Source organism: Pseudophryne corroboree, chromosome 2 (assembly GCF_028390025.1).
Source record: "Pseudophryne corroboree isolate aPseCor3 chromosome 2, aPseCor3.hap2, whole genome shotgun sequence".
Lineage (NCBI taxonomy): Eukaryota > Metazoa > Chordata > Amphibia > Anura > Myobatrachidae > Pseudophryne > Pseudophryne corroboree.
In genome coordinates, this window is record NC_086445.1 from 233,919,569 (window position 1) to 234,207,926 (window position 288,358).

General features: G+C 45.1%; 1 protein-coding gene and 3 pseudogenes across 1 annotated transcript; 2 read left to right on the forward strand and 2 right to left on the reverse strand.

Annotated features, from left to right (window-relative positions):
• The first annotated feature begins 4,930 nt into the window (after positions 1 to 4,930).
• Positions 4,931 to 242,370, forward strand: LOC135011479 (retinol dehydrogenase 7-like). Its single transcript, XM_063952464.1, has 5 exons — positions 4,931 to 5,016; positions 19,094 to 19,428; positions 84,137 to 84,395; positions 213,652 to 213,818; positions 241,663 to 242,370. Exons 2-5 carry the CDS (start codon positions 19,116 to 19,118, stop codon positions 241,869 to 241,871), a joined length of 948 nt encoding a protein of 315 aa, XP_063808534.1. The 5' UTR covers positions 4,931 to 5,016; positions 19,094 to 19,115; the 3' UTR covers positions 241,872 to 242,370.
• LOC135054184 (5S ribosomal RNA) lies at positions 105,888 to 106,006 on the reverse strand (annotated as a pseudogene).
• Positions 112,694 to 112,812, reverse strand: LOC135054195 (5S ribosomal RNA; annotated as a pseudogene).
• On the forward strand, positions 119,427 to 119,545 carry LOC135054206 (5S ribosomal RNA; annotated as a pseudogene).
• Positions 242,371 to 288,358: the final 45,988 nt, after the last annotated feature.

Sequence of the window (288,358 nt, forward strand, 5' to 3'; positions counted from 1 at the left end):
GCCTCCAAGAACCTCCGTGCTTCAGCACCTCCGTGCCTCAGCACCTCCGTGCCTCAGTACCTCCGTGCTTCCAGCACCTCAGTACCTCAGTACCTCCGTGCCTCAGTACCTCCGTGCTTCAGCACCTCCGTGCTTCAGCACCTCCGTGCCTCAGCACCTCCGTGCCTCAGTACCTCTGTGCTTCCAGCACCTCCGTGCCTCAGTACCTCCCTACCTCAGTACCTCTGTGCCTCAGTACCTCAGTGCTTCAGCACCTCCGTGCCTCAGTACCTCCATGCCTCAGTACCTCCGTGCCTCAGTTCTTCCGTGCTTACAGCACCTCCGTGCCTCAGTACCTCCGTGCCTTAGTACCTCCGTGCCTCAGCACCTCCGTGCCTCAGCATCTCCGTGCTTCTAGCACCTCCGTGCCTCAGCACCCCAGTGCCTCTACGCGCCCCAGTGTCTCTACGCACCCCAGTGTCTCTACGCACCCCAGTGCCTCCAAGCACCTCATTGTCTCTACGCACCTCAGTGTCTCTACGCACCTCAGTGTCTCTACGCACCTCAGTGCCTCTACGCACCTCAGTGCCTCTACGCACCTCAGTGCCTCTACGCACCTCAGTGTCTCCAAGCACCTCAGTGTCTCCAAGCACCTCAGTGTCTCCAAGCATCTCAGTGTCTCCAAGCACCCCGTGTCCTATAGCACAGTTGTACCTGGTATTCTTCACTGATTCATCAGCGCCTTTCCAGTTCTGTCTTTCAGGAGACCTTCAGCGCCCACACGTGCTTCCTGTCTGCCGACCTAATCCTGCATGAGGAGAACCTAGATTCGGACATCTCTGCCGCGGTTCCTCTTCCCAGTCACCGGAAGAAACCCTGAGTCCACAACATTCCCAAACCAGGTCAGTGGTAGTATTCATATAATCCTCCAGTCGCCCGCACAGACTTCACTAACACCGGGTTCACAAAACCTCAGTCATGACACAGGGGATGAGATGGTAGAGTCAAGCACAGGGGGGTGATATGGCAGAGTGAGGCAGAGGAGGTGATATGGGGGAGTGAGGCAGAGGAGGTCATATGGCAGAGTGAGGCAGCGGATGTGATATGGGGTGAGGCACAGGGGGCGAGGTGGTGGAGTGAGGCGCAGGGGGTGAGATGGTGGAGTGAGGCACAGGAGGTGAGATGGAGGAGTGAGGCACAGGAGGTGAGATGGAGGAGTGAGGCACAGGAGGTGAGATGGAGGAGTGAGGCACAGGAGGTGAGATGGAGAAAGGAGAGGAGCAGGGGGTGTGAGGTAGGGGAGTGAGGCACAGGAGTGAGAGGTGTAGGGGTTAAGATAGAAGCAGAGGCTGAAGTGGTAGCAGGGAGTGAGAGGAGCAGGGGGTGAGATGGGGAAGTGAGGTACAGGGAGTGAGATGGGTAAGTGAGGAATAGGAGGTTAGATAGGGGAATGAGAGGAGCGGCAGGTGAGGCACAGGAGTGAGAGGTGCAGGGGTTAAGATAGAAGCAGAGGCTGAATGGATAGCAGGGAACGAGAGATGTAGTGGGTATGTAAAAGAGAAAAAGATGCAGGTGATCAGACACAAAGGAGAGTACATAGGGAGTGAGAGGGTTACCAAGGATGAAGATACGGACACATAAGGAAAGTGACAGACAAAGGAAACAGAAGGGACACATGGAAGACATAAGAGAGGAGAGCAAAGGTTGTTTAACATATCCTGCTACATTGGGCACCACATCTAAAATTGTGTGTGTGTGTGTGGGGGGGGGGGGGAGGGACTGCTGTGGGCATTGTGTATGTAAGTGGCACTGCTACTGTGGGCATTGTGTGTGTAAAGGACACTAATATGTGTGGCAATGTGAATACGTTTGTGCTACTGTGAGGCGTTATTTTGAATTGGGGGTACTATTGTGTGGCCACGCCCCTTCCTAGTGAGGCCACACTCCCTTTTGCAGCGCACAGGTGGTGAAGGAGATGAGTTCCCCCACCTCTCCAGGACCACTTTAAGCCCTGATGTAGAGACAAAGAAAGAGGTCTGCAGCATTCTTCCTGGGCAGTGTTCCTGACTACCAGGGTCCAGCATTGATTAAATAATGCATGACTCATCACACACAGCATAGCTGTGTGATAAGCAATTCATATCACTCTCCTGCCAGCACTAGCAGCTTGCACTGTGCTGTGTGAGTGTAATGTTTTATCAATTACCTCTGCTGGCAACTGGGGACCCTCAGGTGTTCAAGCCCAGTACAGTACAGTACAACTCCCCCCCCCCCCCCCCCCCCCTCCCCACAATGATGGCCCTGGAGCAGACTATGCACTCAGCACTGCATCTGTGGTATGAGAGAAAGGCATAAAAGTACCGGTGGGGTAGGGTGTATGTTTGAGGGCACTACTGATGTGTGGTATAATGTGTATGGGGTATTACTGTGTGGCATCATGTACATAAGGGCAATACTAATGTGGCAATAATGTAATGTGCAAGAGCATAATGTGTAAGTGGCATCACTGTGTGGCATAGTTTGTATAAGGGCCCTACTGATGTATGGCATAATATTGTATGTAAGGGACATTACTGTGTGGCATACTGCGTATAAGGGCACTACTAATGTGTGGCATATTATGTAAGGGTATTACTGTGTGGTCTAATGTATATAAGGTCTCTACTACTGTGTGAAATAATGTATAAGGGACATTACTGTGTGGCTTTATATGTATAAGGGTCACTACTACTGTGCGGAATTATGTGTATAAGGGGCACTACTATTGTGTGGCATTTGTATAAGGGGCTGTACTGTGTGGCATAATGGTTATAAGGGATACTACTGTGCGGTGTAATGTGAATAATGGGACACTACTGTGTGGTATAGTGTGAGTAAGGGACACTATTGTGTGGTGTAACATGAGTAAGGGGCACTACTGTGCTGTGTAATGTGAGAAAGGTTGCACTACTGTGTTGCGGAATTTGATTTGGGGGTACTATTGTGTGGTCATCATGACCCTTCTCTGTGAGACAGCAGTGGTGAAATAAGCGTCCACCTCTGGATAATGCCCTTAATTTTAAATAGTTGAAAAATATTTTCGCCTTAGAAAGCCCTTTTAGATTACACACTGATTCAACATTCATATACATTATGGCATAGCTACAGAGAAATGCAGACCCATAAACATAAATGGGTGTACATGGCTGGCCTGATAGCATTAACTGCATTTGTGCAATATAAAGAGGCATTTACTTTTGGTGTTAACTTTACAAACTATCCATAAACAAAACTTCTGTCAGTATTTAGACTTGTATGTATTTGTCACTTGGGTGCTTCAAGACAGGGCCACCATCATGGGGGTACTGTCGGGACAACTGTGCTGGGCTCGGACATGCCGACAGAGAAGGAAGAGCCCGGGCTGGTTATACTGCCCGCTCACTGCTATTGCTGCATGGTAAAATGGGCCCTGTGATAATGGCGCCAGCCACATATGCAGCATTCTAGAGGAAGCACTCCCTACACAAAGTATGTCCCCTAAGTGGTCTCTGCCCTTTACTCACCCGGGCTGTTATACTCTGCCAGCCGGCTGCTGCAATCATCAGGGATACACAGCTGAGCTCCGCCCTCCCTTCACCTGATCCTGCTGCTGCTCTCGCTGCCAGAATCACGCTGCTTCTCCCCTTCCCTCTTTATTTTGTGTGAGGGTAAATTTTGTTTTTTAAACTGGTTTCTGCACTTGATGGCCCACCCACATTATCCATAGCTCCACCCCCAGGGGGGCTCTGCCAATTTTGTCAGTCCCAGTTCCCACAATTTCTGATGACAGCCATGCTTGGACAGTCATTAGCATGTACATGTACGGAAATATAAAATTAAACTTTGCAGTTGCAATTTAAGTACACGGTATGAGATGTATCTTGTTTCGACTTGGAGCATGATGAAATAGCTTACCTACAAGTGTACATTTTACAACTATACTAACAAGGTGCAAGTTTTGGAATTGATGATAATGACTGTTGCATTTTTGCTCCAGATTAGTACTAGATTAATGGGGACATTTACTAAGCAGTGATAAGAGTGGAGAATTGAGCCAGTGGAGAAGTTGCCCATGGCAACCAATCAGCACTGAAGTAAAATCTATAATTTGCATACTATAAAATTATACAGAGCTGCTGAGTCGTTGATGGAGCAACTTCTCCACTGGCTCACTTCTCCACTCTTATCACTTCTTAGTACATGTCCCCATACTTACCGACTTTTCTGCTGCTCTCTCCGGGAGAGATCAGCCAGGTCGGATCAGCAGGTGGCGGGGAAGGGTAGTGACGAGGAGAGGGGGCGGAGCAGAGGTGGAATGGGGGCGTGGTGGAGGCGGGGTGTGGCTGAGGTATCACATCATTTAAGCCACGCCCCATCGCATAATGCCGCTATTACAGGCATTATACTATAGGGTGTGTGGCTATGATGACACGATTCAACAAGAATCGCGTCATCGACTGCCCGTACCGCCCACTTTACTTACTAAGTGGCGGCTGGGCAGGGGGGAGCGCAGGAATCGGGAGACTTGCCTGCTTTTCCGGGGGGCCGGGAGGGTCACACGATTTTCGGGAGCCTCCCGCCCATTCCGGGAGAGTAGGCAAGTATGCATGTCCCCCTTAATATCTAAAACATGTCAGTTGCAGACACATTTTTGCTCATACACAAATGGGACATAATGATGTTCAACTCTGTCCAGACCAGTTATATTAACAATACACATATTAATATACAGTAAAGCTGTTTGTACATGTATTTCAAACCAATTTTCCTTTCACAATACTATATGTCAGATAGATTTATTATGTAATCACTCACAAAGCATATTTATAACATTTATTGACTAGTAGAGCAGCTCTGGCATGTTTTTCCGATTTTGGCTGTGTAGTCTTGTTTTGTTCTCCTCCCTTTCTTACTCAACATTACTGTTCTGTTTATTTAGGAGATCACACTCTATCTCTTGCCCTGCATCGAACGTAGACTGTGCTACTTGAAATCTACTAAATATATTCTGGATTAAAGGTGAGTAATACACAATTTTACAAATATAATTCCATAATTCCTATTTGAACTTTTTTCTTTTGCAAAATTTGGGTTTCTGGAATCCCTGATACACCATAATTAAACAGTAGTCTTAATTAAAAGTAATTGTAAGCATCATCACCCCTCCCACTTAATTAGCATAATAGTGGGACTTCTACAGATGTGTTCTCTTAAGGGGGGTACACACGGAGAGATCCGTGCTTAAAATCTAAGCAATCTGACTAGATTGCTTAGATTTTAAACACGGATCTGTTATGTGTATGTTCCCCAGCGATAGCGATTCGTGGCCCTGCACATCGCTATCACCGGTGCTAGATTGAGCCTGCATGCAGGCTCAATCTAACGGGTTGCTCACTGCAGCGCTGTGTGAAGTGAGCGGCCCACCGTCATCACCCCCCCCCCCCACCTTGCTCAGCACATCGCGCTGTGCTGAGCGGGGGGAGAGATGCGTGCTGAGCGGTCTGTGTTAAGATCGCTCAGCACACATCTCTCCCATCAGTACTGGCCTTTACATCTTTGCTGCAATTGCCCCTCTCAGTTTGCCAGATCCTGTGAGATTCTGTTTACATCTTTTATTTTTTGCCAAAAAGACATCTTAGTCACAACTCAAGGGGTTTAGGATGCACCAGGAGACTGTGCTGATTAATTTGATATGTGACACTTGTATATCTGTGTCTGCATACAGAGTAAACATTTAATACAATACAATCTACACACAGCCAGAGTTATACATAGAATTATTAAAACAACACCACATAGAACATATTTACTATAATCATATGACCCTGTCACTCTAATTCAGCTATGGAGTCCCACATTTTATAATATTAGGTCATCTGTGTTTCATTTTAACCAAAATGTAACAAATGTCTCCTTCAACACATGCAGCTTTATACTTGCATCATTGTATCATGTGGACATTTCCACAGCAGCTTGCTTCACTTATTTGGAACCTTGGCAGCAATATAACTGTGTCTTTGTTAATATCCCGACACATACACTTTTATATCAATCGGTCAGTAGCCCAAGGATATTCTTTCAAAACTTGCTTACCTTTTTGCTCATTTGCTCATAGTATCTGTTTGCATGGACACAGAAGATATACAGTATATATATATATATATATATATATATATATATATATATATCTAAGTTCATGCAGGCAGAGGGCAGCAGTATAAATAACAGCACAGCATGCAATAGATTCAATTGTGATTTGTTACACACGTGTGGACAAAAAGAAGGAAATACAGTATATTCAAAAAGGAGCAGTCTCCTTATATTACCATCCGATTTCTCCTCTGTGCTGCTCAATCCACCCGTCCTCTTTTGGCAATGCACTCCAATGTGGATCAGGATCTCACCAGACCATAAATGCGTGCCGCTACTGGATCAACTTAGATTTTAGCAGCACCTCCAGACATATCTGGCAGAAAGCTTTTGACATCCGATTACTGGCTCTGTGAGGCTCATGCACTTCACGCGTTTCTCCACCTACTCTCTCTGCGGCTTCCTCAGTAGTATGCTAATGTCACTCATTTTCCAAATTTGAAACAAATAGTATCCACCCATTTCCACCTGCTCTGCTCATCACGTATGCGCACTCATGTGTGTCCTTCCAATAGCGTTTCACTGTGGTAAACTGAGCTTCTATGTTTTATATACGATTCACTAGTATGAAATACCTACAATCAAAATCCCGATGGTCAAAATACCAACAACTGACCAACGGTCAAAACCCTGATAAGGTCAAAATACCAACAAGGTCAAAATACAGACATTTAAAATACAGGCAAGGTCAAAATACCGACATTTAAAATGTTGACAGGTCAAATAGTCGACACATCTAGGGGCTGAGGCTGCTGTGTCTGACTAGGGGCTGCTGTGTCTGTCCATAAAAGGAGCTGCCTCTGTTCTCCAGGGGTGCTCTTTCCATCCATCAAGGGGCTGTTGTGTCGGTCCAGGCATGCTCTGTCAATCTAGGGGTGCTCTGTCAGTCCATCCAGGGGCTCCGCCCCAGTGTATAAAAAAATAAAAGCGAAATATATAATAATAAAAAAAAAAATATATAATATATATAATTAATAGAACATGTAAGGTGCAGCACTCCGATTCCATAAATAAATACACAATATATATATTATTATTATTATTATTATTATTATTATTATTATTACTACTACTACCAGTTATTTATATAATATTATTGGTAAATAAGATACCTGCTTCATCTCTACCAGGAGATCTGATCATGAGTACTGATCATCACCATGCTGCTTTTTAGCCCCGATGCAGTTTCATTAGATCAAAGTCCCCTATCCCATGTGTTTATTGCAACTCTGGCAGCCTCTTTTCGCCAATAAGTGCTTGCATCAGGGGGAAAAGGATGCCGGCATTGGGGCTAATAGGATAGCCCCCGGCAAACCAATTACCAAGTATCACTGCCTATAGCAGGCATTCCCAACCACGGTCCTCAAGGCACACTAACAGTGCAGGTTTTAGTGATATCCAGGCTTCAGCACAGGTGACTAAATTACTAGCTCAGTTATTTTGATTTAACCATCTGTGCTGCAGCCTGGATATCACTAAAACCTGCACTGTTGGTGTGCCTTGAGGACCGTGGTTGGGAATGCTTGGCCTATAGGATACCGCCCATGATACAGGTGAGTGTCTGTAACCCCGTCCCTCTCCCCATTATATATTTATTAGATGCCATTGTGACTGCCCTCCATCTTGTGTTTTCTTTTCCTTTCTTTACCCCGTTTTGGATTTCTGCCTCTAATTTTGTATCTTTAGGGGGGGTACTCACAGAGTGATATTCTAAGCACTCTGACTAGATTGCTTAGAATTTAAGCATTATCGCTCCGTGTGTACCCCCTACAGCGATAGCGATGCGCAGCCCCACGCATCGCTATCGCTGGTTCTAGATTGGCCTGCCATGCAGGCCAATCTAGCAGGTCGCTCACTTCACCCGCTGGGTGAAATGAGCGGCCCCCGTCTCCCCCCGCACGCTCAGCACGGTTCGCTCAGCACACATCTCTCCCACATCGGCTTGTCTATATGGGCCTTTAGATACAATGTCTTCCCATTTGTCACTATTGACAATCCATGTGTTTATGTGTTTGTGTTTATGTGTTTATATTGTGGGTTTACAGATGGGTCCTCCATTATCTTGACTGTTTCTGCACCTAGATGGAGGTTTAGTCACGGTTGCTGAGTTTAATCACGGACAGGCGCGTTGAGGCGCGACTAGATACTCAGCATGCAATACACATCGCCACCACTGGGTGGCTAATGCTTCACTAATCCAGTACTTTAGTTTGAATAGTGGTGGATTACTCTACAGTACAAGCTCTGGCAAATGGTCAGTGCCGACTGTAATGTTAATATACAGTCCTGTACTGCATAGTGTACACACAGATGGTGACCAATGGTCAGACGGACAGAGTAAAAAAAAAGAAAAATAGTTTATTCAGACACAAATGAATATGTTAAAACACTTGTGTATGCAGACGCAACTAATGTGTGAACACTAGTGTATGCAGATGCAATTAATGTGTGAAAGGAATAATGTAGCTCATTGACTTTACAGTATGTACAGTGCACTAAATGAGCGTCCGAGTCCCCTAATGGCATAAACAAACACCAATGGGAAGAATCGCTGTTGCATTACCTTTACACATGAACTTGTGTATCTTCCATGCAGCGATGTACAGTAGGCTAGTGGTGAAGGCTCCCACCTCCCACGCTGAGGGTCCCGGGTTCAATTCCCAATGTGACAATCTATTCCTCCCCCTGACATTCACTTTATTCATTTTTTTAAAACATTCAATGGAAGGGTGCACACAGGTTTCACATAAATCAGGGTAAATCTGCAGGAGCAACTCATTCCGCTATGTAACAGTGGTAATAAGCAGCTGTAGACATACCAGTAAATATAAATTAGTGTATTCTGATGCAACTAACTGTCCGAGCAACACAGTACTGTAGATTGTCGGTGTTAGAGAATCTCTTTTGTACTTTATACATCTCAGTAATTTACTATGAATTTGTATTCTCAATCACTGCTGACAATAGCCAAACACTGCCGGGAAAGCATAGAATTCATAAAAAAAAGGAGCTTTCAAATAGAACTGCTTTTTGCTGGCGTGTTCAGATAGTCATGCACGGATCAGTGAGTTTAATCTTGCACTCTACGTTACAAGCTGTTTGTGCTAATTAGTACACCAGTAGAACATACTGTACAGAGATAAGGACGGTGATTTGGCATCCAGGAACTTAGGGAGGAGCTTTTATCTCTCTCCATTACACTTAGAAAGATTACAATGGAGAGAGAGAAATCTCCTCCCTAAGTTTCTGGATGCCAACTCACCATCCTTAGTATCTCTGTACAGTATTTTCTATTAGAGTACTAATTAGCATGAACAGCTAATTAGTACCCTAATAGAACATACTGTACAGAGATACTAAGGGCAGTGATTTGGCATCCAGGAACTTAGGGAGGAGCTTTTATCGCTCTCCATTATACATAAAAAGATTAAACTTGCCACTGTACGTTACAAGCTGTTCGTGCTAATTAGTACACTAGTAGAACATACTTTACATAGATACTAAGGATGGTGATTTGGCATACAGGAACTTAGGGAGGAGCTTTTATCTCTCTCCATTACACTTAGTAAGATTACAATGGAGAGAGATAAAAGCTCCTCACTAAGTTTCTGGATGCCAAATCACCATCCTTAGTATCTCTGTACAGTATGTTCTACTAGTGTACTAATTAGCATGAACAGCTTGTAACATAGAGTGGCAAGTTTAATCTTTCTGTGTATAATGGAAAGAGAAAAGTTCCTCCCTAAGTTCCTGGATGCCAAATCACTGTCAGTGTCTCTGTACAGTATTTTCTATTAGAGTACTAATTAGCACGAACAGCTAATTAGTACCCTAATAGAACATACTGTACAGTGATACTAAGGACGGTGATTTGGCATCCAGGAACTTAGGAAGGAGCTTTTATCTTTCTCCATTATACATAGAAAGATTCAACTTGCCACTCTACGTTACAAGCTGTTTGTGCTAATTAGTACACTAGTAGAACATACTGTACAGATATACTAAGGACGGTGATTTGGCATCAAGGAACTTAGGGGGAGCTTTTATCTCTCTCTGCTATACTTAGAAAGATTACAATGGAGAGAGATAAAAGCTCCTCCCTAAGTTCCTGGATGCCAAATCACCGTCCTTAGTATCTCTGTACAGTATGTTCTATTAGTGTACTAATTAGCACGAACAGCTTGTAACATACAACACAGATTCTCACAACACAGATTCTCTAACACTGACGATATACAGTACTGTGTTGCTTGAACAGTTAGTTGCATCAGAATACACTAATTTATATTTACTGGTATGTCTATAGGTGCTCATTATCACTGTATATTTTAGATAGCGAATGAGTCACTCCTGCAGATTTACCTCAATTTGAGTGAAAAAGGGGGGTTTAACCAAGATTAAATCAGGCGCAAGAAGGGCTGCTGTGCTAATTTTGAGCAGCTGCTACACAAACAGGTCTAGTCAATCCTGTATATATAGAAACAACGGGGTAAATTTACTAAGATTTGTATTTTCCCGTTTCAGGTCAAAGTTCAATCACGAATGACATCGAAAGTGTAAAACTGCAACTTTTTGAATTTATTACGACTAATTTACTAAGCTGTCGTATTCGGGTTTTTCTTTTGTTCCGATGTCGATGTCATTCGTGGGTTTTTTTTTTGTTTTTTTTACGGCAGTGATTAGCAAAACACTGCCGACTTTTTAAAAATGAATCTCGGCCGGATCTGTGTGATCCGTGCTGGGGTTCATTTTTATTTATTTTTTTAAATTAAACAGTGTAAAATAAAAATAAAAATTGCTTGGGGTCCCCCCTCCTAAGCATAACCAGCCTCGGGCTCTTTGAGCCGATCCTGGTTGCAGAAATATGGGGGGAAAAATGACAGGGGTTCCTCCATATTTAAGCAACCAGCATCGGGCTCTGTGCCTGGTCCTGGTTCCAAAAATACGAGGGACAAAAAGAGTAGGGGTCCCCCGTATTTTTAAAACCAGCACCGGGCTCCACTAGCTGGACAGATAATGCCACAGCCGGGGGTCACTTTTATATAGTGCCCTGCGGCCGTGGCATCAAAAATCCAACTAGTCACCCCTGGCCGGGGTACCCTGGGGGAGTGGGGACCCCTTCAATCAAGGGGTCCCCCCAGCCACCCAAGGGCCAGGGGTGAAGCCCGAGGCTGTCCCCCCCATCCAATTGGCTGCGGATGGGGGGCTGATAGCCTTTTTTGAAAATGAAAAGATATTGTTTTTAGTAGCAGTACTACAAAGCCCAGCAAGCCTCCCCCGCATGCTGGTACTTGGAGAACCACAAGTGCCAGCATGCGGCGGAAAAACGGGCCCGCTGGTACCTGTAGTACTATTACTAAAAAAAATACCCAAAAAAAGACAAGACACACACACACACCGTGAAAGTAAAGATTTATTACATACATGCACACAAACATACATACATACTTACCTTATGTTCACACGCAGGTCGGTCCTCTTCTCCAGTAGAATCCAAGGGGTACCTGTTGAATAAATTCTACTCACCAGATCCAGGGTCCCAGGGTCCTCGGGGCAACCATTTGTAATCCAGGTACTTGAATAAAATAACAAAACGGAGACCCGAGCCACGAACTGAAAGGGGCCCCATGTTTTCACATGGGACTCCTTTCCCCGAATGCCAGAAACCCACTCTGACTTCTGTCTAAGTGGGTTTCTTCAGCCTATCAGGGAGCGCCACGTTGTAGCACTCTCCTGATCGGCTGTGTGCTCCTGTACTGAGTGACAGGCGGCACACGGCAGTGTTACAATGTAGCGCCTATGCGCTCCATTGTAACCAATGGTGGGAACTTTCTGCTCAGCGGTGACGTCACTTTAGGTCAACCGCAGGGCAGAAAGTTCCCACCATTGGTTACAATGGAGCGCATAGGCGCTACATTGTAACACTGCCGTGTGCCGCCTGTCACTCAGTACAGGAGCACACAGCCGATCAGGAGAGTGCTACAACGTGGCGCTCCCTGATTGGCTGAAGAAACCCACTTAGACAGAAGTCAGAGTGGGTTTCTGGCATTCGGGGAAAGGAGTCCCATGTGAAAACATGGGGCCCCTTTCAGTTCGTGGCTCGGGTCTCCGTTTTGTTATTTTATTCAAGTACCTGGATTACAAATGGTTGCCCCGAGGACCCTGGGACCCTGGATCTGGTGAGAAGAATTTATTCAACAGGTACCCCTTGGATTCTACTGGAGAAGAGGACCGACCTGCGTGTGAACATAAGGTAAGTATGTATGTATGTTTGTGTGCATGTATGTAATAAATCTTTACTTTCACGGTGTGTTTGTCTTGTCTTTTTTTGGGTATTTTTCTAGTAATAGTACTACAGGTACCAGCGGGCCCGTTTTTCCGCCGCATGCTGGTACTTGTGGTTCTCCAAGTACCAGCATGCGGGGGAGGCTTGCTGGGCCTTGTAGTACTGCTACTAAAAACAATATCTTTTCATTTTCAAAAAAGGCTATCAGCCCCCCATCCGCAGCCAATTGGATGGGGGGGACAGCCTCGGGCTTCACCCCTGGCCCTTGGGTGGCTGGGGGGGGGACCCCTTGATTGAAGGGGTCCCCACTCCCCCAGGGTACCCCGGCCAGGGGTGACTAGTTGTATTTTTTATGCCACGGCCGCAGGGCACTATATAAAAGTGACCCCCGGCTGTGGCATTATCTGTCCAGCTAGTGGAGCCCGGTGCTGGTTTTAAAAATACGGGGGACCCCTACTCTTTTTGTCCCTCTTATTTTTGGAACCAGGACCAGGCGCAGAGCCCGATGCTGGTTGCTTAAATATGGGGGAACCCCTGTCATTTTTCCCCCCATATTTCTGCAACCAGGATCGGCTCAAAGAGCCCGAGGCTGGTTATGCTTAGGAGGGGGTACCCCACGCAATTTTTTTTGAGAAAATAATCACTTTCCCACCCCTTCCCACTGATATACATGCACGGATCTCATGGATCCGTGCATGCCTATCCAATCACGGATAAAATAAGCAGGTCTGTTTTTTTAAAGCACTTTTTTACGAGTTGTAATTTTTCACGGCAGTGTTTTTTTTTTTTTTGGCTTTGCACTTCTTAGTAAATGACCGAGATTCATACTTAAACAGCCGCGTTTTGACCGATGGTGTATTCATTCGTGATTTTTTCCTAGGACCAGGGGTGTATCTAGGGGTCTGAGCGCCCCTGGCAAAGTAAGGAACTGCCGTCCCCCACCTCCCCCACCCAGGGACACAGAGGGGGGAGTTACAGATAGGCTGAGGTCAGGGGCACTGAGGGAGAATTACAGGGAGGGTGTGGGCAGGGACACTGAGGGAATTACAGGGAGGGTGTGGGCAGGTAAACTGAGGGGGAATTACAGGGAGGGTGTGGGCAGGGACACTGAGGGGGAATTACAGGGAGGGTGTGAGCAGGGACACTGAGGGGGAATTACAGGAGTGTGCGAGCAGGGACACTGAGGGGGAATTACGGGGAGGGTACGGGGAGGGACACTGAGGTGGAATTACAGGAGGGTGTGAGCAGGGACACTGAGCGGAGATTCACCGGGAGACGGAGGTCAGGGACACTAAGAGGGAATTACAGGGAGAGTTCGGGTAGGGAAAATGAGAGGGAGGGGCTACAGGGAGGCTGAGGTCAGGGACACTGAAAAGCAATTACAGAGAGGGTGCAGGAAGGGACACTGAAAAGCAATTACAGGGAGGGTGCAGGAAGGGACACTGAAAAGCAATTACAGGGAGGGTGCAGGAAGAGACACTGAGAGGGTATTACAGGAGTGCGCAGGCAGGGACACTGAGGGGGGAGTCACAGGGAAGCTGAGGTCAGGAACACTGAGGGAGAATTACAGGGAGGGTGCGGGCAGGATCACTGAGATGGAATTATGGGGAGGGTGCAGGCAGGGACATTTTAGCACTGTGTGCAAGAAACAGGCTCAGCGCCCCCACCATATTTAAAATAGGGCCAGTGCGCACTGTAGGTGTGCACCAAAACTATAGGGGTGTGGCTCTATGTGGAAGGGGCGTGACCACAAAATAATACAAATTCATATTACGCTGCACAGTGGTCTCCATTAATCAAATGACGCCACTTACACACATTACGCCAGGTAGAGCCCCATTTTACACATTACTCCAGGTAGAGCCCCTATTCCACATTACGGCAGGCAGAGCTACCTTTTACACATTATGGCAGGCAGAGCTACCTTTTACACATTATGGCAAGCAGAGCTACCTTTTACACATTACGGCAGGCAGAGCTCCCTTTTACATGTTACGGCATGCAGAGCTCCCTTTTGCACGTTACGTCAGGCAGAGCTCCCTTTTACATGTTACGGCATGCAGAGCTCCCTTTTACACGTTACATCAGGCAGAGCTCCCTTTTACACATTACGACAGGCAGAGCTCCCTTTTACACATTACGTGCCGGTTCTCTGTCCTCAGTGCCTACAGGTATGTACTGTGGGCCGAGAACACTCAGCACACACCTAGCTACGGCCCTGTACAAAAGGGCAGGGACACTGAGGGGGAATTACGGTTAGGGTGCTGGTAGGGACACTGAGAGGAAATTACGGGGAGGGTGCGGGCAGGGATACTGAGGAGGAATTACAGGAGTGTATGGGCAGGGTCACTGAGGGGGCAGTTACAGGGATGGTGAGGGCAGTGACACTAATGGGGAATTACAAGGAGGGTGCGGACAGGGACACCGAGGGGATATATGCACACATATATACAGTTAAAAACCCCTCTCTAGGTGTGATTGCACTACATGTCCCAGCAAATCCAATTGACAAGGTTTGCTGGGACTTTTAGTCTCAACACAGCTGGACAGGCAGTCACTGGTCTAGATACCTCTCCATACAGAGCTCTTAGTAACCTGTGATCCAGACTGCCAGGATAGACCATGCAGTGCAGCTACGGTACCGCAGAAAATGTACAGGTATGCTCATGCTGCACTGCTGACTGGTGCTGATTGTAGTGACTGGTGTTTGGTGACAGACCGCGTGGGACCAATGAGAAGGGAAGCGGATGAGGAAGAGGAGGTGCCTCGCCCCACCCCATACCTGGAAGTGCCCCGCTCCCCAGCTATATTCACCATCATTGTGACTGTAGTCACAGAGAGTGTCAGAGTGCAATACGCTTCTGAGAGTCCGGCAGTGGATGAGCACTGCTAAGGGATGTACTGACTGAGAACTACTATGTCATTCTACCCCCTGGCGCGCGTGGCACTGCCGGGCGGCGCCCCCCTCATGGCCGGCGCCCCTGGCAAGTGCCATCCTGGCCAATAGGAAGATACACCCCTGCCTAGGACTTCCAAATATTACGAATGCCCTCATCACTGCCGTGATTTGAGTTTAGTAAATTACCGAGATGACACTTTGATGAAAAAACGGCATCTCGGTCAAAATCGGGACCTTAGTAAATTTACCCCAACATATAACAAACAAAATAGCAGCGCTACAATCAACAATTTAAATATAAATTAAACAGAGCAATCCAAATCGGTTGGAACATATGGAGATGAATGGACTGAAAATGGAAAGGTACCACAATATTTAATGGTATATGAAAATAAGAATGCACAACAATGCTAGTACAATGAATTAAAAATGGATATTTTAAAATCAATAACCAGGATCACCAAGGGGCTACTAAGGTGAGTGTCCATTCCTTAATTAGTGTGGACTTCAGATGAATGAGATCAGAATAAACAGTAGAACTGGTGGCACAGTCCTGATGGTGATAGTTACCACAATGATTACCGCTGGAGGGAAGGAGTCCTCTGGATAGCGTCCCTTTAAATGGGTGGAATCTCTGGGATCCTAAATCCTCACCAGATTACGGAATCCTCAATGCTGAGTTGAAAATATGATGTCACCGATAGGCATGAGTTGTTTGCCCAGTCATCTGTGAATTGTAGTCAAAGTCCACTAAAGGTCCGGATGTAGCCCATGCAGCTTCCAATAGACAAGGTGATCTGGAATAAAACCTTCCCTCCAGCGGTAATCATTGTGGTAACTATCACCATCAGGACTGTGCCACCAGTTCTACTGTTTATTCTGATCTCATTCATCTGAAGTCCACACTAATTAAGGAACGGACACTCACCTCAGTAGCCCCTTGGTGATCCTGGTTATTGATTTTAAAATATCCATTTTTAATTCATTGTACTAGCATTGTTGTGCATTCTTATTTTCATATACCATTAAATATTTTGGTACCTTTCCATTTTCAGTCCATTCATCTCCATATGTTCCAACCGATTTGGATTGCTCTGTTTAATTTATATTTAAATTGTTGATTGTAGCACTGCTATTTTGTTTGTTATATGTTGTTTCGATTTGAGTGAAACATGTGTGCACCCTTCCTTTGAATGTTTTACAATTGATTACACAGAAATAATAATAATAATAATAATAAAGTGAATGTCACGGGAACACAAAAAAAAAGATTGGCACTTTGGGAATCGAACCCGGGACTCTCAGCGTGGCAGACGGGAGCCCTCATCGCTAGCCTACAAAACTGCATGGAAGATTCACAAGTTCATGTCAGACGCTCATTTCGTGCATTGTACATACTGTCAATGAGCTACATTATTCCTTTCACACATTAGTTGCGTCTGCATACACAAGTGTTTTAACACATTAATTTGCATCTGTATAAACTATACACACAGTGATTTGGCTTCCAGGAACTTAGAGAGGAGCTTTTATCTCTCCCCATTATACGTAATACTATGGGATTTGGATGCTCACAAATCCCTAACATCAATAGACTATACTGTATCTGTAACTTGTTCGTTTGCATCTTTATATGCTGTACTATTTGCATCTGTACTGTATATACTGTTCTAGACTTTGTGACATACTGTAGCATAATGTAGCGTAATGAGACACACCAGTAAAGTAGTTCTTACGCTGTAGTTCAGTATTGTATTTTAATGGAGACCACACGAATGCACATTGGTGATTTTAAAAAGTGACATCTGGTGGATGATCTTAGGTATTACACTCAAAGGTAATGTCAAACGCTCTGTGCACCTCCCTTCAACTAGGCGTGCCTCCTTGCGCCCAGGCACGCTGCGTATGCCTAATCGCGACTAACACCTCAGTCAGCCAAGGTAACGGAGGACCCATCTGTATCTATCAAACTTGGTATATCTGTTGCCCGTGCTACCAGCTACCACTAGCATATCTTTTCCCATAATCCCATTTTCTCTTGCCTTATACCTTTTCCCACCTCTCATTTTTCTTCACCCATTACCATCCTCCATGTGCAGTCTCTGTGCGTGCTCCTCTTCTCTCTCCGGCGACACAGGTGAGTAGACTTTGGCACCATGCAAGAGTCTACTGCACAAGCACAGGTCTCCAGGAACATAACTGGAGCATCATTTTCCTGGTGATCTATGCAGAAGTGCCCCAACTACTGCATTGGGTAAGTATTAATCATGTTTTCAGGGTGTGTGGTATGGGCTGCACTGGACCCAAGGTCCTGTGTGCATGGCACACCCTGTACCTATTATAGATACTGCACAAAACTCCCCTTATACCCCTTTCACATAGCAAAAATAAACCGGTATCGACCCGGCATATTGCCGGGTTGACGAGGGTCACTGTGAGATGTGAAAGGGGCCATGGAGAATTCCTGGGTCGCCTGACCCGGTAATTCAACCCGGGTTATAAGAAGGGTTGAATATCAGGACAGTGGAAGTGTAAATGGGTTCCCAGATTGATGTGACCCGGGACCCGTTCACTACATAGGGAGAGGCGGCGCAGAGATGATCTCATCTCCCAGCGCCGCCTCCGCCCCTGCTGCCGGTTCCGCCCCGCCACAATGGCAACCGACCCAGCATATTGCCAGGTCACGAAGTCAGAGCTTAGGCTCCAATGCCGGATCCCACCCGGAAAGGACCCGTATGAAATTCCCGGCTGTGATCCGGCATTGGAGATGTGAAAGGGGCTTTACTCAGCTAAAGTGCAAGACACTTTTTGACAATACAAAGCTGGAAAATCCTATGGCTTCCACGTGCAAATTGCTTTGCATATGAGACATGTGATGTGATAACTAAAAGGAAGCAGACCCTTGACCTTTTATTATTACCAGTTATTTATATAGCGCACATATATTCTGCAGCGCTTTACAGAGAATATTTGCCCATTCACATCAGTCCCTGCCCCAGTGGAGCTTACAATCTATATTCCCTACCACATGTACATACAGACACATTCATGCTACAGTAAATTTTTGTTGGGAGCCAATTAACCTACCAGTATATTTTTGGATTGTGGGAGGAAACCGGAGTACCCGGAGGAAACCAACGCAGGTACTGGGAGAATATACAAACTCTGCACAGTTAAGGCCATGGTGGGAATCAAACCCATGACCTCAGTGCTGTGAGGCAGTAATACTAACCATTACAGTACACCATTCATACTGCTGACCTTTTCATGATCCCTTGAGGTTCGAGGGAGGTTTTGAGCTTGACATGCTGTTCTAATGTAAATGAGAAAAGTCACACTACAGTATCAACTGTATAAACAAATGTAATATGCACAAAATGTAAACAATATCACAATCAGCACATACCAATATGAAAGTTCGATTAATTATTACATTATGCACACAGAAAACAAGCATGCAAAAGAAATTAGTACAACAGACATCTATAATACTAAGGCACTTCACAATAAAGCGCCTAAACAAATTAATGGTAAATAAGATACCTGATAAGATTTCGGTCCTAATATAAAATATAACCATAGAATTCTGAAATCGATATTACAAGTTCTTGGAAAAAAAAGTTCTGCATGACCTCGTATTGTTCTGGAAAGATTCTGCTCTGAACTGGTATCCTGTTTTATTTCTTTTCATTTTCTAACACTGCAGTATGATATGTATAAAGAAAGATTCTGAAAAAATAAATTTCAAACTCATGTTACAGGAAAGAATCTGAATTTTTCATCATGTGGCTCCCTGTGCTGGTGGTGTTGGTCCTCATCCTCCTGTACAGATGGTACAGACAGAGTCAGATACTGGAGAATCTCTCAGATAAATATGTCTTCATTACCGGATGTGACTCTGGATTTGGGAATCTGTTGGCAAAGCAGCTGGACAGACGTGGAATGAAGGTTCTGGCTGCCTGTCTGACAGAGAAAGGAGCTGAGAACCTGAAGAAGGAGACCTCCAGCAGGCTGCAGACTGTAATACTGGATGTTACTGACAGCAAAAGTGTGAGCTCTGCTGCCAATTGGGTATCAATCACTGTTGGAAATGCAGGTGATTATGATTACCAACGTAGTGTATAGTAAAAATTGCAAATGTACTCAGTAATATTTTTTTCCAGGTGTTTATATGTTGTAAATATCGGATATAATGTATTTCTTTCTAATTTGGAACTGCTTTATGAAATGACAGTACATTAACCTTTTTGTTAACTCAAAAATCTGAAGAAACTCTGTAAATGGGTCAGTGTCGGAACCAGCAACGGTGTAGATGGTTCATTGCACTGGGACCCTCAGCAATGAAGATTACTGCAGCCATCGGAATTATAATTAGAGATGAGAAGGTCTGGTTCTCTGAGAACCAGACCCACCAGAACATAGCGTTCCGAGCCGTGATCCGAGTCTGGCTTAGGTTTTCCCACATGACTTTGATCCCAAAATGAGACAAAACATAATCCTCCCGCTGTTGGGTTCTTGCAGGTTCCGGATTCTATAAAGGTCCCCATGTACATTCTATAAACAAGACCAGTGTACATTTATTTTAACAAAAGCACCCCTGAATTTTTATAGCATTCAAGACAGGGCCAGTAGAAATTTATACCTCACAAAGTTCAGAAGACACTAGTTCTTTTATATAGAGAACTAGAATATTAAATATCCAAATTCAGTCCAATCCAAAGTAGGCTCAATGTCCGTTCTGTATCCTACTCATTCAAATCCTCTCTCCTTTCTCCTGGTGGAATAATGCTTCCATATAGACCCAAAAAATAGGAAGAAAGCGAGGGATATATAATGTAGTACAGTTTATTAATTTTTCCCAAAAACATTTTTTTGTTAAAAAATGCAGCAAATTGCACACAATGAATCCACCAATGACTAGGCAGAAAAGCGTACCGGATAAATAGGGGTGTCATACAATGCCCACCCAAACAAGCATAGTGGTATCCCACGGGTACCTCCCGAGTTTCTCAGGTGCCGTGTCCTTATATGGATCTGCAGTATCCAAAGATAAACGTCCCGGTCTGCTACAATCTCCCCAATCAGCTCACCTGGTGAGCACACCCCTAACAGCACAGGGTCACCACAGTGATAGGGACAGAACCCCTAGAGAGCACACACTGACCCTACCTGATGCCACCACCCACAGAGAGAGACATAGGTCTTTCTCCCTCACTCTCCAAGTCCGGAGTGAAAATGGCGGTGACGCACGGCTGTTTATATGTAATTCAAAACCCGTGAGAATCCGACAGCAGGATGATGATGTTTTGCCTCATTCTGGTTTCCGAGTCTGTTGAGAAGTCCTGAGCCGGACTTGATTCCTGGCTTGGAACGTGAAGTTTGGGGAAGGTAGGGGGGGGGGAGGGTGGTTTGGACCTCTGAGGTCCGAACCCACTCATCTCTAGAAATTGGAAAGATTTAAAAAAAGCACTGGAATATTCTTTGTCTTAATCCCATCCTAAAAGAGATAATTTTCTCTTATCCTCGAGTAGTACTATATATAGGAAATCATGTTCTCTAAAATATAGTCTAGCACCAAGTAAGTTGAGAAGTATGAAGGGTAGTACGGAAAACAAGAAACTGGAAGGTTTTTATGCCAGTAGGAAATGTAAAGTCTGACAATTTGAGAATAAACATAATAGACAATTCTCTAATTCAAACAAGAATGAGTCCTGGAAAAATAAAGGGAAATTGAGTTAAGTATACATGTTGTGTATTTATTGGAATGTGGCTGCGGCAAGTGATATGCGGTAAAGACCAAGTGCCAATTAAAACTGCGCGTATTGAGCATATGAGACATACCCTAGACAAAGTCGAAAATCATAGTGTTCCCTACCACTTTGCAGAGTGTGGAGGTCCAAACATGAGTGGCTTTTTGTTTAAAGCTATTGAAAAAATCAATATGGATGAGAGAAAGGGGGGTGTTTTAAAGAGATTTTCGCAGCGTGAAACATTCTGGATTTATCCCCTAAATACCTTTGTGTCGCATGGTTTAAATGAAGATGTAATATTGTGCCTTTTTTGCATGATTAGCGCAGTACTCTATCAGCCTTTTGCACTGCAGTGGCAGCAGTTATAACCCTGTTGTGCTTGTATAGGTGGCTGGTTGATGTGCAGTGTACAGTATATCACTACTGTAAATGTTTGAAACTGGTTCTGTGGCTTTACGTGATATAATGGTATAGATTGAAAATGTATCAAATGAGTGCTATATTGTTTCATTATTGTAATAACATATGACTCTGTGTGATGAAGCTATTTAGAAGTTACTATATATTTATTCAGAGACTGTACAGCAGGAGATGGAACGCTCAGGTTCGGGTAATTAAAATAGCTAGATCTAGGGAGGATTTATAAAGAACAGCTAAATTAGATAATTTGGATAATCTGTAACTCAGTATAACAAAGGGAGTTTTATTACTGATGAAGAAGATCAGGGAGCTAAATCTCCTGCTTTTAAGTAAAAACTGGTTAAAATACCAGTGTAAAGGAGAAAGTAAACTGGGATAATCTTTTGAAATTGCCAATTAAAGCAGTGATAAGTGCAAGGTGATAACGCACCAGCTAGTCAACTCCTGTCAATTTACATATTGGAGCTGATTGGCTGATGCGTTATCAGCTTGCACTTATCACTGCTTTATTACTGCTTTATAACTTCTCCAGGCTTAATACATCTGTCCCACTGTCCTCATAGAGAAGCCTCTTTTACCCCATTTCACCATTTCTGCACCATCTGCACATGTGGAAAAGAGTACACGTAAAGGTGGTGATTTTCTCGCTCGGGGTGCTAGTAGGCCTGGAGCTGGCACTGGATGAGGGCAAAACAGAAGGATTCATGTGTGGAAGTTTAACAGGTCTTATACTCCCATTATATAAATCACTAGTGAGGCCACATCTCAAATACTGTGCACAACTATGGGCACCATACTACAATAAGGATATCCTGGAACTAGAAAAGGTTCAGAGACGGGCAAACAAATTAAGGGGATGGAGACGCTAAAATATGAGGAAAGGCTTGGTAGGTTAGACATGTTTACACTGGAAAAGAGGAGATTAAGATGGGACATGATTAACATTTACAAATATATAAGGGGTCAATACACAGAGCTAGCGGGGGATTTGTTTTTGGTAAGATCATCACAAAGGACACGTGGACACATGCTTAGGTTAGAGGAGATGAAATTTCACACACTGAGATGGAAAGGTTTCTTCACAGTAAGGACAATACGTATTTGGAATTCCCTGCCTCAGAGAGTAGTAATGGTGGACTCGGTCACTACTTTTAAGAATGGGCTTGATAAATTCATAAGGATATACAGGGTAATGGTGGGTAAATCATGCACTATAGTAAGAAAATTAAATAAAAAAAATAGGAGTAAGTGACATAACGACTAAACATTCACTAGTTAAAATTAGTCTTAAAAAAAAAGACAGTGTAGATCACTAACAGGTTGAATTCGATTGAGAAATGGTCTTTTTTAAACCTCAGCAACTATGTTACTATATGTTACTATGTGTACACTACTATTATCTAACACTGAGGATGTTCTGTATGAAGAGGGAAGTATGCGGTCCTTGTTTGGTTTCAGAAGTAAAATAATCCTGGCAACATTAAACTGTGGGGGTGCTGGCTCACCTGAAATGATGGAATTAAACAGTTGGAAAAGAAGTGGAGAAACTTGTGAAGATAGGGACTTATAGTATGCAGCAGAGAGAGACCATCCAGCCCAGGTGATTTGCCAGTGGGGAGTGATTTAATAATTTGTTCAATCTCCTGTGTCTTTATCAGGGACATTAGGAGTTCTCTGTCATCAGCAGTGAGGACTGGGAGGTCTAGGTGGGTGAGAAATCCCATCTATCGGGGCACTATAAAAGGATTCAAAATAAGTCAAAAAGGTAGAGTTGATTTCAGTCTGGGAGGTGGATAGGGTGCCGTCAGGTAATTGAATTGAAAGGATTGGGGTTGCTGCTGTAGAGGCACGCATCATACTGGCCAGAAGCTTTCCTGACCTATATCCCCACGACCCCACCGGAAATAATGGTTTTTCTGGTAGTTAATGTTCATCTGGCCCATTTCTGAACAGAGCGTGTCATAGAGATCCTTGGCCTGCTTATAGAAGAGGCGTGAGGATTCTCAGGGACTTGCTAATAAGGCGGAGTATGCTACAGAAACTGTCGTGGAAGCTTGGGAAAATCGTTAGGCAAGTTTTTTCTTTTTGGCTGCTACGCTGTCCAGAAAAGGTTAATGTCTGCACAATGGGGGTAATTCCAAGTTGATCACAGCAGGATTTTTGATAGCAATTGAGCAAAACCATGTGCACTGCAGGGGAGGCAGATATAACATGTGCAGAAAGAGTTAGATTTGGGTGGGTTATTTTATTTCTGTGCAGGGTAAATACTGGCTGCTTTATTTTTACACTGCAAATTAGATTGCAGATTGAACACACCCCACCCAAATCTAACTCTCTCTGCACATGTTATATCTGCCTCCCCTGCAGTGCACATGGTTTTGCCCAATTGCTATCAAAAATCCTGCTGCGATCAACTTGGAATTACCCCCAATGTACGTTATTATCTGTATGGTAGTTAGAGAAGGATTGTTTCAAGTGAGCTATAAAATCGTCAGTGGATGCTAAATAATCAGGGAATTCTAGGAAAAAGTTTTAGGTTTAATTAAGGTGACATCATCCAAATGGGGGCGTGGTCTGACAATAAGATGTTTTTTATGGCTACCTGTTCTACTTTATGTAGAAGAGAACTGGACACCAGCCAATAATCCAAACGGGAAAAAGAATTGTGTGGATGGGAATAAAAAGTATATTCACGGGAGATGGGGTTGAAAAATCTCCAAAAGTCTAGGAGCGCAAGGGAGTCAATGAGGAGGGAGATTGTGGGTGGAAATGTTCTGGTTGTGTTGAGGCGTCAAGGGCCTCCTGAGACATCTAGTTCTGGATCCATAATTATGTTAAGGTCCCCACCTAGGATCACATACCCTTCTGCCCAGGTCTGCAATTTGGAAAAAATATTGGCAAAAAAGTGGGGCATTCGGGCCAGTAGGGGCATATAGGTAAACTAACGTGTACAGTTCACCATCCAAATCAACTTTCAAAAAAAGAAAACGGCCTTCTGGGTCGCACCACTCATCACGAATAACATAGTGGACAGATTTGCTAAACAATTTCAAGACTCCACGGGATTTACTATGATAAGAGGCTGATTTTAAACCCTGGACCCAGGTGTCACATATGGGTATATGCAATTGCGGTCGAATTCCAACTGGAATTCGACCGTTTTTAAATTCGACACAATTCGACAGTCAGACACCCTCCCGCTGGGACCCGAATTCGACATATTCAATAAAAAATGGATTCGACAGTCCCGCTGACGAAAAACGGACCAATTGACGATAGTGTGCGTCCTGGATTCGACTTCATGGACGGCACAAAAGTGTGTAAAAAATCCTCTGCCAAAAATACGGGGGACAAAAAACGCCCGTCACCCGTATTTTTAACACCAGCACCGGGATCCATTAGTCAGAGAGATAATGCCACAGCCGGGGGACACTTTTATATCGGTCCCTGCGGCCGTGGCATTAAATCACTAACTAGTCACCCCTGGCCGGGGTACCCTGGAGGAGCGGGGACCCCATAAACCAAGGGGTCCCCCCCTCCAGCCACCCAAGGGCCAGGAGTGAAGTCCGAGGCTGTCCCCCTATCCAAGGGCTGCGGATAGGAGGCTGATAGCCAAGTGACAAAAAGAAAGAATATTGTTTTTTGTAGCAGAACTACAAGTCCCAGCAAGCCTCCCCTGCAAGCTGGTACTTGGAGAACCACAAATACCAGCATGCGGGGGGAAAACGGGCCCGCTGGTACCTGCAGTTCTACTGCAAAAAAATACCCAAATAAAAACAGTACAAGCACACCGTGAAAGTAAAACTTTATTACATACATGCACGCCGACACACACATACTTACCTATGTTCACACGCCGACTCGGTCCCCTTCACCAGTAGAATCCATGGGGTACCTGAAAATAAAATTATACTCACCAAAATCCTGTGTAGATCTGTCGTCTTCACCTTGTAATCCACGTACTTGGCAAAATAATAAAACGCATTACCCGGACCACGCTCTGAAAGGGGTCCCATGTTTACACATGGGACACCTTTCCCTGAATGCCGGGACCACCCGTGACTCCTGTCACAGAGGGTCCCTTCAGCCAATCAGGGAGCGCCACATCGTGGCACTCTCCTGATTGGCTGTGTGCATCTGAGCTGTCAGACGGCGCATAGCACTATGCCGCTCCATTATATTCAATGGTGGGAACTTTGTGGTCAGCAGTTGACAGCGAGTAACCTCACCGCTGACCGCAAAGTTCCCACCATTGAAGATAATGGGGCGGCATAGTGCTGTGCGCCGTCTGACAGCTCAGACGCGCACATCCAATCAGGAGAGTGCCACGATGTGGCGCTCCTTGATTGGCTGAAGGGACCCTCTGTGACAGGAGTCACTGGGGTCTCAGCAGTCGGGGAAAGGGGTCCCACCCCTTTCAGTGCGTGGTCCGGGTTTGTCGTTTTATTATTTTGCCAAGTAAGTGGATTACAAACAAGAAGACGACAGATCTACACTGGATTTTTATTTTATTATTTTTTAACAGTTTCTTATATAGCGCAGCAAATTCCGTTGCGCTTTACAATTTGAAATAACAATAACAAACTGGGTGATAACAGTCATAGAGTAGGAAGGCCCTGCTCGCAAGCTTACAATCTATAGGGAAATAGCACCTTTCCTTGAGTACATATGCCTATCTATTGCATAGAATGAGAAGACATGTGAGGATATGTGTGGACTGTACAGAGTGGATGCAATTTGATAGGAAGGTTTATGAAAGTTATGTGGGCGGTTCTGGAATTTGATACGCTTGCCTAAAGAGGTGAGTTTTCAGGGAATGCTTGAAGGTTTGGAGACTAGAGGAGAGTCTTATTGTGCGTGGTAGGGCATTCCACAGAGTGGGTGCAGCCCAATGAAAATCCTGCAGTTGTGAGTGGGAGCGAGTAATGAGTGTGGATGAGAGACGCAGGTCTTGCGAAGAGCGAAGAGGTCGGGTTGGGAGATATTTTGTGATAAGCGAAGTGATGTACGTTGGTGTAGTTTGGTTAATGGCCTTGTGTGTGAGTAAAAGTATTTTATATTGAATGCGGTAGAGTACAGGTAACCAATGGAGGGACTGACAGAGTGGATCTGCAGACGAAGAACATCTAGCGAGGAAGATAAGCCTCGCCGCTGCATTCAGAATGGATTGTAGTGGTGAGAGTCTCGTTTTGGGAAGACCAGTTAGGAGACTATTGCAATAATCAAATTGGGAGATAATGAGAGCGTGGATTAGAGTTTTAGCAGTGTCTTGTGTAAGGTATGGTCGTATTTTGTATATGTTTTTTAGATGCATGTAACATGATCTTGAGACAGATTGAATGTGGGGAACAAAGGACAGATCAGAGTCAAGGATGACACCTAGGCAGCGAGCTTGTGGGGTAGGGTAGATAGTCGAGTTTTCAACAGTGATAGAGATATCAGGTTGGTACCTACTATTGGCCGGTGGAAATATAATTAACTCTGTCTTTGAAATATTCAGTTTGAGGTGGCGAGATGTCATCCAGGATGAAATGGCAGAAAGGCATTCAGTGACACGGTCCAGTACAGATAGGGACAAGTCAGGGGAGGATAGGTAGATTTGAGTATCATCTGCGTACAAATGATACTGAAAACCAAAAGAGCTGATTAGTTTACCAAGAGATGAGGTATAGATAGAGAAAAGCAGAGGACCCAAGACTGAGCCTTGCAGTACTCCAACTGAAAGAGGTAGCGAAGAGATGGTAGATTCAGAGAAGCGAACACTGAAGGAGCGGTTAGACAGGTACGATAGGAACCAAGAAAGGGCTGTGTCTTTAAGACCTAGGGATTGTAGTGTCTGTATGAGAAGAGAGTGGTCTACAGTTTCAAATGCAGCAGATAGATCTAGAAGAATAAGTAGTGAGTAGTGGCCTTTAGACTTCGTAGTGACCAAATCATTAACCACTTTATTCAGTGCTGTCTCTGTGGAATGTTGGGAACGGAAGCCTGACTGAAGTGGGTCCAACAAAGTGTATGAGTTAAGAAAGTGTGTGAGTCGAGTGTAGGCAAGTCTCTCAAGTAGCTTAGAGAGACAAGGGAGCTGAGAGATAGGGCGGTAGTTTGAGAGAGCATTAGGGTCAGAATTTTGTTTTTTTTAAATGGGAGTAATCACTGCATGCTTAAAGAGTGAAGGAAAAATACCAGTAGAGAGAGAGAGAGAGAGAGAGATTACAGATGTTAGTTAAGGTAGGGATGAGCACCAGAGACAGAGCTTTACTTATTTGTGAGGGTAAAGGATCAAGAGGAGAGGTAGTAGAGAAGCAGGATGAGAAGAGTGATGATACTTCATCTTCATTTGTGGGATCAAATGAAGAAAGAGTGCCAGAGGGTTCAGGTAAAGAACGGAGCAGGTCACTGGCTGCCGAAGAGCATACCATTTCATCTTGGATCTTATCAATCTTCTCCTTGAAGTAGGAAGCAAGATCCTGTGCCTTGATAGTGGCGGGTGGGGTAGGTGCGGGAGGATTCAGAAGTGATTTCAATGTATTAAAGAGTCATTTGGGGTTAGAGGCCTTCAGCAACACAGGGTTTGAATTAACAGAGGAGAGCATGCAGGTGATAAGGTTGTGATCTGAGAGGGGGAAAGGAGTGTTAGTGAGTTCAGAGATGGAGCATAGTCTGGTGAATACTAGATCAAGGCAGTGGCCCGCCTGATGAGTAGAGGAGTCAGTCCATTGGGAGAGGCCAAGAGAGGAGGTTAGAGAGAGTAGTTTGGAGGCGTGCGCAGCAGATTTTGGACAATCAATAGCAATATTGAAATCACCCATGATAATGGTGGAGATGTCAGAGGATTGGAAGTGAGGGAGCCAGGCAGAAAAATCTTCCAAAAATTGTTTTGGATGCCCAGGTGGGCGGTAGATAGCTGCAACACGCAGAGAGAAAGGAGAGTAAACCCTAATGGAATGTACTTCAAATTATGTAAATGTGAGTGATGGAACCTGTGGTAGAACAGTGTATGCAAAAGATTGGGAAAGTAAAAGTCCAACTCCTCCTCCTTTATGGTTATCGGGTCTGGAGGTGTGTGTAAAGTGGAGACCACCATGTGCCAGTTCTGCAGGGGAGGCTGTGTCAGATTGTGTGAGCCAGGTTTCTGTTATAGCCAGCAAATTGATGTTGTTGGATATGAAGAGGTCATGGATGGATGTTAATTTGTTACAAACAGAGCGTGCATTCCATATGGCACATTTTAGTGATCTGGAGGGTGATGGAAGACATGTGATGTTTATGAGGTTAGCTGGATTTCTATGTTGCTGTGAATCAGGTGAATGTGAGCGATGCAAGTGGCTGGGTCCTGGATTTGGTGAAATGTCACCAGCTATCAGAAGCAGAAGAGAGAGATAAATGTGGGTGTCAGAGGTTTGTGAAAGTTTTTTATGGTGAGAGGTTGTAAATGTTATTGTCAATGAGTATAGGGAAGTAAAAAGCTCACGAGTGCTAATAAGAGGGGAGTGTAGAATTGAGGGGGCAACATGTACAGAGGGCTGAGTTGCTGGGAGACTGAATGATGCAATGGTCTTTATGAATACTCCATGAAGAGCAATGCAGAAAATCAATTTGTGGAACATAGTTAGTTTGAGATGAAACCAGTGTTATCTAGGCTGAGAGTGTAAGGTTTCACTTGTTCAAGTTAAAAGTTCAGGTGGCTATTTACTGGTGTTACGCTGTATGTTAGCTGTGCATGATAGAGCAAAGTGGCAAACAGGTATGTACAATCACATGTAAATCACAATGGCCCTCATTCCGAGTTGTTCGCTCGGTATTTTTCATCGCATCGCAATGAAAATCCGCTTAGTACGCATGCGCAATGTTCGCACTGCGACTGCGCCAAGTAACTTTGCTATGTAGAAAGTAATTTTACTCACGGCTTTTTCATCGCTCCGGCGATCGTAATGTGATTGACAGGAAATGGGTGTTACTGGGCGGAAACACGGCGTTTCAGGGGCGTGTGGCTGAAAACGCTACCGTTTCCGGAAAAAACGCAGGAGTGGCCGGAGAAACGGTGGGAGTGCCTGGGCGAACGCTGGGTGTGTTTGTGACGTCAACCAGGAACGACAAGCACTGAACTGATCGCACAGGCAGAGTAAGTCTGAAGCTACTCCAAAACTGCTACGAGGTTTGTGATCGCAATATTGCGATTACTTCGGTCGCACTTTTAAGAAGCTAAGATACACTCCCAGTAGGCGGCGGCTTAGCGTGTGTAACTCTGCTACATTCGCATTGCGACCGATCAACTCGGAATGAGGGCCAATGTAAATAGTTTTATACAAAATTGGTTGCATTTTGTTCTTAGAGGTCATGAGGATTGTAGTTGGTAAAATATATACTTACGCTGAAATGCACAGATGTTTGGGAATAAAAGGAAGGGAGGATGTTTTTCTGTTTTGTCGGTGGGATGTTTCCATCTGTTTTCGTCCTGGTAAGTCCTGGGTAAGTCTATATTGTAATATTTTCTTAACCCTTTTAAACAGCCCTTATACTAAAGCACTGCTCAGCCGGCTGTTTTCAGCCAAGCATCTTTCCTTATGAATGGTAAGTATCCATGTGTGTCTAGTAATTTGTGAGTATAATTTTATTTACAGGTACCCCATGGATTCTACTGGTGAAGGGGACTGAGTCGGCGTGTGAACATAGGTAACTATGTGTGTGTCGGCGTGCATGTATGTAATAAAGTTTTACTTTCACGGTGTGCGTGTACTGTTTTTATTTGGGTATTTTTTTGCAGTAGAACTACAGGTACCAGTGGGCCCGTTTCCCACCCGCATGCTGGTACTTATGGTTCTCCAAGTACCAACTTGCGGGGGAGGTTTGCTGGGACTTGTAGTTCTGCTACAAAAAAAACAATATTATTTATATTTGTCACTTGGCTATCAGCCTCCCATCCGCAGCCCTTGGATGGGGGGGGGGGGGGGGGGGCAGCCTCGGGCTTCACCCCTGGCCCTTGGGTGGCTGGAGGGGGGGACCCCTTGATTTATGGGGTCCCCACTCCTCCAGGGTACCCCGACCAGGTGTGACTAGATAGTGATTTAATGCCACGGCCGCAGGGACCGGTATAAAAGTGTCCCCCGGCTGTGGCATTATCTCTCTGACTAGTGGAGCCCGGTGCTGGTGTTAAAAATACGGGGGACCACTACGTTTTTTGTCCCCTGTATTTTTGGCACCAGGACCTGACACAGAGCCCGGTGCTAGTTGTGAAAATACGGGGGATCCCCTGTCATTTCCCCCCCCCCCCCGTATTTTTACAACCAGGACCAGCTCAAAGAGCCCGAGGCTGGTTATGCTTAGGAGAGGGGACCCCACGCTTTTTTTTTCAGGAATTTTTACACATTCCCACCCCTTCCCACTGAAAAACATGCTCTGATCTCTACATATTATTTTAGTCAGTAAAAAAAAGTATATATTCTTTTAAAAAAAATATAAATAATACTTGTGGCTCCTAATAGACAAACCAAGTACATAATCCCTTCTAATATAAATAGATATGCTATTAGCAATAAAAAAAACACAGAAAAGCATGTTTTTAAATTTTTTTTATTAGATCCCGCCAGCAAAATGAGGCGGACTGAAATTGACGAAATGACTGTCGAAAAGCACTGTTGTCGAATCGACATTCTTCAATTGAATATACTTTTGTCGAAAAGCCGCATTTTTACCATTGCAGATATGTCGAATTTGACAACTGTCAAATTGCAAAAAGTCGAATTTGAAACGACCATTTTTTTATCGAAAAGTACTGTATTACATTGTCGAATCATTTTTTTGTGTCGAAAATGTCCTGTTTTTCGACATTTGCAGCAATTCGACCGCAATTGCATATACCCCATAGTGTGTTAGGGCCGGAAGCCCTCCAGAGTGTTTCCTGGAAGAAAATAACATCCGGGTGAAATTTTTTCAGGTGACTCAAAACTTTTTTCATTTTATGGGGGTGTTCGGCCCTTCTACATTCCAGGATATGTATTTAAGAGAGGTTTTGGAGTGAGGGGAAACATTAGCTAACGAGGACGCCATGGTATCATCCTACACCTTTCTTGGGAAATCTAAAACAGCAAGATGAAGCTACATTAGTTATCGGCCTATCACAGCAAGTAGGCCAATGGGAACATGTAAACAATATGTCTAGAAAAAAACCTGAAATTGATACATCGGATTTGAGTATGTGAAAAAGAACTGGAAAAACACAACAAATACAACCTGTCAATTATTTTCAAAATTATAAGAACCCAATATGGAGGCCTGAGAGGTCAAATAAACCTATTAACAATTACATCATAATGAGATAGGAGAAAAAAGTAGGAAGAGAAACAGAAGAGAAGTAGAAAAGACATGGGGGTAAATTTACTAAGATTCGTATTTTCCCGTTTCAGGTCAAAGTTCAATCACGAATGACATCGAAAGTGTAAAACTGCAACTTTTTGAATTTATTACGACTAATTTACTAAGCTGTCATATTCGGATTTTTCTTTTGTTCCGATGTCGATGTCATTCGTGTTTTTTTTTTTTTTTTTTACGGCAGTGATTAGCAAAACACTGCCGACTTTTTAAAAATGAATCTCGGCCGGATCTGTGTGATCCGTGCTGGGGTTCATTTTTGTTTTTTTTAATTAAACCCTGTAAAATCACAAAAAAAAAATGCCTGGGGTCCCCCCTCCTAAGCATAACCAGCCTCGGGCTCTTTGAGCCGATCCTGGTTGCAAAAATATGTGGGAAAAAATGACAGGGGTTCCCCCATATTTAAGCAACCAGCATCGGGCTCTGCGCCTGGTCCTGGTTCCAAAAATACGGGGGACAAAAAGAGTAGGGGCCCCCGTATTTTTAAAACCAGCACCGGGCTCCACTAGCTGGACAGATAATGCCACAGCCGGGGGTCACTTTTATATAGTGCCCTGCGGCCGTGGCATCAAAAATCCAACTAGTCACCCCTGGCCGGGGTACCCTGGGGGAGTGGGGACCCCTTCAATCAAGGGGTCCCCCCCCCAGCCACCCAAGGGCCAGGGGTGAAGCCCGAGGCTGTCCCCCCCATCCAATTGGCTGCGGATGGGGGGCTGATAGCCTTTTTTGAAAATGAAAAGATATTGTTTTTAGTAGCAGTACTACAAGTCCCAGCAAGCCTCCCCTGCATGCTGGTACTTGGAGAACCACAAGTACCAGCATACGGCGGAAAAATGGGCCCGCTGGTACCTGTAGTACTATTACAAAAAAAATACCCAAAAAAACACAAGACACACACACCTTGAAAGTAAATATTTATTACATACATCCACACAAACATACATACATACATACTTACCTTATGTCCCCACGCAGGTCGGTCCTCTTCTCCAGTAGAATCCAAGGGGTACCTGTTGAAAAAATTCTACTCACCAGATCCAGGGTCCCAGGCTCCTCGTAGCATCCTTTTGTAATCCACGTACTTGAATAAAATAACAAAACGGAGACCCGAGCCACGAACTGAAAGGGGCCCCATGTTTTCACATGGGACTCCTTTCCCCGAATGCCAGAAACCCACTCTGACTTCTGTCTAAGTGGGTTTCTTCAGCCAATCAGGGAGCGCCACGTTGTAGCACTCTCCTGATCGGCTGTGTGCTCCTGTACTGAGTGACAGGCGGCACACGGCAGTGTTACAATGTAGCGCCTATGCGCTCCATTGTAACCAATGGTGGGAACTTTCTGCTCAGCGGTGACGTCACTTTAGGTCAACCGCAGGGCAGAAAGTTCCCACCATTGGTTACAATGGAGCGCATAGGCGCTACATTGTAACACTGCCGTATGCCGCCTGTCACTCAGTACAGGAGCACACAGCCGATCAGGAGAGTGCTACAACGTGGCGCTCCCTGATTGGCTGAAGAAACCCACTTAGACAGAAGTCAGAGTGGGTTTCTGGCATTCGGGGAAAGGAGTCCCATGTGAAAATATGGGGCCCCTTTCAGTTCGTGGCTCGGGTCTCCGTTTTGTTATTTTATTCAAGTACGTGGATTACAAAAGGATGCTACGAGGAGCCTGGGACCCTGGATCTGGTGAGTAGAATTTTTTCAACAGGTACCCCTTGGATTCTACTGGAGAAGAGGACCGACCTGCGTGGGGACATAAGGTAAGTATGTATGTATGTTTGTGTGGATGTATGTAATAAATATTTACTTTCAAGGTGTGTGTGTCTTGTGTTTTTTTGGGTATTTTTTTAGTAATAGTACTACAGGTACCAGCGGGCCCATTTTTCCGCCGCATGCTGGTACTTGTGTTTCTCCAAGTACCAGCATGCGGGGGAGGCTTGCTGGGACTTGTAGTACTGCTACTAAAAACAATATCTTTTCATTTTAAACCAAGGCTATCAGCCCCCCATCCGCAGCCCATTGGATGGGGGGGACAGCCTCGGGCTTCACCCCTGGCCCTTGGGTGGCTGGGGGGGGGACCCCTTGATTGAAGGGGTCCCCACTCCCCCAGGGTACCCCGGCCAGGGGTGACTAGTTGGATTTTTTATGCCACGGCCGCAGGGCACTATATAAAAGTGACCCCCGGCTGTGGCATTATCTGTCCAGCTAGTGGAGCCCGGTGCTGGTTTTAAAAATACGGGGGACCCCTACTCTTTTTGTCCCCCGTATTTTTGGAACCAGGACCAGGCGCAGAGCCCGATGCTGGTTGCTTAAATATGGGGGAACCCCTGTCAATTTTTTCCCCATATTTCTGCAACCAGGATCGGCTCAAAGAGCCCGAGGCTGGTTATGCTTAGGAGGGGGGACCCCACGCAATTTAAAAAAAAAAATAACCACTTTCCCACCCCTTCCCACTGATATACATGCACGGATCTCATGGATCCGTGCATGCCTATCCAATCACGGATATAAAAAGCAGGTCTGTTTTTTTTTTTTCACTTTTTTACGAGTTGCAATTTTTCACGGCAGTGTTTTTTTTTTTTTTGCTTTGCACTTCTTAGTAAATGACCGAGATTCATACTTAAACAGCCGCGTTTTGACCGATGGTGTATTCATTCGTATTTTTTTGGATGACCTTCCAAAAAAATACGAATGCCCTCATCACTGCCGTGATTTAAGTTTAGTAAATGACCGAGATGACACTTTGAAGAAAAAACGGCATCTCGGTCAAAATCGGGACCTTAGTAAATTTACCCCACGGAAAGAGAAAAGGAGCGCTAGGCCCCAACCCAGCCAAACAGGCAGAGTAAATGTGATCTGCTGCAGTAAATGCAGGACCTCCCTGACATCACATAACTAATTTAGAACATAAGTAACAGCTTATTTGAACAATAGTTCCGATACTTATAAGATGTAGACATCAATCCGTATCAGCAGCAGAGGATCTTGGGGAAGCAGAGTACAAAGAGGATAAAAAGTTCCTTGCAGGGGGGCGTGGCCTAGCTGCTGCTGTGAGTGGAAGTGTCTCAGCAGAGCTTAAGGATTTCTGGCACTTCTCTCCCTCCCTGCACATCCATCTCTGCTCCTTTCAGCCTGGTGCCCTCTCCCCCACTCCTGCTGCTGTGCGCTGGCTGGTTGGTGAGGTCTGCGGAATCAGGGAGCACTCCTGGAGGCTCCTGCAGATTGCGGCCTACCTTCTGCCCAGAAGCTGGGGACTAAATTTTCAAGCCTACCTGGGCCGGACTTCCGGGACCCGGGAAAACGGGACGTGGCTCCACCGGACGGCTCCTACCTCTCCCTGCAGGCTCCTGGGGGGTCTCTGAGGGCTGCCGGAGGCCGAGGACCCATGGGCCCTTGTGCTTTTACTCCTGTGTGCCTGGGATCCACCTCTGTCTCCAGCTGGGAAGGAGAAATTCACAGCCAGCGCCCATTTTGGATTCTTCAGTCTGTGCATCTCTGCAGCTCTGTCTCCTTCTGAGGCTGAAACTGAACTCTGAGCTAAACCAGGACCAGCGATGTCTGCCTGGGGCTCTCCTCCAGCTTTTTCTACTACATCTCCCTTGGGGTGTATATTCCATTATGTGGTAGTGCTGCCGATTCCTGCTGGAATCCCCTGTAATAATGTTTGAATAGGGATGTGATGTGCTCTGTCCTCTCTACGCCTCCACCCGGGGTCCTCATGCATACATAGTAGCTTCTGTTTGGAACCAGCATACTACTCTGCCTCCAGGGCCTGTGATCCATTGGCCTTCCAGTTTCACTTGTCTACTCCTGCTACTGCAGCCCTCTAATGATGCCCCCTAAAAAAATTAAGGACGCACTCCCGCCCCCGGTGGCTTTCTCTAATCAAAAAGGGGCTCATATCTCCTCGTCTCCTGCCGGGAGCTCCATCCCATCGAGCCAACCTGACCGTCCTAAGGAGAGTTCTGGCCATTCCTTATCGGTTCCTGGGGTGGACTCTAATTCTACGGATCTTCTCACTGTCAAGACTCTGTGTCAAGTCCTTGCGGCTTTTAAATCTGAGCTCACTCAAGACCTCTCTCTGGCTATCCGTGAAGTTAAAGTGGAGCTAACTGCTTTAGGTGATCGCACAGACCACCTTGAACGTAAAATGGAGGAACTGGTGTCCTCTCATAATGACCTTATTTCGGCCCATGACCGACAACAAGCTGAGATGGAGACTATAAAGACAAACTGGCGGATATAGGGGACAGGTCGCGGAGAAATAATATTAAAATCCGAGGTATCCCAGACTCTGTGGCCAATTCGGAACTTCTGGACTATGCTATGTCCCTCTTCCGCAAACTGCTACCTGGGGTGGACGACAGAGACCTTCTCATCGATCGCATTCACCGGCTTCCGAAACCACGGTCGGTTTCCGCCTCCTACACTCGGGATACCCTCCTCCGTGTTCACTTCTTCATGACCAAGGAACGGATAATGCAAGCTGCCAGATCTGCGTCTGATTCGGATACGCTTGGAGGCATACAAATAATTCCTGACTTCTCGGCACTGACCATCTCTAAACGTAGAGCTCTGGCTCCTATTACGGAGGCACTACGTTCTCATGACATTAGATACAGATGGGGCTTCCCACTGAAATTGGTGATTTCCCATGAGAATTCCTCCTACGTAGTTGCCACTCTGGACGCTGGGGTTAAGCTGCTTAATGACTGTGATGTTTCGGTCAAAGTGCCCTCTACATTGAAACCTCGCCTGCCACTTACCCATGAGTGGTCTGCGACCTGACTGAGTATTCAATGTTCCAATTAAGGTAGTTCCTGGTTGATCTTCATGTTTGGTTGGGGACTCCGTCCACCTTATAATGCATACCGGATACGTGAGTTTATATGTTATATATGTGTATGCTTTTGGTTCCTTCATTTGCTGTTTATATTACTATGTGTACCTGCATTTTCCTCTGATTCTATCTCTTTTATCTTTCTTTTTCTTCTTACTGTACACATGAGGGTATCTCACTAGTCACATTATTTGTTGATGTGCTTCTTGGTACCCTTATTGGTACTTGTAGTTTGGCTATACGTTATTGCGTCGGGTATACATGTGCCTTTTGTACCCCGGGTGGTGATACTTTTTCTACTGCATACCTTTCCCCTGCAGTAGCAATGCGGTCCCGATATAATGGGCCCTTTTGGTTTTTCCTGCCTGTCCTTTCCTCTTTTTTCCCTAGTTTGTCCCCCCCAATTTGGGATGTCAACTGTTTTTGCTTTTTCTATATTTTAAATGGTACGAATATATTCATTGAATGTCAAAGGGTTGATCTCCCCCAATAAACGCAGGCTAGCCTTGACCACTTTTCATAAACACAGAGCTGACATAGTTGCCTTGCAGGAAACGCATTTTTCGGCAGCAGGTCCCCCGGCTCTGAGAGACCGGAGATACCCAGTTGGGTTTTTTGCAAATGGCCCCTTCAAGCGCAATGGTGTGGCTGTTCTTTTTCGGAGATCTGTTTCTGTCCCAGATAGCTGACAAGAATGGACGTTTCCTCATTCTAGTTGGAAAATTGGAGGATAAGATGGTTACGATTGTATCTCTCTACGCTCCCAATTCTAACCAAGTCCCCTTCCTTAGAAAAGTTTGCTCGACTATTGCGAGGGTTCGTCAGGGTGCCCTGCTTATGTTGGGCGACTATAATTTAGTGCTTGATCCTAAATTAGATAGATCTCCTCGGTTTTCTTCCCAGATGTCTGTGGCTCCGGCTGGCCCATCACTAGCCTTCCATAATTTGCTGGCAGAATATGACCTGTATGACTTGTGGAGAGTTCAGAACCCAACTTCGAGAGATTATACGTATTTCTCTCCAGTGCACAATTCCTACTCTCGCATAGATCTTATTCTTTGCGATAAGTGGACTTTGCAGCACTCAGCACAGGTGGATGTTCTGCCTATTTCCTGGTCCGATCATGCTCCTCTCCTATGGTCTTGGAATATTTGCCACCAATTTACCCCCCCTCGGCCGTGGCGCCTATCTGCCCACCTGCTATCGGACCCTGTATCTAAAAAAGCGATTGATGATTGCATCTCCCTCTATATGGAAACTAATTCCCCCTCAGATACTTCTGTCACGACTTTCTGGTGTGCCCTTAAGGCAGTTGTGCAAGGCACTGCGATCCAAGCTGGTGCTAGACTCAAACAACAAGCTATCCAACAACAACAAGACTTGGAATCTAAACCTAAGGAGCTTGAAGATAGGAATAAGCTCCACCCTTCTAGGGCCCTACGTAGGGAATTAAAGGATATCCGAGGTCAACTTCAGAAACTCCTTATGAGACGGACCCAGTTTGCTTTAAATATGTTGAGACAGAAATGTTACCTGACTGGTAATAGACCGGGGAAAATGCTGGCTCGCAAGCTCCGTGCTCTCCAGGCTCGTAATAGGATTAGACATCTGATTTCTCCTTAGGGTGGTAAAGTGTCCAATCCATATGACATAGCGAATCAATTCGCTAGATATTATACCAAGCTGTACAACCTTTCTTCTGATCCCCTTACTTTTCAACCCACTCCTGATTCTATACAATCCTTCCTAGCCGACGTCAAACTCCCCTCCCTTTCTGCAGAACAGCTCGAGACACTAAATGCCCCGTGGACCCCCTCCGAGGTAATTCAAGTAATGAAATCACTCCCGCATAATAAAGCCCCCGGTCCAGATGGCTTCATAAATGAATTTTATGTTTCTCTATGTGATCAACTATCGCCCACCCTGACCTCCTTGTATAATTCAATCTCCTCTCTTGGTGCTTTCCCTACAGAAATTCTGGAGGCTCAGATTATCACTATACCCAAGCCAGGTAAAAACCCAGCGCATTGTCAAAATTATAGGCCCATTGCACTATTGAACGGCGATATTAAAAATTTTGCCAAACTTGTCGCTTTCCGTTTAAATGTCTTTCTGCCATCTCTCATTGCCTACAACCAAGTTGGGTTTGTGCCTGGTAGACCGGCATCTGACAATACCCGTAGGGTTTTTGACTTGATTGATATCGTTCCCTCTAACACTGGCCTTCTCCTGCTCTCTTTAGATGCAGAGAAGGCATTTGATAGACTGAACTGGCAATATATGTCCTCGGTTCTAGACAAGTTTGGTTTTAGTGGCCATATTCTTTCTTCGGTTTTATCTCTATATAGCTCCCCCTCTGCACGGGTATTTAGTAGCGGTTTCCTCTCCGATACATTTCCTATTACGAATGGAACCCGACAGGGTTGCCCTCTATCACCCTTAATATTTACGTTGGGCATAGAACCCCTTGCTGAGAAGATTAGGATGTCTGGGGGCTTCCCGGGGGTGACAATTGGCACTACTAATCACAAGATGTGCCTCTTTGCGGATGACATCCTTCTGTTTGTCACGGACCCGCTAACCTCCCTTCCTTGTTTGCATGCTTTCTTGGAACAGTATAGTGAAGCTTCATTTTATAAAATTAATTCCACAAAGACAGATGCTCTCCCCATTAATATCCCAGCTCCCATAGTGTCCACTCTTCAATCACAATATCCATATAACTGGCGTTCGGCTTCAATTCAGTATTTGGGGATCCAAATTCCACCTTCTACGGCCTCTGTTTTTGATGTTAACTTACCTCCACTCATTAATAGTAGAGATGAGCGGGTTCGGTTTCTTTGAATCCGAACCCGCACGAACTTCACTTTTTTTTTCACGGGTCCGAGCGACTCGGATCTTCCCGCCTTGCTCGGTTAACCCGAGCGCGCCCGAACGTCATCATGACGCTGTCGGATTCTCGCGAGACTCGGATTCTATATAAGGAGCCGCGCGTCGCCGCCATTTTCACACGTGCATTGAGATTGATAGGGAGAGGACGTGGCTGGCGTCCTCTCCATTTAGATTAGATTTAGAAGAGAGAGAGAGAGAGAGATTGCTGTGATACTGTAGATTAGAAGAGAGTGCAGAGTGCAGACAGAGTTTAGTGACTGACGACCACAGTGACCAGTGACCACCAGAGACAGTGCAGTTGTTTGTTTTATTTAATATATCCGTTCTCTGCCTGAAAAAAACGATACACAGTCACACAGTGACTCAGTCTGTGTGCACTGCTCAGCCCAGTGTGCTGCACATCAATGTATTGTATATAAAGCTTATAATTGTGGGGGAGACTGGGGAGCACTGCAGGTTGTTATAGCAGGAGCCAGGAGTACATGATAAATAATATTATATTAAAATTAAACAGTGCACACTTTTGCTGCAGGAGTGCCACTGCCAGTGTGACTAGTGGTGACCAGTGCCTGACCACCAGTATATTAGTAGTATTGTATACTATCTCTTTATCAACCAGTCTATATTAGCAGCAGACACAGTACAGTGCGGTAGTTCACGGCTGTGGCTACCTCTGTGTCGGCACTCGGCAGGCAGTCCGTCCATCCATAATTGTATTATATACCACCTAACCGTGGTTTTTTTTTTCTTTCTTTATACCGTCGTCATAGTCATACTAGTTGTTACGAGTATACTACTATCTCTTTATCAACCAGTGTACAGTGCGGTAGTTCACGGCTGTGGCTACCTCTGTGTCGGAACTCGGCAGGCAGTCCGTCCATCCATAATTGTATTATAATATATACCACCTAACCGTGGTTTTTTTTTCGTTCTTTATACCGTCGTCATACTAGTTTTTACGAGTATACTACTATCTCTTTATCAACCAGTGTACAGTGCGGTAGTTCACGGCTGTGGCTACCTCTGTGTCGGAACTCGGCAGGCAGTCCGTCCATCCATAATTGTATTATAATATATACCACCTAACCGTGGTTTTTTTTTCGTTCTTTATACCGTCGTCATACTAGTTGTTACGAGTATACTACTATCTCTTTATCAACCAGTGTACAGTGCGGTAGTTCACGGCTGTGGCTACCTCTGTGTCGGCACTCGGCAGGCAGTCCGTCCAACCATAATTGTATTATATACCACCTAACCGTGGTTTTTTTTTCATTCTTTATACCGTCGTCATACTAGTTGTTACGAGTATACTACTATCTCTTTATCAACCAGTGTACAGTGCGGTAGTTCACGGCTGTGGCTACCTCTGTGTCGGCACTCGGCAGGCAGTCCGTCCAACCATAATTGTATTATATACCACCTAACCGTGGTTTTTTTTTCATTCTTTATACCGTCGTCATACTAGTTGTTACGAGTATACTACTATCTCTTTATCAACCAGTGTACAGTGCGGTAGTTCACGGCTGTGGCTACCTCTGTGTCGGCACTCGGCAGCCCGTCCATAATTGTATATACCAGTGACCTAACCGTGGTTTTTTTTTCTTTCTTTATACATACATACTAGTTACGAGTATACTATCTCTTTATCAACCAGTCTATATATTAGCAGCAGACACAGTACAGTGCGGTAGTTCACGGCTGTGGCTACCTCTGTGTCGGCACTCGGCAGCCCGTCCATAATTGTATATACCACCTAACCGTGGTTTTTTTTTCTTTCTTTATACATACATACTAGTTACGAGTATACTATCTCTTTATCAACCAGTCTATATATTAGCAGCAGACACAGTACAGTGCGGTAGTTCACGGCTGTGGCTACCTCTGTGTCGGCACTCCGCAGCCCGTCCATAATTGTATATACCAGTGACCTAACCGTGGTTTTTTTTTCTTTCTTTATACATACATACTAGTTACGAGTATACTATCTCTTTATCAACCAGTCTATATATTAGCAGCAGACACAGTACAGTGCGGTAGTTCACGGCTGTGGCTACCTCTGTGTCGGCACTCGGCAGCCCGTCCATAATTGTATATACCAGTGACCTAACCGTGGTTTTTTTTTCTTTCTTTATACATACATACTAGTTACGAGCATACTATCTCTTTATCAACCAGTCTATATATTAGCAGCAGACACAGTACAGTGCGGTAGTTCACGGCTGTGGCTACCTCTGTGTCGGCACTCGGCAGCCCGTCCATAATTGTATATACCAGTGACCTAACCGTGGTTTTTTTTTTCTTTCTTTATACATACATACTAGTTACGAGTATACTATCTCTTTATCAACCAGTCTATATATTAGCAGCAGACACAGTACAGTGCGGTAGTTCACGGCTGTGGCTACCTCTGTGTCGGCACTCGGCAGCCCGTCCATAATTGTATACTAGTATCCAATCCATCCATCTGCATTGTTTACCTGAGGTGCCTTTTAGTTGTGCCTATTAAAATATGGAGAACAAAAATGTTGAGGTTCCAAAATTAGGGAAAGATCAAGATCCACTTCCACCTCGTGCTGAAGCTGCTGCCACTAGTCATGGCCGAGACGATGAAATGCCAGCAACATCGTCTGCCAAGGCCGATGCCCAATGGCATAGTACAGAGCATGTCAAAACCAAAACACCAAATATCAGTAAAAAAAGGACTCCAAAACCTAAAATAAAATTGTCTTAATCTTACTCACACAGTCAGCTACCTCATTGCGCCTCTTTTTTTCTTTGCGTCATGTGCTGTTTGGGGAGGGTTTTTTGGAAGGGACATCCTGCGTGACACTGCAGTGCCACTCCTAGATGGGCCCGGTGTTTGTGTCGGCCACTAGGGTCGCTAATCTTACTCACACAGCTACCTCATTGCGCCTCTTTTTTTCTTTGCGTCATGTGCTGTTTGGGGAGGGTTTTTTGGAAGGGACATCCTGCGTGACACTGCAGTGCCACTCCTAGATGGGCCCGGTGTTTGTGTCGGCCACTAGGGTCGCTAATCTTACTCACACAGTCAGCTACCTCATTGCGCCTCTTTTTTTCTTTGCGTCATGTGCTGTTTGGGGAGGGTTTTTTGGAAGGGCCATCCTGCGTGACACTGCAGTGCCACTCCTAGATGGGCCCGGTGTTTGTGTCGGCCACTAGGGTCGCTAATCTTACTCACACAGTCAGCTACCTCATTGCGCCTCTTTTTTTCTTTGCGTCATGTGCTGTTTGGGGAGGGTTTTTTGGAAGGGCCATCCTGCGTGACACTGCAGTGCCACTCCTAGATGGGCCCGGTGTTTGTGTCGGCCACTAGGGTCGCTAATCTTACTCACACAGCTACCTCATTGCGCCTCTTTTTTTCTTTGCGTCATGTGCTGTTTGGGGAGGGTTTTTTGGAAGGGACATCCTGCGTGACACTGCAGTGCCACTCCTAGATGGGCCCGGTGTTTGTGTCGGCCACTAGGGTCGCTTATCTTACTCACACAGCGACCTCGGTGCAAATTTTAGGACTAAAAATAATATTGTGAGGTGTGAGGTATTCAGAATAGACTGAAAATGAGTGTAAATTATGGTTTTTGAGGTTAATAATACTTTGGGATCAAAATGACCCCCAAATTCTATGATTTAAGCTGTTTTTTAGTGTTTTTGGAAAAAAACACCCGAATCCAAAACACACCCGAATCCGACAAAAATAATTCGGTGAGGTTTTGCCAAAACGCGTTCGAACCCAAAACACGGCCGCGGAACCGAACCCAAAACCAAAACACAAAACCCGAAAAATTTCAGGCGCTCATCTCTAATTAATAGTTTGTTAGACCTGACTAAGTCCTGGCTATCTTATGATATTTCGTGGATTGGCCGCCTAGCAGCCTTCAAAATGACTCTCTTACCTAAACTCCTGTACTTATACAGAACCATACCTTTTCTTTTCCCTAAAATGTACCTTGATAGATGTCGTGCTATAATGCTACACTATGTCTGGAAGGCACGGCCACCCTATTTGGCTCGGTCCAAAATGATTCTCCCTCGTAGAAAGGGAGGGCTAGATATGCCCGACCTGGTCCTTTACCAGGAGGCATGTGTGCTGGCCCAGTTTAAATACTGGTTGAGTGGGGCGCCTGTAGTGGGATGAGTATCTCTTGAACGTACTGGGAGTTTGGACCTTCCCTTAGAAGACCTTTTTAAGATACACCCAAACTGTAGACCCTGCTTATTGTCCCTCCTCCTCGCCACTAGAACATCTTTACAAATCTGGGATAAATTGGTAACTCGCCTGCCTGGACATCAATTTCCATATTCTACTATCTCACTACGAGCCATAGCTAAATTAATCCCTAATTTAAATCTCTCTACCTGGTTTGTTTGTGGTTTGACTGTCTTGGGGGACCTTATGGATGGTAATGTTATGCTTCCGTTTTCTCAACTCCAGTCTCGATATAATCTCCCCAGTGGAGAATTATTGCATTATTTCCAAATTCACCACTGGTACAAAGGTTTGCCTAGACAGGTGGCTCCCCCGAACCCGTTATCCCAGGTTGTCTTAACACGTGTATCTCTGTGTGACTCTAGAGGGGACATCTCATTTTGGTACAGGATGCTTATCAGCTTGCTTACTACTACTAAGTCTAATGCGCAGCTGAAATGGGAACAAGACTTGGATCTTCCCCTATCTGAAGCCCAATGGGAACAAATTTTTATTTCTTCTTACCGAATGTCCAAGTGCTTGAATCACACGGAGATGCATATCAAACTCCTTAATAGACTATATTTAACACCGGATAGGCTACACTCATTCTGGCAGTCTTGTTCCAAATATTGCTGGCGTAACTGTGGGGAAATAGGCCATATTTTCCATATTCTCTGGTATTGTCCTTCCCTTCGACATTTCTGGAGCGAGATATTTGCTTTGATTAATTCGGTCTTACACCTGTCCCTCACCCCCTCTCCGGCCATGGCCCTGCTCCACATTTTTCCTGCTGAGATACCACCTCATCAGAGATATCTGGTGGGGCATATTTGTATAGCTGCCAGGGCTGCATTGGCCCAAAGTTGGAAACAAGCTTATCCCCCTCCTCTATCACTAGTCACCAACAAAATTCAATTCCATTTTACTATGGAAACTGAGTTCATGCCTTACTCTTCTGCGGCCTCCTCCCCAATGGTGAAATGGAGAGCATGGCATGACTACGTCACTGCTGGAGGGGGTGTTTCACCTTCCCCCTAACTGACTCGGCTTATACTTCCGCTCTGTGCACCGGCTGTGCCTTACTAGCCCTGTGTCTATTATTGATTATCTGTTTATTGATATGTTTTCATGTTTGACCCGTGTTTATCTTTATCTGTATCTTTTTCCAAGATAACTTTGTATTTTTCCTATTGTATCTATATTGGATTGCTATATTTAACTTCTGACAATATTGATATTTGCATGTTTACATCCCGTTCCCTTGGTTCTTTGTACCCCCCCTTCCTTCTTTCTTTCTGTACCCCTTCCCCTTGCAAAAAGAAAACTTGTTTTCAATAAAAACTATTGATGAAAAAAAAAAAAGGTTCCTTGCAGCTTGTGGAGTTTCAAGGAAGGTGGTGGTACCGTTGTAGTGCACTCAGACTTTGGCGGGGTATAGAAGTACAAAACGAATGCCCCTGGAAAACATCTCGGTGCAGACGGGAGAGAATTCCTGGCATTTAGTGGAGACTTGAAAGGAAAAGTCTTGGAATATTAGGATTCGGGTGTCCTTGTATTTGAGATCTTTAAGCTTCCAATATGCATCCATAATCAATACCATGTCGAGATAATTCAAAAGGCGAAATATGACTGGACGGGGACGCTGTGGTTGCTTGTCACGTCAGTTTGGGCTGACACGGTGTGCTCTCTCCACTTGGAGCGGTCTGGGCAACAATGGTAGTCCCAAAGCTTCGGGTTGTCAGGAGGACACAATATAAAGTAGTTCTTTAGGTCTCACTGATTCCAGTAAACCGGAAACAAAATATGTTAAACAGATGCGCTACTTATCAATGCCGCCTGCTTGATAAATCAAGGAATCCTCATTAAATTCCAGAAACAGTACAGGTAAGAAGTGTATTTAACAAGTGGGCGCAAAGAACCTACATGTATCAAGTCCTCAAGATGTGGAATAATTCCAAGGATATCAGGTATAGTTCATAAATTTCCAGGGCCAACCAATGGTCAGTTAGATGGTATTTCTGAAGTGTCGCAGTCAGTGTTTTCAAACTCCCAATGCACCCCGTGGATCAATAGGAAAATGATCTTTATCTTAATGCAAAGAAAAAAGGATCATGGTGCAGATAGAATTTCAGGGACAAACACGTTTAATAGACACAGGACACTTACAATATTTAAAAAATATAAAAGCATGTAACCAATCAAATGGTACAATGAAGGATGTGGATCTCTGTCATCCTCACGTTACCCTCCCAGAATGGTAATGGGGATACCACTGGCGGTTCCGGATAGCACACCAGATGGAACAGGCTTACGGTCAGAAGTCAGGGTCACATCCACAGCAACAAACGCCACCAGCTTAACGCGTTTCGGATAATGTTTATCCTTCTTCAGAAGCATGGTGGTCACTAAACATCCAGACATATATATACTAATACACAATTGCATAATCTAATCCATGTGTGTGGCGTTTTCCCGCCGCACAGTAACACCGCATTGCCGCTCGCGACCGGAAGTCACGTTGCCGGAACCGGAAGTGTCCATGCGTTCCAGCGTCTCTTCCGGAAGTATGTTATGCGTTCCACATTGTAAAGAGACGGCGTGAGCAGCGGAAGTCCTCATAATCCATAAATATAAATCCATATCCATGTAGTATATAGAAAAAACATAACAGAAAGATATTTATAAAAACATATCATTTCTACATAAAAAGTACATGATAAAATATACTAAAAACAGCGGAAAAAATCACAGGATAAAATATACAGAATAGAATTTGCTAAAGAAACCATTTTGATTCGAAATCCCCATTTAAACCTCCAGGGGAGAGTGTTTTTAGCATAAAAATCCATTTCATCTCTGCTTTTGCTAAAATACTTTCAATATCTTTATTTTTCCAGGTTGTAGAGATGCCTTGTATGCCCCAAAATGCCTTAATGGCGCCAGGACTGGAATTGTGCATTTTCTTAAAGTGTGCCGACACAGTGTGACTTTCAAGGCCCTTTTTAATATTATATGAGTGCTCGTTTTATCGATGATCTGTTATTTATATGGAAGGGCACTCAAGATGATTTGACCAATTTTTGCATGGCTTTAAATTTGAATGATTTTAATATATCTATTTCATTCATCTGTAGCAGGGAAGAATTATCTTTTCTTGACCTTTGCATATATGTTAAAGATGGGAGTTTACAAACTAAGATATATAGAAAAATGACTGATTCCAACAGTTACATTGACAAACATAGCCTTCACCATAGGAACTGGCTAGACGGCATTCCCTATGGCCAGTTCCTAAGAGCGAGACGTAATTGTACTGAAATCAATGTTTGTAAGGATCAAATGGATGAAATGGGTGAACGTTTTTCAGAAAAAGGTTATGAGAAAGCATTTTTAGAAAGGGCCAAAGAAAAGGCACTCAATGTAGAAAGAAATAGTCTACTAATGGAAAAACCGAGAATAATGAAAAATGAGAAATTGAATTGGTCATTTATTAGTAAATTTAATTCTCAACATAAAGAGATTGAAGCAGTTTTTAGAAAAAACTGGAAAATATTAAGGCAGGACCCGATAATTGGCTCCAAACTCCCAGTAAATCCAGTTTTCATTCATAGACGTGCCGCATCTCTTAAAGATAAACTTGTGAGAAGTTCTATCGATGAAGCAAAGAGAACCAGTATGAGAACAATTGGTTTTCATAGGTGCGGTTTATGTACCATGTGCAGATTAGTAAAAGGTCCCAGCAAAATAAAAGAATTTTGCGTGAAAAATAAAACATACCCAATCAGAGAATTTTTGACTTGTAATACTAAAAATGTGGTGTATGGTCTGGAGTGCAAATGCGGTCTAGTGTATATAGGGAAAACAACGAGAAGTCTTAAAACTAGACTGGCCGAGCACTCATATAATATTAAAAAGGGCCTTGAAAGTCACACTGTGTCGGCACACTTTAAGAAAATGCACAATTCCAGTCCTGGCGCCATTAAGGCATTTTGGGGCATACAAGGCATCTCTACAACCTGGAAAAATAAAGATATTGAAAGTATTTTAGCAAAAGCAGAGATGAAATGGATTTTTATGCTAAAAACACTCTCCCCTGGAGGTTTAAATGGGGATTTCGAATTAAAATGGTTTCTTTAGCAAATTCTATTCTGTATATTTTATCCTGTGATTTTTTCCGCTGTTTTTAGTATATTTTATCATGTACTTTTTATGTAGAAATGATATGTTTTTATAAATATCTTTCTGTTATGTTTTTTCTATATACTACATGGATATGGATTTATATTTATGGATTATGAGGACTTCCGCTGCTCACGCCGTCTCTTTACAATGTGGAACGCATAACATACTTCCGGAAGAGACGCTGGAACGCATGGACACTTCCGGTTCCGGCAACGTGACTTCCGGTCGCGAGCGGCAATGCGGTGTTACTGTGCGGCGGGAAAACGCCACACACATGGATTAGATTATGCAATTGTGTATTAGTATATATATGTCTGGATGTTTAGTGACCACCATGCTTCTGAAGAAGGATAAACATTATCCGAAACGCGTTAAGCTGGTGGCGTTTGTTGCTGTGGATGTGACCCTGACTTCTGACCGTAAGCCTGTTCCATCTGGTGTGCTATCCGGAACCGCCAGTGGTATCCCCATTACCATTCTGGGAGGGTAACGTGAGGATGACAGAGATCCACATCCTTCATTGTACCATTTGATTGGTTACATGCTTTTATATTTTTTAAATATTGTAAGTGTCCTGTGTCTATTAAACGTGTTTGTCCCTGAAATTCTATCTGCACCATGATCCTTTTTTCTTTGCATTAAGATAAAGATCATTTTCCTATTGATCCACGGGGTGCATTGGGAGTTTGAAAACACTGACTGCGACACTTCAGAAATACCATCTAACTGACCATTGGTTGGCCCTGGAAATTTATGAACTATACCTGATATCCTTGGAATTATTCCACATCTTGAGGACTTGATACATGTAGGTTCTTTGCGCCCACTTGTTAAATACACTTCTTACCTGTACGATTCCAGTAAACCGATGAGACGCAAATTATTCCGGCGATTCCGATTTTCAAGTTCCTCTAATTTGTCTTGAAATGCCAGCATATTAGTATCCTGGGTATGCAGTAAATTTTTTGCCTCCATTAATTCGTCCTTTAAGGCTGAGATCCTTTCTTCGGCTTCCGTTAAATGGGACGTGTGTTGTTTCAGAAGTGCAGTTGCTAAGGTCACGGCCTCGGTGAGAGGGGCCAATTTGGTATCGAGTAAAGGGGACAGTATGTCTGATATTTCTTTGGCTCTTTTAGCTGAATTAGAGCAAGTGATGGCCGGATCAGGTGAGTTCATTTCTGGAGGGGGAGGCTTGGAGAGGAGATGATGTGATCACAGGAAGCTTCTCTTTCTGTTTCTGAGCCTGAGAGCCTTTAGTGTTCCTGGGTGTTTTAGCCACATATTACTTAATTATAGAGTAGGTTAATATAGTAAGATACACAAATAGAAAAATTGAGTGATGGATAGGCTAAGCACTAGGGCTGCCTGTGGGTACTATTATCCAAACAAGTGTCCCTCCTATACACTTAAAATGAACAAATCTATAACAGAAAAGGATAGGTGTACCAACTGGCGCCTCGACAAGGAACACTTCAGTCAAGATATAATCAGATGTTAATACGTTCCTTTATGGTGAAGATCCTCCTGGATGACTTCAAATTCTTCTGACCGGAGAACTCTCACCATATGTGGAAAAACCAAAATATCATCATGTGTAGTACAACAAAATTTTAATCAAGTGACATACACATAAAACATGTACAGATTCTATATGGCCCCTAAGTGCGATGTGAACTGGTCTGATAGAACAATTACCGGAGTTTATTGAGAACTGGTGTGAAGCAGCTCTCAAAAGGCATGTTTTTTAAAAGTCACCAGATGGTCTCCCCGGGTGGACAGTCTGGGATGGCCCTCAGGCAAGCGTAATGCAGTCCAGTCCTTCACTTCAGCTTAGGGGTCCAGTAAATAACCAACGCATTTCAACCCAAATGCTCTGGGTCTTTCTCAAGGCAGAATGAAAAACATTGTCCAAATCCTGTTTATAAACCAAACAAATCCAATCAGCAGTGTCCGTTTGTTGGTTGCTAATCAACCTATCCTTAACCTCCATTCCCCTTTCTTGTCATGCAATTGTAAGGTTTCCATGTCAATCACATTTTGGCAACACCTCCGGAAGGTTGTCCAAACCAGAGGCACATCACATGACTCCTGGACGCGCGAGACTTGGAAAATGTGTTGCCGCCGTATCCCCAGCAACCAGAGCGCGTCCTCACAGGAAGTTGTCACCGGAAGTGTCCCAGCATCATTCCCATGGCAGTAGCGTCTCCATGGCAGCCGGGGCACGTCTCCACAGGACATCGGTCTCCACACATGCAGGGCCCGTAGCGTCACTTCCGCTTCGTCATCCTCCCGGCCTGTAGTTGCCATGGCAATTCTTAAATGTAAATATATCCTTTAAGAAAAGAGGGTTTATTCAAAACAAGTCGTAAAACCTCAAAAACAGATAGTCCCCTAAAAAGGCATTCTAAAAGCAACATAACCCTCATAAATGGATAATAGATAAGGATATCTAAAACAAGTGAATTCATACTGGAATAAAAATGCCTTATCACCTACATAAAGAATTTAAAAATCATAGGAACCACTTGAGCTCAAAATCATTATTTATGCCTTGTGGATGGAGAGTGTTAAAATCATAAATGAATTGCATCTCGCTTTTGGCTAAAAGGGTGGCACTGTCTTTCTGACGTGAATTGCATCTGACTATTTTAATTGCAGCAAATTTTATAATTCCAGATGTGGAACAATTATGATACTTTTTAAAATGGTTGGAGAGGGCGTGAGTCTTCAAACCCTTTTTAATGTTTCTACAGTGCTCTCCTATTCGTATTTTTAAAGCCCGAGAAGTGCGCCCTATATAAAAAAGGTGACAGGAGCACTCAATAAAATATACAACATCACTCATATTGCACGTAATGAAATCTTTCAATTTCAAATTATATCCATTAATATTGATCTCATCTAGTTTTTTCGTGCCATCACTTTTAACCTCTCTGCACCCAATACATGAGCCACAACGGTGGAAGCCCTTTGTCGCAATTCTCCCCTCTCATTTTTTTGGAGGAAGGTAACTCCTAACCAAGGAATTTTTACGTTTGGGGCCTTTCTATAGTTAAAAACCGGTTTCTCTGGAATCACCTCCTTTAAAATGGGATCTTTCCTTAAAATACTCCAATTTTACCTAAACGATTTCTCTAAAGTCCTATGTTGAGAATTAAAACCTGTAATAAAAGCCCACTCATACTTATTATTCTGGGTTTTTTTTCTCAAGGTTACTCCCCAAAAGGTCCCTTCTGTCTATCTTTTCCACTTTTTCTAAGGCTTGTCCTATTTTCTCTTTTTTACAACCATCTTTCAGGAATCTTGTTTTGAGTTCTTCAGCCTGTACTCTAAAAATGTTCTCATCTGTACAGTTTCTTTTCAAGCGTTTCATCTGGCCTTGTGGAATTGAATTTAACCAATTAATATGGTGGCAACTATCATACCCTATATATGTCCCGGAGTCTGTCTGTTTAGTAAACATTTTGGTATGTATTGTCTGGTTCTCTATTGTCACTGTAATGTCTAAAAAATTCACTGTCTTCTTGTTGATATTAAAAGTTAAATCTATATTTCGTGAATTCGTATTTAAATGAGAACAAAAATGGTCCAGAGTTTCTCTTTCTCCCTTCCATATGATGAAAACATCATCAATATAGCGATGCCAGGACACCAGACTCACTCCAAATGGGTTGTTATTCCAAACGCACTCCATCTTCCACTGTCCCATAAATATATTGGCATAGCTTGGAGCGAATCTGGTACCCATGGTTGTGCCGACCTTCTGGATAAAAAAATCCCTGCTAAAAATAAAGTAGTTATTGTGTAGAATAAAAGTGATTCCCTCTATAATAAAATTTTGAACAGGTTCCTCTAAAATGCTATTTCTCAAAAATTGTGTTACAGCTCTTATTTCTTCCTCATGTTCAATTATTGAATAGAGTGATTTCACGTCCGCTGTTACCATGAACATGTTATCCTCCCATTCAATGGTGGACAAAAACTGCAGAAACTCTTTTGTGTCTTTCAAATGAGAAGGATTTCTAACCACCATTGGCTGAAGAAAATAGTCAATATATTCGGACAGATTTGCCGTGACCGACTCCATCCCTGATACAATCGGTCTGCCCGGTGGGTGCGTAACACTCTTATGCACCTTGGGCAACAGATATAATGCTGGTATGGTGGGATTAGGATTCAGAAGGAACTTTACATCCCTCTCTTCCAAAACCCCCAGTTCTTTATATTTATCTATAAGGGTTTGCAATTCGGAACAAATTCTCCCCGTTGGGTCTGAACAGAGTTTTTGATAAGTGTCCCTATCCCCTACATGTTCCTCTACTTGCTTCAAATACCAGCCTGTGTCCATCACAACCACACACCCCCCCCCCCCACCTATGTTGGCGGGTTTGATGGTTATCTCTGAATTTGTGCTCAAATCTTTAAGGGCCCCTCTTTCTTTATAGGTCAAGTTAAACCTTATACCCGTTGGTCTAATATCTCTTAAATCTTCTTTAGCTAATTCACAGAATGTGTCTATAAAGTTTCCTTTGACAAATGCCGGATAAAATATCGACTTTGATTTAAAAGGTGTTCTAGTGGGAGGCTCTATAGAACCGGATTCTGTAGTTGTTTCTTTTGTGAGGAAGAATTTTTTAATGCAGAGTTTACGCACAAATTTGTGGATATCTATGAAGGTTTCAAACTTGTTAATAGAGGTGGCAGGGGCATATTTTAAACCTTTCTCTAAAACTCCTCGTTCATGTGTAGTGAGAACATGTGAACTAATGTTAAATATCTTCACACCTTTCTCATTTCTTGAAGTGTTCTCATCTATTGGTTCCGTCTCCGAATTAATGGGGACACCACTTTTAACATTATCTCTTTCTGCATTTTCCCTTAGAGTTTCTTTCTGTCTTTTTCTTCCTCTCCTTTTCTTCTTACACCTGTTTTTTTGGCCCCTCCCCTCTTTCCTCTGTGTGTACCTCTTCTTAATATCTCCAATTGAGATTCCTCCTTCCCCTCTCTAAAAAAATTCAGATCATTGTGTCTGTCTTCCAATGGTCTATATCTATTTCTTGACACAAAGGGGGTCCGATCAAAGGCTTCCTCCTTGTTATTGTAATCCTTCCTCCATCCTCGTTCTCTATTCTCCGCATATCTATCTCTCGTCCGTCCCTGATATCTATCATTGGATTCTATTCTATATCTATATTCCCTTTGTTGTCTTTGGGGTGCTCTTCCTTTAGCTTTATAATATTCCTGTTTCTGATGATTGTGGTTACCATTTCTTTGGGGGGAATTATGATTCCTAATAAATGGTCTTTCTCTCTTATCTGATTGAGTTTGGGGTTTGCTAATTTTCTCTGGTGTTTTATCAATTGATAAATCCTCCTCATCCGATATCTTCTTATCCCTTATAAATTTTCTAATTTTCCTGTCTACCATAATTTTTTCATTTTTTTTTCATGTTTTTTTTATGTTAATATCTATTCTATTTTCAAAATCAGGTAGATCTGCAAATGGTATAATCAGATATTTGCATTTTTTTATTTCCTCGTCTAAGTGGGGACTATCTGTTTTTGAGGTTATACGACTTGTTTTGAATAAACCCTCTTGTCTTAAAGGATATATTTACATTTAAGAATTGCCATGGCAACTACAGGCCGGGAGGATGACGAAGCGGAAGTGACGCTACGGACCCTGCATGTGTGGAGACTGATGTCATGTGGAGACGTGCCCCGGCTGCCATGGAGATGCTACTGCCATGGGAACGACGCTGGGACACTTCCGGTGACAACTTGCGGTGAGGACGCACTCTGGTTTCCGGGGATACGGCGGCAACACAGGTTCCAAGTCTCGCGCGTCCAGGAGTCATGTGATGCGCCTCTGGTTTGGACAACCTTCCGGAAGTGTTGCCAAAATGTGATTGACATGGAAACCTTACAATTGCATGACAAGAAAGGGGAATGGAGGTTAAGGATAGGTTGATTAGCAACCAACAGACGGACACTGCTGATTGGATTTGTGGGGTTTATAAACAGGATTTGGACAATGTTTTTCATTCTGCCTTGAGAAAGACCCAGAGCATTTGGGTTGAAACGCGTTGGTTATTTACTGGACCCCTAAGCTGAAGTGAAGGACTGGACTGCATTACGCTTGCCTGAGGGCCATCCCAGACTGTCCACCCGGGGAGACCATCTGGTGACTTTTAAAAACATGCCTTTTGAGAGCTGCTTCACACCAGTTCTCAATAAACTCCGGTAATTGTTCTATCAGACCAGTTCACATCGCACTTGGGGGCCATATAGAATCTGTACATGTTTTATGTGTATGTCTCCTGATTAAAATTTTGTTGTACTACACATGATGATATTTTGGTTTTTCCACATATGGTGAGAGTTCTCCGGTCAGATGAATTTGAAGTCATCCAGGAGGATCTTCACCATAAAGGAACGTATTAACATCTGATTATATCTTGACTGAAGTGTTCCTTGCCGAGGCACGAGTTGGTACACCTATCCTTTTCTGTTATAGATTAATATAGTAAGATAATATGCTGCAGCAATGTGTTCACAAGAGATAGAAAACATGCAGGATAGTGGATGCCAGGGTAGGTGATGTGTCAGTGAATCACATATTACACTGAGGCAGAGCTGCAGTATGCAAAAAAAAGGGTGTATATCAATTGCGCAAATCAAAGGATTATAGCAGCCTCCTACACTTTTTGAGAGAAAAACACCAATCTCCAATTAATTTGTATAAAGAGCAAAAAATAGTGGAGGGTCTGGCGCTAATAATCATACATGTTTGAATGAAAAAACAATATTGGAAAAGACACCTTCCTTAATAGGAAAATAATTTAAAACACTAAAGTGCAAATGCATATTACACTTATTTAGACTTACAACACATAAAGTTAAAAAAACATGGTGCTGTCCATAAAGTGGGAAAGAGAAGGGAATATTCCTGCACAACCAATTGTTAGAAATAAATCAACAATGTCACAATATGTATATTGGACCAGCAATAAGGAAAATTATTAGTGTAGATAATCCAAATTTAATCAGTCTGCTGGTGGTGCTCCCCGAGGTAAATGACAAATAAATCACTAAAAAAATTGTTCCTTGAAAGAGATCAGGGAACAGAGAATTAAACCTCTTTGTGGGGGCACTCTTTAGTTGTAAATATAATAATTGTTAAAACGTAACTTTTATTTGTTTTCAAATAAAATATGATATTTATCTTTTCTTTAACAGGGTTTTTAATGTGATTTTTTGAATATTTTTATGTATTTTTATTTTTAACAAATAATAAAGAAAATAATTCAAAAAGCAAAAGGGTGAGTATATTGATTCCCATATGGTCGAGGTTTTTTATTTAGATAATTCAGACCTCTATATGCGGGTTTACCCACGGGTGAAAATATTATGAACTGTGCAACGAATAGGTAATCCACAGCAAGATAATAATAAAAAAGATTTATATTTAAAAAGTGGTCAGAAAATAATCTTGTGACCACAATGGCACTGTAATAATCCAAACGGAGCTGCTTGCCTACAACATATTTCCCAAAGTATCAGATGGAAAGGTTATATTATTTATACCAAAAAAGTGGGAGAGCAAAATGCACCAGTTACAGTTAGTAGCAAATTATCAGTCACATCTTAATCTCCAGAATACTCAATGAATATAGTTATATGGACATTAAGCAGGTAGTATGTCTGTTTCCTGTTGGGAAGGAAGAGAAACGGGAGAGAACAGCTCTGTATGGATATCAGCACTTGTATCTGGCCACAATGTATCAGGACTGTTTCTTCTGTAACCTAGAAATAATATTTGTTCATTTGGAACGTATCATTTGCTACAAAGACAAATCTGGTGCCTGAATGAGCTCGATTCCCCTGTAAATGAAAGGATATATTGTACAGACGTGTCACTTATAACTTGGTAGTCTGGTTCCTTGAAAATGTGACACAATAGTAACAAACTCAGACGTTACATTGAGCTCAATCCTCCTGTAAATAAATTAACCTGTAGCGCGGACTTAATGCTGATGGCTGAGAATTCTCATATACTTAACCAATGATACTTTGGTACAATATTAATCATTGGGTTAGATTTACACGTTTATAATTTACAAAAATACCCTGTAGACAGTAAAATAGCCCGTCCCGTGTGTCTGGCTAACTTCTGCTGCCTTCCCATGTGCGTGCTGGCACACAGTGAATGGGAGGTGAGAGAGTTAACCAGGCGGCGGCGGGCTGAAGAAAGAAAGAGTGATTCTGCTGTCGTTCGCTACGGCACGCTGCAGCCCTGTTAACAAGATGTCATAGCAGGGTTTGGCAGGTACCGCCGTGCAGGCGATGAGAGCACACTGAATACCTAGCAGGGAGTGTCCCCGTACGAAGCAGCCTCGGCAAGCGTCTCCGTCAGTGCCGATGGTCCGGTCCCAGTGACGTATGGCGGGATTTCCGGAAACAGCGTCACATGACGCTCAGGAACAGGTACTGGACGTACGTTTCACCCTCCACAGGGGCTTGATCACCATCTGCCTATCTGATGTTCCCCTTCATGGGGATTATATATAGTCAGCCTGATCCTAATTGGTTAGAATGAAATGGCAGTGAGACTGCCCAATAGGGAATTGATTAGATAATAAGGTGAAATAAAATCACTATGTCTGAGAGTGGAGTAAATAAACTGATTAGTAACCAGGAAATGGATGAATTTCAATAGAAACACTAAGGAGCGCTAGTGATATATTAATAAAAAATATTTTATTTAATTTTTAAAAATAATTTTTTTAAAAGAAAATTAATTACCACAGAATTGCCAATTTACCTAATAATTACAAGGTAACATATACCACAATAATAAAAATAGAATGAATATATAAATCAGCTGATTAGCTCATATAAAATATGCAGTTCTGCAGTCCAATTTTGTAGTCAGGAAGTCCTCCAATTTAATATGATTTGAGGGATAAAGAGAACGTCCCACAACTTTTGTAAATGATACTTTGTATTTGTTGTAAGGTTCCTCGTTTTACGAGGCACTGGTCTCACCCATAATAGCTGGTCTCTGCTGATTCCCGTCGATGGTTGTTTGCAGCGTAGACTGCGGGCGGCTAACGTGTGCCTCTTAGAGATGTTTAGAGGAGGCGCCGCACGTTCACAACAGTCGGTCTGCTGACGGGGCTTTTCAAGCACAGCGGTGAAGTGTAGAGATGTATCGTCTCGTCAGACGCCAGCAGTGGGGAGAATTTGAGTTTAAGCAAGATGTTGTGGAGAATATGGAGGCTCCTTCACGGACAAGCAGTAACCACAGCCCTCAACGCGTTTCTCCGCCCCAAACAAATAATACCACCAACTCCTCCCATTTTTTAGAACGGGAACTTTATCCCATTTGGAAGAACCGAAACAGATTCAGCCCCTTAGAAATACAGTCCCCAAAAAGAAGAAGAGAATCACATTTAGAGGATGTAGAGGAGGAAGAAATGAATCCCGAAAAAAGCTTAAAACAAAAATAAGGAATAAAGGGATATTTAACTTGTCATCCAGAAAGTTATCTGAGAATGAAAAAGCCATTTTGGCCAAAGGGTTGAAATTCGCACCCACTAAAGACCCCCAATTCTTCGACCTCTACATCGAACTAAATAGATATACACGTGATCTCTGTAGAAAGAGATATTTTCTTAACAAGACTCTAAGGAAAAAAGGTATCATAGGAGTTCCCATAACACTAGATTCAAATGATCAATCTACTTTAGATATATTGACAGATTTACAATCGGAGGGAGCTACATCAGAAACAGTTCCCATTTTTGATGCGAAATGTATCAATAATGGTAATCTGTTTCGGAAGAAAAGTGAGTTCTATCCAACATATTATAAAAGCGGATATATAGAAACATTTTACACCACTACCTTACAGGATTTCAAAAATCTTTGTGAAAAAACAGGAAAAAGAAAAGGAAAAAGAAATGTTAGAGATAACCTACACAGTAACGAGAGACGTGCTTTAAGGACTCTACAAAGAGACAATACGATTATAATTAAGAAAGCTGACAAAGGGGGAGGGACGGTTATTCAAAATGTATCGGATTACTTACAAGAGGCATACCGGCAACTTAACAATATCAATTTTTATACTAAACTTCATGGGGATCCTACTTCGGGTTTCGGTGGAGAACTTAAGGAGATGCTGACACGAGCCTTGGCGTGTGGTGCAATCTCCAGGACTGAATATCAATTTTTATTTATTACCCACCCCATTGTCCCCACATATTATCACCTCCTGAAAATACACAAGTCCCTCACGTCACCCCCTGGTCGTCCCATCATATCGGGAGTGGGTTCCCTTACTTCTCACCTTTCAGCTTTTGTGGATTCATTTCTACAGCCGTTTGTAAAAAATCTCAAATCTTATATTAGAGACACTTCTCATTTTCTGCAGCTGATTAAGAATATTAGTTGGCAGGAGAATTATTTATTAGTCACCTGTGATGTAGAATCATTATACACGAATATCCCTCACAAAAATGGAATACAAACAATTAAACACTACTTGGATCTTGATTTAACACTTTCCCCCCACCTTAACCAATTTATTCTAGATGCAATTCACTTTATATTAAAACGGAATTATTTCACGTTTAATGGTGATTATTATTTACAGACACATGGTACTGCCATGGGCACCAGGTTCGCCCCTAGCTTTGCAAACTTATACATGGGACGTCTGGAGGACCAATACATCTGGGACGGACCCTATCGGGCGAACCTGGTGCTCTATGGCAGATACATAGATGATCTTTTTATTATTTGGAATGGGGATTCTTCTTCTGTCACTGCATTTGTTGATTTTTTGAATTCTAACACATATGGCAGTACGGATGGTGTAATGGTTAGCATTACTGCCTCACAGCACTGAGGTCATGGGTTCAATTCCCACCATGGCCCTAACTGTGTGGAGTTTGTATATTCTCCCCGTACTTGCGTGGGTTTCCTCCCACAATCCAAAAATATACTGGTAGGTTAATTGGCTCCCAACAAAATTAACCCTAGGGTAAATGTGTGTGCGTGTACATGTGATAGGGAATATAGATTGTAAGCTCCACTGGGGCAGGGACTGATGTGAATGGCCAATTCTCTGTAAAGCGCTGCGGAATATGTGTGCGCTATATAAATAACTGGTAATAAATAAATAAATAATAAATAAATAATATGGCCTCACTTTTACTAGCACAGTTCACAATACAGAGATTACGTTCCTGGACATTGCACTACACGCCAAGCAGGATACGGGTGAATTATTGACTAAAACTTATAAGAAAAAGGTAGATTGCAGCTCTTTTCTAAATTTTTCAAGCTGCCATTACCGCCCCTGGCTAATGAATATCCCCAAAAGTCAGTATCTAAGGCTGAAGAGAAATTGCTCGAGTGACTCTGATTTCAAAATACAGAGCAGTGAGCTTACGCAATCATTTAGGGAACAGGGTTATCCACAGGAGGTTTTGGATGAAGCTCTCTCTCAGACCTCTATGAGAGATAGAGAAGAACTCATCTCATTGAGTGATTCTGCTACTCCCCCTTTGTCAGCTCAAACTAACCATGAACCAGTCTTTATTTCTAAATTCAATAGTGCTTCAAACTCAGTTAGAAATATAATAAAGAAAAATTTTCCTATATTAAAAATGGATAGAGTTCTTGCAGATTCCCTCAAACAAGAAGTAAAAATCACATTCAAGAAAACCATGAATCTACAAAATCATTTATCTCCCAGTCATTTTTCAATGTACAATGAACAGAGCCCCACAAGTTCCAATTTGAGTGTTCTTAGAACAGGTTGCCATAGATGCAACAGATCTAAATGCATTACCTGTAGATATATTAAAGAGAGTACACAATTCTCATCTTGCAGAACCAAAGAATCTTTTGATATCATGGGCAATATAAACTGCAATACTACATTCGTTGTCTACCTAATCTCGTGTAACTGTGGGAGCCAATATGTTGGCAGAACCACACGCTCCCTTAATACTAGGTTTTTGGAACACAGAAGATTAATAAATAAAAAATCAACAATTCATAGTGTACCCAGACATGTTAATTCTTTACACGAAGGGGACTGTGGGGTTCTATATATACAGGGAATAGAACATATAAAACAGACACCCCGAGGTGGGGACAGATATAATCTCCTTTGTAATAGGGAAGCTTACTGGATATGTGTTCTGGATACCCTGTTTCCCTTGGGTCTTAATGAAAATATTGAGCTAAATAACGTGTAAACGAAAATTCCCATGTTCTTTCTGCTAACCCCTCCCCCCCCCTCCCTCCCCTTTGAGCTACCCCAGGTGTCAATAAAGCTGGGGATGTCCCCTGATAATATTAAAAACAAGAAGGGAAAAGGGGTGAAATAAATAAAACATTGCTAACGACTAGCTTTTTTAATGGATAATGCTGCACTATCGTGATTTCAGCTATTTGGACTTATTATGTTTGCTTGAAGAATGGAAAGCAACATATAGATAAAATCTCTTCACTTTTTTCTGCTTGTGTGTAAATGTGTATTCATGTTCTCTATATTTTGGTTCCTAGTAATAATCAGTAGTGGTGTGCATAAAAAATATAATATATATATATATATATATATATATAAGAACGCCACAAACACCAAAAAATCTTTTAAAAAATCTAAAAAATAAAAATTATATAAGTAATAACTATGTGTAGCTATTGTCCCCAGATTGGACTCGAACTGATGACCTCTCTCACCAAAGCCCAATTGCATACCCACTAGACTACTGTGGCTGCTCGTTTAAGATAGGGTATCTAGAACTATAAATCTTTCTTAAGAGATCCTTAAAGAAAAAACTGCAACTATGTCTCTCTGGGATGCCGGCCTGGATCAGAATATGGCCATATTTTTATAGGATGCCGCCCTCTACTTAATATTAGAGTCTGAATTAATATATACATATATATATTGGTTATTCATACGTGTGGATCGATAGGGGGTATGGAACACATGAGCCCTGTTATGATGAAAGAATTCTATAATAAAAATAAAAACAAGAAATATTGAGATATATAGTAACATGCTCAATATATACACGCTATTTGAATCTGTGGGGACTCATGTGTTTAGTGCCTCTATTCGATATGTTTATCTATGCATTACAAATTTTGCTCTGTTTTATTTGTTTTTTTGTTTTTAAACAATACATCTGTACCAATCATAAGATATGAACTGATTGTATAATGAATGCAGCGCCGAGGGACCACCCAGGTGTTTGCAACTCAATTACCCCTGATTGGATACAAAGCTTCTAAAACATCCACCTAAGTAATCTAAACACTGAGTAAAAACTCAGGTGTGTATACCACTATCCCAACGTTGATTGGATATAAAGGGACTTAAATACCCACTGATCTTTTCACTGGATATCTACACCTCCTGATGAAACCGCCGTTTGTTTGGGGCGGAGAAACGCGTTGAGGGCTGTGGTTACTGCTTGTCCGGGAAGGAGCCTCCATATTCTCCACAACATCTTGCTTAAACTCAAAGTCTCCCCACTGCTGGCGTCTGACGAGACGATACATCTCTACACTTCACCGCTGTGCTTGAAAAGCCCCGTCAGCAGACCGACTGTTGTGAACGTGCGGCGCCTCCTCTAAACATCTCTAAGAGGCACACGTTAGCCGCCCGCAGTCTACGCTGCAAACAACCATCGACGGGAATCAGCAGAGACCAGCTATTATGGGTGAGACCAGTGCCTCGTAAAACGAGGAACCTTACAACAAATACAAAGTATCATTTACAAAAGTTGTGGGACGTTCTCTTTATCCCTCAAATCATATTAAATTGGAGGACTTCCTGACTACAAAATTGGACTGCAGAACTGCATATTTTATATGAGCTAATCAGCTGATTTATATATTCATTCTATTTTTATTATTGTGGTATATGTTACCTTGTAATTATTAGGTAAATTGGCAATTCTGTGGTAATTAATTTTCTTTTTAAAAAATTATTTTTAAAAATTAAATAAAATATTTTTTATTAATATATCACTAGCGCTCCTTAGTGTTTCTATTGAAATTCAATCCATTTCCTAGTGTATTAGGCATCCAGTTGCCACGTAGGAGCTGCTCCATAAACAAATTTTGATTGGTACATTTTAATAACTATATTATTGGAATAGCGCCCGATTAAGCAAAGTATTGTATACATTGTATGCCGTTGATTAGTAACCAGAGTCAACAGTCAAATGTACATTAATTACCAAAGAATAATTGGATAAAGAGGAGGAAAGGAGGGAATGAAGAATAGAGTAAAGAATAAAGTAAAAAATCCTAATAGGTTTTTAGATGAATGATATAATTATAGAGGATGCAAGATACGAACTTGTGACCCCGCAATGATGGTTTGGGCTGTGGGCGAGAGACTATACCACGTGGCTACGGAGCTGTCTTCTTGTAGTCATATCATCAATTATACAGAGATAAAAATGATATAAAAATATAAAAGAAATATAAAGTGAAAAAACTAAAAAAATATATACATGTTAGGGATTTCCTGCAGAGAGGAAGAGCAGATTAGGGATAATTAAATAAACAATAATTAGATATGAATTGGACTAAAAACTAAATGTAAAGTGTTCTAGTCCACATTGCCACGGATAGTAAAATTCTAGATATTTACAAGGTTCGAACCTATGACCTCGCGACAGTAATTTGGACTATAGGCGAGAGACTATACCACATAGCTACTGAACTGCTTTTGTGTAGTCGTATCATAAATTATACAGAAATGAAAAAAACAGGATTAAATAAAAAATAATAAAAATAAGTATGAGGATATATACCTAAAGTATTAGGTAATTATTAGGATTTCTTGCAGAAAAGAAAAACAAAATTAATAAACAATAATAGAATATGGATTAAGCTAGAGCTAGAATAAAGTAATCATCTGTTAATAGACGGGTACTGTGCCACACGGACTGCAGCAGGTCTCGAACTTGTGACCCCGCAATGATAGTCTAGACTGTAAACAAGGAACTAAACCTCATTGCGGGGTCACAAGTTCGAGACCTGCTGCAGTCCGTGTGGCACAGTACCGTCTATTAACTAGAGATGAGCGGGTTCGGTTTCTCTGAATCCGAACCCGCCAGAACTTCATGTTTTTTTTCACGGGTCCGAGCGACTCGGATCTTCCCGCCTCGGATTCTATATAAGGAGCCGCGCGTCGCCGCCATTTTCACACGTGCATTGAGATTGATAGGGAGAGGACGTGGCTGGCGTCCTCTCCATTTAGATTATAAGAGACTGAGAGAGATTTACTGGAGCTGACTAGGAGGAGTACTGTTACTGTAGAAGTGTAGAGACTGAGTGGAGAGAGTTTACTAGTGAGGACAGTGCAGTTTACTTTATAATCCGTTCTCTGCCTGAAAAAAGCGATACACAGCACACAGTGACTCAGTCACATACCATATCTGTGTGCACTGCTCAGGCTCAGGCCAGTGTGCTGCATCATCTATTATCTATATATAATATTATATATATCTGTCTGACTGCTCAGCTCACACAGCTTATAATTGTGGGGGAGACTGGGGAGCACTACTGCAGTGCCAGTTATAGGTTATAGCAGGAGCCAGGAGTACATAATATATTATATAGTGAGTGACCACCAGACACACAGTGCAGTTTATTTAATATATCCGTTCTCTGCCTGAAAAAAGCGATACACACAGTGACACAGTCAGTCACATACCATATCTGTGTGCACTGCTCAGGCTCAGGCCAGTGTGCTGCATCATCTATTATCTATATATAATATTATATATATCTGTCTGACTGCTCAGCTCACACAGCTTATAATTGTGGGGGAGACTGGGGAGCACTACTGCAGTGCCAGTTATAGGTTATAGCAGGAGCCAGGAGTACATAATATATTATATAGTGAGTGACCACCAGACACACAGTGCAGTTTATTTAATATATCCGTTCTCTGCCTGAAAAAAGCGATACACACAGTGACTCAGTCAGTCACATACCATATCTGTGTGCACTGCTCAGGCTCAGGCCAGTGTGCTGCATCATCTATTATCTATATATAATATTATATATATCTGTCTGACTGCTCAGCTCACACAGCTTATAATTGTGGGGGAGACTGGGGAGCACTACTGCAGTGCCAGTTATAGGTTATAGCAGGAGCCAGGAGTACATAATATATTATATAGTGAGTGACCACCAGACACACAGTGCAGTTTATTTAATATATCCGTTCTCTGCCTGAAAAAAGCGATACACACAGTGACTCAGTCAGTCACATACCATATCTGTGTGCACTGCTCAGGCTCAGGCCAGTGTGCTGCATCATCTATTATCTATATATAATATTATATATATCTGTCTGACTGCTCAGCTCACACAGCTTATAATTGTGGGGGAGACTGGGGAGCACTACTGCAGTGCCAGTTATAGGTTATAGCAGGAGCCAGGAGTACATAATATATTATATAGTGAGTGACCACCAGACACACAGTGCAGTTTATTTAATATATCCGTTCTCTGCCTGAAAAAAGCGATACACACAGTGACTCAGTCAGTCACATACCATATCTGTGTGCACTGCTCAGGCTCAGGCCAGTGTGCTGCATCATCTATTATCTATATATAATATTATATATATCTGTCTGACTGCTCAGCTCACACAGCTTATAATTGTGGGGGAGACTGGGGAGCACTACTGCAGTGCCAGTTATAGGTTATAGCAGGAGCCAGGAGTACATAATATATTATATAGTGAGTGACCACCAGACACACAGTGCAGTTTATTTAATATATCCGTTCTCTGCCTGAAAAAAGCGATACACACAGTGACTCAGTCAGTCACATACCATATCTGTGTGCACTGCTCAGGCTCAGGCCAGTGTGCTGCATCATCTATATATATTATATATCTGTCTGACTGCTCAGCTCACACAGCTTATAATTGTGGGGGAGACTGGGGAGCACTACTGCAGTGCCAGTTATAGGTTATAGCAGGAGCCAGGAGTACATATTATATTAAAATTAAACAGTGCACACTTTTGCTGCAGGAGTGCCACTGCCAGTGTGACTGACCAGTGACCTGACCACACTGACCACCAGTATAGTTAGTAGTATACTTATATTGTGATTGCCTGAAAAAGTTAAACACTCGTCGTGTGACTTCACTTGTGTGTTTTTTTTTTTTTATTCTATAAAAATAAAACTCATTCTGCTGACAGACAGTGTCCAGCAGGTCCGTCATTATATAATATATAATATATACCTGTCCGGCTGCAGTAGTGATATATATATATTTTTTATATCATTTATCATCCAGTCGCAGCAGACACAGTACGGTAGTTCACGGCTGTGGCTACCTCTGTGTCTCTGCACTCGGCAGGCAGTCCGTCCATAATTGTAATACCACCTAACCGTGGATTTTTTTCATTCTTCTTTATACATACATAGTTACATAGACATCTTCTCTTTATCAACCAGTCTATATTAGCTGCAGACACAGTACAGTACGGTAGTTCACGGCTGTGGCTACCTCTATGTCTGCACTCGGCAGGCAGTCCGTCCATAATTGTATACCACCTAACCGTGGTTTTTTTTCATTCTTCTTTATACATACATAGTTACATAGACATCTTCTCTTTATCAACCAGTCTATATTAGCTGCAGACACAGTACAGTACGGTAGTTCACGGCTGTGGCTACCTCTGTGTCTGCACTCGGCAGGCAGTCCGTCCATAATTGTATACCACCTAACCGTGGATTTTTTTCAGTCTTCTTTATACATACATAGTTACATAGACATCTTCTCTTTATCAACCAGTCTATATTAGCTGCAGACACAGTACAGTACGGTAGTTCACGGCTGTGGCTACCTCTGTGTCTGCAGTCGGCAGGCAGTCCATAATTGTATACTAGTATCCATCTCCATTGTTTACCTGAGGTGCCTTTTAGTTGTGCCTATTAAAATATGGAGAACAAAAATGTTGAGGTTCCAAAATTAGGGAAAGATCAAGATCCACTTCCACCTCGTGCTGAAGCTGCTGCCACTAGTCATGGCCGAGACGATGAAATGCCAGCAACGTCGTCTGCCAAGGCCGATGCCCAATGTCATAGTACAGAGCATGTCAAATCCAAAACACCAAATATCAGAAAAAAAAGGACTCCAAAACCTAAAATAAAATTGTCGGAGGAGAAGCGTAAACTTGCCAATATGCCATTTACCACACGGAGTGGCAAGGAACGGCTGAGGCCCTGGCCTATGTTCATGGCTAGTGGTTCAGCTTCACATGAGGATGGAAGCACTCAGCCTCTCGCTAGAAAAATGAAAAGACTCAAGCTGGCAAAAGCAGCACAGCAAAGAACTGTGCATTCTTCGAAATCCCAAATCCACAAGGAGAGTCCAATTGTGTCGGTTGCGATGCCTGACCTTCCCAACACTGGACGTGAAGAGCATGCGCCTTCCACCATTTGCACGCCCCCTGCAAGTGCTGGAAGGAGCACCCGCAGTCCAGTTCCTGATAGTCAGATTGAAGATGTCAGTGTTGAAGTACACCAGGATGAGGAGGATATGGGTGTTGCTGGCGCTGGGGAGGAAATTGACCAGGAGGATTCTGATGGTGAGGTGGTTTGTTTAAGTCAGGCACCCGGGGAGACACCTGTTGTCCGTGGGAGGAATATGGCCGTTGACATGCCAGGTGAAAATACCAAAAAAATCAGCTCTTCGGTGTGGAGGTATTTCACCAGAAATGCGGACAACAGGTGTCAAGCCGTGTGTTCCCTTTGTCAAGCTGTAATAAGTAGGGGTAAGGACGTTAACCACCTCGGAACATCCTCCCTTATACGTCACCTGCAGCGCATTCATAATAAGTCAGTGACAAGTTCAAAAACTTTGGGTGACAGCGGAAGCAGTCCACTGACCAGTAAATCCCTTCCTCTTGTAACCAAGCTCACGCAAACCACCCCACCAACTCCCTCAGTGTCAATTTCCTCCTTCCCCAGGAATGCCAATAGTCCTGCAGGCCATGTCACTGGCAATTCTGACGAGTCCTCTCCTGCCTGGGATTCCTCCGATGCATCCTTGCGTGTAACGCCTACTGCTGCTGGCGCTGCTGTTGTTGCCGCTGGGAGTCGATGGTCATCCCAGAGGGGAAGTCGTAAGCCCACTTGTACTACTTCCAGTAAGCAATTGACTGTTCAACAGTCCTTTGCGAGGAAGATGAAATATCACAGCAGTCATCCTACTGCAAAGCGGATAACTGAGGCCTTGACAACTATGTTGGTGTTAGACGTGCGTCCGGTATCCGCCGTTAGTTCACAGGGAACTAGACAATTTATTGAGGCAGTGTGCCCCCGTTACCAAATACCATCTAGGTTCCACTTCTCTAGGCAGGCGATACCGAGAATGTACACGGACGTCAGAAAAAGACTCACCAGTGTCCTAAAAAATGCAGTTGTACCCAATGTCCACTTAACCACGGACATGTGGACAAGTGGAGCAGGGCAGGGTCAGGACTATATGACTGTGACAGCCCACTGGGTAGATGTATGGACTCCCGCCGCAAGAACAGCAGCGGCGGCACCAGTAGCAGCATCTCGCAAACGCCAACTCTTTCCTAGGCAGGCTACGCTTTGTATCACCGCTTTCCAGAATACGCACACAGCTGAAAACCTCTTACGGCAACTGAGGAAGATCATCGCGGAATGGCTTACCCCAATTGGACTCTCCTGTGGATTTGTGGCATCGGACAACGCCAGCAATATTGTGTGTGCATTAAATATGGGCAAATTCCAGCACGTCCCATGTTTTGCACATACCTTGAATTTGGTGGTGCAGAATTTTTTAAAAAACGACAGGGGCGTGCAAGAGATGCTGTCGGTGGCCAGAAGAATTGCGGGACACTTTCGGCGTACAGGCACCACGTACAGAAGACTGGAGCACCACCAAAAACTACTGAACCTGCCCTGCCATCATCTGAAGCAAGAAGTGGTAACGAGGTGGAATTCAACCCTCTATATGCTTCAGAGGTTGGAGGAGCAGCAAAAGGCCATTCAAGCCTATACAATTGAGCACGATATAGGAGGTGGAATGCACCTGTCTCAAGTGCAGTGGAGAATGATTTCAACGTTGTGCAAGGTTCTGATGCCCTTTGAACTTGCCACACGTGAAGTCAGTTCAGACACTGCCAGCCTGAGTCAGGTCATTCCCCTCATCAGGCTTTTGCAGAAGAAGCTGGAGGCATTGAAGAAGGAGCTAAAAGGGAGCGATTCCGCTAGGCATGTGGGACTTGTGGATGCAGCCCTTAATTCGCTTAACAAGGATTCACGGGTGGTCAATCTGTTGAAATCAGAGCACTACATTTTGGCCACCGTGCTCGATCCTAGATTTAAAGCCTACCTTGGATCTCTCTTTCCGGCAGACACAAGTCTGCTGGGGTTCAAAGACCTGCTGGTGACAAAATTGTCAAGTCAAGCGGAACGCGACCTGTCAACATCTCCTCCTTCACATTCTCCCGCAACTGGGGGTGCGAGGAAAAGGCTCAGAATTCCGAGCCCACCCGCTGGCGGTGATGCAGGGCAGTCTGGAGCGACTGCTGATGCTGACATCTGGTCCGGACTGAAGGACCTGACAACGATTACGGACATGTCGTCTACTGTCACTGCATATGATTCTCTCAACATTGATAGAATGGTGGAGGATTATATGAGTGACCGCATCCAAGTAGGCACGTCACACAGTCCATACTTATACTGGCAGGAAAAAGAGGCAATTTGGAGGCCCTTGCACAAACTGGCTTTATTCTACCTAAGTTGCCCTCCCACAAGTGTGTACTCCGAAAGAGTGTTTAGTGCCGCCGCTCACCTTGTCAGCAATCGGCGTACGAGGTTACATCCAGAAAATGTGGAGAAGATGATGTTCATTAAAATGAATTATAATCAATTCCTCCGCGGAGACATTGACCAGCAGCAATTGCCTCCACAAAGTACACAGGGAGCTGAGATGGTGGATTCCAGTGGGGACGAATTGATAATCTGTGAGGAGGGGGATGTACACGGTGATATATCGGAGGGTGAAGATGAGGTGGACATCTTGCCTCTGTAGAGCCAGTTTGTGCAAGGAGAGATTAATTGCTTCTTTTTTGGGGGGGTCCAAACCAACCCGTCATATCAGTCACAGTCGTGTGGCAGACCCTGTCACTGAAATGATGGGTTGGTTAAAGTGTGCATGTCCTGTTTTGTTTATACAACATAAGGGTGGGTGGGAGGGCCCAAGGACAATTCCATCTTGCACCTCTTTTTTCTTTTCTTTTTCTTTGCATCATGTGCTGATTGGGGAGGGTTTTTTGGAAGGGACATCCTGCGTGACACTGCAGTGCCACTCCTAGATGGGCCCGGTGTTTGTGTCGGCCACTAGGGTCGCTAATCTTACTCACACAGTCAGCTACCTCATTGCGCCTCTTTTTTTCTTTGCGTCATGTGCTGTTTGGGGAGGGTTTTTTGGAAGGGACATCCTGCGTGACACTGCAGTGCCACTCCTAGATGGGCCCGGTGTTTGTGTCGGCCACTAGGGTCGCTAATCTTACTCACACAGCTACCTCATTGCGCCTCTTTTTTTCTTTGCGTCATGTGCTGTTTGGGGAGGGTTTTTTGGAAGGGACATCCTGCGTGACACTGCAGTGCCACTCCTAGATGGGCCCGGTGTTTGTGTCGGCCACTAGGGTCGCTAATCTTACTCACACAGCTACCTCATTGCGCCTCTTTTTTTCTTTGCGTCATGTGCTGTTTGGGGAGGGTTTTTTGGAAGGGCCATCCTGCGTGACACTGCATTGCCACTCCTAGATGGGCCCGGTGTTTGTGTCGGCCACTAGGGTCGCTAATCTTACTCACACAGCTACCTCATTGCGCCTCTTTTTTTCTTTGCGTCATGTGCTGTTTGGGGAGGGTTTTTTGGAAGGGACATCCTGCGTGACACTGCAGTGCCACTCCTAGATGGGCCCGGTGTTTGTGTCGGCCACTAGGGTCGCTAATCTTACTCACACAGCTACCTCATTGCGCCTCTTTTTTTCTTTGCGTCATGTGCTGTTTGGGGAGGGTTTTTTGGAAGGGACATCCTGCGTGACACTGCAGTGCCACTCCTAGATGGGCCCGGTGTTTGTGTCGGCCACTAGGGTCGCTTATCTTACTCACACAGCGACCTCGGTGCAAATTTTAGGACTAAAAATAATATTGTGAGGTGTGAGGTATTCAGAATAGACTGAAAATGAGTGTAAATTATGGTTTTTGAGGTTAATAATACTTTGGGATCAAAATGACCCCCAAATTCTATGATTTAAGCTGTTTTTTAGTGTTTTTTGAAAAAAACACCCGAATCCAAAACACACCCGAATCCGACAAAAAAAATTCGGTGAGGTTTTGCCAAAACGCGTTCGAACCCAAAACACGGCCGTGGAACCGAACCCAAAACCAAAACACAAAACCCGAAAAATTTCAGGCGCTCATCTCTACTATTAACAGATGATTACTTTATTCTAGCTCTAGCTTAATCCATATTCTATTATTGTTTATTAATTTTGTTTTTCTTTTCTGCAAGAAATCCTAATAATTACCTAATACTTTAGGTATATATCCTCATACTTATTTTTATTATTTTTTTATTTAATCCTGTTTTTTTCATTTCTGTATAATTTATGATACGACTACACAAAAGCAGTTCAGTAGCTATGTGGTGTAGTCTCTCGCCTATAGTCCAAATTACTGTCGCGAGGTCATAGGTTCGAACCTTGTAAATATCTAGAATTTTACTATCCGTGGCAATGTGGACTAGAACACTTTACATTTAGTTTTTAGTCCAATTCATATCTAATTATTGTTTATTTAATTATCCCTAATCTGCTCTTCCTCTCTGCAGGAAATCCCTAACATGTATATAATTTTTTAGTTTTTTCACTTTATATTTCTTTTATATTTTTATATCATTTTTATCTCTGTATAATTGATGATATGACTACAAGAAGACAGCTCCGTAGCCACGTGGTATAGTCTCTCGCCCACAGCCCAAACCATCATTGCGGGGTCACAAGTTCGTATCTTGCATCCTCTATAATTATATCATTCATCTAAAAACCTATTAGGATTTTTTACTTTATTCTTTACTCTATTCTTCATTCCCTCCTTTCCTCCTCTTTATCCAATTATTCTTTGGTAATTAATGTACATTTGACTATTGACTCTGGTTACTAATCAGTTTATTTACTCCACTCTCAGACATAGTGATTTTATTTCACCTTATTATCTAATCAATTCCCTATTGAGCAGTCTCACTGCCATTTAATTCTAACCAATTAGGATCAGGCTGACTATATATAATCCCCATGAAGGGGAACATCAGATAGGCAGATGGTGATCAAGCCCCTGTGGAGGGTGAAACGTACGTCCAGTACCTGTTCCTGAGCGTCATGTGACGCTGTTTCCGGAAATTCCGCCATACGTCACTGGGACCGGACCATCGGCACTGACGGAGACGCTTGCCGAGGCTGCTTCGTACGGGGACACTCTCTCCCCGCTAGGTATTCAGTGTGCTCTCATCGCCTGCACGGCGGTACCTGCCAAACCCTGCTATGACATCTTGTTAACAGGGCTGCAGGGTGCCGTAGCGAACGACAGCAGAATCACTCTTTCTTTCTTCAGCCCGCCGCCGCCTGGTTAACTCTCTCACCTCCCATTCACTGTGTGCCAGCACGCACATGGGAAGGCAGCAGAAGTTAGCCAGACACACGGGACGGGCTATTTTACTGTCTACAGGGTATTTTTGTAAATTATAAACGTGTAAATCTAACCCAATGATTAATATTGTACCAAAGTATCATTGGTTAAGTATATGAGAATTCTCAGCCATCAGCATTAAGTCCGCGCTACAGGTTAATTTATTTACAGGAGGATTGAGCTCAATGTAACGTCTGAGTTTGTTACTATTGTGTCACATTTTCAAGGAACCAGACTACCAAGTTATAAGTGACACGTCTGTACAATATATCCTTTCATTTACAGGGGAATCGAGCTCATTCAGGCACCAGATTTGTCTTTGTAGCAAATGATACGTTCCAAATGAACAAATATTATTTCTAGGTTACAGAAGAAACAGTCCTGATACATTGTGGCCAGATACAAGTGCTGATATCCATACAGAGCTGTTCTCTCCCGTTTCTCTTCCTTCCCAACAGGAAACAGACATACTACCTGCTTAATGTCCATATAACTATATTCATTGAGTATTCTGGAGATTAAGATGTGACTGATAATTTGCTACTAACTGTAACTGGTGCATTTTGCTCTCCCACTTTTTTGGTATAAATAATATAACCTTTCCATCTGATACTTTGGGAAATATGTTGTAGGCAAGCAGCTCCGTTTGGATTATTACAGTGCCATTGTGGTCACAAGATTATTTTCTGACCACTTTTTAAATATAAATCTTTTTTATTATTATCTTGCTGTGGATTACCTATTCATTGCACAGTTCATAATATTTTCACCCGTGGGTAAACCCGCATATAGAGGTCTGAATTATCTAAATAAAAAACCTCGACCATATGGGAATCAATATACTCACCCTTTTGCTTTTTGAATTATTTTCTTTATTATTTGTTAAAAATAAAAATACATAAAAATATTCAAAAAATCACATTAAAAACCCTGTTAAAGAAAAGATAAATATCATATTTTATTTGAAAACAAATAAAAGTTACGTTTTAACAATTATTATATTTACAACTAAAGAGTGCCCCCACAAAGAGGTTTGCTTCTCTGTTCCCTGATCTCTTTCAAGGAACAATTTGTTTTAGTGATTTAGCTGTCCATAAAGTGCCTGTGCAGATAAAAGGTGTAATTTATCTCACCCAAGGAATTGGGTGCGGTGGGCTGAGCCTAATGGTAAGGCAAAGGTCCCGGGCTTAAAAGCACAGCACCACCGCTGTTGGTATATAAGACCCTTGTAGGTAAGTCTTTGCTGCACAGCTTCCTCCTGGAACGATCTTGAAAAAGGTCAGTTGGACCGAAACGCATTGCACGGACGTATATGCTGGAATCCAGGAGGAAGCTGTGCAGCAAAGACTCACCTACAAGGGGCTTATATACCAACAGCCGGCAGTGCCAGAAGACCGACAGTGGCATCCCGATGGTCAGGATCCCAACTTTTAGGTAAGTATGCTAACCCTTTCCTTTCTACCCCCCCAGAGACTCCTTATATGCAGCCTTATCCTACACCCATAGTGTCTAGCCCTAACCCTCCCCACGCCCACTGCCTAACCCTCTCTATCTATAGCCTATCCCTAACCTCCCACCCAGCAGCCTAACCCTACCCTTCCCTTCTGCAGCCTAACCCTAGGGTTTAAACTTAACCTCCCCCCACACACCCTAACAGACCCTGGCATATTTGCAATCAGGATGCCGACAGTCGGGATTCCATTGCTGTCATTGTGAGTGATATCAGGTTCCTGGAGTCAGTCTTCTGACCAGTGTCAGGATTCCAGGACAGTATTCCGACTGCTGGCATCCCAACCGCCAGTATGCTAACCAGATCCCATCAAGTTATCTGTTCTGCCTCTGGCCTATTGCTCTCCTCCCTTCTGATTGTCACCTTTCACTCCTGCCTCTAAATATATCCTGTGTTCTGTCCACTTAATTGATTTATTGTATAGTGTGTATAAATGATTGTTTTTGGCAGACAAATCTTGCCCACAAACATGACCATTTGATTATCTGATCTGTTGGGCAAGACTGAAAATCTCCAGTTATCCTACAGTTCTCAATAATCTGACCATATTTGCCATATTTTTCCATGACTATCTCATCCTCATTGTGGGCAGATGCATGAAATTCAGGCACAACTGCCATGTTACAGGCTGTGTACAAAAATTGTCAGTTAGGAGCTGATTGGTTAGTACTTTATCACTGTGCAATTTATCACTCCCCAAGGCTTGATAAATCTGCGCATCAATGTGGTGGGACAGAAAACAGGATTTTTATACCTACCGGTAAATCCTTTTCTCCTAGTCCGTAGAGGATGCTGGGGTCCACTTCATGACCATGGGGTATAGATGGTTCCACAGGAGCCATGGACACTCTTAAGACCTTTCAATGGGTGTGAACTGGCTCCTCCCTCTATGCCCCTCCTCCAGACCTCAGTTATAGGAACTGTGCCCAGGGAGACTGACATTTCGAGGAAAGGATTTACTTTAATACTAGTGGTGAGATACTTACCAGCTCACACCTCAACCATGCCGCACAACATGGCATTCAACATAACACACGCCAACAGGCATGAACCAATTACAGCAACATGCTGAAACTAAGAAAACACCACTTGTGTAACTTTAATAACAAAACTGCAGGTAAAGTACGCACTGGGACGGGTGCCCAGCATCCTTTACGGATAGGAGAAAAGGATTTACCGGTAGGTATCAAAATCCTGTTTTCTCATACATCCTAGAGGATGCTGGGGTCCACTTCATGACCATGGGGTTTATATCAAAGCTCCAGTACGGGCGGGAGAGTGCGGATGACCCTGCAGCACCGATTGACCAAACTTGAGGTCTTCATCAGCCAAGGTGTCAAACTTGTAGAATTTTGCAAATGTGTTTGACCCCGACCAAGTAGCCGCTCGGCAAAGTTGCAATGCCGAGACCCCCCGGGCAGCCTCCCAGGAGGAGCCCACCTTCCTAGTGGAATGGGCCTTTACCGACGTCGGTAACTGCAATCCAGCCATAGTATGAGCATGTTGAATCGTACTTCTGATCCAACGCACAATAGTCTGTTTGGAAGCAGGACACCCAATCTTGTTGGGAGCATACAGGATAAACAAAGACTCTGTTTTCCGTATTCGAGCTGTTCTAGCGACATAAATCTTCAAAGCCCTAACCACATCTAGAGACTTTGACTCAGTGAACGTTTCAGTAACTACTGGCACCACAATAGGTTGGTTTATGTGGAAAGATGAAACCACCTTTGGAATAAAATGTTGATGAGTTCTCAACTCTGCCCTATCTTCATGGAAGATGAGGTAAGGGCTCTTGTGAGACAAGGCCCCCAACTCAGACACCCGCCTTGCGGATGCCAAGGCTAAAAGCATCACCACTTTCCAAGTGAGAAACTTCAACTCTATCTGTTGTAGTGGCTCAAACCAATCCGATTGAAGGAATTGCAACACCACATTAAGGTCCCATAGTGCCACTGGAGGCACAGAAGGAGGCTGGATGTGCAGAACCCCTTTCACGAAGGTCTGAACCTCTGGAAGAGAGGCCAATTGTTTTTGGAAGAACACTGACAAAGCCGAAATCTGGACCTTGATTGATCCCAATCGGAGGCCCGCCTCCACACCAGCCTGCAGAAAATGGAGAAAACGTCCCAACTCAAACTCTTCCATAGGAGCCTTCTTGGATTCACACCAAGACACATATTTTCTCCAAATACGGTGGTAATGTTTCGACGTTACTCCTACCCTGGCATGAATAAGGGTGGGTATGACTTCCTTGGGAATACCCTTTCGGACTAAGATCCAGCACTCAATAGCCATGCCATCAAACGTAGCCGTGGTAAGTCTTAATACACGCATTGCCCCTACTGCAGCAGGTCCTCGCGAAGAGGAAGAGGCCGAGGATCTTCTATGAGCAACTCCTGAAGATCTGGGTACCAAGCCCTCCTTGGCCAGTCTGGGGCAATGAAGATTGCTCGAACTCTTGTTCTTCTTATGATCTTGAGCACTTTTGGGATCAGCGGAAGTGGAGGAAAGACATACACCGACCGGAACACCCACTGGGCCACCAGCGCATCCTCTGCTATTGCTTGAGGGTCTCTCGACCTGGAACAATATTTCTGAAGCTTCTTGTTGAGACGAGATGCCATCATGTCTACTTGAGGAACTCCCCAAAGACTTATCACCTCTGCGAAGACGTCTTGGTGGAGGCCCCACTCTCCTGGATGAAGATCGTGTCTGCTGAGTAAGTCTGCTTCCCAGTTGTCTACTCCCGGAATGAAAATTGCCGACAGAGCCTTTACATGTCTTTCTGCCCAGAGGAGGATTTTTGTCACCTCTGCCATTGCCACTCTGCTTTTCGTTACGCCCTGCCTGTTAATGTACGCGACTGCTGTTACATTGTCCGACTGGATCTGCACGGGATGATCTTGAAGAAGATGTACCACTTGTTGAAGGCCGTTGTAAATGGCTCTCAATTCCAGCACGTTTATGTGAAGGCAGGCTTCCTGACTTGACCATTTTCCCTGGAAGCTTCCTCCCTGAGTGACAGCTCCCCAGCCTTGGAGACTTGCATCCGTGGTTACCAGGAGCCAGTCCTGAATCCTGAACCTACGTCCCTGTAGTAGGTGAGAACTGTATAGCCACCGCAGGAGCGAAATCCTGGCTTTTGATGACAGGATTATCTTCCGGTGCATGTGAAGGTGGAATCCCGACCACTTGTCCAACAGGACCCACTGGAATATTCTGGCATGGAACCTGCCAAACTGTATGGCCTCATAGGCCGCCACCATCTTCCCCAAACAACCAAATGCACTGATGGATCGACACACTTGATGGCTTCAATATTTGTTTGACCATTTTCTGGATTTCCAGAGCCTTTTCCACCAGAAGAAAAACTCTCTGAACTTCTGTGTCCAGAATCATCCCGAGAAAAGCCAATCTTGTCATCGGTTCCATCTGTGACTTTGGATAATTTATGATCCAACTGTGTTGTTGGAGTATTGACAGGGGGAGTGTGATGTTTAGTAACAACTGATCCCTGGATCTTGCATTTAACAGGAGATCGTCTAGATAAGGAATTATATTGACTCCTTTTTGACGCAGGAGAACCATCATCTCCGCCATCACCTTGGTGAATACCCTCGGCGCTGTGGAGAGACCGAAAGGTAACGTCTGGAATGGGTAATGGCAATCCTGAACCGTGAATCTCAGATAAGCCTGGTGAGGAGGATAAATGGGAACATGCAGGTAAGCATCCTTTATGTCTACAGACACCATGTAGTTCCCCTCTAGTCCCCCTCTTCCAGACTGGAAATCACTGCCCTCAGTGAATCCATTTTTAACTTGAATCATTTCAAGTAGAGATTCAGATTTTTTAGGTTTAGGATCGGTCTGACCGAGCCGTCCGGCATCGGAACTACAAAAAGGCTTGAATAAAACCCCTCCCCTTGTTGTGACAAAGGTACCAGGACTATGACCTGATCCTGACATAATTTTTGGATTGCCGCTGTTACTGCTTCCCTTTCTGGAAAAGAAGCTGGCAAGGTCGATTTGAAAAATTGGCATGGGGGAACGTCTTGAAACTCCAGCTTGTATCCCTGGGACACTATTTGCAACACCAGGGATCCAGGCCAGACAGAATCCAACCTTGGCTGAACAGTTTGAGATGTGCCCCCACCCGAGCAGCCTCTCGCAAAGGAGCCCCAGCGTCATGCTGAAGATTTGGTAGAAGTAGGGGTAGACTTCTGCTCCTGGGAACCTGAAGTCGCTGTGGACTTCTTTCCCTTTCCCCTACCTGCAAAGAAGTGGGAACCTCTTGCTTTTTTGTATTTATTGGGCCAAAAGGACTGCATGTGTGAGTGATATGTCTTTTTTGCCGGTGCAGGCGCAGAGGGTAAAAATGTTGACTTACCTGCGGTAGCTGCCGAGACTAACGCATCCAGTCCATCGCCAAATAAGGCCTCACCTTTATATGGGAGAGCCTCCATATTTCTTTTGGAAGCTGCATCCGCGTTCCACTGGCGAATCCACAATGCCCGCCGAGCCGATATTGCCATGGTAGCGGCTTGTGAACTCAAGAGTCCAATATCTTTCAATGCTTCTAGCATGTATGCGGCAGCGTCTTTGATATTCCCTAACTTAAGGAGTATCTCATCTTTATCAATCGTGTCAATTTCTGATGACACGCTTTCTGACCATTTTTCAATAGCGCGACTCACCAACGCGCAAGCAATAGTGGGCCTGAGCAGCGTACCATTGGCTTCATAAATGGATTTCAATGTAGTTTCCATCTTTCTGTCTGCCGGCTCTTTTAGTGAAGCAGTGCCAGGTGCAGGGAGAATGACCTTCTTTGTCAACCTGGACAGTGCACTGTCTAACACAGGGGGTGACTCCCATTTTTTCCTGTCCTCCACCGGGAAAGGATAAGCTATCTGAATTCTCTTGGGAATACGAAATGTATTTTCGGGAGTCTCCCACATCCCTTCAAAGAGAGTATTAAGATCGTGGGAAGGAGGGAAGGTGACCTTGGATTTCTTTTCTTTATAGAAATAAGCTTTCTCCTGAGGTACAGGAGTGGCTTCCGTGACTTCCAGCACTTCCCTTATGGCTACAATCATATATTGTATATTTTTTGCCAATTTATGATCTATTTCTCTGGAGTCACTATCGTCGACACAAGAATCAGAGTCTGTGTCGGTATCAGTATTCACATTATTCGCAAATGGTCTCTTATGTGACCCAGAGGGGTCGCCTGCAGATGGAAGAACAGAGCCCTGAAAAATCACATCCTCCACAGATTTTCTCCAGCACTCAGCATGAGATTCAGACTTATCTAATCTCCTATTGATATGATGCATACTATCACGTATTTCTTTCACCCATGCAGGCTCTTGGTGTGCCGGCAGCGCCCCCACATTACAACTCTGTGTCCCTAAAATGCCTTCCTCCGGGGAGGAACTCCCTGCCTCAGACATGTCTTACACATGTGTACAACACACACTCACAGACACACTGGGACTTATAGGGGACAGACCCACAGTAAAATCTGTCAGAGGGACACAGTTTAGGAGCAGCCAGTTCACAACCCCAGCACCAGTATCTAATGCCTGTGAACACAGAATGCCCACTGACATGCAGCGCTTTTTACACAGTAAATCACACTTGTAAAGCGCCAAATTTGCTTGTGCCCCCCCTGTTTTGCACCCTGATACTTGTAGTCAGAAGTGAAAGAGGACCAGCGATGTCTCTGCAGCCTGAGAAGAGAGAACATGGCACTGAGCAGTGTGCTGGCTGCCTGAGGAAGAAGCTCCACCCTTTTTACCTCAGAAACTTTTCATAATATTCATAGTGGCAGGGGTAGGGCTGTGCCTGGGCATCTTATGCCCCCTTTTTCCCAGTTTATAGAGGTGTTTTTGCTGCCCAGGGTGCCCCCCCCCCCTCGTGCCCTGCACCCTGCAGTGCCTGGGTGTGTGGGCAGCAATAGCGCGCTGCGCTCCCGCCAGCCACGCTGTACCTCAGCCGTCACTTTTCTTGATAGAAGATCTGTCTTCTACTCACCTGTCTTCTGACTTCTGGCTCTGTGATGGGGGTGACGGCGTGCTGTGGGAGTGAGCATCTAGGCACGGCTAGCGTTCAGTTCCCTTCAGGAGCTAATGGTGTCCTGTCAGCCAGAAGCAGAGCCATGAAACGCTTCAGGAAGTTGGTTCCTACTTCTGCCCCCTTAGTCACACGAAGCAGGGAGTCTCTTGCCAGCAGTTCTCCCTGAAAATAAAAAACCTAACATAAGTCTTTTCAGAGAAACTCAGAAGAGCTCCTCAGAGTGCATCCAGTCTGCCTGGGCACATTTCTAAAACTGAGGTCTGGAGGAGGGGCATAGAGGGAGGAGCCAGTTCACACCCAATGAAAAGTCTTAAGAGTGCCCATGGCTCCTGCGGAACCGTCTATACCCCATGGTCATGAAGTGGACCCCAGCATCCTCTAGGACGTATGAGAAAATCGGTTACTTCAAGAACAAAAATGCATAGTGTGTAGCTAAGATATTGGAGCTTTCAATTTGGTGAAAAATTGCCCCAATTGTTGGGAAAACCCCCAAAATCTGACCATGTGTAGCTAGGTTTACTCCCACCTGGGTTGTCCCTATCTGCTCCTATTGTATTGGCTTTGACACCTCCCTTTAGACTATATTCTCTTACTAGTAGGAATTTTTATACTCTACATCTCATGTCTGCACCTAGGACCAGTGCTAGAGTGTTTGGTGCCCCGCTGCAAACTAATATTCCTCCCATAACTCATAAAGGGACAGCATGAGTCACAAAAAGTGGTGTAGTCTCACAAGGAAGGGTCATGGCCACATAATAGTATCTCCAATTCAAATGAGGCCACACAGTAGCGCAATCTTATTCACATTACACTGCACATAGTCCCCTGATTCATATCACACAATGTATTAGTGCCACTTATACACGTTCTGCCAACACAGTAGTGTCCTTTATACAAAATGCCCACAGTAGTTCCCCTTTTACACACTGTCTTAATGGCAGTATAGGCCCCTGGACAAAGCAATGCCTGGTGACCCCTACCCTATCGATGGCAGCTGTGATGTTGGAGCAGCAGCCAGGGGCAATTGCAGGATTTGTTGGAAGTTGGTTTCCAGATATGCGAGATATAGATAGATATCTATTAGTTAACCAGAGACGATGGCGAGACATAGGAGGAGAGAGAGGGAGGCATGGGAAGAGAGAGACAAGGGGGAGAAAGAGTGAGAGAGACATGGGGCAGAAAGGGAGACATGGGGAGAGAGAGGCATATGGAGAAAGAGAGAGACATGGAGGAGAGAGTGAGAGACATGGAAAGAGAAATGGAAAGAGTGAGAGATAAAGAGAGAGAGAAAGCGCCATGGAGGGAGAGAGATATGAGCAGCAAAATCAGACTGGGCAAAAGAGCTTACACTCGGAGCAGGAGAACAGTTACCTGGAGGTCTCAGGGAGGAGGCCATGTTGTCTCTTCAGCCTGGGGATGGGCAATAGTTTTGGTGGGCTCCACAGCCATCACACACTTGTAAACAGTGGTGGCTGGTGGACTGCAGACTGAGGAGCTGCTCTTCACACTGCTAGCGCCACACAGTTTGACAGGCGCAGGCTTTGGCAGCCAGCAGCAACAGTGAACATCAGCAAGGTAGCAGAGCTGGAAGAGCGCTTTTCCAGCCCAGGGCCTCCCGACTTTGCAGACTTTGCTGAGAGGGTAGCGCTGGCCCTGCCTGAACCTTCTTTGTATTCCACTTATGTATTTAAGTTTTTATGCTTAAGTAGTAATGTTGACTGGCGCAGTGGAGTTTGTGGTACCTAGCAAATAAACAGTGATGGTGGCGACACCAATAAATACCCAAAACTTAAAAAAAAAGTTAAAAGAAAACCCCTGAAAATAATACAATTATTATTATTATTATTATTATTATTATTATTATCCTTTATTTATATATAATGTTGGGTCGTTGTTTGATTGCCTTCTGTTCTCCTTCGGTTTAATGAAGGTATTGCGCTGTTATTTTAATCTGGCACTTTAAAACTAGTCACTTCATATACTAGTCACTCTAGTGTCCTAACCTATACATTTAATTACTCCACATGCTCCTTCACCATTCTCCACTTGACATACAGTATATGGTTGGGTTATATCTGAAAAGATAATGGGCACTGCAAGTTATACAAAATTACGAATTAAAAACATTTAGAAAACATACAATGTTTATAACTTTTCTTTGAAAATCTGTGTTAGTTTTGGAGTGGCCACTGCAATGGGTTAACAAAACAGTCACAGTGTAGCATTGATGGTCCAGTGGGTGGATGATTAGCCAGTTTGTCCCTACTTTACCCTATGTTGTTTTGTGTCTTCCTTACCTCTTGTTGGTTAACAGTCAGTGTGCACAGGGCCGTCTTTTCGTATGGGCTCAATGGGCACTTGTCCAAGGGCCCCAGGAGTATAAGGACCCTAGGCTGATAGCTAAAGAGGTCCCCTCTTTCCATTGGTACCAGATTTTTGAAAATCGGCACTGGTGAACCGGAGATATCCGACTTCAAAGCAGTGGTCCCATCGAAGACTGTTAATTGCTCTTCCCAGGCAGATATCTCGGGTTCTGTCTGACTTAGAGTTTTTCTGAGGATATTCTCCAAAAGTTGGGTCTCTCCCCTTTCAGGGAACTGGAGATATAAGCCTTCAAGCAGCTGGTCCCTGCTCCAGCTCCATACATCTGGTTTACAGTTTTATATTTTCGCCGGTGGATTGCTCTGGCTCCTGAGCTCTGATCCCCAAGCCTCCAACACCTCCTGAAAGGTGGGACTCTCTACTTTTTTTTAATCTCATTCAAAGCTAAAAAATCTATTTACAGGAACTGGAGATATCTGCAGTCAAGCAAGCTGCCCTCCCACCGTAAAATGCTGAATATTAAACCCATTCCACTATCCACCCCTCCCCTGCGTATTAAACACCCACTACCACCCTGGAAGTCATGTACCGGATGGGGCCACTTCATTCAGCTCAATGCCCCCTTCTACAGTTTAGTGTTACCTTCCTGCCCCATCTGTGCAGTAAAGGAGTAATTAGCAGATATTACTGCTCTAGGTCCTACATGCTGAGCGCAAGATAGAACACAACCTACCACCCACAGGACATCAAAACTGATGCTGATAGCACCCCCCACCCCTATTGCTGGAGGATGGGTAGGGGCCCCAGTGCATTGCTGTGCCCAGGGGCCTACACTGCTGTTAAGATGGTCCTGAGTGTGCACACAATTGAATTCCTTCCATAGGGGGTTAAGCAGGTTTGTTAGCAAAAAAAAAAAAAACCACACTAATGGGCAAAACCATGTTGCACTGCATGTGGGGCAGATGTAACATGTGCAGAGAGAGTTAGATTTGGTTGCGGTGTGTTCAAACTGAAATCTAAGTTACAATGTCAACATAAAGCAGTCAGTATTTACCATGCACAGAAACAATATAACCCACCCAATTTTAAATCTCTCTGCACATGTTTCATCTGCCCCACCTGCAGTGTAACATGGTTTTGTCCAATTGCTTACTTTTTTGGTGTGCTAACAAACCTGAATATCCCCCATAGTCTCTTCCTACCACTAACACTACTTAACTCTGGGTGTTACTCTGCATAAATGTTTTTCCCAGGGCTCCAGTGAGGAAAGTAGATAGGTACTGTTGTTACATGTGCTGCCTGCAGCTCTGTTCTGTCTGCTTAATTGCTGTAGCAGCTGCATGGGATTAGTGATCTTTGGAGGCTTGGCTGCAGGAGTCTGGTGATTGGCTCCTGTTCTCTTTATCTCCTGAATCTGCCTTGCTGGTAATAGAGCTCAGTTGCAGCGGAAGCCCTTGTCTCTCTGTGTCAAATCCCAGTTCTGTTGGAACACTGCTTCCATTCTTTCATAGGTACAGCTCTGCAGAATCCTTGTTTGTTTGTCCCTGTAACCAATCTGTCGTTTGTGTCCCTGTTTTCATGTGGTTTGTATTTTTACATTGTATAGTTCATTGGATACTGAACAGCAAACACCACCTGAGTACCTAGCACTCCTGCTATACTGTAATCATCTCCTAACAGTAGTTTTGCTCCTTAGTGTCGGTTACTGCAGTTCCCAGGAGCATTCTGTGTTTGTGCATCTGTTCTGCTCTCTCTGTCTAATCATTTCCTAACAGTAATATTGCTCCTTTGTGTTTGTTATAAGTAGTAACACCCTCTTGCCTGGAACATTCTGTGTCATTTGTGTATTTGTTCTGCGTTCCCTGTCTGAACTCTTTCGTCATGCACTTCTGATGTTGCCAGTAGCTACTACTGCTGGTTCAGCATATTCCATGTTATTTATGTACCAGTAGATATATGTTCCTTATCTATCTCTTTGGTCAGATTTCCCTGGTGTCTTGTTAATATCTTTACTCCAGTTCTATTCTTGTTATTAACCCATTATTCTCTTTTCGCTTTGTATTCTTGGTCCTTTCTTTGTTGTCTTTTCTACTGGCATTGATTCAGGTCACTCGAGAGTTAAGCTCATACTACTGCCAGTGGTGTAAGTCCTGGTGGGCATCCCAGTACCCGTAGGCGTGTCAAGCCTTATGGGAAAAGCGGCTCTTATAGGCGAGTAGACCTGCTGGTGGGTTCTATGAGACTTAACTCAGGGTGTACAGGGGTCACTGCCCAGAAGATGATCTACAACCTTAACTCCTGCAAAGAACCTCAGTTACATTCATAACAACTGTAAATAGGATTTGTTTGTCACCCTATCAGGATATGTAGCTGTTTAAATGAGTTACTGACTTCATTTTGGATTTTCTATTTTCCAACTCTGACTTTATGCATTGCAGGGCTCTGGGGCGTGGTGAATAATGCTGGTTTTGGTTTTGCCTTTGGTCCTAATGAGTGGCAAAAAGTGGAGGATTTCTCCAAGGTTCTGAATGTGAATTTGCTCGGTACAATCAACGTGACACTACACCTTCTGCATCTTGTCCGAAAGGCCCGGGGGCGCATTGTAAATGTATCCAGTTGTATAGGACGAATTTCTGTTATTGGGGGAGGATATTGCCCATCTAAATATGGTGTGCAGGCTTTCTCAGACAGCCTAAGGTGAGTTACTACAATAAGAGCCCTGAAGGCTACATGCTAGTGATTGATATATAAACCTTTAAGTTATTGTATTTTACAGGGCGGAATTCAGAAAAACATATACAGTATTCCACCAGGTGACGTAAAATAGAAATGTATGATTGCACATACAGTGCTAGGATGTTTTTTTTTACGTTGTTCCCGTGCAAACTGATATCTGAGTCCCAAGTAAGCAGATTCTGAAAATGAATGTATGACGAATACTTGTCCCTTTAGGTGCCCCCTTCCCCCATGTACACACACTCCACCTTGGTGGAGTCATTGTGGCTTTGGTCTGGGGGCTGATGGCTTGGGAGCTAACTATGTTGGGATAGCATGAAGAGACCTTTGGGCTACAATTTCACTTTGTGGCTTCAGGGCCACAAACACTGCCATCTGCTCCTGGATGACAATTGTCTGCTTGTGGGTGGCCTGGGTCAGCTCGGACAACTGCATCCAGATGTCCATAGTCATCCGGGTGTGAGCCCCTGGGCTACAGAGGAGGATCTGTTTAACCTCGGGAGCTGTAGGCCCATGCAGTCCATTTGCTGGGTTTATTGCACCATAAAAGCAAGCTGCACATCCCTAAAGTAGTGCCCGGCACCACCACCTCATCCACTGTTGGTGCACTGGTTTGTGGGGTGGGCGGTGGCTGTTGTGGCAGCTGTGTTGGGGTAATGGCAGAGGTTCCCAAATGTGGTCCTAAAGGCACCTCAACAGTCCAGGTTTAAAATTTTTCCCTGCTTGGCCACAGGTGACTTAATTAGCCCTTCAGCCAATTTGATTTAAACATCTGTGCTGAGCAATGGATATACCTAAAACTTGGACCGGTGGGGTGCCTTGAGTACTCTGTTTGAGAACCTCTGGGTTATGGGTTGTGGCTGGTCCAAAGGAGTGTCCTCCACTGTCACATCCTCCTCCCATGAGGTATAGGCCACCAGGCTAACACATGTGTCTGGGACATCTGGTGCTGATGTGGTTGGGTGTGGTGTGCACAATACTGCACAAGAAGGAACGGAGACTTGTACTGCACAAAAAATTAGGTTCCATGTAATTTGGTTACGTAACAACGCGCATGTTAAATATATCTCCATTTATCAATGAACATGTATTCTATACAATCTGCATGCAACATTAGCATCCAGGATAGAACTGCAATATGCTATCACATCTCCGTTATTAATCAGCGCCCGCAAATACATGACCTCCAAAAGGAGGTCTTCCCTGCAATTTGCTCAGTGAGTGAGTTGGCCTGCTGTGCATTTGCAGTCAGGATGATGGATAGGTACAGCAGCTACTGTTGGAACCCTCAGCTGGAAAGATATGCAGTGTGTAGGCCATAGGCTATAATGCATTGCCACCATTTGAAGATGCCATTATCTGCGGAGGAAAATATTGGAAATGCTTCACATTCTGGAAAATGGGTAAGCTGGTAGCATCCCATCCCATACAGAGACTTATGGGTGAGGTGGCTGCTGCAGGAATGGTGGAATCAGAGCAGGTATCTCCAATGCCTGCTGCGGCCTCACCTACATATATTCGGAGGTTAATTCATATTTTCAACAAAACACCAAAAACATGTTTTTGGTCAAATAGCTGCAAATTTTGTTGTTAAATGGGCCCCTTAATGGTATATGACATTACACTACAGTGGCCTGCTGAAGCATGGAATTTGTTTTGGGTGAGAAGTGGTGTTTTTCCTGGACCTACCAGCGTCCTGTGTGGGTAGTTGAGGTCCGCCGCTTCTTTGCTGCAGGCCATTTGTTTGTTGCAGCAGCTGCGGGACAAACAAATGGAAACATTCAGTTATGAATTTATGCATAATAATAACACACCTATATTTTAAAAACTATGCATCCTAAAGGTTAATAGAGTGCTACCATTATGTGCTAATGGCCTCACTTACACAAATTTTGTTGTTGTTGTGCACACATTGTGCCCATTACCAAATTTCCTTTACCGGGCTAGGGTGTCACACATTAATTCGAACGAAAATGTAACTTGCACACGTCTTTTTTAAAATCTCTTCATGGATACTGCAACAAATGTGTTGAATTATTAAACTATTAAAAGATTATGGCTATATAAAAATGCATTATTTTCAAATTTTGGAAAGTATATTTTTACACAATGGTACTATTAAAATTGGTTTATAGTAGTGATGTGCACCGGATATTTTTCGGGTTTTGTGTTTTGGTTTTGGATTTGGTTCCGCGACCGTGTTTTGGATTCGGACATGTTTTGGCAAAACCTCCCTGAAATTTTTTTGTCGGATTCGGGTGTGTTTTGGATTCGGGTGTTTTTTTACAAAAACCCCTCAAAAACAGCTTAAATCATATTCTGTCTATTCTGAACACCTCACACCTCACAATATTATTTTTAGTCCTAAAATTTGCACCGAGGTCGCTGGACGACTAAGCCACGACCCAAGTGGCCGACACAAACACCTGGCCCATCTAGGAGTGGCACTGCAGTGTCAGATAGGATTGCCGATTTAAAAAAATAGTCCCCAAACAGCACATGATGCAAAGAAAAAAAGAGGTGCACCAAGGTCGCTGGATGGCTAAGCTAAGCGACCCAAGTGGCCGACACAAACACCTGGCCCATCTAGGAGTGTCACTGCAGTGTCAGACAGGATGGCACTTCAAAAAATAGTCCCCAAACAGCACATGATGCAAAGAAAAAGAGAGGTGCACCAAGGTCGCTGGATGGCTAAGCTAAGCGACCCAAGTGGCTGACACAAACACCTGTCCCATCTAGGAGTGGCACTGCAGTGTCAGACAGGATGGCCGATTTAAAAAATAGTCCCCAAACAGCACATGATGCAAAGAAAAAAAGAGGTGCACCATGGTCGCTGGATGACTAAGCTAAGCGACCCAAGTGGCCGACACAAACACCTGTCCCATCTAGGAGTGGCACTGCAATGTCAGACAGGATGGCCGATTTAAAAAATAGTCCCCAAACAGCACATGATGCAAAGAAAAAAAGAGGTGCACCAAGGTCGCTGGATGGCTAAGCTAAGCGACCCAAGTGGCCGACACAAACACCTGGCCAATCTAGGAGTGGCACTGTAGTTTTCTAGCGAGAGGATGAGTGCTTCCATCCTCATGTGAATCTGAACCACTAGCCATGAACATAGGCCAGGGCCTCAGCCGTTCCTTGCCACTCCATGTCGTAAATGGCATATTGGCAAGTTTACGCTTCTCATCAGACGCTTTTAATTTTGATTTTTGGGTAATTTTAATGAACTTTTGTAGCATACTTGATGACACAGAGGTAGAGCAGTGGACTACTGTACCATAGAAACATAGAAACATAGAAACATAGAATTTGTCGGCAGATAAGAACCACTTGGCCCATCTAGTCTGCCCCTTTTTTTTTTTTTTTTACATTATTTTTATCTCTAACCTTATTTGATCCTTATTTCTTTGTAAGGATATCCTTATGTCTATCCCATGCATGTTTAAATTGCTCTACTGTCTTAGCCTCTGCCACCTCTGATGGGAGGCTGTTCCACTTGTCCACTAGCCTTTCTGTGAAATAATTTTTCTGCAAATTTCCCCTGAACCTCCCCCCCTCCAGCCTCAGTGCATGTCCTCGTGTCCTATTGCTTCTCTTCATTTGGAGAATGTTTCCCTCCTGGACTTTGTTAAAACCCTTGATATATTTGAAAGTTTCTATCATGTCCCTCCTTTCCCTTCTCTGCTCCAAACTATACATATTTGAGATTTCTTAGTCTTTCTGGGTATGTTTTGTGATGTAGGCCATGCACCATTTTAGTTGCCCTCCTTTGTACAGTTTCTAATGTATTAATATCCTTTTGAAGATATGGCCTCCAGAACTGAATACAGTATTCTAGATGAGGCCGTACCAATGACCTATACAGTGGCATTATTACTTCTTTCTGCTGCTGATTCCTCTCCCAATGCAGCCAAGCATCTGACTAGCCTTCCTCATTGCCTTGTTACATTGCTTACCTGCCTTTAAGTCATCTGAAATAGTGACTCCTAGATCCCTTTCCTCCTCAGTAGTTTCCAGTATAGTGCCATTAATACTATATTTAGCTTTAGGATTTTTGAGACCCAAGTGCATGATTTTGCATTTTTTGGCATTAAACTGTAATTGCCAGACTCTTGACCATTCCTCTAGTCTACTTAGATCCTCAATCATTTGTTTTACCCAACCTGGTGTGTCTACCCTGTTGCATACCTTTGTGTCATCTGCAAAAAGGCATACTTTCCCTTTAATGCCATTTGCAATGTCACCAATAAAGATATTAAAAAGCACTGGTCCAAGTACAGATCCCTGGGGTACTCCACTGGTAACATTTCCCTCCTGTGAATGCACTCCATTTACCACTACCATACTGCTATATATATACTGGTGGTCACAGCAAAATTCTGCACTGTCCTCCTACTATATACTGCGCACAACTAAAATGCAGCACAGGTATGGATGCATAGTATACTTGACGACACAGAGGTAGAACAGTGGACTACTGTACCGTACTGCTATATATATATACTGGTGGTCAGCAAAATTCTGCACTGTCCTCCTACTATATACTGCACACAACTAAAATGCAGCACAGGTATGGATGCATAGTATACTTGATGACACAGAGGTAGAGCAGTGGACTACTGTACCGTACTGCTATATATATACTGGTGGTCAGCAAAATTCTGCACTGTCCTCCTACTATATACTGCGCACAACTAAAATGCAGCACAGGTATGGATGCATAGTATACTTGACGACACAGAGGTAGAGCAGTGGACTACTGTACCGTACTGCTATATATATACTGGTGGTCAGCAAAATTCTGCACTGTCCTCCTACTATATACTGCGCACAACTAAAATGCAGCACAGGTATGGATGCATAGTATACTTGACGACACAGAGGTAGAGCAGTGGACTACTGTACCGTACTGCTATATATATACTGGTGGTCAGCAAAATTCTGTACTGTCCTCCTACTATATACTGCGCACAACTAAAATGCAGCACAGGTATGGATGCATAGTATACTTGACGACACAGAGGTAGAGCAGTGGACTACTGTACCGTACTGCTATATATAAACTGGTGGTCAGCAAAATTCTGCACTGTCCTCCTACTATATACTGCGCACAACTAAAATGCAGCACAGGTATGGATGCATAGTATACTTGACGACACAGAGGTAGAGCAGTGGACTACTGTACCGTACTGCTATATATATATACCGGTGGTCAGCAAAATTCTGCACTCTCCTCCTACTGTATACTGCGCACAACTAAAATGCAGCACAGGTATGGATGCATAGTATACTTGACGACACAGAGGTAGAGCAGTGGACTACTGTACCGTACTGCTATATATATACTGGTGGTCACAGCAAAATTCTGCACTGTCCTCCTACTATATACTACAATGCAGCACAGATATGGAGCGTTTAAGAATGGGTTAGATAAATTCCTAATGGATAAGGATATCCAGGGGTATGGTGCATAGTCATGCATTATAGTTACTATAAATAGGGATAAAATGTAACGGCTGACAGCAGCATCAGTCAGAAATTTTAGTCAAATCATCATGCATAGGAGACCACAAATAGGTTGAACTCGATGGACAATTGTCTTTTTTCAACCTCAGATACTCTGTTACTATGTTACTATGTTACTATGTTATGTTTTTCAGGCAGAGAGCGTAGATATTTTCAGCACACTGAGCACAGATATTTGCAAGCACACTGAGCACAGATATTTGCAGCACACTGAGCACAGATATTTGCAACGCACTGAACACAGAAACTGAGAGAACGCAGCCACGTCCTCTCGCTATCATCTCCAAAGCACGAGTGAAAATGGCGGCGACGCGCGGCTCCTTATATAGAATACGAATCTTGCGAGAATCCGACAGCGGGATGACGTTCGGGCGCGTTCGGGTTAACCGAGCAAGGCGGGAAGATTCGAGTCTTCCTCGGACCCGTGTAAAATGGGTGAAGTTCGGGGGGGTTCGGATCCCGAGGAACCGAACCCGCTCATCACTAGTATAAAGGCAAAGATATAGTTATATTTTTCTAAAAAAATATGTATATACTATATATTATTAAGATAAAACATGTGGACCATGAAGAGGATAATCACAACGCATTTGTGAATGATTTTGGTTTATACAGTAAAAAGGAGGGACATTTGGTAAGGTTACTTACCAGGATGCCTGGGAAATATACTTGCCTACTTTTGAAAAAGGATTTCAGGGAGATTGTGACAGTAACACCTATATCAGTGTGGACGTGTACTGCTACATCTAAGAGGCGTGTCATAAATATGACTTACATCAAAAAGTAAATGAGCCCCAAAGTTAGTAAGATCTACTTGTTGAAGAAAAGACACTGATATTTTGCAGGATTTGTTTGTGTATTGTGTTTTACAAGAGGTTCCATATACTGTAAGTGGCCACGAGAAACCTTATTTAAAATGCATGTAGCCTTAGAGATCATTCTGTTTGAGGCAGTACGGATGGTGTAATGGTTAGCATTACTGCCTCACAGCACTGAGGTCATGGGTTCGATTCCCACCACGGCTCTACCTATGCGGAGTTTGTATATTCTTCCCGTACTTGCGTGGGTTTCCTCTGGTTTCCTCCCACAATCCAAAAATATACTGGTAGGTAAACTGGATCCCAACACAAATTAACCCTAGTATGAATGTGTGCTCGTGTACATGTGGTAGGGAATATAGATTGTAAGCTGCACTGGGGCAGGGGGCCAATGCGAATGGGGAAATAGTCTCTGTAAAGCGCTACGGAATATGTGTGCGCTATATAAATGTCTGGTAATAATAATAATAATAATAATAACCAATGCAGGGAAATGTTACTGATGATCCCATTTAATGTATACAGTACATCGCTATTCCCCCCTTCCCTCCCCCAAGAATGTGACAGTTGCATAATGAGGATTAGGTGCAATCAGGGAGATTCCTGGACTATTTAGTGAGTCAGGGAGATTGCTGTTATTTAGGGAGTCTCCTGCAGAGTGAGGGAGGGTAGGCAACTATGCTTGGGGATTGTGGATGGTCTGTGTTGGTGGTGTGTGTACCAGGCAGACTTTCAAGGGTAGAGATTTGATGCAGCTACTCTTCATAGCTGGTGAAAAGTATAGGAGCAGAATGGCCACATCTTGTGTCTCTGTCTATACTCCTAATTGAACTTGCTCTTGATGACCTGCTTTATATCATTAAACTTTTTCTTTATACTTTTAAGGCCCTAGCAGAACTGGCTCACTGCTTTTACCATGTCAGCCACTCCCCCACATCTCTTTCTTACCCGCCACCGATGTGAGTCTTCAAATAGCAGCTGAGGAACAACTGCAACCATGGCATTAGCTACATCACAGCTTTCCTCCTAACTAAACAAGACATTTCGTCCAAATGAATAAAAATCAAAACCAAGTGGCGCTCGACAATCGGAATAATAAAAGCATTTAATATAAAACAATAACAATAGCAGAAAACCTCCTGGGAGTACCTTCGAGGCACATTTTATAAAAGGAACTCCCACATAGTAATTGCTGCATATGGTGTTACAATTCCTATTGGATATTTTAGCAATATTGTATTTGTTAATTTTTATTTGTATGTTAATGAACTTGCACTATACTCCCGGGAGGTTTTCTGCTATTGTTATTGTTTTATATTAAATGCTTTTATTATTCTGATTGTTGAGCGCCACTTGGTTTTGATTTTTTATTCAGTGTGTCTTTAAAGGGATTGGCAATTCCCTTCTCTTAGTGGCTGCTGACAACCAGTATACACCACCACTCACAAGAGCGCTTCAGCTTTTTCTTCTTTTTATTTAAGACATTCTGTCCAGTCTGCATCTTCCCAGGGAGAAAGTTCACCACCATCTTCTACTCACTCTCCTCCTTCTACACCTCCAGCTCACTGCTGTCCTGTTCCATCACTTCTTTAGTGCTCCCCTCATCCACACTCTCTACCTCAACAACCTCCTCCTCCCCCATCCTCTACTGTCTCTCAATTGTCCTAGAAGACATTATTTAGTTACAGTTTCTTATATAGTGCAGCATGTTCTGTTGCATTTTACAATTGGAAACAGTGATCAGGGGTGTATTTAGAGGTCCGAGCGCCCCTGGCAAAGTAAAGGACTGGTGCCCCCTTCATATTTGAAATAGGGAAGGCACGTATGCCAAAAAAATGGGCGTGGCCACTCAATAGTACCCCAATTCTAATTACACCACAGTAGAGTGCCTTACTTACATTACACAGCACAGTAATGTACATTATTCATGTTATGCTACACAGTAGTACCCCTTATACACATTATGCCACACAGTAGTGCCCATATATATATATATATATATATATATATATATTTATATATATATGGGAAGGCGTGCATGCTCCTGGGAAAGTGGGCATGGCCTCACAATTTTAAATAATGATATCAAACTATAAATATATAATCACACCCCCTACACGTGCACACACACACAAATAGCAACCTTACACACAATACCCACAGTAGTTCTACTTACACATAATGTCCCCAGTATACTGTAGTGTTAGATGCACATAATGTCCCCCAGTATAGTGCCAGTTACACATAATGACCCCAGTAGTGCAGTGCCAGATATACATAATGCCTCCGAGTATAGTGCCAGATACACATATGCACCCACAGTGCCAGATACACACATGCCCCCACCGAGCCAGACACTCGAATGCCCCTACAGTGCTGGACACTCAAATGCCCCCATAGTGCCAGATACACGTATGCCCCCACAGTGTCAGAAACACATATGCCCCATAGTACCAGACACACAGTCATATACCCCATGTTGATTTTACTATTAAAGGCAGCACTTTTAGGTAGTCACTTTTAGAGGTGACAGCTATCTCCCCACCCCCGTGTAGTTCCTCAACAGCAGGGATGCCCATTAATGATCAAAGAATGCAGCAGCCACTGTAATTGGTGCCGGGGTCCAGCACCACACCACAATACAGGCAAGAAACTCTACATAAACTACACCCTCCAGCAGCCGCTGCTGCATACTGTGAACGTTACTGGGCATCCCTGCTGGTGAGGAACTACACGGGGATGGGAGGACAGCTGTTGCCTCTAAAAGTGAATCGACCTACTGCCCACGGGTGGCACCTCTGGATGGCGCCCCTCCTCCGCTGGTGCCCCTGGCGAGTGCCATCCTGGCCAATAGGAAGATACACCCCTGACAGTGATACAGGTTGAGTCTCCCTTATCCCAAATGCTTGGGACCAGAAATATTTTGGATATCGGATTTTTCCGTATTTTGGAATAATTGCATACCATAATGAGATATCATGGCGATAGGACCCAAGTCTAAGCACAGAATGCATTTATGTTACATATACACCTTATACACACAGCTGGAAGGTAATTTTAGCCAATATCTTTAATAACTTTGTGCATTAAACAAAGTGTGCCTACATTCACACAATTCATTTATGTTTCATATACACCTTATACACACAGCCTGAAGGTCATTTAATACAATATTTTAATAACTTTGTGTATTAAACAAAGTTTGTGTACATTGAGCCATCAGAAAACAAAGGTTTTCACTATCTCAGTCTCACTCAAAATATTCCGTATTTCGGAAAATTCCGTATTTCCGAATATTTGGATGTGGGATACTCAACCTGTACAACAAACTGGGTAATAATAGACAGTCATAGAAGTAGGAAGGCCCTGCTTGCAAGCTTACAATCTTTAGGGAATTAAGAAGGATACAAATTATAGGCACTATCTATAGCATAGCGGTCCCACAAGATTGCAAAGACAGTCCTGGTGGGATGTAATTAAATAAAACATAGGCCCTCATTCCGAGTTGTTCGCTCGCTAGCTGCTTTTAGCAGCATTGCAAACGCTAGGCTGCCGCCCTCTGGGAGTGTATCTTAGCTTAGCAGAATAGTGAACAAAAGGTTAACAGTTCTGCTTCTATATAATTTCTTGCAGTTTCTGAGTAGCTCCAGACCTACTCCTAGACTGCGATCACCTCAGTCCGTTTAGTTCCTTGTTTGACGTCACAAACACGCCCTGCGCTCGGCCAGCCACTCCCCCGTTTCTCCAGCCACTCCTGCGTTTTTACCTGGCACGCCTGCGTATTTTAGCACACTACCTGAAAACGGCCAGTTTCCGCACAGAAACACCCACTTCCTGTCAATCACACTACGATCACTCGAGCGATGAAAAAACGTTGCTCGAGCTTGTGTAAAGCTACAAAGTTTTGTGTGAAAGTACTTAGCGCATGCGCGCTGCGTACCATGCGCATTCGCATTTTTGCAGTTTTTTCACTTGATCGCTGCACTGCAAAAATCAGCAGCGAGCGAACAACTCGGAATGACCACCATTGTGCAGCACACAAATAATCACAACTCTAACTCACTCTGTCCCTGAATAAACTTGCCTGCTCCTTCCAAAATCTTCTCACAACTTATCATGACAAGGGACAAAATGGATGACAGGAGTTTATATAGGGAAGAGACGGCCCTAGGCATAGGCAAACTAGGCAAATGTCTAGGGCATTTGGTATGCCTAGGGGCACCAGCAGCTTCTGCTGATTAAAATGATATGCAGCATGCCTATATTCTGTGTGTGACTGCGGCTGAATCTGCATATGAAATGCTACGTTACAGTGTATTCTTGGAAATCACTATAATGTAGCATTTCGTATGCAGATACAGTCACAGTTGCACACAGAATATAGGCATGCTGCATATCATTTTAATCAGCAGAAGCTGCTTGTGCATCTTAGCCAAATAGTAATGAAAATAAGATGAATCAAAAAAAGGCGCTCAACGTTAGCAGAGCTGCCAGCTGACACACGCCAGGCATCTCCTGCTGCATGGCGTATTGAGGCAAGATGTATAAGGACACATCTGTATCCAAGCAGAGGCAGAGGTCACAGTGTTAGTGGCCATGTGAGTGCTGTGTGCGGGTGGGTTGGTTGTGCAATAGTGTTCGACATATGTGTAAGGAGTATTATGTGTGTCATGTGTATAAGTGCATTAATAATGTGCTGCAAATTTGTAAGAGGCACTATGTGTGTCATGTGTATAAGTGCACTAATAATGTTCAGCATATGTGAAAGGGACATTATGTGTGTCATTATGTGTATAAGAGCATTAATAATGTGCGGCATATGTGTAAGGGACATTATGTGTATAAGGGCATTACTAAAGGTTGGCATAATGTGTAAGGTGCATTATGTTTTTAAGAACATTAATAATGTGTGTCATATGTGTAAGGGGCATTACTGTGTGGTATTATGTGTATAAATACATTACTAATGTCTGGCATTATGTGTATAAGGTGCTCTACTTTGTGGCATAACGTATAGAAAGGGCACTACTGTGTGGTCTAATGTGGATAAAGAGCAATATGGTGTGGTGTAATGTGAAGTAGGAGCAATTCAGTGTGATGTAATGTGAATAAGGGGCACTACTGTGAGGAATAATGTTTATAAGTTAAAGAGGTACTGCTGTGTGATGTAACATGAATTAGGGACACTATTGCATATTAAAATATGAATCAAGTGTGGTGTAATTTGAATTGGGGGTACTATTGTGTGGCCATGCTCCTTCCTAGCAAGAATACACCCCTTTTTGGGTGCACACTGTTCCTATTTATAATATAGGGGTTAGGAACACCAAAATGAAGACTGCTATGGGTGAGGGGTGATGGTGCTGGGAAAGGGGTCCTGGGTCAGAGGCGGAACTAGCGGCGGTGCTAGGGGGCACCAGCCAAAATCTTGCCTAGGGCATCATTATTATTATTAATGGTTTCTTGTCATCATATTGGTTAGGGCCGGCTCTGATATAGGGTGTGTGATGCATAAATCAGGGGACTTTTGTGTGCCAATGGGTGACTTATATAGAATTTGACGGCAGATAAGAACCACTTTGCCCACCTAGGCTGCCCCTTTTTTTTACCATATTTTTATCTCAAACCTTATTTGAGCCTTATTTCTTTGTAAGGGTATCTTTATGTCTATCCCATGCATGTTTAAATTGCTCTACTATCTTAGCCTCTACCACCTCTGATGAGAGGCTATTCCACTTGTCCACTACCCTTTTCCTCAAATTTTCTCTGAACCTACCTCCCTCCAGTCTCAGTGAATGTCCTCATTTCCTATTGCTTCTCTTCATTTGAAGAACGTTTCCCTCCTGGACTTTGTTAAAACCCTTGATATATTTGAAAGTTTCTATCATGTCCCCCATTTCCCTTCTCTGCTTCAAACTAAACATATTGAGATTTTTTAGTCTTTCTGGGTATGTTTTGTAATGTAGGCCTTGCACCATTTTAGTTGCCTTTCTTTGTACAGTCTCCAATGTATTAATATCCTTTTGATGATATGGCCTCCAGAATTGAACACAGTATTCTAGATGAGGCCGTGCCAATGACCTATACAATGGCATTATTACTTCTTTATTTCTGATGGTAATTCCTCTCCCAATGCAGCCAAGCATCTGATTAGCCTTCCTCATTGCTTTGTTACATTGCTTACCTTCCATTAAGGCACCTGAAATAGTGACTCCTAGATCCCTTTCCTCCTCAGTAGTTTCAGTATAGTGCCATTATTTCTATACATATTTCAAGACCCAAGTGCATGATTTTGCGTTTTTTGGCATTAAACTGTAATTGCCACACTCTTGACCATTCCTCTATGTGTGTCTACCATGTTGCATACTTTTGTGTCATCTGCAAAAAGGCATACTTTCCCTTTAATGCCATTTGCAATGTCACCAATAAAGATATTAAAAAGCACTGGTCCAACTACAGATCCCTGGGGTACTACACTGGTAACATTTCTCTCCTGTGAATGCACTCCATTTACCACAACTCTTTGTTTTCTATCCTGCAACCAAGATCTTATCCATTCAATAATCCAATCCCAAGCTTTCAAGTTTATTAAGCAGTCTGCGATGTGGAGCTGTGTCAAAAGCCTTACTCAAGTCTAGATAAGCTATAGCCACGGCTCCACCTTTATCCATCACTTTAGTCACACAGTCAAAAAAGTCGATAAGATTTGTTTGACATGATCTCCCTCCAGTGAATCCATGCTTTTTGGGATCCTGTAAATTGCTGGATTTGAGATAATCTACAACTCTTTATTTTAAGAGTGTTTCCGTCAATTTCCCTACTACTGATGTAAGACGCACTGGCCTGTAGTTGTTTGCCTCTTCCTTGCTTCCACTTTTGGGCAGTGGGACTACATTCACTCTTTTCCAGTCCTCTGGAATTACTGCTGTAGCTAATGACTAGATAGAGAAATTAATAGAGGCGCTCATGAGATCCACACACCAGATTTTCACAGGTTCAGTAACAACCAAAGAATCAGATGAATTAATAAAAAATATATGTATTTATTAAATGACAATACTCTAATAAGAATAAAAATACTATTTCATAATAGACAATTCATAAGTGATGTTACTTATAACTTTTCTTGATTGGTCAAATACAAGGGTTTAAAAACACATGAATTATCTGGGCTTTGACTACTACAATAAGTGTCATTTAAATTTCACTGAACTGGATAATTGGAAGTTCAAAATGTAACAGAGTGTTGCAGTCCTTTGGAAACACTGTTACCACAGCTACTAGATGTGGTTCCTGAGTATATCACAGTAACTGCACGTTTTGAGGATTAAGCTTCAATAAAGATTACCGTCATGAATTGGTTGTATATATATGAAATTACCTCTCCATAAGGGCTGGTAAACCCGAGCGTCCCCGGGTAAGTCCAGAATTTGCCCAACAGGTGGTATAGCTGGAGGGTGCGTGACGTATCTGAATGTGTCAACCGGCCGCTGGGTTTGTTCGATTAACCTGCTGGTATTCATCTTGTTAATGCTATGCAGATAATGGTGGGCGGCAGGCGTGTGGCTGCTGGATCAAACGCCGTCTAGGGTGTCCGGCTGTATTGGGAACCTTCCTTCCAGACTACCTGGACGTGCACCGTCCGCCGGTAGACAACGGGGTGGAAGATGCTGGAGACGGTCGTCGTAGCCGCACAACGCCTGCGGCTGGATATGGAGCCAAATAGAAGCCGCCCGTGACTGTCGTAGGTGAATGCCAGGTGAGGTGGCTGTAACCTGGAAGCGTCCTGGATGCAGGTGTTCAGTGAAAGAACAAAAGGGGAGGAGTCCTGACGCGTTTCATCACGTGACCCGTGACTTTTTCTTTTTTTTGGTTGAATAATTCTGTTAATGGTGCTACCATCACCTCTTTATGTTTTTTTAGTATCCTTGAATGTATCCTATCTGGCCCCATAGATTTGTCCACTTTCATCTTTGAGTGTTCTGTTAGGACCTTCTCGTCTGCAAATGTACATGTATCATTTTCCTGAATATTCCTGCAATTTAACATCCCCTCTCTTTCAGTAGTGAATACTGAGCAAAAATAACTAAGATGACCTGCTATTATATTGTCTCCCTCAACAAGACTCCCAGTCTCTATCTTTAGTTTTATTATTCCGCCTTTTGTTTATCTCCTTTCGCTTATATACCTAAACAGGGCCGGCTCTAGGCACGTTCGACTAGAGCGGCCGCGCGGGGCGCCACCCTTAATGGGCGCCGCGCGCTGGCGCCGCCATAGTCTTACCTGGAGCCGGCCCTGTACACTGCAGGCAGCTCTCCCCGCCGTCCCCGGCCTTTCAAAACTGTGCGCTGCGCGGCGCCGGCGTCTGACGTCAGACGCCGCGCAGCGCGCACCAAGCGGCCGGGAACAGTCGGTGGCCCTCAGGCTCAACAGCAGCACGTCCCCTCCCAGCGTCGCCGCAGGTATGTTGGGATCGTCGGGGCCGGGCACTGTGTGGGGGCACTGGCACTGTGTGTGGGGGCACTGGCACTGTGTGGGGGCACTGGCACTATGTGGGGGCATTGGCACTGTGTGGGGGCATATCTGCACTGTGGGGGCAATGGCACTGTGTGGGGGCATATCTGCACTGTGGGGGCACTGGCACAGTGTGGGGGCATATCTGTCGCTGTGGGGTCATATCTGCACTGTGGGGGCATTTATGAATCTTGCACTGTGGGGGCACTGGCACTATGTGGGGGCATTGGCACTGTGTGGGGGCATATCTGCACTGTGGGGGCACTGGCACTGTGTGGGGGCATATCTGCACTGTGGGGGCACTGGCACAGTGTGGGGGCATATCTGTCGCTGTGGGGTCATATCTGCACTGTGGGGGCATTTATGAATCTTGCACTGTGGGGGCATTTATGTATCTGGCACTGTGGGGGCATTTATCTGGCACTGTGGGGGGCATTCATTTATCTGGCACTGCGGGGGGGGGCATTTATCTGTGCACTGTGAGGGGGCATTAATGTATCTGGCACTGTGGGGGCATATCTGCGCTGTGGGGGCATTTATGTATCTGCACTGTGGGGGCATGTATGTAATTATCTGGCACTGTGGGGGCATGTATGTATCTGGCACTGTGGGGGCATGTATGTATCTGGCACTGTGGGGGCATTTCTGTATCTGGCACTGTGGGGGTATTTATGTATCTGGCACTGTGGGGGTATATCTGCACTGTGGGGGCACTTATTTATCTGGCACTGTGGGGGGCATTTATTTATCTGGCACTGTGGGGGCATATCTGGCACTGGGGCATATCTGGCACTGTGGGGGCATATCTGGCACTGGGGCATATCTGGCACTGTGGGGGCATATCTGGCACTGTGGGGGCATATCTGGCACTGGGGGCATTAATGTATCTGACACTGTGGGGGGCAATAATGCATCTGGCACTGGGGGCATTTATGCATCTGGCAATGTGTGGGCATTTATGTATCTGGCACTGGGGGCATTTATGTATCTGGCCCTGTGGGGGCAATTTTATATATGGCACTGTGGGGACATATCTGGCACTGTGTGGGCATTTTTATATCTGGCACTGTGTGGGCACTTATGTATCTGGCACTCTGTGGCCATTTATGTAGCTGGCACTGCTGGGGGGGGCATGTCGCGTGTAGCTGGCACTGCTGGGGAGCATGTCGCGTGTAGCTGGCACTGCTGGGGGGCATGTCGCGTGTAGCTGGCACTGCTGGGGGGCATGTCGCGTGTAGCTGGCACTGCTGGGGGGCATGTCGCGTGTAGCTGGCACTGCTGGGGGGCTTGTCGCGTGTAGCTGGCACTGCTGGGGGGCTTGTCGCGTGTAGCTGGCACTGCTGGGGGGCTTGTCGCGTGTAGCTGGCACTGCTGGGGGGCTTGTCGCGTGTAGCTGGCACTGCTGGGGGGCATGTCACGTGTAGCTGGCACTGCTGGGGGGCGTGTCATGTAGTGTTCCCGCTAGGCGTCTGTGGCTAGGCAATGTGTCTCAGTGCTGTGCCTGGCGCAAAGTGTATAGGAGGTTCTACCTGGTGCAGTGTGTATTAGCTGCACTACTGTGTGGTGTAATGCAAATTGCCACTATTATGTGGCCACGTACCTTCCCCACGAAGTAACTCCCCTTAATTTTTGCTGCGCAAAATTTTTCCTTCGGCGCGCACTGTCCATTCTTTGACATATAGGTATGGGAACAACAAGCAGTATGTACATCATTTTGCCCTCCTAACTTAAAAATGTGCCCTCCCTGTGATCAGCACCATGCCCTAAAAAGTGAACACTATCATGTGTAGCTGGCACTGCTGCAGGGCATGTCATGTGTAGCTGGCACTGCTGCGGGGCATGTCATGTGTAGCTGGCACTGCTGCGGGGCATGTCATGTGTAGCTGGCACTGCTGCGGGGCATGTCATGTGTAGCTGGCACTATACTGGAGACATTGTGTATAAGGAACACTACCGTGGCTATGTGTAAGGCTGCTAATTGTGTGAAAATATGTTTATAGTTTGATGATATGAAGTTATGAGGCCACGCCCACTTTTCCAGAGGCCACACCCACTTTTCCGGGAGCGCGCGCGGGGGGGGGGGGGGGGCGCTTTTACATTTTCTCGCTCAGGGTGCTAGTAGGCCTGGAGCCGGCCCTGTACCTAAATAAAGTTTTGCCTCCTTTACCCACTGACTGGGCCATTTTCTCCTCAGCCTGTGCCTTTGCACATCTGATTACCTTCTTAGTCTCCTTCTGTTTAACAAGATATATCTTTGTCTTCATTGTTTTGTCTCTGCTTATATTTCCTAAAAGTCATCTTTTTTTCTTTCACAATATTTGCTACTTCTTTCGCAAACCACACTGGCTTCTTTTACTTGTGTTTTTCCCAACACTTTTGATAAACATTTTCTATCACACTGTGCAACTCACATAATAAAACTTTCATGCTTCCTGGTTTGAAATATCGCTAGAAGTCACATGCGAGTTACTGTACATTTATGCCCAAATACTCAAACCCCATTACATTGTGTCAGTTACAGAAAAGACTCACACCTTCTAAGGTGCAAGAAGATGCGTGTTTGTCCTGCACCCAATTACATACCCGCACATATCTGTCAGTAAAAAAGTTAAAAAAAAAATTGTTGTATTTGTTTGTACTGTACTGTTTGTACTGTGCACTGCACCCCAGTACACTGTGGTACCCCAGTGCATGTGCAGAAAGTGGACTGACTAAACAGTGTGAGCCGAGCTGCCAGTTAAAATAAGAAAACTTTTTTTTTACAATTTGTTTGTACTGTTCTGTGAACTGCACCCCAATATGCTGGACCTCAGTGTGTCTTTATTCGAGGACAATTCCATCTTGTGCCACTTTAAATTTCTGCCACTGCTGTGTAGCAATGTTTCTTAACCACTTAACTGACTATTTATTTTGCCGAAATCTGCTCCAAAATTGTCGTTTTTTTAAATTAGTGAATTAGGTGAAGAACGTCAATTTAACCCTATCCCAAATGATTTTAGTTAAAAAAAGGGAAAAAAAATAATATTTTTTTATTTTTTATAAATTTCCCCCCAAACATCGAAACATCGATCGGGAACATTGCAACCATTGCGGCTTTCATTTTCAAAGCCGGGACAGCCTGCAGGTATACAGGGGGTGTCTGGGGGTGGCTTGGGATGGTTCATTTACACTCCCCAGCAGCTGCCTTTGTCTGCAGCCGCTGGAGGGTGGGGGGGGGGGGGGATCCTGCCGTGCTGACCAATCAGCAGTGATTGGCAGCACGGCAGACACAGGGGGAGAATGCAGGGAGGCTGAGGGACCTTCCGGTCCCTCTGACAGCAGCAGCGGAGGGAAGTTTATCTTCCCTGCCGCTGCTAACACTCTCTATCTGACTGGTCGCATCCTGAGCGACCAGGTCAGATGGAGCACTTGGAGGCATGGTCGCATCTGATGCGACCTTGCCAGGCAAGTGTTTGATGTGCTATAAACTGGTATATGTTGTTCCACTGTTCTGTCGCTTAGTAACCAGCCAGCTCGCTGCAGACTTTTGTCCTAATGCTGTGAGGTTGTCAAAATTGTCTGGAGTTGAGTGGAAATCAATTTTATTGAGGTTAATAATACTCTAGGAACAAAAAAAAGGCCCATATTATGTGATTTTAGCTCTTTTTTTGACATTTGGTAGAACAGGTCATTACAGATGGGATGCGGTCAAGATCTCGCCAGACGAGCTCCCTGTGGTCGGAATACCGACACCGGGATCCCAACCGGCACAATCCTGACATATTCTCCCTCTGTGGGTGTCCACGACACCCATAGAGGGAGAATAAATTAGTGTGCCGTGCCCGCGGCGTGGCGAGCGCAGCAATCAAGGCTCGCCCCCCTGTCGGGATTGTGCCGGTCGGGATCCCGGTGTCGGCATTCCGACCGCCGGGATCCCGTACTGATCCATTACAGCCATATGTGGATACACAAGCCTGTCACCAGGTTTTACTGGCTCCTCATTAATAACTTCCACATTTTTTCTGGCTTTTATTAAGGTGGTGTCTTTTAACTGTTCTGATGCAAACAGTTCCTTTCTCACCTCAAGGTTAGGCAGACTTTCAGCTCTCTCTACAGGATCGGTATGTGATCCCACCACACGGGATGCCAAATGTTAGTATACCAACATTGGTATCCCAGTCACTAGAATGCTGGCAGAGGGGAGAGTACAATGAAGCCCCTCATGGGTTTGCTGCACTTGCACGCTGCGTGCTAAGTGTCGAGCTTCACGTGCCACAGGTTCTGATCTTCCTTTATGGGTGTCATGGACACCCATAAAGGGGGAATCACATACCTTGCCGGTATTCCGGCAGTGGTATAGTTCATTATTGCGACAGGTGGGATTCCAACGGGCGGTATGTTAACTGCATACCCCATCTACAGCTTCTCCTTTTCATTGAGGGAGTACCTCATTTTGATACTCATAATCTTTACCTCCCCAGCCATACTAGCAAAAGGACATGGGTCAGAGAGTTCAGAGGACACACACACAGATAGCATACCACTAGTACGTCCAACTGGCTCTATACTGTTCACACCTGTGACCATACAGGATCCCCACATTTTCCAAAAATGGGGAAAATCTCACCCTAATATAGCATCATGTACCAAGGAAGGGACCATTCCCACCTTTACAATAGTTGGACCACAAGTGGCATAATGGTGGGTGTCCCCATGTATGCAAGTCACACCAAAAGTTTTTCTCTGGAAATTTGAATTGTTGACAAGGGTAATTAAGCTTCCAGAGTGTAATAATGCCTCTATTCAGTTGTCTTCTTAACATTTGTTTTTTGGGCTCATCTGAAGGTAAAACAGTACAGGCTATCCTGGTAAAGAATGACATTCTGTGACATTCAAAGGCAGCAGCACATTGCATGGGTTCTTGAATAACTGGGTAATTAGCAACAACATGTCCTGGCATATCACACCTACAGTATAACATTTAAGCACATGATTGTCAAGTCTTTTGTGTGGAACAGTGTTACCAGGTTTTACTGAGGTGCACTGTCATGCATCTAGGGGCCGCTGCAGTATGGCCAGTAGTTCCTCTGCTGCCAGATATCTCTCCACCATCTCTACTAACTGGTCAGCTCTCTTAGGGTCCCCATGGCTCACCCACTTGCGTAAAACCATGGGCAGAGACCTCAAATAACATGAGAACTCTACTATCTGAGGTCCACTTAATGTCTCTGGTTGTAACCATTTGTGGTCAGGTGGATGAGCTTGTTCATTTGTGAGTAGGGAGGCTTGTCCATGAAGTACACCCAGCAGTGCACCTGTTGCGCTCAGACTGACAGTGTAACTCCCAGTTGAGTCAGGATTTCAGATTTTAGCTTCTCATAGTCCAGAGTATTTGTAGTGCTAAAGTTAAAGTAAGCTTTTTGAGGTTCTGAAAGAAAGGTTTTCAACAGGCCAGTTCACTGTTCTTTATGCCAGCTCACACGCTTGGCAGTTCCCTCAAAGGTGGTCAGATACTCTTCCACGTCATAAGTCAGTCATTTTTTTAAGAAAGTGACTAACTCGTATGGAGCTTGAGCTGGTTGGGACATTTGAGTAAGCATTTTCAGGCCGTGCCGCAAGATGCTACATCCCATCTCTTGGTTCTATTGCCTCCATATCTTTTTGACATTCAATTGGCAAGGCCTTAATTATGCCTTCCATGTTATCAGGTTTTTCCAGCAACTTAGTAATTTTTTCCCAGGACATGTATCAGCACTGTTTTCCAAAAAGGGGGGAGTCTGGTACTTACACTGTACAGGTATCCATACCCAGGACCAGCTAAACAGCAGTGTATGCTCCTGGGCAAAGCAGTGCACATCCTACAGCATAGGGGTGGGGGGTGCTATCAGCAGCAGCTTTGATACCCAGTTGGCAGTAGCGGGTGTCCTATCTTCCACTCAGCATATAGGACCCGGAGTAGTAAGGGAGAACACTAAACTGTAGAAGGGGGCATTGGACTGAATAAGGGGCCTCCGGTACATGACTTCCAGGGTGGTAGGGGGTGTTTAATACGCAGGGGAGGGGTGGATTGTGGAGGGGTCTTAATATTCATCTTTTTCTGGTGGGAGGGAAGCTTGCTTGACTGTAGATATGTTAGCAAAAGAAAAAGAGAGACTCTGTGTTGGGGCACGCTTGAAAAACTAAAACTTAACTTTTAATTATAGCATGATAAAATTTATGGTACACAGTTCAACACACATATAGTTTATAACATTTAAGGAGAAAAAATATAATAATAAATAATTCTCACTTTAAGAAGTAATAATTTTGGAGTAATAATTTTCCAAATGATATTATTATTTGTGGTGACAGTGACACCTGAGATGAAAATATTAAGAAATCTGTTTCTGCATAGGAGAAAATTCTTCCAATGCCTGTTATAATGGTGTGTCCTGGCAACGATTAATCTGCTATTTCAAAATCTAGAAATTTATGAGTCAAAAATAGCAATATGCCAAAGAACTCTAGATGAGTGTATGATCAGAAGGAAAATTCTATAAGAAGGAGGAAAATTAGGAATGAAAAGTGGTAATGGTCAAAGGTTGCTCCACCACCTCTACTTTTCACACAGAGATATTTATTACTGCTCCTAATATTCCCTGGAAGTCTCCCATCCAGGTACTGATCAGGCTAATCACTGCTTAGCTTCCAAGATCAGACGAGATTGGGCGTAGCCAGTGAGATATGGCAGTAATATCACATAGATTGTGAAGAGAGAATGTATGGTTATTGACATATACCTGTTAGGGTACTTCTGCTGTCCATTAATACGCACAGTTATCCTGTTACTTTAAGCATTGCAGGATAGTTATTTAACTGTCGTCAGGATGAGAGAGTACCGAACCAGTAAGTTTCAGGAAACGTATAGGTTCAGAGCCCGTCTTCTGCTGTCCACTGTCATATAATTTAATACAGCGGACAGTGGATGAGAGAGGCGGGTTTATCTGTGCCTATTGAATAAAAGTATGAAACTACACAGATATCTTAAGATTTCTTATAATAGTGCATATTCCCAGTACATACTATTAATCCTAATAGTGGTATGCAAGGAGATTTTCGCTATTAGCAATGCCCCTGAATTAATGCAGAGGAAGTACAAAAGACAATTATAAGTGATATCTGAAACTATACGTAATAATCTGAAATTTTGTCTCACTAACTGGAGTATGGGAGTGAGAGAAAAAAAAGGGGAATTTATGAAATAAGGTAAAGTAACCTAACACTATGAATAATAAATAGCAGATTTGGCAAAAATTAAACAATTAAGGACAAAACATTTTTTTGTGTCAAATATACGATACCAGGAGGTGAGTGGGCTGAACCGTGCACTGTTCAGCACCACTAGTCACAGACGGCCGTTTCACCTGGAGGTGGCTTGTTCACTGTGTGAAGTGATAGTGGAAGAAGGTCTATTTAAGGCAAAAAGGAAGGGGTGGTCTAAGAATTTGGGAGTGGTCTAAGAAGTTTGGACCAATCTCTGAGAAGAGGGAATTTAGAATGCGTGATGTCACTCAGACATCCTGCATATCACTTCCGGTTTTAAATTCGGAAGATGTTATTGTAAATCTGCATGGAGCCATGTATAGGGTTAAATAGTGCTTATGATATGGCACTAGAGAGGATAGTATTTAGAATTAATTACTAGGGCCGAGATCGAAGTATTGGCTCTATTGCCATTAGTTTAGCAGTCACTGGAGTTGTCAAGGACGCGTTCCTGGATACGGTAACGTCATTTCCGGTCGAAAAGACCGGAAGTGGCGTTGATTGCCGTTATACTGGGTTCGTGTAAGGCTCAAATGAGAAGATCACATGGGGCTGAGGATAACTGGATATGGGTCACTAATAAAGTGAGGGGGTATATATTAAATAGGATGGTGTGGCCTCACTAGGAGAGAATACTCCGTGATCTGCGATGGCATGAGTGTACCGTCTTACAGGAAATGTTCAGTGGCGTCACTTCCTGTTTATATCTCAGCATTCCCAGTCTACAGACTTGTGTGGGGATATATCAGGAGATGGACACATTGCTTCCGGTTTAGAAGGCCGGAAGTAGTGAAAGTGTGACCTTTAATAGGGCTGTTTAAATGGTAGTTGTAGACTGGGGATAGCTAATAAGGCCTGTGGAATACTGTAGGAATGTAAAATTTAGTGTTTAGATGTCCCTATTGGTGGGACCATGTACGAAGTAAAAACTCCGTGACCGGAAGTAGCGTCGGAGCAGTAAAAGCTCCGTGACCGGAAGTGGCGTCAGAGCGCATAGTTCAGAGAGAGGCTTGGCTACATAATTTCTGTTCTAAAAGGACAGGAAGGGCTGTGTGTAACCATAATTGTGGACAGAAACAAAAACAAAAAACAAAAACCCAAACGGAAGCAAAAACAAAAACCAAAATTGTAAAGGTGATCTATCAATAATGTTTAAGTTATGTTGATTGCTGAGCAACCATAAGGTAAATATAATAAAATAATATAATAAAATAAAAATAAAATAAAAATAAATAAAATAAAAATAAAATTAAAATTAATAATAATAATAATAATAATAATAATAATAATAAAAATAAAGAAATGTAGAATTAGGAGTTTGCATTTATAATATTTGTATAAGGATTGTTAGTTGATAATAAAGAAGAAGAAAGAGGGGATAATGAATTATTGAGAGGGAAAAAAACCAAAAATTAGGAAGAAATAGTAAATATTGATGAATGATGATAATTAAATAATAATAAAGAAGGTTTGAATAATAACCAATAATGATAATTATATAATAATTTTTAGCTCATTTGGAATAATAGTCTAGTAGAAGCTTATGGGGATATTATATTCAGCAAGGTGCAAATTGGTTTGTTGAGAAAAAGGAGAAAAAAGAAAAAGGAAAAGGGGGAAATTAAATTTATTGCAATTACTGTGGTGAAGCAGAGAAGGTTGTATAATAATCATTAAATTGGGTGAATTGTGAGTGACTGTAGTGGGAGTAAAGTTAGGTGCCAAGTAGGTGCAATAGAAGTGTATTGTGATGGGTTTGCATGTGAATAAATGGGTGAATCAAGGTGCGGGTGTGTAGGAAATGTCTTATGAGTGTGAGTGAGTGTAAATGTGAAGGAATAAGTGGGATTATTGAATGAGAGAGTGATTGGATAGGGGTAGATAGGCATATATATATATGAGTGTGGGTTGGTGTAAATCTGAGAGACTAAGTGAAAAATTGTTGAGTGAAGGAGTGGATTGAGTGAGAACAGATAAAAGGAAATTTATTAGAAGGGAAAAAGGTTGGATTGGGGAACATTAGTATAGGTATCTTATGGAACATCAGATAAAAACTCCATAATTTATGTGTTCGTTCATGCCTTGAGGCGCAAGACAGTTAAGTTTGAAGGTCCATTCAGATTCATGTTTAAGCAATTCCTGCATCAAATCTCCTCCGCGTATTCCTAAATTGATTCTTTCCAGACCAAAGGCTTTGAGTTCTTTAGGGTTGCCCTGATGATGTTTGAAGAAGTGGCGCGCCACTGATGTTAGTTTTTTCATTTTTTTATAATCAGATGATGCATTTCTTACAGAGCCTACGTGTTCCAGGATACGTTGTTTTAGGGCTCTTGTGGTAATGCCCACATATCTCATGTCACAGCTACATGATATGCAGTATACAACTCCAACTGCATTGCAGTTGATAAATTGGTTAATTGATTTCTCTTCTCCATAGCGATCAATAATAGAAGATTTTTTAACCATGTGTGGACATGCTTTGCAATTTCCACATGGGAAGGAGCCCTTGATGGTTGGCTGTTTTTTAGGGTTTTTGGTGAAATGGCTACTGGTGAGTTTGTCTTTAAGATTTTTGGACCTTCTCCAACTCATGGAGGGTTTTTGTCCTATTGTTTCTGCTAGGTCTTTGTCTAGAAGTAAGACTGGCCAGTGTCTGTTAATGGATTCTTGTATCTCCTTCCACTCTCTACAAAAGGTACCCACGAATCTGAGCTTATTATCTTGTTCCCGTAATCTGTGAGTTTTTGTCTGTGGAAAGATCAACTTGTCCCTCGGTGTCTGGCTGGTGTGCCATTTGGCTTTTTTGATAGACCTATGACTGTAGCCACGTTCACGTAATCTTGTAGTTAATTCAATGCTTTTCTCTAAGAAAATTGAAGAATTTGAACAATTTCTTTTCAGATGTAGGAATTCCCCCTTGGGGATATTTTCCACTGTAGGGGGGAAATGTGCACTGGTTTGATGTAAAAGGCTGTTTGTGGATGTTTCTTTGCGATATAGTTTTGTTTCTATCAGGCCATCGGGTGCTCTAGAGATCACAAGGTCGAGAAAGCATACTGAGTCCTTGCTGATGTGATGTGTGAGTTTGAGATTATTGTCATTGGTGTTCAACTCCTCAATGAATGTTACTAGCAGGCGTCTATCACCTTCCCAGATCAGGATGATATCATCGATATAGCGCCACCACGCAACTACATGTCGTGTGTATTTCTCATTATTGGGATGCATCACAATTTCCCTCTCCCACCAACCTAAATACAAGTTCGCATACGTTGGTGCGCAAGCCGCGCCCATCGCTGTGCCGCGAGTTTGAAGATAAAACCTGTCGTTGAAGGTGAAGTAGTTCCTTGTTAGTACGAACTCCAATAATTCAATTAATAAATCATGAAATTCACTTTTGCCGGCCATTTCCAAAAAGTATTTGACTGCTTTTATACCGATCTGATGATTGATGCTGGTGTAGAGTGATTCTACGTCTAATGTTACCAATAGGTGGTTGTCATCGAGTTGGACATCATGTAGCTTCTGGAGTATGTCCGTTGTATCTCGCAAATATGAGGGAAGATTCAACACGTGTTGCCGTAAGTGCAAATCCAAAAAGGTACTCGGTTTTTCCAGAATTCCACCCTGTCCTGATACAATAGGTCGTCCTGGTGGTACGGAAGTGTTTTTATGGACCTTGGGTAGAAGATATAATGTAGGTGTTTTAGGTTTGGTAGTTGTTAAATACTCAGTTTCCTCCTTGGTCAACGTACCTTGGGAGTATGCCCGATCTAGGATTCTTGTGAGGGCGATCCTAAAGTTGTCAGTAGGATCGAAAGTTACTTGTTTGTAACATTGTATATCCCCCAGTTGTCTCATTGCCTCGATAATGTACATTGTTTTAGGCCAGAGAACAATGTTGCCCCCCTTGTCAGAGGGCTTAATTACTATATCCGACCAGGACTGTATTTCGCGCAAAGTTCTTCTTTCTGCCTTGCTCAAGTTGTCACCATAGGGTGGTTTCGATTTGGACTTGGTGTAGATTTTATCTAAATCACGAGCTACCAATTCTTGAAATACTCTAGTTTCCGGTGAGATATGTTCAGGAGGAAAAAAGGTTGATTTTTTCTTGCATTTTGGTCTCGTAGGAGTATCTGTTGTATCTATATCTTCAGTATGGAGTTCCTCCAATGCTGCTAAGGCCTCTATTTCTTCTGTAGTAAGTAGTTCTCCTGTTTGATTGTGTTCTGCATCGTTCTCCCATTGGGATTCTTGGCGTGTTGTAAAGAATTTTCGAAGAAGCAGTTTACGCCCAAAAAGTTTTAGATCCTTTTCCCAAAGGAAACGATCCAATGGTTGTGTCGGCGAGAAGGATAATCCCTTGGATAAGAGAGTGGTGTGGTCATCAGTAAGGGTTCTGTCTGAAAGATTAATAATTCTGAGATTCGTCTCCTGTATTACTTCTTCCTGTTGTTTCTGACTGGGTATCTGGGTTCCCAGTTGGTTTGTTCTCGTTGGTTTCTTGCTCCCCCTCCTCGTCTTCCTCTTTGTCGAAATCTTGGTCTTCCTCCCCTCCTGTCTAATCCTAAAAAATGAGTCTATGTATGGCTTGTGAAATCATCCCTATAGTTATATGTTTCTCCTTCCGAGTTGCCAGGGTCCGAATATTCTTCTCCCCCTGATGATTCTGTCTCAGAGGAAGTGTATCTGTCTTGCGATTGCGTATGATCTCTGTGTCTAGGTGTTTTGCTCCAGCGAAATATATTGCCTGTCTTAAAGTCCTTCATATCTCTTGCAAATTTACTCTTCTTTCTATCAATAATTTTTTGTTCGTAGGGTTCCAGTTCTTTCTTGATCTTTTCAAAAGTTTGTTGAAATTTGGTATTGGTTTCCCATTCCTCAAGGCTTTTGCCTAGGTCTTCTATTTCTTTTTCACATGCATTAAGTACTAAATGATTATGCTTGATTAGAATAGCCATAAGGTCTTGGGAACATTTCAGAAGTGCAGCTTCCCATTCCGTTGTTAGACTTTCTGTGGTTAGTTGAAAGGTCGGGAAGATCTTAGGTCTTAAGCCTCTAGGGGTAATTTTGTTTTTTACATAACTTTCCAGAGTTTTGACATCCCATGAGGAGCGCATTCTTTTCTGTAGACAAGATCTTAGTTTATTAAGTTCTGAGTCCCATCCTACGTTGCCTGAGGATAAATCTGTTCCACTATTAAAAATATCTTCTACATTTTGTAATGAAACGTGTCTACTGCTTAGTTCATTGCGAAGGCTGAAGGAAGCCATGCTAGAACTGGTTTAATGTCAAAAATTAAGGAGCAAAGAAAGTATAGATGATATGCGTTCTTGTAGGAGTGTGTGTGATAAATAAGTGTACCGTATCAATAATATGCCAAAATTCGGCTTAAAGGGACATAAATGTCCTGTCCGTGCTGGAACCTGAAGCTGAAGATTTAATCAGCGTAAATGATCAGGAAAAGGACAGTTTGGTGCCGCACAGGACCCTAAAAGAATTTTTTTGTGTAATGGGCTTTTATGAAATTTGTACCTTGTAAACCAACAGTGCATATGCATGCGAAATGCCTGTATAGGTCTTTAAGGAGTTACTGTGGTTGGTGGTGCACCCAGAGTCAATAGTACATGTTAATGTTAGCAAAAGAAAAAGAGAGACTCTGTGTTGGGGCACGCTTGAAAAACTAAAACTTAACTTTTAATTATAGCATGATAAAATTTATGGTACACAGTTCAACACACATATAGTTTATAACATTTAAGGAGAAAAAATATAATAATAAATAATTCTCACTTTAAGAAGTAATAATTTTGGAGTAATAATTTTCCAAATGATATTATTATTTGTGGTGACAGTGACACCTGAGATGAAAATATTAAGAAATCTGTTTCTGCATAGGAGAAAATTCTTCCAATGCCTGTTATAATGGTGTGTCCTGGTAACGATTAATCTGCTATTTCAAAATCTAGAAATTTATGAGTCAAAAATAGCAATATGCCAAAGAACTCTAGATGAGTGTATGATCAGAAGGAAAATTCTATAAGAAGGAGGAAAATTAGGAATGAAAAGTGGTAATGGTCAAAGGTTGCTCCACCACCTCTACTTTTCACACAGAGATATTTATTACTGCTCCTAATATTCCCTGGAAGTCTCCCATCCAGGTACTGATCAGGCTAATCACTGCTTAGCTTCCAAGATCAGACGAGATTGGGCGTAGCCAGTGAGATATGGCAGTAATATCACATAGATTGTGAAGAGAGAATGTATGGTTATTGACATATACCTGTTAGGGTACTTCTGCTGTCCATTAATACGCACAGTTATCCTGTTACTTTAAGCATTGCAAGATAGTTATTTAACTGTCGTCAGGATGAGAGAGTACCGAACCAGTAAGTTTCAGGAAACGTATAGGTTCAGAGCCCGTCTTCTGCTGTCCACTGTCATATAATTTAATACAGCGGACAGTGGATGAGAGAGGCGGGTTTATCTGTGCCTATTGAATAAAAGTATGAAACTACACAGATATCTTAAGATTTCTTATAATAGTGCATATTCCCAGTACATACTATTAATCCTAATAGTGGTATGCAAGGAGATTTTCGCTATTAGCAATGCCCCTGAATTAATGCAGAGGAAGTTCAAAAGACAATTATAAGTGATATCTGAAACTATACGTAATAATCTGAAATTTTGTCTCACTAACTGGAGTATGGGAGTGAGAGAAAAAAAAGGGGAATTTATGAAATAAGGTAAAGTAACCTAACACTATGAATAATAAATAGCAGATTTGGCAAAAATTAAACAATTAAGGACAAAACATTTTTTTGTGTCAAATATACGATACCAGGAGGTGAGTGGGCTGAACCGTGCACTGTTCAGCACCACTAGTCACAGACGGCCGTTTCACCTGGAGGTGGCTTGTTCACTGTGTGAAGTGATAGTGGAAGAAGGTCTATTTAAGGCAAAAAGGAAGGGGTGGTCTAAGAATTTGGGAGTGGTCTAAGAAGTTTGGACCAATCTCTGAGAAGAGGGAATTTAGAATGCGTGATGTCACTCAGACATCCTGCATATCACTTCCGGTTTTAAATTCGGAAGATGTTATTGTAAATCTGCATGGAGCCATGTATAGGGTTAAATAGTGCTTATGATATGGCACTAGAGAGGATAGTATTTAGAATTAATTACTAGGGCCGAGATCGAAGTATTGGCTCTATTGCCATTAGTTTAGCAGTCACTGGAGTTGTCAAGGACGCGTTCCTGGATACGGTAACGTCATTTCCGGTCGAAAAGACCGGAAGTGGCGTTGATTGCCGTTATACTGGGTTCGTGTAAGGCTCAAATGAGAAGATCACATGGGGCTGAGGATAACTGGATATGGGTCACTAATAAAGTGAGGGGGTATATATTAAATAGGATGGTGTGGCCACACTAGGAGAGAATACTCCGTGATCTGCGATGGCATGAGTGTACTGTCTCACAGGAAATGTTCAGTGGCGTCACTTCCTGTTTATATCTCAGCATTCCCAGTCTACAGACTTGTGTGGGGATATATCAGGAGATGGACACATTGCTTCCGGTTTAGAAGGCCGGAAGTAGTGAAAGTGTGACCTTTAATAGGGCTGTTTAAATGGTAGTTGTAGACTGGGGATAGCTAATAAGGCCTGCGGAATACTGTAGGAATGTAAAATTTAGTGTTTAGATGTCCCTATTGGTGGGACCATGTACGAAGTAAAAACTCCGTGACCGGAAGTAGCGTCGGAGCAGTAAAAGCTCCGTGACCGGAAGTGGCGTCGGAGCGCATAGTTCAGAGAGAGGCTTGGCTACATAATTTCTGTTCTAAAAGGACAGGAAGGGCTGTGTGTAACCATAATTGTGGACAGAAACAAAAACAAAAAACAAAAACAAAAACCCAAACGGAAGCAAAAACAAAAACCAAAATTGTAAAGGTGATCTATCAATAATGTTTAAGTTATGTTGATTGCTGAGCAACCATAAGGTAAATATAATAAAATAATATAATAAAATAAAAATAAAATTAAAATTAATAATAATAATAATAATAATAAAAATAAAGAAATGTAGAATTAGGAGTTTGCATTTATAATATTTGTATAAGGATTGTTAGTTGATAATAAAGAAGAAGAAAGAGGGGATAATGAATTATTGAGAGGGAAAAAAACCAAAAATTAGGAAGAAATAGTAAATATTGATGAATGATGATAATTAAATAATAATAAAGAAGGTTTGAATAATAACCAATAATGATAATTATATAATAATTTTTAGCTCATTTGGAATAATAGTCTAGTAGAAGCTTATGGGGATATTATATTCAGCAAGGTGCAAATTGGTTTGTTGAGAAAAAGGAGAAAAAAGAAAAAGGAAAAGGGGGAAATTAAATTTATTGCAATTACTGTGGTGAAGCAGAGAAGGTTGTATAATAATCATTAAATTGGGTGAATTGTGAGTGACTGTAGTGGGAGTAAAGTTAGGTGCCAAGTAGGTGCAATAGAAGTGTATTGTGATGGGTTTGCATGTGAATAAATGGGTGAATCAAGGTGCGGGTGTGTAGGAAATGTCTTATGAGTGTGAGTGAGTGTAAATGTGAAGGAATAAGTGGGATTATTGAATGAGAGAGTGATTGGATAGGGGTAGATAGGCATATATATATATGAGTGTGGGTTGGTGTAAATCTGAGAGACTAAGTGAAAAATTGTTGAGTGAAGGGGTGGATTGAGTGAGAACAGATAAAAGGAAATTTATTAGAAGGGAAAAAGGTTGGATTGGGGAACATTAGTATAGGTATCTTATGGAACATCAGATAAAAACTCCATAATTTATGTGTTCGTTCATGCCTTGAGGCGCAAGACAGTTAAGTTTGAAGGTCCATTCAGATTCATGTTTAAGCAATTCCTGCATCAAATCTCCTCCGCGTATTCCTAAGTTGATTCTTTCCAGACCAAAGGCTTTGAGTTCTTTAGGGTTGCCCTGATGATGTTTGAAGAAGTGGCGCGCCACTGATGTTAGTTTTTTCATTTTTTTATAATCAGATGATGCATTTCTTACAGAGCCTACGTGTTCCAGGATACGTTGTTTTAGGGCTCTTGTGGTAATGCCCACATATCTCATGTCACAGCTACATGATATGCAGTATACAACTCCAACTGCATTGCAGTTGATAAATTGGTTAATTGATTTCTCTTCTCCATAGCGATCAATAATAGAAGATTTTTTAACCATGTGTGGACATGCTTTGCAATTTCCACATGGGAAGGAGCCCTTGATGGTTGGCTGTTTTTTAGGGTTTTTGGTGAAATGGCTACTGGTGAGTTTGTCTTTAAGATTTTTGGACCTTCTCCAACTCATGGAGGGTTTTTGTCCTATTGTTTCTGCTAGGTCTTTGTCTAGAAGTAAGACTGGCCAGTGTCTGTTAATGGATTCTTGTATCTCCTTCCACTCTCTACAAAAGGTACCCACGAATCTGAGCTTATTATCTTGTTCCCGTAATCTGTGAGTTTTTGTCTGTGGAAAGATCAACTTGTCCCTCGGTGTCTGGCTGGTGTGCCATTTGGCTTTTTTGATAGACCTATGACTGTAGCCACGTTCACGTAATCTTGTAGTTAATTCAATGCTTTTCTCTAAGAAAATTGAAGAATTTGAACAATTTCTTTTCAGACGTAGGAATTCCCCCTTGGGGATATTTTCCACTGTAGGGGGGAAATGTGAAACTCACCAGTAGCCATTTCACCAAAAACCCTAAAAAACAGCCAACCATCAAGGGCTCCTTCCCATGTGGAAATTGCAAAGCATGTCCACACATGGTTAAAAAATCTTCTATTATTGATCGCTATGGAGAAGAGAAATCAATTAACCAATTTATCAACTGCAATGCAGTTGGAGTTGTATACTGCATATCATGTAGCTGTGACATGAGATATGTGGGCATTACCACAAGAGCCCTAAAACAACGTATCCTGGAACACGTAGGCTCTGTAAGAAATGCATCATCTGATTATAAAAAAATGAAAAAACTAACATCAGTGGCGCGCCACTTCTTCAAACATCATCAGGGCAACCCTAAAGAACTCAAAGCCTTTGGTCTGGAAAGAATCAACTTAGGAATACGCGGAGGAGATTTGATGCAGGAATTGCTTAAACATGAATCTGAATGGACCTTCAAACTTAACTGTCTTGCGCCTCAAGGCATGAACGAACACATAAATTATGGAGTTTTTATCTGATGTTCCATAAGATACCTATACTAATGTTCCCCAATCCAACCTTTTTCCCTTCTAATAAATTTCCTTTTATCTGTTCTCACTCAATCCACCCCTTCACTCAACAATTTTTCACTTAGTCTCTCAGATTTACACCAACCCACACTCATATATATATATGCCTATCTACCCCTATCCAATCACTCTCTCATTCAATAATCCCACTTATTCCTTCACATTTACACTCACTCACACTCATAAGACATTTCCTACACACCCGCACCTTGATTCACCCATTTATTCACATGCAAACCCATCACAATACACTTCTATTGCACCTACTTGGCACCTAACTTTACTCCCACTACAGTCACTCACAATTCACCCAATTTAATGATTATTATACAACCTTCTCTGCTTCACCACAGTAATTGCAATAAATTTAATTTCCCCCTTTTCCTTTTTCTTTTTTCTCCTTTTTCTCAACAAACCAATTTGCACCTTGCTGAATATAATATCCCCATAAGCTTCTACTAGACTATTATTCCAAATGAGCTAAAAATTATTATATAATTATCATTATTGGTTATTATTCAAACCTTCTTTATTATTATTTAATTATCATCATTCATCAATATTTACTATTTCTTCCTAATTTTTGGTTTTTTTCCCTCTCAATAATTCATTATCCCCTCTTTCTTCTTCTTTATTATCAACTAACAATCCTTATACAAATATTATAAATGCAAACTCCTAATTCTACATTTCTTTATTTTTATTATTATTATTATTATTATTATTATTATTAATTTTAATTTTATTTTTATTTTATTTATTTTTATTTTATTTTTATTTTATTATATTATTTTATTATATTTACCTTATGGTTGCTCAGCAATCAACATAACTTAAACATTATTGATAGATCACCTTTACAATTTTGGTTTTTGTTTTTGCTTCCGTTTGGGTTTTTGTTTTTGTTTTTTGTTTTTGTTTCTGTCCACAATTATGGTTACACACAGCCCTTCCTGTCCTTTTAGAACAGAAATTATGTAGCCAAGCCTCTCTCTGAACTATGCGCTCCGACGCCACTTCCGGTCACGGAGCTTTTACTGCTCCGACGCTACTTCCGGTCACGGAGTTTTTACTTCGTACATGGTCCCACCAATAGGGACATCTAAACACTAAATTTTACATTCCTACAGTATTCCGCAGGCCTTATTAGCTATCCCCAGTCTACAACTACCATTTAAACAGCCCTATTAAAGGTCACACTTTCACTACTTCCGGCCTTCTAAACCGGAAGCAATGTGTCCATCTCCTGATATATCCCCACACAAGTCTGTAGACTGGGAATGCTGAGATATAAACAGGAAGTGACGCCACTGAACATTTCCTGTAAGACGGTACACTCATGCCATCGCAGATCACGGAGTATTCTCTCCTAGTGTGGCCACACCATCCTATTTAATATATACCCCCTCACTTTATTAGTGACCCATATCCAGTTATCCTCAGCCCCATGTGATCTTCTCATTTGAGCCTTACACGAACCCAGTATAACGGCAATCAACGCCACTTCCGGTCTTTTCGACCGGAAATGACGTTACCGTATCCAGGAACGCGTCCTTGACAACTCCAGTGACTGCTAAACTAATGGCAATAGAGCCAATACTTCGATCTCGGCCCTAGTAATTAATTCTAAATACTATCCTCTCTAGTGCCATATCATAAGCACTATTTAACCCTATACATGGCTCCATGCAGATTTACAATAACATCTTCCGAATTTAAAACCGGAAGTGATATGCAGGATGTCTGAGTGACATCACGCATTCTAAATTCCCTCTTCTCAGAGATTGGTCCAAACTTCTTAGACCACTCCCAAATTCTTAGACCACCCCTTCCTTTTTGCCTTAAATAGACCTTCTTCCACTATCACTTCACACAGTGAACAAGCCACCTCCAGGTGAAACGGCCGTCTGTGACTAGTGGTGCTGAACAGTGCACGGTTCAGCCCACTCACCTCCTGGTATCGTATATTTGACACAAAAAATTTTTTGTCCTTAATTGTTTAATTTTTGCCAAATCTGCTATTTATTATTCATAGTGTTAGGTTACTTTACCTTATTTCATAAATTCCCCTTTTTTTTCTCTCACTCCCATACTCCAGTTAGTGAGACAAAATTTCAGATTATTACGTATAGTTTCAGATATCACTTATAATTGTCTTTTGAACTTCCTCTGCATTAATTCAGGGGCATTGCTAATAGCGAAAATCTCCTTGCATACCACTATTAGGATTAATAGTATGTACTGGGAATATGCACTATTATAAGAAATCTTAAGATATCTGTGTAGTTTCATACTTTTATTCAATAGGCACAGATAAACCCGCCTCTCTCATCCACTGTCCGCTGTATTAAATTATATGACAGTGGACAGCAGAAGACGGGCTCTGAACCTATACGTTTCCTGAAACTTACTGGTTCGGTACTCTCTCATCCTGACGACAGTTAAATAACTATCCTGCAATGCTTAAAGTAACAGGATAACTGTGCGTATTAATGGACAGCAGAAGTACCCTAACAGGTATATGTCAATAACCATACATTCTCTCTTCACAATCTATGTGATATTACTGCCATATCTCACTGGCTACGCCCAATCTCGTCTGATCTTGGAAGCTAAGCAGTGATTAGCCTGATCAGTACCTGGATGGGAGACTTCCAGGGAATATTAGGAGCAGTAATAAATATCTCTGTGTGAAAAGTAGAGGTGGTGGAGCAACCTTTGACCATTACCACTTTTCATTCCTAATTTTCCTCCTTCTTATAGAATTTTCCTTCTGATCATACACTCATCTAGAGTTCTTTGGCATATTGCTATTTTTGACTCATAAATTTCTAGATTTTGAAATAGCAGATTAATCGTTACCAGGACACACCATTATAACAGGCATTGGAAGAATTTTCTCCTATGCAGAAACAGATTTCTTAATATTTTCATCTCAGGTGTCACTGTCACCACAAATAATAATATCATTTGGAAAATTATTACTCCAAAATTATTACTTCTTAAAGTGAGAATTATTTATTATTATATTTTTTCTCCTTAAATGTTATAAACTATATGTGTGTTGAACTGTGTACCATAAATTTTATCATGCTATAATTAAAAGTTAAGTTTTAGTTTTTCAAGCGTGCCCCAACACAGAGTCTCTCTTTTTCTTTTGCTAACATTAACATGTACTATTGACTCTGGGTGCACCACCAACCACAGTAACTCCTTAAAGACCTATACAGGCATTTCGCATGCATATGCACTGTTGGTTTACAAGGTACAAATTTCATAAAAGCCCATTACACAAAAAAATTCTTTTAGGGTCCTGTGCGGCACCAAACTGTCCTTTTCTTGACTGTAGATATCTCTAGTTCCTGGAAATTGATTTCTTAGCCTTCAATGGGATAAAAAAAACTAGAGAGTCACACCTTACAGGAGATAATTGGGACTTGGGGATCACAGTTCAAGTGCCAGAGCAAACCACAATGAAAATATAAAAAAACTGCATACCAAGCATGTGGAGCTGGAACAAGGACCAGCTGCTGGAAGGCTGATATCTCTGGTTCTGGGCATAGGGGGTCATTCCGACCCGATCGCTCGCTATAGTTTCTCGCAGCGCAGCGATTGGGTCGGAAACTGCGCATGCACCGGTGCCGCAGTGCGCCGGTGCCGCAGTGTGCCGGCGCATGCCAGCCGTCGTTGCCTAGTGATCGCCTCTGAGGGAGAGGCGGTCGCTGGGTGGGAGGGTGCTGGACGGCGGCATGGCCAGACCGCTGGGGGGGGTGAGCCGCGGCGGCTGCGTGATGTCACACGCAGCCGCTGCGGGCCGGGGATTGACGAGTAGCTCCCGGCCAGCACGCTAAAGCTGCGCTGGTCGGGAGCTACTCTTGAAGTGCAAAGGCATCGCCGCTGTGCGATGCCTTTGCACTTCTGTGGGGGGGGGGGGGGGGGGGCGGCACTGATATGCGGGGCAGACTAGCCCTGTGCTGGGCATCCCCCCGCATGTCAGTGTGAATGATCGTAGCTGTGCTAAATTTAGCACAGCTATGATCAACTCGGAATGACCCCCATAGTAAAGACAAGCTGCTAATGTCCTGCAAAAAAGGGAGAGTCCCAGCTTTTGGCGTATACCCTCAGAAAAACTCAGACAGTCAGACAGAACCCGAGATACAGTAGCTGGCAGGGAAGAGCAATTAACAGGCTCGGATGGGGACCATTGCTTTGAAGTTGGTTGATTTTCAAAAATGAGGTACCCCTGGAAAAAGGGGACCCTCAGCTATCAGCTGTACTCCTGGGGCCCTTGGGCAACTGCCCATTGAGCCCATATGAAAAGACGGTCCTGTCCACAACCATGCAGACAATGCACCACTTGGACTTGCCTTTGTTTGTGTGGCACCACAGCTTCCAGCACCTGTCATGCTGTGAAAAAGTCTCTGCAGAGTATTACTCTTGCAGTTTTACTCTGTACTGTATCTATAGTCTGTGCTTTCTGCAGGTTTTTGAAGAATGCTGCTCCTTTCACTATGTGCAATATGATCTTTTGCAAGCCAATTCTCCACCAAGTTATTATAACAGGGTTAGGGAACAAGTTCCATCTCCTGGTGTATATTAGGGATGAGCGGGTTCGGTTCCTCGGAATCCGAACCCGCCCGAACTTCATGTTTTTCATGTTTTTTTACACGGGGCCGAGCGACTCGGATCTTCCCGCTTTGCTCGGTTAACCCGAGCGCGCCCGAACGTCATCATCCCGCTGTCGGATTCTCGCGAGGCTCGGATTCTATCACGAGACTCGGATTCCATATAAGGAGCCGCGCGTCGCCGCCATTTTCACACGTGCATTGAGATTCATAGGGAGAGGACGTGGCTGGCGTCCTCTCCGTTTATAGAGAAGAGAGTGAGACAGTAGAGAGAGACACAGTAGTAATTTTGGGGAGCATTAGGAGGAGTACTAGTTACTTGCTGAAGTGATAGATAGTGTGACTGTATATTATCTGACTTGTGGGGGAGACACTGACAGTGGGTAGCAGTTAGAGTCTGAGAGCAGGACTCAGGAGTACATATAACGTACAGTGCACACTTTTGCTGCCAGAGTGCCACACTGCCATTGTGACCACACTGACCACCAGTATAATATATATTGTGATTGTCTGCTTAGGAGTACTACTTGCAAGTTGCTGATAGTGTGACCAGTGACCTGACCACCAGTCACCACCAGTTTAATATATATAAAATTGTATATAATATATATATAATATTGTATACCACCTACCCGTGGTTTTATTTTTTTTCTTTCTTCTTTATACATACTACTATAGTAGCTTACTGTAGCAGTCTGCGGTGCTGCTGAGCTGACTGTGTCCAGCAGGTCCGTCATCAGTCATTACATAATAAATAAATATATATACCTGTCCGGCTGCAGTACTAGTGATATTATATATATATATATATTGATTTCATCTCATTATCATCCAGTCTATATTAGCAGCAGACACAGTACGGTAGTCCACGGCTGTAGCTACCTCTGTGTCGGCAGTCGCTCGTCCATCCATAATTGTATACCACCTACCCGTGGTTTTTTTCTTTTCTTTCTTCTTTATACATACTACTATAGTAGCTTACTGTTGCAGTCTGCGGTGCTGCTGAGCTGACAGTGTCCAGCAGGTCCGTCATCAGTCATTACATAATAAATATATATACCTGTCCGGCTGCAGTACTAGTGATAATATATATATATATATATATATATATATTGATTTCATCTCCTTATCATCCAGTCTATATTAGCAGCAGACACAGTACGGTAGTCCACGGCTGTAGCTACCTCTGTGTCGGCAGTCGCTCGTCCATCCATAATTGTATACCACCTACCCGTGGTTTTTTTTTTTTCTTTCTTCTTTATACATACTACTATAGTAGCTTACTGTAGCAGTCTGCAGTGCTGCTGAGCTGACAGTGTCCAGCAGGTCCGTCATCAGTCATTACATAATAAATATATATACCTGTCCGGCTGCAGTACTAGTGATATTATATATATATATATATTGATTTCATCTCCTTATCATCCAGTCTATATTAGCAGCAGACACAGTACGGTAGTCCACGGCTGTAGCTACCTCTGTGTCGGCAGTCGCTCGTCCATCCATAATTGTATACCACCTACCCGTGGTTTTTTTTTTCTTTCTTCTTTATACATACTACTATAGTAGCTTACTGTAGCAGTCTGCGGTGCTGCTGAGCTGACAGTGTCCAGCAGGTCCGTCATCAGTCATTACATAATAAATATATATACCTGTCCGGCTGCAGTACTAGTGATATTATTTATATATATATATATATATATATATATTGATTTCATCTCCTTATCATCCAGTCTATATTAGCAGCAGACACAGTACGGTAGTCCACGGCTGTAGCTACCTCTGTGTCGGCAGTCGCTCGTCCATCCATAATTGTATACCACCTACCCGTGTTTTTTTTTTTTTTCTTCTTTATACATACTACTATAGTAGCTTACTGTAGCAGTCTGCGGTGCTGCTGAGCTGACAGTGTCCAGCAGGTCCGTCATCAGTCATTACATAATAAATATATATACCTGTCCGGCTGCAGTACTAGTGATATTATATATATATATATATATATATATATTGATTTCATCTCCTTATCATCCAGTCTATATTAGCAGCAGACACAGTACGGTAGTCCACGGCTGTAGCTACCTCTGTGTCGGCAGTCGCTCGTCCATCCATAATTGTATACCACCTACCCGTGTTTTTTTTTTTTCTTTCTTCTTTATACATACTACTATAGTAGCTTACTGTAGCAGTCTGCGGTGCTGCTGAGCTGACAGTGTCCAGCAGGTCCGTCATCAGTCATTACATAATAAATATATCTACCTGTCCGGCTGCAGTACTAGTGTGATATAATATATATTGATTTCATCTCATTATCATCCAGTCTATATTAGCAGCAGACACAGTGCGGTAGTCCACGGCTGTAGCTACCTCTGTGTCGGCAGTCGCTCGTCCATCCATAATTGTATACCACCTACCCGTGGTTTTTTTTTTCTTTCTTCTTTATACATACTACTATAGTAGCTTACTGTAGCAGTCTGCGGTGCTGCTGAGCTGACAGTGTCCAGCAGGTCCGTCAGCAGTCATTACATAATAAATATATATACCTGTCCGGCTGCAGTACTAGTGATATTATATATATATATATATATATATTGATTTCATCTCATTATCATCCAGTCTATATTAGCAGCAGACACAGTACGGTAGTCCACGGCTGTAGCTACCTCTGTGTCGGCAGTCGCTCGTCCATCCATAAGTATACTAGTATCCATCCATCTACATTGTTTACCTGAGGTGCCTTTTAGTTGTGCCTATTAAAATATGGAGAACAAAAATGTTGAGGTTCCAAAATTAGGGAAAGATCAAGATCCACTTCCACCTCGTGCTGAAGCTGCTGCCACTAGTCATGGCCGAGACGATGAAATGCCAGCAACGTCGTCTGCCAAGGCCGATGCCCAATGTCATAGTACAGAGCATGTAAAATCCAAAACACCAAATATCAGTAAAAAAAGGACTCCAAAATCTAAAATAAAATTGTCGGAGGAGAAGCGTAAACTTGCCAATATGCCATTTACCACACGGAGTGGCAAGGAACGGCTGAGGCCCTGGCCTATGTTCATGGCTAGTGGTTCAGCTTCACATGAGGATGGAAGCACTCAGCCTCTCGCTAGAAAACTGAAAAGACTCAAGCTGGCAAAAGCGCCGCAAAGAACTGTGCGTTCTTCGAAATCCCAAATCCACAAGGAGAGTCCAATTGTGTCGGTTGCGATGCCTGACCTTCCCAACACTGGACGTGAAGAGCATGCGCCTTCCACCATTTGCACGCCCCCTGCAAGTGCTGGAAGGAGCACCCGCAGTCCAGTTCCTGATAGTCAGATTGAAGATGTCAGTGTTGAAGTACACCAGGATGAGGAGGATATGGGTGTTGCTGGCGCTGGGGAGGAAATTGACAAGGAGGATTCTGATGGTGAGGTGGTTTGTTTAAGTCAGGCACCCGGGGAGACACCTGTTGTCCATGGGAGGAATAGGGCCGTTGACATGCCTGGTGAAAATACCAAAAAAATCAGCTCTTCGGTGTGGAAGTATTTCACCAGAAATGCGGACAACATTTGTCAAGCCGTGTGTTGCCTTTGTCAAGCTGTAATAAGTAGGGGTAAGGACGTTAACCACCTCGGAACATCCTCCCTTATACGTCACCTGCAGCGCATTCATAATAAGTCAGTGACAAGTTCAAAAACTTTGGGCGACAGCGGAAGCAGTCCACTGACCAGTAAATCCCTTCCTCTTGTAACCAAGCTCACGCAAACCACCCCACCAACTCCCTCAGTGTCAATTTCCTCCTTCCCCAGGAATGCCAATAGTCCTGCATGCCATGTCACTGGCAATTCTGACGAGTCCTCTCCTGCCTGGGATTCCTCCGATGCATCCTTGCGTGTAACGCCTACTGCTGCTGGCGCTGCTGTTGTTGCTGCTGGGAGTCAATGGTCATCCCAGAGGGGAAGTCGTAAGCCCACTTTTACTACTTCCACCAAGCAATTGACTGTCCAACAGTCCTTTGCGAGGAAGATGAAATATCACAGCAGTCATCCTGTTGCAAAGCGGATAACTGAGGCCTTGACAACTATGTTGGTGTTAGACGTGCGTCCAGTATCCGCCTTTAGTTCACAGGGAACTAGACAATTTATTGAGGCAGTGTGCCCCCGTTACCAAATACCATCTAGGTTCCACTTCTCTAGGCAGGCGATACCGAGAATGTACACGGACGTCAGAAAAAGACTCACCAGTGTCCTAAAAAATGCAGTTGTACCCAATGTCCACTTAACCACGGACATGTGGACAAGTGGAGCAGGGCAGGGTCAGGACTATATGACTGTGACAGCCCACTGGGTAGATGTATGGACTCCCGCCGCAAGAACAGCAGCGGCGGCACCAGTAGCAGCATCTCGCAAACGCCAACTCTTTCCTAGGCAGGCTACGCTTTGTATCACCGGTTTCCAGAATACGCACACAGCTGAAAACCTCTTACGGCAACTGAGGAAGATCATCGCGGAATGGCTTACCCCAATTGGACTCTCCTGTGGATTTGTGGCATCGGACAACGCCAGCAATATTGTGTGTGCATTAAATATGGGCAAATTCCAGCACGTCCCATGTTTTGCACATACCTTGAATTTGGTGGTGCAGAATTTTTTAAAAAACGACAGGGGCGTGCAAGAGATGCTGTCGGTGGCCAGAAGAATTGCGGGACGCTTTCGGCGTACAGGCACCACGTACAGAAGACTGGAGCACCACCAAAAACGCCTGAACCTGCCCTGCCATCATCTGAAGCAAGAAGTGGTAACGAGGTGGAATTCAACCCTCTATATGCTTCAGAGGTTGGAGGAGCAGCAAAAGGCCATTCAAGCCTATACAATTGAGCACGATATAGGAGGTGGAATGTACCTGTCTCAAGCGCAGTGGAGAATGATTTCAACGTTGTGCAAGGTTCTGCAACCTTTTGAACTTGCCACACGTGAAGTCAGTTCAGACACTGCCAGCCTGAGTCAGGTCATTCCCCTCATCAGGCTTTTGCAGAAGAAGCTGGAGGCATTGATGGAGGAGCTAAAAGGGAGCGATTCCGCTAGGCATGTGGGACTTGTGGATGGAGCCCTTAATTCGCTTAACAAGGATTCACGGGTGGTCAATCTGTTGAAATCAGAGCACTACATTTTGGCCACCGTGCTCGATCCTAGATTTAAAACCTACCTTGGATCTCTCTTTCCAGCAGACACAAGTCTGCTGGGGTTCAAAGACCTGCTGGTGACAAAATTGTCAAGTCAAGCGGAACGCGACCTGTCAACATCTCCTCCTTCACATTCTCCCGCAACTGGGGGTGCGAGGAAAAGGCTCAGAATTCCGAGCCCACCCGCTGGCGGTGATGCAGGGCAGTCTGGAGCGACTGCTGATGCTGACATCTGGTCCGGACTGAAGGACCTGACAACGATTACGGACATGTCGTCTACTGTCACTGCATATGATTCTCTCACCATTGAAAGAATGGTGGAGGATTATATGAGTGACCGCATCCAAGTAGGCACGTCAGACAGTCCGTACTTATACTGGCAGGAAAAAGAGGCAATTTGGAGGCCCTTGCACAAACTGGCTTTATTCTAACTAAGTTGCCCTCCCACAAGTGTGTACTCCGAAAGAGTGTTTAGTGCCGCCGCTCACCATGTCAGCAATCTGCGTACGAGGTTACTTCCAGAAAATGTGGAGAAGATGATGTTCATTAAAATGAATTATAATCAATTCCTCCGTGGAGACATTGACCAGCAGCAATTGCCTCCACAAAGTACACAGGGAGCTGAGATGGTGGATTCCAGTGGGGACGAATTGATAATCTGTGAGGAGCGGGATGTACACGGTGATATATCGGAGGATGATGATGAGGTGGACATCTTGCCTCTGTAGAGCCAGTTTGTGCAAGGAGAGATTAATTGCTTCTTTTTCGGTGGGGGTCCAAACCAACCCGTCATTTCAGTCACAGTCGTGTGGCAGACCCTGTCACTGAAATGATGGGTTGGTTAAAGTGTGCATGTCCTGTTTATACAACATAAGGGTGGGTGGGAGGGCCCAAGGACAATTCCATCTTGCACCTCTTTTTTCTTTCATTTTTATTTGCGTCATGTGCTGTTTGGGGAGTGTTTTTTGGAAGGGCCATCCTGCGTGACACTGCAGTGCCACTCCTAGATGGGCCAGGTGTTTGTGTCGGCCACTAGGGTCGCTTAGCTTACTCACACAGCTACCTCATTGCGCCTCTTTTTTTCTTCTTTGCGTCATGTGCTGTTTGGGGAGTGTTTTTTGGAAGGGCCATCCTGCGTGACACTGCAGTGCCACTCCTAGATGGGCCAGGTGTTTGTGTCGGCCACTAGGGTCGCTTAGCTTACTCACACAGCTACCTCATTGCGCCTCTTTTTTTCTTCTTTGCGTCATGTGCTGTTTGGGGAGGGTTTTTTGGAAGGGCCATCCTGCGTGACACTGCAGTGCCACTCCTAGATGGGCCAGGTGTTTGTGTCGGCCACTAGGGTCGCTTAGCTTACTCACACAGCTACCTCATTGCGCCTCTTTTTTTCTTCTTTGCGTCATGTGCTGTTTGGGGAGTGTTTTTTGGAAGGGCCATCCTGCGTGACACTGCAGTGCCACTCCTAGATGGGCCAGGTGTTTGTGTCGGCCACTAGGGTCGCTTAGCTTACTCACACAGCTACCTCATTGCGCCTCTTTTTTTCTTCTTTGCGTCATGTGCTGTTTGGGGAGTGTTTTTTGGAAGGGCCATCCTGCGTGACACTGCAGTGCCACTCCTAGATGGGCCAGGTGTTTGTGTCGGCCACTAGGGTCGCTTAGCTTAGTCATCCAGCGACCTCGGTGCAAATTTTAGGACTAAAAATAATATTGTGAGGTGTGAGGTATTCAGAATAGACTGAAAATGAGTGGAAATTATGGTTTTTGAGGTTAATAATACTTTGGGATCAAAATGACCCCCAAATTCTATGATTTAAGCTGTTTTTTAGGGTTTTTTGAAAAAAACACCCGAATCCAAAACACACCCGAATCCGACAAAAAAAATTCGGTGAGGTTTTGCCAAAACGCGGTCGAACCCAAAACACGGCCGCGGAACCGAACCCAAAACCAAAACACAAAACCCGAAAAATTTCAAGTGCACATCCCTAGTGTATATGCAGAACATTGGGGGTCATTCCGAGTTGTTCGCTCGCAAGCCGTTTTTAGCAGCTTTGCACACGCTAAGCCTACGCCTACTGGGAGTGAATCTTAGCTTCTTAAAATTGTGAACGAAAGATTCGCAATATTGCGAAAAAGACATCTCTGTGCAGTTTCTGAGTAGCTCCAGACTTACTCGGCATCTGCGATCAGTTCAGAGCTTGTCGTTCCTGGTTTGACGTCACAAACACACCCAGCGTTCGCCCAGACACTCCTCCGTTTCTCCAGCCACTCCCGCGTTTTTCCCAGAAACGGCAGCGTTTTTTCACACACACCCATAAAACGGCCTGTTTCCGCCCAGAAACACCCACTTCCTGTCAATCACACTCCGATCGCCTGAACGAAGAAAAAGCCGTGAGTAAAATTCCTAACTGTATAGCAAATTTACTTGGCGCAGTCGCAGTGCGAACATTGCGCATGCGCACTAAGCGGAAAAACGCTGCGATGCGAAGAAACTTACAGAGCGAACAACTCGGAATGACCCCCATTGGTCACACAAGTCCAAGGTTTCTGGTGCACCTGGCTGAACCTGTTTTATTTAGCAGCAAAATAAAATAAAACATCAAATGAAATACCTTGCTGTCAGGCATAAACATAAGATACATCATACCTACCTAATACTGCAAGAACACAAGAATTTTCACCAATCATAGCTCAATTGTTTTCAGTAGTAGCTTTTCTCTTACAGACACTCTGCAGTCCCTTTTCCCCAGGCAGTGTGAGGGAGCTAATGATCAGGCTGACAACAATTTTACACCCTCATGCAGCTAAAATCACTGATTACTCTACTATGAGTCTAAAGGGCCCCATACACTAGAATGATAAATGCCCGATTTCATCCGGTTTCGGGCATTCGGTCCGATATATCGGGTGAAATCAGGCATTTTGGAGGTGTTTCTGATCCGATCCGATGCGCGTTCCTGTAAGCATCGGATTGGATCCTCCAGATTGAATGTGCTGCACTAGTGATATGTCGGACCCCGCAGGCATGGCTGGGATTGCCCAAGATATATCGTATGCAAAAGGACAGAAAACGATGTATCTTGGGTGATCCTGCCGCCCGGGAGGCTGCCGGGGTGATCACCTGCGACATGTCAGACGGACATGTCGCAGTAGTGTATGGGGCCCCTAAGATCCAAACTTGGCCTAATGGACACAAACACAAGAACCCTTATCCGGCTTTTACCAAAAGCTGTTAGTAACACAACTTAAACACTTTCCTGGGGTTTTAACATATATAAATTAGAACCTGGGGGAAATATATCTGCCTTCAAACACTATTCCAGTGTTCTTGTCAGAATATTTATTTATATATATATATATATCTATCAGACTTACCTATGCGGGAGGCTCACGCTTTTTATCTGAGCTTCCCGCTGCCCCGCAAATATTCTGCGTCTTCCCGGTTTTTCACAAGTGCTCTCTGTCAATACAGACTACGCATGCACCAGTCCTAAAGTGCCGGGGGCGGAACCTGTGTGAGGGGGTGTTGCTGCGGTGCGTGTGGTGCCTGCTGCCGTGCAGGTGTAGACTCTGTACTCACCAGGCGCCGCTCTCTCTCACCTTCAGGTACCGGAACCTTCAACGGACCTGGAAATCTTCAGTCGGAACCGGACACGGCGATTCCCTCTCGGAGCAGACCGACGACCGAGCTGAGGAGAGAATGGTTTACATTAAAGGGGGTATCGACCCTTCTTCCACTGGAACAGGGGATACCCCAGGGGTGGCCGCGACCTTCACCGGTTGGGTGAATGGTCATCACCGGCACAAAGCCTCAGCCACCCAGATTTCACACACTCGCGCTTTCGCACGTAGTGTGATGAAAAGGATTCTCACGTCCGTGAGCAATCCCGACTCCGGCGCTCGGGGACAAACAAGGGACAAACGTACACGGATGCTACTCACCGTCACAAGTCTTGCACTCCGATCTTCTCCACTTACAGGTCCCTGTAAGGAGGCAAAGAGAAACAGCCGTGCAGGGCCTAACTCTACCCTAGTGTCACACCCTATACTAAATACAACAGCAGAGCCCTCAAACTAGCTCTGTGGGTGTGGTGCAACAAAACTATGCAAACACAGACACTTTGCCCTGCACGGTAACAACATACATCACAATATCGGAATGCAATATCACACGGTGTTGTCCCTTTAAATCCCTACCTGCCGCTGGAAGGGGGTGGGCACCGCACGGCCTACCCACCTCCTGTGCCTTCCCTTAGGTGGGCCTCAGATCTGCCTTCCTAAATACTTCGGGGTGGCCTGGGCCTAGCGCCCAGGGCCACCTGTATTCACCTCGGGGGCTCTAATTCACTGGGCCTAGCGCCCCCTAGCTGCACACAGGCCGGAGGCCTGACTTCGCCCACGGGCCTAGCGCCCGCCTAACTTGCTGCCCGTTGGGTGACCTGGGCCTTGTGCCCAGGGTCACCTTATATATACCTATTCGGCCAAAATACACTAGGGCCTAATGCCCTCTATCTGTCCCACAGGCCTAGTGCCTGGATTGTGCCCCGGGCCTAGTGCCCGCCTAACTGGTGCCCGTTGGGTGACCTGGGCCTAATGCCCAGGGTCACCTTAATGTGTCCCTACTTGGCCACGGGCCAGGAGGGCCCGACTATGTGCCCACGGGCCGAGAGGGCCCGACTGAATGCCCACAGGCCGAGAGGGCCTGACTCTGCCCACGGGCTTAATGCCCGAACACCCGGTGGTCTAGGGAGGGGCGGGTACAGGGGCACCTGAGAAGGGCCTACCTGACCCGCTGGGCGAGGCACCAAGGGGGAGCTTCGGCAGCCCTTTGCTTCCCACCCCTGGTGACCCCTCCGGCGCTCTTCTTTAATCTTTGGCCGCTGGCCCGTCCTGGCCAGCGGCGCCGTCGCGCCGCGTCCAGCCGCCGCTGGACATCTTCTTTCCGAGGGCTGGAGTCTTCAGGCCTCTTCAGCGGCCACCGGAGCTCTTCTCCTCTCCTCCGCGCGGCGTCTTCTTTCCTCTTCTTCCGCCCGTCTCTTCTGCCGCTCTTCGGCGCGGCCTTTTCTTCTGGCTCCCGCCCGGCGTCAGACGTCAGACGCCGGGGGCAGGGCCTATGACGCGGCGAGCGCCGATTGGCTCGCCGCGTCTCTCCCTGATTGGCCGCCGCTCCGGGAGCCGCGATTGGCTCCCGGAGGGCGCCAAGATTCAAACGCCTCTGGTCCGGTGCAGGGAAAAGGGTAATCCCTGCACCGGAAACCCGCCGCCACGCACCCAGCGCTGGGGACAGACAAGCTGCCCCAGCGCTGTCCCCAGCTAGGGACACCACCAGAGATGTGCCCACAGGGCACATCTCTACACCTGCACAAGAGACAACCTGCAGTTTTGCTACCACTCAGAGGGGCAGAGCATTCACCATGAGTTATAGTATGCAGCGGGCAGGCTGACAGTGGGCACTGGGCAGAATTCTCTCACATCCAAGGAATGCTCCGAATCCAATCCACCCCTGCTGCACTGTTACTGGCCAGGGATCCTCTAGTGAACCGTCCATTGTAGGCGGGGTCACAACAGGAGAGAGCCTGGATGATTGTGACGTGAGTCAATGTGAAAGCAAGTGACCAAGCATAGTGCAGAACCCGGAGAGTAAGAGAGCACTTTGGGTCAGTGACAGTCACTAGGCAGCCTGCGAGTGTAATTCTAATCTGTGTCAGTTCTACACTAAGGCCCTCATTCCGAGTTGTTCGCTTTTAGCAGCTGTGTAAACGCTAAGCCGCCGCCCTCTGGGAGTGTAACTTAGCTTAGCAGAAGTGCGAACGAAAGGATTGCAGCGCTGCTACAAAAAAAATATTGTGCAGTTTCTGAGCAGCTCGAGACCTACTCCTAGCTTGCGCTCACTTTTTAGACTGTTTAGTTCCTGTTTTGATGTCATGAACACGCCCTGCGTTCGGCCAGCCTCGCCTGCGTTTGTATCTGACACGCCTGCGTTTTTCCACACACTCCCCGAAACCGGGCAGTTACCTCCCAGAAACACCCACTTCCTGTCAATCACTTTGCGGCCAGCAGTGCGATTGAAAAGCGTAGCTGGACCTTGTGTAAAACTGCATCGGCTGTTGTGAAAGTACGTCGCGCGTGCGCATTGCGGCGCATGCGCAGAATTGCCGATTTTTTTGCCTGATCGCTGCACAGCGACCGAAAACAGCTAGCGAACAACTCGGAATGACCACACAAGCCCGGTCACTTGCTCTCCTAGCACATTCTGTAAGTGATTTCAGCTGTTCCTTTCCCTGCACCTTTCCCCCTCCCACACTGATGGACCAGTCTACCTGCTTGACTTAATGCTGGCTGTAGTCAAGGGGCTGGACCAATAAGACTAACCCGCCCCTTCCAGATCCCCGCGAATAATGGCACTAGTTCTGAAAGGGGGCAGGGCCTTATGATGCCAAGTTCCCGCCTCCATCAGCAAACATGCAGCAGCAGCAATGCTCCATCAGAACGTGTGATAATGTATGTATAATGTGTTGTTATTATTATAGAGATGAGCGCCTGAAATTTTTCGGGTTTTGTGTTTTGGTTTTGGGTTCGGTTCCGCGGCCGTGTTTTGGGTTCGACCGCGTTTTGGCAAAACCTCACCGAATTTTTTTTGTCGGATTCGGGTGTGTTTTGGATTCGGGTGTTTTTTTCAAAAAACCCTAAAAAACAGCTTAAATCATAGAATTTGGGGGTCATTTTGATCCCATATTATTATTAACCTCAAAAACCATAATTTCCACTCATTTTCAGTCTATTCTGAATACCTCACACCTCACAATATTATTTTTAGTCCTAAAATTTGCACCGAGGTCGCTGGATGACTAAGCTAAGCGACCCTAGTGGCCGACACAAACACCTGGCCCATCTAGGAGTGGCACTGCAGTGTCACGCAGGATGTCCCTTCCAAAAAACCCTCCCCAAACAGCACATGACGCAAAGAAAAAAAGAGGCGCAATGAGGTAGCTGACTGTGTGAGTAAGATAAGCGACCCTAGTGGCCGACACAAACACCGGGCCCATTTAGGAGTGGCACTGCAGTGTCACGCAGGATGTCCCTTCCAAAAAACTCTCCCCAAACAGCACATGACGCAAAGAAAAAAAGAGGCGCAATGAGGTAGCTGACTGTGTGAGTAAGATAAGCGACCCTAGTGGCCGACACAAACACCGGGCCCATTTAGGAGTGGCACTGCAGTGTCACGCAGGATGTCCCTTCCAAAAAACCCTCCCCAATCAGCACATGACGCAAAGAAAAAAAGAGGCGCAATGAGGTAGCTGTGTGAGTAAGATTAGCGACCCTAGTGGCCGACACAAACACCGGGCCCATTTAGGAGTGGCACTGCAGTGTCACGCAGGATGTCCCTTCCAAAAAACCCTCCCCAATCAGCACATGACGCAAAGAAAAAAAGAGGCGCAATGAGGTAGCTGTGTGAGTAAGATTAGCGACCCTAGTGGCCGACACAAACACCGGGCCCATTTAGGAGTGGCACTGCAGTGTCACGCAGGATGTCCCTTCCAAAAAACCCTCCCCAATCAGCACATGACGCAAAGAAAAAAAGAGGCGCAATGAGGTAGCTGTGTGAGTAAGATTAGCGACCCTAGTGGCCGACACAAACACCGGGCCCATTTAGGAGTGGCACTGCAGTGTCACGCAGGATGTCCCTTCCAAAAAACCCTCCCCAAACAGCACATGACGCAAAGAAAAATAAAAGAAAAAAGAGGTGCAAGATGGAATTGTCCTTGGGCCCTCCCACCCACCCTTATGTTGTATAAACAGGACATGCACACTTTAACCAACCCATCATTTCAGTGACAGGGTCTGCCACACGACTGTGACTGAAATGACGGGATGGTTTGGACCCCCACCAAAAAAGAAGCAATTAATCTCTCCTTGCACAAACTGGCTCTACAGAGGCAAGATGTCCACCTCATCATCATCCTCCGATATATCACCGTGTACATCCCCCTCCTCACAGATTATCAATTCGTCCCCACTGGAATCCACCATCTCAGCTCCCTGTGTACTTTGTGGAGGCAATTGCTGCTGGTCAATGTCTCCGCGGAGGAATTGATTATAATTCATTTTAATGAACATCATCTTCTCCACATTTTCTGGATGTAACCTCGTACGCCGATTGCTGACAAGGTGAGCGGCGGCACTAAACACTCTTTCGGAGTACACACTTGTGGGAGGGCAACTTAGGTAGAATAAAGCCAGTTTGTGCAAGGGCCTCCAAATTGCCTCTTTTTCCTGCCAGTATAAGTACGGACTGTGTGACGTGCCTACTTGGATGCGGTCACTCATATAATCCTCCACCATTCTTTCAATGGGGAGAGAATCATATGCAGTGCCAGTAGACGACATGTCCGTATCCGTAATCGTTGTCAGGTCCTTCAGTCCGGACCAGATGTCAGCATCAGCAGTCGCTCCAGACTGCCCTGCATCACCGCCAGCGGGTGGGCTCGGAATTCTGAGCCTTTTCCTCGCACCCCCAGTTGCGGGAGAATGTGAAGGAGGAGATGTTGACAGGTCGCGTTCCGCTTGACTTGACAATTTTCTCACCAGCAGGTCTTTCAACCCCAGCAGACTTGTGTCTGCCGGAAAGAGAGATCCAAGGTAGGCTTTAAATCTAGGATCGAGCACGGTGGCCAAAATGTAGTGCTCTGATTTCAACAGATTGACCACCCGTGAATCCTTGTTAAGCGAATTAAGGGCTCCATCCACAAGTCCCACATGCCTAGCGGAATCGCTCCGTGTTAGCTCCTCCTTCAATGTCTCCAGCTTCTTCTGCAAAAGCCTGATGAGGGGAATGACCTGACTCAGGCTGGCAGTGTCTGAACTGACTTCACGTGTGGCAAGTTCAAAGGGCATCAGAACCTTGCACAACGTTGAAATCATTCTCCACTGCGCTTGAGACAGGTGCATTCCACCTCCTATATCGTGCTCAATTGTATAGGCTTGAATGGCCTTTTGCTGCTCCTCCAACCTCTGAAGCATATAGAGGGTTGAATTCCACCTCGTTACCACTTCTTGCTTCAGATGATGGCAGGGCAGGTTCAGTAGTTTTTGGTGGTGCTCCAGTCTTCTGTACGTGGTGCCTGTACGCCGAAAGTGTCCCGCAATTCTTCTGGCCACCGACAGCATCTCTTGCACGCCCCTGTCGTTTTTTAAATAATTCTGCACCACCAAATTCAAGGTATGTGCAAAACATGGGACGTGCTGGAATTTGCCCATATTTAATGCACACACAATATTGCTGGCGTTGTCCGATGCCACAAATCCACAGGAGAGTCCAATTGGGGTAAGCCATTCCGCGATGATCTTCCTCAGTTGCCGTAAGAGGTTTTCAGCTGTGTGCGTATTCTGGAAACCGGTGATACAAAGCGTAGCCTGCCTAGGAAAGAGTTGGCGTTTGCGAGATGCTGCTACTGGTGCCGCCGCTGCTGTTCTTGCGGCGGGAGTCCATACATCTACCCAGTGGGCTGTCACAGTCATATAGTCCTGACCCTGCCCTGCTCCACTTGTCCACATGTCCGTGGTTAAGTGGACATTGGGTACAGCTGCATTTTTTAGGACACTGGTGACTCTTTTTCTGAGGTCTGTGTAAATTTTCGGTATCGCCTGCCTAGAGAAATGGAACCTAGATGGTATTTGGTACCAGGGACACAGTACCTCCAACAAGTCTCTAGTTGGCTCTGCAGTAATGATGGATACCGGAACCACGGTTCTCACCACCCAGGATGCCAAGGCCTCAGTTATCCGCTTTGCAGTAGGATGACTGCTGTGATATTTCATCTTCCTCGCAAAGGACTGTTGGACAGTCAATTGCTTGGTGGAAGTAGTAAAAGTGGTCTTACGACTTCCCCTCTGGGATGACCATCGACTCCCAGCAGCAACAACAGCAGCGCCAGCAGCAGTAGGCGTTACACGCAAGGATGCATCGGAGGAATCCCAGGCAGGAGAGGAATCGTCAGAATTGCCAGTGACATGGCCTGCAGGACTATTGGCATTCCTGGGGAAGGAGGAAATTGACACTGAGGGAGTTGGTGGGGTGGTTTGCGTGAGCTTGGTTACAAGAGGAAGGGATTTACTGGTCAGTGGACTGCTTCCGCTGTCACCCAAAGTTTTTGAACTTGTCACTGACTTATTATGAATGCGCTGCAGGTGACGTATAAGGGAGGATATTCCGAGGTGGTTAACGTCCTTACCCCTACTTATTACAGCTTGACAAAGGGAACACACGGCTTGACACCTGTTGTCCGCATTTCTGTTGAAATACCTCCACACCGAAGAGCTGATTTTTTTGGTATTTTCACCTGGCATGTCAACGGCCATATTCCTCCCACGGACAACAGGTGTCTCCCCGGGTGCCTGACTTAAACAAACCACCTCACCATCAGAATCCTCCTGGTCAATTTCCTCCCCAGCACCAGCAACACCCATATCCTCCTCATCCTGGTGTACTTCAACACTGACATCTTCAATCTGACTATCAGGAACTGGACTGCGGGTGCTCCTTCCAGCACTTGCAGGGGGCGTGCAAATGGTGGAAGGCGCATGCTCTTCACGTCCAGTGTTGGGAAGGTCAGGCATCGCAACCGACACAATTGGACTCTCCTTGTGGATTTGGGATTTCGAAGAATGCACAGTTCTTTGCTGTGCTTTTGCCAGCTTGAGTCTTTTCATTTTTCTAGCGAGAGGCTGATTGCTTCCATCCTCATGTGAAGCTGAACCACTAGCCATGAACATAGGCCAGGGCCTCAGCCGTTCCTTGCCACTCCGTGTGGTAAATGGCATATTGGCAAGTTTACGCTTCTCCTCCGACAATTTTATTTTAGGTTTTGGAGTCCTTTTTTTACTGATATTTGGTGTTTTGGATTTGACATGCTCTGTACTATGACGTTGGGCATCGGCCTTGGCAGACGACGTTGCTGGCATTTCATCGTCTCGGCCATGACTAGTGGCAGCAGCTTCAGCACGAGGTGGAAGTGGATCTTGATCTTTCCCTAATTTTGGAACCTCAACATTTTTGTTCTCCATATTTTAATAGGCACAACTAAAAGGCACCTCAGGTAAACAATGGAGATGGATGGATACTAGTATACAATTATGGACGGACTGCCGAGTGCCGACACAGAGGTAGCCACAGCCGTGAACTACCGTACTGTACTGTGTCTGCTGCTAATATAGACTGGTTGATAAAGAGATGTCGTAGTATGTATGTATAAAGAAGAAAGAAAAAAAAACCACGGTTAGGTGGTATACAATTATGGACGGACTGCCGAGTGCCGACACAGAGGTAGCCACAGCCGTGAACTACCGTACTGTACTGTGTCTGCTGCTAATATAGACTGGTTGATAAAGAGATGTCGTAGTATGTATGTATAAAGAAGAAAGAAAAAAAAACCACGGGTAGGTGGTATACAATTATGGACGGACTGCCGAGTGCCGACACAGAGGTAGCCACAGCCGTGAACTACCGTACTGTACTGTGTCTGCTGCTAATATAGACTGGTTGATAAAGAGATGTCGTAGTATGTACGCATAAAGAAGAAAGAAAAAAAAACCACGGTTAGGTGGTATACAATTATGGACGGACTGCCGAGTGCCGACACAGAGGTAGCCACAGCCGTGAACTACCGTACTGTACTGTGTCTGCTGCTAATATAGACTGGTTGATAAAGAGATGTCGTAGTATGTATGTATAAAGAAGAAAGAAAAAAAAACCACGGTTAGGTGGTATACAATTATGGACGGACTGCCGAGTGCCGACACAGAGGTAGCCACAGCCGTGAACTACCGTACTGTACTGTGTCTGCTGCTAATATAGACTGGTTGATAAAGAGATGTCGTAGTATGTATGTATAAAGAAGAAAGAAAAAAAAACCACGGTTAGGTGGTATACAATTATGGACGGACTGCCGAGTGCCGACACAGAGGTAGCCACAGCCGTGAACTACCGTACTGTACTGTGTCTGCTGCTAATATAGACTGGTTGATAAAGAGATGTCGTAGTATGTATGTATAAAGAAGAAAGAAAAAAAAAACACGGTTAGGTGGTATACAATTATGGACGGACTGCCGAGTGCCGACACAGAGGTAGCTACAGCCGTGAACTACCGTACTGTGTCTGCTGCGACTGGATGATAAATAATGATATAAAAAATATATATATATCACTACTGCAGCCGGACAGGTATATATATTATATAATGACGGACCTGCTGGACACTGTCTGTCAGCAGAATGAGTTTTTTATAGAATAAAAAAAAAAACACCACACAAGTGAAGTCACACGACGAGTGTTTAACTTTTTCAGGCAATCACAATATAGTATACTACTAACTATACTGGTGGTCAGTGTGGTCAGGTCACTGGTCAGTCACACTGGCAGTGGCACTCCTGCAGCAAAAGTGTGCACTGTTTAATTTTAATATAATATGTACTCCTGGCTCCTGCTATAACCTATAACTGGCACTGCAGTGCTCCCCAGTCTCCCCCACAATTATAAGCTGTGTGAGCTGAGCACAGTCAGATATATAATATATACATAGATGATGCAGCACACTGGGCTGAGCAGTGCACACAGATATGGTATGTGACTGTCTTGTACTCCTGGCTCCTGCTATAACCTATAACTGGCACTGCAGTGCTCCCCAGTCTCCCCCACAATTATAAGCTGTGTGAGCTGAGCACAGTCAGATATATAATATATACATAGATGATGCAGCACACTGGGCTGAGCAGTGCACACTGTACACAGATATGGTATGTGACTGAGTCACTGTGTGTATCGTTTTTTTCAGGCAGAGAACGGATATATTAAATAAAACTGCACTGTCTGGTGGTCACTGTGGTCAGTCACTAGTAAACTCTGCACTCTCTTCTACAGTACTCCTAAGCTCCAGTAAATCAGGTCAATCTCTCTCTCTCTCTCTCTCTCTCTCCTAATCTAAATCACTGTACTCCCTAACAGCTGCTCCCCGTCCCCAATCCTCCCCACAATTATAACTAAGTCACTCAGTCTTTACTCTTTTCTACTATAACGGAGAGGACGCCAGCCACGTCCTCTCCCTATCAATCTCAATGCACGTGTGAAAATGGCGGCGACGCGCGGCTCCTTATATAGAATCCGAGTCTCGCGAGAATCCGACAGCGTCATGATGACGTTCGGGCGCGCTCGGGTTAACCGAGCAAGGCGGGAAGATCCGAGTCGCTCGGACCTGTGAAAAAAAACATGAAGTTCGTGCGGGTTCGGATTCAGAGAAACCGAACCCGCTCATCTCTATATTATTATGTACATATGTGTATGCATGTTTAAGTATAAATTTGCTGTATTCTTTTGATGTGTGTGTTCTCAAAGCCCCTGTTATTATTACACAGCCTTTTGTATGTGCTTGTCCTCATATGTCTCCATGATGGTATGTGCCTGAGTTATTTCTGCAGTATGTGCATGCAGATCTGCAAGTGCTCAGAGTAGCACTGAGCAAGAGAAGATCTGCATGCGCTACCTGCTGTGAATGGTATCCGGACTCCAGGTCGACAACAAAAAGGTTGACACAACTTAGGTCGATGCCAATTGGTCGACACACCTTATGTCGACATGGACAAAAGGTCGACAGGGACAAGGTCGACATGGGAAAAGGTCGACATGCGTTTTTCACAATTTTCTTCTTTTTTGGACCCTTTTCATACTTAACGATCCACGTGGACTACGATTGGAACGGTAATCTGTGCCGAGCGGAGCGAAGGCACCATGCCCGAAGCATGGCGAGCGAAGGCGGTGCACTAATTGGGGTCCCCCGTCACTCTACGAAGAAAATGACACCAAAAAACATAAAAAAACTCATTTCGACCTTTTTCCATGTCGACCTTGTTCCTGTCGACCTTTTGTCCATGTCGGCCGAAGGTGTGTCGACCAATTGGCGGTGACCTAAGGTGTGTCGACCTTTTTATTGTCGACCTGGAGTCCCAGACCCCTGTGAATTACCTTCTAGATGTCCTGTCTCTGTGCTTTCTGTAGCTCTATTCATTTACTTTTTAGAAATTATAATATATAAACTAGGTTGCTCTATACCTCAGGACCATTACTCAAAGGGTTCGATTCAGTTGCAGGCAGTGCTTCACTTATGTTATCCCCTAGATTGCATATTTTTGTATCTGTGGTGCTGCAAAAAACAAAAATGCAAGAAAAAATTAGAGATGAGCGCCGGAAATTTTTCGGGTTTTGTGTTTTGGTTTTGGGTTCGGTTCCGCGGCCGTGTTTTGGGTTCGACCGCGTTTTGGCAAAACCTCACTGAATTTTTTTTGTCGGATTCGGGTGTGTTTTGGATTCGGGTGTTTTTTTCAAAAAACCCTAAAAAACAGCTTAAATCATAGAATTTGGGGGTCATTTTGATCCCAAAGTTTTATTAACCTCAAAAACCATAATTTCCACTCATTTTCAGTCTATTCTGAATACCTCACACCTCACAATATTATTTTTAGTCCTAAAATTTGCACCGAGGTCGCTGGATGACTAAGCTAAGCGACCCTAGTGGCCGACACAAACACCGGGCCCATCTAGGAGTGGCACTGCAGTGTCATGCAGGATGTGCCTTCCAAAAAACCCTCCCCAAACAGCACATGACGCAAAGAAAAAAAGAGGCGCAATGAGGTAGCTGTGTGAGTAAGATAAGCGACCCTAGTGGCCGACACAAACACCGGGCCCATCTAGGAGTGGCACTGCAGTGTCACGCAGGATGTCCCTTCCAAAAAACCCTCCCCAAACAGCACATGACGCAAAGAAAAAAAGAGGCGCAATGAGGTAGCTGACTGTGTGAGTAAGATAAGCGACCCTAGTGGCCGACACAAACACCGGGCCCATCTAGGAGTGGCACTGCAGTGTCACGCAGGATGTCCCTTCCAAAAAACCCTCCCCAAACAGCACATGACGCAAAGAAAAAAAGAGGCGCAATGAGGTAGCTGTGTGATTAAGATAAGTGACCCTAGTGGCCGACACAAACACCGGGCCCATCTAGGAGTGGCACTGCAGTGTCACGCAGGATGTCCCTTCCAAAAAACCCTCCCCAAACAGCACATGACGCAAAGAAAAAAAGAGGCGCAATGAGGTAGCTGTGTGAGTAAGATAAGCGACCCTAGTGGCCGACACAAACACCGGGCCCATCTAGGAGTGGCACTGCAGTGTCACGCAGGATGTCCCTTCCAAAAAACCCTCCCCAAACAGCACATGACGCAAAGAAAAAAAGAGGCGCAATGAGGTAGCTGAGTGTGTGAGTAAGATAAGCGACCCTAGTGGCCGACACAAACACCGGGCCCATCTAGGAGTGGCACTGCAGTGTCACGCAGGATGTCCCTTCCAAAAAACCCTCCCCAAACAGCACATGACGCAAAGAAAAAAAGAGGCGCAATGAGGTAGCTGACTGTGTGAGTAAGATAAGCGACCCTAGTGGCCGACACAAACACCGGGCCCATCTAGGAGTGGCACTGCAGTGTCACGCAGGATGTCCCTTCCAAAAAACCCTCCCCAAACAGCACATGACGCAAAGAAAAAAAGAGGCGCAATGAGGTAGCTGACTGTGTGAGTAAGATAAGCGACCCTAGTGGCCGACACAAACACCGGGCCCATCTAGGAGTGGCACTGCAGTGTCACGCAGGATGTCCCTTCCAAAAAACCCTCCCCAAACAGCACATGACGCAAAGAAAAAAAGAGGCGCAATGAGGCAGCTGACTGTGTGAGTAAGATAAGCGACCCTAGTGGCCGACACAAACACCGGGCCCATCTAGGAGTGGCACTGCAGTGTCACGCAGGATGTCCCTTCCAAAAAAACCCTCCCCAAACAGCACATGACGCAAAGAAAAAAAGAGGCGCAATGAGGTAGCTGACTGTGTGAGTAAGATAAGCGACCCTAGTGGCCGACACAAACACCGGGCCCATCTAGGAGTGGCACTGCAGTGTCACGCAGGATGTCCCTTCCAAAAAACCCTCCCCAAACAGCACATGACGCAAAGAAAAATAAAAGAAAAAAGAGGTGCAAGATGGAATTGTCCTTGGGCCCTCCCACCCACCCTTATGTTGTATAAACAAAACAGGACATGCACACTTTAACTAACCCATCATTTCAGTGACAGGGTCTGCCACACGACTGTGACTGATATGACGGGTTGGTTTGGACCCCCCCAAAAAAGAAGCAATTAATCTCTCCTTGCACAAACTGGCTCTACAGAGGCAAGATGTCCACCTCATCATCATCCTCCGATATATCACCGTGTACATCCCCCTCCTCACAGATTATCAATTCGTCCCCACTGGAATCCACCATCTCAGCTCCCTGTGTACTTTGTGGAGGCAATTGCTGCTGGTCAATGTCTCCGCGGAGGAATTGATTATAATTCATTTTAATGAACATCATCTTCTCCACATTTTCTGGATGTAACCTCGTACGCCGATTGCTGACAAGGTGAGCGGCGGCACTAAACACTCTTTCGGAGTACACACTTGTGGGAGGGCAACTTAGGTAGAATAAAGCCAGTTTGTGCAAGGGCCTCCAAATTGCCTCTTTTTCCTGCCAGTATAAGTACGGACTGTGTGACGTGCCTACTTGGATGCGGTCACTCATATAATCCTCCACCATTCTTTCAATGTTGAGAGAATCATATGCAGTGACAGTAGACGACATGTCCGTAATCGTTGTCAGGTCCTTCAGTCCGGACCAGATGTCAGCATCAGCAGTCGCTCCAGACTGCCCTGCATCACCGCCAGCGGGTGGGCTCGGAATTCTGAGCCTTTTCCTCGCACCCCCAGTTGCGGGAGAATGTGAAGGAGGAGATGTTGACAGGTCGCGTTCCGCTTGACTTGACAATTTTCTCACCAGCAGGTCTTTCAACCCCAGCAGACTTGTGTCTGCCGGAAAGAGAGATCCAAGGTAGGTTTTAAATCTAGGATCGAGCACGGTGGCCAAAATGTAGTGCTCTGATTTCAACAGATTGACCACCCGTGAATCCTTGTTAAGCGAATTAAGGGCTCCATCCACAAGTCCCACATGCCTAGCGGAATCGCTCCGTGTTAGCTCCTCCTTCAATGTCTCCAGCTTCTTCTGCAAAAGCCTGATGAGGGGAATGACCTGACTCAGGCTGGTAGTGTCTGAACTGACTTCACGTGTGGCAAGTTCAAAGGGCATCAGAACCTTGCACAACGTTGAAATCATTCTCCACTGCACTTGAGACAGGTGCATTCCACCTCCTATATCGTGCTCAATTGTATAGGCTTGAATGGCCTTTTGCTGCTCCTCCAACCTCTGAAGCATATAGAGGGTTGAATTCCACCTCGTTACCACTTCTTGCTTCAGATGATGGCAGGGCAGGTTCAGTAGTTTTTGGTGGTGTTCCAGTCTTCTGTACGTGGTGCCTGTACGCCGAAAGTGTCCCGCAATTCTTCTGGCCACCGACAGCATCTCTTGCACGCCCCTGTCGTTTTTTAAAAAATTCTGCACCACCAAATTCAAGGTATGTGCAAAACATGGGACGTGCTGGAATTTGCCCATATTTAATGCACACACAATATTGCTGGCGTTGTCCGATGCCACAAATCCACAGGAGAGTCCAATTGGGGTAAGCCATTCCGCGATGATCTTCCTCAGTTGCCGTAAGAGGTTTTCAGCTGTGTGCGTATTCTGGAAAGCGGTGATACAAAGCGTAGCCTGCCTAGGAAAGAGTTGGCGTTTGCGAGATGCTGCTACTGGTGCCACCACTGCTGTTCTTGCGGCGGGAGTCCATACATCTAGCCAGTGGGCTGTCACAGTCATATAGTCCTGACCCTGCCCTGCTCCACTTGTCCACATGTCCGTGGTTAAGTGGACATTGGGTACAACTGCATTTTTTAGGACACTGGTGAGTCTTTTTCTGACGTCCGTGTACATTCTCGGTATCGCCTGCCTAGAGAAGTGGAACCTAGATGGTATTTGGTAACGGGGGCACACTGCCTCAATAAATTGTCTAGTTCCCTGTGAACTAACGGCGGATACCGGACGCACGTCTAACACCAACATAGTTGTCAAGGCCTCAGTTATCCGCTTTGCAGCAGGATGACTGCTGTGATATTTCATCTTCCTCGCAAAGGACTGTTGGACAGTCAATTGCTTACTGGAAGTAGTACAAGTGGGCTTACGACTTCCCCTCTGGGATGACCATCGACTCCCAGCAGCAACAACAGCAGCGCCAGCAGCAGTAGGCGTTACACGCAAGGATGCATCGGAGGAATCCCAGGCAGGAGAGGACTCGTCAGAATTGCCAGTGACATGGCCTGCAGGACTATTGGCATTCCTGGGGAAGGAGGAAATTGACACTGAGGGAGTTGGTGGGGTGGTTTGCGTGAGCTTGGTTACAAGAGGAAGGGATTTACTGGTCAGTGGACTGCTTCCGCTGTCGGCCAAAGTTTTTGAACTTGTCACTGACTTATTATGAATGCGCTGCAGGTGACGTATAAGGGAGGATGTTCCGAGGTGGTTAACGTCCTTACCCCTACTTATTACAGCTTGACAAAGGGAACACACGGCTTGACAAATGTTGTCCGCATTTCTGGTGAAATACTTCCACAACGAAGAGCTGATTTTTTTGGTATTTTCACCAGGCATGTCAACGGCCATATTCCTCCCACGGACAACAGGTGTCTCCCCGGGTGCCTGACTTAAACAAACCACCTCACCATCAGAATCCTCCTTGTCAATTTCCTCCCCAGCGCCAGCAACACCCATATCCTCCTCATCCTGGTGTACTTCAACACTGACATCTTCAATCTGACTATCAGGAACTGGACTGCGGGTGCTCCTTCCAGCACTTGCAGGGGGCGTGCAAATGGTGGAAGGCGCATGCTCTTCACGTCCAGTGTTGGGAAGGTCAGGCATCGCAACCGACACAATTGGACTCTCCTTGTGGATTTGGGATTTCGAAGAACGCACAGTTCTTTGCGGTGCTTTTGCCAGCTTGAGTCTTTTCAGTTTTCTAGCGAGAGGCTGAGTGCTTCCATCCTCATGTGAAGCTGAACCACTAGCCATGAACATAGGCCAGGGCCTCAGCCGTTCCTTGCCACTCCGTGTGGTAAATGGCATATTGGCAAGTTTACGCTTCTCCTCCGACAATTTTATTTTAGGTTTTGGAGTCCTTTTTTTACTGATATTTGGTGTTTTGGATTTGACATGCTCTGTACTATGACATTGGGCATCGGCCTTGGCAGACGACGTTGCTGGCATTTCATCGTCTCGGCCATGACTAGTGGCAGCAGCTTCAGCACGAGGTGGAAGTGGATCTTGATCTTTCCCTAATTTTGGAACCTCAACATTTTTGTTCTCCATATTTTAATAGGCACAACTAAAAGGCACCTCAGGTAAACAATGGAGATGGATGGATACTAGTATACAATTATGGATGGACTGCCGAGTGCCGACACAGAGGTAGCTACAGCCGTGGACTACCGTACTGTACTGTGTCTGCTGCTAATATAGACTGGTTGATAATGAGATGTAGTATGTATAAAGAAGAAAGAAAAAAAAACCACGGGTAGGTGGTATACAATTATGGATGGACTGCCGAGTGCCGACACAGAGGTAGCTACAGCCGTGGACTACCGTACTGTACTGTGTCTGCTGCTAATATAGACTGGATGATAATGAGATGTAGTATGTATAAAGAAGAAAGAAAAAAAAAACACGGGTAGGTGGTATACAATTATGGACGGACTGCCGAGTGCCGACACAGAGGTAGCTACAGCCGTGGACTACCGTACTGTACTGTGTCTGCTGCTAATATAGACTGGTTGATAATGAGATGTAGTATGTATAAAGAAGAAAGAAAAAAAACCACGGGTAGGTGGTATACAATTATGGATGGACTGCCGAGTGCCGACACAGAGGTAGCTACAGCCGTGGACTACCGTACTGTACTGTGTCTGCTGCTAATATAGACTGGATGATAATGAGATGTAGTATGTATAAAGAAGAAAAAAAAAAACACGGGTAGGTGGTATACAATTATGGATGGACTGCCGAGTGCCGACACAGAGGTAGCTACAGCCGTGGACTACCGTACTGTACTGTGTCTGCTGCTAATATAGACTGGATGATAATGAGATGTAGTATGTATAAAGAAGAAAGAAAAAAAAACCACGGGTAGGTGGTATACAATTATGGACGGACTGCCGAGTGCCGACACAGAGGTAGCTACAGCCGTGGACTACCGTACTGTACTGTGTCTGCTGCTAATATAGACTGGTTGATAATGAGATGTAGTATGTATAAAGAAGAAAGAAAAAAAAACCACGGGTAGGTGGTATACAATTATGGATGGACTGCCGAGTGCCGACACAGAGGTAGCTACAGCCGTGGACTACCGTACTGTACTGTGTCTGCTGCTAATATAGACTGGATGATAATGAGATGTAGTATGTATAAAGAAGAAAAAAAAAAACACGGGTAGGTGGTATACAATTATGGATGGACTGCCGAGTGCCGACACAGAGGTAGCTACAGCCGTGGACTACCGTACTGTACTGTGTCTGCTGCTAATATAGACTGGATGATAATGAGATGTAGTATGTATAAAGAAGAAAGAAAAAAAAAACCACGGGTAGGTGGTATACAATTATGGATGGACTGCCGAGTGCCGACACAGAGGTAGCTACAGCCGTGAACTACCGTACTGTGCCTGCTGCGACTGGATGATAAGTAATGATATAAAAAATATATATATATCACTACTGCAGCCGGACAGGTATATATTATATAATGACGGACCTGCTGGACACTGTCTGTCAGCAGAATGAGTTTTTTATAGAATAAAAAAACACCACACAAGTCACACGACGAGTGTTTAACTTTTTCAGGCAATCACAATATAGTATACTATACTGGTGGTCAGTGTGGTCAGGTCACTGGTCAGTCACACTGGCAGTGGCACTCCTGCAGCAAAAGTGTGCACTGTTTAATTTTAATAATATGTATGTACTCCTGGCTCCTGCTATAACCTATAACTGCTCCCCAGTCTCCCCCACAATTAAGCTGTGTGAGCACAGTCAGATATTATACATAGATGATGCAGCACACTGGGCTGAGCACAGATATGGTATGTGACTGAGTCACTGTGTATCGTTTTTTTCAGGCAGAGAACGGATTATATTAAATAAAACTGCAGTGGTGGTCACTGGTCAGTGGTCAGTCACTAGTAAACTCTGCACTCTCTCTCTAGTACTCCTAAACTCCAGTAAATCAAGTGTCTCTGTCTCAATCTCACTCTCTCTCTTCTAATCTAAATGGAGAGGACGCCAGCCACGTCCTCTCCCTATCAATCTCAATGCACGTGTGAAAATGGCGGCGACGCGCGGCTCCTTATATAGAATCCGAGTCTCGCGATAGAATCCGAGCCTCGCGAGAATCCGACAGCGTCATGATGACGTTCGGGCGCGCTCGGGTTAACCGAGCAAGGCGGGAAGATCCGAGTCGCTCGGATCCGTGTAAAAAAAGCTGAAGTTCGGGCGGGTTCGGATTCCGAGGAACCGAACCCGCTCATCTTTAGAAAAAATTGGGGGCAGTTTGATGTCTAGTTAGGGCTCTTCATACGGCAGCTCAACTATACTATGACAAGACAAAGGAAGTAGACTGAGACTCAACTCAGGACCTTGGGTACGCTGCTTATATTTACATTTTTTTGCTAAACCAGAGGTTCCCAAACTGGCTGCCTCAATGCACTTGAAGGGGTGCCTTGGTTTGGTCCAGACCCGTTTCGAATTATTTATGGTCAATGTAATAGGCAAAACTAGTGCTGGTGGCTGCCAGTCATATACATATGTGGACAAACAGAAGTGAATCCTGTCCCTCAGCACATAAGCCTAGGGATGACATATAAATGAACGTTATGGTAAGAACTTACCGTTGATAACGTGATTTCTCTTATGTCCACAGGTATCCACAGGATAACATTGGGATATTGTCGAGCGACAGCGAAAATGGCACCAACACGGTCACGAGCTTTCTGGCCTCCCAGGATGCATTGGGGCCTCCACTATATAGTCCCGCCCACTGACTCAGTCAGATCAGTTCTTTCCACAGCGATTATAGGCAGGAACATTAGGTAGAGACCTGTACAGGCGATAAGAACACACATGCACACCCTTCCATACAAGAAGGAAGAGGTTTTTAGTGTTTGTCTAGATCCTCAAATCAGATGCGTCCGGGTGGGATCCCTGTGGATACCTGTGGACATAAGAGAAATCACGTTATCAACGGTAAGTTCTTACCATAACGTTCATTTCTCTGGCTGGGTCCACAGGATTATCCACAGGATAACATTGGGATTCCCAAAGCCATTTTAGTGGTGGGGACGCTCCTGATTGCACAGGAGGACCTTTCGCCCGAAGTCTGCGTCATGAGAGGCAAAAGTATCCAAGGCATAATGTCTGATGAATTTGTTTATGGAAGACCATGTGGCTGCCTTACATATCTGTTCTGCTGATGCACCCTGTTGTGCTGCCCAAGAAGGACCTACCTTACGTGTAGAGTGTGCAGAGACATTAGCCGGAATAGGGAGATCTGCATGAGAATAAGCTTCAGATATTACCATTCGGAGCCATCTCGCCAGCGTCTGTTTACTAGCAGGCCAACATCTCCTATGGAATCCGTAGAGGATGAAGAGGGAATCTGTTTTCCTGATGGCACTAGTACGATCTATGTAGATTTTTAAAGACCGGACCACGTCCAGTGACGCTTCTCCCGCAGATAGTCCCGATACCTGAAAAGCTGGGACTATAATCTCTTCATTCAGGTGAAACTTTGACACCACCTTTGGAAGATAACTAGATCTCGTTCTGAGAACTGCTCTGTCTGGAAAAAAACTTAGGAAAGGAGACTTACATGATAATGCTCCTAAATCTGACACTCTTCTGGCTGACGCCATTGCCAGTAAAAAAAGAACTTTAACCGTTAACCACTTAAGATCTGCTCTCTCAAGTGGTTCAAACAAAGGACCCTGGAGAAATTTAAGAACTAAATTCAAATCCCAGGGAGCTGCAGGAGGAACAAATGGAGGTTGAATATGTACTACTCCTTGGAAAAAAGTACGTACATCCTGTAGGTCAGCAATCTTCTGCTGAAACCATACAGTCAACGCTGAGACTTGCACCCTCAAGGAAGCAACCTTCAACCCCTTATCCACTCCTGCCTGCAGAAAATCCAAAATTCTAGCTACTTTAAAGGCTCTTGGATTGTAATTTTTTCCAGAACACCAATGAATATAGGCTTGCCATATTCTATGATATACACGGGCCGAAGAAGGCTTTCTTGCTCTAAGCATGGTTTGGATTACTTGCTTTGAAAATCCTTTAGCCTCTAAGATAGAGGTTTCAACAGCCACGCCGTCAAAGACAGGCGATCCAGATGACTGTGACAACAAGGACCCTGCATTAACAGATCTGGACGTTGAGGGAGCAGTATCGGTGCTTCCACGGACATTCTCCACAGATCTGTGTACCAATGCCTTCTTGGCCAAGCTGGAGCTATTAGAATGATTGCTCCTTTTGCCTGTTTTATCTTTCTCACTACTCTGGGTAACAGAGATATTGGAGGGAACAGATATGCCAGCTGAAACCTCCATTCTACTGACAGTGCGTCTACCAGGACTGCTCCTGGGTCCCTTGTTCTTGATCCGTACCTCGGAACTTTGTTGTTTAGACGAGACGCCATAAGGTCTATCTCCGGTAGACCCCATCTGTTCACCAGTGTCTGAAACACTTCTGGGTGTAGTGCCCATTCGGTTTCCTGAATGGTGTGCCGACTGAGAAAATCCACTTCCCAATTTAGTACACCCGGGACAAATACTGCCGACAATGCTGGGAGATGGAGTTCTGCCCACTTTAGAATGGGAGTTACTTCCTCCATCAGACTCTTGCTGTGAGTCCCTCCTTGATGATTTAGGTATGCTACTGCCGTCGCATTGTCTGAGCGGATCTGGACTGGTCTTCCTTGTAGATTGTCCTTTGCCTGAACTAGGGCCAAGTAAATGGCTCTTATTTCTAACAATTTTATCGGCAGGCGACTTTCCCTTGCGGTCCATTTTCCCTGGAACCATAGGCTTCCGAATACCGCCCCCCAACCTTGCAGGCTGGCATCTGTCGTCAGGACTTGCCACTCTTTTATCCAAAAGGGTCTCCCCTTGTTTAAATGGTCTGTCTGTAGCCACCATGCTAGAGACCTTTTTACATTTACTGGAATCTTTATCATCTGCTTCTTTATTGTTTGATGATTTCCGTTCCATTTTGTCAAAATGAGATGCTGCAATGGTCTGGAGTGGAATTGCGCATATTCCACCATGTCGAACGTTGATACCATCAGACCCAACAGTCGCATTGCTGCATGGACTGACATTGTCTGGGCTTGCAACGCTTCCTGAGCCATGACCTGCACCTTGACTATTATCTTCTCTGGTAAGAGAACTCTCTGTAGGTCTGAATCCAATATGGCTCCCAAATGAACCATCCGCTGTGATGGATTCAGGGACGACTTCTCCCAATTTATGAGCCACCCGTGTCTCTGTAAACAAACTATCGTCTGTTGGAGATGGCTCAACAGTAAATCTTGCGACTGTGCTAAGATTAATAGGTCGTCTAGGTATGGGAATATTCTTATCCCTTGTTTGCGCAGACAAGCTGCCATAACCACCATGATCTTGGTAAACACCCTGGGTGCTGTAGCTAGCCCGAAGGGCAGAGCTTGGAACTGGAAGTGTTCCTTGAGGATGGCAAACCTGAGGTAACACTGATGTGATAGTGCTATAGGCACATGTAGGTAAGCATCCCGCACATCCAGAGATACCATATAGTCTCCTGGTTCCATAGCCAACATTATGGAGCGTAACGTCTCCATGTGGAACTTCGGGATCCATATGTAATTGTTCAACATCTTCAGATTTAGAATTGGTCGATATGACCCATTTGGTTTCTGGATTAGAAACAGATTGGAGTAATACCCCTGTCCCTTTTGTGATGGAGGTACTGGGACAATCACACCTGACTGCAGTAATTTTTGGACTGCTTCTTGCAGGGCATTGGCCTTCGACTCTATACGAGACGGGCTGGTGCAAAAAAATCTTTGAGGAGGCTGCCTCCTGAATGGGAACCTATACCCCTGAGATACTACCTTCTGCACCCAGGCATCTGTTGTTGACTGTTGCCATGTGTGTGCAAATTGCAGGAGTCGGCCCCCAACCCTGGAATCCTCCAGGCGGAGGCCCGTCTCTTCAGGCTGAGGGCTTTTGTTCAGGTTTGGAAGCTGGCTTTTTGCTAGCCCACTGCTTCTTACCCCTGGATTTAAACTGGGGTTGTTTAGGCTCCTCTTTACCTTTCGCTTTGCTTTGCCAGCGAAATGAGCAAAATTTTAAACCCTTGGACTTAGGGTTGTAGGTAGCCGGAAATCTGACCTTCTTCGATTCAGCCTCTGACTCTAGGATATCCGATAAAGGTTTTCCAAATAATATATTACCCATGAAAGGCAATGCTTCCAATTCCTTCTTGGACTCCGCATCTGCCTTCCAGGTCCGTAGCCAGACTGCTCTGCGAGCGACTACTGCCAGGGCTGAAGCTTTAGAAGCAACAGTGCCTACATCAATGGCTGCTTCTTCTAAATACTGGGCAGATTGTCTTAAACGGCAAAGACGATCCTCTTGCTCCCTAGTAGGAGAGGGGATGTCATTCTCTAGTTCCTCTATCCATTCGCCCATTGCCTTTGCTACCCAGGCCGAAGCCATAGCAGGTCTTACCACTGCACCCACAAGAGAAAAAATATTTTTCAATAGGCTCTCTACCCTCCTGTCTGTGACATCATTCAAAGAGGTAGATGACAGTGGCAAAGCAGATTTGTGCACGAGTCGCAGAACATGTGCATCTACTTTTGGAGGAACTTCTCTCTTCGAACAATCTCCAGCAGGAAATGGATAATAAGAATCCCATCTCCTAGGAATCTTATACTTTTTACCGGGCGCTGCCCAAGACTCATCCATTATTTCCGTCAACTCCTCTGACGCTGGAAATTCAGCTTTCACTGACTTTGTTCGTTTGAATACAGGTGCTTTTGCTTTTAACGCTGTCTTGGCTGGTTCTTCCAGAGAAAGCACAGCCTTTACTGCATTAATGAGTTCAGCTACATCATCTGAACTAAAGCTCTGCGACTGATCATCATACGGAGTTGAATCTATTGTTTCCGCATCATCATCCGATGTATCCTCTTGTGTAGTCTGCCATACAGACGTATCTGTCTTAGTCTTACCTACCCCTTGGTTGCTTGTAGAGGCTACTGGAACCAAACCATAGGAAGGGAGCTGCATGTATGGGTTCATAGTGTAACCTAACCCCTGAGGTGGTGCTACTGGAGCTAACCTGTCCGCTATTGAAGACAGAGTCTTTGCGAACATATTCCATGGTGGCTCTACTGGAGGTTGAACTAACTCCTGTTTTTTACTTCGCTGAAAAGCGAAACAGTTTGCACACAAACCCTCATAAGTGACCAATTGAATCATATCAATTACCCCTGACTGACAAGATAAGCATGTTAGGGCTGTAGGAGTGCTTGACAAATTCTCCTCATCACTTTTGCCGCTCACAGACATTTTTTCTGATATTGACTACACAATTTTGTGACTGAACCACACCCTATAATCAGTATATAGAGGTGAAATCAATCTGACCACAGTGCACCTGATTTGAGGGTCAGAACAGGACTGACATTACACAGAAAAGTCAGCACACATACTAGCAGTCAGTCACATGTTAAAGCATTAGACATTGTCATATGAGAATACAACCTCCATAATAACTTATACATAAGTAGGAAATTTGTACTTCTGTTTAACTGGTTCTTTTTCAACATAACATGCAGAAAACACAGTAATATACAGGTCTCATATGCAATAGGTACTAAAAATTAACAGTGCACACTAAGAAGTAGAAGGAATTTTTAGTACTGTATACCCTGCCTCCAGGGAGCGGGATACAGGGAGACTCACCACACTTCCATATCCAAGCAAAGACGCTCGAAAGACGCTGAGTGGATTCAGACGCTACTGGTGTACACTGCCGCTCTTGGTAACTGATAACGGACACGGACGCTCACCAACGGACACGGACGCTGAGCGACTCCACGTGCATGCAGACACTAAAGGCCTGCGACTCGGTCTGGGCGGGTTTATATCCAGTGTACACAACCGCAGCGTCTAAGCTGCGACCGAGTACCCTCGTGGTAGCGTCTGAGCCGGAAGAGAGATCATTCAGTTCATGAAACGAGAGACCCGCGGGAACTGGCCATGAACTCGGAGGAGGGACGGCCAGGAGAGCGTCTGAAACCCCCTGTTGACTTAAACTCCCAGGATCGCGGCCTCACCTAGTCCTGGCGCCTATGATCCCCGGAGCGTAGTGCTGTCACACTCGAGATGTTCGGCGCATCAACACGCTGTTTGTAGTCTCCACCAAATCAGCGTAGCTGTGTCCTGACCCCTCTAGTAAGAGGAAGTCCATATACTCACTGTCTCCCCATGCTCCGGCCACAGCCTGGTAACGTCTGCTGGACCTGCTAGAACATCCGACACAGACGCCCGTCGAGACAGCACTGTACCGCGAAGGTAAGCGTTGTTGCGACCCGGTGGGGAGTTGTTGGAGCGACTCTTTCTAATACACGTTTAAGACGCTGTTAAGAGAAGTCGCTCAAACAAAAACAGTAAGTCTATAAAAATAAAGTAATGAAAACTTGAGGCTGCTTTCACAGCAGCCCTGTGACCATGCGGCTCCTGCCGCACCAAGCAAAAAACTGATCTGACTGAGTCAGTGGGCGGGACTATATAGTGGAGGCCCCAATGCATCCTGGGAGGCCAGAAAGCTCGTGACCGTGTTGGTGCCATTTTCGCTGTCGCTCGACAATATCCCAATGTTATCCTGTGGATAATCCTGTGGACCCAGCCAGAGAAACACAATTTACTTTTTTTTTGGTCAGAATTTTTTCTGAATTTCCCATTAAGGGGTATATTCAATTCCTGTCGAAAGCTGGCGTCTGTCGAAAAGACGTCAGTTTTCGACTTTTTAGGTCGGAAGGGGTTCCGACCTATTCATTCTAACCCCAAATTATTTGACAAGTCGAGGAATTCGACTTGTCGAAAAGCACATGGATCGGCGGAATAGCTGCCGATCCGCGTGCTTGTGTCGAAAAAGGGGCATCTCAATTCGACTTTAAAAAAAGTCGAAGTGAGATGCGGGAGCAGAGACGGGGAGAGCTGCGGGCAGATGGGGAGAGCAGCGCCGGAGGATGTGTCACAGCCACCGCTCACAGCAGAGCTGGAGCCGGGTGGACGCTAGTGTGAGCGGCAGCTGTGATGCGGGGAGAGGCAGAGACTATATAGCCGCTGCTGTAGCGCTGCTCTCCCCCGTCTGCCCGCGGCTCTCCCCCGTCTCAGCTCCCGCATCTCAATTCGACTTTTTTTAAAGTCGATTTGATATTGCATTGAATAGCCCAGGTCGGATCCATTCCGAAAAAATTAATGTCGGAATGGATCCGACTTCAATTGAATAAACCCCTAAGAAACTTATACCCGAGAAGTGCCATGAAAAATTTCTGATATGCTAGGGAGCTTGATTCATAAAAAGTTTGAGAACCAAAGTGCTAAATTCTTTTAGCCAGGGAACGAGTACTAACTAATTATTTGTTTTTTAAATTTTCACTGCTGCTGCCACTGTGAGCAGGGACGGTTTAAGACCTTGTGGCGCCCAGGGCAAAAGTTTCCTTTGGCGCCCCCCCAACAGGTAAAACAGGGTTAGTGCGCGCCAAAGTCACATTTAAAAAATAGGGGCATGGCTTCATAGGGAAGGGGCATGGCCCCTGTAGTTGTGCCCCCAGTTATGCACCCATAGATGTGCCCCCAGTAGAGATGCCCCTGAAGTTATGCCCCCTTAGATGTGCCCCCAGTAGATTTGCCCCATTAGATGTGCCCCTAGTAGAGATGCCCCAGTAGTTATGCCCCCAGTAGGCATGCCCCTGAAGTTATGCCCCCTTAGGTGTGCCCCCAGTAGATTTGCCCCATTAGATGTGCCCCTAGTAGAGATGCCCCAGTAGTTATGCCCCCAGTACACATGCCCCTGAAGTTATGCCCCCTTAGGTGTGCCCCCAGTAGATTTGCCCCCATTAGATGTGCCCCCAGTAGAGATGCCGCTGTAGTAATGCCCCCATAGCTTTGCCCCTGGTAGAGATTCCCCCTGTGGATTTGTCTCCATTATATATGCCCCCAGTAGAGATGTACCTGTAGTTATGCCCCCTTAGATGTGCCCCCAGTAGAGATGCCCCTGTAGTTATGCCCCCTTAGATGTGCCCCATTTGATGTGCCGCAAGTAGAGATGCCTCCTTGTAGCACCACTTACAAACACTAAAGAAAAAAGAAAGAAAAACAATGCTTACCAGCCCCGCTCCTGCTTCCCGTCCGCTGCTGCCGCTGACATCTCTCCCATAGCAGCGCCGCATAGACACTAGAGGTCAATTATGACCTCTAGTGTCTGTCTGAAAATGTAGCCGGTTGTAGCGGGCACCCACACTGCCCACGGCGCTTGCTGCAGCCGGAGTGCGGGCTGCAGGTGGGTGGTAGGCACCTGCGCGGGTGACTGCGGTCATGCCCGTGGGCCGCAGCACCCCGGGCGCCCGCTCTGCTTTCCCGTGCCTAGATCCGCTCCTGATTGTGAGATATGCTGACACTGCCTATGAACTTTACTTGTCGGTGTCCTATCATTTCTCATATGAGGTTTTCAATTTATTTATATTTGCAATTCTATAGCCTTTGAACTTCTTAATGAAATCACTAACTGTGCTGCAGACATAGCCTATAAACCTAATGAAGATGTACTGGAGCCGGATGTAGGCCCTCATTCCGAGTTGATCGCTCGCTGCCGTTTTTCGCAGCATAGCGATCAGGATAAAAACCGGCTGTTATGCGCATGCGTATGGGCCGCAGGGCGCACGCGCCAAGTAATTTCACACAAAACGAAGCAATTTTACACAGGGTCGAACAACGCTTTTCAGTCGCTCTGCTGATCGTTGAGTGATTGACAGGAAGTGGGTGTTTCTGGGTGGTAACTGAGCGTTTTCCGGGAGTGTACTAAAAAACGCAGGCGTGTCAGGCTAAAACGCAGGAGTGGCTGGGGAAACAGGGGAGTGGCTGGCCGAACGCAGGGCGTGTTTGTGATGTCAAACAAGGAACTAAACGGACTGAGGTGATCGCAATCTAGGAGTAGGTCTGGAGCTACTCAGAAACTGCAGGAAAAGATTTTCGAGCAGTTCTGCTAATCTTTCGTTCGCTATTCTGCTAAGCTAAGATACACTCCTAGAGGGCGGTGGCCTTGCGTTTGCAATGCTGCTAAAAGCAGCTAGCGAGCGATCAACTCGGAATGAGGGCCGTAATCCCGTCTGAGTTGGACAGAGATGTGGGTTGCTAGTCGAACTTGGATGTTTTATTAAAGTGGCAATCATTTACAAGGCAAAACCATGCCTTGTAAATGATTGGCGCTTTAAAAAAATGTCAGAGTTTGGCAGTCCAGCCCACTAATTCGGTTGTTTTCTTATTACTCCCTAACAAGAAGTAGAATAGATTGGTTTATGTCAGGTTTGTATAGCTATGAAACAAATTTTTGCTTGAAAGTGTATATAAGGCAGTAGATGGTTCATGCATTGATATTGGTCAGTATAATAGTTCGTGTTGTGTATATCAGTAACGAGAATGATCCCTTCATGTATATTGGTCACTAGAGTCTGAGTGCATTTTGCAGGGGGCCCTATAGTAGTCTCTACTTTATCAGGTGTATTGGAGGTGGTATGGGTGTATTTATTTATGGGCTAAGGGCTAATGTGTTGGGCTAAGGGCTAAGTATTTCAAACCCCCCACCCAAACCCTCAGGGGGGGTTGGGGCAGCTATGGCTAACCCTCTGTGGTGGCAGCTTGGGCTAACCCCCCCCCCCCCGGTGCCTAATCCCCCCCTAATGTCTAACTCTAACCCTCTCCCCCAGGCCTAACCGTGAACCCCGATACTCACCTTTGGCATCCTGGCTGTCGGTGATCCGACGTTGGTTTCCTGAGCAGTGATGGGATTCCAGCATCAGTCACATGACCACTGGCATGACAACCGGGATGCTGAACGCTTCCCTAATATGTATATAGTGAGTAGGGTATGCAGGATGATGTAATATGTATATGGTGAGTCGGGTATGCAGGATGATATAATATGTATATAGTGAGTAGGTTATGCAGGATGATATAATATCATATGTATATAGTGAGTAGGGTATGTAGGATGATATAATATGTATATAGTGAGAAGGGTATGCAGGGTGATATGTAGCCTACTCACTGTGTTCACACTATATCACCCTCTATGGTATGCTGCTCTTTGTACTATAGTTTTCACCTGCCACTGCAGGAAACACTGCTGAGTGGAAATAGATACGCCCATGAGTGGAGCTAGATACGCCCCTTTGGGTGGAACATGACACACACCCTCAATGGCACTCCTATAATCTCCTTGAAAAAACTTTTCAAAAGTAGGCAAGTGTGATATATATATATATATATATATATATATATTTTTTTTTTTTTTTAACACTTTCATGCATAGAAGTGGCTACAGCGAACAGCGGTTTTTAACTTAAATCTTTGGGGGGTAGTCAAATAGGGCCGTTTTTTCACCTAGGAGAAACATTAGGCAGTAGCGAAAAACGTGCATTGGTGAATCCACATGTTTTCGCACATGCACCTGTGAAAACGTGGTCCGTTTTCAACATTTTTGAGGCATTTTTCGCCAATGCCTTTTCACTAATAATAAGAAGTGTAGAGGCGAAAACGTCCCGCAATTGAATACTCATGGGGGTAAATTCAATAGCTCCAAAATTGTACCCTCTTTATCTCCCAGAGAAACTATCTTTTCACATCGGTACTGCATTGTTGCCTCTTCTTATGAATTTTACCAAAATTAGAATTATGCCACCTCGTGGCAGTTTTTAATTTCTACAAAAACAATAAGGTAAAAATAAACTGGTTCAGAAAATTTCACCAGCACTTCAGGAAACATTGTAAAACATTTTTACTCAAAGATAGCAGAGCAGGTACAAAAATAAATTCAATGAAAGTAACATTTAGAGCATAATATGGTAAATGTTTTGATAAAATACACATTTTTTTCACCCTCAGTGGATGTACTGTAATATCATACCGTATGTCCACTTCAGTGGAAATCATACAAAACAAAGATCCATACTGCAGGCTGATCCTTGCGTATAGGCACTGATTGAGATGAAACCAACATAAGGTGGTCTAATTGGATCCTGGCCAGGTTTTAGGGGCGTTAGAGTCCCAGTTTGACCTCCCAGTTTGAATGCACCAGGAAAAACTTTGACCCAGTTAGTCAGTTCTGGGCATTTCACTGGATGGGTTTTGAGGAAAACTCCCAGAGTTGTAATATTGCATCCCAGAAGAGTAGGGGGTTGGGGTCCCAGTTGGACCTACCATTGGTGTACACTAGGCAGCTTTGGAATATCAACATTGACAACAGAATTAAAACTTTAAACCCATATTGCAATGGAAATGAAATTATAAAACTGAACAGAAGGAGAGCGAAATGACTGCATAGGAATAGAGAGTTAAACCTCCTGTGAGGGGTGGACCTAACTGTGAGGAAAAGTACAGCACATGTTAGAGAGGGGAGGGTTCAGTATATATAGGGACTGCTAGGCCAGCTTGGTCTCTCTTGCTGCTGAATTGCCTCTGGTGAGTACTGCATTGGAGAATCACTAGACTTTTAGCTAGTTTTACTTTAGCTTTGCATTGCACTGTATTCTCTCTTGCTGCTGAATTGCCTTCTGGTGAGTGTGACTGTTTTGCACTTGCACTGGTTTTGCTTAGCTGGCTGTTTAGAGTTCAATTTCATACTTTTACTGGGCACATTTTCACTGTTTATAGCAGTACTGAGCATCAGGGCCCTTCACCCTCCTCTCTCATCTCCCCCTCCTACATACTTTTGTACCTCCGGCCGCGGGCGGCAGGGGGGGCCGGGGACACGGGGGAGCCGTCCGGAGGTGGCCAGGCGTCGGCCTTCACCTTCACTGCTTGAGGGTGAGGCGCCGTTGCCGAGTATAGGCATCCGCGGGCGCGCGTGCCGGGGGCGGCCGGCCTCCAGGAGCTCCCATTCCGTCTTCCCACCCGTCCCCCTTGCCTCGGCCGCGGAGTGATGCCGGGCGAGGGGGCCGGGGTGGACGGAGTGCGGCGGCGGGTCGGACGAGGCCTATCGCGGGGCCTCGTCCGGCGGACCCTGTTGGTGGCACAGAGGCGGAGGGGACGGCAGCGGGTAGCGGCGGGACGCGCGCACGAGGTGCGTGCACGCCCGCGCACTCAGCCAGTGGCGCCGTTCGCGCACGTGTGCGCGCAGCGGCGCCGCCAGTGTCAGTGTCTCCCCTGCTGCCTCCATTACAGCCGGAGTCCGGCAGGGAGCGGCGGCGGGGGGGGACACGCCATAGGATCATGAACACCTGCATGGAGCCCCGCAGAGATGCCTTCCCGGCAGGCGGGGGGAGCTCCGGCCTGCGGGGGGAGGGCGAGCGCGGGGGGGCAGGTGCCAGGCGCAGCAGCAGTAGGGAGGGCCGGCAGGTGCCGGTTAGGCATGATGACTGGTGAGGAACCCCGCCAATGGTAATCAGGGGGGCCAGTGGCTCACCAGCGAGACGGGCAGGGCTTGAGTCGACGGGCCCCTTGTCAGCGACTGCCGGCCGGCGGGTCAGGAGAGGTTCGCCGGCTTCGGCGGGGGCTCCCGCTGGGGCCGGCAACGAATTTTGGGGAAGTCAGGCGGCTTCCAGTGAGCTGGCGTCGGCTCTGTCGATGGTGGCGGCGGCATTGGGCCCTTTGGCCGCGGCAGCGTCCCCGGGGGTAGCAAGGCATTCCGGCGCGCGCAATGAAGCGGGGGCATCCGGTTCGCAGCACGGGTCAGCGGCTCAGGGAATAGCGCGCGCTTGCCGTGACCTGGGGGTTGCCGCGGCGCACTTGGGACACCGTCCGGTACGGACGGAGAGCGGTCGCGAGGTGGGGACGTCTTTGCCCCAGAGTGCTAGGCATGCCCCGGGAGTGGCTTCCGGGACCCGTGCTTTGTTTTCATTTTCAGGGGATCGCGGAGTGGCGGAGCTGGACGCTAGCGATGATGAGGATTGCGAAGTTTCCACACCGGAAGACGCCCTGTCCGAGCAGTCGTCAGCGTCAGGTGAGGTTGACCAGCCGGCGTCGGGGTCCAGCATGCGCTCCAGTTCTCTCAGATCCTCCTCTTCTTCATCCCTGTCGTCAGTAGCACGACTAGGGCAAAAAAGCGTGCGACGAAGTACGCCAAGAGGGCGGCGGGACAGCAGGAGAGGCGGAAGAGACGCAAGCGGCTTAGCGAGGACGCTCGCAGGGCCAAGAAGCGCTGCGATTTGCCTGGGGTAGTCCACTGTGATTATACGGCAGTTTTGAGGGGGTTGCGGGATTGCTGCCGTAGGAAGATCTGCAGGGGCGACTACGAAGTATAAGGCAGCGACGTCTAAGAAAGGCATCGGAGCTGAGGCTTTTCGAACTTTCGACGACTGGCTTGCCGGGTTTTGCGTCTTTTGCGGCGTGTTAGCTGGAAGATAGGCCTGACGAGCATATGAACGTCATGCGATACCTGCACTTGATACACGATATGCAGCGCACATCGGCAGGTCTTGAATGGCGGATGTATGATGAGAAGTTCCGAGAGAAGCAGGACTGCTTACAGATTATTGACTTCGGTTGCAAGTTCGTGGAAGTCTGGCTCCAGGTTACCCGGGCTTCTCGAACCGCAAAGGAGCCCCGGAATACGGCGGCGGACGGGCTACGCGCGAGGTCGTCCGCTCAGGCGAGTATCGCGGAAGGGGGACAGGGTAAGCAAGGTAGGTTGGCCGTCCGCGGAAGTGGGCAGGCCGCCGCGAAGGGGAAGTGCTTCGCGTTTAATAACGCGTCCTGTTCCTTCGGCAAACAGTGTCGGTTTCGACATTCGTGCTTGCAGTGCGGCGGCTTCCACCCGGCCTCCAACTGTTTTAAGGGAAACCGGCAAGGCGCGATGGGAAAGCGAAGCTACGCAAGACCCGGCGCGAGCCGGATCGCTCCGCAGGGCCCCAACGCCAATTAATCTGGACGCCATGTCCAAATGGTTGGATTGGTATCCGAATATTACGGACGCCCAGTTTTTGTTTCAAGGTTTTAAGTTTGGCTTCCGCCTGCCTGTTGCGGGCGAAGTCTTTGTTAGGGCTTTCAGGTCTTTGCAGTTCGCCCGCGCCTTGCCGTCCATTTTGCGCGAGAAAGTGGATAAATAGGTGCGCATGGGTAGGATGGAGGGCCCGTTTAGCTCGCCCCCAGTGAATGACTTGGTCATTTCCCCAGTGGGGTTAGTCCCCAAGAAGACTCCAGGTGCCTTTCGGCTCATTCAGCATCTTTCTTACCCGTCAGGGTCGTCGGTTAACGACGCGATACCACCGGCTCACTGCTCGGTGGTGTACCAGTCGTTTGATGAGGCGCTGGAGTTGGTTCGTAGTTACGGCCCTGGTGCCCTGATGGCTAGGATCGAGGTGGAATCCGCGTTTCGGTTGCTCCCGTTGCATCCGGACTCAGTCCGTTTTCTGGGTTTTCGAATAGGAGCAGAGTATTTAATTGACAAATGTTTGCCGATGGGATGTTCCGTTTCCTGTTCGTTTTTGAGCGGTTTTAGAACATTTTTACATTGGTGCGTGGAGTCTTCTTCAAGGGGTCATGGAGTTACGCATTACCTCGATGATTTCCTGTGTGTGGGACCGGCGAATTTGCCGCGCTGCAGCGACTTGCTGTTCAGCGTCCGAGCGCTGTTTTTTCACTTTGGTGTTCCTGTGGCCGAGGATAAATCGGAGGGGCCGGTTTCCTGTTGTCGTTCTGGGGGATTGAAATCGACACAGTGGCGGGATCGTGTCGCCTTCCTCAGGCCAAGGTTGCGAAGCTACGCGAGGTTATCTGCCAGTTCGTACGGCGCGAAAACTCATGCTGCGGCAGGGGCAGTCCTTGCTGGGCCTGCTGAACTTTGCTTGTCGGGTGATCCCGATGGGCGGGGTTTTCTGCCGGAAGCTGGAAAGGGCGACTGCGGGGTGTGCCAGGCCGCATCATTTCATCCGCTTGTCCTCCGAGATTAAGAGGGATTTGGCCTTTTGGGCCTCGTTCCTGGAGGATTTCAACGTATCTGGCTGGCCCCGACGGTCGACAGCGTTTGGTTACAGCTGTTTACCGACGCGGCGGGTTCCTCTGGGTTCGGCTGCTACCTAGAGGGGTCTTGGTGCGTGGCCTGAGGAATGGCAGCGCGAAGGTTTCACTAAGGACCTTTTGCTGCTGGAGCTTTTCCCCATTATGGTGGCGCTAGAGGTTTGGGGCGATCGTCTGGCTCATCACAGCATTTTGTTTAGATGTGACAATCTGGGCGTGGTGCATGCGATCAACAACCAGAGGGCGAAGTCGCTGGTGGTTCTGAGGGTGCTTGGCCGATTGCTGCTGACATGCTTGCATAATAACGTATGGTTCCGCGCGCAGCATGTCCCAGGACTTGAGAACGGAATTGCCGACGCGTGGTCCCGCGGTCAGTGGGAGAGATTTAGTTTGTTGGCACCCGAGGCCGATGAGCGGGGGTTTCAATGTCCCGGTTATGTCTGGCAGGTGATCGGACCAGACTGGAGGGTCTAGGGATGCGCTCAGTGGCTCCGAACACGCTCAAGGCTCACGGTCAAGCTCGGAGAGAGTGGGAAGAGTTTGTCCGAGGAAGTAGCCAGAAAGGTAAGAGCGGGCATCGGATGATGCTTTCTTTTATTTGGCGGCTTTTTGTCACGGGTAGGTCCAGAGCGGTGGTGTCCCGGTACTTGGCAGGGATTTCGTTTTTAATAAAACCAAGGGTGTCCCTGACCTGACGAAGAGCGAGCTTCTGGTTAAGGCGATGAAAGGGGGGGTGGGCGTGGCGCCAACGCCACCTGATAGGCGTCGGCCCATCGATGCAGCCTTGCTAACGGCTGTCATCAAGGCGGTTGGCGGGGTCGTGTCGTCAATTTTTGAATCGCTTTTGTTCCGGTTGGCGTTCTCCATGGCTTACCATGGAGCCTTTCGGGTTTCGGAGCTGGTAGCGCCATCCAAGCGGGCTGACTCGCGCATGCTTCTGGTTGACGTGGTGGTGGGTGAGAGGTCCTTGCTGTGCAGATGGCGTCGCTCTAAGATGGACTAGGTAGGTGGAGGGCGATGGGTCACCTTGGTCCCGTCGCTGGAGGAGAGCATTTGCCCAGTGAGGTTGGCATCGAAATATGCAGCGGTTCGGCCCAGTGGGCAGGGGTCGTGGCTGCTGCATTATGACGGTTTACCTTTGACGAAATATCAGTTTCGTTGGACGTCGAGTCGCTGTCTGGCGAGCTTGGGCCTTCCACCCGCTGCTTTCGGGACGCATTCCTTCCGCATCGGGGCTGCGACGTCGGCTGCGTCGGCAGTGCTTTCCGTGGCGGAAATCCAGGCCGTGGGACGATGGAAGTCGTCGAGTTACAGACGATATATTCGCCCCGTTACATGATTTGTTTGTTTGACTAACGGTTCTGTTTAATTGTAGTTGTATAAGTTCATGTCGTGAAGTTCAGTACGTCCTTGTGTAGTGTGTCTGTTTGTCTCCCCTGTTTATCCTACTCAGGGATTAGCTACTCGCCGCTGCTGGCAGCGGGGGTCTGGAGTTCTTTTGCGATTTTTTGCCTGACTTGACGGACTGAATTCTAATCTACAATTCAGCTGATCAGTTCAAATCAAAGTCCCTCAGCAGGTTTTTACGCTTTCACCTCCAGCTGAGTTCTTATTACATGTTTTTTCCCATTTTATACCCCCCCCCCCGTTTATTTTCCTTATATTATTTTGACTTTTCCGGTTGTGTGTTTATGTTCTGCTTCCATTGGCTGGAAGCTTGTGCAGATCGGCTAGGCCGTGACTTCTGCAAGACACGAAAACCCTATTTTTTCTTTTGGCAGATCCTTCAGGTTAATGCGTTTAATAAACTCTGTTTTAGATTCTTATTAACCGATTCTTTACCCCTTTCCTTCTCTTCAGGTTGGGTAGAAGATGATTTGGCAATCTGGGTGGTTGGCCACTCTTATGTGTACTGGGCAGCCAGGTTTTTGGCCTCGGAGGGGGCACAGATGTTTCCTAGGGCTCATGGCGTTCGTTGACTTGGTTGGCGGGGGATGATGTGGAAAGATCTGAAGAATAGATTGGTCAGTCAGGTCAGCGAGCATGGAGTCCCTAGGGTGCTGGTTGTCCATTTAGGTGGCAACGGCCTGGGGAAGAGGACATCTTTGGAGCTGCGGTGGGCCATGATGAAGGATCTGGCCAGTGTGGCCGCAGCGTGGACCAATTGTGTCTTGGTGTTCTCTATGATGGTGCCAAGGTTGAGTTGGCGAGGTGTGGCGGACGGTCGCCTAATTGATGAGGCCAGGCAAAAGGTGAATGGGGCGGTGGCGAAGTGGGTGTTGACCCACGGAGGCAAAGTGGTTCGCCACCCTAGGATTCGGTTTCGTGACAGTCACCTTTTTTTCGGCCTGATGGTGTGCATCTGTCCAAAGAGGGGATGATGCTTTTCCTGGAGGATCTGTTTCTGGTGTTGCAGGAGTTAGGTTGAGGGTATGGTGGCGGTGCGAAGACTCTGGGGAGGAGTCTTTCGCTGTTGGCGGAAAAGAACGGCAGGTTGTAGTTTGTCTTGTTAGTTGCAGTGATTTACAGTTTGGTGTGGTTTAGGTGCACTCACCTCCATTGACTTTTAAGGCCGCTTGACCACCCATCTGGGGGCAGCATCATCACCCATCAGGGTGGGTAGTTACCGTGGGGGTCTGAGTCGGGCACCTATTACCTATTTTATAGTTTGTGTTAAATTAGGATCGTTTGGAAATTTAATGTTTTGAGGTTATCGTCAGTTGAATATAGCCGTTCTTTTTTCTGCCACCATATGCCGGCTGAATCGGCATGTTAACTAAAATTTTCATTTTACAGGTTTTCTAATGGTTAGGGTACAATAAATAGCTAACAATTTTCTGCCAAATTCAAGTCTCCGTGTCATTATTTCTTGGTATTATAGGTACTGAATGCTTTACTTTTGAATAAGGGGTCCACACATTATCATTAGGAGGTTTAGGAGAGCGAAATGACTGCATAGGAATAGAGAGAGTTAAACCTCCTGTGAGGGGTGGACCTAACTGTGAGGAAAAGTACAGCACATGTTAGAGAGGGGAGGGTTCAGTATATATAGGGACTGCTAGGCCAGCTTCGTCTCTCTTGCTGCTGAATTGCCTTCCCGCCCTCCCACCCTGTTTGGTAGAGGTTCTGGCACGGAGTGCCTTGGCTTTGAATTGTTAGTATGGTTTTATCGTTGGCTATTTGTTGGCGGAAAAGAACGGCAGGTTGTAGTTTGTCTTGTTAGTTGCAGTGATTTACAGTTTGGTGTGGTTTAGGTGCACTCACCTCCATTGACTTTTAAGGCCGCTTGACCACCCGTCCGGGGGCAGCGTCATCACCCATCAGGGTGGGTAGTCACCGTGGGGGTCTGAGTCGGGCACCTATTACCTATTTTATAGTTTGTGTTAAATTAGGATCGTTTGGAAATTTAATGTTTTGAGGTTATCGTCAGTTGAATATAGCCGTTCTTTTTTCTGCCACCATATGCCGGCTGAATCGGCATGTTAACTAAAATTTTCATTTTACAGGTTTTCTAATGGTTAGGGTACAATAAATAGCTAACAATTTTCTGCCAAATTCAAGTCTCCGTGTCATTATTTCTTGGTATTAAAGGTACTGAATGCTTTACTTTTGAATAAGGGGTCCACACATTATCATTAGGAGGTTTAAGAAAAGCTAGGGATCAGTGCTACTGGGGACACCCCAAAACAACACCGGGCAAACACCTCATGTGTGTGTTGGAAGAGCTGCTAAGTTACTAATCTTGTTTAATATGTTGATAGTTACACCCAACTCATTGATAACTTAATAACTGGAAAATGTAAACCCTGGCAACGCTGAGTACTTTAGCTACTTTTTGAATATTAATAGTGTGTGTTTTGGCCCTGGAAGTACAACATCGATTTTGATCGATTTAAAATTGATCAAAATCGTCGTTTAGTAGAGTTCCCCCAAAGCGTTAAAATCAGTAAATTCAGTTTGTGAAAAAGGCTATCTTTATAGATATGAGGCAAACTCAGAAGTGAATGAAAATATTTGTGTTTTAAATACACATGGAGACACGCTAATTGTGCTCCATCGGGCGCGCCTATCGCCGCGTGCAGGGTGCATGCGCATCTATGATGCGCACGCACCCCATTCACTGGAATGGGAGCGCCTCTATGCGCTCCCGGCGTGACTAGTCGGATATATCACCTAGTCACGCTGGGAACACTGCTATGCGATGGAGCCGCATCAGATGAGCGCGACTCCATCTGTATGTACTGAGGGGATCAGGTCAGGATACTGGCCATCAAAATAACAACGCCTGAATCCTGACGCTGATCATAATAGGATCATAATGCCAGCGCTGGCATCCCGACAGACAGGATCCTGATCAAGTCACTGCTGGGCCGTGGGGGGAGGTAAGATTTAGGCTGTGGCATGAAAGTTAGGCTGTGGTGTGTGTGTGTGTGTGTGTGTGTGGGGGGGGGGGGGGGGGGGGTTAGGTTTAGGCTGCGGGGAGAGGGGGTTAGGGTTAGGCACGCCCCGGGGAGAGTTAAGGTTAGGCTCGGGGGGAGGGTTAGGATTATGCTACAGTAAAGAAGGGTTAGGGGGTAAGGGGGTGAGGGTTAGCGTGTATCCTGACCCCTGTCAGGATTCTAAACAGCGGGATGCCGGTCGGTATTCTGACCCCCGGCAACCTGCCCACTGGCATTTCAGCCCCAACCTGCAGTGTCTCTCCATAGATAAGCCCTTCCCTCTACCTCTTTGACAAGATCTGCTCTCACAGGGTCCCTGTCTCCATCCAGACCTACCTTGCTTCTCTCTGACGGTGTGGCTCTTGAGTCATCCATCCTAAGAGAAAAAGGATTTTCTAGTGCGGTTATTAAAAAAATCGCTGCATGCTTGCAAACCATCATCAGCTTGCATTTATTATCATATCTGGCACTCCAACTTTCAGTGGTGTGCTCATCGCCACTATGATCCTAAGGCTCTTAGGATCCCTAGGCTTATGGCCTTCTTGCAGGCAGGCCTTGCCATGGGCCTTCGCCTTGCTTCTCTGAAAGTTCACGTCGGTTTTGTCCATCTGGTTTCAGAAGAGACTTGCTCCCTTACTGGATGTTCATAACTTACTCCAGGGAGTACTTCAGATACCAACCTCCATTTATCCCTCCAGTGGCTCCTTGGGATTTGTCATTGGTTCTTCAGGCCCTACTACAGCCTCCATTTGAACCACTGGAAATGGCAGACCTCAAATGGTTAACCGCAAAGACTCTTTCCACTGGCCATCGCTTCAGCCTGAAGAGTCTCTGACTTGGAAGCAGTCTACTGTCGTTCCCCGCTTTTTGGTATTTCATCATGACTGGACGATCTTTGGACTAAACAGGGATACCAACCTAAGGTAGTATCCAAATTCCATATCAACGATCCAATTGTGACACTAGCCTACAAGGAACCCGGCCTTTCACAAAAGGAAGCCTCGTTGGCTTACATGCAGGCTGATCTTACTGTTCCAAGTACAGTCTCTGTTCACTCTACTAGCTCTGTGGGTCTCTGTGGGCAGCACGTCATGGCGCTTCTGCTGAATAACTCTGCAAGGCTGCTACGTGGTCTTTTGCCCACATGTTTCTTAGGTTCTATGCTTTGATACGTTTGCCTTTCAGGATGCAACCTTTGGCCGTAATGTCCTCATTTCAGCTTAGGAGCATTCCCTCCCTATTACAACTGCTTTGGGACTTCCCCATCATTAACCCTGTGGAAACCATGGACCCCAAAGAAAAAAAATAGGAGTTATGGTAAAACTTGCCCTCATTAACTCTTTTTTTCTTCGAGTTCCATGAGATCCACAGGGTGCCCACCCCAATGCACCTAGCTTCAATGGATTATTTTCATGGTCACCGGTTCCCTTCTCCTTTATGTGGGAGTATGTTTTCTGTGTGTAGCCTTCTTCCTTCTCTCCTCTCCAGCTCCTGCTCTGGGCTGGTTAATTAAAGCTGAAGTACCTGAGCATGTTGGCAGGGTATGAGGTGAGGAGATCAGTGCATCCGGGGAAGCTCACAAACTTTACTGTTCGGTGCCTGATCATGGCCTCCACCATCCACTCCCCATTGTTAATCCTGTGGATGCCATGGTCCTTGAAGAAAAAAAGTTTACGAAAGTAAGTTTTACCATAACTATTATTATTCCACTGTCTCAACTGAGGGCTGAGGCTGACCTGGAGAAACCTCAGGTGTAGGGGCTGGCGTGTATGTGAACCGTGAAGGTAGAATAGGGTTCCTGGACATACAGGAGATCTAGCACCATCGGCCCGAAGGCGTGACCACAACAACATAGTATAAAAATAAAAAGTCAATTTATTGAACACACAGTATGAACACCTTGGTAATGCAATGACTTCAACAGTAGATGTGCAGAAGGATATAGCTGTACAGTTCCTAGAAGTGCAGAGGTAATAAGGGTTGTGGCTATGCAGAACAAGATGACAAAGTCCTTGCAAGACCCGGAGTTGGTAAGTCTGTGGCCACAGCTAACTGCTGTGATTAGGAATGAACTGGTACTGCCCAGCAGGTGATGCACAGGAAGCGGGGATAAGCACACAGGGTTGAAATGGTACTTGGAAGAACTGTCCGAGACTACCGGATGGAACCGATACAAACGAAAGGTGTGCTGAACTCACCGCTGAAGTTAGAGTCCAACGGTGAGTATCGATGGAAACTGGTTCGATGTTTTGTGGCAGATGATGCAGAGTGATATTGGAATACCGCTGGTAACAGAGAGTGGTACTGAAGATGATAAAGAACCCCACTTGAAGGTTGATAGTGACACAGGAGCACTGCGGGAAGCTGGAAGAGATATTGGTACAACGCTGGAAGCCAGTGATGAATTCACTATGGAGCATAGAGAGCGATGCTGCAGACAATAGAAGCAGGGAGCGATACCAGGACACTACTGGAGGCAGGAAGCGGAGCAGGACCAACGCTGTAAGCTGGAGGCCGGTGTCAGATCGCAGCAGATAACCAGGAGCAATGCTGGAATACTGCAAAAGTCAGGCTGCACCGCTGGAATACCTGGAAGCACAAGCTGAAGAATCCACAAACAGGAGAGACATGTGTACAGGGTTAGACAAGCAAAGCACTGACGATTAGGCAGCCTTAATGCAGGATATTTATACTAGCTGGCAAGCAGGTATTGGCTGGGTGATCAGGCAGAGTCCAGAGTGCAGCGGATAGGCTGTAGAATGACATGTGATGAGATCCAGAGCCGAAACTAGGGGCTAGGGGGGCATGTGACCTGGGCGCCAGACTGGAAAGGGCGCCGAGACTGTCACTTTAATCCCCCCTAATGCCCCCTCCCTATGCGGCAGCGATAGCATAGAGCCGGGCAGCTTGAGCTCCAGACTTTGCAAGCTCCCTTCTAGCCAGCAGGCACACGGACCGCATCGCAGAGAAGACACTGAAATTAAACTACATCTCCCAGCAGCCCTTGCTGCCGGGAGCTGTACTTTACTTTCAGTTTCATCTCTGCAGCGTGCTGTGATCGGCACAGCAGAGCCGCATTAAGAGGGCGCACAGGGGAGAAATTACTCCCCCCCCTCACCCCACTGTTAGTGCCTTTAATCATTGCAGCCACTGCTGCAGTGAACATGAAATTCCAAAAAGGGGGTGGGGTTAACGGCACTGTACACACAGTGCCATGCCAGCCAGCAACAGCATGGGAGAGAGGGAAGAGCAGCACAGCCTAAACAGTGAGTACTCAGGGAAGGGGCACTGTATGTTTCTGTGACTGCTATACAGTATGTGTGTATGAATGTGTGCATGTGTGTGATTGTATGTGAATAGGTGTGTGACTACATATGTATGGGTGTGGTATGCGTGACCGGGCATACGACGCTGGTATCCCGGGAGCGGAATGCCGTCGGGGGGAAGGGGGTGGGGGTGGCGAGCACAGCAAGCCCCTTTGCGGGTGTTGGTCGACATGCCGACCGTCGGGATTGTGAAGTGGCGGGATATAGGGGGAGGTGCTGTGACCGGCGGTCACATAACTACATCCCATCTGTGTGCTTGTGTGTCACTGTATACATATGTGTCAGTATACATGTGTGTACAGGTGTGTGATTATATATATGTATGTATGTATGTGAGTGAATGTATGTGTGCGTGACAGTATGTATTTTGTATTGGTGTGTGATTTTATGTCTGTATTAATATATGGGTTATTATTTTCCTTTCCTCCTTCATCCGTAGCCCAAAAAAATAAAAAATGAAAATAAAAAGTCTGAAAATGCCTAGCTATCCCCTTTGCCCTTATGAAGTTGAGATATATATATATATATATATATATATATATGTATATATATATATATATATATACACATATTGTGTAACCATAGGTCCGGCACTCCCAGTGCAGTATGAATTACTTCGCTGGTGCCCTCACAGGTGTAAGTAGATACAGAAGCAAAAGGTGCGGCACTGAAGCTGATTCTCTGTAATTAAGACACACACACGGTCCTGCATTTCAAATGTCGCGCCTTCAGTGCCGCACCTTTTGCTCTCTCTCTCTCTCTCTCTCTCTCTCTCTCTCTCTCTATATATATATATATATATATATACACACACACACACACACACTTGAATGCGAGGGGGGGAGCTAAGTTAATGGCTCGCCCCGGGTGCCAAAACTCCTAGTTTCGGCCCTGATGAGATCAAACATGGTTGCGCCTATGTTTGAATCTGGAGGGAAACTCTGTTTGAACTTTAGCATGTGGAAATCTGTAGTAATGGCGGCGGAGGCCGTGGAGGACAGGAGATGCCATTCACTGTGACAGGATCACAGCGGGGAGATTGAGGCAGTGCTGCTCAGCGCGCTGCACGCAGACAACGCAGGTAGAACCTAGGCTTGGAGTGCTGGGCCAGTCTCAGGAGACACTTAGAAGGTAAGAAGTGATAACTGATTACCAGGATCGTGACGGCACCCCCCCCCCCTTCCTTTAGGGGTGGCCCCAGGACACCTCTTTGGCTTGTGAGGAAACTTGGCGTGGAAAGCCTGGACCAACGTGGGAGCATGGAGACATCTGATGCATTTGTCCAAGAGCGTTCCTCAGGACCATAGCCCTCCCAATCGATCAGGTATTGGGGATGTCCATACCGAAAGCGTGAATCCAGAATCTTGGCGACCTCATACTCAACACCACGTTGAGTCTGGACCTTGGGTGCAGTGGGGAGCACAGAATGGAAACGATTCAGGACCACCGGCTTGAGGAGAGAGATGTGAAATGTCCTAGGGATTTTCAGGAATGGAGGCAACTTGAGCTTATAGGCAACAGGATTGATGACATGTTCGATCTGGAAGGGTCCAATATAACGAGGAGCAAACTTCATACTTGGAACCTTCAATCTCAGATTCTTGGTGGATAGCCAAACACGATCCCCTGGTTTGAGGGCAGGGATTGACCTACGCTTCTTGTCTGCAAACTTTTTGTACCTTGAGGGAGCTTTCAAGAGAGCTGTCCGGATATTTGTCCAGTTTTTAGAAAACTGATGAAAGGTTACATCAGCTGCAGGTACTGATGTTGCTGGAAGCGGTTGAAACTCAGGGACCTTGGGATGGAACCCGTAGTTGGTGAAGAATGGCGTGGAAGAAGATGAAGATTGGTACTGATTGTTGTGACAAAATTCGGCCCATGGAAGAAGATGAACCCAGTCGTCCTGAGAAGAGGATACATAAATTCGGAGGAAGGCCTCCAAGTCCTGATTTACCCTCTCGGTCTTCCCATTGGTTTGGGGGTGATAAGCAGTAGAAAACTTTAACTTGACTTTGAGTGCCAAACACAGACTTCACCAGAATTTGGCTACAAACTGGACCCCTCTATCGGAGATAATCTCTTCGGGGAGACCATGTAATCTGAAGATCTCTTGAATGAAGACTTGAGCCAGCTTGGAAGCAGATGGAAGTGCGGTGAAAGGGACGAAGTGAGCCATCTTGGTGATATCTGTAATAAAGTCCATTGATAAATGGGTTCATGGATGGTGAGGGATAGACAGAGGTACCAGTTGGCCAGCGGGTGACTGGCATGGTACCTTGTGCTGGGCACACTTGGGGCAGGATGCAATAAATTCTGTAATGTCCTTCTTCAGGGTCGGCCACCAGCATGATCTGGAAACGAATTTGAAGGTTTTCTGAATGCCGCGTGTCCAGCGAAGCAAGAGGAATGTGTCCATTGCAAGAGCTTCCTTCTGAGAGCCGGTTTTATGAGGCTTTTTCCTGGTGGGGGCATAGTCCACTCTCACGGCGAAGAAAGCCACTGGATTGATAATGGGATGCTTACCAGTAGATTCAGACTCATTTTCTTGCTCCCAGGAGCGGGAAACAGCATCAGCCTTGCGATTCTGTGACCCTGGACAAAATGAAAGTTTAAAGTCAAACCTGGAAAAGAAGAGTGCCTATCTGGCTTGACGAAGATTTAGGCATTGGGCGGCTTTCAAATACAGGAGATTCTTGTGGTCTAGAAAAAAGGCAATTGTTTCCCCAGCACCCTGAATGATAACAGTAACCAGATATAAATCCCACATGATAATAGAATTCAGAGATCTTCGTTACACATATTTGCGCAAATGTGTGGTTAAGCCCCAAAGCCGCATCAAGGCCTCTCTGTATATTTGGGGTCCCTAGCGCTATATCTAGGTGCAGGGTGTGGCACCCCAAAACACCAGAATGAGCCAGAAAGCCCAGCGTGGCATACCAGTGTAAAAAACTATAGTGTTAATAAATTAGTATTTAGGAAGCCGAAGCTATAGAGGGGGTGATACAAACATGAAATGTAATTAAAATAGAGAAATAGTGTTAGAAAATTAATAAGTGAAAAGTGTTAATAGAATGTAAAGGTATGCCACACTAAAGCCATCCAGCTCAGCCAGTCCAGAGGCACCACACCTCACACCTCCATTACCCCAATCTGGATCTAATATTAACCAGCAAGGAGCCACATGATAATGGCTCCTTACTAAAATATGTCTAAGCTAAGAGCTACCTACCTTGGAGCAACCCCATAATGCTCCATGTGGCATGTCAGGGCCTGCACCTCCTCCTAATGCAGAAACCTCTCTGCCTCTCACAACAGACATATAGATTGGTAAATGCTCAATTAGCTTAGTGATATCATTCAGGTGCTCGAAAGGAAGGGGTATTTCTGAGCAAGAAAAAAGGCAATTGTTTCCCCAGCACCCTGAATGATAACAGTAACCAGATATAAATCCCACATGATAATAGAATTCAGAGATCTTCGTTACACATATTTGCGCAAATGTGTGGTTAAGCCCCAAAGCCGCATCAAGGCCTCTCTGTATATTTGGGGTCCCTAGCGCTATATCTAGGTGCATGGTGTGGCACCCCAAAACACCAGAATGAGCCAGAAAGCCCAGCGTGGCATACCAGTGTAAAAAACTATAGTGTTAATAAATTAGTATTTCGGAAGCCGAAGCTATAGAGGGGGTGATACAAACATGAAATGTAATTAAAATAGAGAAATAGTGTTAGAAAATTAATAAGTGAAAAGTGTTAATAGAATGTAAAGGTATGCCACACTAAAGCCATCCAGCTCAGCCAGTCCAGAGGCACCACACCTCACACCTCCATTAACCCAATCTGGGTCTAATATTAACCAGCAAGGAGCCACATGATAATGGCTCCTTACTAAAATATGTCTAAGCTAAGAGCTACCTACCTTGGAGCAACCCCATAATGCTCCATGTGGCATGTCAGGGCCTGCACCTCCTCCTAATGCAGAAACCTCTCTGCCTCTCACAACAGACATATAGATTGGTAAATGCTCAATTAGCTTAGTGATATCATTCAGGTGCTCGAAAGGAAGGGGTATTTCAGAGCAAGAAAAAAGGCAATTGTTTCCCCAGCACCCTGAATGATAACAGTAACCAGATATAAATCCCACATGATAATAGAATTCAGAGATCTTCGTTACACATATTTGCGCAAATGTGTGGTTAAGCCCCAAAGCCGCATCAAGGCCTCTCTGTATATTTGGGGTCCCTAGCGCTATATCTAGGTGCAGGGTGTGGCACCCCAAAACACCAGAATGAGCCAGAAAGCCCAGCGTGGCATACCAGTGTAAAATACTATAGTGTTAATAAATTAGTATTTAGGAAGCCGAAGCTATAGAGGGGGTGATACAAACATGAAATGTAATTAAAATAGAGAAATAGTGTTAGAAAATTAATAAGTGAAAAGTGTTAATAGAATGTAAAGGTATGCCACACTAAAGCCATCCAGCTCAGCCAGTCCAGAGGCACCACACCTCACACCTCCATTACCCCAATCTGGGTCTAATATTAACCAGCAAGGAGCCACATGATAATGGCTCCTTACTAAAATATGTCTAAGCTAAGAGCTACCTACCTTGGAGCAACCCCATAATGCTCCATGTGGCATGTCAGGGCCTGCACCTCCTTCTAATGCAGAAACCTCTCTGCCTCTCACAACAGACATATAGATTGGTAAATGCTCAATTAGCTTAGTGATATCATTCAGGTGCTCGAAAGGAAGGGGTATTTCTGAGCAAGAAAAAAGGCAATTGTTTCCCCAGCACCCTGAATGATAACAGTAACCAGATATAAATCCCACATGATAATAGAATTCAGAGATCTTCGTTACACATATTTGCGCAAATGTGTGGTTAATGTTAGGGTCTCCTGCCCTGTGCTGCCACGTCGTCATGGCAACCGGGAGACAAGTGCTAGCGGAGTAACCTGAGCGCAGCTGATACTCCGGTTCGGGTCTTTTGCTGTGCAGTGGTTACAGGCTCTGTGCACGGCAGGGGATCCGGTGCTGGTTTTTGTGCTCACAGTCTGTGAGGTCTGAGTGGGGCGTGGACAGCACCTGCTATATAAGGCCTCTTCTCAGGTTAAGCCGATGCTGCTGAATCTTTGTTGGTTAGTCAGTTCCTAAAAGTTAGCCAGTACTGTGTAGCTTTGTATTTGTTGTTGCTTACTGCAAATAGGCCTGGGGATTTGGTATTACACTCTGCCAATCCAGACCTAGCAGTAAGACTGGAGTCAGTCGTTTAACTTGCTGGGGTTCTTTTGCTACTCTGTGAACTTAGCAAGTTTGCGGCTGTATTCTCAGAATTGCCTGCCTAAATCCTGTCTCACTGTGCAAGGTGTTCAGGGGTCAGTTTAGTGGCAGTAAGCTGAACCTGTGCAAGCAAGTGAGGATTAGGATTGTGGAGACTCTCCTTGTGTCTATCATTCCATCTCTGACCAAGGAGTTTACTGCCACACCCGTTGGTAACCCTTTAGGGTTTTGCTGTTGCCCTTAGCAACAGCATTTCGGGTTCTCTACGTATTAAAACACAACATCTTGCTTTTTCCTTCTGAGCATTACTAATACTAGGGAGACACCCAGTTTCTTAGCCTCTGGGCTTCTCTGTTCACTTTGTGTTTATTTTGTTACCCTATCACCTTCTGTGTACGTAATGTCATATTCCCCAGTCTGTCTGTGAGTTCATTTGTTTTGCATCCCTATCCGTTCAGACACCAGTACATTCCTGCAGGCACTGGTGTGCATAACAGTTCAAACACCAGTACATTCCTGCAGGCACTGGTGTGCATAACAGTTCAGACACCAGTACATTCCTGCAGGCACTGGTGTGCATAACATATTCAGCAGCCCAATACTCCTGTTGAAATTTTGTGGGAATATGGAGCATACCCCTCAAAATACGTTGCAACAGGTGGTCGATCAGGTGCAGGTCCTGACTCGACAATTTAATGATTTGTCCATTAAAATGCACACCTCCCAGGCCGCTGGCGGAGCTCCCGCAGCCGCAGCACCTTCAGGGGTTAAGGAGCCGAAAGTAAATCTCCCGGATCGTTTTTCTGGAGATCGCTCGCAGTTCTTTTGTTTCAAGGAGAGCTGCAAGCTATACTTCCGGCTTAGGCCTCAGTCTTCTGGGTCGGAGATTCAGCGGGTGGGCATAGTGATTTCCTTGCTACAAGGAGACCCACAGGTCTGGGCATATGGGTTGCAGCCTGACTGTCCGTCGCTTAAAAGTGTTTATGCTTTTTTTACGGCACTGGGCATGCTGTATGATGACCCTGACAAGACTGCCTCAGCCGAGGCTCAGATTTCGATCCTTAAGCAAGGGCGAAGGCCAGTTGAGGTTTACTGTACGGAGTTTCGGAGGTTGGCCCATGATACCCAGTGGAATGACCCAGCCCTGAGACACCAGTACCGAAGAGGTCTTTCTAACCAGATAAAAGACCAACTGGTTCAATATCCCTTGCCTGATAGCTTGGATCAGCTCATGCAGTTATCCATCCGGGTGGATAGATGGCTGAGAGAGCGTAGGCTTGAAAGGGAGACCGAGGTTTCCTTCTTTCCTAAAAGAACCTCAGACTCTGAGGAATTTTCCGAGGAGCCTATGCAGATTGGGGCTACCCGCCTCTCCTCGCGTGAGAAGACGCGGAGGAGACAGCAGGGGTTGTGTTTGTACTGTGGGAATAAAGGTCATGTGGTAGTATCATGCCCAGAAAAGCCGGAAAACTTCAGGGCCTGAGGGTGATGGGAAATATCCTGTCAGGCCAGAAGTCAGAATTTCCCAAGAAGACTTTTATCATTCCGGTGACCTTGAAGATCCTCGGTCAAACTGTCAAGACTGAGGCCTTTGTGGACAGTGGGGCCGACGGGGTTTTTATGGACCGCCAATTCGCCCTGAAACACTCTGTTCCCTTAGTACCCTTGGCATCGGAAATTGAGATTTGTGGGTTAAACGGGGAACCATTATCCCAAGGTAAAATTACCTCTTGCACTAGCCAGATTTCTTTGTTTATTGGAGCCACACACTCTGAAAAATTGTCCTTTTATGTGACTGTCTGTACTTTTGCCCCATTGGTGTTGGGGTTACCCTGGTTAAGGGCCCACAATCCTCAATTTGACTGGGTCTCTGGGGAGATTCTTAGTTGGGGTACTGATTGTTTCAGGAGTTGCTTGAGCCTTCCAGTCAGGCTCTCGCAGCTAAATTTGCCAGGATTGCCAGGGTGTTATGCAGATTTTGCGGACGTGTTCTCCAAAAAAGTTGCAGAGGTACTACCACCCCATCGCCCCTATGACTGTGCCATTGATTTGTTGCCAAATGCTAAGCTTCCCAAGAGCAGGTTGTACTCCCTGTCACGTCCTGAGACTCAGGCTATGGCAGAGTACATTCAGGAGAACTTGGCTAAGGGATTTATCAGACCTTCACAGTCTCCAGTTGGGTCGGGGTTCTTCTTCGTGGGTAAAAAGGACGGTTCGTTGCGACCCTGCATCGACTTCAGGGAATTGAACCGTATCACGATTAAAAACTCATACCCACTGCCTCTCATTTCGGTCTTGTTTGACCAGCTTCGTACTGCCACAATTTTTTCTAAGATTGACCTACGCGGTGCGTACAATCTAATCCGAATAAGAGAGGGGGATGAATGGAAGACTGCCTTTAATACCCACTCAGGGCATTATGAATATTTGGTGATGCCTTTTGGGCTCTGTAATGCCCCGGCAGTCTTCCATGATTTCATGAATGATGTACTCAGGGAATATTTGGATAGATTCTTAGTTGTATACTTAGATGACATCCTAATCTTCTCCCATTCCCTGGAGGAACATCGGAAGCATGTACGCTTAGTCCTCCAGAAACTCAGAGACCACCAGCTTGGGGCGAAGCTGGAGAAGTGCGAATTTGAAGTTCAGCAAATCGCATTTCTAGGATATATTATCTCCCCAGAAGGTTTCCAAATGGAGGGTTCCAAGGTACAGGCAGTCCTGGATTGGGTGCAGCCCACTAGTTTGAAGGCGCTTCAGCGTTTCCTGGGGTTTGCAAATTTTTATAGACGATTTATCGCTGGATTTTCATCTATAGTGGCGCCCTTGGTGGCACTCACTAAGAAAGGGGCGGATGTTGCTCACTGGTCTTGTGAGGCTAAAGCGGCTTTTGCCCGTCTCAAAAGGGCATTTGTATCGGCCAAGGTGCTGCGACACCCAGATCCAGAGCGTCCTTTTGTGGTGGAGGTGGATGCCTCTGAGATGGGTATTGGGGCAGTGCTCTCTCAGATGGGAGTGTCTGATAATCGCCTTCATCCCTGTGCTTACTTTTCCCGTAAATTTTCGCCTGCCGAGATGAATTATGACGTGGGTAACCGGGAATTGTTGGCTATTAAGGATGCACTCGAGGAGTGGAGACACTGGCTTGAGGGGGCTAAGTTTGTGGTCTCAATTCTCACCGACCATAAGAATCTGGCATATTTAGAGTCAGCGAAGCGTCTCAATGCCAGGCAGGCACGATGGGCTTTGTTTTTTGCTCGCTTTAATTTTTTGATAACATATCGCCCTGGGTTAAAAAACATCAAGGCTGATGCGCTCTCGCGGAGTTTTGCTCCATTGCAGGAGACCACCGAGGAGCCGTTGCCCATTGTGTCCCCATCATGTATTAAAGTGGGCATTACCCAGGACCTCTTATCATTAGTCCTTAGAGCACAGGAGCAGGCTCCTCCAGACCTTCCGGTAGGTCTTTTGTTTGTGCCTCCTAGGTTAAGACAGCGAGTGTTCCTGGAATTCCATGCCAAGAAGTCGGCAGGTCACCCGGGTATTGCCAGAACTCGGGAGTTGCTATCTAGGGCGGTGTGGTGGCCCTCGGTGGCTAAGGATGTGGATCAGTGGGTTCGGGCATGTGACATCTGTGCCCGAAATAAGACTCCTAGAGGGGTTCCTGTTGGCCCATTACATCCACTCTCTATCCCATCTAAGCCATGGACCCACATTTCAATGGATTTTGTGGTGGACTTGCCCAAATCCTCGGGGGTGACAGCCATCTGGGTTGTCGTTGACAGGTTTTCGAAGATGGCGCACTTCGTTCCACTGGTTGGGCTGCCATCGGCCAGACGCCTGTCTGAATTATTTATGCTGCATGTTGTGCGTCTCCACGGGTTGCCACTTGATGTGGTCTCTGACCGCAGATCCTAGTTTGTGGCCAAATTCTGGAGGGCATTTTTTCCGATCTCCAGATTTCTGTCAGCTTGTCGTCAGGCTACCATCCGCAGTCTAATGGGCAGACTGAAAGGGTGAACCAGTCCTTGGAGCAGTTGCTCAGGTGTTATGTCTCCAAGTGTCAGACTGACTGGGTTGCTCATCTGTCCATGGCGGAGTTTGCCTATAACAACGCGGCTCACTCTGCTACAGGGATCTCTCCCTTCCTTTGTGTGTATGGGCATCATCCTAAGGCCAATTCTTTTGACCCCCTGGACTCCACGCCTGGTGGTTCCTCTGTGGTTTCGGTCCTTAGAGGTATTTGGAGGAAAGTGAAGAAAGCCCTTGTGTCTGTGTCATTAGTGACCAAAAGGGTTTTTGATAAGCGGAAAAGCCCCTGCAGCTTCAAATTAGGAGACTTCGTCTGGTTGTCTACCAAGAATTTGAAGTTGAGACAGCCATCTCATAAGTTAGGCCCCCGGTTCATCGGCCCTTATAAGATCACCAGGGTTATCAATCCGGTGGCATTTCAGTTAGATCTGCCCTGTTCTTTGGGTATCAATAAAACATTTCATTGTTCCCTTTTAAAACGGGCGATTAGTAATCCTTCTTCCAGTGGAAGACCTTCTCCTCTTCTGATACGTGGCCAGAGGGAGTTTGTTGTTGAAAGGATTCTTGACTCCAAGATGGTTCGGGGTCGGCTGTCATTTTTGGTGCACTGGAAGGGGTATGGCCCGGAGCAGCGGTCGTTGGTGCGCAGTTGTGATCTTCATGCCCCCAGACTGATACGCTCTTTCTTCTCGCAGTTCCCTGATAAACCCGGTGGTAGGGGTTCTTTGACCCCTCGTCAGAGGGGGGGTACTGTTAGGGTCTCCTGCCCTGTGCTGCCACGTCGTCATGGCAACCGGGAGACAAGTGCTAGCGGAGTAACCTGAGCGCAGCTGATACTCCGGTTCGGGTCTTTTGCTGTGCAGTGGTTACAGGCTCTGTGCACGGCAGGGGATCCGGTGCTGGTTTTTGTGCTCACAGTCTGTGAGGTCTGAGTGGGGCGTGGACAGCACCTGCTATATAAGGCCTCTTCTCAGGTTAAGCAGATGCTGCTGAATCTTTGTTGGTTAGTCAGTTCCTAAAAGTTAGCCAGTACTGTGTAGCTTTGTATTTGTTGTTGCTTACTGCAAATAGGCCTGGGGATTTGGTATTACACTCTGCCAATCCAGACCTAGCAGTAAGACTGGAGTCAGTCGTTTAACTTGCTGGGGTTCTTTTGCTACTCTGTGAACTTAGCAAGTTTGCGGCTGTATTCTCAGAATTGCCTGCCTAAATCCTGTCTCACTGTGCAAGGTGTTCAGGGGTCAGTTTAGTGGCAGTAAACTGAACCTGTGCACTGCAAGTGAGGATTAGGATTGTGGAGACTCTCCTTGTGTCTATCATTCCATCTCTGACCAAGGAGTTTACTGCCACACCCGTTGGTAACCCTTTAGGGTTTTGCTGTTGCCCTTAGCAACAGCATTTCGGGTTCTCTACGTATTAAAACACAACATCTTGCTTTTTCCATCTGAGCATTACTAATACTAGGGAGACACCCAGTTTCTTAGCCTCTGGGCTTCTCTGTTCACTTTGTGTTTATTTTGTTACCCTATCACCTTCTGTGTACGTAATGTCATATTTCCCAGTCTGTCTGTGAGTTCATTTGTTTTGCATCCCTATCCGTTCAGACACCAGTACATTCCTGCAGGCACTGGTGTGCATAACAGTTCAAACACCAGTACATTCCTGCAGGCACTGGTGTGCATAACAGTTCAGACACCAGTACATTCCTGCAGGCACTGGTGTGCATAACAGTTAAGCCCCAAAGCCGCATCAAGGCCTCTCTGTATATTTGGGGTCCCTAGCGCTCTATCTAGGTGCAGGGTGTGGCACCCCAAAACACCAGAATGAGCCAGAAAGCCCAGCGTGGCATACCAGTGTAAAAAACTATAGTGTTAATAAATTAGTATTTAGGAAGCCGAAGCTATAGAGGGGGTGATACAAACATGAAATGTAATTAAAATAGAGAAATAGTGTTAGAAAATTAATAAGTGAAAAGTGTTAATAGAATGTAAAGGTATGCCACACTAAAGCCATCCAGCTCAGCCAGTCCAGAGGCACCACACCTCACACCTCCATTACCCCAATCTGGGTCTAATATTAACCAGCAAGGAGCCACATGATAATGGCTCCTTGCTTCCTAAATACTAATTTATTAACACTATAGTTTTTTACACTGGTATGCCACGCTGGGCTTTCTGGCTCATTCTGGTGTTTTGGGGTGCCACACCCTGCACCTAGATATAGCGCTAGGGACCCCAAATATACAGAGAGGCCTTGATGCGGCTTTGGGGCTTAACCACACATTTGCGCAAATATGTGTAACGAAGATCTCTGAATTCTATTATCATGTGGGATTTATATCTGGTTACTGTTATCATTCAGGGTGCTGGGGAAACAATTGCCTTTTTTCTTGCTCAGAAATACCCCTTCCTTTCGAGCACCTGAATGATATCACTAAGCTAATTGAGCATTTACCAATCTATGATTCTTGTGGTCTGTCAGGATAGTGATAGTATGTGAAGCTCCTTCCAATAAATACCTCCATTCTTCAAGAGCCAGCTTGATGGCTAGAAGGTCTTGATCACCAATGGCGTAGTTGCGCTCAGCAGGATAGAACTTCCGTGAGAAGAAGCCACAGGGATGTAAGTGGCCCTCATCGGCTCTTTGAGACAGAACTGCGCCAACTCCTACTAAAGAGGCATCTACCTCCAGGGTGAAAGGTAAGCTGGTATCAGGTGGTTTCAGAACTGGAGCAGAGACAAACTTTTGTTTAAAAACGTGAAAGGCTTGGGTAGCTTCTTCCGACCAGTTGGAGTGATTAACGCTTTTCCTTGTGAGAGCGGTGATTGGTGCCACCACAGTGTCATGTCTAGCAAAGTTTGGGGATCCAGCAGTTGAGACTTGCCCAAGGAGGTAGCAGGCTTGGGAAGAACAAAATGAGGGGGTTGGATATAGTTCCTTTGCATGGGATACGGAGCAATGAAGGATGTAGGCGGAGTTTGAGAGTCAATGGAAAGTATTTATTATGTACAGAGCAGAGGTAGAAAACTGAGGTTGATGAACGGTGACTTGAGAACGTGGTCGTAGACAAAGAACTGTGGAACTGTGGGTGAGAGTAAAACGAGGCTGAAGACAAGAACCGTGGACTGCGACTTATGAGATGAAACTGCGGTAGAGGAGCTGAGAACTGTGGACGGTAGTTTGGGTCGTGACTGGAGACTGAGAACTGTAGACTGTGGCTTGAAAGATGAAGCTGGAGATAACGAGCTGAGGACTGTAAATGGTGGTTCGAGGACTTGGCTGGAAGCAAGAATCTGCGGACTGTGGCTTGGAGGACGAGGCAAGAGACCCGGGGTCGTCCGTGCCCAAAGGGTCTTACTGAACCGGGTTTTCCAAGAGCGTCTCCACGGGCAGCAGCAGGCTAGGAACGGGAAACCTGCAGCAGCAACTGAGAACTGGCAAAGCAGGGTTAGAAGTACCAGAATACAGCAGGAATCCTGGGAGCACAGGCTAAAGCACCTACAACAGGGTTGTAACTTGAAGCACTGGCATCCCTGTCCTAAACCAGCCCCCTTTTATAGGAAGAAGTCTCCCTGGATTGGCTGGAAAACTAGCAACAGGAATTATGTCAGAAACTTGGTCTCCAACATGGCGGCGCCCAGTAATGCAGACCTTTTCTGACAACATGCTGCTCACTGCCCCTGGTCTCCTAGGCAACGGCTTAGCGAGAGCGAGCTGCTGCAGCGGCGTCCCTCCGCCACGAGCGGACCCCCTCAACGCCATTACCGTTGCCTGTACCCTTGAACCCAGCGACGCAGCCCTCCACCGCCGCTGCCCGGCCGCCCGTGAAGCCCGCCCCGCGGCCCCAGCGTTCCAGTAAGACCCCGGACGCTGACACACAGTAGAAAAGCCCCAAATTAATTTTCTGTAATAATTAGCAAACCCCAGGAATCTTTGAACACCTTTAAGTGTCGTGGGTATCGGCCAATCGCGGATAGCCTGGAGTTTCTCAGGATCCATCTCTAAACCGGAACCAGACACAATGTAACCCAAAAACGGAATTGACTTGACCTCGAAGACACACTTTTCTAACTTACAGTAGAGATGATTGGCATGGAGATGGGACAGGATTTCCTTGACCCAGTAACGATGTTCCTTCAGATCATTGGCGAAGATGAGAATATCATCGAGGTAGACCACAACGTGTTGGTAGAGGATGTCTAATATAATAATTGATGTTGAATTGCTAATGCAAGCAAATAGTCTGGATTCAAATTCTTAAATAAGTAAGTTCATTTATTGGTAAAAACAGATCACCTTTTACAGAGAGTGAAGTTCTCTCTGGGCTATAATGATGGTCAAAATGCCCCGAGCAAGGCGTTACATTTCAATATATTCATTATACATTTCATTATTCATGCCTACTACAACAACACATGATTTCTGATAGCATGACCATATTTGGACAATTGGCAAGAACAAACAATAAATATTCAAGAACACATCCCTGTGACGCGGTTGTCTCTTGCTTTCAACTATGCGTCCTTGGTCAGAGCCGGCGCTAGCCGCTCAGCAAAGGGATGCAGTGCAGGGAGGCGCCAAAACTGAAGAGGCGCTCAGCCTCTCCCTGCTCTGCATCCCTGCTGCTGCCAGCTGCCGCTGCGCCTGTCACACAGGATGACAAGTAGCAGCGCTGGCAGCCAGTAGCGCGGCTCAACCCCCTTCTCCTCCCCAGAAAGCCTGCACGCAGTGTGTGTCTGGCCTCAGCCTACACACAGTGCCGCTGCCACTGACATCCGGAGTTGCCTCACGGGTTTTCCCTTTGTGGGAAAAATCTTTAAAAAAAAAGTATTTTGTTGTACAGAGCAGGGTAAGTGTAGTCCCTGATCCTTGAGCCCCTCAGCCATGGTCAATTCGAGGGGGGAGTGTGATCACTGTGATCACAATCACCCCACCCACCCATATAGGAGCAATAACATTAGCAGCAGCCTCTCTGCCCCACTGCAGCACAGCACACTGCAGCATGTGCTGTGCTGCCAACATGAGAGCTGCTGCTGCCCAGTAAGGTGGGAGGGGGTTAGGAGTGCAGGGGACCAGGGCCCCTCCATCAGTCCCAGGCCCAAGTAATTAGTACCCCCTCCCTCCCCTTCTCTGGGTCACTGACAACGGGTGTAATATGGTATGCCGGCGGTCGGGCTCCCGGCGGCCAGCATACCGGTGCCGGGAGCCCGACCACCGGCATACCGACAGTGTGGCGGGTGCAAATGAGCCCCTTGCGGGCTCGCTGTGCTCGCCACACTGCGGGCACGGTGGCGCACTACTCATGCCACACTATTTTATTCTCCCTCCAGGGGGGTCGTGGACCCCAACGAGGAAGAATAAGTGTCGGTATGCTGGCTGTCGGGATTCCGGCGACGGTATACTGAGCGCCAGGATCCTGACAGCCGGCATACTGAAGACCACCCACTGACAACATCCTACAGAGCCACTGGAGTAACGGAGCCTGTGAGAAACCGGAGAAGAAGGGAGAGGAGGAGCAGCGCCCGAGCCGGGACCTCCTGCAGGTACCGTGGCCACACTGTGGAGGGAATGAAGGCTGTACCTGGCATAGGGGGTCATTCAGAGATGAACGCAGATTGCTGCATACGCAGCCGTATCTGCGTTCACCTCTGCACATGCTCAAGGCCGCCCAGCCGGACACTACTGTGTAGTGTAATGTGACTGACGGACACTACTGTGCGGTGTAATGTGACTGACGACACTACTGTGCGGTGTAATGTGACTGACAGACACTACTGTGCGGTGTAATGTGACTGACGGACACTACTGTGCAGTGTAATGTGACTGACGACACTACTGTGCGGTGTAATGTGACTGACGGACACTACTGTGCAGTGTAATGCGAGTAACGGACACTACTGTGCGGTGTAATGCGACTAGCGAACACTACTGTGCGGTGTAATGTGACTAGTGAACACTACTGTGCAGTGTGATGTGAATTGATACTATTCTGTAGCCCCTATATTTTTGTCTCTTCCCCCTGCTGGGGAAGTGGCATGTGTAAAAGGGTGCTCTACCTGGCGCAAAGTGTAAAAGGGAACTCTACCTGGCTCAGTGTGTAAAAGGGTGCTCTATCTGGAATAATGTGTGAGTGGCTCTACCTGGTGCAATATGTAAAAGGGGGCTGTATCTGGCGTAATAAATATAAGGGGCACTACCTGTCGTAATGTATATAAGTGGTACTATTGTGTGGTGTAATTTTGAACAATGGAGACTACTGTGCATCATAATTATTTGATGTCCCTATATTTTAGGTAATTTGTTTATGACTGTATATTTATGGATCTTGAGAGGGGGGGGGGGCACCAAAATATCTAGTTACAGCTCTGAGGATGAGATCAGTCACATTTGTATTTGTAAAAAGGCGCAAAATTGATAGGTTGCAGGAGGGCGCCAAACACCCTAGCACCGACCCTGTCCTTGGTGATAATAAATTATACAATAGCCTTCCTAATTTCATTGTATTCAGTTGTGTGGGGGGATTCCATATTAGGAATTAAAAACTGGACTTCATGGGTCTTTCGGATGTGCGTACGTGCAATCCGAACCAGCTATCTAACTTGTTTTTGTGCTAAAATGTAGGCCAAAGGTACTTTAGTCTGTATAAAGTTCATATGAATATACTTTCCTATATAAGTTAGAAACAAAATGGGTGAATGTGCTTTTAGACTATAATGGTGAATATGGGATCACCTTAATATTGTGGTTATATAGAATCACCCTTGTGATATATATGCATGCACGTATATACGTACTGTCCAGCAATACATATATTTGGGCCTTTAGAATGTTGTCTCTGTCACAGTATTTGACAAGGATGTCTCGGAAAATGTTGTTCACGAAATGCTGAAATACCGCTGGATCGTTGCTGAGTCCGAAAGGCATGATGAGGTACTCATAATGTCCGTCACGGGTGTTAAACACAGTCTTCCACTCGTCACCCTTCCGGATACGGATGAGATTGTATGCACCCCTCAGGTCTAATTTGGGAAAGATGGTAGCTCCACTGACACGATCAAATAGCTCAGTGATAAGAGGCAAAGGATACCGTTTTTTCACTGTGATGTCAATAAGCCCACGGTAGTCAATACATGGTCGCAAACCACCGTCTTTCTTTTTCACAAAGAAGAAGCCTGCACCAGCTGGAGAAGAGGAAGGCTGGATGAAACCTTTGCCAAGGTTTTCCTTAATATACTCCTCAATGGAGTGGGTCTCTGGAAGTGACAGAGGATAAGTGCGTCACCAAGGAGGAGTCTTCCATGGAATGATATCAATAGGACAATCCCACTTCCTATGAGGAGGAAGAATATCTGCGGAGGACTTGCTGACGACATCAGTGAAATCTTGGTACAGTGGAGGCGGAACATCTGGAGACTTGGAAGAAGAGGTGCGGGCTGGAAGTACCTTTTGGAGACAGGTCTCAGAACAGGAAGGCCTCCATGCCAGGATGTGCATAGTCTTCCAATCAATCTGCAGATTATGGAGACGAAGCCATGGGAGGCCTAGAACCACAGGATGCGTAGCTTTTGGAATGACTAGGAATGATATAAGTTCAGAGTGAAGAGCTCCTACCTTCAGATGGATAGGCAGGGTCTTGAAGTAAATGACTGCATCGGAGATCCTGCTGCCATCCACAGCAGTCAGACATACAGAGGACAAAAGTCTCTCAGTGGGTAGGGACCACCGTTTAACGAATTCTGCAATCACAAAGTTCCCAGCCGCTCCAGAATCCAGAAAAACAATGAGGTTCTTTAAGCGCTGAGCTACTTGAAGAGATACAGGAAGATTGCAATCACATGAAGATGGAGAGGAGTTCATTACTCCTAGCCAGCCCTCTCCTTGACTGGTTAGGATTTGGAGTTTCCCTGATGCTTCGAACAAGCGTTGATGACATGGGATGGAGCAGCACAATAGAGACACAGGTGTTCAGTCAGATGTCTTCTACGCTCTGCAGGTGATAGACGAGAATGGTTGATTTGCATGGGCTCATCTTTGGGCGGAGATGGCTGAGGAGGATTAACGGCAGAGGTCTTAGGAAGCATAGACCTTCCTCGCTCAACCGCCCTTTCGCAGAATCGGAGATCAACTTTGGTGCAGAGGTATTTGAGCTCATCTAGGTTTGAAGGTAAGTCTCTGGTAGCTACAGTAGCTCATCCTTGATCCGCTCGGATAACTCGTGCCAGAAAGCTGCATAGAGAGCGTCGTAATTCCAGGAAAGTTCGGACGCTAGGATCTGGAATTGTACCAGATATTGACCGACTGTCCGTGTTCCCTGACGTAGCCGAAGAAGATCAGTGGAGGCAAATGTCACACGTCCCGGTTCATCGAAGATGTGCCTGAAGGTCGCCACAAAATCTGCAAATGAAGAGAGCGGGGCATCAGATTTCTCCCATAGAGGTGATGCCAATTCCAGGGCAGAGCCACAGAGAAGGGAGATGATGTAGGCAACCTTGGTGCGGTCAGTTGGGAAATTGCCAGGCTGTAACTCGAAGTGTATCTCACACTGATTTAGGAAGCTCCGACAGGCTTTAGGGGAACCATCGAACTTGGCTGGTGTTGGCAAATGGAGACGACGTGCAGAGACAGGAGGAGCTTGCTCTGTAGTTGCCATGACAGCGCTGACAGGATCACAGCGGGGAGTCAGCACAGGTGGAATCCAGGCTTGGAGCGCTGGGCCAGTCTCATGAGACACTTAGAAGGTAAGAAATTATGACTAATTACCCGGATCGTGACATCCACATGGCAGTGGGTGACAGAGAGAGGCAGGGGGGGGGGGGGGGGGGGGCAGAGGTTGACATAGAGAGGCAGAGGGTGAAAACTGAAGGGAAAGGGAGAAATAGGGTGACAGGGAGAGACAGTGGATGACAGGGTACAAGCACAATGTCCTGCATGCTGTGGAGAATGGGGGCTATGTATCTTGGTGGGACTCTGCTCTGTTTGTGATAGGGGTCCCTGCCCCTTGTGCTTTCCTCAGTTTGGCACTCAGTCAGGAAGACTCTGAGAATGCCAGTTACAGCAGTTGTGGCTGACTTTAATTCACAGACAGCAGTGAATCAGAAAAAATTTACAGCTGTCTGATAATTATAGGCAGTGGGGGAGATGTAGCAAACTGTAGTAAGTGAAAAAGTAGAGATGGATAAAGTATCAGCCAATCAGCTCCCAACTGCCATGTCACAGGGGGTTGGGGATAGAATCCCGGTGGCCGGGATCACGGAGGTCAGAATACTGACACCGGGATCCTGGCCGCCAGAATTCCGGCAGCAGGGCAAGGATAGAAAGCCCCTTGCGGGCTTGCTGCACTCACCATTCTGTGGGCTTGGTGGATCACTGCGATAGCCACAGGTTCTATTCCCACTTTATGGGTGTCTTGGACACCCATGAGTGGGAATAGCCCTGGTGCAGCTGTCGGCATTCTCGGCAGTCGGGATCCCGGTGTCGGTATTCTGACTGCCGAGATCCCGACCGCCGGAATATTAACTACATCCCGTTACAGGCTTTGTTTAACAAAATATCTCTCCACTTTATCACTTTCTAAGGCTTAGTACATCTCTCCCAGTGTATGTCTGTGATCATAAGCACTGATAGATGGCAGGACTCCTCTATCAGTCTGGCACACACAAGGTCAGTGCTGCTGTAACACCGTGAGGTTGGCAGGTGTCTATGTGGTTGGAAGAGGTATCACAGGTGTTAGGTGGCTATGTGGTGGACCCTTTCATCAGTGAGCTCGATGACATCAATCTGGATGGAATGTGATTCCTGAATAAACGGCAATAATTAAACAATCACAATATGACAAATTGTAATGAAGAATAAAATCAATTTAGATGTTATTATGGAAATCAGTTTTTTACCTACAGCTCATGATACACGAACATTCAGTATTTCAAGAATTTAATCAGTCTAATCACAGATACATGTTTATTCCAAATAATGATATGACAAGAAAAAGACAATGAATATGATTAAGAATATTAAAATTAGAGATGAGCGCCTGAAATTTTTCGGGTTTTGTGTTTTGGTTTTGGGTTCGGTTCCGCGGCCGTGTTTTGGGTTCGAACGCGTTTTGGCAAAACCTCACCGAATTTTTTTTGTCGGATTCGGGTGTGTTTTGGATTCGGGTGTTTTTTTCAAAAAACACTAAAAAACAGCTTAAATCATAGAATTTGGGGGTCATTTTGATCCCAAAGTATTATTAACCTCAAAAACCATAATTTACACTCATTTTCAGTCTATTCTGAATACCTCACACCTCACAATATTATTTTTAGTCCTAAAATTTGCACCGAGGTCGCTGTGTGAGTAAGATAAGCGACCCTAGTGGCCGACACAAACACCGGGCCCATCTAGGAGTGGCACTGCAGTGTCACGCAGGATGTCCCTTCCAAAAAACCCTCCCCAAACAGCACATGACGCAAAGAAAAAAAGAGGCGCAATGAGGTAGCTGTGTGAGTAAGATTAGCGACCCTAGTGGCCGACACAAACACCGGGCCCATCTAGGAGTGGCACTGCAGTGTCACGCAGGATGGCCCTTCCAAAAAACCCTCCCCAAACAGCACATGACGCAAAGAAAAAAAGAGGCGCAATGAGGTAGCTGTGTGAGTAAGATTAGCGACCCTAGTGGCCGACACAAACACCGGGCCCATCTAGGAGTGGCACTGCAGTGTCACGCAGGATGTCCCTTCCAAAAAACCCTCCCCAAACAGCACATGACGCAAAGAAAAAAAGAGGCGCAATGAGGTAGCTGTGTGAGTAAGATTAGCGACCCTAGTGGCCGACACAAACACCGGGCCCATCTAGGAGTGGCACTGCAGTGTCACGCAGGATGTCCCTTCCAAAAAACCCTCCCCAAACAGCACATGACGCAAAGAAAAAAAGAGGCGCAATGAGGTAGCTGACTGGGTGAGTAAGATTAGCGACCCTAGTGGCCGACACAAACACCGGGCCCATTTAGGAGTGGCACTGCAGTGTCACGCAGGATGTCCCTTCCAAAAAACCCTCCCCAATCAGCACATGATGCAAAGAAAAAGAAAAGAAAAAAGAGGTGCAAGATGGAATTGTCCTTGGGCCCTCCCACCCACCCTTATGTTGTATAAACAAAACAGGACATGCACACTTTAACCAACCCATCATTTCAGTGACAGGGTCTGCCACACGACTGTGACTGATATGACGGGTTGGTTTGGACCCCCCCCAAAAAAGAAGCAATTAATCTCTCCTTGCACAAACTGGCTCTACAGAGGCAAGATGTCCACCTCATCATCACCCTCCGATATATCACCGTGTACATCCCCCTCCTCACAGATTATCAATTCGTCCCCACTGGAATCCACCATCTCAGCTCCCTGTGTACTTTGTGGAGGCAATTGCTGCTGGTCAATGTCTCCGCGGAGGAATTGATTATAATTCATTTTAATGAACATCATCTTCTCCACATTTTCTGGATGTAACCTCGTACGCCGATTGCTGACAAGGTGAGCGGCGGCACTAAACACTCTTTCGGAGTACACACTTGTGGGAGGGCAACTTAGGTAGAATAAAGCCAGTTTGTGCAAGGGCCTCCAAATTGCCTCTTTTTCCTGCCAGTATAAGTACGGACTGTGTGACGTGCCTACTTGGATGCGGTCACTCATATAATCCTCCACCATTCTATCAAAGTTGAGAGAATCATATGCAGTGACAGTAGACGACATGTCCGTAATCGTTGTCAGGTCCTTCAGTCCGGACCAGATGTCAGCATCAGCAGTCGCTCCAGACTGCCCTGCATCACCGCCAGCGGGTGGGCTCGGAATTCTGAGCCTTTTCCTCGCACCCCCAGTTGCGGGAGAATGTGAAGGAGGAGATGTTGACAGGTCGCGTTCCGCTTGACTTGACAATTTTGTCACCAGCAGGTCTTTCAACCCCAGCAGACTTGTGTCTGCCGGAAAGAGAGATCCAAGGTAGGCTTTAAATCTAGGATCGAGCACGGTGGCCAAAATGTAGTGCTCTGATTTCAACAGATTGACCACCCGTGAATCCTTGTTAAGCGAATTAAGGGCTCCATCCACAAGTCCCACATGCCTAGCGGAATCGCTCCGTGTTAGCTCCTCCTTCAATGTCTCCAGCTTCTTCTGCAAAAGCCTGATGAGGGGAATGACCTGACTCAGGCTGGCAGTGTCTGAACTGACTTCACGTGTGGCAAGTTCAAAGGGCATCAGAACCTTGCACAACGTTGAAATCATTCTCCACTGCGCTTGAGACAGGTGCATTCCACCTACTATATCGTGCTCAATTGTATAGGCTTGAATGGCCTTTTGCTGCTCCTCCAACCTCTGAAGCATATAGAGGGTTGAATTCCACCTCGTTACCACTTCTTGCTTCAGATGATGGCAGGGCAGGTTCAGTAGTTTTTGGTGGTGCTCCAGTCTTCTGTACGTGGTGCCTGTACGCCGAAAGTGTCCCGCAATTCTTCTGGCCACCGACAGCATCTCTTGCACGCCCCTGTCGTTTTTTAAAAAATTCTGCACCACCAAATTCAAGGTATGTGCAAAACATGGGACGTGCTGGAATTTGCCCATATTTAATGCACACACAATATTGCTGGCGTTGTCCGATGCCACAAATCCACAGGAGAGTCCAATTGGGGTAAGCCATTCCGCGATGATCTTCCTCAGTTGCCGTAAGAGGTTTTCAGCTGTGTGCGTATTCTGGAAAGCGGTGATACAAAGCGTAGCCTGCCTAGGAAAGAGTTGGCGTTTGCGAGATGCTGCTACTGGTGCAGCCGCTGCTGTTCTTGCGGCGGGAGTCCATACATCTACCCAGTGGGCTGTCACAGTCATATAGTCCTGACCTTGCCCTGCTCCACTTGTCCACATGTCCGTGGTTAAGTGGACATTGGGTACAACTGCATTTTTTAGGACACTGGTGAGTCTTTTTCTGACGTCCGTGTACATTCTCGGTATCGCCTGCCTAGAGAAGTGGAACCTAGATGGTATTTGGTAATGGGGGCACACTGCCTCAATAAATTGTCTAGTTCCCTGTGAACTAACGGCGGATACCGGACGCACGTCTAACACCAACATAGTTGTCAAGGCCTCAGTTATCCGCTTTGCAGCAGGATGACTGCTGTGATATTTCATCTTCCTCGCAAAGGACTGTTGAACAGTCAATTGCTTACTGGAAGTAGTACAAGTGGGCTTACGACTTCCCCTCTGGGATGACCATCGACTCCCAGCAGCAACAACAGCAGCGCCAGCAGCAGTAGGCGTTACACGCAAGGATGCATCGGAGGAATCCCAGGCAGGAGAGGAATCGTCAGAATTGCCAGTGACATGGCCTGCAGGACTATTGGCATTCCTGGGGAAGGAGGAAATTGACACTGAGGGAGTTGGTGGGGTGGTTTGCGTGAGCTTGGTTACAAGAGGAAGGGATTTACTGGTCAGTGGACTGCTTCCGCTGTCACCCAAAGTTTTTGAACTTGTCACTGACTTATTATGAATGCGCTGCAGGTGACGTATAAGGGAGGATGTTCCGAGGTGGTTAACGTCCTTACCCCTACTTATTACAGCTTGACAAAGGGAACACACGGCTTGACACCTGTTGTCCGCATTTCTGGTGAAATACCTCCACACCGAAGAGCTGATTTTTTTGGTATTTTCACCTGGCATGTCAACGGCCATATTCCTCCCACGGACAACAGGTGTCTCCCCGGGTGCCTGACTTAAACAAACCACCTCACCATCAGAATCCTCCTGGTCAATTTCCTTTCAGCGCCAGCAACACCCATATCCTCCTCATCCTGGTGTACTTCAACACTGACATCTTCAATCTGACTATCAGGAACTGGACTGCGGGTGCTCCTTCCAGCACTTGCAGGGGGCGTGCAAATGGTGGAAGGCGCATGCTCTTCACGTCCAGTGTTGGGAAGGTCAGGCATCGCAACCGACACAATTGGACTCTCCTTGTGGATTTGGGATTTCGAAGAATGCACAGTTCTTTGCTGTGCTGCTTTTGCCAGCTTGAGTCTTTTCATTTTTCTAGCGAGAGGCTGAGTGCTTCCATCCTCATGTGAAGCTGAACCACTAGCCATGAACATAGGCCAGGGCCTCAGCCGTTCCTTGCCACTCCGTGTCGTAAATGGCATATTGGCAAGTTTACGCTTCTCCTCCGACAATTTTATTTTAGGTTTTGGAGTCCTTTTTTTTCAGATATTTGGTGTTTTGGATTTGACATGCTCTGTACTATGACATTGGGCATCGGCCTTGGCAGACGACGTTGCTGGCATTTCATCGTCTCGGCCATGACTAGTGGCAGCAGCTTCAGCACGAGATGGAAGTGGATCTTGATCTTTCCCTAATTTTGGAACCTCAACATTTTTGTTCTCCATATTTTAATAGGCACAACTAAAAGGCACCTCAGGTAAACAATGGAGATGGATACTAGTATACAATTATGGACTGCCTGCCGAGTGCAGACACAGAGGTAGCCACAGCCGTGAACTACCGTACTGTACTGTGTCTGCTGCTAATATAGACTGGTTGATAAAGAGATGTCTATGTAACTATGTATGTATAAAGAAGAAAGAAAAAAAACCACGGTTAGGTGGTATACAATTATGGACGGACTGCCTGCCGAGTGCAGACACAGAGGTAGCCACAGCCGTGAACTACCGTACTGTACTGTGTCTGCTGCTAATAATATAGACTGGTTGATAAAGAGATGTCGTAGTAGTATGTATGTATAAAGAAGAAAGAAAAAAAAACCACGGTTAGGTGGTATACAATTATGGACGGACTGCCTGCCGAGTGCAGACACAGAGGTAGCCACAGCCGTGAACTACCGTACTGTACTGTGTCTGCTGCTAATATAGACTGGTTGATAAAGAGATGTCTATGTAACTATGTATGTATAAAGAAGAAAGAAAAAAAAACCACGGTTAGGTGGTATACAATTATGGACGGACTGCCTGCCGAGTGCAGACACAGAGGTAGCCACAGCCGTGAACTACCGTACTGTACTGTGTCTGCTGCTAATATAGACTGGTTGATAAAGAGATGTCTATGTAACTATGTATGTATAAAGAAGAAAGAAAAAAAAACCACGGTTAGGTGGTATACAATTATGGACGGACTGCCTGCCGAGTGCAGACACAGAGGTAGCCACAGCCGTGAACTACCGTACTGTACTGTGTCTGCTGCTAATATAGACTGGTTGATAAAGAGATGTCTATGTAACTATGTATGTATAAAGAAGAAAGAAAAAAAAACCACGGTTAGGTGGTATACAATTATGGACGGACTGCCTGCCGAGTGCAGACACAGAGGTAGCCACAGCCGTGAGCTACCGTACTGTACTGTGTCTCCTGCTAATATAGACTGGTTGATAAAGAGATGTCTATGTAACTATGTATGTATAAAGAAGAAAGAAAAAAAAACCACGGTTAGGTGGTATACAATTATGGACGGACTGCCTGCCGAGTGCAGACACAGAGGTAGCCACAGCCGTGAACTACCGTACTGTACTGTGTCTGCTGCTAATATAGACTGGTTGATAAAGAGATGTCTATGTAACTATGTATGTATAAAGAAGAAAGAAAAAAAAACCACGGTTAGGTGGTATACAATTATGGACGGACTGCCTGCCGAGTGCAGACACAGAGGTAGCCACAGCCGTGAACTACCGTACTGTACTGTGTCTGCTGCTAATATAGACTGGTTGATAAAGAGATGTCTATGTAACTATGTATGTATAAAGAAGAAAGAAAAAAAAACCACGGTTAGGTGGTATACAATTATGGACGGACTGCCTGCCGAGTGCAGACACAGAGGTAGCCACAGCCGTGAACTACCGTACTGTGTCTGCTGCGACTGGATGATAAATGATATAAAATATATATATATATCACTACTGCAGCCGGACAGGTATATATTATATAATGACGGACCTGCTGGACACTGTCTGTCAGCAGAATGAGTTTTATTTTTATAGAATAAAAAAAACAACAACACACAAGTGAAGTCACACGACGAGTGTTTAACTTTTTCAGGCAATCACAATATAAGTATACTACTAACTATACTGGTGGTCAGTGTGGTCAGGTCACTGGTCAGTCACACTGGCAGTGGCACTCCTGCAGCAAAAGTGTGCACTGTTTAATTTTAATATAATATTATGTACTCCTGGCTCCTGCTATAACCTATAACTGGCACTGCAGTGCTCCCCAGTCTCCCCCACAATTATAAGCTGTGTGAGCTGAGCAGTCAGACAGATATATAATATATATAGATGATGCAGCACACTGGGCTGAGCCTGAGCAGTGCACACAGATATGGTATGTGACTGAGTCACTGTGTGTATCGCTTTTTTCAGGCAGAGAACGGATATATTAAATAAACTGCACTGTCTGGTGGTCACTCACTATATAATATTATGTACTCCTGGCTCCTGCTATAACCTATAACTGGCACTGCAGTGCTCCCCAGTCTCCCCCACAATTATAAGCTGTGTGAGCTGAGCAGTCAGACAGATATATAATATATATAGATGATGCAGCACACTGGGCTGAGCCTGAGCAGTGCACACAGATATGGTATGTGACTGAGTCACTGTGTGTATCGCTTTTTTCAGGCAGAGAACGGATATATTAAATAAACTGCACTGTCTGGTGGTCACTCACTATATAATATTATGTACTCCTGGCTCCTGCTATAACCTATAACTGGCACTGCAGTGCTCCCCAGTCTCCCCCACAATTATAAGCTGTGTGAGCTGAGCAGTCAGACAGATATATAATATATATAGATGATGCAGCACACTGGGCTGAGCCTGAGCAGTGCACACAGATATGGTATGTGACTGACTGAGTCACTGTGTGTATCGCTTTTTTCAGGCAGAGAACGGATATATTAAATAAACTGCACTGTCTGGTGGTCACTCACTAGTAAACTCTCTGCACTCTCTACACTTCTACAGTACTCCTCCTAGTCCTAAGCTCCAGTAAATCTCTCTCTCTTATAATCTAAATGGAGAGGACGCCAGCCACGTCCTCTCACTATCAATCTCAATGCACGTGTGAAAATGGCGGCGACGCGCGGCTCCTTATATAGAATCCGAGTCTCGCGAGAATCCGACAGCGTCATGATGACGTTCGGGCGCGCTCGGGTTAACCGAGCAAGGCGGGAGGATCCGAGTCTGCTCGGACCCGTGAAAAAAACCATGAAGTTCGGGCGGGTTCGGATTCAGAGAAACCGAACCCGCTCATCTCTAATTAAAATGAAGAATACTCACTATTTCCATAAATCAATTGTCCTACAGTGAGATAGCAATGCAATGGGGGCTCTTGTACACTGTACTTGTTGCACAAGTAATAGAGAGCCTACAGTGCCACAGTTTTGCAATGGGGCTGTGGTATAATGGCACATATAGAAGAAATATTGGCCCTCATTCCGAGTTGTTCGCTTGCAAGCTGCTTTTAGCAGCATTGCACACGCTAAGCCGCCGCCTACTGGGAGTGAATCTTAGCTTAGCAAAATTGCGAACGAAAGATTTGCAATATTGCGAAAAGACTTCTCTGTGCAGTTTCTGAGTAGCACGAGACTTACTCTTCCAGTGCGATCAGTTCAGCGCTTTTCGTTCCTGGTTTGACGTCACAAACACACCCAGCGTTCGCCCAGACACTCCTCCGTTTCTCCAGCCACTCCCGCGTTTTTCCCAGAAACTGTAGCGTTTTTTCACACACACCCATAAATCGGCCAGTTTCTGCCCAGAAACACCCACTTCCTGTCAATCACATTACGAACACCAGAACGAAGAAAAAACCTCGTAATGCCGTGAGTAAAATACCAAACTTCATAGCAAATTTACTAGGCGCAGTCACAGTGCGAACATTGCGCATGGTCAATTAGCGGAAAATCGCTGCGATGCGAAGAAAATTACAGAGCGAACAACTCGGAATGACCACCATTGATCCTGAGTTTACGTTAGAAATTGTACTCCAATGTTGCAAAGGTGTCTTGGAATTTCTAACAAGCAACTGTCTCTGTAGTAATTATCTCTTTAAACAAATGGCTTAGTTTTTACTCTCCAAACGACTCACTGTCTCTATTCTAATCATCCAAATAAATGGGCATCTGTATACTTATTGGGGGTAATTCCAAGTTGATCGCAGCAGGAAATTTTTTAAGCAGTTGGGCAAAACCATGTGCACTGCAGGGGAGGCAGATATAACATGTGCAGAGAGAGTTAGATTTGGGTGGGTTATTTTGTTTCTGTGCAGGGTAAATACTGGCTGCTTTATTTTTACACTGCAATTTAGATTGCAGATTGAACACACCACACCCAAATCTAACTCTCTCTGCACATGTTATATCTGCCTCCCCTGCAGTGCACATGGGCCCTCATTCCGAGTTGATCGGTCGCAAGGCGAATGTAGCAGAGTTACACACGCTAAGCCGCCGCCTACTGGGAGTGAATCTTAGCTTCTTAAAATTGCGACCGATGTATTCGCAATATTGCGATTACTAACTACTTAGCAGTTTCAGAGTAGCTCCAGACTTACTCTGCCTGTGCGATCATTTCAGTGCTTGTCGTTCCTGGTTGACGTCACAAACACACCCAGCGTTCGCCCAGGCACTCCCACCGTTTCCCCGGCCACTCCTGCGTTTTTCCCGGAAACGGTAGCGTTTTCAGCCACACGCCCCTGAAACGCCGTGTTTCCGCCCAGTAACACCCATTTCCTGTCAATCACATTACGATCGCCGGAGCGAAGAAAAAGCCGTGAGTAAAATTACTTTCATCATAGTAAAGTTACTTGGCGCAGTCGCAGTGCGAACATTGCGCATGCGTACTAAGCGGATTTTCACTGCGATGCGATGAAAAATACCGAGCGAACAACTCGGAATGAGGGCCATGGTTTTGCCCAATTGCTAACCAAATTCCTGCTGCGATCAACTTGGAATTACCCCCATTGTTCCAACAAATAATGGCTTGTACTTTTGCACTGTGTATGAACAGGGATTACTCTACATGGTTCTCACTGATGGTCCTCTTCATGTGGTCGTGAGCGGCGTGTGTGATAACAGACAGTAGGGCTTTAGCACTCACCATCCTGCAGTCCACACCAACAACACTCTGTACTCACTCGAAACCACTCAGGTTATTGCAGTGCTTCACTGGTCTCTCTCAGCGGTTCAGCTAAGATGGCCACGGTGTCCATTCCTATGCACAAGGCCTGGTTGTGTCTGGTTACTGGCTGCAAGGTCTCATGCCCACTCTCCCAGTTCTCTTCACCAACAGGAAACACCCCGCTACCTTACCTCTGCAGCGCTGATCTCCACCAGCCTGCATACCACCAGGCTCTCACCATGCAGCTGTCCTGCTTCACGATACACGTCTGCTCCCCGCAATGGCTTCTCTCCAAGTCCGCTATCCACGCATTCTTCTTCCCACAAGACTCCGTTTGCTCTTTGCTCACCATCCAATCTGATCCTGCCACTTCAGAAAACAGAATATGTGACCTGGCTCTCGTCTATGCCAGCCATGGAAACGTCAGATGAAAACTAGAGATGAGCGGGTTCGGTTTCTCTGAATCCGAACCCGCCAGAACTTCATGTTTTTTTTCACGGGTCCGAGCGACTCGGATCTTCCCGCCTTGCTCGGTTAACCCGAGCGCGCCCGAACGTCATCATGACGCTGTCGGATTCTCGCGAGGCTCGGATTCTATCGCGAGACTCGGATTCTATATAAGGAGCCGCGCGTCGCCGCCATTTTCACACGTGCATTGAGATTGATAGGGAGAGGACGTGGCTGGCGTCCTCTCCGTTTAGAATTAGAATAGATTAGAGAGACACTTGATTTACTAATTTTGGGGAGCATTAGGAGTACTCAGTAGTGTACAGTGCAGAGTTTTGCTGATAGTGACCAGTGACCACCACTTTTATTTATAATCCGTTCTCTGCCTGAAAAAAGCGATACACAGCACACAGTGACTCAGTCACATACCATATCTGTGTGCACTGCTCAGGCTCAGGCCAGTGTGCTGCATCATCTATTATCTATATATAATATTATATATATCTGTCTGACTGCTCAGCTCACACAGCTTATAATTGTGGGGGAGACTGGGGAGCACTACTGCAGTGCCAGTTATAGGTTATAGCAGGAGCCAGGAGTACATAATATAATCCGTTCTCTGCCTGAAAAAAGCGATACACAGCACACAGTGACTCAGTCACATACCATATCTGTGTGCACTGCTCAGGCTCAGGCCAGTGTGCTGCATCATCTATTATCTATATATAATATTATATATATCTGTCTGACTGCTCAGCTCACACAGCTTATAATTGTGGGGGAGACTGGGGAGCACTACTGCAGTGCCAGTTATAGGTTATAGCAGGAGCCAGGAGTACATAATATATTATATAGTGAGTGACCACCAGACACACAGTGCAGTTTATTTAATATATCCGTTCTCTGCCTGAAAAAAGCGATACACACAGTGACTCAGTCAGTCACATACCATATCTGTGTGCACTGCTCAGGCTCAGGCCAGTGTGCTGCATCATCTATATATATTATATATCTGTCTGACTGCTCAGCTCACACAGCTTATAATTGTGGGGGAGACTGGGGAGCACTACTGCAGTGCCAGTTATAGGTTACAGCAGGAGCCAGGAGTACATAATATTATATTAAAATTAAACAGTGCACACTTTTGCTGCAGGAGTGCCACTGCCAGTGTGACTAGTGACCAGTGACCTGACCACCAGTATATAATATTAGTAGTATACTATCTCTTTATCAACCAGTCTATATTAGCAGCAGACACAGTACAGTGCGGTAGTTCACGGCTGTGGCTACCTCTGTGTCGGCACTCGGCAGCCCGTCCATAATTGTATATACCACCTAACCGTGGTTTTTTTTTCTTTCTTTATACATACATACTAGTTACGAGTATACTATCTCTTTATCAACCAGTCTATATATTAGCAGCAGACACAGTACAGTGCGGTAGTTCACGGCTGTGGCTACCTCTGTGTCGGCACTCGGCAGCCCGTCCATAATTGTATATACCACCTAACCGTGGTTTTTTTTTCTTTCTTTATACATACATACTAGTTACGAGTATACTATCTCTTTATCAACCAGTCTATATATTAGCAGCAGACACAGTACAGTGCGGTAGTTCACGGCTGTGGCTACCTCTGTGTCGGCACTCGGCAGCCCGTCCATAATTGTATATACCACCTAACCGTGGTTTTTTTTTCATTCTTTATACATACATACTAGTTACGAGTATACTATCTCTTTATCAACCAGTCTATATTAGCAGCAGACACAGTACAGTGCGGTAGTTCACGGCTGTGGCTACCTCTGTGTCGGCACTCGGCAGCCCGTCCATAATTGTATATACCACCTAACCGTGGTTTTTTTTTCTTTCTTTATACATACATACTAGTTACGAGTATACTATCTCTTTATCAACCAGTCTATATATTAGCAGCAGACACAGTACAGTGCGGTAGTTCACGGCTGTGGCTACCTCTGTGTCGGCACTCGGCAGCCCGTCCATAATTGTATATACCACCTAACCGTGGTTTTTTTTTCTTTCTTTATACATACATACTAGTTACGAGTATACTATCTCTTTATCAACCAGTCTATATATTAGCAGCAGACACAGTACAGTGCGGTAGTTCACGGCTGTGGCTACCTCTGTGTCGGCACTCGGCAGCCCGTCCATAATTGTATATACCACCTAACCGTGGTTTTTTTTTCTTTCTTTATACATACATACTAGTTACGAGTATACTATCTCTTTATCAACCAGTCTATATATTAGCAGCAGACACAGTACAGTGCGGTAGTTCACGGCTGTGGCTACCTCTGTGTCGGCACTCGGCAGCCCGTCCATAATTGTATATACCACCTAACCGTGGTTTTTTTTTCTTTCTTTATACATACATACTAGTTACGAGTATACTATCTCTTTATCAACCAGTCTATATATTAGCAGCAGACACAGTACAGTGCGGTAGTTCACGGCTGTGGCTACCTCTGTGTCGGCACTCGGCAGCCCGTCCATAATTGTATATACCACCTAACCGTGGTTTTTTTTTCTTTCTTTATACATACATACTAGTTACGAGTATACTATCTCTTTATCAACCAGTCTATATATTAGCAGCAGACACAGTACAGTGCGGTAGTTCACGGCTGTGGCTACCTCTGTGTCGGCACTCGGCAGCCCGTCCATAATTGTATATACCACCTAACCGTGGTTTTTTTTTCTTTCTTTATACATACATACTAGTTACGAGTATACTATCTCTTTATCAACCAGTCTATATATTAGCAGCAGACACAGTACAGTGCGGTAGTTCACGGCTGTGGCTACCTCTGTGTCGGCACTCGGCAGCCCGTCCATAATTGTATATACCACCTAACCGTGGTTTTTTTTTTCTTTCTTTATACATACATACTAGTTACGAGTATACTATCTCTTTATCAACCAGTCTATATATTAGCAGCAGACACAGTACAGTGCGGTAGTTCACGGCTGTGGCTACCTCTGTGTCGGCACTCGGCAGCCCGTCCATAATTGTATATACCACCTAACCGTGGTTTTTTTTTTCTTTCTTTATACATACATACTAGTTACGAGTATACTATCTCTTTATCAACCAGTCTATATATTAGCAGCAGACACAGTACAGTGCGGTAGTTCACGGCTGTGGCTACCTCTGTGTCGGCACTCGGCAGCCCGTCCATAATTGTATATACCACCTAACCGTGGTTTTTTTTTCTTTCTTTATACATACATACTAGTTACGACGAGTATACTATCTCTTTATCAACCAGTCTATATATTAGCAGCAGACACAGTACAGTGCGGTAGTTCACGGCTGTGGCTACCTCTGTGTCGGCACTCGGCAGCCCGTCCATAATTGTATATACCACCTAACCGTGGTTTTTTTTTCTTTCTTTATACATACATACTAGTTACGAGTATACTATCTCTTTATCAACCAGTCTATATATTAGCAGCAGACACAGTACAGTGCGGTAGTTCACGGCTGTGGCTACCTCTGTGTCGGCACTCGGCAGCCCGTCCATAATTGTATATACCACCTAACCGTGGTTTTTTTTTCTTTCTTTATACATACATACTAGTTACGAGTATACTATCTCTTTATCAACCAGTCTATATATTAGCAGCAGACACAGTACAGTGCGGTAGTTCACGGCTGTGGCTACCTCTGTGTCGGCACTCGGCAGCCCGTCCATAATTGTATATACCACCTAACCGTGGTTTTTTTTTCTTTCTTTATACATACATACTAGTTACGAGTATACTATCTCTTTATCAACCAGTCTATATATTAGCAGCAGACACAGTACAGTGCGGTAGTTCACGGCTGTGGCTACCTCTGTGTCGGCACTCGGCAGCCCGTCCATAATTGTATATACCACCTAACCGTGGTTTTTTTTTCTTTCTTTATACATACATACTAGTTACGAGTATACTATCTCTTTATCAACCAGTCTATATTAGCAGCAGACACAGTACAGTGCGGTAGTTCACGGCTGTGGCTACCTCTGTGTCGGCACTCGGCAGCCCGTCCATAATTGTATACTAGTATCCAATCCATCCATCTCCATTGTTTACCTGAGGTGCCTTTTAGTTGTGCCTATTAAAATATGGAGAACAAAAATGTTGAGGTTCCAAAATTAGGGAAAGATCAAGATCCACTTCCACCTCGTGCTGAAGCTGCTGCCACTAGTCATGGCCGAGACGATGAAATGCCAGCAACGTCGTCTGCCAAGGCCGATGCCCAATGGCATAGTACAGAGCATGTCAAAACCAAAACACCAAATATCAGTAAAAAAAGGACTCCAAAACCTAAAATAAAATTGTCGGAGGAGAAGCGTAAACTTGCCAATATGCCATTTACCACACGGAGTGGCAAGGAACGGCTGAGGCCCTGGCCTATGTTCATGGCTAGTGGTTCAGCTTCACATGAGGATGGAAGCACTCAGCCTCTCGCTAGAAAACTGAAAAGACTCAAGCTGGCAAAAGGCAAAGCACCGCAAAGAACTGTGCGTTCTTTGAAATCCCAAATCCACAAGGAGAGTCCAATTGTGTCGGTTGCGATGCCTGACCTTCCCAACACTGGACGTGAAGAGCATGCGCCTTCCACCATTTGCACGCCCCCTGCAAGTGCTGGAAGGAGCACCCACAGTCCAGTTCCTGATAGTCAGATTGAAGATGTCAGTGTTGAAGTACACCAGGATGAGGAGGATATGGGTGTTGCTGGCGCTGGGGAGGAAATTGACCAGGAGGATTCTGATGGTGAGGTGGTTTGTTTAAGTCAGGCACCCGGGGAGACACCTGTTGTCCATGGGAGGAATATGGCCGTTGACATGCCAGGTGAAAATACCAAAAAAATCAGCTCTTCGGTGTGGAGGTATTTCACCAGAAATGCGGACAACAGGTGTCAAGCCGTGTGTTCCCTTTGTCAAGCTGTAATAAGTAGGGGTAAGGACGTTAACCACCTCGGAACATCCTCCCTTATACGTCACCTGCAGCGCATTCATAATAAGTCAGTGACAAGTTCAAAAACTTTGGGTGACAGCGGAAGCAGTCCACTGACCAGTAAATCCCTTCCTCTTGTAACCAAGCTCACGCAAACCACCCCACCAACTCCCTCAGTGTCAATTTCCTCCTTCCCCAGGAATGCCAATAGTCCTGCAGGCCATGTCACTGGCAATTCTGACGAGTCCTCTCCTGCCTGGGATTCCTCCGATGCATCCTTGCGTGTAACGCCTACTGCTGCTGGCGCTGCTGTTGTTGCCGCTGGGAGTCGATGGTCATCCCAGAGGGGAAGTCGTAAGCCCACTTGTACTACTTCCAGTAAGCAATTGACTGTTCAACAGTCCTTTGCGAGGAAGATGAAATATCACAGCAGTCATCCTACTGCAAAGCGGATAACTGAGGCCTTGGCATCCTGGGTGGTGAGAAACGTGGTTCCGGTATCCATCATTACTGCAGAGCCAACTAGAGACTTGTTGGAGGTACTGTGTCCCCGGTACCAAATACCATCTAGGTTCCATTTCTCTAGGCAGGCGATACCGAAAATGTACACAGACCTCAGAAAAAGAGTCACCAGTGTCCTAAAAAATGCAGCTGTACCCAATGTCCACTTAACCACGGACATGTGGACAAGTGGAGCAGGGCAGGGTCAGGACTATATGAATGTGACAGCCCACTGGGTAGATGTATGGACTCCCGCCGCAAGAACAGCAGCGGCGGCACCAGTAGCAGCATCTCGCAAACGCCAACTCTTTCCTAGGCAGGCTACGCTTTGTATCACCGCTTTCCAGAATACGCACACAGCTGAAAACCTCTTACGGCAACTGAGGAAGATCATCGCGGAATGGCTTACCCCAATTGGACTCTCCTGTGGATTTGTGGCATCGGACAACGCCAGCAATATTGTGTGTGCATTAAATCTGGGCCAATTCCAGCACGTCCCATGTTTTGCACATACCTTGAATTTGGTGGTGCAGAATTTTTTAAAAAACGACAGGGGCGTGCAAGAGATGCTGTCGGTGGCCAGAAGAATTGCGGGACACTTTCGGCGTACAGGCACCACGTACAGAAAACTGGAGCACCACCAAAAACTACTGAACCTGCCCTGCCATCATCTGAAGCAAGAAGTGGTAACGAGGTGGAATTCAACCCTCTATATGCTTCAGAGGTTGGAGGAGCAGCAAAAGGCCATTCAAGCCTATACAATTGAGCACGATATAGTAGGTGGAATGCACCTGTCTCAAGTGCAGTGGAGAATGATTTCAACGTTGTGCAAGGTTCTGATGCCCTTTGAACTTGGCACACGTGAAGTCAGTTCAGACACTGCCAGCCTGAGTCAGGTCATTCCCCTCATCAGGCTTTTGCAGAAGAAGCTGGAGGCATTGAAGGAGGAGCTAACACGGAGCGATTCCGCTAGGCATGTGGGACTTGTGGATGCAGCCCTTAATTCGCTTAACAAGGATTCACGGGTGGTCAATCTATTGAAATCAGAGCACTACATTTTGGCCACCGTGCTCGATCCTAGATTTAAAGCCTACCTTGGATCTCTCTTTCCGGCAGACACAGGTCTGCTGGGGTTGAAAGACCTGCTGGTGACAAAATTGTCAAGTCAAGCGGAACGCGACCTGTCAACATCTCCTCCTTCACATTCTCCCGCAACTGGGGGTGCGAGGAAAAGGCTCAGAATTCCGAGCCCACCCGCTGGCGGTGATGCAGGGCAGTCTGGAGCGACTGCTGATGCTGACATCTGGTCCGGACTGAAGGACCTGACAACGATTACGGACATGTCGTCTACTGTCACTGCATATGATTCTCTCAACATTGATAGAATGGTGGAGGATTATATGAGTGACCGCATCCAAGTAGGCACGTCACACAGTCCGTACTTATACTGGCAGGAAAAAGAGGCAATTTGGAGGCCCTTGCACAAACTGGCTTTATTCTACCTAAGTTGCCCTCCCACAAGTGTGTACTCCGAAAGAGTGTTTAGTGCCGCCGCTCACCTTGTCAGCAATCGGCGTACGAGGTTACATCCAGAAAATGTGGAGAAGATGATGTTCATTAAAATGAATTATAATCAATTCCTCCGCGGAGACATTGACCAGCAGCAATTGCCTCCACAAAGTACACAGGGAGCTGAGATGGTGGATTCCAGTGGGGACGAATTGATAATCTGTGAGGAGGGGGATGTACACGGTGATATATCGGAGGGTGAAGATGAGGTGGACATCTTGCCTCTGTAGAGCCAGTTTGTGCAAGGAGAGATTAATTGCTTCTTTTTTGGGGGGGGTCCAAACCAACCCGTCATATCAGTCACAGTCGTGTGGCAGACCCTGTCACTGAAATGATGGGTTGGTTAAAGTGTGCATGTCCTGTTTTGTTTATACAACATAAGGGTGGGTGGGAGGGCCCAAGGACAATTCCATCTTGCACCTCTTTTTTCTTTTCTTTTTCTTTGCATCATGTGCTGATTGGGGAGGGTTTTTTGGAAGGGACATCCTGCGTGACACTGCAGTGCCACTCCTAGATGGGCCCGGTGTTTGTGTCGGCCACTAGGGTCGCTAATCTTACTCACACAGTCAGCTACCTCATTGCGCCTCTTTTTTTCTTTGCGTCATGTGCTGTTTGGGGAGGGTTTTTTGGAAGGGACATCCTGCGTGACACTGCAGTGCCACTCCTAGATGGGCCCGGTGTTTGTGTCGGCCACTAGGGTCGCTAATCTTACTCACACAGTCAGCTACCTCATTGCGCCTCTTTTTTTCTTTGCGTCATGTGCTGTTTGGGGAGGGTTTTTTGGAAGGGACATCCTGCGTGACACTGCAGTGCCACTCCTAGATGGGCCCGGTGTTTGTGTCAGCCACTAGGGTCGCTAATCTTACTCACACAGCTACCTCATTGCGCCTCTTTTTTTCTTTGCGTCATGTGCTGTTTGGGGAGGGTTTTTTGGAAGGGACATCCTGCGTGACACTGCAGTGCCACTCCTAGATGGGCCCGGTGTTTGTGTCGGCCACTAGGGTCGCTAATCTTACTCACACAGTCAGCTACCTCATTGCGCCTCTTTTTTTCTTTGCGTCATGTGCTGTTTGGGGAGGGTTTTTTGGAAGGGACATCCTGCGTGACACTGCAGTGCCACTCCTAGATGGGCCCGGTGTTTGTGTCGGCCACTAGGGTCGCTAATCTTACTCACACAGCTACCTCATTGCGCCTCTTTTTTTCTTTGCGTCATGTGCTGTTTGGGGAGGGTTTTTTGGAAGGGACATCCTGCGTGACACTGCAGTGCCACTCCTAGATGGGCCCGGTGTTTGTGTCGGCCACTAGGGTCGCTAATCTTACTCACACAGTCAGCTACCTCATTGCGCCTCTTTTTTTCTTTGCGTCATGTGCTGTTTGGGGAGGGTTTTTTGGAAGGGCCATCCTGCGTGACACTGCAGTGCCACTCCTAGATGGGCCCGGTGTTTGTGTCGGCCACTAGGGTCGCTAATCTTACTCACACAGCTACCTCATTGCGCCTCTTTTTTTCTTTGCGTCATGTGCTGTTTGGGGAGGGTTTTTTGGAAGGGCCATCCTGAGTGACACTGCAGTGCCACTCCTAGATGGGCCCGGTGTTTGTGTCGGCCACTAGGGTCGCTAATCTTACTCACACAGCTACCTCATTGCGCCTCTTTTTTTCTTTGCGTCATGTGCTGTTTGGGGAGGGTTTTTTGGAAGGGACATCCTGCGTGACACTGCAGTGCCACTCCTAGATGGGCCCGGTGTTTGTGTCGGCCACTAGAGTCGCTTATCTTACTCACACAGCGACCTCGGTGCAAATTTTAGGACTAAAAATAATATTGTGAGGTGTGAGGTATTCAGAATAGACTGAAAATGAGTGTAAATTATGGTTTTTGAGGTTAATAATACTTTGGGATCAAAATGACCCCCAAATTCTATGATTTAAGCTGTTTTTTAGTGTTTTTGGAAAAAAACACCCGAATCCAAAACACACCCGAATCCGACAAAAAAAATTCGGTGAGGTTTTTGCCAAAACGCGTTCGAACCCAAAACACGGCCGCGGAACCGAACCCAAAACCAAAACACAAAACCCGAAAAATTTCAGGCGCTCATCTCTAATGAAAACACTTCCATTTGTGTTTTAAAGGGGAATATACAATTTTTTCGGGGTACCACACTGCCTCCCTAAGGTAAAGGGCAGGTCCCTCAGGTTGTAGGGCCCATTCTGCTCTCTGCACTGGGCTATTCATCCAGCATTGGTAGAAATGGTCTGCAGGGGATAACTAGTTGCTGGTCTGGGCAGCAGTGGGCCCCTTAATCCTCAGGGGCCCCGGTGCAATGCACCTGCTGCACTATCGGTAGTTCTGCCTCTGTGCATGTGCGTATATTCTTGCCAGTATGTGGGTGCACAGAATACCTCTTAACATTCCATTGCAGGTTGTACACTGAAAACAGCCCATTCTTTTTTGAAGTAGCCACGTGCCACAGTTATCATTTTGGAAATACAATGTGGGTCTCATTAATAAATCTTTAAGATTAGGCCCTCTCTGAAATGATATCAAAGGATATAATGCAGGCTCTGTAGCATCTTGTCTGAACCTACAGTAGGGCAGTTCTTACACATGGCTCTGGAGAAGGCTAATGCTTTGATGTTACATTTTGTGGCAACTATCAGTATGTTTTTCAAGGATTAGATTTTCTGACTACTGTACCTCCATTTCTAAAGATATGGCGTGATCTCAAAAAGGCATTTTTAATAGTATGAGAGGTGTACACTCTTTCAGCAAAGTGTAGTACCTAGGGTGTTACCGGAACAAAAAATTGGTGCATCCAAAAATTATGGTCTGTACATTGCACGTAAACTTAATGGGATTGTCTAAACCATTTAGCTCCGTGACCATTTGCAAGAATGCCTCCTGTATCACTCCACAGAATGAGAATATCATCTTTACAGCAGTAACAGTGGCAGAATGCTTGGACCATATTTTGGCCATGTCTGTGTATGCTCATACAGTATTTTGTCATGAACAAGTTATACTGTGTATACTGTGTATACTGTACACACAATCACAGAATCTCTGCAATCATAACAAACAATGGGGATTTAGTTCATATATTGATCAATACATTTAAGCTTACAGACTCTACATATGGACACCAAAATAAAATTATATCTTGCCCGCCCCAAAAATAAAAATATTTTGGCTCTTCTTTTTGACATATAATAAAGATTACAACGTTCCCTTCTTGTTAAGTGAGAAACCATTTATGTCTAAATAAAGTGTTACAGTGTTAGGAGGTTGGTTATACAGTAGTAAGTACATTTGCTCGGGATCCAGTCTGAAGATCGACACTGTCTAGGTCGACAATGTTTAGGTCGACCACTATAGGTCAACAGTCACTAGGTCGACAGGGTTGGAAGGTCGACAGGGTTTCTAATTCGACATGTGCTAGGTCGACAGGTCAAAGAGTCGACGTGAGGTTTTTTTTTACATTTTTCATACTTAACGATCTATGTGGACTACGATTGGAACGGTAATCTGTGCCGAGCGAAGCGAGGCACCTTGCCCGAGGCATGGCGAGCGGACACGGTGCACTAATTGGGGTTCCCGGTCACTCTACGAAGAAAACGACAAAAAAAACAACCTCATGTCAACCTTTTCACCTGTCGACCTAGCACATGTCGACCTAGAAACCCTGTCGACCTTCCAACCCTGTCGACCTAGTGACTGTCGACCTATAGTGGTCGACCTAAACATTGTCGACCTAGACACTGTCGATCTAATGATCCACACCTCATTTGCTCCATGTTACGGACCTGCCGGTCACTTCTCCAGAAACGCCAATCTGAGAATCGCTGCCTGTGATGTGGGGGTCAATTTGGACACACGGGATTATACAAACATGGTTGCCTCCACCAGCAAAAGTCACATTAGTGTGGAAGCACAAGGTAAGCTTTTGCTCTTACCTGCACACACACTGCAATACTTAGAAAAATTAGTAACGTGGGACACACAAGGTCTTGGGTCTTAAGAAACACAAAATTCTAGCTAGAATTTTAAATTTAATTCCAAGAATACTTCTGAGTTTTAGTTACAAAAAGTGTTACGAAGCTTATTAGGAATATTTTAAGAATACATACAAATTATAGTACAAACTCAAACAAAAATAAAAATCACAGAACATCACAGATTTTAGGTGTTTGTATTGTTGGGGGATTTCACAGGTCAAGAGGTATGGTGCATTCCCAGCATACAATAGCTGATTTCCCCCAAGAAATGAACAACACGCATTGATGTAGAGATAGTTATACCCTCAGCTGCACTCCCTCCCTCCCTCCCTCCCTCCCCCCTTTTTGTTTTAATCGGCTCATTGCTGGACACTGGATTTAGGGATCGTACACTCCCTCCACCTAGTTGTCTTGCAAGAGCTAGGGAAAGGGGGTTAGCCCACATGAACACAGAAATTCCATTCTCTTTGAGGTAAAATCCTGGGATGGCTGTTTGAAGCCCAGAGGTCTCGTTTTTGTACTTACTGAACAGATCTATGGTCTCTCCTCAGGAAGGATAGTGGCCTGGTCAGATGCACTCCTGGGGAGAGTGATAACCTCTTAGCCCACTTGAGGTCAGGGCCGTAACTAGGTGTGGGCGGATGGTGCTTAGCACACAGCGCACTTGTGCTTTGGGCGCACCATCCGCATACACCCCGATTGGCTGCCATCTGCACCAGCACTGCCAGCTAAATTTTATAACCATAGCATTGATCCCGGCTCCTCTGCCAGATGCATCACTAATGATAAACAATAGCAGGCAGCGCTGAGCAGCAGTGTCAGTCTCCCTTCTCTATCTGTGCAAGCTTACACACGTTGCGCCGTCTCCAGCTGTCTCTGGCTCTGCCACTGATGAACCGCTGCCTACCGTCACCCCTGTCACCAGCACAGCAGCTGAGGAGAAGGCGCCACCCTCCCTGCCTGCTGCAGTTTAGCATGTGATCAGGACCCCAGTAGCTCGTGACACTCACCATTCAGGCAGGCAGCACTGGCAGCCCGCCAGCACCTGTCAGTTACCCCCAGCTTGGAGGACAGAGGCTCAGAGCTCCTCCAAAGTCCAGCCCGCTCATCTACTAACGCACCCAGGCAGCAGAGCCGCAGCGCACTCCCCACCTCCCGCACATGATAATTTCTTGTTCCCTCACTGCTCCAGTCCCCCACCCGCGGCACTCTGCGGCCACCCTCCCCCGCACATAATCCTCTCTCATTCCCTCACTACTCCAGCATCCCCCTCACCCCAATTTGTGCCCCCCCAGCCTCCCTCCCCCACACAGGCTCCTCTCTCGTTCCCTCACTGCTCCAGCATCCCCATCACCCCCATTTGTGCCCCTCGCCTGGCCCCCCTTCCCCACACAGGCTCCTCTCTTGATCACTCACTGCTCCAGCATCCCCCTCACCCCCATTCGCTGCTGCCGCCGGGTGTGTGCACTGCCTGCCACCATTATATAGGTACCTGTGGCTCTCACCCATTTGCTCAGGCTAGGCTCCGGGTACTGGAGCCTAGCTGCTGCTGCCGCTCATCTCTATACCTCTTCCACCTCTCTCTCCCCCTCCTCTCTCCCCCTTCCACCCCTCTCTCTCTGTCTCCTTCCCACCACACTCTCTCTGTATCTCTATCTGCCACCTTTTGTTCTCTCTCTCCCTCTCTCTCTCTCTCTCTCTCTCTCTCGTGACTCTACCTGCCATACTATGTAAAAGGGGACTCCACCTGCTTCACTGTGTAAAAGGGGACTCTACCTGCTGTACTGTGTAAAAGGGGACTCTACCTGCCGTAATTTGTAAACAGGGACTCTGCCTGCCGTAATGTGTAAAATTGGGCTCTACCTGGTGTAATGTGTGATAGGGGCTCTACCTGGTGTAATGTGTAAAATTGGGCTCTACCTGGCGTAATGCGTGACGGGCTCTACCTGGCGTAATGTGTAAAAGGGGCTCTACCTGGTGTAATGTGTGTAAGTGGCACTACTGTGTGGCGTAATTTGAATAATGGAGACTACTGCACAGCGTAATATGAATTGGTATTATTTTGTGGCCATGCCCCTTCCTCATGAAGTGATGCCCCATATTTTTTGCTCTCGCCTAAAGCGCGCACTGGCCCTATTTTTAATATGGGGGGGCACTGATACTGTTTCTTGCACACAGTGCTAAAATGTCTAGTTACGGCACTGCTTGAAGTTATAATAAACAGTCCCTTTACTACCTAGCGGAGGAGACCTGTTAATTGCAGAATGGCATGCAGTTCAAGAAATAACATTTACCACACAGACAATACAATGATACCACATGCAATTTGAAGGATACCATATTCTGGGATCTGATCATATGATGGATCCTGACACTCCATATAGAAAAACAACTTGCATATTTCCCACAATGCACCTACACAAGTGTGAGCACTGTAATGGAGCTCTGCCTATTTGGTCACATGTTGGACTGGCTCATTTAGCTTGAACACTGCAAGTACTGTGAAAAAGTAGCATTAAGGGCCTGATTCTGAGTCACATGCCAATCCATATTTGTCTGCATTCAGAAAGCAGCTATGTGACTACACATGTAACTTACATGCATACAAGTTGCATCCATGCAGCGTCATCACTACCCATTGCTGGGTGTAAAAGAACCATCTGAAGTAGATATCCACTTGCATGACTCAAAGTAGGATTCAACTCTGGCTACATGCAAACAACACCCCCATGACACACTCATGAGACAGTTTTCTACCAATCTTATGCCCAGCTGCTGCCCACTTGACACCCCAGAGTCATGTATGGAGAGAAATGACTGAAGATGTGTGAGTTTGCTTTGCGCAAGTACAGTTTGCTAAAATTCATGCAACTAAGAATTAGAACTGATTTGTACAGCAGAGAAAAGGAAACCTATATCAGTCTGTATCCCTAGACATTCATCCTGCTTTCATAGTAATCGCTTATTTCTCCTTACAGAAGGGAAATGCGTGACTTTGGGGTAAAAGTCTCCATCATAGAACCAGGCACATTTCAAACTATGATGACAAACTCAATGGACGGTCATGAAAAAAACTTAAGGCGCCTGTGGGAAAATCTCTCTACAGAAGTGAAGGACAGCTATGGCCAGCGCTACTATGATCAATGTAAGTTGGTAAATGTAGATATTATCATTTATTTATTAGAAAAATTGACTTATACTTAAACAACTATTAATTATAAATCTCTTGGACAATGCACAAGAAACCCTATATGCACACCCACAATTACATTCTGTATGTTGTAGCCTTTTGCTGAAATTTGCAAATTCTGATAAAAATAATGGCTGCAAGTTACTGGCATTCGAACTGTCCCAGGCAACTCATGTCCACATACATCACAGATTTTCCTTCGCTGCCTATAGAGGTGCACATGAAATCTGCTATGTACAGTAGTTTGGCCATAGAAGTGCATTGATTTGCCAACTATGGGGGTTATTCAGAGTTGTTAGCAAACCAAACAAGCACACTAATAGGGAAAACCATGTTGCACTGCAAGTGGAGCAGATGTAACATGTGCAGAGAGATTTAGATTTGGGTGGGTTATATTGTTTCTGTGCAGGGTAAATACTGGCTGCTTTATTTTTACACTGTAATTTAGATTTCAGTTTGAACACACCCCACCCACATCTAACTCTCTCCGCACATGTTATACTGTATCTGTGCCACCTGCAGTGCAACATGGTTTTGCTCATTAGCGTGCTTTTTTTGTTTGCTAACAGACCTGAATAAGGCCTTCAGCTTTCAGTTATCAGTAACATTACCATAAATTCAGCAAAACTAGACTTTACCCGTGGTGCCAGTGTAAAAATGGTTAAACGGAGACATGCTTATTTTCATTTTAACTAGGGGTGAGGACAAAATATAAAATAAAGAACGTATTTAAAAAAAGACGCATTAGGCAAGGCTCAAGATTTCAGTTCACAGATGATTAAGGCAAAGAAGATTAAAAGAAGACGGAATTTTAGATTTAATTTATTTAATTTATTTTAATTTCAATTTATTTTAATTTCATTTATTTAATTTATTAAGAATCAACTTCTTCATTTCCTCAAAAATATCTTCGATATGCAGAAAGTTCACTATATGAGTATGGAGAGTTTATTTATAGTAATTTACTTTACATGTATCTAATTTATAATTATTAATAATATTAATTTGAATTAATTATTGTGGTGATAAGAAGAGTCATGAAAATAGGACAATAAGTTATAATCAGAATATGAGCTACAGACACCACACCCTGAAATGGACGGAGCACACCTGGATGTATTCTGAGAGGATACAGCACAAAATATAGAAAAAAAAAGATGTCTTTTATTTTGGGTGGACTGACAGAACCCCCCTAGATGATTGGAGCAGCTGCTATCCCTCATCTCCCATACTAGGATGACACAACACAAAATATTAATTAAAATCAAAATATATATATATTATTTTTTATATCACACACTGCGGTTACAGTGTTGCACAAATTAGTCAAAAATATGTAGAAGTATTTTTTTTATATCACACACCGGCGGTTACAGTGTCGCACAAATGAATCAGAAATGTATATAATAATTACACACTGCGGTTCACTATACTGACAGCATCGCACAATGCGTTTATGAGTAGGAAATAATATAATGCGTTCTGATCGGCAATGTCAAAGTACTTATGAAGATATAGAATAAAAATTGTATAGTACACTGGGGTACAGCACAAACAAAAAAATAGATGTATTTTTCTCTAATTATAATTTTAGGCTTTTTGTTTTTAGCTTTAATTATTTTAATTTTACACTGGGGCGAAGCTGCTGGATGGACGGACAGATCACCCCTTTCAAATACATAACAGAAATATATTTTTGACTTTGGATCACACACAGATATATAGCAGTAGTGTGCGACAGTACTGGTAGTTGTCACTGATTAACATAGTAACATAGTTTCTGAGGTTGAAAAAAGACAATTTGTCCATCGAGTTCAACCTATTTTTGGACTCCTACGCTGTATTATTTTTAGGGTTAATATTATCTGTTGTGAATGTCGGCCGTTGTCGTTATTCCTCTTTTGTTAACTATAGTGTGTGATCTACCAACCATAACCCTGTATATCCTTATCCATTAGGAATTTATCTAGCACATTCTTAAAAGTATTGACCGAATCTGCCATTACTACTCTCTCAGGCAGAGAATTCCAAACACGTATTGTCCGTACTGTAAAGAAACCTTTTCGGCTCTGTATGTGAAATCTCCTCTCCTCTAACCTAAGCATGTGACTATGTGTCCTCTGTGTCGATCTTATAAAAAACAGATCCTCCGCAAGCTCTGTATATTGTCCCCTTATATATTTGTAAATGTTAATCATGTCCCCTCTTAATCTCCTCTTTTCCAATGTGAACATTCCTAGGCTAGCAAGCTTTTCCTCGTATTCCAGTGTCTCCATCCCCTTAATCAGTTTGGTCGATCACCTCTGAACCTTGTCTAGTTCCAGGATATCCTTTTTGAAGTATGGTGCCCAGAATTGTGCACAGTATTCAAGATGTGGCTTCACTAGGGATTTATATAGTGGGAGTATAACATTCTCATCCCTTGCATCAATTCCCCGCTTTATGCACGCTAATACCTTGTTTGCTTTTTTTGCTGAAACCCTACTTTGGGAACTTCTGCTAAGTTTGTTATGTATGTGAACACCTAAGTCTTTTTCCAGTACAGAATGCCCTAATTTTACCCCATTTAGTGTGTAGGTGGTATTTTTTTCCTTGCTACCAAAGTGCATAACCTTACACTTCTCTGTATTGATCCTCATTCTCCATTTTGCTGCTCATGCTTCCAGTTGAAATAAATAATTCTGAAGAGACTCAGCATCCCCCACCGAATTTATAACCTTACATAATTTGGTGTCATCTGCAAAATTTGACACCTTGCTCTCTAGACCTACTGCTAGATCATTTAAGAAAATATTGAACAATAGTGGTCCAAGTACAGACCCTTGTGGCACACCAAGTACTTCAGTCCAATTTGAAAAAGTTCCATTTACCACTGCTCCCTATTATCTAACCAATTACTAACCCATAGATAAGCCAATTACTAACCCATAGATAAGTCTCATATGCGATACTGTGTCAAAAGCTTTAGCAAAGTTTAAAAAGATTACATCCACCTCCTTACCCTGATCCAAGTTCACGCTGTTTCATAAAAGCCTAATAAGTTTGTCTGACATGATCTGTCCTTCACAAATCCATGTTGGTTCCTATTAATAACCTTATTCGCTTCTGGGAACTTCTGTATACTATACCTTAAAATACCTTCCAGTACTTTTCCCACTATAGATGCAAGATAAGCTGGTCTATAGTTACCCGGTTCAGATTTACTTCCCTTTTTGAATATCGGCACTACTTTTGCTATACGCCAATCTTTGGGAACCATGCCTGATGTACGTGAGTCAATGACAGTCAAATATAGGGGTCTTGCTAATTCGGAGTGTAGCTCCATGAGAACCCTTGGGTGAATTCCATCGCACCAACTGACGCATCAACAGAAATAAATTTTTTGCTTTGGATCACACACAGAGAATATATAGCAGTAGTGCATGGCAGCCACTGTACTAGTAGTCAGAGTGACGCACCAATAAAAATATATTTTTTGCTTTGGATCACACACAGATAGATAGCAGTAGTGTACAGCAGTACTGGTAGTTGTCACTGAGTGACGCACCAATAGCTATATATTTTTTGCTTTGGATCACATACAGAGGATATAGGGGGTCATTCCGAGTTGTTCGCTCGTTGACGATTTTTGCAACGGAGCGATTAAGGCAAAAATGCACATGCGCATGGTACGCAGTGCGCATGCGGTAAGTATTTTAGCACAAAACTTAGTAGATTTACTCACGTCCGAACAAAGAATTTTCATCGTTGAAGTGCTCGGAGTGTGATTGACAGGAAGTGGGTGTTTCTGGGCGGAAACTGGCCGTTTTCTGGGAGTGTGCGGAAAAATGCAGGCGTGCCAGGAAAAACGCGGGACTGTCTGGAGAAATGGGGGAGTGGCTGGCCGAATGCAGTGCGTGTTTGTGACGTCAAACCAGGAACAAAACGGCCTGAGCTGATCGCAATCTGTGAGTAGGTCTGGAGCTACTCAGAAACTGCTAAGAATTTTCTATTCGCAATTCTGCTAATCTTTCGTTCGCTATTCTGCTAAGCTAAGATACACTCCCAGAGGGCGGTGGCCTAGCGTGTGCAATGCTGCTAAAATCTGCTAGCGATCGAACAACTCGGAATGACCCCCATTTAGCAGTAGTGTACGGTAGTACACAGTCCCTTATAGACATAGAACAACACCTGGTCCTATACACAGCCACAGTATGTTATAGTGTGCACTGTCTACTATGCAGAGCCCTAACATAGTGATAGTCACAGCACACCTACACAAGCAGCACCCCAGGTTAACTCAACTCTTCTGCTGCAATCCCTCTGCCCTCTCCTGCCCCCCTTCCCTAACATGCCTATACGATTACAGCACAGAATACAGCACAGCAGTGACGTGCTGTGAGGTCAATGGCTGGGGAGGCACCAAGTGAAGCCTCATCCTCAGGTCCAGAATATAGGATGGGGGGTGAATGGAGTGTGCCCCCCCTGCAGTGCACATGGTTTTGCCCAATTGCTAACAAACTTGCTGCTGCGATCAACTCAGAATTACCCCCTCCCAGAGGCCCTCACACGTTGGAGTCCGGCCTGCAATCTAAATGGGGAAAAATGCTGCATCGTCTGAGTGGATGCAGTTAATTTCCCGAACGATAGGATCCCGTCGGTCGAAATACCGACACTGGAATCCCAACAGCAGGGGAAATGCTGTTGAAATCCCGACCAAAGGCCTGTATTCTTACGTGGGTGGTGGTCCACGCCACCACCTGAGGGGGAATATAATAGTGTGGGGAGCAAAGCAAAGCTCGCCACCGGGCCCAAAGCACAGCGAGCCCGCGAGGGGATCACCGCGCAGCTGCACTTGGCTCTGCCCCCAGTGGGAGGACGGGGGACCAGGGGCAAATGCAGGATTTTAAAAGGGGGGTTTCCATACTACCGGCACTCAAACCTCCTTCATGATCGTCCCGGTGCCTTCTCGTGCTGGATGCAAATGTAAAAGTTGGTAAAAAGGCAGCACTCAATAGGGACAGGAACAGCAGCGGAAAATGAAGAGACTAAGCCCTTAGATCAAGTTAACGTTTCAGTTGTATTTAACTTTCGGGGTTCTGACTAAAGTTAAACACAACTGAAACGTTAACTTGATCTAAGGGCTTAGTCTCTTCATTTTCCGCTGCTGTTCCTGTCCCTATTGAGTGCAGCCTTTCTACCAACTTGTGTATATATATGAGCAACAGAGCGAGAGAGCACACAGAACCAGAGCAGGGGGGAAAGAGAGAGAGAGAGATGGGAAGGGAGAAAGATAGATGTGGGGAGGGAGAGAGAGAGACATGGAAAGGGAGGAAGAGAAAAAGACATCGGGGGAGGGAGACACATGGGAAGGGAGGTAGAGAAAGAAAGGCATAGGGAGGGAGAGAGATACATGGTGAGAGAGTGAGATAGAAACACATGACAAGAGAGAGGAATTACGAGAGGGAGAGACATAGTGAAAGAGAGAGACATGGTGAGAGAGAAAGATATGGTGAGAGAAACATGGTGAGAGAGACAAGGTGAGAGAGACATAGTGACATGGTGAGAGGGACAGAGACATGGTGAGAGAGACATGGCAAGAGTGAGAGAGACATGGCGAGAGTGAGAGAGACATGGCGAGAGTGAGAGAGACATGGCGAGAGTGAGAGAGACATGGCGAGAGTGAGAGAGACATGGCGAGAGTGAGAGAGACATGGTGACAGCGAGAGAGACATGGCGAGAGCGAGAGAGACATAGCGAGAGAGAGATAGCAAGAGAGAGAGAAACATGGCGAGAGCGACATGGTAAGAGAGAGAGACATGGCAAAAGAGAGAGACATGGTGAGAGAGACAGGTTTATCAGCAGCAGAAAGACTGAGCACTCAGAGCTGTGAGATACAGGGGAAAGCAGATACCTGGTGGTCTCTGTGTGGAGGGCGAGTCGTTTCTCCTGCTAGACGCCCAGGCATGTGCCACAGCTTGGATGGGGTCCCGGCCGAGTCACCCATGTGCAGACAGCAATACGTCGGGGATGGTGGGCAAAGACCGGGTGGTGGAGTCACCTAACTGTAGGAGGCACAGTCCGTGGAAGGAGGAGAGGGGGGGGGGGGGGGCAGTCCGGGGTGGGGGTGTTAGATCCTGGATGGTGTGAGAGGAGCCTGCACGCATGTTGGTACTATTATTATAATAATTAACATATGCATCTGGGTGCTGGTGGGGTTTTGGGACTAGAACCCAGATGCATAAAGAGAGGCGTCTGTTATTTTATTTTACAACATACGCCTGTCCTCCTCATTTGCTTCGTACAGGGGGAATAAAAATGAGGAGAGGCGTCTGTTATAAAATAAAATGCTAACTGGTGGCTAACACGACCTCACCCCCATCCATAAAGAAGCATCATTTAATATTTAGCAAGGGCACCATCAAACCCCCCCCCCCCCCACCCCCTGCACTCACGCAGGTCAAGGAGCACAATATTATTATAACTGAACACCTGAATACCGCCACCCCGCTCGCCCCTGGGGATATACTGCTGTAGGGCTGTGGGGAGTGAAGACAGTGCCGGCGCCGCTACCATCCACATTTCACTCCTTACGCTGCGGCCGCACCATGAGAGCCAACTGAGAGGAGCTGCTCCCCCTACATGGCAGCAGCAAGCCTCTCGCTTTCAGTGCTGTGTAACAGAGGCGGCTGCTGCGGCGAACATACTAAATTACACTGGCTGCAGCTACTGTCGGGCTTCCCGGCCACCAGCAGCAGCGAGGGGAGGTAGAAGAGGTGCCGTAAATATTTTCATCCGTCTTGTCCCTCCGATGCCTATGGGTGATTGGACCAGCGGATCCAGCACTGGATCCGCTGTCCAATCACATCTGCCTCGCTGACAGGGCATGGTGTCCCTGTCATCGAGGCACTTATACTAGTGCCGCTTTCCCTGCTATTTTCAATGGGCTTTTTCAGCACAGAGTCTAGCCCGCCCCCCGCTCTATCCCCGTTCCCAGTATCTACGGGAGGCACTGCTATCGGTGCCTCCCAATCTAATTAAATGTATTAAAATAATTAGAATAATTTAAAGAAGATACTTAGGACACAGAATATGTGTCATAAGTATCTTCTTTATATTATTCTAATCATTTATGGCAGGGGAGCTGCCTCCCTTGCCTCCCCTGACTGCACGTCCCTGCAGCACAGAAGGAACACGTCCTTACTGTGCACTCTCCAAGTCCGAAGTGAAGATGGCGCAGATCACCGGGACTATAGAATCCAAAACATGCGAGATCCAACAGCGGGATGATGAAGTCTTGCCTTGTTTTCAGATCCAAGTTAGGTGCTAACCCGCCCGAACTTCACCTTTTTTTTCACGGGTCCGAGCGACTCGGATCCTCCCGCCTTGCTCGGTTAACCCGAGCGCGCCCGAACGTCATCATCCCGCTGTCGGATTCTCGCGAGATTCGGATTCTATATAAGGAGCCGCGCGTCGCCGCCATTTTCACACGTGCATTGAGATTGATAGGGAGAGGACGTGGCTGGCGTCCTCTCCGTTATAGTAGAAAAGAGTAAAGACTGAGTGACTTAGTTATAATTGTGGGGAGGATTGGGGACGGTGAGCAGCTGTTAGGGAGTACAGTGCAGGGTTTTGATTATACCACCAGTGAGTTTAATCCGTTGTTTCTCTGCCTGAAAAAAAACGCTCCACCATATCTGTGCTCACTCAGTGTGCTGCACTGCTGCATATATCTGTGCTGAGTGCACTGCTCACACTGCCTAATTGTGGGGACTGGGGAGCAGTTATAGCAGGAGTACAGTGCACAGTTTTGCTGACAGTGACCACCAGTCCAGTATACGTTTGTCTGCCTGAAAAACACTCCTGTGGTGGCTTTTTTTTTCTTCATACTAGTTTAGCAGTCTGCTGACAGTGTCCACCAGGTCCGTTATTATTATACAGTATATTATTTATTATATATATATATATAGCAGTACTGTAGGCCACGGCTGTTCCTACCTCTGTGTCGTCAGTGCACTCGTCGTCCATAAGTAATATAATACTATACTATCCATCCATCTACATTGTATACCTGTGGTGGCTTTTTTTTTCTTCATACTAGTTTAGCAGTCTGCTGACAGTGTCCACCAGGTCCATTATTATTATTATACAGTATATTATATATATAAGCAGTACGGTAGGCCACGGCTGTACCTACCTCTGTGTCGTCAGTGCACTCGTCGTCCATAAGTAATATAATACTATACTATCCATCCATCTACATTGTATACCTGTGGTTGCTTTTTTTTTTCTTCATACTAGTTTAGCAGTCTGCTGACAGTGTCCACCAGGTCCGTTATTATTATTATACAGTATATTATATATATATATATATATAGCAGTACGGTAGGCCACGGCTGTACCTACCTCTGTGTCGTCAGTGCACTCGTCGTCCATAAGTAATATAATACTATACTATATCCATCCATCTACATTGTATACCTGTGGTGGCTTTTTTTTTCTTCATACTAGTTTAGCAGTCTGCTGACAGTGTCCACCAGGTCCGTTATTATTACTATACAGTATATTATATATATAAGCAGTACGGTAGGCCACGGCTGTACCTACCTCTGTGTCGTCAGTGCACTCGCCGTCCATAAGTAATATAACACTATACTATAGTATCCATCCATCTACATTGTATACCTGTGGTGGCTTTTTTTTTCTTCATACTAGTTTAGCAGTCTGCTGACAGAGTCCACCAGGTCCGTTATTATTATTATTATTATACAGTATATTATATATATAAGCCGTACGGTAGGCCACGGCTGTACCTACCTCTGTGTCGTCAGTGCACTCGTCGTCCATAAGTAATATAATACTATACTATCCATCCATCTACATTGTATACCTGTGGTGGCTTTTTTTTTCTTCATACTAGTTTAGCAGTCTGCTGACAGTGTCCACCAGGTCCGTTATTATTATTATACAGTATATTATATATATATATATATATAGCAGTACGGTAGGCCACGGCTGTACCTACCTCTGTGTCGTCAGTGCACTCGTCGTCCATAAGTAATATAATACTATACTATAGTATCCATCCATCTACATTGTATACCTGTGGTGGCTTTTTTTTCCTTCATACTAGTTTAGCAGTCTGCTGACAGTGTCCACCAGGTCCGTTATTATTATTATACAGTACATTATATATATAAGCCGTACGGTAGGCCACGGCTGTACCTACCTCTGTGTCGTCAGTGCACTCGTCGTCCATAAGTAATATAATACTATACTATCCATCCATCTACATTGTATACCTGTGGTGGCTTTTTTTTTCTTCATACTAGTTTAGCAGTCTGCTGACAGTGTCCACCAGGTCCGTTATTATTATTATACAGTATATTATATATATATATATAGCAGTAAGGTAGGCCACGGCTGTACCTACCTCTGTGTCGTCAGTGCACTCGTCGTCCATAAGTAATATAATACTATACTATAGTATCCATCCATCTACATTGTATACCTGTGGTGGCTTTTTTTTTCTTCATACTAGTTTAGCAGTCTGCTGACAGTGTCCACCAGGTCCATTATTATTATTATACAGTATATTATATATATATATATAGCAGTACGGTAGGCCACGGCTGTACCTACCTCTGTGTCGTCAGTGCACTCGTCGTCCATAAGTAATATAATACTATACTATCCATCCATCTACATTGTATACCTGTGGTGGCTTTTTTTTTCCTTCATACTAGTTTAGCAGTCTGCTGACAGTGTCCACCAGGTCCGTTATTATTATTATACAGTATATTATATATATAAATAGCAGTACGGTAGGCCACGGCTGTACCTACCTCTGTGTCATCAGTGCACTCGTCGTCCATAAGTAATATAATACTATACTATCCATCCATCTACATTGTATACCTGTGGTGGCTTTTTTTTTCTTCATACTAGTTTAGCAGTCTGCTGACAGTGTCCACCAGGTCCATTATTATTATTATACAGTATATTATATATATATATATATATATATATAGCAGTACGGTAGGCCACGGCTGTACCTACCTCTGTGTCGTCAGTGCACTCGTCGTCCATAAGTAATATAATACTATAGTATCCATCCATCTACATTGTATACCTGTGGTGGCTTTTAGTTGTGCGCATTAAAATATGGAGAACAAAAATGTGGAGGTTAAAAAAATAGGGAAAGATCAAGATCCACTTCCACCTCGTGCTGAAGCTGCTGCCACTAGTCATGGCCGAGATGATGAAATGCCATCAACGTCGTCTGCCAAGGCCGATGCCCAATGTCATAGTACAGAGCATGTAAAATCCAAAACACAAAAGATCAGTAAAATGACCCAAAAATCAAAATTAAAAGCGTCTGAGGAGAAGCGTAAACTTGCCAATATGCCATTTACGACACGGAGTGGCAAGGAACGGCTGAGGCCCTGGCCTATGTTCATGGCTAGTGGTTCAGCTTCACATGAGGATGGAAGCACTCATCCTCTCGCTAGAAAAAAGAAAAGACTTAAGCTGGCAAAAGCACAGCAAAGAACTGTGCGTTCTTCGAAATCACAAATCCCCAAGGAGAGTCCAATTGTGTCGGTTGCGATGCCTGACCTTCCCAACACTGGACGGGAATAGCTTGCGCCTTCCACCATTTGCACGCCCCCTGCAAGTGCGCCTCTTTTTTTCTTTGCGTCATGTGCTGTTTGAGGAGTATTTTTTTGAAGGGCCATCCTGTCTGACACTGCAGTGCCACTCCTAGATGGGCCAGGTGTTTGTGTCGGCCACTTGGGTCGCTGAGCTTAGTCACACAGCTACCTCATTGCGCCTCTTTTTTTCTTTGCGTCATGTGCTGTTTGGGGAGTATTTTTTTGAAGGGCCATCCTGCGTGACACTGCAGTGCCACTCCTAGATGGGCCAGGTGTTTGTGTCGGCCACTAGGGTCGCTTAGCTTAGTCACACAGCTACCTCATTGCGCCTCTTTTTTTCTTTGCGTCATGTGCTGTTTGGGGAGTATTTTTTTGAAGGGCCATCCTGCCTGACACTGCAGTGCCACTCCTAGATGGGCCAGGTGTTTGTGTCGGCCACTTGGGTCGCTTATCTTAGTCACACAGCTACCTCGGTGCAAATTTTAGGACTAAAAATAATATTGTGAGGTGTGAGGTGTTCAGAATAGACTGAAAATGAGTGGAAATTATGGTTATTGAGGTTAATAATACTATGGGATCAAAATGACCCTCAAATTCTATGATTTAAGCTGTTTTTTAGGGTTTTTTGAAAAAAACACCAATTAGTGCACCGCATCCCCTCACACTGGAAGGGGGACAACTTAGGTAAAATAGAGCCAGTTTGTGCTAGGGCCTCCAAACTGCCTCTTTTTCCTGCCAGTATACTTACGGACTGTCTGACGTGCCTACTTGGATGCGGTCACTCATATAATCCTCCACCATTCTTTCAATGGTGACAGAATCATATGCAGTGACAGTAGACGACATGTCAGTAATCGTTGGCAGGTCCTTCAGTCCGGACCAGATGTCAGCACTCACTCCAGACTGCCCTGCATCACCTCCAGCGAGTGGGCTCGGAATTTTTAGCCAATTCCTCGCAGCCCCAGTTGTGGGAGAATGTGAAGGAGGAGCTGTTGACGGGTCACATTCCGCTTGACTTGACAATTTTCTCACCAGCAGGTCTTTGAACCTCTGCAGACTTGTGTCTGCCGGAAAGAGAGAACCAACGTAGGTTTTAAATCTAGGATCGAGCACGGTGGCCAAAATGTAGTGCTCTGATTTCAACAGATTGACCACCCGTGAATCCTGGTTAAGCGAATTAAGGGCTCCATCCACAAGTCCCACATGCCTAGCGGAATTGCTCTGTTTTAGCTCCTCCTTCAAACTCTCCAGCTTCTTCTGCAAAAGCCTGATGAGGGGAATGACCTGACTCAGGCTGGCAGTGTCTGCACTGACTTCACGTGTGGCAAGTTCAAAGGGTTGCAGAACCTTGCACAATGTTGAAATCATTCTCCACTGCACTTGAGTCAGGTGCATTCCCCCTACTTTGCCTTTGTCGTAGGTAGCTGTATAGGCTTGAATGGCCTTTTGCTGCTCCTCCATCCTCTGAAGCATATAGAGGGTTGAATGCCACCTCGTTACCACCTCTTGCTTCAGATGATGGCGGGGCAGGTTCAGGAGTGTTTGCTGGTGCTCCAGTCTTCGGCACGCGGTGGCTGAATGCCGAAAGTGGCCCGCAATTCTTCGGGCCACCGACAGCATCTCTTGCACGCCCCTGTCGTTTTTTAAATAATTCTGCACCACCAAATTCAATGTATGTGCAAAACATGGGACGTGCTGGAATTTGCCCACATGTAATGCACGCACAATATTGGTGGCGTTGTCCGATGTCACAAATCCCCAGGAAAGTCCAATTGGGGTAAGCCATTCTGCGATGATGTTCCTCAGTTTCCGTAAGAGGTTGTCAGCTGTGTGCCTCTTATGGAAAGCGGTGATACAAAGCGTAGCCTGCCTAGGAACGAATTGGCGTTTGCGAGATGCTGCTGCTGGTGCCGACGCTGCTGTTCTTGCTGCGGGAGGCAATACATCTACCCAGTGGGCTGTCACAGTCATATAGTCCTGAGTCTGCCCTGCTCCACTTGTCCACATGTCCATGGTTAAGTGGACATTGGGTACAACTGCATTTTTTAGGACACTGGTGAGTCTTTTTCTGAGGTCTGTGTACATTCTCGGTATCGCCTGCCTAGAGAAATGGAACCTAGATGGTATTTGGTACCGGGGACACAGTACCTCAAGCAAATCTCTAGTTTCCTGTGAATTAACGATGGATACCGGAACACATTTAACACCGCCCAGGCTGCCAAGGCCTGAGTTATCCGCTTTGCAGCAGGATGACTGCTGTGATATTTCATCCTTCTCGCAAAGGACTGTTGGACAGTCAGTTGCTTACTGGAAGTAGTACAAGTGGTCTTCCGACTTCCCTCTGGTATGACGATCGACTCCCAGCAGCAACAACAGCAGCGCCAGCAGCAGTAGGCGTTACACTCAAGGATGCATCGGACGAATCCCAGGCAGGAGAGGACTCGTCAGACTTGACAGTGACATGGCCTGCTGGACTATTGGCTTTCCTGTCTAAGGAGGAAATTGACACTGAGGGAGTTGGTGGTGTGGTTTGCAGGAGCTTGGTTACAAGAGGAAGGGGTTTAGTTGGCAGTGGACTGCTTCCGCTGTCACCCAAAGTTTCTGAACTTGTCAATGACTTCTGATGAATGCGCTCCAGGTGACGTATAAGGGAGGATGTTCCTAGGTGGTTAACGTCCTTACCCCTACTTATTACAGCTTGACAAAGGCAACACACGGCTTGAAACCAGTTGTACGCATTTCTGTTGAAATAATTCCACACCGAAGAGGTGATTTTTTTTGTAATTTGACCAGGCATGTCAATGGCCATATTCGTCCCACGGACAACAGGTGTCTCCCCGGGTGCCTGACTTAAACAATCCACCTCACCATCAGAATCCTCCTTGTCAATTTCCTCCTCAGCGCCAGCAACACCCATATGCTCATCCTGGTGTACTTCAACAGTGACATCTTCAATTTAACTATCAGGAACTGGACTGCGGGTGCTCCTTCCAGCACTTGCAGGGGGCATGCAAATGGTGGAAGGCGCCCCCTCTTCCCGTCCAGTGTTGGGAAGGTCAGGCATCGCAACCGACACAATTGGACTCTCCTTGGGGATTTGTGATTTAGAAGAATGCACAGTTCTTTGTTGTGCTTTTGCCAGCTTAAGTTTTTTCATTTTTCTAGCGAGAGGATGAGTGCTTACATCCTCATGTGAATCTGAACCACTAGCCATGAACATAGGCTAGGTTCTCAGCAGTTCCTTGCCACTCCGTGTCGTAAATGGCATATTGGCAAGTTTACGCTTCTCTTCAGACGCTTTTTATTTAGATTTTTGGGTCATTTTACTGAACTTTTGTTTTTTGGGTTTTACATGCTCTCTACTATGACATTGGGCATCGGCCTTGGCAGACGACCTTGATGGCATTTCATCGTCTCGGCCATGACTAGTGGCAGCAGCTTCAGCACGAGGTTGAAGTGGATCTTGATCTTTCCCTATTTTACCCTCCACATTTTTGTTCTCCATTTTTTAATGTGTGGAATTATATGCCAGTAATATATCAATAGCAATGGCCTACTGTACCGTACTGCTATATATTATATACTGGTGGTCAGCAAAATTATGCACTGTCCTCCTACTACTGCGCAAAACTTAAATGCACCACAGGTATGGATGGATAGTATACTTGATGACACAGAGGTAGGTAGAGCAGTGGACTACTGTACCGTACTGCTATATATTATATACTGGTGGTCAGCAAAATTATGCACTGTCCTCCTACTACTGCACACAACAACTAAAATGCACCTCAGGTATGGATGGATAATATACTTGACGACACAGAGGTAGGTAGAGCAGTGGACTACTGTACCGTACTGCTATACATTATATACTGGTGGTCAGCAAAATTATGCACTGTCCTCCTACTACTGCACACAACAACTAAAATGCACCACAGGTATGGATGGATAGTATACTTGATGACACAGAGGTAGGTAGAGCAGTGGACTACTGTACCGTACTGCTATATATTATATACTGGTGGTCAGCAAAATTATGCACTGTCCTCCTTCTACTGCGCACAACAACTAAAATGCACCACAGGTATGGATGGATTGTATACTTGACGACACAGAGGTAGGTAGAGCAGTGGACTACTGTACCGTACTGCTATATATTATATACTGGTGGTCAGCAAAATTATGCACTGTCCTCCTACTACTGCACACAACAACTAAAATGCACCACAGGTATGGATGGATAGTATACTTGATGACACAGAGGTAGGTAGAGCAGTGGACTACTTTACCGTACTGCTATATATTATATACTGGTGGTCAGCAAAATTATGCACTGTCCTCCTACTACTGCGCAAAACTTAAATGCACCACAGGTATGGATGGATATTATACTTGACGACACAGAGGTAGGTAGAGCAGTGGACTACTGTACCGTACTGCTATATATTATATACTGGTGGTTAGCAAAATTATGCACTGTCCTCCTACTACTGCACACAACAACTAAAATGCACCACAGGTATGGATGGATAGTATACTTGACGACACAGAGGTAGGTAGAGCAGTGGACTACTGTACCGTACTGCTATATATTATATACTGGTGGTCAGCAAAATTATGCACTGTCCTTCTACTACTGCGCACAACAACTAAAATGCACCACAGGTATGGATGGATAGTATACTTGACGACACAGAGGTTGGTAGAGCAGTGGACTACTGTACCGTACTGCTATATATTATATACTGGTGGTCAACAAAATAATGCACTGTCCTCCTACTACTGCTCACAACAACTAAAATGCACCACAGGTATGGATGGATAGTATACTTGACGACACAGAGGTAGGTAGAGCAGTGGACTACTGTACCGTACTGCTATATATTATATACTGGTGGTCAGCAAAATTATGCACTGTCCTTCTACTACTGCGCACAACAACTAAAATGCACCACAGGTATGGATGGATAGTATACTTGACGACACAGAGGTAGGTAGAGCAGTGGACTACTGTACCGTACTGCTATATATTATATACTGGTGGTTAGCAAAATTATGCACTGTCCTCCTACTACTGCACACAACAACTAAAATGCACCACAGGTATGGATGGATAGTATACTTGACGACACAGAGGTAGGTAGAGCAGTGGACTACTGTACCGTACTGCTATATATTATATACTGGTGGTCAGCAAAATTATGCACTGTCCTTCTACTACTGCGCACAACAACTAAAATGCACCACAGGTATGGATGGATAGTATACTTGACGACACAGAGGTAGTTAGAGCAGTGGACTACTGTACCGTACTGCTATATATTATATACTGGTGGTCAGCAAAATTATGCACTGTCCTCCTTCTACTGCGCACAACTAAAATGCTCCACAGGTATGGATGGATTGTATACTTGACGACACAGAGGTAGGTAGAGCAGTGGACTACTGTACCGTACTGCTATATATTATATACTGGTGGTCAGCAAAATTATGCACTGTCCTCCTACGACTGCACACAACAACTAAAATGCACCACAGGTATGGATGGATAGTATACTTGATGACACAGAGGTAGGTAGAGCAGTGGACTACTGTACCGTACTGCTATATATTATATACTGGTGGTCAGCAAAATTATGCACTGTCCTCCTTCTACTGCGCACCACAACTAAAATGCACCACAGGTATGGATGGATTGTATACTTGACAACACAGAGGTAGGTAGAGCAGTGGACTACTGTACCGTACTGCTATATATTATATACTGGTGGTCAGCAAAATTATGCACTGTCCTCCTGCTACTGCACACAACAACTAAAATGCACCACAGGTATGGATGGATAGTATACTTGACGACACAGAGGTAGGTAGAGCAGTGGACTACTGTACCGTACTGCTATATATTATATACTGGTGGTCAGCAAAATTATGCACTGTCCTCCTACTACTGCACACAACAACTAAAATGCACCACAGGTATGGATGGGTAGTATACTTGACGACACAGAGGTAGGTAGAGCAGTGGACTACTGTACCATACTGCTATATATTATATACTGGTGGTCAGCAAAATTATGCACTGTCCTCCTACTACTGCACACAACTAAAATGCATCACAGGTATGGATGGATAGTATACTTGACGAAACAGAGGTAGGTAGAGCAGTGGACTACTGTACCGTACTGCTATATATTATATACTGGTGGTCAGCAAAATTATGCACTGTCCTTCTACTACTGCGCACAACAACTAAAATGCACCACAGGTATGGATGGATAGTATACTTGACGACACAGAGGTAGGTAGAGCAGTGGACTACTGTACCATACTGCTATATATTATATACTGGTGGTCAGCAAAATTATGCACTGTCCTCCTTCTACTGCGCACCACAACTAAAATGCACCACAGGTATGGATGGATTGTATACTTGACAACACAGAGGTAGGTAGAGCAGTGGACTACTGTACCGTACTGCTATATATTATATACTGGTGGTCAGCAAAATTATGCACTGTCCTCCTGCTACTGCACACAACAACTAAAATGCACCACAGGTATGGATGGATAGTATACTTGACGACACAGAGGTAGGTAGAGCAGTGGACTACTGTACCGTACTGCTATATATTATATACTGGTGGTCAGCAAAATTTTGCACTGTCCTCCTACTACTGCGAAAAACTTAAATGCACCACAGGTATGGATGGATAGTATACTTGACGACACAGAGGTAGGTAGAGCAGTGGACTACTGTACCGTACTGCTATATATTATATACTGGTGGTCAGCAAAATTATGCACTGTCCTCCTACTACTGCGCACAACTAAAATGCACCACAGGTATGGATGGATAGTATACTTGACGACACAGAGGTAGGTAGAGCAGTGGACTACTGTACCGTACTGCTATATATTATATACTGGTGGTTAGCAAAATTATGCACTGTCCTCCTACTACTGCACACAACAACTAAAATGCACCACAGGTATGGATGGATAGTATACTTGATGACACAGAGGTAGGTAGAGCAGTGGACTACTGTACCGTACTGCTATATTTTATATACTGGTGGTCAGCAAAATTATGCACTGTCCTTCTACTACTGCGCACAACAACTAAAATGCACCACAGGTATGGATGGATAGTATACTTGACGACACAGAGGTAGGTAGAGCAGTGGACTACTGTACCGTACTGCTATATATTATATACTGGTGGTCAGCAAAATTATGCACTGTCCTCCTACTACTGCACACAACAACTAAAATGCACCACAGGTATGGATGGGTAGTATACTTGACGACACAGAGGTAGGTAGAGCAGTGGACTACTGTACCATACTGCTATATATTATATACTGGTGGTCAGCAAAATTATGCACTGTCCTCCTACTACTGCACACAACTTAAATGCATCACAGGTATGGATGGATAGTATACTTGACGACACAGAGGTAGGTAGAGCAGTGGACTACTGTACCGTACTGCTATATATTATATACTGGTGGTCAGCAAAATTATGCACTGTCCTCCTGCTACTGCACACAACAACTAAAATGCACCACAGGTATGGATGGATAGTATACTTGACGACACAGAGGTAGGTAGAGCAGTGGACTACTGTACCATACTGCTATATATTATATACTGGTGGTCAGCAAAATTTTGCACTGTCCTCCTACTACTGCGCAAAACTTAAATGCACCACAGGTATGGATGGATAGTATACTTGACGACACAGAGGTAGGTAAAGCAGTGGACTACTGTACCGTACTGCTATATATTATATACTGGTGGTCAGCAAAATTATGCACTGTCCTCCTACTACTGCGCACAACTAAAATGCACCACAGGTATGGATGGATAGTATACTTGACGACACAGAGGTAGGTAGAGCAGTGGACTACTGTACCGTACTGCTATATATTTTACACTGGTGGTTAGCAAAATTATGCACTGTCCTCCTACTACTGCACACAACAACTAAAATGCACCACAGGTATGGATGGATAGTATACTTGATGACACAGAGGTAGGTAGAGCAGTGGACTACTGTACCGTACTGCTATATTTTATATACTGGTGGTCAGCAAAATTATGCACTGTCCTTCTACTACTGCGCACAACAACTAAAATGCACCACAGGTATGGATGGATAGTATACTTGACGACACAGAGGTAGGTAGAGCAGTGGACTACTGTACCGTACTGCTATATATTATATACTGGTGGTCAGCAAAATTATGCACTGTCCTCCTACTACTGCACACAACAACTAAAATGCACCACAGGTATGGATGGGTAGTATACTTGACGACACAGAGGTAGGTAGAGCAGTGGACTACTGTACCATACTGCTATATATTATATACTGGTGGTCAGCAAAATTATGCACTGTCCTCCTACTACTGCACACAACTAAAATGCATCACAGGTATGGATGGATAGTATACTTGACGACACAGAGGTAGGTAGAGCAGTGGACTACTGTACCGTACTGCTATATATTATATACTGGTGGTCAGCAAAATTTTGCACTGTCCTCCTACTACTGCGCAAAACTTAAATGCACCACAGGTATGGATGGATAGTATACTTGACGACACAGAGGTAGGTAGAGCAGTGGACTACTGTACCGTACTGCTATATATTATATACTGGTGGTCAGCAAAATTATGCACTGTCCTCCTACTACTGCGCACAACAACTAAAATGCACCACAGGTATGGATGGATAGTATACTTGACGACACAGAGGTAGGTAGAGCAGTGGACTACTGTACCGTACTGCTATATATTATATACTGGTGGTCAGCAAAATTTTGCACTGTCCTCCTACTACTGCGCAAAACTTAAATGCACCACAGGTATGGATGGATAGTATACTTGACGACACAGAGGTAGGTAGAGCAGTGGACTACTGTACCGTACTGCTATATATTATATACTGGTGGTCAGCAAAATTATGCACTGTCCTCCTACTACTGCGCACAACTAAAATGCACCACAGGTATGGATGGATAGTATACTTGACGACACAGAGGTAGGTAGAGCAGTGGACTACTGTACCGTACTGCTATATATTATATACTGGTGGTTAGCAAAATTATGCACTGTCCTCCTACTACTGCACACAACAACTAAAATGCACCACAGGTATGGATGGATAGTATACTTGATGACACAGAGGTAGGTAGAGCAGTGGACTACTGTACCGTACTGCTTTATTTTATATACTGGTGGTCAGCAAAATTATGCACTGTCCTTCTTCTACTGCGCACAACAACTAAAATGCACCACAGGTATGGATGGATAGTATACTTGACGACACAGAGGTAGGTAGAGCAGTGGACTACTGTACCGTACTGCTATATATTATATACTGGTGGTCAGCAAAATTATGCACTGTCCTCCTACTACTGCACACAACAACTAAAATACACCACAGGTATGGATGGATAGTATACTTGACGACACAGAGGTAGGTAGAGCAGTGGACTACTGTACCATACTGCTATATATTATATACTGGTGGTCAGCAAAATTATGCACTGTCCTCCTACTACTGCACACAACTAAAATGCATCACAGGTATGGATGGATAGTATACTTGACGACACAGAGGTAGATAGAGCAGTGGACTACTGTACCGTACTGCTATATATTATATACTGGTGGTCAGCAAAATTATGCACTGTCCTCCTACTACTGCTCACAACAACTAAAATGCACCACAGGTATGGATGGATAGTATACTTGACGACACAGAGGTAGGTAGAGCAGTGGACTACTGTACCGTACTGCTATATATTATATACTGGTGGTCAGCAAAATTATGCACTGTCCTTCTACTACTGCGCACAACAACTAAAATGCACCACAGGTATGGATGGATAGTATACTTGACGACACAGAGGTAGGTAGAGCAGTGGACTACTGTACCGTACTGCTATATATTATATACTGGTGGTCAGCAAAATTATGCACTGTCCTCCTACTACTGCACACAACAACTAAAATGCACCACAGGTATGGATGGATAGTATACTTGACGACACAGAGGTAGGTAGAGCAGTGGACTACTGTACCATACTGCTATATATTATATACTGGTGGTCAGCAAAATTATGCACTGTCCTCCTACTACTGCGCACAACAACTAAAATGCATCACAGGTATGGATGGATAGTATACTTGACGACACAGAGGTAGGTAGAGCAGTGGACTACTGTACCGTACTGCTATATATTATATACTGGTGGTCAGCAAAATTGTGCACTGTCCTCCTACTACTGCTCACAACAACTAAAATCCACCACAGGTATGGATGGATAGTATACTTGACGACACAGAGGTAGGTAGAGCAGTGGACTGCTGTACCGTACTGATAATATAATACTGGTGGTCACTGGTCAGCAAAATTCTGCACTGTCCTCCTACTATATACTACAATGCAGCACAGATATGGAGCGTTTTTCAGGCAGAGAACGTAGATATTTTCAGCACACTGAGCACAGATATTTGCAAGCACACTGAGCACAGATATTTGCAGCACACTGAACATAGAAACTGAGAGAACGCTGCACACGTCCTCTCCCTATCATCTCCAATGCACGAGTGAAAATGGCGGTGACGTGCGGCTCCTTATATAGAATACGAATCTCGCGAGAATCCGACAGCGGGATGATGACGTTCGGGCGCTCTCGGGTTAACCGAGCAAGGCGGGAGGATCCGAGTCTGCCTCGGACCCGTGTAAAATGGGTGAAGTTCGGGGTGTTCGGATTCCGAGGAACCGAACCCGCTCATCTCTAGTTTTAATGAATAATCAGGCTGTACACAAATATTGGAGAAATAGAAGAAACTGGAAGAATCAGAGTCTATGGTTAAATGACTTGAAGAGTGAAGCTGAAGAACTCCGGTAAAGAAAACTGAAGACTGTGTTTTATGATTAAAAGACGAGGCTGAAGTACTTGGACTTGGCAGAAATGAAGACATGGTTTGTGATTGAAAGATGAGGCTGAAGAACTTGGACTTTGAAGAAATGAAGACTGTGGTTTGTGATTGAAAGACGAGACTGAAGAACTTGGACTTTGAAGAAATGAAGACTGTGGTTTGCGATTGAAAGACGAGGCTGAAGAACTTGGACTTTGAAGAAATAAAGACTGGTTTGTGATTGAAAGACGAGGCTTAAGAACTTGGACTTTGAAGAAATGAAGACATCTGCGGGAACCGCCGTTAGCACCTTGAGCTCCTCTACGACCTGGGACCCCGTGAGCGCTTTCACGAGTGGCAACGGACTTAGACAGCAGGACTGCAGCAGCGTTTTGGTAACCAATGGATGAGAGCAACCAGGAGCTGGAGAACCTTTCACAAAGAGGTAACTTGAAGCACTGGCACTCTCCCTCTGAGCCAGCCCCCTTTTGTTAGGTGAGAACACGCAGGATTGGCTGGACACAGATTGGGAACTTCATTGGTAATACTCTGGTCTCCAACATGGCTGCAATCAGCACAGGAGACATACTTAGCTGTTAGCACACAGCTTTAGCCAGCTTCTGTCTCTGACACAATACTGTGTCACCACTAGAGGACCTTACTGCAGTGACCCCCGCCGCAGCGCCAGGCCCTCCAGACCCTCGGCCCCGGCCCTTGGCAGCCGCACATCCGTCCAGGAGGACCCGCTACCAGCAGCTACCTGCCGTCTCAGCCGTGCCAACCAGCGGGACGGTAACCCGTGGGAGCACCCGCCGGAGATAAGGCTCCGGAGCCTGGCCATTTCCTCCAAACATGACGCCTGGCATTCACGCCAAAGAGTTCAATCTTTGTCTCATCAGACCAGAGAATTTTGTTTCTCATGGTCTGAGAGTCCTTCAGGTGCATTTTGGCAAACTCCAGGCAGGCTGCTATGTGCTTTTTACTAAGGAGAGGCTTCCATCTGGTCACTCTACCATACAGGCCTGATTGGTGGATTGCTCCAGAGATGGTTGTCTTTCTGGAAGGTTCTCCTCTCTTCACAGAGTAATGCTGTAGCTCTGACAGAGTGACCATCGGGTTCCTGGTCACCTCCCTGACTAAAGCCCTTCTCCCCCGATCGCTCAGTTTAGACGACCGGCCAGCTCTAGGCAGAGTCCTGGTGGCTCCGAACTTCTTCCATTTACGGATGATGGAAGGCACTGCTCATTGGGACCTTCAAAGCAGCAGATATTTTTCTGTACCTGTCCCCAGATTTGTACATCAAGACAATCCTATCTCGGCGGTCTACAGACCATTCCTTTGACTTAATGCTTGGTTTGTGCTCAGACATGCACTGTCAAGTGTGGGACCTTATATAGACAGGTGTGTGGCTTTCCAAATCATGTCCAATCAACTGAATTTACCACAGGTGGACTCAAATTAAGCTGTTCGAACATCTCAAGGATGATCAGTGGAAACAGAATGCACCCGAGCTCAATTTTGAGCTTCATAGAAAAGGCTGTGAATACTTATGTACATGTGATTTCTTAGTTTTTTATTTTTAATAAATTTGCAAAAATCTCAAACTTTTTTCACACTGTTATTAGGGGGTATTGTGTGTAGAATTTGGAGGGGAAAAATGAATTTATTCCATTTTGGAATAAGGCTGTAACATAACAATGTGGAAAAAGTGAAGCGCTGTGTATACTTTCCGGATGCACTGTACATAGGATGAGTATAATGTATATGTAGGTTCTCATCCATGTGCAACAAATGTTTATATTAACTCTAATTCGTATAGTTTGTATGGAACTCCACACCATTCAGAGTATCAAATACTGAAACGAGTAGTCCTCTTTATAAAACGCTCATACACAACTGCAGCTTTTATCCTCTATCTGTGGCAGATCAGCTCAGTCTGCCCAAAATACAAATTGGAATAAAAAAATAATAATCAAATAAAGAAAAAAACCACAGCGCTGTTCTCAATACTTTCCAGGAAGCCCCCAGCTTCCAAATAACTGTTTCAGAACACTATAATTTCTTGCGATGCCGATCCTGTGGAACCGCGCATCGGCATCGCAAGCTTATACACATGGGGGGTCATTCCGAGTTGATCGTAGCTGTGTTAAGTTTAGCACAGATACGATTGTAAACTCAGACATGCGGGGGGACGCCCAGCACAGGGCTAGTCCGCCCCGCAGGTCAGTTCCGCCCGCCCCCCCCCCGCACAAATACAAAAGCATTGCACAGCGGCGATGCCTTTGTATTTGGGGAGTAACTCCAGGCCAGCGCAGCTCCTGCGGCTGGCCGGGAGTTACTCGTCGCTCCCGGTGGCCGCAGCGGCTGCGTGACATGTCATGCAGCCGCCGCGGCCTGCCCCCCCCAACGGTCCGGCCACACCTGTGTTGGCCGGACCGCTCCCCCTAAATGGCAGCTAAACGCCGCCGTTCATTCCCCTCCCGCCTAGCTACCGCCTCTGTCTCAGAGGCGATCGCTAGGCAACAATGACTGCCATGTGCCGGCGCACTGCGGTGCCGGCGCATGCGCAGTTCCGACCCGATCCCTGAGCTGCGACAAACTGCAGCGAGCGATCGGGTCAGAATGACCCCCATGGTGCGTTATGGACTATATAATCCATATCACACGGAAAATCGCACTGTGTGTATGCAGTTTAAGACTGAAAGTAGACATTTGCTTCTACTGTAAGGAATGTTTTACAAGTCTCTCTAGCCCTGGTGAGTCAGAGCAATGAAGAGTCAAACAATCAACAGCCCATTAGCAAAGAAATATAATAAAGTCAAATCTTTCTACAGTATGTAGTGTGGTGAGAGGGCTTGTGTCTCACCACAATTGCTCACATTTCTGTGAGATCTGCTCCCTTCAAGAGAGGAAAACAAGACCTGCACATTCTTCACCTGCAGTGGTAATTTGGAACATCCAGAGCCAACAGGAAGTCAGACACAGAAGAGGAGTTTAAAACTCCCATATACCCACTACACCGTGCACTTATGCCTGTTAGAGGCCAGCGAGTAGACTGCAGTTTTATAGTGCCAGGGACTGTGGACGATGGCTGTGCCAGGACACCATGGCGGATGTTGGCTACAGGCCATTGCACAGAATAACTGTTGAGCACGGGGAGTGCTAAGACATTTACTTTTTATTTGTTCATTTTAAGTTATGTACTTGTGTGACTATTCCCTAGCCTGTGTATGCTATGTCCAGTGTCTGATGCCAGTAAAGACACTGGGGTAAATTTACTAAAGTGGGAGTTTTTAGAACTGGTGATGTTGCTCATAGCAACCAATTAGATTCTACTCATCATTTATCTAGCTGCTTCTAGAAGATAATAGATAGAATCTGTTTGGTTGCTATGGGCAATATCACCAGTTCTAAAAAATACTCTAACCTTAGTAAATTTACCCCACTGTGTTTCACCGGAAAACCTGCCTACCAAGTCCTTATTTCTAGTACCTATTTTACATTAGAAATAATGCTGAGGATGCATTTCATTGTAACCATGGTGCAGTAATAGGGCCTGATCATAGCCATACGCAAATCTAATATTTTTGCAGTTGAACGATTAAAGTCTGACAGCGCATGCATCTCAGTCACGCTGCGCATGTGCTGCAATGGTCTTGCAATGGTGGTTGCAGGGAGGATTTATTTGCAAAGTGATTGAAAGTCAGGGACTATTTGGGGGGGAGTAACGGAGCGTGGTAGTAATGCAGGTGTGTAAGGACCGCTTTCGGGGCATGTCTCAGCCTGCATCTGCGATCCCATATGCAGTAACAGCGGATCTGGGGGGTCATTCCGAGTTGATCGTAGCTGTGCTAAATTTAGCACAGCTATGATCATCTTCCCTGACATGCGGAGGGACGCCCAGCACAGGGCTAGTCTGCCCCGCATGTCAGTCCGCCCCTTTTGTATTTGTGGAGTAACTCCCGGCCAGCGCAGCTCCTGCGGCTGGCCAGGAGTTGATCGTCGCTGCGACTGGCTGCATTGGCTGCGCGAGACGTCACACAGCCGCAGCAGCCACTTCCCCCAACGGTCTGGCCATGCCTGCGTTGGCCGGACCGTGCCCCCTAGGCGGTGGCTTAATGCCGCCGTCCAGCCCCCTCCCGCCCTGCGACCGCCTCTGCCTGTCAATCAGGCAGAGGCAATCGCTACTGAACGACGGCCTTCGGCCATCTGGCATGCGCCGGCGCACTGCGGCGCCGGCGCATGTGCAATTCCGACCCGATCACTGCGCTGCGATAAACTGCAGCGAGCAATCGGGTCAGAATGACCCCCCTGGTGTCTCACTTCCTTTGGTGATTCATGCGTGAACATAGGTCTACTCAGAAGTTCGATAATAGACTGATCTGACGCCCGTCACTGTGTCTGTGTAGACAGCCACTGGGAGTCACGTAGCTGCCGGTAGGCATCTCACTACAAATCCAGGCACCTGCGGCATTTGCATATTTCTGCACAGCATCTGAGTACAGCAGCATTACTGTAGCATACAATGTTGAATCAATAAAATAATTGGTTCCAGCCTTTATATAAATGTACGTTTAACAGGTGATAATAATCTAATATATTACACAATATTGCTTTCTTCCAGATTCCACAAACATAGAAATATTGGGGGTCATTCCAAGTTGATCGCACGTAGCAACTTTTTGCTGCTCGTGCAATCAACCTGACACCGCTTATGGGGGAGTGTATTTTACCATAGCAGGGCTGCAAACGCTTGTGCAGTCCTGCTATTCTAAAAAAGTTTATAGCAAAACAAGACCAGCCCTGGACATACTTACCATTTGCGATGGATCCAGCAGTGCAGGTCCCGGATTTGACGTCAGACATCCACCCTCAAAACGCCTGCGTTCGCTGGACCACTCCCAGAAAACGGTCAGTTGACGCCCCGACACGCCTTCCTACTGTCAATCTTCTTGCGGTCGCCGATGCGACCGCTTTCCTCGTTCCCAGCGTCGTTGCCCGGTGATGGCTGTCACTGGGCAACGACCCATGTGCGCAATGCACACGGCGTGCATGCGCAGTCCCGACCCGGTTTCCCCGCAGCGAAGAACCGCTGCGTGCGAATGGGTCAGAATGACCCCCATTATTTGTTAGTACATGGGAATTGTTCTATAGATGCCCAAGGCTTAAAGGCGCATACACACCGTGTGTACACAACTTGCGCTCCCGTGGGGTCGGTATCGCAAAAAAAGATAGACTGTGCAGGCAAGTCTACAATCTAGTACATAGTATAGTCAAATTGTCACTTAGTCAAAATCTCACATAGTCAAAATCTCAAGTACAGACAGTCAATATCGCTGTTTCAGGGCTCCTGGGAGTTCAGGGGAAATCACAAAATCAAAATCGGAGATAGTCAATATCTCACTGTATGTATGCACCTTAAGTTTCCACATTGTGAGAATGAGTCCTGCTTTACTCTCTGCATGGTGCATCAGTCAGTAAATTATTGTATTTTGGTCACTAGAATTCGCAGTGTATTGTATATCGGTCACTAGAATGCTCTATTGTATATTGCTTACTAGAATTATGCATATTATTTATCTGTCAATGTAATGCTCACTATTTTATAGTAGCAGTCTCTAAAAAAGTTTCTGATATGGCAGGTGTGGCATCCACATTTAACACACCTCGCCTGTAGGGTTTTTGTTGTATCAATTTTTTTCCCAATTGCTTTGCATTCGCAGAAATACTAGAGCCACTGCTTGCTCCCTTGGTTGAAAGTTGCAAACTAGCTCCTGACAATGATGCACTAATCATACAAAAATAGTGGCACAATATAGCAAATTCTATTTTTATTATTTTGAAACTAAAATTTCTAGGCCCTTAGGAATTGCTTACGTCCAATTGGAAGATAATAACCTACATCCTAACTGTTATATATGGACTGTTCTGCAATGCAGGCAGCTTGGACATTTGTTTAAAATGCAGGGAATGCTGGAAAATATGTCCATCTTGGTGCTGAGCAATGTTGAGATGGTGCCACTGATGTTTGCATCAGTGCAGGGGTATTTTTTCAGAAGAGAGAAGAGCTTGAGGTGTTCTAGACCTTCAGTGACACAAGGTCCCAATCCTGAAACTAAGCATTTGAATGTTGGGAAGCAACATCACTGTCTGAGTTGAGTGACCTAGAATAGAATATTTGTGAAGTCATACTGTAATGTTATATTTTAACTTTTGTGTCTGGTTTACTTGCAGATATAAAACTACTGCAAAGTTTAATGGGAACAGCTAGCCCAAAAGTTCACATGGTGTCAGACTGCATGGAACATGCTGTGACTGCTGTCTACCCCTGGACAAGATACTCTCCTGGATGGGACTGCAAGCTCTACTTCCTCCCTATGTCTTACCTCCCTACTGTCATATCTGATTATATGCTGTGTCGCTCAGCACCGAAACCAGCTTAAATGTGATTGTCATCAGGGGATGTAGTCAGAATCCCGGCAGAGACTATCCTGACGGTCACAATACTGGTTGCGGAACTCTGATAGTCAAAATACAGATGGTGGGTTTTAGGGTTAGGCACTACGGGAAGGGTTAGGCTGCAGGAGGGGATGGTTAGGGTTAAGCTGTAAAGGAGACAGTTAGGGCTAGGCTGCCGAAATGGTGGGTTAGGGTTAGAATACTTACCAAAATTTGTGGGAATTTTCACCATCAGGATTCCGCAGCCAGTATTCTGAGCATCAGGATGGTCATCGCCGGGATATTGTACCCAACCTGACAATAGAACACAGAACAACACTATTTTAAAATAGCATTTATGTCACCATTTGAAAGATCAACAAACCAAAAAAGACTTTAGTGTTTAATGCTGATTTTTATTTTATTCTGAATACATATGAACTATTCACTAAAAATGAAGAATGTATTTTTATGTTTAAGGCCATTAAAACATTCAGTTCTGTCGTTTTTTTCAAGTTTATTTGTAATTAAGAGACTGGCTAGACTCATCATAAAGAAACAAAGAATTTGGCGGCAGATAAGAACCACTTGGCCCACCTAGTCTGCCCCTTTTTTTACCGTATTATTATCTCAAACCTTATTTGATCCTTATTTCTTTGTAAGGATATCCAGATGTCTCTCCCATGCATGTATAAATTGCTCTACTGTCTTATCCTCTACCACCTCTGATGGGAGGCTATTCCACTTGACCATTACCCTTTCTGTGAAGTAATTTTTCCTCAAATTTCCTCTGAACCCCCTTCCCCCTCCAGTCTCATTGCATGTCCTCGTGTCCTATTGCCTCTCTTCATTTGGAGAATGTTTCCCTCCTGGACTTTGTTAAAACCCTTGATATATTTGAAAGTTTTTATCATGTTCCCCCTTTCCCTTCTCTGCTCCAAACTATACATATTGAGATTTCTTAGTCTTTCTGGGTATGTTTTGTGATGTAGGCCATGCACCATTTTAGTTGCCCTTCTTTGTGCAGTCTCTAATGTATTAATATCCTTTTGAAGATATGGCCTCCAGAATTGAACACAGTATTCTAGATGAGGCTGTCGCAATGACTTATACTGTGGCATTATTACTTCTTTCTTTCTGCTGCTGAATCCTCTCCCAATGCAGCCAAGCATCTGACTATGACTGATTTCCCATGACCTTAAATGGGGGCCAAATATAGGCTCCATTGTCAAGAAGGCGCAACAGCGGTTGTTCTTCCTGAGGCAACTCAGGAAATTCAATATTTCACAGAAACCGCTGATTATCCATTCGGCTTGTCGACCTACACTAGATCGACAATGCAAAGATCGACACCACATGATCGATCAACGAATGATCGACAGCTACACAACATCGACAAACATATGATCGACACAATGGAAAGATCGTCATAACACAGACCGACAGCATCACTACATCGACTAAACACAACCAAGAACAACAAGAGTCTGACAGACATATGATCGACAACATTAAAAGTCTACGTAGCACATGATCTACAATGTAAACATCGACAGACAACAAATAGACAAGATGGTAGATCGACGCAAACATGCTCGACAGCAACCCCATCGACGGAACAGTTGATGGAAAAATAAACATCGACACACACCAGATAGACCACACTGTACATCGATTAATGCATATGATCAACAATAATTGCAATCGACAATACAAATTTCAGACAGTCGGGACACAGACAGACATCAGACAGACAAAACTATACTTCGACATGTACCAGATCGACAAACGTAACAATCGACTGAATAAATGACCTACAACAGTAACAGTGACATACACTCTATCGACCCACAATACATCGACACGAACATATGATTGACAATAGTTAGCATCGATAGGAACAAATGATCGACAAACGAAATATAGACAGACCCAAGAAAGACAACACAGTATATCGACCTGAATATGTTCGACAAAAGTCATTATCCACAAAATAAAATCTCAATAGTATCTCGCTCCCTCTCCCCGCTTTCACCCCCCTCCAAAACCTGCTCGATGACTCCTAGACCCTTACTCTCGACCCGTTAATACAGCAGATGTATATGCCCATTTTAGGTGGTAAATGGGACCAATTTCTATTTAACAAGGCTAATACTAGCGCTGCTAACTAGCAGCACTATTAGCCTTTCATTTTCCCTATACTGCTGCACACTAAAGTCTATTTAACAACGAGCGCTATTTCTGAAATAGCGCTCGCTTACCTAAAATGGCTTCGTCTGCTCCGGGCAGACGTTATGCACAGCGGTGTCCGTCCTGCGCTCCGGCGCCCCCCTCCTGCAGCAATCCCGGCATACATCACAGCAGCCGGGTTGCTATAGAGACAGGACTCCGCTGCAACCAACCCAGTCACCATGAACACCAAAATCACTACTGCACATGTGCCGGGAGTATGCATACAACGGCGCATGCACAGTAGTTAGGGATGCCGGAGATAAAGAGCATTTGTCGGCGCTGTTTGGCCTTGACATACAGCGCTGACGGGTGTTTTTACGTTACCGCTTGCCAGTGACAGCTTCAATGCTGAATGCAAGTAAAAAAGCGCGGTGAGCGGTAACGTTAATTAGCATTAGAAAACATTTTCATTGATAAATGGGGGCCAAAGGTCCATAAATAACTGCCACTCGGAGACAGCAAAATTATTCAAAAGCAATATATAATATCCATGTCAAGAATGCATATCACATATTGCTTTTGAATCATTTTGCTGTCTCTGAGTGCCAGTTATTTATGGACATTATATATATATATATATATATATATATATATATATGTTTCTCTTTATACAGTACACACTATATTTCTCTTTCTTCTTTTTTAATTTACATGCATCAAAGTGTCATCAGAATTGAAGACGTGTAAAGAGATAAGTTGTTCTCTGAAATTATTCACACCCTTTCACGTCTCACATGGTGAATTATCACATTTTAATTATTTCATACCAAAACACCAGTAGGCGCTCTTTTGCACTCCATTTTGTATATCTGTAACCCACTTTTGGGCAGGAGCTCCCACCCACTAATAGCTGGGGGGTGTTGTATGGTTTTAGGTATTTTTACTATAATTATTTGTTTTGTTTATATTAGGATCGTCCTAGGCGCTATTCTTCATTTTATTTATATATATATATATATATATAAAAATATATATATATATATATATATATATATATATATATATAAAAAAAGAACAAATAGATACGGGGGCGCTCAGGTAACGTTCGGTGAGCACTGGGGGTGCACGTGAATCTGTGATCTTTAAAAGAATAAATATATATATATAACGTAAAAATATTTATATAACACTATCCCAATTAATGGGTGGCAGCAACCTCAAACAATATGATATGTGCTTGGATGGCACATAAAGGGTATATAGAACTAGTGAAGAAAAGGGTGCCTATTTTGTGTTTCTTTAAAAAATTTATATAAAGTGAATTAGGGTGATAATGTATGGACATCACTTATCTGATATATATATTTTCTTCGGTCTCATGACCAATGCACATATGTGAAAAGAAGATAAAACAGAAATAACATAGCGCGTACAGTTTTTTTTAAAAGAACATTTTTTGTCTGTACAGTTTTTAAGACATATTTCACCATAAAAATAAAATTAAAAGTAGTTGTATCTAAAAAACCTCCTAAGGATAAGCAAATCCTCAATGATAAAAATCCACCAACAGGGATTATTGGGGTTTTTCACAAATTTTAATACAACATAAAACATAGAAGGTATATAATAGTAAAAATGCAAGCATACAGAATATAACAAGGTTCGAGTTTATCAATCTGTATGTACAAACGGATACATCCTGTTTTTCATAGAAATCCAATATCGGTAAAAATGCAAACGTACAGGATATTAAAGTTAAAAAGGCTTATCTGTCCATAAGGAGGTCTCAGGTATAGCAGTCCCAACGCGTTTCGTCAGCAGTATGACTTCATCATGGACAGGATGTATCCGTTTGTACATACAGATTGATAAGCTCGAACCTTGTTATATTCTGTACGCTTGCATTTTTACTATTATATACCTTCTATGTTTTATGTTGTATTAAAATTTGTGAAAAACCCCAATAATCCCTGTTGGTGGATTTTTATCATTGAGGATTTGCTTATCCTTAGGAGGTTTTTTAGATACAACTACTTTTAATTTAATTTTTATGGTGAAATATGTCTTAAAAACTGTACAGACAAAAAATGTTCTTTTAAAAAAAACTGTACGCGCTATGTTATTTCTGTTTTATCTTCTTTTCACATATGTGCATTGGTCATGAGACCGAAGAAAATATATATATCAGATAAGTGATGTCCATACATTATCACCCTAATTCACTTTATATTTTAAAGAAACACAAAATAGGCGCCCTTTTCTTCACTAGTTCTATATATATATATATATATATATATATACAAACAAATATAGAAAACCACAGCACTCGCCACACCAGAGGCGGGGTGCAGTGTCTGCACTCGCCACTCATAGGGTGGGGTGCATGCAGCCCATGGCCACCTACCCAAATACATACAAATAGAGAATTCAGCACTCACCATAGTAAGCTCACTGGTCCTCACAACATCAATAAATAAATGATGGGGGTTTAGTTAGTGAATTGGCCAATGCACGGAAGCCTGCATACCGCTCCACGGTACCCCACCTTCATGCAGGTCCTACACTATCACAAAGCCTTAAGAATTAAAACCTGGCAACCGTATCACATATATATAAAATCTTGTGGACCGTCACTCCGGTGCCCTCTGACTGGACAGATACAAAACTTGCGAGAAAAAGGTTAACAGTTCACCTTGACAAAGGCGCGGAAATTTCCCTGAAACGTTGGGAGTTTTATGCTATTATGTTTTAACTAGTGATGAGCGGGTTCGGTTCCTCGATATTCGAACCCCCCCGAACTTCACCCATTTTACACGGGTCCGAGGCAGACTCGGGTCTTCCCGCCTTGCTCGGTTAACCCGAGCGCGCCCGAACGTCATCATCCCGCTGTCGGATTCTCGCGAGATTCGTATTCTATATAAGGAGCCGCGCGTCGCCGCCATTTTCACTCGTGCTTTGGAGATGATAGCGAGAGGACGTGGCTGCGTTCTCTCAGTTTCTGTGTTCAGTGTGCTGCAAATATCTGTGCTCAGTGTGCTGCAAATATCTGTGCTCAGTGTGCTTGCAAATATCTGTGCTCAGTGTGCTGAAAATATCTACGTTCTCTACCTGAAAAACGCTCCATATCTGTGTTGCATTGTAGTATATAGTAGGAGGACGGTGCAGAATTTTGCTGTGACCACCAATATATATATATAGCAGTATGGTACAGTAGTCCACTGCTCTACCTCTGTGTCATCAAGTATACTATCCATCCATACCTGTGCTGCATTTTAGTTGTGCGCAGTATATAGTAGGAGGACAGTGCAGAATTTTGCTGTGACCACCAGTATATATATAGCAGTACGGTACAGTAGTCCACTGCTCTACCTCTGTGTCATCAAGTATACTATCCATCCATACCTGTGCTGCATTTTAGTTGTGCGCAGTATATAGTAGGAGGACAGTGCAGAATTTTGCTGTGACCACCAGTATATATATAGCAGTACGGTACAGTAGTCCACTGCTCTACCTCTGTGTCGTCAAGTATACTATCCATCCATACCTGTGCTGCATTTTAGTTGTGCGCAGTATATAGTAGGAGGACAGTGCAGAATTTTGCTGTGACCACCAGTATATATATAGCAGTACGGTACAGTAGGCCACTGCTATTGATATATTACTGGCATATAATTCCACACATTAAAAAATGGAGAACAAAAATGTGGATGGTAAAATAGGGAAAGATCAAGATCCACTTCCACCTCATGCTGAAGCTGCTGCCACTAGTCATGGCCAAGACGATGAAATGCCATCAACGTCGTCTGCCAAGGCCGATGCCCAATGTCATAGTAGAGAGCATGTAAAATCCAAAAAACAAAAGTTCAGTAAAATGACCCAAAAATCTAAATTAAAAGCGTGTGATGAGAAGCATAAACTTGCCAATATGCCATTTACGACACAGAGTGGCAAGGAACGGCTGAGGCCCTGGCCTATGTTCATGGCTAGTGGTTCAGATTCACATGAGGATGGAAGCACTCATCCTCTTGCTAGAAAAATGAAAAGACTTAAGCTGCCAAAAGCACAGCATAGAACTGTGCGTTCTTCTAAATCACAAATCCCCAAGGAGAGTCTAATTGTGTCGGTTGCGATGCCTGACCTTCCCAACACTGGACGGGAAGAGGTGGCGCCTTCCACCATTTGCACGCCCCCTGCAAGTGCTGGAAGGAGCAAGCGCAGTCCAGTTTCTGATAGTCAAAACGACAGGGGCGTGCAAGAGATGCTGTCAGTGGCCCGAAGAATTGCGGACCACTTTTGTCATTCAGCCACCGCGTGCCGAAGACTGGAGTACCAGCAAACACTCCTGAAACTGCCCCGCCATCATCTGAAGCAAGAGGTGGTAACGAGGTGGAATTCAACCCTCTATATGCTTCAGAGGATGGAGGAGCAGCAAAAGGCCATTCAAGCCTATACATCTGCCTACGATATAGGCAAAGGAGGGGGAATGCACCTGACTCAAGCGCAGTGGAGAATGATTTCAACGTTGTGCAAGGTTCTGCAACCCTTTGAACTTGCCACACGTGAAGTCAGTTCAGACACTGCCAGCCTAAGTCAGGTCATTCACCTCATCAGGCTTTTGCAGTAGAAGCTGGAGAGATTGAAGCAGGAGCTAAAATGGAGCGATTCCGCTAGGCATGTGGGACTTGTGGCTGGAGCCCTTAATTCGCTTAACCAGGATTCACGGGTGGTCAATCTGTTGAAATCAGAGCACTACATTTTGGCCACCGTGCTCGATCCTAGGTTTAAAGCCTACGTTGTATCTCTCTTTCCGGCAGACACAAGTCTGCAGAGGTGCAAAGACCTGCTGGTGAGACACTTGTCAAGTCAAGTGGAACGTGACCCGTCAACAGCTCCTCCTTCACATTCTCCCGCAACTGGGGGTGCGAGGAAAAGGCTAAGAATTCCGAGCCCACCCGCTGGTGGTGATGTAGGGCAGTCTGGAGCGAGTGCTGACATCTGGTCCGGACTGAAGGACCTGCCAACGATTACTGACATGTCGTCTACTGTCACTGCATATGATTCTGTCACCATTGAAAGAATGGTGGAGGATTATATGAGTGACCGCATCCAAGTAGGCACGTCAGACAATCCGTACGTATACTGGCAGGAAAAAGAGGCAATTTGGAAGTCCTTGCAGAAACTGGCTTTATTTTACCTAAGTTGCCCTCCCTCCAGTGTGTACTCCGAAAGAGTGTTTAGTGCAGCCGCTCACCTTGTCAGCAATCGGCGTACGAAGTTACTTCCAGAAAATGTGGAGAAGATGATGTTCATCAAAATGAATTATAATCAATTCCTCCGTGGAGACATTCACCAGCAATTGCCTCCAGAAAGTACACAGGGACCTGAGATGGTGGATTCCAGTGGGGACGAATTAATACTCTGTGAGGAGGGGGATGTACACAGAGAAAGGGGTGAGGAATCGGACGATGAGGAGAAGGTGGACATCTTGCCACTGTAGAGCCAGTGTTATGCACACCAGTGCCTGCAGGAAAGTACTAGTGTCAGAACTGTTATGCACTCCAGTGTCTGCAGGAATGTACTGGTGTTTGAACTGTTATGCAAAACAAATAGACTCACAGACAAACTGGGGAATATGACATAACGTACACAGAAGGTGATAGGGTAACAAAATACACACACAGTGAACAGAGAAGCCCAGAGGCTAAGGAACTGGGTATCTCCCTTGTATTAGAACTGCTCAGATGTAAAAAGCAAGATGTTGTGTTTTAATACGTAGAGAACCCGAAATGCTGTTGCTAAGGGCAACAGCAAAACCCTAAAGGGTTACCAACGGGTGTGGCAGTAAACTCCTTGGTCAGAGATGGAATGATAGACACAAGGAGAGCCTCCACAATCCTGATTCTCACTTGCAGTGCACAGGTTTAAGCTTACTGCCACTAAACTGACCCCTGACACCTAGCACAGTGAGACAGGATTAGACAGGCAAGTGTTAGAATACAGCCGCAAACTTGCTAAGTTCACAGAGTAATAACAGAACCCCAGCAAGCTAAACGACTGACTCCAGTCTTACTGCTAGGTCTGGATTGGCAGAGTGTAATACCAAATCCCCAGGCCTATTTGCAGTAAGCAACAAACAAATACAAAGCTACACAGTACTGGCTAACTTTCATGAACTGACTAACCAACAGAGATTCAGCAGCATCTGCTTACCCTGAAAAGAGGCCTTATAAAGCAGGTGCTGTCCACGCCCCACTCAGACCTCACAGACTGTGAGCACAAAAACCAGCACCGGATCCCCTGCCGTGCACAGAGCTTATAACCACTGCACAGCAAAAGACCCGAACCGGAGTATCAGCTGCGCTCAGGTTACTCCACTAGCACTTGTCTCCCGGTTGCCATGACGACGTGGCAGCACAGGGCAGGAGACCCTAACAGTACCCCCCCTCTGACGAGGGGTCAAAGAACCCCTACCACCGGGTTTATCGGGGAACTGCGAGAAGAAAGAGCGTATCAGTCTGGGGGCATGAAGATCACAACTGCGCACCCACGACCGCTCCTCCGGGCCATACCCCTTCCAGTGCACCAAAAATGACAGCCGACCCCGAACCACCTTGGAGTCAAGAATCCTTTCAACAACAAACTCCCTCTGGCCACGTATCAGAAGAGGGGAAGGTCTTCCACTGGAAGAAGGATTACTAATCGCCCGTTTTAAAAGGGAACAATGAAATGTTTTATTGATACCCAAAGAACGGGGCAGATCTAACTGAAAAGCCACCAGATTGATAACCCTAATGATCTTATAAGGGCCGATGAACCGGGGCCCTAACTTATGAGATGGCTGTCTCAACTTCAAATTCTTGGTAGACAACCAGACGAAGTCTCCTAATTTGAAGCTGCAGGGTCTTTTCCGCTTATCAAAAACCCTTTTGGTCACTAATGACACAGACACAAGGGCTTTCTTCACTTTCCGCCAAATACCTCTAAGGACCGAAACCACAGAGGAACCACCAGGCGTGGAGTCCAGGGGGTCAAAAGAATTGGCCTTAGGATGATGCCCATACACACAAAGGAAGGGAGAGATCCCTGTAGCAGAGTGAGCCGCGTTGTTATAGGCAAACTCCGCCATGGACAGATGAGCAACCCAGTCAGTCTGACACTTGGAGACATAACACCTGAGGAACTGCTCCAAGGACTGGTTCACCCTTTCAGTCTGCCCATTAGACTGCGGATGGTAGCCTGACGACAAGCTGACAGAAATCTGGAAATCGGAACAAAATGCCCTCCAGAATTTGGCCACAAACTGGGATCCGCGGTCAGAGACCACATCAAGTGGCAACCCGTGGAGACGCACAACATGCAGCATAAATAATTCAGACAGGCGTCTGGCTGATGGCAGCCCAACCAGTGGAACGAAGTGCGCCATCTTCGAAAACCTGTCAACGACAACCCAGATGGCTGTCATCCCCGAGGATTTGGGCAAGTCCACCACAAAATCCATTGAAATGTGGGTCCATGGCTTAGATGGGATAGAGAGTGGATGTAATGGGCCAACAGGAACCCCTCTAGGAGTCTTATTTCGGGCACAGATGTCACATGCCCGAACCCACTGATCCACATCCTTAGCCACCGAGGGCCACCACACCGCCCTAGATAGCAACTCCCGAGTTCTGGCAATACCCGGGTGACCTGCCGACTTCTTGGCATGGAATTCCAGGAACACTCGCTGTCTTAACCTAGGAGGCACAAACAAAAGACCTACCGGAAGGTCTGGAGGAGCCTGCTCCTGTGCTCTAAGGACTAATGATAAGAGGTCCTGGGTAATGCCCACTTTAATACATGATGGGGAAACAATGGGCAACGGCTCCTCGGTGGTCTCCTGGATTGGAGCAAAACTCCGCGAGAGCGCATCAGCCTTGATGTTTTTTGACCCAGGGCGATATGTTATCAAAAAATTAAAGCGAGCAAAAAACAAAGCCCATCGTGCCTGCCTGGCATTGAGACGCTTCGCTGACTCTAAATATGCCAGATTCTTATGGTCAGTGAGAATTGAGACCACAAACTTAGCGCCCTCAAGCCAGTGTCTCCACTCCTCGAGTGCATCCTTAATAGCCAACAATTCCCGGTTACCCACGTCATAATTCATCTCGGCAGGCGAAAATTTACGGGAAAAGTAAGCACAGGGATGAAGGCGATTATCAGACACTCCCATCTGAGAAAGCACTGCCCCAATACCCATCTCAGAGGCATCCACCTCCACCACAAAAGGACGCTCTGGATCTGGGTGTCGCAGCACCTTGGCCGAAACAAATGCCCTTTTGAGACGGGCAAAAGCCGCTTTAGCCTCACAAGACCAGTGAGCAACATCCGCCCCTTTCTTAGTGAGTGCCACCAAGGGCGCCACTATAGACGAAAATCCAGCGATAAATCGTCTATAAAAATTCGCAAAGCCCAGGAAACGCTGAAGCGCCTTCAAACTAGTGGGCTGCACCCAATCCAGGACTGCCTGTACCTTGGAACCCTCCATTTGGAAACCTTCTGGGGAGATAATATATCCTAGAAATGCGATTTGCTGAACTTCAAATTCGCACTTCTCCAGCTTCGCCCCAAGCCGGTGGTCTCTGAGTTTCTGGAGGACTAAGCGTACATGCTTCCGATGTTCCTCCAGGGAATGGGAGAAGATTAGGATGTCATCTAAGTATACAACTAAGAATCTATCCAAATATTCCCTGAGCACATCATTCATGAAATCCTGGAAGACTGCCGGGGCATTACAGAGCCCAAAAGGCATCACCAAATATTCATAATGCCCTGAGTGGGTATTAAAGGCAGTCTTCCATTCATCCCCCTCTCTTATTCGGATTAGATTGTACGCACCGCGTAGGTCAATCTTAGAAAAAATGGTGGCAGTACGAAGCTGGTCAAACAAGACCGAAATGAGAGGCAGTGGGTATGAGTTTTTAATCGTGATACGGTTCAATTCCCTGAAGTCGATGCAGGGTCGCAACGAACCGTCCTTTTTACCCACGAAGAAGAACCCCGACCCAACTGGAGACTGTGAAGGTCTGATAAATCCCTTAGCCAAGTTCTCCTGAATGTACTCTGCCATAGCCTGAGTCTCAGGACGTGACAGGGAGTACAACCTGCTCTTGGGAAGCTTAGCATTTGGCAACAAATCAATGGCACAGTCATAGGGGCGATGGGGAGGTAGTACCTCTGCAACTTTTTTGGAGAACACGTCCGCAAAATCTGCATAACACCCTGGCAATCCTGGCAAACTTAGCTGCGAGAGCCTGACTGGAAGGCTCAAGCAACTCCTGAAACAATCAGTACCCCAACTAAGAATCTCCCCAGAGACCCAGTCAAATTGAGGATTGTGGGCCCTTAACCAGGGTAACCCCAACACCAATGGGGCAAAAGTACAGACAGTCACATAAAAGGACAATTTTTCAGAGTGTGTAGCTCCAATAAACAAAGAAATCTGGCTAGTGCAAGAGGTAATTTTACCTTGGGATAATGGTTCCCCGTTTAACCCACAAATCTCAATTTCCGATGCCAAGGGTACTAAGGGAACAGAGTGTTTTAGGGCGAATTGGCGGTCCATAAAAACCCCGTCGGCCCCACTGTCCACAAAGGCCTCAGTCTTGACAGTTTGACCGAGGATCTTCAAGGTCACCGGAATGATAAAAGTCTTCTTGGGAAATTCTGACTTCTGGCCTGACAGGATATTTCCCATCACCCTCAGGCCCTGAAGTTTTCCGGCTTTTCTGGGCATGATACTACCACATGACCTTTATTCCCACAGTACAAACACAACCCCTGCTGTCTCCTCCACGTCTTCTCACGCGAGGAGAGGCGGGTAGCCCCAATCTGCATAGGCTCCTCAGAAAATTCCTCAGAGTCTGAGGTTCCCTTGGGAAGGAAGGAAATCTCAGTCTCCCTTTCAAGCCTACGCTCTCTCAGCCGTCTATCCACCCGGATGGATAACTGCATGAGCTGATCCAAGCTATCAGGCAAGGGATATTGTACCAGTTGGTCCTTTATCTGGTTAGAAAGACCTCTTCGGTACTGGTGTCTCAGGGCTGGGTCATTCCACTGGGTATCATGGGCCAACCTCCGAAACTCCGTACAGTAAACCTCAACTGGCCTTCGCCCTTGCTTAAGGATCGAAATCTGAGCCTCGGCTGAGGCCGTCTTGTCAGGGTCATCATACAACATGCCCAGTGCCGTAAAAAAAACATCAACACTTTTAAGCGACGGACAGTCAGGCTGCAACCCATATGCCCAGACCTGTGGGTCTCCTTGTAGCAAGGAAATCACTATGCCCACCCGCTGAATCTCCGACCCAGAAGACTGAGGCCTAAGCCGGAAGTATAGCTTGCAGCTCTCCTTGAAACAAAAGAACTGCGAGCGATCTCCAGAAAAACGATCCGGGAGATTTACTTTCGGCTCCTTAACCCCTGCAGGTGCTGCTGCTGCGGGAGCTCCGCCAGCAGCCTGGGAGGTGTGCATTTTAATGGACAAATCATTAAATTGTCGAGTCAGGACCTGCACCTGATCGACCACCTGTTGCAACGTATTTTGAGGGGTAAGCTCCATATTCCCACAAAATTTCAACAGGAGTATTAGGCTGCTGAATATGTTGTGCACACCAGTGCCTGCAGGAAAGTACTAGTGTCAGAACTGTTATGCACTCCAGTGTCTGCAGGAATGTACTGGTGTTTGAACTGTTATGCAAAACAAATGGACTCACAGACAAACTGGGGAATATGACATAACGTACACAGAAGGTGATAGGGTAACAAAATACACACACAGTGAACAGAGAAGCCCAGAGGCTAAGGAACTGGGTATCTCCCTTGTATTAGAACTGCTCAGATGTAAAAAGCAAGATGTTGTGTTTTAATACGTAGAGAACCCGAAATGCTGTTGCTAAGGGCAACAGCAAAACCCTAAAGGGTTACCAACGGGTGTGGCAGTAAACTCCTTGGTCAGAGATGGAATGATAGACACAAGGAGAGCCTCCACAATCCTGATTCTCACTTGCAGTGCACAGGTTTAAGCTTACTGCCACTAAACTGACCCCTGACACCTAGCACAGTGAGACAGGATTAGACAGGCAAGTGTTAGAATACAGCCGCAAACTTGCTAAGTTCACAGAGTAATAACAGAACCCCAGCAAGCTAAACGACTGACTCCAGTCTTACTGCTAGGTCTGGATTGGCAGAGTGTAATACCAAATCCCCAGGCCTATTTGCAGTAAGCAACAAACAAATACAAAGCTACACAGTACTGGCTAACTTTCATGAACTGACTAACCAACAGAGATTCAGCAGCATCTGCTTACCCTGAAAAGAGGCCTTATAAAGCAGGTGCTGTCCACGCCCCACTCAGACCTCACAGACTGTGAGCACAAAAACCAGCACCGGATCCCCTGCCGTGCACAGAGCCTATAACCACTGCACAGCAAAAGACCCGAACCGGAGTATCAGCTGCGCTCAGGTTACTCCACTAGCACTTGTCTCCCGGTTGCCATGACGACGTGGCAGCACAGGGCAGGAGACCCTAACAGCCAGTTTGTGCAAGGAGAGATTGATTGCTTCTTTTTTGGTGGGGGCCCAAACCAACCAGTCATTTCAGTCACAGTCGTGTGGCAGACCCTGTCGCTGCAATGATGGGTTTGTTAAAGTGTGCATGTCCTGTTTATACAACATAAGGGTGGGTGGGAGGGCCAAAGGACAATTCCATCTTGCACCTCTTTTTTCTTTAATTTATCTTTGCATCATGTGCTGTTTGGGGACTACTGCAGTGCCACTCCTAGATGGGCCAGGTGTTTGTGTCGACCACTTGGGTCGCTTAGCTTATCCATCCAGCGACCTTGGTGCACCTCTTTTTTTCTTTGCATCATGTGCTGTTTGGGGATTATTTTTTAAATCTGCCATCCTGTCTGACACTACAGTGCCACTCCTAGATGGGACAGGTGTTTGTGTCGGCCACTTGGGTCGCTTAGCTTAGTCATCCAGCGACCTCGGTGCAAATTTTAGGACTAAAAATAATATTGTGAGGTGTGAGATGTTCAGAATAGACTGGAAATGAGTGGAAATTATGGTTATTGAGGTTAATAATACTATATAGTGATGTGCACAGGAAATTTTTCGGGTTTTGTGTTTTGGTTTTGGGTTCGGTTCCGCGGCCGTGTTTTGGGTTCGGACGCGTTTTGGCAAAACCTCACCGAAATTTTTTTGTCGGATTCGGGTGTGTTTTGGATTCGGGTGTTTTTTTCAAAAAACCCTAAAAAACAGCTTAAATCCTAGAATTTGGGGGTCATTTTGATCCCATAGTATTATTAAACTCAATAACCATAATTTCCACTCATTTTCAGTCTATTCTGAACACCTCACACCTCACAATATTATTTTTAGTCCTAAAATTTGCACCGAGGTCGCTGGATGGCTAAGCAAAGCGACACAAGTGGCCGACACAAACACCTGGCCCATCTAGGAGTGGCACTGCAGTGTCAGACAGGATGGCACTTGAAAAAAATAGTCCCCAAACAGCACATGATGCAAAGAAAAAAAGAGGCGCAATGAGGTAGCTGTGTGACTAAGCTAAGCGACCCAAGTGGCCGACACAAACACCTGGCCCATCTAGGAGTGGCACTGCAGTGTCAGACAGGATGGCACTTGAAAAAAATACTCCCCAAACAGCACATGATGCAAAGAAAAAAAGAGGCGCAATGAGGTAGCTGTGTGACTAAGCTAAGCGACCCAAGTGGCCGACACAAACACCTGGCCCATCTAGGAGTGGCACTGCAGTGTCAGACAGGATGGCACTTGAAAAAAATAGTCCCCAAACAGCACATGATGCAAAGAAAAAAAGAGGCGCAATGAGGTAGCTGTGTGACTAAGCTAAGCGACCCTAGTGGCCGACACAAACACCTGGCCCATCTAGGAGTGGCACTGCAGTGTCAGACAGGATGGCACTTGAAAAAAATAGTCCCCAAACAGCACATGATGCAAAGAAAAAAAGAGTAGCAATGAGGTAGCTGTGTGACTAAGCTAAGCGACCCTAGTGGCCGACACAAACACCTGGCCCTTCTAGGAGTGGCACTGCAGTGTCAGACAGGATGGCACTTAAAAAAAATAGTCCCCAAACAGCACATGATGCCAAGAAAAAAAGAGGCGCAATGAGGTAGCTGTGTGACTAAGCTAAGCGACCCTAGTGGCCGACACAAACACCTGGCCCATCTAGGAGTGGCACTGCAGTGTCAGACAGGATGGCACTTGAAAAAAATAGTCCCCAAACAGCACATGATGCAAAGAAAAAAAGAGGCGCAATGAGGTAGCTGTGTGACTAAGCTAAGCGACCCTAATGGCCGTCACAAACACCTGGCCCATCTAGGAGTGGCACTGCAGTGTCAGACGGGATGACACTTGAAAAAAATAGTCCCCAAACAGCACATGATGCAAAGAAAAAAAGAGGCGCAATGAGGTAGCTGTGTGACTAAGCTAAGCGACCCTAGTGGCCGACACAAACACCTGGCCCATCTAGGAGTGGCACTGCAGTGTCAGACAGGATGGCACTTGAAAAAAATAGTCCCCAAACAGCACATGATGCAAAGAAAAAAAGAGGCGCAATGAGGTAGCTGTGTGACTAAGCTAAGCGACCCTAGTGGCCGACACAAACACCTGGCCCATCTAGGAGTGGCACTGCAGTGTCAGACAGGATGGCACTTGAAAAAAATAGTCCCCAAACAGCACATGATGCAAAGAAAAAAAGAGGCGCAATGAGGTAGCTGTGTGACTAAGCTAAGCGACCCTAAAGGCCGACACAAACACCTGGCCCATCTAGGAGTGGCACTGCAGTGTCAGACAGGATGGCACTTGAAAAAAATAGTCCCCAAACAGCACATGATGCAAAGAAAAAATAAGGCGCAATGAGGTAGCTGTGTGACTAAGCTAAGCGACCCTAGTGGCCGACACAAACACCTGGCCCATCTAGGAGTGGCACTGCAGTGTCAGACAGGATGGCACTTGAAAAAAATAGTCCCCAAACAGCACACGATGCAAAGAAAAATGAAAGAAAAAAGAGGTGCAAGATGGAATTGTCCTTGGGCCCTCCCACCCACCCTTATGTTGTATAAACAGGACATGCACACTTTAACGAACCCATCATTTCAGTGACAGGGTCTGCCACACGACTGTGACTGAAATGACTGGTTGGTTTGGGCCCCCACCAAAAAAGAAGCAATCAATCTCTCCTTGCAGAAACTGGCTCTACAGAGGCAAGATGTCCACCTCCTCCTCATCGTCCGATTCATCACCCCTTTCACTGTGTACATCCCCCTCCTCACAGATTATTAATTCGTCCCCACTGGAATCCACCATCTCAGGTCCCCGTGTACTTTCTGGAGGCAATTGCTGCTGGTGAATGTCTCCACGGATGAATTGATTATAATTCATTTTAATGAACATCATCTTCTCCACATTTTCTGGAAGTAACCTCGTACGCCGATTGCTGACAAGGTGAGCGGCTGCACTAAACACTCTTTCGGAGTACACACTGGAGGGAGGGCAACTTAGGTAGAATAAAGCCAGTTTCTGCAAGGGCCTCCAAATTGCCTCTTTTTCCTGCCAGTATACATACGGACTGTCTGACGTGCCTACTTGGATGCGGTCACTCATATAATCCTCCACCATTCTTTCAATGGTGAGAGAATCATATGCAGTGACAGTAGACGACATGTCAGTAATCGTTGGCAGGTCCTTCAGTCCGGACCAGATGTCAGCACTCGCTCCAGACTGCCCTGCATCACCGCCAGCGGGTGGGCTCAGAATTCTTAGCCTTTTCCTCGCACCCCCAGTTGCGGGAGAATGTGAAGGAGGAGCTGTTGACGGGTCACGTTCCGCTTGACTTGACAATTTTCTCACCAGCAGGTCTTTGAACCTCTGCAGACTTGTGTCTGCTGGAAAGAGATACAACGTAGGTTTTAAATCTAGGATCGAGCACGGTGGCCAAAATGTAGTGCTCTGATTTCAACAGATTGACCACCCGTGAATCCTGGTTAAGCGAATTAAGGGCTCCAGCCACAAGTCCCACATGCCTAGCGGAATCGCTATTTTAACTCCTCCTTCAATGTCTCCAGCTTCTTCTGCAAAAGCCTGATGAGGGGAATGACCTGACTCAGGCTGGCAGTGTCTGAACTGACTTCACGTGTGGCAAGTTCAAAGGGTTGCAGAACCTTGCACAATGTTGAAATCATTCTCCACTGCGCTTGAGACAGGTGCATTCCACCTCCTTTGCCTATATCGTGGCCAGATGTATAGGCTTGAATGGCCTTTTGCTGCTCCTCCATCCTCTGAAGCATATAGAGGGTTGAATTCCACCTCGTTACCACCTCTTGCTTCAGATGATGGCAGGGCAGGTTCAGGTATTTTTGGTGGTGCTCCAGTCTTCTGTATGCGGTGCCTGAACTCCGAAAGTGGCCCGCAATTCTTCGGGCCACCGACAGCATCTCTTGCACGCCCCTGCCGTTTGTTAAATAATTCTGCACCACCAAATTCAAGGTATGTGCAAAACATGAGACGTGCTGGAATTTGCCCAGATGTAATGCACGCACAATATTGCTGGCGTTGTCCGATGTCACAAATCCCCAGGAGAGTCCAATTGGGGTAAGCCATTCTGCGATGATCTTCCTCAGTTGCCGTAAGAGGTCTTCAGCTGTGTGTCTATTCTGGAAAGCGGTGATACAAAGCGTAGCCTACCTAGGAACGAGTTGGCGTTTGCGAGATGCTGCTACTGGTGCCGCCGCTGCTGTTCTTGCAGCGAGAGGCAATACATCTACCCAGTGGGCTGTCACAGTCATATAGTCCTGAGTCTGCCCTGCTCCACTTGTCCACATGTCCGTGGTTAAGTGGACATTGGGTACAACTGCATTTTTTAGGACACTGGTGAGTCTTTTTCTGAGGTCTGTGTACATTTTCGGTATCGCCTGCCTAGAGAAATGGAACCTAGATGGTGTTTGGTACCGGGGACACAGTACCTCAATCAAGTCTATAGTTGGCTCTGAATTAACGATGGATACCGGAACCACGTTTCTCACCGCCCAGGCTGCCAAGGCCTCAGTTATCCGCTTTGCAGCAGGATGACTGCTGTGATATTTCATCTTCCTCGCAAAGGACTGTTGGACAGTCAATTGCTCACTGGAAGTAGTACAAGTGGTCTTCCGACTTCCACTCTGGGATGACGATCGACTCCCAGCAGCAACAACAGCAGCGCTAGCAGCAGTAGGCGTTACACTCAAGGGTGCATCGGAGGAATCCCAGGCAGGAGAGGACTCGTCAGACTTGCCAGTGACATGGCCTGCAGGACTATTGGCTTTCCTGGGTAAGGAGGAAATTGACAGGGAGGGAGTTGGTGGTGTGGTTTGCAGGAGCTTGGTTACAAGAGGAAGGGATTTAGTGGTCAGTGGACTGCTTCCGCTGTCACCCAAAGTTTTTGAACTTGTTACTGACTTATGATGAATGCGCTGCAGGTGACGTATAAGGGAGGATGTTCCGAGGTGGTTAACGTCCTTACCCCTACTTATTACAGCTTGACAAAGGCAACACACGGCTTGACACCTGTTGTCCGCATTTGTGTTGAAATAATTCCACACCGAAGAGCTGATTTTTTTTTGTTTTTTGACCAGGCATGTCAATGGCCATATTCCTCCCACGGACAACAGGTGTCTCCCCGGGTGCCTGACTTAAACAAACCACCTCACCATCAGAATCCTCCTTGTCAATTTCCTCCCCAGCGCCAGCAACACCCATACCCTCATCCTGGTGTACTTGAACACTGACATCTTCAATTTGACTATCAGGAACTGGACTGCGGGTGCTCCTTCCAGCACTTGCAGGGGGCGTGCAAATGGTGGAATGCGCAAGTTCTTCCCATCCAGTGTTGGGAAGGTCAGGCATCGCAACCGACACAATTGGACTCTCCTTGGGGATTTGTGATTTCGAAGAACGCACAGTTCTTTGCTGTGCTTTTGCCAGCTTAAGTAGTTTCTTTTTTCTAGCAAGAGGATGAGTGCTTCCATCCTCATGTGAAGCTGAACCACTAGCCATGAACATAGGCCAGGGCCTCAGCCGTTCCTTGCCACTCCGTGTCGTAAATGGCATATTGGCAAGTTTACGCTTCTCCTCAGACGCTTTTAATTTTGATTTTTGGGTCATTTTACTGAACTTTTGTGTTTTGGATTTTACCTGCTCTCTACTATGACATTGGGCATCGGCCTTGGCAGACGATGTTGATGGCATTTCATCGTCTCGGCCATGACTAGTGGCAGCAGCTTCAGCACGAGGTGGAAGTGGATCTTGATCTTTCCCTATTTTTTTAACCTCCACATTTTTGTTCTCCATATTTTAATGTGTGGAATTATATGCCAGTATCAATAGTCTAAAATAGTCCAAAATAGTCTAAAAAAAAGGCACCACAGGTATACAATGTAGATGGATGGATAGTATACTTAATGGATGACGAGTGACGACACAGAGGTAGGTACAGCAGTGGCCTACCGTACTGCTATATACAGTATACTGGACTTGGTGGACACTGTCAGCAAACTGCTAAACTAGTCTAAAAAAAAGCCACCACAGGTATTCAATGTAGATGGATGGATAGTATACTTAATGGATGATGAATGACGACACAGAGGTATGTACAGCAGTGGCCTACCGTACTGCTATATACAGTATACTGGACCTGGTGGACACTGTCAGCAAAATGCTAAACTAGTAAAAAAAAAAGCCACCACAGGTATACAATGTAGATGGATGGATGGATAGTATACTTAATGGATGACGAGTGACGACACAGAGGTAGGTAAAGCAGTTGCCTACCGTACTGATATATATAGTATAATGGACCTGGTGGACACTATCAGCAAACTGCTAAACTAGTCTAAAAAAAAGCCACCACAGGTATACAATGTAGATGGATGGATAGTATACTTAATGGATGACGAGTGACGACACAGAGGTAGGTACAGCAGTGGCCTACCGTACTGCTATATACAGTATAATGGACCTGGTGGACACTGTCAGCAAACTGCTAAACTAGTCTAAAAAAAAAGCCACCACAGGTATACAATGTAGATGGATGGATAGTATACTTAATGGATGACGAGTGACGACACAGAGGTAGGTACAGCAGTGGCCTACCGTACTGCTATATACAGTATAATGGTCCTGGTGGACACTGTCAGCAAACTGCTAAACTAGTCTAAAAAAAAGCCACCATAGGTATACAATGTAGATGGATGGATAGTATACTTAATGGATGACGAGTGACGACACAGAGGTAGGTACAGCAGTGGCCTACCGAACTGCTATATACAGTATACTGGACCTGGTGGACACTGTCAGCAAACTGCTAAACTAGTCTAAAAAAAAGCCACCACAGGTATACAATGTAGATGGATGGATAGTATACTTAATGGATGATGAATGACGACACAGAGGTAGGTACAGCAGTGGCCTACCGTACTGCTATATACAGTATACTGGACCTGGTGGACACTGTCAGCAAACTGCTAAACTAGTCTAAAAAAAAGCCGCCACAGGTATACAATGTAGATGGATGGATAGTATACTTAATGGATGACGAGTGACGACACAGAGGTAGGTACAGCAGTGGCCTACCGTACTGCTATATACAGTATACTGGACCTGGTGGACACTGTCAGCAAAATGCTAAACTAGTCAAAAAAAAAGCCACCACAGGTATACAATGTAGATGGATGGATGGATAGTATACTTAATGGATAACGAGTGATGACACAGAGGTAGGTAAAGCAGTGGCCTACCGTACTGCTATAAATAGTATAATGAACCTGGTGGACACTATCAGCAAACTGCTAAACTAGTCTAAAAAAAAGCCACCACAGGTATACAATGTAGATGGATGGATAGTATACTTAATGGATGACAAGTGACGACACAGAGGTAGGTACAGCAGTGGCCTACCGTACTGCTATATACAGTATAATGGACCTGGTGGACACTGTCAGCAAACTGCTAAACTAGTCTAAAAAAAAGACACCACAGGTATACAATGTAGATGGATGGATAGTATACTTAATGGATGACGAGTGACGACACAGAGGTAGGTACAGCAGTGGCCTACCGTGCTGCTATATACAGTATAATGGTCCTGGTGGACACTGTCAGCAAACTGCTAAACTAGTCTAAAAAAAAAGCCACCATAGGTATACAATGTAGATGGATGGATAGTATACTTAATGGATGACGAGTGACGACACAGAGGTAGGTACAGCAGTGGCCTACCGTACTGCTATATACAGTATACTGGACCTGGTGGACACTGTCAGCAAACTGCTAAACTAGTCTAAAAAAAAGCCACCACAGGTATACAATGTAGATGGATGGATAGTATACTTAATGGATGATGAGTGACGACACAGAGGTAGGTACAGCAGTGGCCTACCGTACTGCTATATACAGTACACTGGACCTGGTGGACACTGTCAGCAAACTGCTAAACTAGTCTAAAAAAAAGCCACCACAGGTATACAATGTAGATGGATGGATAGTATACTTGATGGATGACAAGTGACGACACAGAGGTAGGTACAGCAGTGGCCTACCGTACTGCTATATACAGTATACTGGACCTGGTGGACACTGTCAGCAAAATGCTAAACTAGTCAAAAAAAAAGCCACCACAGGTATACAATGTAGATGGATGGATGGATAGTATACTTAATGGATGACGAGTGACGACACAGAGGTAGGTAAAGCAGTGGCCTACCGTACTGCTATATATAGTATAATGGACCTGGTGGACACTATCAGCAAACTGCTAAACTAGTCTAAAAAAAAGCCACCACAGGTATACAATGTAGATGGATGGATAGTATACTTAATGGATGACGAGTGACGACACAGAGGTAGGTACAGCAGTGGCCTACCGTACTGCTATATACAGTATAATGGACCTGGTGGACACTGTCAGCAAACTGCTAAACTAGTCTAAAAAAAAAAGCCACCACAGGTATACAATGTAGATGGATGGATAGTATACTTAATGGATGACGAGTGACGACACAGAGGTAGGTACAGCAGTGGCCTACCGTACTGCTATATACAGTATAATGGTCCTGGTGGACACTGTCAGCAAACTGCTAAACTAGTCTAAAAAAAAGCCACCATAGGTATACAATGTAGATGGATGGATAGTATACTTAATGGATGACGAGTGACGACACAGAGGTAGGTACAGCAGTGGCCTACCGTACTGCTATATATAGTATACTGGACCTGGTGGACACTGTCAGTAAACTGCTAAACTAGTCTAAAAAAAAGCCACCACAGGTATACAATGTAGATGGATGGATAGTATACTTAATGGATGACGAGTGACGACACAGAGGTAGGTACAGCAGTGGCCTAACGTACTGCTATATACAGTATAATGGACCTGGTGGACAGCAAACTGCCTAACAAGTCTAAAAAAAAAGGCACCACAGGTATACAATGTAGATGGATGGATGGATAGTATACTTAATGGATGACGAGTGACAACACAGAGGTAGGTACAGCAGTGGCCTACCGTACTGCTATATACAGTATACTGGACCTGGTGGACACTGTCAGCAAACTGCTAAACTAGTCTAAAAAAAAGCCACCACAGGTATACAATGTAGATGGATGGATAGTATACTTAATGGATGATGAGTGACAACACAGAGGTAGGTACAGCAGTGGCCTACCGTACTGCTATATACAGTATATTGGACCTGGTGGACACTGTCAGCAAATTCCTAAACTAGTCTAAAAAAAAGCCACCACAGGTATACAATGTAGATGGATGGATAGTATACTTAATGGATGACGAGTGACGACACAGAGGTAGGTACAGCAGTGGCCTAACGTACTGCTATATACAGTATAATGGACCTGGTGGACACTGTCAGCAAACTGCTAAACAAGTCTAAAAAAAAGGCACCACAGGTATACAATGTAGATGGATGGATAGTATACTTAATGGATGACGAGTGACGACACAGAGGTAGGTACAGCAGTGGCCTACCGTACTGCTATATACAGTATACTGGACCTGGTGGACCCTGTCAGCAAACTGCTAAACTAGTCTAAAAAAAAGCCACCACAGGTATACAATGTAGATGGATGGATAGTATACTTAATGGATGATGAGTGACGACACAGAGGTAGGTACAGCAGTGGCCTACCGTACTGCTATATACAGTACACTGGACCTGGTGGACACTGTCAGCAAACTGCTAAACTAGTCTAAAAAAAAGCCACCACAGGTATACAATGTAGATGGATGGATAGTATACTTAATGGATGACGAGTGACGACACAGAGGTAGGTACAGCAGTGGCCTACCGTACTGCTATATACAGTATACTGGACCTGGTGGACACTGTCAGCAAACTGCTAAACTAGTCTAAAAAAAAGCCACCACAGGTATACAATGTAGATGGATGGATGGATAGTATACTTAATGGATGACGAGTGACGACACAGAGGTAGGTACAGCAGTGGCCTACCGTACTGCTATATATAGTACACTGGACCTGGTGGACACTGTCAGTAAACTGCTAAACTAGTCTAAAAAAAAGCCACCACAGGTATACAATGTAGATGGATGGATGGATAGTAAACTTAATGGATGACGAGTGACGACACAGAGGTAGGTACAGCAGTGGCCTACCGTACTGCTATATACAGTATAATGGTCCTGGTGGACACTGTCAGCAAACTGCTAAACTAGTCTAAAAAAAAGCCACCATAGGTATACAATGTAGATGGATGGATAGTATACTTAATGGATGACGAGTGACGACACAGAGGTAGGTACAGCAGTGGCCTACCGTACTGCTATATACAGTACACTGGACTTGGTGGACACTGTCAGCAAACTGCTAAACTAGTCTAAAAAAAAGCCACCACAGGTATACAATGTAGATGGATGGATAGTATACTTAATGGATGACGAGTGATGACACAGAGGTAGGTACAGCTGTGGCCTACCGTACTGCTATATACAGTATACTGGACCTGGTGGACACTGTCAGCAAACTGCTAAACTAGTCTAAAAAAAAGCCACCACAGGTATACAATGTAGATGGATGGATGGATAGTATACTTAATGGATGACGAGTGACGACACAGAGGTAGGTACAGCAGTGGCCTACCGTACTGCTATATATAGTATACTGGACCTGGTGGACACTGTCAGTAAACTGCTAAACTAGTCTAAAAAAAAGCCACCACAGGTATACAATGTAGATGGATGGATAGTAAACTTAATGGATGACGAGTGACGACACAGAGGTAGGTACAGCAGTGGCCTACCGTACTGCTATATACAGTATAATGGTCCTAGTGGACACTGTCAGCAAACTGCTAAACTAGTCTAAAAAAAAGCCACCATAGGTATACAATGTAGATGGATCGATAGTATACTTAATGGATGACGAGTGACGACACAGAGGTAGGTACAGCAGTGGCTTAACGTACTGCTATATACAGTATAATGGACCTGGTGGACACTGTCAGCAAACTGCCTAACAAGTCTAAAAAAAAAAAAAAGGCACCACAGGTATACAATGTAGATGGATGGATAGTATACTTAATGGATGACGAGTGACAACACAGAGGTAGGTACAGCAGTGGCCTACCGTACTGCTATATACAGTATACTGGACCTGGTGGACACTGTCAGCAAACTGCTAAACTAGTCTAAAAAAAAGCCACCACAGGTATACAATGTAGATGGATGGATAGTATACTTAATGGATGATGAGTGACGACACAGAGGTAGGTACAGCAGTGGCCTACCGTACTGCTATATACAGTATATTGGACCTGGTGGACACTGTCAGCAAACTCCTAAACTAGTCTAAAAAAAAGCCACCACAGGTATACAATGTAGATGGATGGATAGTATACTTAATGGATGACGAGTGACGACACAGAGGTAGGTACAGCAGTGGCCTTACACTGCTATATACAGTATAATGGACCTGGTGGACACTGTCAGCAAACTGCTAAACTAGTCTAAAAAAAAGCCACCATAGGTATACAATGTAGATGGATCGATAGTATACTTAATGGATGACGAGTGACGACACAGAGGTAGGTACAGCAGTGGCCTACCGTACTGCTATATACAGTACACTGGACCTGGTGGACACTGTCAGCAAACTGCTAAACTCGTCTAAAAAAAAGCCACCACAGGTATACAAAGTAGATGGATGGATAGTATACTTAATGGATGACGAGTGACGACACAGAGGTAGGTACAGCAGTGGCCTACCGTACTGCTATATACAGTATACTGGACCTGGTGGACACTGTCAGCAAACTGCTAAACTAGTCTAAAAAAAAGCCACCACAGGTATACAATGTAGATGGATGGATGGATAGTATACTTAATGGATGACGAGTGACGACACAGAGGTAGGTACAGCAGTGGCCTACCATACTGCTATATATAGTACACTGGACCTGGTGGACACTGTCAGTAAACTGCTAAACTAGTCTAAAAAAAAAGCCACCACAGGTATACAATGAAGATGGATGGATAGTAAACTTAATGGATGACGAGTGATGACACAGAGGTAGGTACAGCAGTGGCCTACCGTACTGCTATATACAGTATAATGGTCCTGGTGGACACTGTCAGCAAACTGCTAAACTAGTCTAAAAAAAAGCCACCATAGGTATACAATGTAGATGGATGGATAGTATACTTAATGGATGACGAGTGACGACACAGAGGTAGGTACAGCAGTGGCCTAACGTACTGCTATATACAGTATAATGGACCTGGTGGACACTGTCAGCAAACTGCTAAACTAGTCTAAAAAAGGCACCACAGGTATACAATGTAGATGGATGGATAGTATACTTAATGGATGACGAGTGACGACACAGAGGTAGGTACAGCAGTGGCCTACCGTACTGCTATATACAGTATATTGGACCTGTTGGACACTGTCAGCAAACTGCTAAACTAGTCTAAAAAAAAGCCACCACAGGTATACAATGTAGATGGATGGATAGTATACTTAATAGATGACGAGTGACGACACAGAGGTAGGTACAGCAGTGGCCTACCGTACTGCTATATACAGTATACTGGACCTGGTGGACACTGTCAGCAAACTGCTAAACTAGTCTAAAAAAAAGCCACCACAGGTATACAATGTAGATGGATGGATGGATAGTATACTTAATGGATGACGAGTGACGACACAGAGGTAGGTACAGCAGTGGCCTACCGTACTGCTATATATAGTATACTGGACCTGGTGGACACTGTCAGTAAACTGCTAAACTAGTCTAAAAAAAAGCCACCACAGGTATACAATGTAGATGGATGGATGGATAGTATACTTAATGGATGACGAGTGACAACACAGAGGTAGGTACAGCAGTGGCCTACCGTACTGCTATATACAGTATACTGGACCTGGTGGACACTGTCAGCAAACTGCTAAACTAGTCTAAAAAAAAGCCACCACAGGTATACAATGTAGATGGATGGATAGTATACTTAATGGATGATGAGTGACGACACAGAGGTAGGTACAGCAGTGGCCTACCGTACTGCTATATACAGTATATTGGACCTGGTGGACACTGTCAGCAAACTCCTAAACTAGTCTAAAAAAAAGCCACCACAGGTATACAATGTAGATGGATGGATAGTATACTTAATGGATGACGAGTGACGACACAGAGGTAGGTACAGCAGTGGCCTAACGTACTGCTATATACAGTATAATGGACCTGGTGGACACTGTCAGCAAACTGCTAAACAAGTCTAAAAAAAAGGCACCACAGGTATACAATGTAGATGGATGGATAGTATACTTAATGGATGACGAGTGACGACACAGAGGTAGGTACAGCAGTGGCCTACCGTACTGCTATATACAGTATACTGGACCTGGTGGACCCTGTCAGCAAACTGCTAAACTAGTCTAAAAAAAAGCCACCACAGGTATACAATGTAGATGGATGGATAGTATACTTAATGGATGATGAGTGACGACACAGAGGTAGGTACAGCAGTGGCCTACTGTACTGCTATATACAGTACACTGGACCTGGTGGACACTGTCAGCAAACTGCTAAACTAGTCTAAAAAAAAGCCACCACAGGTATACAAAGTAGATGGATGGATAGTATACTTAATGGATGACGAGTGACGACACAGAGGTAGGTACAGCAGTGGCCTACCGTACTGCTATATACAGTATACTGGACCTGGTGGACACTGTCAGCAAACTGCTAAACTAGTCTAAAAAAAAGCCACCACAGGTATACAATGTAGATGGATGGATGGATAGTATACTTAATGGATGATGAGTGACGACACAGAGGTAGGTACAGCAGTGGCCTACCATACTGCTATATATAGTACACTGGACCTGGTGGACACTGTCAGTAAACTGCTAAACTAGTCTAAAAAAAAAGCCACCACAGGTATACAATGTAGATGGATGGATAGTAAACTTAATGGATGACGAGTGATGACACAGAGGTAGGTACAGCAGTGGCCTAACGTACTGCTATATACAGTATAATGGACCTGGTGGACACTGTCAGCAAACTGCTAAACAAGTCTTAAAAAAGGCACCACAGGTATACAATGTAGATGGATGGATAGTATACTTAATGGATGACGAGTGACGACACAGAGGTAGGTACAGCAGTGGCCTACCATACTGCTATATACAGTATACTGGACCTGGTGGACACTGTCAGCAAACTGCTAAACTAGTCTAAAAAAAAGCCACCACAGGTATACAATGTAGATGGATGGATAGTATACTTAATGGATGATGAGTGACGACACAGAGGTAGGTACAGCAGTGGCCTACCGTACTGCTATATACAGTATACTGGACCTGGTGGACACTGTCAGCAAACTGCTAAACTAGTCTAAAAAAAAGCCACCACAGGTATACAATGTAGATGGATGGATAGTATACTTAATGGATGACGAGTGACGACACAGAGGTAGGTACAGCAGTGGCCTACCGTACTGCTATATATAGTATACTGGACCTGGTGGACACTGTCAGTAAACTGCTAAACTAGTCTAAAAAAAGCCACCACAGGTATACAATGTAGATGGATGGATAGTATACTTAATGGATGACGAGTGACGACACAGAGGTAGGTACAGCAGTGGCCTTCCGTACTGCTATATACAGTATACTGGACCTGGTGGACACTGTCAGCAAACTGCTAAACTAGTCTAAAAAAAAAGCCACCACAGGTATACAATGTAGATGGATGGATAGTATACTTAATGGATGACGAGTGACGACACAGAGGTAGGTACAGCAGTGGCCTACCGTACTGCTATATACAGTATACTGGACCTGGTGGACACTGTTAGCAAACTGCTAAACTAGTTTAAAAAAAAGCCACCACAGGTATACAATGTAGATGGATGGATAGTATACTTAATGGATGACGAGTGACGACACAGAGGTAGGTACAGCAGTGGCCTACCGTACTGCTATATATAGTATACTGGACCTGGTGGACACTGTCAGCAAACTGCTAAACTAGTCTAAAAAAAAGCCACCACAGGTATACAATGTAGATGGATGGATAGTATACTTAATGGATGACGAGTGATGACACAGAGGTAGGTACAGCAGTGGCCTACCGTACTGCTATATACAGTATAATGGACCTGGTGGACACTGTCAGCAAACTGCTAAACTAGTCTAAAAAAAAGCAACCACAGGTATACAATGTAGATGGATGGATAGTATACTTAATGGATGATGAGTGACGACACAGAAGTAGGTACAGCAGTGGCCTACCGTACTGCTATATACAGTATAATGGACCTGGTGGACACTGTCAGCAAACTGCTAAACTAGTCTAAAAAAAAGCCACCACAGGTATACAATGTAGATGGATGGATAGTATACTTAATGGATGACGAGTGACGACACAGAGGTAGGTACAGCAGTGGCCTACCGTACTGCTATATATAGTATACTGGACCTGGTGGACACTGTCAGCAAACTGCTAAACTAGGCTAAAAAAAAGCCACCACAGGTATACAATGTAGATGGATGGATAGTATACTTAATGGATGACGAGTGACGACACAGAGGTAGGTACAGCAGTGGCCTACCGTACTGCTATATACAGTATACTGGACCTGGTTGACACTGTTAGCAAACTGCTAAACTAGTTTAAAAAAAAGCCACCACAGGTATACAATGTAGATGGATGGATAGTATACTTAATGGATGAAGAGTGACGACACAGAGGTAGGTACAGCAGTGGCCTACCGTACTGCTATATATAGTATACTGGACCTGGTGGACACTGTCAGCAAACTGCTAAACTAGTCTAAAAAAAAGCAACCACAGGTATACAATGTAGATGGATGGATAGTATACTTAATGGATGACGAGTGACGACACAGAGGTAGGTACAGCAGTGGCCTACCGTACTGCTATATACAGTATAATGGACCTGGTGGACACTGTCAGCAAACTGCTAAACTAGTCTAAAAAAAAGCCACCACAGGTATACAATGTAGATGGATGGATAGTATACTTAATGGATGACGAGTGACGACACAGAGGTAGGTACAGCAGTGGCCTACCGTACTGCTATATACAGTATAATGGACCTGGTGGACACTGTCAGCAAACTGCTAAACTAGTCTAAAAAAAAGCCACCACAGGTATACAATGTAGATGGATGGATAGTATACTTAATGGATGACGAGTGACGACACAGAGGTAGGTACAGCAGTGGCCTACTGTACTGCTATATACAGTATAATGGACCTGGTGGACACTGTCAGCAAACTGCTAAACTAGTCTAAAAAAAAGCCACCACAGGTATACAATGTAGATGGATGGATAGTATACTTAATGGATGACGAGTTACGACACAGAGGTAGGTACAGCAGTGGCCTTACCGTACTGCTATATACTGGACCTGGTGGACACTGTCAGCAAACTGCTAAACTAGTCTAAAAAAAAGCCACCACATGTATACAATGTAGATGGATGGATAGTATACTTAATGGATGACGAGTGACGACACAGAGGTAGGTACAACAGTGGCCTACCGTACTGCTATATACAGTATAATGGACCTGGTGGACACTGTCAGCAAACTGCTAAACTAGTCTAAAAAAAGCCACCACTGGTATACAATGTAGATGGATGGATAGTATACTTAATGGATGACGAGTGACGACACAGAGGTAGGTACAGCAGTGGCCTACCGTACTGCTATATATATTATACTGGAACTGGTGGACACTGTCAGCAAACTGCTAAACTAGTCTAAAAAAAAGCCACCACAGGTATACAATGTAGATGGGTGGATAGTATACTTAATGGATGACGAGTGATGACACAGAGGTAGGTACAGCAGTGGCCTACCGTACTGCTATATACAGTATTATGGACCTGGTGGACACTGTCAGCAAACTACTAAACTAGTCTAAAAAAAGCCACCACAGGGATACAATGTAGATGGATGGATAGTATACTTAATGGATGACGAGTGACGACACAGAGGTAGGTACAGCAGTGGCCTACCGTACTGCTATATACAGTATAATGGACCTGGTGGACACTGTCAGCAAACTGCTAAACTAGTCTAAAAAAAAGCCACCACAGGTATACAATGTAGATGGATGGATAGTATACTTAATGGATGACGAGTTACGACACAGAGGTAGGTACAGCAGTGGCCTTACCGTACTGCTATATACTGGACCTGGTGGACACTGTCAGCAAACTGCTAAACTAGTCTAAAAAAAAGCCACCACATGTATACAATGTAGATGGATGGATAGTATACTTAATGGATGACGAGTGACGACACAGAGGTAGGTACAACAGTGGCCTACCGTACTGCTATATACAGTATACTGGACCTGGTGGACACTGTCAGCAAACTGCTAAACTAGTCTAAAAAAAGGCACCACAGGTATACAATGTAGATGGATGGATAGTATATTTAATGGATGACGAGTGACGACACAGAGGTAGGTACAGCAGTGGCCTACCGTACTGCTATATATAGTATACTGGACCTGGTGGACACTGTCAGCAAACTGCTAAACTAGTCTAAAAAAAATCCACCACAGGTATACAATGTAGATGGATGGATAGTATACTTAATGGATGACGAGTGACGACACAGAGGTAGGTACAGCAGTGGCCTACCGTACTGCTATATACAGTATAATGGACCTGGTGGACACTGTCAGCAAACTGCTAAACTAGTCTAAAAAAAGCCACCACAGGTATACAATGTAGATGGATGGATAGTATACTTAATGGATGACGAGTGACGACACAGAGGTAGGTACAGCAGTGGCCTACCGTACTGCTATATACAGTATACTCGACCTGGTGGACACTGTCAGCAAACTGCTAAACTAGTCTAAAAAAAAGCCACCACAGGTATACAATGTAGATGGATGGATGGATAGTATACTTAATGGATGACGAGTGACGACACAGAGGTAGGTACAGCAGTGGCCTACCGTACTGCTATATATAGTATACTGGACCTGGTGGACACTGTCAGCAAACTGCTAAACTAGTCTAAAAAAAAGCCACCACAGGTATACAATGTAGATGGATGGATAGTATACTTAATGGATGACGAGTGACGACACAGAGGTAGGTACAGCAGTGGCCTACCGTACTGCTATATACAGTATAATGGACCTGGTGGACACTGTCAGCAAACTGCTAAACTAGTCTAAAAAAAAGCCACCACAGGTATACAATGTAGATGGATGGATAGTATACTTAATGGATGACGAGTGACGACACAGAGGTAGGTACAGCAGTGGCCTACCGTACTGCTATATACAGTATAATGGACCTGGTGGACACTGTCAGCAAACTGCTAAACTAGTCTAAAAAAAAGCCACCACAGGTATACAATGTAGATGGATGGATAGTATACTTAATGGATGACGAGTGACGACACAGAGGTAGGTACAGCAGTGGCCTACTGTACTGCTATATACAGTATAATGGACCTGGTGGACACTGTCAGCAAACTGCTAAACTAGTCTAAAAAAAAGCCACCACAGGTATACAATGTAGATGGATGGATAGTATACTTAATGGATGACGAGTGACGACACAGAGGTAGGTACAGCAGTGGCCTACCGTACTGCTATATACAGTATAATGGACCTGGTGGACACTGTCAGCAAACTGCTAAACTAGTCTAAAAAAAAGCCACCACAGGTATACAATGTAGATGGATGGATAGTATACTTAATGGATGACGAGTGACGACACAGAGGTAGGTACAGCAGTGGCCTACCGTACTGCTATATACAGTATACTGGACATGGTGGACACTGTAAGCAAACTGCTAAACTAGTCTAAAAAAAAGCCACCACAGGTATACAATGTAGATGGATGGATGGATAGTATACTTAATGGATGACGAGTGACGACACAGAGGTAGGTACAGCAGTGGCCTACCGTACTGCTATATATAGTATACTGGACCTGGTGGACACTGTCAGCAAACTGCTAAACTAGTCTAAAAAAAAGCCACCACAGGTATACAATGTAGATGGATGGATAGTATACTTAATGGATGACGAGTGACGACACAGAGGTAGGTACAGCAGTGGCCTACCGTACTGCTATATACAGTATACTGGACCTGGTGGACACTGTCAGCAAACTGCTAAACTAGTCTAAAAAAAAGCCACCACAGGTATACAATGTAGATGGATGGATAGTATACTTAATGGATGATGAGTGACGACACAGAGGTAGGTACAGCAGTGGCCTACCGTACTGCTATATACAGTATATTGGACCTGGTGGACACTGTCAGCAAACTCCTAAACTAGTCTAAAAAAAAGCCACCACAGGTATACAATGTAGATGGATGGATAGTATACTTAATGGATGACGAGTGACGACACAGAGGTAGGTACAGCAGTGGCCTTACACTGCTATATACAGTATAATGGACCTGGTGGACACTGTCAGCAAACTGCTAAACAAGTCTAAAAAAAGGCACCACAGGTATACAATGTAGATGGATGGATAGTATACTTAATGGATGACGAGTGACGACACAGAGGTAGGTACAGCAGTGGCCTACCGTACTGCTATATACAGTATACTGGACCTGGTGGACCCTGTCAGCAAACTGCTAAACTAGTCTAAAAAAAAGCCACCACAGGTATACAATGTAGATGGATGGATAGTATACTTAATGGATGATGAGTGACGACACAGAGGTAGGTACAGCAGTGGCCTACCGTACTGCTATATACAGTACACTGGACCTGGTGGACACTGTCAGCAAACTGCTAAACTAGTCTAAAAAAAAGCCACCACAGGTATACAAAGTAGAGGGATGGATAGTATACTTAATGGATGACGAGTGACGACACAGAGGTAGGTACAGCAGTGGCCTACCGTACTGCTATATACAGTATACTGGACCTGGTGGACACTGTCAGCAAACTGCTAAACTAGTCTAAAAAAAAGCCACCACGGGTATACAATGTAGATGGATGGATGGATAGTATACTTAATGGATGACGAGTGACGACACAGAGGTAGGTACCGCAGTGGCCTACCGTACTGCTATATATAGTATACTGGACCTGGTGGACACTGTCAGTAAACTGCTAAACTAGTCTAAAAAAAAGCCACCACAGGTATACAATGTAGATGGATGGATGGATAGTATACTTAATGGATGACGAGTGACAACACAGAGGTAGGTACAGCAGTGGCCTACCGTACTGCTATATACAGTATACTGGACCTGGTGGACACTGTCAGCAAACTGCTAAACTAGTCTAAAAAAAAGCCACCACAGGTATACAATGTAGATGGATGGATAGTATACTTAATGGATGATGAGTGACGACACAGAGGTAGGTACAGCAGTGGCCTACCGTACTGCTATATACAGTATATTGGACCTGGTGGACACTGTCAGCAAACTCCTAAACTAGTCTAAAAAAAAGCCACCACAGGTATACAATGTAGATGGATGGATAGTATACTTAATGGATGACGAGTGACGACACAGAGGTAGGTACAGCAGTGGCCTAACGTACTGCTATATACAGTATAATGGACCTGGTGGACACTGTCAGCAAACTGCTAAACAAGTCTAAAAAAAAGGCACCACAGGTATACAATGTAGATGGATGGATAGTATACTTAATGGATGATGAGTGACGACACAGAGTTAGGTACAGCAGTGGCCTACCGTACTGCTATATATAGTATACTGGACCTGGTGGACACTGTCAGCAAACTGCTAAACTAGTCTAAAAAAAAGCAACCACAGGTATACAATGTAGATGGATGGATAGTATACTTAATGGATGACGAGTGACGACACAGAGGTAGGTACAGCAGTGGCCTACCGTACTGCTATATACAGTATAATGGACCTGGTGGACACTGTCAGCAAACTGCTAAACTAGTCTAAAAAAAAGCCACCACAGGTATACAATGTAGATGGATGGATAGTATACTTAATGGATGACGAGTGACGACACAGAGGTAGGTACAGCAGCGGCCTACCGTACTGCTATATACAGTATAATGGACCTGGTGGACACTGTCAGCAAACTGCTAAACTAGTCTAAAAAAAAGCCACCACAGGTATACAATGTAGATGGATGGATAGTATACTTAATGGATGACGAGTGACGACACAGAGGTAGGTACAGCAGTGGCCTACTGTACTGCTATATACAGTATAATGGACCTGGTGGACACTGTCAGCAAACTGCTAAACTAGTCTAAAAAAAAGCCACCACAGGTATACAATGTAGATGGATGGATAGTATACTTAATGGATGACGAGTTACGACACAGAGGTAGGTACAGCAGTGGCCTTACCGTACTGCTATATACTGGACCTGGTGGACACTGTCAGCAAACTGCTAAACTAGTCTAAAAAAAAGCCACCACATGTATACAATGTAGATGGATGGATAGTATACTTAATGGATGACGAGTGACGACACAGAGGTAGGTACAACAGTGGCCTACCGTACTGCTATATACAGTATAATGGACCTGGTGGACACTGTCAGCAAACTGCTAAACTAGTCTAAAAAAAGCCACCACTGGTATACAATGTAGATGGATGGATAGTATACTTAATGGATGACGAGTGACGACACAGAGGTAGGTACAGCAGTGGCCTACCGTACTGCTATATATATTATACTGGAACTGGTGGACACTGTCAGCAAACTGCTAAACTAGTCTAAAAAAAAGCCACCACAGGTATACAATGTAGATGGGTGGATAGTATACTTAATGGATGACGAGTGACGACACAGAGGTAGGTACAGCAGTGGCCTACCGTACTGCTATATACAGTATTATGGACCTGGTGGACACTGTCAGCAAACTACTAAACTAGTCTAAAAAAAGCCACCACAGGGATACAATGTAGATGGATGGATAGTATACTTAATGGATGACGAGTGACGACACAGAGGTAGGTACAGCAGTGGCCTACCGTACTGCTATATACAGTATAATGGACCTGGTGGACACTGTCAGCAAACTGCTAAACTAGTCTAAAAAAAAGCCACCACAGGTATACAATGTAGATGGATGGATAGTATACTTAATGGATGACGAGTTACGACACAGAGGTAGGTACAGCAGTGGCCTTACCGTACTGCTATATACTGGACCTGGTGGACACTGTCAGCAAACTGCTAAACTAGTCTAAAAAAAAGCCACCACATGTATACAATGTAGATGGATGGAAAGTATACTTAATGGATGACGAGTGACGACACAGAGGTAGGTACAACAGTGGCCTACCGTACTGCTATATACAGTATACTGGACCTGGTGGACACTGTCAGCAAACTGCTAAACTAGTCTAAAAAAAGGCACCACAGGTATACAATGTAGATGGATGGATAGTATATTTAATGGATGACGAGTGACGACACAGAGGTAGGTACAGCAGTGGCCTACCGTACTGCTATATATAGTATACTGGACCTGGTGGACACTGTCAGCAAACTGCTAAACTAGTCTAAAAAAAATCCACCACAGGTATACAATGTAGATCGATGGATAGTATACTTAATGGATGACGAGTGACGACACAGAGGTAGGTACAGCAGTGGCCTACCGTACTGCTATATACAGTATAATGGACCTGGTGGACACTGTCAGCAAACTGCTAAACTAGTCTAAAAAAAAGCCACCACAGGTATACAATGTAGATGGATGGATAGTATACTTAATGGATGACGAGTGACGACACAGAGGTAGGTACAGCAGTGGCCTACCGTACTGCTATATACAGTATACTGGACCTGGTGGACACTGTCAGCAAACTGCTAAACTAGTCTAAAAAAAAGCCACCACAGGTATACAATGTAGATGGATGGATGGATAGTATACTTAATGGATGACGAGTGACGACACAGAGGTAGGTACAGCAGTGGCCTACCGTACTGCTATATATAGTATACTGGACCTGGTGGACACTGTCAGCAAACTGCTAAACTAGTCTAAAAAAAAGCCACCACAGGTATACAATGTAGATGGATGGATAGTATACTTAATGGATGACGAGTGACGACACAGAGGTAGGTACAGCAGTGGCCTACCGTACTGCTATATACAGTATAATGGACCTGGTGGACACTGTCAGCAAACTGCTAAACTAGTCTAAAAAAAAGCCACCACAGGTATACAATGTAGATGGATGGATAGTATACTTAATGGATGACGAGTGACGACACAGAGGTAGGTACAGCAGTGGCCTACCGTACTGCTATATACAGTATAATGGACCTGGTGGACACTGTCAGCAAACTGCTAAACTAGGCTAAAAAAAAGCCACCACAGGTATACAATGTAGATGGATGGATAGTATACTTAATGGATGACGAGTGACGACACAGAGGTAGGTACAGCAGTGGCCTACTGTACTGCTATATACAGTATAATGGACCTGGTGGACACTGTCAGCAAACTGCTAAACTAGTCTAAAAAAAAGCCACCACAGGTATACAATGTAGATGGATGGATAGTATACTTAATGGATGACGAGTGACGACACAGAGGTAGGTACAGCAGTGGCCTACCGTACTGCTATATACAGTATAATGGACCTGGTGGACACTGTCAGCAAACTGCTAAACTAGTCTAAAAAAAAGCCACCACAGGTATACAATGTAGATGGATGGATAGTATACTTAATGGATGACGAGTGACGACACAGAGGTAGGTACAGCAGTGGCCTACCGTACTGCTATATACAGTATACTGGACATGGTGGACACTGTAAGCAAACTGCTAAACTAGTCTAAAAAAAAGCCACCACAGGTATACAATGTAGATGGATGGATGGATAGTATACTTAATGGATGACGAGTGACGACACAGAGGTAGGTACAGCAGTGGCCTACCGTACTGCTATATATAGTATACTGGACCTGGTGGACACTGTCAGCAAACTGCTAAACTAGTCTAAAAAAAAGCCACCACAGGTATACAATGTAGATGGATGGATAGTATACTTAATGGATGACGAGTGACGACACAGAGGTAGGTACAGCAGTGGCCTACCGTACTGCTATATACAGTATACTGGACCTGGTGGACACTGTCAGCAAACTGCTAAACTAGTCTAAAAAAAAGCCACCACAGGTATACAATGTAGATGGATGGATAGTATACTTAATGGATGATGAGTGACGACACAGAGGTAGGTACAGCAGTGGCCTACCGTACTGCTATATACAGTATATTGGACCTGGTGGACACTGTCAGCAAACTCCTAAACTAGTCTAAAAAAAAGCCACCACAGGTATACAATGTAGATGGATGGATAGTATACTTAATGGATGACGAGTGACGACACAGAGGTAGGTACAGCAGTGGCCTTACACTGCTATATACAGTATAATGGACCTGGTGGACACTGTCAGCAAACTGCTAAACAAGTCTAAAAAAAGGCACCACAGGTATACAATGTAGATGGATGGATAGTATACTTAATGGATGACGAGTGACGACACAGAGGTAGGTACAGCAGTGGCCTACCGTACTGCTATATACAGTATACTGGACCTGGTGGACCCTGTCAGCAAACTGCTAAACTAGTCTAAAAAAAAGCCACCACAGGTATACAATGTAGATGGATGGATAGTATACTTAATGGATGATGAGTGACGACACAGAGGTAGGTACAGCAGTGGCCTACCGTACTGCTATATACAGTACACTGGACCTGGTGGACACTGTCAGCAAACTGCTAAACTAGTCTAAAAAAAAGCCACCACAGGTATACAAAGTAGATGGATGGATAGTATACTTAATGGATGACGAGTGACGACACAGAGGTAGGTACAGTAGTGGCCTACCGTACTGCTATATACAGTATACTGGACCTGGTGGACACTGTCAGCAAACTGCTAAACTAGTCTAAAAAAAAGCCACCACAGGTATACAATGTAGATGGATGGATGGATAGTATACTTAATGGATGACGAGTGACGACACAGAGGTAGGTACAGCAGTGGCCTACCGTACTGCTATATATAGTATACTGGACCTGGTGGACACTGTCAGTAAACTGCTAAACTAGTCTAAAAAAAAGCCACCACAGGTATACAATGTAGATGGATGGATGGATAGTATACTTAATGGATGACGAGTGACAACACAGAGGTAGGTACAGCAGTGGCCTACCGTACTGCTATATACAGTATACTGGACCTGGTGGACACTGTCAGCAAACTGCTAAACTAGTCTAAAAAAAAGCCACCACAGGTATACAATGTAGATGGATGGATAGTATACTTAATGGATGATGAGTGACGACACAGAGGTAGGTACAGCAGTGGCCTACCGTACTGCTATATACAGTATATTGGACCTGGTGGACACTGTCAGCAAACTCCTAAACTAGTCTAAAAAAAAGCCACCACAGGTATACAATGTAGATGGATGGATAGTATACTTAATGGATGACGAGTGACGACACAGAGGTAGGTACAGCAGTGGCCTAACGTACTGCTATATACACTATAATGGACCTGGTGGACACTGTCAGCAAACTGCTAAACTAGTCTAAAAAAAAGGCACCACAGGTATACAATGTAGATGGATGGATAGTATACTTAATGGATGACGAGTGACGACACAGAGGTAGGTACAGCAGTGGCCTACCGTACTGCTATATATAGTATACTGGACCTGGTGGACACTGTCAGCAAACTGCTAAACTAGTCTAAAAAAAAGGCACCACAGGTATACAATGTAGATGGATGGATAGTATACTTAATGGATGACGAGTGACGACACAGAGGTAGGTACAGCAGTGGCCTACCGTACTGCTATATACAGTATACTGGACCTGGTGGACACTGTCAGCAAACTGCTAAACTAGTCTAAAAAAAAGGCACCACAGGTATACAATGTAGATGGATGGATAGTATACTTAATGGATGACGAGTGACGACACAGAGGTAGGTACAGCAGTGGCCTACCGTACTGCTATATACAGTATACTGGACCTGGTGGACACTGTCAGCAAACTGCTAAACTAGTCTAAAAAAGGCACCACAGGTATACAATGTAGATGGATGGATAGTATACTTAATGGATGACGAGTGATGACACAGAGGTAGGTACAGCAGTGGCCTTCCGTACTGCTATATATAGTATACTGGACCTGGTGGACACTGTCAGCAAACTGCTAAACTAGTCTAAAAAAAAGCCACCACAGGTATACAATGTAGATGGATGGATAGTGTACTTAATGGATGACGAGTGACGACACAGAGGTAGGTACAGCAGTGGCCTACCGTACTGCTATATACAGTATACTGGACCTGGTGGACACTGTCAGCAAACTGCTAAACTAGTCTAAAAAAAAGCCACCACAGGTATACAATGTAGATGGATGGATAGTATACTTAATGGATGATGAGTGACGACACAGAGGTAGGTACAGCAGTGGCCTACCGTACTGCTATATACAGTATATTGGACCTGGTGGACACTGTCAGCAAACTCCTAAACTAGTCTAAAAAAAAGCCACCACAGGTATACAATGTAGATGGATGGATAGTATACTTAATGGATGACGAGTACGACACAGAGGTAGGTACAGCAGTGGCCTTACACTGCTATATACTGTATAATGGACCTGGTGGACACTGTCAGCAAACTGCTAAACAAGTCTAAAAAAAGGCACCACAGGTATACAATGTAGATGGATGGATAGTATACTTAATGGATGACGAGTGACGACACAGAGGTAGGTACAGCAGTGGCCTACCGTACTGCTATATACAGTATACTGGACCTGGTGGACCCTGTCAGCAAACTGCTAAACTAGTCTAAAAAAAAGCCACCACAGGTATACAATGTAGATGGATGGATAGTATACTTAATGGATGATGAGTGACGACACAGAGGTAGGTACAGCAGTGGCCTACCGTACTGCTATATACAGTACACTGGACCTGGTGGACACTGTCAGCAAACTGCTAAACTAGTCTAAAAAAAAGCCACCACAGGTATACAAAGTAGATGGATGGATAGTATACTTAATGGATGACGAGTGACGACACAGAGGTAGGTACAGCAGTGGCCTACCGTACTGCTATATACAGTATACTGGACCTGGTGGACACTGTCAGCAAACTGCTAAACTAGTCTAAAAAAAAGCCACCACAGGTATACAATGTAGATGGATGGATAGTATACTTAATGGATGAAGAGTGACGACACAGAGGTAGGTACAGCAGTGGCCTACCGTACTGCTATATATAGTATACTGGACCTGGTGGACACTGTCAGCAAACTGCTAAACTAGTCTAAAAAAAAGCAACCACAGGTATACAATGTAGATGGATGGATAGTATACTTAATGGATGACGAGTGACGACACAGAGGTAGGTACAGCAGTGGCCTACCGTACTGCTATATACAGTATAATGGACCTGGTGGACACTGTCAGCAAACTGCTAAACTAGTCTAAAAAAAAGCCACCACAGGTATACAATGTAGATGGATGGATAGTATACTTAATGGATGACGAGTGACGACACAGAGGTAGGTACAGCAGTGGCCTACCGTACTGCTATATACAGTATAATGGACCTGGTGGACACTGTCAGCAAACTGCTAAACTAGTCTAAAAAAAAGCCACCACAGGTATACAATGTAGATGGATGGATAGTATACTTAATGGATGACGAGTGACGACACAGAGGTAGGTACAGCAGTGGCCTACTGTACTGCTATATACAGTATAATGGACCTGGTGGACACTGTCAGCAAACTGCTAAACTAGTCTAAAAAAAAGCCACCACAGGTATACAATGTAGATGGATGGATAGTATACTTAATGGATGACGAGTTACGACACAGAGGTAGGTACAGCAGTGGCCTTACCGTACTGCTATATACTGGACCTGGTGGACACTGTCAGCAAACTGCTAAACTAGTCTAAAAAAAAGCCACCACATGTATACAATGTAGATGGATGGATAGTATACTTAATGGATGACGAGTGACGACACAGAGGTAGGTACAACAGTGGCCTACCGTACTGCTATATACAGTATAATGGACCTGGTGGACACTGTCAGCAAACTGCTAAACTAGTCTAAAAAAAGCAACCACTGGTATACAATGTAGATGGATGGATAGTATACTTAATGGATGACGAGTGACGACACAGAGGTAGGTACAGCAGTGGCCTACCGTACTGCTATATATAGTATACTGGAACTGGTGGACACTGTCAGCAAACTGCTAAACTAGTCTAAAAAAAAGCCACCACAGGTATACAATGTAGATGGGTGGATAGTATACTTAATGGATGACGAGTGACGACACAGAGGTAGGTACAGCAGTGGCCTACCGTACTGCTATATACAGTATTATGGACCTGGTGGACACTGTCAGCAAACTACTAAACTAGTCTAAAAAAAAGCCACCACAGGGATACAATGTAGATGGATGGATAGTATACTTAATGGATGACGAGTGACGACACAGAGGTAGGTACAGCAGTGGCCTACCGTACTGCTATATACAGTATACTGGACCTGGTGGACACTGTCAGCAAACTGCTAAACTAGTCTAAAAAAAAGCCACCACAGGTATACAATGTAGATGGATGGATAGTATACTTAATGGATGACGAGTTACGACACAGAGGTAGGTACAGCAGTGGCCTTACCGTACTGCTATATACTGGACCTGGTGGACACTGTCAGCAAACTGCTAAACTAGTCTAAAAAAAAGCCACCACATGTATACAATGTAGATGGATGGATAGTATACTTAATGGATGACGAGTGACGACACAGAGGTAGGTACAACAGTGGCCTACCGTACTGCTATATACAGTATACTGGACCTGGTGGACACTGTCAGCAAACTGCTAAACTAGTCTAAAAAAAGGCACCACAGGTATACAATGTAGATGGATGGATAGTATATTTAATGGATGACGAGTGACGACACAGAGGTAGGTACAGCAGTGGCCTACCGTACTGCTATATTTAGTATACTGGACCTGGTGGACACTGTCAGCAAACTGCTAAACTAGTCTAAAAAAAATCCACCACAGGTATACAATGTAGATGGATGGATAGTATACTTAATGGATGACGAGTGACGACACAGAGGTAGGTACAGCAGTGGCCTACCGTACTGCTATATACAGTATAATGGACCTGGTGGACACTGTCAGCAAACTGCTAAACTAGTCTAAAAAAAATCCACCACAGGTATACAATGTAGATGGATGGATAGTATACTTAATGGATGACGAGTGACGACACAGAGGTAGGTACAGCAGTGGCCTACCGTACTGCTATATACAGTATACTCGACCTGGTGGACACTGTCAGCAAACTGCTAAACTAGTCTAAAAAAAAGCCACCACAGGTATACAATGTAGATGGATGGATGGATAGTATACTTGATGGATGACGAGTGACGACACAGAGGTAGGTACAGCAGTGGCCTACCGTACTGCTATATATAGTATACTGGACCTGGTGGACACTGTCAGCAAACTGCTAAACTAGTCTAAAAAAAAGCCACCACAGGTATACAATGTAGATGGATGGATAGTATACTTAATGGATGACGAGTGACGACACAGAGGTAGGTACAGCAGTGGCCTACCGTACTGCTATATACAGTATAATGGACCTGGTGGACACTGTCAGCAAACTGCTAAACTAGTCTAAAAAAAAGCCACCACAGGTATACAATGTAGATGGGTGGATAGTATACTTAATGGATGACGAGTGACGACACAGAGGTAGGTACAGCAGTGGCCTACCGTACTGCTATATACAGTATTATGGACCTGGTGGACACTGTCAGCAAACTACTAAACTAGTCTAAAAAAAAGCCACCACAGGGATACAATGTAGATGGATGGATAGTATACTTAATGGATGACGAGTGACGACACAGAGGTAGGTACAGCAGTGGCCTACCGTACTGCTATATACAGTATACTGGACCTGGTGGACACTGTCAGCAAACTGCTAAACTAGTCTAAAAAAAAGCCACCACAGGTATACAATGTAGATGGATGGATAGTATACTTAATGGATGACGAGTGACGACACAGAGGTAGGTACAGCAGTGGCCTACCGTACTGCTATATATAGTATACTGGAACTGGTGGACACTGTCAGCAAACTGCTAAACTAGTCTAAAAAAAAGCCACCACAGGTATACAATGTAGATGGGTGGATAGTATACTTAATGGATGACGAGTGACGACACAGAGGTAGGTACAGCAGTGGCCTACCGTACTGCTATATACAGTATTATGGACCTGGTGGACACTGTCAGCAAACTACTAAACTAGTCTAAAAAAAAGCCACCACAGGGATACAATGTAGATGGATGGATAGTATACTTAATGGATGACGAGTGACGACACAGAGGTAGGTACAGCAGTGGCCTACCGTACTGCTATATACAGTATACTGGACCTGGTGGACACTGTCAGCAAACTGCTAAACTAGTCTAAAAAAAAGCCACCACAGGTATACAATGTAGATGGATGGATAGTATACTTAATGGATGACGAGTTACGACACAGAGGTAGGTACAGCAGTGGCCTTACCGTACTGCTATATACTGGACCTGGTGGACACTGTCAGCAAACTGCTAAACTAGTCTAAAAAAAAGCCACCACATGTATACAATGTAGATGGATGGATAGTATACTTAATGGATGATGAGTGACGACACAGAGGTAGGTACAACAGTGGCCTACCGTACTGCTATATACAGTATACTGGACCTGGTGGACACTGTCAGCAAACTGCTAAACTAGTCTAAAAAAAGGCACCACAGGTATACAATGTAGATGGATGGATAGTATATTTAATGGATGACGAGTGACGACACAGAGGTAGGTACAGCAGTGGCCTACCGTACTGCTATATTTAGTATACTGGACCTGGTGGACACTGTCAGCAAACTGCTAAACTAGTCTAAAAAAAATCCACCACAGGTATACAATGTAGATGGATGGATAGTATACTTAATGGATGACGAGTGACGACACAGAGGTAGGTACAGCAGTGGCCTACCGTACTGCTATATACAGTATAATGGACCTGGTGGACACTGTCAGCAAACTGCTAAACTAGTCTAAAAAAAAGCCACCACAGGTATACAATGTAGATGGATGGATAGTATACTTAATGGATGACGAGTGACGACACAGAGGTAGGTACAGCAGTGGCCTACCGTACTGCTATATACAGTATACTCGACCTGGTGGACACTGTCAGCAAACTGCTAAACTAGTCTAAAAAAAAGCCACCACAGGTATACAATGTAGATGGATGGATGGATAGTATACTTGATGGATGACGAGTGACGACACAGAGGTAGGTACAGCAGTGGCCTACCGTACTGCTATATATAGTATACTGGACCTGGTGGACACTGTCAGCAAACTGCTAAACTAGTCTAAAAAAAAGCCACCACAGGTATACAATGTAGATGGATGGATAGTATACTTAATGGATGACGAGTGACGACACAGAGGTAGGTACAGCAGTGGCCTACCGTACTGCTATATACAGTATAATGGACCTGGTGGACACTGTCAGCAAACTGCTAAACTAGTCTAAAAAAAAGCCACCACAGGTATACAATGTAGATGGATGGATAGTATACTTAATGGATGACGAGTGACGACACAGAGGTAGGTACAGCAGTGGCCTACCGTACTGCTATATACAGTATAATGGACCTGGTGGACACTGTCAGCAAACTGCTAAACTAGTCTAAAAAAAAGCCACCACAGGTATACAATGTAGATGGATGGATAGTATACTTAATGGATGACGAGTGACGACACAGAGGTAGGTACAGCAGTGGCCTACTGTACTGCTATATACAGTATAATGGACCTGGTGGACACTGTCAGCAAACTGCTAAACTAGTCTAAAAAAAAGCCACCACAGGTATACAATGTAGATGGATGGATAGTATACTTAATGGATGACGAGTGACGACACAGAGGTAGGCACAGCAGTGGCCTACCGTACTGCTATATACAGTATAATGGACCTGGTGGACACTGTCAGCAAACTGCTAAACTAGTCTAAAAAAAAGCCACCACAGGTATACAATGTAGATGGATGGATAGTATACTTAATGGATGACGAGTGACGACACAGAGGTAGGTACAGCAGTGGCCTACCGTACTGCTATATACAGTATACTGGACCTGGTGGACACTGTAAGCAAACTGCTAAACTAGTCTAAAAAAAAGCCACCACAGGTATACAATGTAGATGGATGGATGGATAGTATACTTAATGGATGACGAGTGACGACACAGAGGTAGGTACAGCAGTGGCCTACCGTACTGCTATATATAGTATACTGGACCTGGTGGACACTGTCAGTAAACTGCTAAACTAGTCTAAAAAAAAGCCACCACAGGTATACAATGTAGATGGATGGATAGTATACTTAATGGATGACGAGTGACGACACAGAGGTAGGTATAGCAGTGGCCTACCGTACTGCTATATATAGTATACTGGACCTGGTGGACACTGTCAGTAAACTGCTAAACTAGTCTAAAAAAAAGCCACCACAGGTATACAATGTAGATGGATGGATAGTATACTTAATGGATGACGAGTGGCGACACAGAGGTAGGTACAGCAGTGGCCTTCCGTACTGCTATATACA

Bases quoted from the DNA above. Each gene is read 5' to 3' on its own strand.
- LOC135011479 (XM_063952464.1), top strand. From the start codon at position 19,116: ATGTGGCTCCCTGTGCTGGTGGTGTTGGTCCTCATCCTCCTGTACAGA. The intron at 19,429-84,136 runs GTGATTATGATT...TATGCATTGCAG, and splicing joins AATCACTGTTGGAAATGCAG to GGCTCTGGGGCGTGGTGAAT. The intron at 213,819-241,662 runs GTAAGTTGGTAA...GTTTACTTGCAG, and splicing joins CCAGCGCTACTATGATCAAT to ATATAAAACTACTGCAAAGT.